The sequence below is a fragment of the Cololabis saira genome, chromosome 13, assembly GCF_033807715.1.
Source record: "Cololabis saira isolate AMF1-May2022 chromosome 13, fColSai1.1, whole genome shotgun sequence".
Classification (NCBI taxonomy): domain Eukaryota; kingdom Metazoa; phylum Chordata; class Actinopteri; order Beloniformes; family Belonidae; genus Cololabis; species Cololabis saira.
In genome coordinates, this window is record NC_084599.1 from 15,850,939 (window position 1) to 16,073,295 (window position 222,357).

A 222,357-nucleotide genomic window follows, 5' to 3' on the forward strand; every position below is an offset into this window, starting at 1 on the left:
GTTGATTATAATTGTGGATAATACTTTACAAACCCTTTACACAGCATTTGCTGTTTTCCATGACTTCTATGACAAGCATTTATTTTTTTCAGATGCGTTTTAACAGATTACTGACCCAACTTTTCCTTGTTTTATCATCCATTTACAAATTGCGTTTTCCTCCTGAGTAAGTTTGTCCCCTCGCGTCTCCCGTTGCTCTGCGGTGATTGGTCGAGCTGAAACTATGGCGGCGTCCGCGTAGCTGTGAAACCAAAACACTGCCAATAAAATTAGACTTGTTTTTATTTTCCGCGCTGAACCTTCAAAGTTACGACGGTTGTGCGCTTTTATACTTGTGTTTGTTTAGCAAAAAAAAGAAGGTAAAAAGCAGTAGAAATAGAAACAAGTCATGGCCCTCCTTTTGAATTAGCTTAGCCGACAGGCTAAAAAAACTGCCTTTTTTATTCATTCAGCAGCAGATTCTCGTCTAAAAGCCATTAACGGTTCATAGCGGCGACTAACGGTGAGTGAGATGGTAGTTTGCCCTTAAACTACGGTGTAGCCTCCCTGCTCTAACCTGCAAACTTCATCGTCCAGCTGCGTCAGGACAAACCTGGCATTTATTAATGGTAATCTCATAAATAAGATCTACAGGACTGTCTCAGAAAATTAGAATATTGTGATAAAGTTCTTTATTTTCTGTAATGCAATTAAAAAAAAAAACAAAAAAGTCATACATTCTGGATTCATTACACATCAACTGAAATATTGCAAGACTTTTATTATTTTAATATTGCTGATTATGGTTTACAGTTTAAGATTAAGATTCCCAGAATATTTTAATTTTTTGAGATAGGATATTTTAGTTGTCTTAAGCTGTAAACCATGATCAGCAATATTAAAATAATACAAGGCTTGCAATATTTCAGTTGATTTGTAATGAATCCAGAATGTATGACATTTTTATTTTTGTAATTGCATTACAGAAAATCACAATATTCAAATTTTCTGAGACAATCCTGTGTGTGTGTGTGTGTATATATATATATATATATATATATATATATAAAGTATTTGTTTTCTTTCCTGCAAGTCTCTTACATTTCTTCTACCATTAGTCATGTCATACTTTTATTCATGTCTCCATGATTAAGTTTATTATTTCATTAACTAACATGCACATGTGAATGACACTAAAGGTCATGTGTTATTGAGGGCTATCATTTGATTGTCTTTGTCTCTACAACCAGGCCTGCTCACAGTAGTAACGGGCAATAAAAATGATGTGCAATATCTTTATACCTTATACACGTCCTACTTGCTTCTTTTGCACTGTTTTTCTTTCTTTCCCATATTGCACTACTTTTATTTTCATTCCACTGTGTATACTGTTTATATTTTGTAATTATATATTTTTTACTTTTTTTTACCCTTTCGCTGCATGTGTGTGTTTTCTGTACTGCTGCTGCACAAAGTGAATTTCCCCATTGAAAGAGGAATAAAGGTCAACCTAATCTAATCTAATCTAATCTAAAAAAAAACATTCTGGAGGAGTTACTCAAATATATTTGAATTTATCAAACGCTCAAGTGCATAATTTTCTTGAGATTGTTTTAATTTATCTACTCCTGAGTTGGCTGTACAATAAACAAAAGAAGCAATGAAAAGAGCTGTACACAAAAACTAAACCTGTCCTTTCATCCTTCGAAGCCTACAGGAATAAATTATCAGTGGAGAGTTTCTCCTAAAAGAATACTAATAATGCTTTTTAAACTCTGCCGTATTTTTCAGCCAGCAGGATGCCGGCCTTCCGACAAGTGGGAGAGAAGCAACTTCCAAACCCTGTTCTGTGTATGGCATGGTCTCCAAAGAGGGATCTGATTGCCCTGGCCAATACAGCTGGAGAGGTGGGATTAAAATCTCCCAAACCTTAAACAATTTAAAACAACAACCAAAAAAAACTTCAAGTGTTAGGGCATTTTACATCCTTTTGTCCATGTTATGGCTACTTTCTACAGCTGCTGCTACATCGCCTGGCTAGTTTCCAGCGTGTTTGGAGCTTACCGCCCAGTGAGTGTACTGGGAAGGAGATCACTGCACTTGCATGGAGACCAGATGGCAAAAGTGAGAGATAACTGTGAACATATTTCCATTTTAATCAAATTTTTTTAATTTAATTTAAATGTAATAATTTAATCAACTATTACATGGAATCATGAGGTTTTAATATTCTGACTCTAAACCCCAGTACTGGCCTTCAGTCTCGGAGACACCAAGCAGGTGGTCCTCTGTGGTGTTGAGAAAGCAGAGATTCTTCACGTGTTTCCAGTGCAAAGTCCTGTAACCTGCATGCACTGGATGGAGGTGGTGGAGGAGAGCAGGTGTGTGCAAATCTCAGGCAACAAACCATATTGTGTATAATTTGTAAATAAATTTAACCTGAATGGTTGTTTTTATGCCTTTCAGTGCCCTCAGCTCCTTCTACAACTCCGAAGATGAATCTAAACTTTTCCTTCCTAAAATACCAACTCTCCCCAAGAGGTAATAGTAGCATTGATTGTATATTACATTATAAGAATACTAATTTTGGTTGACTGAATATCATTTGTCCAATATTTCATTCCACAGCTACAGCACAACTTCAAAGATCTTCAGGTGGGTAGGAAAGGTTGGGAAAGCATGATAGTAATCATTAGCTATTTGATTTACAAGTACGAGCTGAAAATATTTCTGTCTGTCTCACAGTGAAGAAAAGTCTGATGAGATACTCAATCTCCTGGGAGAAGTCAGGTATGATGCTCCACTTTACATAGAGCAAAGATCAGAATCAGAAAACTTTATCAATCTCTTAATAGAACCCTCGAAGGGCAATTCTGTTGTTGGAAAAAAAAAAGCAATGCTATTTTTTATAATCTGACGGAAATTATTTCATCCCATGTTTCCATGCAGACTAAACATACTTGTTCTTGGTGGGGATGCTGGTTTTGTGGAGCTTTATGCATATGGGATGTACAAGATTGCTACTCTCGGCGGGGTAAGGCTTGTTTTGTCTGTTAGTACGTGATGTCTCTTACGTCTTCTGACAGACATCCGTAATTTATGTTTTATCTGACTAATTATCAAACCTTAAAAGAAAAAGATAATTTAAATACACTGCACTTGTGCATCCGTTTTGTTTTTTTATTGTAAATGCAGGAATACCTAGAAATCAAAAAAATACTAACATTTGAAGTAACTGATATGAGAAATGTAGCAACAGTAGATGCCAAAGACGCATAAAGCATTTTAAGTGCACAACAATAAACTGATTTAACCGTGTTACTGTAACTGAATAACATTCTGCAGGTTTCCGGAACATGTCGCAGTCTGAGTCTGTCCAGCGATCTCAAGTCCCTATCTGTCATCACAGAGGTCAGGTCTGCTGACAGCAATCCAGAGATCTGTTACATTCAGGTGAGATGGATGACCTGGGTTTTTTTTCCCCTCTTTCCCCTGTGTCTGCTCTAACTTTCTTTTTTACTTGTTTTTTTTATGGTATTTTTTTTATCTAGCTGGACACGGGCTTGTTGTCAGACTGTTTGCCTGAGGTCACCAGGATGGCACGCAAGTTCACCCATATCTCCACCCTGGTGCTTTACCTGCACCTCTCTCTTACCTGTATGTGCGAAGCATGGGAAGACATCCTCATGCAGATGGATCTTCGCCTCACTAAGTTTGTTCAGGTTTGTTGTTCAAAGGCCTTTTTCCTTGGTGGACAAGCACAATCAAGTGCTGGGGAGCCAGTCCACTTTCACAAAAGCATTTCCTGTCTTATGAAGATTTACAGTAAGCTTCCAACCTGTTCAAGAATAAAAGTAAAACATTTGCTTCATAATCCTTATCATTGTTTGGATATTTTTTGACTGAAGTATTAGATCAAAAACGTGACATAAAAATAGGTCAAATAGGTGTCAAAATCTGAAAATAGTTGCACAGAAAAAGATGTGCAATGTGCTGGCTAAAGACCTAAAATCAGAGAGAGACAATGCATGTTGTGTCTTCTTTCTTCGCAGGAAAAGAATACAAGTACACAAGTTCAGGATGAATTTCTGGAGCTTCTTCTGTGGGGACAGTCTAGGTAGGATATCAGGGAGACTTTTCTACTGACATGCATGTTATTATGTTGTATTGTCTGAAGTATCCAGTACAAGATAGTAACCTCTTGAGCTGGTTAGATTGCATTTGTTGTCGGTTTACGTTGATATTTGTGTAATTTTCTTGCCATTGTCTTTATAATTTCAGCCCTGAACTCCAGGCTCTTCTGATGAACCAGCTGACTGTCAAGGTGAGACATCACTCAAGACTTTTCCTGTTTGATTATTTCAGCTCTTGCTCTCAAGACTATTTATATGATATACAGTAGTTATGGTTGGTATAGTAGTTGTGTTATTTTTTTTTGTATGTGTGAATTACTTTTACATCCTAGGGTCTGAAAAAGCTTGGCCAGTCCATTGATTCGTCTTATTCCAGCATCCAGAAGCTAGTGATCAGCCACCTGCAGAGGTATTTTGTCTTACCTTTCATTGATACCTCTGCTGCCTAAATGCTTCTCATGTTTTCCTTTTCTTCTGCTCGCTACAGTGGCTCAGAGGCTTTGTTGTATCATCTCAGTGAAGTGAGAGGAATGTCCCTCTGGAAGCAGAAGTTTGAGCCCCTCGGTTTGGATTCAGCTGCTATAGAGGGTACTAGTTCAAACACATGCAATGACTGAAATGAATCTTTTTGTCTTTATTAAAAATGTGGTATTTGTTCGTAGGTGCTATCACAGCTGTAGGCTCCTTCTCTCTCAAAGCCAACGAACTTCTGCAGTAAGTTTATTATGAGAAATGTCTGTTGACACTCTTCTGTTTCCGCCTTGTTTTACCACTTTTATTTTGTCATTTAGGGTGATTGACAAGAGCATGAAAAACTTCAAAGCCTTTTTTCGGTGGCTGTATGTAGGTAATGAAAATTATTTGCTGACTTACTGAAATTTGATATTCAGTAGTCTGTGGGAATAAACACAAAGTTTATTTACTCTTTATTTTTTATTTTTTACTCAGACTGTAATTTATTTCCTTACAGCAATGCTGAGAATGTGTGAGGAGCACGTACCACCAGAACTCAACAAGGTGAGCCTCATCATGGGATTTGTAACTTCTAGTTTTCCTGAAATTATTTTACAGTTTCATTTCTTTTTTTTTTTATTCCTCAGATGACTCAGAAGGACATAGCATTTGTTGCTGACTTTTTGTCCGAGCATTTCAGTGAGGTGAGATGAGCAAAAAACTACTTTGGCAATTGGAAAATAAGTGAAAAGGGGGATTTTTAACTGTGATTTTTGATTTCTGAATTTGTGTCTTAACAGAATGAGGAACTCTTTGATCGCAAAGGGAAGTACTTCAATGTAGAGCGAGTTGGTCAGGTGAGTAATTTTGTGCTTAAAAACTATTATTATTATTATTGTTATTAATATTATCATTATTAAAGTAAGGAGGACCATTGTCTGTCATGCTGGTTTGTGATTTATGTGGACTTTGACAGTACCTGAAAGATGAGGATGAGGATCTTGTGTCTCCACCCAACACTAAAGGGAACCAATGGCTAAAGTTTTTACAAGAGAGCACACATCTGAAGGGTAAAAATAAACATAATTTAGACGGTTTTGTGTACTGTGAAGAGGCAGAATAATTTGAGAAATTTTACTGAAACTGAAGTTAGAACACGAACTAATTATGTTGTGATTTAAAAAAAAAAAAAAAAAAAGTTTTAAAAATGTGCTTTCTCTAGAGAGTCCTTTGCTGTTTCCGTCATATCCTCAAAAATCTTTGCACTTTGTCAAGAGAATGATGGAGAACGTGATTGAGCACTGCCTACAGAAACCTGCAGTGAGTTTTGTCTGGCCACAAGTTTTCAATCTCATTTTAATACTCCACAATTAAATTACAAATATTAAGAGCCCTGTTATCCAGCACCTGCTCAGTTCTCATGTTCGTGATACTTTATTTGTTCACAGGAAGTCATTGGGAACTCTGTGAAACAAGCTGTCTTTTTGCCCCTATACACAGTACCCCAGAGGTATAATCTCATACGTTGTCTTATAATAATTTATTCATTTGATAATTATTTCAGATATGATTTAATAAAATGTATTTTCTAATGTTCATTTCTCTAGTTCGGAAAACACTCCTCGACTTTTTGAACTTCCATCTTTGTATGTATAAACAATCATAAAGTTTTGTAATTGTAACAGCAAGACGATAGTTTGAAATAATGATATTTCCTTTTTTATTTTATTTTTTTTATTTTTTTCAGGTGGAACGACAAAAAAGCCAAAATGCACTGTGTTGTGTTCTGCATGCCAGACATTTCTCCTGGCAAACTTTACCTGTTACGAAGAGGAACAGACCCAAACAGGTGTGATGGTGGGAGTGTGTGTGAGTTTATATCAACATCTGATATCTGCCTCTAACCAGGTGTGTTTTTTCTCCTACAGGCATATCTCAAACAGTGTCATGTCATTTGACCTCAGCCATCTTCTTGACAGTGAGACCAATGGCAGTGCTGCTGACCGGTGAGTGCAGTTTTTCGTCTTCCTTCAGCTGATAAAATTGTGACTTTCACTCTGAATTTATCATCTGTTTCTTTTTCAGGTCTGATTTTGTTTACAGCTGCCTGGATGCTCGTTTCTATGACGATGACATTTTGACGGTTGTCTTGCAAGAACTGGAGGAACAGAACGGCAGGCGTCTCCTGGCTCAGCTTCCTCTTGCTTCCAGCTTGAACTGTGAAACTGAATTTAGCTGGGAGCCCAACCTGAGGTGTGTGTTCATCTATTTTAATTATCATTGTTTCACATGCGTAAAATGTAACCCTTCATGAAAAAAATAGATGCTACTATAAGAATTTATAGTGCTGCACCTCAAAAGTGTTGTGATTGAACTTGTAATACTTCATCCCCAGACAAAACATCTGGAGTAACACTCTACTATATTTTGTATATAAACACAAGATACTACACAAAGCTATTTTCATTAAACAGATCAATTTTCTGGTTGTGAAAAATAAATCTATCGATGATATTTCATTAGACGAACAAAATACTACGCCTACGGGAACATCTTGAAATTTGCCTTCACAAGTCTAAATATGCGGATTATCCTGCAGTTAAGATAAAGTGCTTGTAGGACTTAAGCTGTTGGAGCTGGCTAATCGATGGGAAACACAGCGTTGGCAAGACCTGTCAGTTGAAACATTAGGGCTATAAAACTCCTTGAAGATGGTAATTAAGGTAGAAGGTAAACATGGAAGATGATAAATGATGTTGGTTCTTCCCAGTTGGCCTTTATTTTAATTAATTCACAGCAAGTAGAAAGAAATGGGAATGCTGTAAAAGAGAAATGTACAAGGAAAGTAAAAGAAGATCTCAAAACATCATTACAGAAAACCCCCAAAATATGCTTTGAAAATATAAAATCCACAGCAAAAGGAAAAACAAAAAACAAAGCAGCAACAGGAATCAGCATAAATAACCAATCAATAAGAAGATCAGCTAAAGGGTGGGGATTTGTGTACAGAAAAGCTGAACACAAGAGATCATTACCTCGTAAACAGAAAACAAGGTTATATTGAGCAAGCAGCCATGGATTGTGGCATATACCGGTAGGTAATATTCAGTGTTGAATAATGAATCTGCATTGAACAATGAGATGAATCTGAAACCCATGCACAATGTCGGTCCCATGAAATGTATAAAGATCACTGCCTGGAGAAAACCTGCATATTTCAATCATCATTGATGATTTGGGATTGTTGGACAGGTGAAGGATCAGGGGAAGTAGCAGTTACTAGCTACAGTAAAAGCACTGGTATATATTTCTTTTTTTTTTGGGCTCTAGTGGCCCTTTATTGGAGATGCAGACTGGAAAGGGGTAGAGAGAGAGAACGGGGAAGACACGCAGCAAAGGTGCGCGGGATTCGAACCCGCGACCGCTGCAGGAGGACTGTAGCCTCAGTATATGGCCCGCTGCTTAACCCACTGCGCCACCGAGCGGCCCAAAGCACTGGTATATTTTTCCAACTTAATTAAAGACACAGGAGCTAAAACAGCGTTGTGGACAGAAGGTGGGAAATGAGTTATGGAAATAGGAGAGATGCTTTTTTTTTAAAAATAAAATAGGCATGTTAACTTTTTCAGAGTAAGCCCCCAAAGTAAAATTGCCAACTTTTCTATGAGTATTATATCTTTTTGTATTAACTTAAAACTTTAAAGCCCAACATGTGAAATAATTCACAGAAAATTATATTTTATCAAGTTTTTATTATATATTAAATCACCACAAGTTTGTTTTTTTAACAGTTTCTAAATACAAACTTTACGTATCAATATCACTGCAGTGAGTAATTTTATGCATGTTGCATGCATGCTTTTATTATTCTTTTTTGTAATTGTTTAAAACTACTTTTTATTTTTACTGATTATTGGGGTGGTACAGAGGTTTCAGAAATTCATGTATTAAAATGAAGGCCACTGGGAAGAAGTACCGGGGTCCTCATTCTTTCTTTTAAATTAGATGACAAACTTACTTACTTGCAGCACATTGGCATCACAGCGCTCTTCATTGCCTGCAACATTGAGGAAATCTATCCTCCTAAAATCTATGAGTTTGAAGATACATGGTTTTAGGATTAAAGTTATTAACTCAAGTGTGTTCCAATGATTTGAAAATGCAGTAAGTGATTTAGGATGTTTGGAAAGACAAAGGAAAGAATGTGCATATTTAACATGGAGCATATCACCCTTATTGTCAGACTGGACCAGCAGAGCAGCACCATCCCCTGCCAGTCTGTAGTGCTGGGGAATCAGTGGCGTGAACTGGAAAACATGAAGGCTCAGTTTGTAGCCGTCAATGGAATCCGCAAAGTGGCCTGTGTGGTATGTAAAACGTATACTTAAAACATTGTACACTGATAAGCTACAACATTAAGCCTCTGAGTGGTAAAGTGACTTCAATGTCTGTCACTCATAAAATCTTTGTTGAGAAACCTGATTGAGCTGTAGCGGAATGTGCATGAAAAAAAAATCCAGGTTTTGGAGCCACCACATCAGAATCCACGGGATATAAATGAGATCCTGGGTGAGATATATCAATACAAAGGTCTAAAGATCCTGCATTCTTGATTGGTCTGATTGGTCAGAGGTGTTTTTGCAAAAGCAGGGAGATATGCACCATACTGGGCATGTGGTTTTAATGTGGTGGCTGATCAGAGTAAACAGTTTATGGAGGCTTTATTTTTTTCTCTGCCAGCATTAACATGTCAGTGCTTGTATAGTGCTGTTGCAAGACATTCACTTTTTCTTTCCTGACAGCTAAGTGCCAATCTGAGACACATACGTGTCTTTGAGATGGATGTAGAAGATGAGGACGACGAGGGAGTTGACTCACAGAACGCCAGTGCTGACCAGGATGGGCTGGACACTACAACAACCAGCCAGGAGCCTGGACCGGAGACCTTTTAAGCTGCAGGCAATGCTGGAGAACAGGAAGATGTGTTTCAAAAAAACTGAGGACCAGCTAGAGTCAGAGGAAGCCTTAAAACTCCCACGAGAAATTAATCAGTAATCTCTTGCCAAAATAAAGGACTGGCTTTATCTTCAGTCGATGATGATGGGTATTACTTTTTTTTACAGCACTCTGAACATTACTCTTTGAAAATAAAATATTGTTTTGTTAATAACTTTGTAGTTCATTCTTTTATCTTAAATTTTAAATGAGACAAACCATTATTTTTCGTTTGATTTGGACTTTAGACAGAAGACTCAAGAGGACTTTATTAATCCCTTTGGGAGGTTCCCTCGGGGAAATTGACATCTCCATCTCACACACACAACACTTTCATTTACAAATCAAACACCCCAAAAGCCAAACACCCATATAAAGATAAAAAGATAAGAAAATTTAAAATAAAAGTAAAAGGTAAAAACAAAATAAAAAATAAAAATTAAACGAGTTAAATTTATAGAATAGAATAGAACTTTATTAATCCCACAGAGGAGAAATTTGCTTGTGCAGTAGCAAATATGCACACTCAACAAATTTACAAATACACACGAAGTATATATAAAAAAGTATATCCTAAAAAGAAAAAAATTTAAAATAACCAATAAATAGCTAAATAATATAAAAAAAGAGCAATGTACAAAAGAAATACTAAACCCGAAAAAACGAATAAGATATACGTGTGCAAAAATGTCAGTAAGGTAGAGGGAGAAGATTATTTGCACTACAAGAACAGGTTATTGCACTCGAGTGGCTAGAATTATTGACATTAATTTTTATTGACTTACATTTTTAATTGATATTCATTAATCATTGAATGCCAAGGTTTACTTAAAAAAAAAAGTTAAACAAGATTTCTGCACCAAAATATCGATGCGTACTCTTTTTGTTTTGTCGTTACAAGTGGTCGCGCAAAAAGGTGTTGGTTACGTGCGCGCCCCCGAGGCCGAGCGTGCTGACGTCACGCCGCCTGTTGGTCTTCCACAGTTGGTGACGAGTGTTGTGAAGATGGCCTCGACCCAGCCCGCCCCAGAGTCCGTTCGGCCGAGATGACGGCGCGGAGCTGCTCAAAGTCGGCCCAACACCAAAGTGTCTTCTTCAAACACTTCAGTACAAGTGAAGTGAACGAAAAGAGGGAAGTCTCGGACAGCAGGACGGGCTTGAACCCCTCCACCGACCACCACTACAGACTCCGTCGGGCGGAGCAGCCAGCATGGAGGACATCAACTCCAACATCAACGCAGACCTGGAGGTAAGGAAGCTGCAGGACCTGGTGAAGAAGCTCGAGCAGCAGAACGAGCAGCTGCGGAGTCGCTCCACCATGCTGTCAGGGAACCACAGACCCCACAGCGCCGGCTACGAGCCGCCCGGGGCGGGGCTGGGGGACTACACCGGGGACTACACCGGGGACTACGCCGGGGACTATACCGGGGACCACGGCCGGCTGCCGGAGAACCACCGCCGCTGCAGCCCCCGCCGCTCCTACGACGGCAGCAGCTTCAGGAGGGCGTACGAGGGCGAGGGGGCGTCCGCTCCCTCCGCCCTGGCCCTGGCCACTATGAACTCCCGGTACTCGGACGGAGACACCTCGGTGCTGGATGAAGTGGACATCCTAGACCTGGAGGACATGGACTGTCTGAACGAGGACGAGGACAGCTGGTGAGTGAGTGAGGGACTGGCTGGTCTCGGTGAGGGAAACTTGCCAAGACACAATCGTTTCAGCAGCAGCTTGAAATGTGAAGTCACCCCTGCTGAAGCCTGAATTATGGTTCTGCGTTAAATCGACGCAGACCCTACGCCGTATAGTCCATGTTCCAGACCAGATGTCAGCACCACTCAAGGTGATCAAACTCTCTTATCATTTTTGAAAAGATCCATGTCTGTAGATGATATTTTGGTATGATAACCCTTCCTGAGTGGCAGCTGTATCAGTTATCAGCTCATGAAGTTACCCACCCCTTCAGAACATTACATTTTAGATGCTGGTGCATATCCTGGTTTAGACTCATGTATAGGATATCTGTCTATGTTTCACAATATTGTCTTTGGTATCATTTTAAGCATTCATTCAAGCTAAGATGTGAATCTTTCTGACCAACATAGAGGTCACTGCAGCTCTTTAAACTATAAACAACACACATTTTTACACAATTTTCGCCTAAATGATATAGTATATTTTATCCCTGTGTCATCTAAGAACAACAGAGACACAAAATACAAAAATTGGAATACTCACGGGACCATAAGGATTCAGGAAATGTATCACATCTTAGCTTGAATGAATGCTTTAAAGGTCCCCTTTTAAAATGATACCAAAGACAATATTGTGAAACATAGACAGATATCCTGTACATGAGTCTAAACCAGGATATGCAGCAGCATCTAAAATGTAATTTTCTGAAGGGGGTGGGTAACTTCATGAGCTCATAACTATGATCCAGCTGCCACTCAGGAAGGGTTATCATACCCGAATATCATCTATAGACATGGATCTTTTCAAAAATTATAGTCAACAAGTTTGGTCACCTTGAGTGGTGCTGACAAGTGAAATTTTGGGCTCTGGCCCATGGACTAGTAGGGTTACGGCGTTGCCTACGGCGTAGGCTCTGCGTCCGTGTAACGCGGAAGCATAAACCAGCCGTCATTGTGGAGGAGTCACCCCGCTTGAAGGATGCTGTCTGCCAGCTCGCATGAGCGATGTCAATCCGCCTCTATTAACTGCAGACTGCTTTGTCACACATCCATTGTCGCATCCCTCTCAGCTATTTCCAGTCACATTTGTTGGCTGTTTGTTGTGGAGACACATTTTCTGGGGGCCTCAGACGCAGAGTCAGGGCCCTGAGGTCTTGAATTAGTTTGCTGTACCGTTTTTAGTGGTTGTAATTTGGGCAGATTGCTTGGCTTGTCCATGGCAGTAGTGGTGGCAAGAGATGATGAGAAATCAAAGTTGTTTTCCCTGCTCTGCAGCCATGTGGGAGACGTAGCCATGGTTTTTATTCCTCGTCTGAATTCCCTTCAGCAGAGTTGTTGGCACGAAGCTACAAGTGCTCTGCAGTACGAGCTGAGAGAGGAGCTGAAATAGGACAGTCATCTAATCATGCTGTCATAAAAAGCTATGACACTTTTATAAAGCCTATCACGAGCTTTGCATTTGCAGTCATCACAAACAACAGCTCTTGATGTAATATAAGTAGGTCATATTAGTGTCTTGCAGACAAGGATTACCATTTGAAAACATGTCAAGCTTGTTTTTAGAAATGATCTCACAGCCCACATGTCCATTTTATATTTTTTTGACCACTGTATAGTATTTAAACCATTGTGGCGTGTTTGTTTTTTAAGGCCAGATGGCTTTAAAAAGATGGTTAATGAATGCCAAATTAGTTGCATGAAGTGTTCACTTCATACAGATGATGTCAGCATGTAGCTATTAGCAGAGCACCTTACAGACCACAGAAATGGAGTAGTTATTTGTTAGGCAGTCATTACTGACTGGACATGAAAATAATGATATCTCTTCCTCAGGAAATGGTTATTTTCCTTACTGGGGAGGCCTCATTTGAATGGCTCCTGCTGTAGTAGTAATTGAATTGCTGTAATTGACAACGTTAGAAGATAGTTCTTTATACATCATAGTAGCAGATGCTAATGCTTTTGCAGTCAGTAACGTATAATGTCTGCCAAAGTTTTGTGCTGCGTGGCCTTGTAAATAAATTGAACGTTGACCCGTGGTGGAAAGTTTAATCCAACCATCAGGAATACTAGAAAACAATGGAGACGCATGCTGATAATCTGCTTGCTTATTCTTCCTGAACATGTCTTTATTTTTATATATATATATGACAAACTTGTATTTGTGTATGCCACTTTGCAGCTGTGCTGCTCCTTTGACAGCTACAGATTCCCTCAAAAGCACACGACTTTTAAACTTTGCCCGCTCAGGCTCAGCAGAGCCAGCCTCATTATTGCCGGGTTGTTTTGTCTGACCTCTGCATCAGATTGATCTCTGGGATTATCCCGTAGTGCCTAGCTCTTGCCAGCTTCTGTCACAGACTCCTGTAATCCCATGAATTAGCATCAGACTGGATTAAAATGCTCCCTCCCGCTGCAGTGCTTTGCCTATCAAGAGATGGTTCATGCACTCCTTTTACTGCATTTGCACGGTTCATATGACTGCTTCAGAACGAGGAGTCTGGAGATTTACTATGTGTAAGGCTAAATGTGAATGGCCATATTTGTGTTGATAAACAACCCAGTTCCAGTCCCATTTCAAGGTTGTATTTCCTTGCACTTACTTTATTCTGCCTGTAATGTCTCTGATTTCATTATGAAAGGTTTCTTCCTCGGCCAAGACGGTGCTGACAGCTGCTGACTCAGATTTCCTCTCTGAGTAGAAATTCTTATTTTTTTCAGTTGTGAGAGCCATAAAACCAAATTTGTGTTAATCCTAACTGTCAAACACAAAGTGGGATGCTGATAGCTTTCATTCTGCCTACTCTTTGATGAACCCCTATCTTTGAGATAATTTGGCAGTTCAAATATAGGGCAGCAGACTAAAGTTTAGTTTAAATATTAAACTCATTTTCTCTGTCTTCGTGGACATTTCTTCACTCCTTCAGCCCACTGTAAGATTTAAAATTTTAGTTTTTGTGCCAAGAAGAGCTCAAGCACTTGAATTCCTTGCTGCCTAGACACATGATTTAGGCCTACACCACAATGTGGTGAAACCAGGTCCATCATTGATTGTCAACCTAATCCAGTGTGCAGCTCAGTTACCATTGTGAAGAAGAAGATAGTAGTTTTTGTTCATTTAAGTCAACTGTGTCCTCTTTCCTTTTTTAGGTTATACGAGGCAAAACCGAACAGTCCCTTCCAAAAAGCCTTAAGTCCTATTGTGTGGTGCCGCCAAACTCTGGACAACCCCAGTCCTGAGATGGAGTCAGCCAAGCGCTCCCTCATCCACAGACTGGACCTCACCATGTCAGGTAAACACTCGCCACATCATCAACAGCAGACGTAGTGGAAGTGGTACAAATCAAATTAACATTAGCGGTGTGCTTCTGGATTTGGTATTTTTCTGGATATAATTGGCTTTTCTAGTTTTTGCATTTACGTGTGGTGCATAACGGTCTTCTTGTCATCTTGATTGTGAGGTTGGGAGACTTTTTAAAAACATGACTCAACCAGATTGAAAAAGAGCAAAAACTGCTGTAATTGTTCTTGTTTTTCCTGTGGATGAGTGAATGTTACTCCCATCGCTTGTAGTTTTTGTTGCTTCAAGCAAGTTAACAGTAAGAAGTGGAGTTATGTGACTTTCTTTTTCTTTCTTTAAACCGTGGCTATGATAAGCATACTGTATCTACACGTGATGAAATCAGATCACATTGTTAGTCAGACTGACAGGAAGTTGATGAATGCTTTGAAGTTGGAATTTGAACTCCCATGGTAACGTTTGGCTGAAGATACTACTAAAACTACCAATCCAATCCGGGTAGAGATTTTTTATTGTTGTCTTGTTTTAAACACAGATAACAAATCTTGGTCACAGGTTCCTTGGTTGCATATATTTGACAATTTGTTTTTTCTTTACAAATAATTAATGTGTACCGTAAACTTAGCATTAAACACTTTATAAAGTGTAAATGGGGGAAACCCTTCCCCCACTAAATGCTACTTTTTTGGTTAATTAAATATGTAAGCATCTATCAAAATTCAGAACAAGTTCCTACAAGGAGTATGATTCACATGGGATTGTGTGGTTCAGTTTCACTCATCCAATAAGAAAACAGAAGTGTGCACGTGTGTCTGTGGGGAATTATTACATAGTTGACCCTGTTCTTATGTGAGGACATAGAAGATGAAACGCCGGCAGGTTAAATGCAATTTAAAATTACTGAAGGCCACAAATGATTGAGAATAACAAAGTTTTGTGCGTAGTCCATTGGTATTTGTATGATGTTAAATAAATGTAAAAGGACGTTTGTTGACCTGATAGTAGTAACTACAGATATTTCTTAGGGGTAACTGCCTTCAGCATAATGTCCAGTTCTGTCTTACTCTGCATATTTTGTCTCACTTCACTGTCTCTGGCAAATAGAAATCAACAAATGCAAACAATCGCAGAAATGATACTGAAAATATGAAAATGGGTTACCTTGAAGTTTGTGTAATTAGTAGTTGGCAGTTTATACATCTAATAAAGTGAGCCTCAGCCTTTACGCATACAATGTACTATTTACATTTTTGAAAGTTTTCATCCTGATGCAGCAGTATATTACATCCTCTCGCACTAGAAATACCACCAGTTACAAAATTGATCCATGTTGAAACATCATACGGTACAAGAACGGATGTGAAGTGGAGGTGATACTAAGTGCATGGTGGATGTTTATTAAAGCTGGAGCCAGGAAGGGGCTCAAAATTGTATATTTTAAGAGGTTGAAGCACCAAAAAAAGAAACAAGAGAAAAGCATAGCCAATACCTGCACTGTACAATCATTTTAAAACCTAGCTTCTCTCCTCCACAAAGCAAATTTACTTTGACCATAGCAGAGCTAGGCTAATGGACCAGGGACAGCACACACTCAACCCAGCCCGCACTCCGGACTATATAAAATGCACTCTGGTGCAGCAGCAGAGATGTAAACAAATGTAAGACGTAGACTTGCATTTACAAAGCACCAATGCCGAGCCCCCGGTCTGAGTAAAACATGATTAAGGACAACATTCCTGAACAGAATTCGAGCACCGTATACTTTATCCACCTCACCTTTGTGCAATGCTTGCTCTTTTTGACTTCCACTAATTATAGCCTGTGAGGAAGGAGAACAGGCCTCAAATCCTTGCAGCTAAACTGAGAAGGGTCATTTCCATTTTGACAGTGGCATGTCCATGTGACAGATCATGTTGAGCAATAAGGCTGCTGAAGGTTGTTCACGGGGGTAGGTGGGATTTTCTCTGCGTTGTGCAAGAATCGGGTCTTGGATACACAAACCTCTTGATCAAGAAATTGATACAGACATGTATTTATTTACTTTTTTAGAAAGGCTTGTAAAATAATACATGCAACCTTTTTGTGGGAAGACCCCCACACACACATATTGCACAGAGAAGCAACATGTGGAATCTGCGAAAGAGAGAACAACTTAAATCCTTTGAGGTGTGTAATTCACTGGTTTAATGTGAATAAATTAAATGATTAAATACATTAAATGCTGAGGTCATAAGGATTCTATCTGAAACACTGTTGTTGTTGTTTTTTAAATTCATACACAATCATATACACGTTATTTCTAACATTTGTAAGACTTAGACTCAGCAGATACACCTATCCCTGCCACTATCCTGCTCCTCTTTACACCTGTTGTCTGACAGGAGCATGGAAACCTGCTGCCACGCTTTTACAGGGAAATACTTTTTGACGTCTTGTACACTCACGTAAGGCATTCACATATTTTAAACATGACTTTGCATCTATTGTGAAAGCAGTGGCCGAGCCTTAGTATGTACACACCCTGTTAAAATCATGACAACGTGTCTCAGTTACATAACTAACAGGGCGGAAGCGCCGGGAAGATAGTTCCCAGAGTTAGCCTTGCATGTCAAACAGCACAACTTTATTCATGTCTAATAATGAGCAAACCAATTCTGCAGTCAGAGCTGAACAAATGCCCACAGGTCTTTGCTTTGACAGCTGTCCTGCAGCGTGCACGTCCCGGCTACAGTCGCATAGCTGATCTGCCGTGCTTCCTGCTCATAGAAACTTTTACTTCCCTCGGAGTGGAGTCTGTTTACTTAGTTTAGCTCCTTCTTGCGCTTCTTTGTGGTATTTCATTCCTTTTCCACAAGCTTGTCTTTATGTCCTTCTCTTGTGATGAGCCTACAGCACTCTGCAGCTGTTTTAACAAATTATTTATTTTCATGTCATGTGGACTTAAGTGTCAAGCTTTGTCTTCTTTGCTCGAACAGTTAAGCCCTCTTGGCTTCAAGTGACCTGTTGTCTGCTCGCAGATTTATTTTTATTTTTTTTCTCCTTGTGGAACTTGTCCTTCTTCTATAGGTTGAATACCAGGATAGCATGTCCTCTAGTTCAGCTTCATATCACACTAAATCAAAGTGACATCAACACAATGGGCCAGACCAGGACTTCTTTTTCTTTCCTCTGACTTTTCTACATGTTTTAAGGCATAAAAGGCATAAGGATACAGTTTTTGTTCCCTGTGCTAGTTTTCCCTTTAGATTGATTTGAGGATCCGTGTAATGAGTGTGTTTGTAGGGTTGTGGTGTTAGAGCACATTACCTAACCACCACTGACTCCTCTGACAGGGACCGTGAGCTCTGTCCACAATGCAGTCCCCCTAGTGATTTGTTGCTTAGTCATGCCATAAATAATCTTTCTCCTGTTGGCTCTTACAGTACTCTTTTAATGGAGGGTTGTTTATGAGCTGCATACAGTCATTGTATATATTTGGTCATATACTTACAGTCTACCGTGTCTGATCAGGAAGCGATTTGTTTTTTGTAAGGAAAACAAAATATGTACCGGTTAAATGTGTGCAGCATTACAGACGTGCATGTTGCAGCATTGTTGACATTCCTCTGTAGCTGACCCGTACAGATGGCAGCAGAGTGGACGTGATGATCCTAAATAATGCAGGAGGACAGAGTGCAGAGCTAGAGAGGTGGAGTTTATGGGGAAAAAACGTGGCAGGAGCTGTATGGACAGAGGAGGAATTTGATCTTTATAAAGGCTTCTTTCCAGTCACCACCGACTTGTTTAAACACACCCCATAGAAAGAGAGTGAAACAGAGGAATGAGGAGAATGAATGCTCTCGGAAACATCCAACATCCAAACCACCAAAAGTTTCCCAGTGACCAGCGACCAGCAGCCGGAGCCTGATCGTCTGAGCTCATGACTGAGAGCTCGGGGCTGCCGAGCAGAGCTATTTGACTGCTGCCTCGCAGGGTTTCACAGAGAGCTGCATTGTGCCGCCTATGGATTGAATGGCATGTATTGTTAGGGTGTCCCTCAGCTAATGATGCATGAACTCTATCAGACCCACGCTCAGCATACGGTGTAAGAGACTCCACCAGACTGACAGCACAGTGTAGAGCTTTCATAAAAGTGCCGGTCTGACTGGACTCAGACTCTGCTGACGCTGGATGTGTTACACAGGGAGGGCCCGCAGGCTGCGTCAGCGTCAATAACTGGGCACATTGAGACACAAGGCAAAACAATTCAATTTGGACAACTCAATTACGCTAATGTCATTCATTATTATTATTTAGTGAAAAAAAAAGTTAGTTGTGCATTTTTCTTCATGATCTGAAGTGAGTGCTTTCAAATTGAGCAACTATTAATACATCTAATATTAGTAATTAGCTTTTACTAGACGGTAAATATCCATGCAGTCAAAATGACCTTTTTTTTTTTCTTCCATTAACTTAACCACTGATTTGAACATATATTTGGATATTTTAAGTAGGGGTGGGTATTGGGAAGGACCTCACGATACGATACGCATCACGATACTTGAGCCACGATACGATACACATTGCGATATCCTGATTATGCGATATCCCGATTATTATATTCTACATAGTTCACCGAAAAATTTAAAAATGCATTACACATCTTAAAATCCAAGTTGTATATATGTACATCAGATGATAGTGATGATCTTAAAATCCGAGTTGCACGTTCATCAGATTATAGTGACAATTCATGGGACAAACTGAGTCAAAACAATGTTTTATTATAACTATACAAGCTAAAGTTACAACATATTTGTATGTTTTTCATATTATTTACATCATATGAAATTAACATTAAATTTAGTATGAGGTTGCTTTAATTATGTGGCAAATGATAATAAACACAAGAAAGATGGGTACTAAAACCAAGGACAGGCACAGTGATCAGTCAGTATAGATATAAATCCATAAATAAATAAACCTCTGTCCATTATTTTTCATTTTTTAAGGACAGGCAATTGTGTTATATAAAAAATAAATTATAAAATGAAATAAAACGTGAAATAAAACCTGAGCTCAGTGCAGGGCCCTCCCAGGGTTGGTAGAGAGTGGCAATGCCCAGGACTGTCACTTAGGTAGGAGCACTGGGTGATATAATGGGAAAAAAATCGGGGATAAAAAATATTTAAAAAAAAATAAATAAAAAAAAAATCGATATTCAAATTTTGAATATCGATATTGAATCGGCTGGAAAAGTATTGCGATATATTGCCATATCGATATTTTTGCCCACCCCTAATTTTAAGTCAAGCTTCCTTTTCTTATCAGAACTGTATGACATTGACAAAATACAGAAATGTTGCATTACGGTTGTTGACTGGTGAATCAAAACAGGTACAAACAGAGACTTTAAAAAGGAAGCCAAATATGTATATAAACATGTTTATGTTCAATTATAAGAAATGATGGAACATTCAGATTAATGGGACTTGGTATAACCATAGTAATATCAGTGTACCACGATAAAGTGTAAAACTAGTGTTATTGTGGTGTTATATGTTTGTATTTCTTTTTTTTTTTTGGTCCCATTTTTTTGTTCAGTCTTAACTTGTATAATAACATTTAACAGACAGATAAGTGTTTTCAAAGAGCAGTTTTTATCTGCTCTTATCTTCTTCTTTCTGATTTTTCTACCATAACATGGATTGATATTGTAGTTGTTGTTTGACTTTGCAGCCAACAAGCGCAGGAGCCTTTATGGAAGTCCCTACTTCCAGCAGAGCTGTGGAAGCCCATACAGCACAAATGCAGCTAACAGCCCTTACAACAGCGGCTTCAGCTCCCCCTCCTCAACGCCCAGCAGGGTGCCCATTGTCCGGCAGCAGCTGATGCCCGGTAACTCAGGTAAGGGGTCCCGCAGGGGTTCACTGTTGCAGTTTCCTTTTTCTTTTTTTTTTTTTAGTCTTAGGCCCAATCCCAATTCAACTTCACTCGCCCTTCTTTTCTCCACTCGCCCTTCTTCTAAGATTTTAGGGCACTTGAGATCTAGGGCACTTGGCCCAGGTGCCTGTCCCAATTCTCCTACTCCCCCTCGTTTTCATCCCTACCCTGATCAGGAAGCTGAGAGCCAAACACTGTTTTAATTTCAGCTGTAGCGCTGTTAATATGGCACTTTATTAAGTTTTAATATTTTTTCAGGCTCAAAAATAACCGTTAAGATCCCCAACCGGGGCTCAGTTTATCCAAATAACGCCTGTTAAGAAATTTGACTCGACGTTTTCGGAGATGAGAAGAGCCCCCGGCCCCGGGGAGCGGCAGCAGCTCACAGCCGGGTGGACAGACGTGTCCGCCCGGTCAACCCAGGAGAGAAACCTGCAGCTCTGTTGAGAATTACGCTGGCTGAAATAAATAATTTAGGAAGATGTTGGTTTGATAGATGAAATCTTACAGTTGTAGCTACGCCTGTTAAGAAATTTGCTCCGAAATTTCGAGATTTCTGTCTGCCAGCTCCGGAGCTTATGGGTCCGCGTTAAATCGACGCAGAACTTACGGCGTAGGTTACGTAACCTACGCCGTAGTGCTCTGCGTTGGTGTAACGCGGAACCATAAATCCCTTTGTTCTGGCGTGATCTTCGGCAACTTTATCTGAAAGTGTGTAAATTACCCAGATAACAGCTTGATTACTTGGTGGTTTCTGAAAATTATTATATCAGAAACATCCAAAACAAATCTGACGAGTCACAGGATTATTTCTCTCTGTTTCTCACAAAAAAATGCTTGCTCCCTTGGTCACAATCTGAGACGACTCTGCCTGTTTCTCGGTCAGCGAGTCAAATCGACGCAGAGCCTACGGCGTAGTTTACGTAGCATTCTGGGAAATTTTCATAGCCCTTCGCTCGCAAAGTCAGCATGTGAAAACCCTCGATTTGAAGGGGCTATTCTCAGCCCCTCGCCCTCGTTATGCCCCCTCCCCCTAGGTGAAAAGAGGATTTGGGACACCACTACCCTCACGGGAACGCGCAAAATTTAGGGGAAGTGAAGAAAACGAGGGCGAGGGGGTCAATTGGGACGCAGCCTTATACAACAAATAGACAAACAAAAATGATGATGATGTTATGTCATGACAATGTCCAATCAGCTCAAATGACCTGTTTAACTGATAGCGTCCTCTATTCCTCCAATAAATGCATACCATTTCACCCATTTCCTGTGGAAGATCACTCCCTTGGACCTCAAACAGAAAGTCATCTTCTCCATAGCATATATTTCTCTAACTCTGTCCATCCATTGATTAAGACCTGGGGTCTCAGGTTTATACCAGTTCTTGGTGATTGTCTTTTTACAGGCCATTAGCAATATTTTGCACAGATACCAGTCTTCCTTCTTAACCACATCATCTGTCAAATCACAGAAATACAGAACTTTAACATCATTAGGAACCTTATATCCCAAAATCTTTCCCACAGCGATACATATGTGGATTTTTGGACATAACCAGAAGATATGAGAGTGATCAGCGTTCAAGTTTCTACACTGCCTCCAGCACTGTTCCTGTGATTGAGAAAATTTGCTCCTAATATTTGGTGTGACAAAGTAGCGGATCAAATTTTTCCAACCAAATATTCTCCACTTCTTTGAACTTGTGGATGAATGCTGTGCACTCCACATTGAACGCCAATCCTCCTGCGACATTTCTATATTTAGTTCCTTCTCCCATTTTACTTTAATGTATCCTGTGTTACCCGTTCTGTTTCTGAAGGCCCTGATATATTCTGGAAATAATTTTTTTACTCTTAATTTTATAGGCTTCAGTCAGAACATCTATCACTACATTACCTTCCTTAGTCAATGTTGATTTTATTCTTTTGTCATAGTAGTCTCTTATTTGTAGGTATCTGAAAAATTCCTTATTTTCAAGTCCAAATTCCTTTTGTAATTCCCCAATACTTTTAAAGGATCCACCGTGAGTTATGTGTACATATTGCGGTAATACCCATGTCCCACCATCGTCGGAAACCAACATCACTGATTCCTGGCTTAAATTTGGGATCCAGAGCAGGCCAAATTAATAATTTGATGTCCCCCTCCATATTATATTCTTTCACCATCCTACTCCAAATATCCATTGTTTGTTTAATAATCTCATTATTGCTTTGTCGAGACATTTTATTTCCTATGTCTCCTAATGATGTTTGAATTTGGAAAGTATCTATCTTGGCCTCTATAATTTTGCAGTTTCCTTTTTCATAGGTGACTAATGTGTTCATGAATTATTTCCTCACTAGTACATCAGCGAAATTCTGCATCGGAGAGGAATCCTCCGGCGATTAGTCCTCAGTCGTCGATAGACAGTGAGCTGAGCACATCCGAGATGGATGAAGACTCGGTGGGCTCCTCAACTACCTACAAACTCAATGATGTCACCGATGTCCAGATACTGGCACGCATGCAAGAAGAGAGTATGTACCTGGATCATTTTCATCTCCAGCAGTATTCTCAGGTTTTCCGCAGTCAATCGGTTTCATTTACGTTTTTAACTCTCACTGTTTGTTGCTAGGTTTGCGTCAGGATTACGCAGCGACGGCGTCTAGACGGAGCTCGGGTTCGTCCTGCCACTCCCTGCGGCGCAGCACCTTCAGCGACCAGGAGCTGGATGCTCACAGCCTGGAGGACGAGGAAGAGGCGGTGCACCTGTCCTTCCCCCTGCCCTCCAACCGCTTTAGCCCCTCCCCTCGCCATTCTCCCCGGCCCTCTCCCAGGAACTCCCCCCGCTCCCGCTCCCCCGCTCGCTCCATCGACTACAGCCACAGTCGCGGCTCCCCACAGCCCATCATCAGCCGCCTGCAGCAGCCTCGCCACTCGCTGCAGGGCCACGGCCACGACCTGCAGACCAACGTGGTGAAGAACGAAGGTAAAAAATCCAGAGGTGTCAAGTACCGAAGTACAAATACTTTGTTACCTTACTTAGTAGAAATTTAGGTTATCTATACTTCACTGGAATAATTATTTTTCAGACGACTTTTTACTTTTACTCCTTACATTTTCACGCAATTATCTGTACTTTTTACTCCTTACATTTTAAAAACAGCCTCGTTACTCTATTTCATTTCGGCCTTTAAAAAAATACTATCCAGTTAAATTGCTCCATCCGGATAGAGTGAATTTGGTTGTGGTTGTTTCAGATGTTCTTGTCCAGTTTTGTTCTTACATCCGTTCCCTCAGATTCCTGCAACTAAACTTGGATGTACATTCCAATAAACATTAGGATAAATGATAACATGCCTCTGAAGTTTGACTTTTTGCACCATTACAATACTTATAGGCATCTAGTCATCATATCTCCTGCTCTCTGAAACACATGTTAATGCTCAATAGTACACATATATGGTTCTTTAATATATTTGCATTATACTAAGATGCATTCATTTTTAATGGCTTTTGTCCTTAATGGCTTTTTTCCCCCTTACATTACTTTTACTTTTATACTTTAAGTAGTTTTGAAAGCAGTACTTTTATACTTTTACTTGAGTAAAAAACTTGAGTTGATACTTCAACTTCTACAGGAGTATTTTTAAACTCTAGTATCTATACTTGTACCTGAGTAATGAACGTGAATACTGAAGACACCTCTGAAAAAAATCCAAACATTAAAACGGAAGGGGGGACTTTACGAGTTTCTTTGTCATTCAGCTTGAGTTGATTCCTTTCTGCGCTGCTGTTGTAGAAAAGCTGCGTCGTAGTCTTCCCAACCTCACGCGCTCCTCGGCGACGGCAGCAGCTCAGGCACAAGAACCTGTAAAGAACAGCCGCAGCTGCGAGTCGAACCTGCAAGTGCCAAACGGTGGCTCCCCCCGACACCAGAACCAGTCTGCAAGTGAGTATTGTCTTATACACAGACTTTAGACTTGTTATTGTGACTTTATATCTATATTTGTTTTACCCAGTGAGCTCAGTAACATGACAGACTGTAATCTGGTGTTAGCCACTGGCTGGACCCACAATGTGCTGCTCTGTAGTGATATGGCTTTGGTGTTTGGGGACCATTTTCATCTTTTATTAATTCTGGTTGCAATACCTCTTTTTATTCTCACGTTTTTTTTCTTACTGGTATACCTTCCACTTTTTAAAAAAGCACTCATCCAGCTCGATATGAACGCATGACACCGGCACCACAGAATCCACCAGTGCTCCTGCAAGAGTCTGTGACATTAGCACTGCTTTAAGTCTTGAGTTCAATGGTTTAACGATCTTTCGGAGCTTAAAGTCCCTCCCTGCAAGTGAAGACTATCTATTTGATGTGATCCTCTAAAGGGAGAAAAGGGTAATGGTGTTGTCCTTAATCTGGAACCAGTAATCCTCTGTCACTAGAGGCAGATAGGAGGGAGGTCAAAGGATGGGTTTCTGCTGCTCGTATGTGTTGTGACCGCCTTCATCCTCTTTCAGCTACCCCTCTGTGGGAGAGGGGAGTGTTCATGTGGCCTGAGCTTTTGGCCTCATACATTATAGCGGAGATTCTGGTTTCCCCAGAGGTTTTTTTAGTTTCTTGCACATGTCCTCTGAGCTTTGGCTGCTTTGGGAATGTGGGTCATTTTAACGGCTGCTTCACTGTTTTCTCTTGACTGCAAAGCATGTGCGATGGAAAGCACCCTCTTCTCTTCTGCTTTTTCTTGGACTGATTGTAAAGTTTCACAGCATCACTGACTCTTTGCTCCGGCAGCCTTTCTGCCTCCTCGAGTAGGAGAAGCTGTTTTGGGGGAGCTTGTGTATGGAGCCCCCTGGTGGCTGGAAAGTGCACCTTCACTTGAACTTCCTTCGCTCTTTCAACAGCCCCTTTTATTCTACATGAAAATTGTGACTCTCAGGTAGAGGTACGTCACACTCCCATGATGACATGTGCCTGTTTTCCAGCTCAGCTCCTGAGATACTCCACTCCTTCTCGTTCGTCCCCGAAACCCAAACAGCTCCTCAAAACCCCAACTGCCCTTCGAGGTAACAATATGCTCCCATGCCAGCTGGAACCTGTGAGGTGGAGCTCACAGACGTACTTGTGCACAATATGACTGTGTTTTGGAGGGTTTGAGTATTGATGAGCTTAAGTGATGAACTAGCTGCCTTTATGGAGGTGAAATTGATTGAGGGGAATGCATCTATTTGCATTTCCCAGTTTGTCGTCTCTTTGAGGTAAGGTACCGCGCACTTATGTCCTTTGGCTTTTTTTGCAAGACTTAAGCTTAGAAGTTGATGATTATTGGATAAGATAAGCGTGATCTTTTACTCTCACACATATACAAGCGTACAAGAAGGATCTAACAACTTGAAGAGAGCACTGGATTGTGTTGTTTATAAAGAGAGAAAAATGTCAACGCATAGGCTCAGTGTTGACAAAATGTTTTCTTATGTTGGTCATCTGGTTCTCATCATGGCCTCAAAAAAAGTACACGGTCACAAGGAAACGCAGTTAATCAGTAATGTAACGGTAGTGCTCTTACAATGTTTTTATTTTTTTTTTAGTGTTATTAGCAAAGGCATTGCTTAAATTTAGAAGTCTTTCCATTATTTGTTGTTTTATTATTATTAAAGGCCCCAGCTTTTCCTAAATCTAAATTGTTTAAAAATGATTTATAGTTTCTCAGATTTCATGTCATTATGGTCGCAAGGAGCACATGAGTGATGAAATAATCTAAAAAAGGTATTTGAGAACCCTCAAAGTTTCACACCATTTATTTATTTTCCAAACTTTTGTGACGACGTCAAGAGGAAGCGGAGCTTGCAGACTGGGCAGTACTGGCCCCCACCTGAGCTCTGCCTCGCCCCCGTGAAACCACGGCCCCAACCAGAGACCCACCCTTTGAGGAAAGGGAGAGACATTTGTTTTTTTTGAGGAGGGGGGTTGGTCCAAATGTACACAATATTGCCATCGATACAGTCCTTCCACAACTAACAATGTGTCAATACTGTTCTGTCCACGTGAGGGAGGTGAGCTGGACAACACAAGTGACCGGCAACAACAAAGCTGGATGTCGGGGAGAAAGGAGGCTCGTGCTCTAGGGAGCCAGTAGTTTCTTTGAGTCACAGCCGACTTCAAACTTTTGAGTTTCGCTACTTCAACACAATAAGTTGACTTTAAAATAACGTACTATGGACCATTTAGATATTTTATTTGTTGTTGTTTTTTTTAATTGAAAACAAAGTCCACAACGACCATGCAGACTTACATTCACATTCACACCTACGGGCACGTCAGAGGGACCAGTGAACCCACCACAGATGCAGAAGGCACGTTCAAACCCTGAACCTCTCAGCAGCTATCACGGACGTTTGACCTTTTAACATGAATTAAAATGTAGTTTTCACCATGTTTTTACAAAATGAATGCAAATTCAACATTTGAAATGATGTCGTCTGTTAAACATTAGCTGCAGTGTCAAGCAGCAGCTCTTTGAGTGATGAGAGACACAAGTGCCACCACATCAAGATCATCTTTGAGGGGACTGCGTTCAATCACCACAGAGCAATCATGTAATAAAAACTTGGTCTGAACCTCACCAACAAAGTAGCTCAACATATAAGAGTTTAATGAAAATGTTTGTGCATTTTATTATTTGGATGTAATTGAACCCGGATCCTTTATCATGAAGCTGAGATTAAGAGGAAAGCTTGTGTTAGCTTGCTGCTTCCTGTATGGAGGCTGAGGTGTTTCTACGCTGCATTAGTGTCCTGCAGTAGACGCTGGACTCCATCCCTCGCTACCACTGACCACAAACATACTATTTGACAACCTCACCATTTCAGACAGGTTGACGGTGAAACATAGTAGACTTCTCCCACCAGACCAGAGGGATTATTGCCCTTGTTGATCACCAGTCATGTAAGTTTGTTCAGACGATAAGCAGGCGCAGAGAAACCAACCGATCCTCATCGTCAGCACCTTCCTCCCTGCTCTGAATTAAGGCCTGTCTCTGTTGTCTTCGTCTTTGTCTCTGTCCAGTCCCACTCTCCTGTTGCTTTGGAGAAGAAGGTGATTTCAGTGAGTATTCACTGACGGCTTCCACCCTTTTTGAATATTGTAACTGTGATCCAGTGCCGTGGTTGTGTTGACGCCGTGCTCCCGGTTTTCACTCGTATTAGCCTTTTGTTTGTGAATCACCTCATTCTCTCAACACATCAAGAATCATAGTAGGCAGCCATTTTAGCTGAGCTTTTCTGTTCGTTTCATGCTTGAAAGATTATTTTGGTAGTTTTTAAAATGTTGTAACACATCTGACTTGTGAAAGCGGAGTGGATGTGGTTAACAAAGACCAATGCATACTGTGCTTCATGCCGTTCCTAACAGACGTACTCTGGCATCATGTCTAATGATCCTCATACCATTGTTCTCTCTCATTATGTCATTTTTAAACTGGTCGACTGAAAACACTTAAAACTTCCTCTTGTAATCCGTTTATATATCTGACTCCATCCCTGCTCTGCCTCTCACCAGTCCCTTCTCCTAGTAAGCTGCGAAGTCCTGCCACCCCATCCCCGCTGGCTTTGCGGCAGCCGGTAAAGGCGACCTCCACCCCTAACTCTGCCACCTCCACCCCCACCCGCTCCCTGGCTACCCCGCGCAGCGGCCTGCCCCGACCCAGCGCTTCCACGGGAGGAGGAGGCATCCCGCTGCCCCGCAGCAAACTGGTCCAACCTGTGCGCAGGTTTGCACATTAGCAGGCACACCGGCCTCATCTTGTACGCTTACTTGTGAATAAAAATGTTAATGTTTTTGTTTGTTTCCTACCCGTCCTCCTCAGATCTCTACCTGCTCCTCGGTCCTATAGCGGCACAGGGGAAAACTGGAGAGAAGGCTGCTACTGAGTCCACCCAGCAGGGGGCTCTCCAGTCACACTAAGGAGGCAAATCATACAATATGGCACTTTATGTACCTTGATAACTATAATAGCAGAGAGAGAGAGAGACATTAATTCCCGAAACATTTACAATCAAGAATTGACACAAAAAAAAAATTAAAAGAAGAGGATATCATCCACATTGTGTCACAGAAGGCCTCCCATCGTGCTACTCTGTGTGGATTAGTTCTGGTGAATTCAGGCATGACGACCCAGAAAAACTCAGAAAATGCCAAAGAAACCAGCCCGACTCCAGCTACACCTACAGAGGAAACATCACTTGCCTTGGTTTGACTGCAGCATCCACGGGACAGTCTGCATCCCTACATGCCCACTCTTCCTCCCTGCTCCTCCTCCTGCTCTTCTTTTCACCTCCTCAGGTTGAAATGTTTCCACGCATTTCTGTCGTTGCGCTCTGTGTTGACGGACGGTGGTGATGGATCTCTATGCTGTGCAGGTGACCCGACATGTTAGATAATTGTTGATGTCTTGCAGCAGTGAAAGCACCTCTTTGTGGAGATAACTCGTAGGAATTTGTTCCTCCTTTCAAATCAGCCAGAATGTATGCATAAGTTTTGTTTTTGGAAAAAATTATTTATTCAAATTATTTAAAAGGCTTATGTCTAAACATCCATATCAGTATTTTGTTTGAAAATTTCAGTTGTTTAAAATGTAAACTTTTGAACCTCAACTGCAAGCTAACTCTCCAAAGCCTTCCTTTTAGTTTTCAAAGTGTCAAATGAGGATTGGCGAGAAACCTTAGTGACAGACGACGCCTCAGCCAAAGCCTCAGTTCGCCAAGATCACAGTACTATGATGTTCTCAAAGTGGTCAGTTCAAAAGACGGTTGGTGTTAGATTCGAGTTATATTGTCATCGGACACTGACTGCATTTATTGAAGAAAAACAAGTTGTCTCTGTCATTTATCCAGCCACTGGAGACAAGAAGACTTCAATGTGGTTCAGATTTTTCAGTGTGTATTCATGCCATGAAAAAAAAAAAAGGAAAAGGTTTTAAAATTGTCTTGGAAAAACTGAATTAAGTTGAATAAGATTTGACTGGCTTTCACTTGTGCTTTGAGCATGAATCAAAAGGCATGCCAGTGTTAGGAGAGATGTTCTGGTAATCGGTGTGGTGGGAGTCTTCAACTAGTGCCTATAATTTAAAGTTTCACTTGAGTTTGAGCGTATTTTTCTTCTGTTTGTCTGTTTATCATTTTGTGCCAATTTGGGGCTTTACCGATGTTGCTTTTAACTTTGCATCTGTGCTTGGTCTGCGATGGGCTGGCGAGGGCGTCTCCCTCGGTCGTTCCGGGTGAGCGCTTGGACCGGCCCCGGACGGGATGAAGCAGTCCACAAAACAGATGGATGGATGATCTATGCTTGACTGATTTGCTTGGCTGTTTGTTTTTGTAACTGAACAAAACATTTATATTGCTTTAAAAATGTTTATTGTGCGCCTTTGTATTTATGACAAATTAGTCATTCTGTAAATGAAACTATTTATTAAAGAGAGGTGCCTCTGTCAAATCTTAGATTCAGTGGGAAGTCAGGATGAATGTTGCAGAAAAAACAAAAATGGACATATTCCACACATTTGGTGTGCATGTTTTTATTATTGAACTTTTTTTTAAATCCACCCTGACATTTGGTTTCCCTGTGTAAAATCACAATTTAAATAAAAACTAAAAGTTGTCTTTTTTTGTAAGTCCTAGAGCTTTTTACAGAATAAACAGCTTTGCAGTACTTAATAAACATGAGAGCAAAGTCCTACTTTTACTGAGGTAGGTGAAGAGTATCTATTCCCCATCAGATTATTACTAGACATTCATTCTTTAAGGAGGCTCAGAGTCCTCTGAGCTCTGCAACTCAAACAAACTGGGCAACCTACATTTGTTTTTTAAGGTTCAATAAAATAAAGATAAAACGCTGGATCAATCAAAAAATATGTAAACTGTATATATGACAGAAACCAATATTTACAGTCATGAAGATATTACACAAACACTCGACACTGACTAATGAAAGTTGAGCAGAGCAACGGCCTGTGGGAAGAGTCTGTGACAGGTGGTTTCGGTGAGCAGTGCTCTGTAGCGCCTACAGGCTGATTTATGGTTCCGCGTTACACATCGATTTAACGCAGAACCATAATTCAGGTTAAACAGAGAGGGGAGAAGTTTGAAAAGTGTGTGTGTGTGAGGGGTCTGCAGAAGTGTTCCCTGCCCGTCTCCTGACCGGTGAAGATCAGCCCCAGGTAGTTTTTCCACAGACCTTACTGTCTGATGCAGACTACTGCAACCTGTTTGGTGGCCGATCCAAACCAGGTCGCGATGGAAGAGCACAGGGCAGCTCCCGGGGCAGGTTGTGCTTCCTAAAAATAAATAGTTTTTTTTGTCTTATATATATTTTTATCTCAGATTGCTTCCCATTTTATCACCCAGTGCTCCTGCTTAAGTGACAGTCCTCCTCTGCCCCGGGTGGCCAGAAGGGGGCAGTGTAAGTAAATACATTTAAAAAAATAAATATATATAATTTACATATGCAGGGGCGCCACTAGGGATTTTGGACTCCATTGAAAGTTCAAGTTTATTTATTTATAAAGCACTTTAAAAACAACAACAGCTGACCAACGTGCTGGACAAGTGAAATAAAAAGAAAACAGGACAACATAAAACACATAAATGAAATATAACAATCATGGCGAGTAAAAATGAGTTTTAAGATAAGATTTTAAAACAGCCATAGAAGGAGCCAGGAGAAAAGGAGGAGAAAAGAATCTTTACAGGGCCCCCAACACAGCAGGGATTTTTTTTTAATGCTATTTTACAGAAAATTATGCATTTTAATGACATGTTAGTTAATAACCTAGTGTCATTATTTTTTTCTGTCTTATTTCATTATCACTGGGGCCCTTTCTGGCCCCCCATCAATCATGGGCTCCTAGGATCCGTCTCCTTCACCTCCCCTTTTTGGCGCCCCAACATATCTATCCATCCATCCATCCATCCATCTATCTATCTATCTATCTATCTATCTATCTATCTATCTATCTATCTATCTATCTATCTATCTATCTATCTATCTATCTATCTATCTATCTATCTATCTATCTATCTATCTATCTATCTATCTATCTATCTATCTATCTATCTATCTATCTATCTATCTATCTATCTATCTATCTATCTATCTATCCATCTATCCATCTATCCATCCATCCATCCATCCATCCATCCATCCATCCATCCATCCATCCATCCATCCATCCATCCATCCATCCATCCATCCATCCATCCATCCATCCATCCATCCATCCATCCATCCATCCATCTAGTATTGCCGACTAGTGTCAGCAAAATGTTTGGATTCACCTATTTATACTTGTCACTCTAAATCTGTCTGGTGAAAAACGCAGAGAGAGAAAAGTTAGATTCCTCCAAATAAAAAGAACAAAACATACAGCAATATAATCATGATTCAGTGTTACAGATCCAGCTGCTGAGATATATACTCTAATATGTACCTGGAGTCCCCTACCGGTTCCAGAGGGGAGTGAGATGCGTCTCTGGAATGAAGAGGAGGCTGAGTGCCTGAGTCGCTGATGCTGCACACTGTCCCATCCCACATCTCAACACCCTGGGGACATGTGACATCACTGGACTCATATTTTCCTCTCAATAGGTGCCACTGATGGAGTCTCTGTGGGCTGCAGACACATAAAACACAGGGTTCACACAGGGGTCAGGCACAATGGGAGGCTGACGTATTGTTTGAAGGAGCAGAACACAATATTTCACAAATACTGTTTATGATGTCTGACAGAAAAAGATTTCATTATGAAGATACTAATGGACTTTGGTTAAATAGGACAGGCAGGAGCTGTATGAAAAGGTCCAGGGGGAACCTTTTGGAAAATCTGTATTTTTTTCTTTGCAGAGATGGAAACTAACTAGCACATATGTGCTGTATTTATTATGAGAACAGTTTAGTTCAGCCTCCTGGGGACCAGCTTCAGCAACAACGGAGGTGAAATCATTTCAGCACTTCTTTTTTCTCCACACTTGTGATTTACATCTGCGCATACAACTTTACTAGACTTTGTTTTACTTGTGAACTTCTAAACTTTGACTTTTGCAACCACCTGATCAGTCCCTCATTTCTTATGGACGTTTTTGAACCAAGTCACATCTTGCCAAGCGTTGGTTACTGTCCAGACAAGTGTGTGTGTGTGTGTGTGTGTGTGTGTGTGTGTGTGTGTGTGTGTGTGTGTGTGTGTGTGTGTGTGTGTGTGTGTGTGTGTGTGTGTGTGTGTGTGTGTGTGTGTGTGTGTGTGTGTGTGTGTGTGTGTGTGTGTGTGTGTGTGTGTGTGTGTGTCGGGGGGCAGCCTAGCTTTAATCTTAGGTGCCAACATCTGACAGATCCCATGCTCTGTTGAATCTGCTTCCATGTTTAATTTATCTATTTTATCTAAGGTCTTTTTGCTTTGTTCTGCTCTTTTACTTATTTTCTTTTTCTATACTAATTTTTATGTAGCCTACTATTCCATCAACCCAGGGACTACAGGTGGAAAATAGCAAGTTGCTACAACCTGGCACAATGCATATTCTCTTGCAAAATATTAATGTCTTATTGTGCACTGTCCCTGTTTTAAAATAAATAAATAAATCACAAATGACAAGTTTGACCAAAGATGATGCTGCTGGCTCCGGGAAGTCAGGACGGCTTGTGCGTCATGCGCCATCTTCAAGAAAACGAGCACCAGCAACAAAAGAAAGGGGCAGGCACATCTTTGCACTTTGCTGCACGAATACAAAGAGCAACACAGTTCTTATTCATGCAAGCTAAAGCCTCCTCATCATCTCTACACGGCTTCTTTTTGGATCCATCCACATAAAGTGTGTCAGTTCCTGGAGACTCAGCAGCATTTTGGACTGAATGTAATAGCTACTCCAGGTTGATCACAATTATATTGATGTTTTTGGGGGGGATTTTTTCCCTGCTTGGAGCGGGGGTGTAAGTGGATCGTGCGTCACTAATTGGGAACCCTGCTCTGCTGTTCCTCCCGGGTGCAGACTCTCCTCCAGCTGATGGGACCAGTCCGACTCAGGGAGTCTCTTTAGGACCACCAGTATCCCCCCATGGCACCATCACGTTTCCCGGCCACCGAATCCTCTGACATTTATAAGTGACCGTGCGCCACTAGGGGACTCATCTTCAGCAGGAGCACCGTTACGCACAAAGCCCCCGTGGACTGGACACCGTCCTCCTCCTGTTGCGCCATGAACAACTCCAGGATGCCGAGTGGACGCGCGCAGACGGCTGGCATCATGGACTTTCTTTTCCTGAAGCAAGATGGGGAAGAAGAAGCGATGGATGGACTGGGGCTCGCCAGTGGGGCCATGTTCCTGGAGAGCATCTCCTCCTCCTCCAGGGCTGCGGGATTGGAGCTGATGGCGGCCCCGCTGACCGAGTCCCCTCACCTGATGGTGCCAGCCTTCTGGGACTCCCCGCTCAGCCACGGCATCAACGTGGTGGTGGGGCTGGTGCTCTGCTTCACCATGCTGGGGCTGGGCTGCACGGTGGAGATCAGCCAGCTGGGGGAACACATCCGCAGGCCGATCGGCGTGCTGCTGGCTCTGGTGTGCCAGTTTGTGATCATGCCCTTGGTGGCGTTTCTCCTGGCTCTAGCCTTCTCTCTGGACGACGTGGCGGCCATGGCCGTCCTCCTGTGTGGGTGCTGTCCCGGGGGGAACCTGTCCAACATCATGTCCCTGCTGGCGCACGGGGAGATGAATCTCAGGTACAGCTGTTGTTGCACTCATCACATGCATGAAATGAATGAGAATGAATGTTTTCATAAAGCTATAAGAGGGGGTTTGCGCGTTGGATTTTACGCACGTAGATAACAACCGATAAGTGCATAAAACTGCAGTTTTACGCACGATTCTGTCGTTCTGACTTCAGGCTTTAAGTCTGAACTTGATATAGTAGAGCAGAAAACTGTTTTATTTGCCTTTAAAGCCCAGCAGAAACTGCAGGATTTGTTCCCAGTAAAAGAAACCCGTTATGACCTGAGGGGGAAACTCATGGTTGAGATGACGACAAGAACAAATATTAAAAAGAGCATCAATTAAGGCAAGAGAAATATGGAATAGTTGTGACAACGACCTAAAAATGTACTATATACACTATAACTATAAAGTATATTATCAAAAACATTCTAGAATGTGAAACGTCAATTGTATATTTTGTCTTATTTATTTTTTGTCTTCTTTATGCATTGTTTGTTTCAAAGGATTAATGCTAATGTTTCAGATTTAAGCTGATCACAAAAGAAAAATGGTAGGCACTATAAGTTACGGCTACACCTTTTCGACAAAAGCAATGTTTATTTTACTTTTTTCATTTTTTTTGTCAAAAACTTGTACAAGGCTGAGATAAAGACAATTCATTCATTCATTCATTCAACTTCATGTTCGTTCATTACACTGAAGCTGAAATGTGCGCACTAAGAAGGCTCCTGTAACGGTGCTCCTTGGCTGTCTTCTCCACAGCATCATCATGACCATCTCCTCCACTCTGCTGGCGCTGGTGCTGATGCCGCTGTGCCTGTGGATCTACAGCCGGGCCTGGATCAACACCCCCGTGGTGGACCTGCTGCCCTTCGGGGCCATCATCCTGACCCTGTGCAGCACTCTCATCCCTATCGGGTTAGGAGTCCTACTGAGGCACCGCCACACACGCGTGGCCGACATCGTTTTGAAGGTATAAGGCCCCGAAAAATTGACCAAAGGTGTTTTGTGTGAGATGTCTTCAATTATTTTGAGTCGGTCAGACTCACATCCCCATGTAGGCACAGTGACCACCTCTGCGCACTGCGCATTTTTCATTATTAGTGTGGGATGCATGGCCGCAGGGAGAGTGACATCAGAAGCACTGTGTCAGGAAGAGCTCCTCCCTGCCATTACTGATAAAAGCCTCATGTGAGGGGGGGCCACATCTTGAGAGATGGCACTGTTAAGTAACAGAGGCGCACTGATGCAGCTCTGTTTGAGAAACCATGTCAATTTTAATTATAGGCTATAACTGTAACAGAGGGTGCTATCTTTTAAACTCCAGGAACAAAAATGTTTAGAGAAACAGGAACGATGAGAGCATGACACGATTTAGAAAGTTGCTGCCGTCAGTAAGAAAACGGTTCTCCTCTGTGTCTGCAGGCCTCTCTCTGGTCTCTGCTGGTCACCCTGGTGATGCTGTTCATCCTGACCGGGGCCATGCTGGGGCCGGAGCTGCTCTCCACCATCCCGCCCTCCGTCTACGTGGTGGCCATCCTGATGCCCCTGTGCGGCTACGCCGCGGGTTACGGCCTCGCCGCGCTCTTTGAACTGCCCCCCAGCAGCCGCAGAGCCGTCTCCCTGGAGACGGGGTGCCAGAACGTGCAGCTGTGCACGGCCATCCTGAAGCTGGCCTTCCCCCCTCATCTGATGGGAGGAATGTACATGTTCCCGCTTCTGTACGCCCTGTTCCAGGCGGCCGAGGCGGGCATCTTCATCTTGGCCTACAGGACCTACAGGAAGCAGGTCCTGCATAAAGCGGATCCCCTGATGGATGACGATGAAACGGACATAACGTACCAAAGGTTTCAGGATGAGGACTTTGACTCAACTTATGGTGCAGTTACTGTGAGCGACCCGAACACGATCATGCTGGACCCTTGTCCTCCACATCCAACTCCTGTTTAGTGTGCAAACTTTAGAACGTCTCTCTGCTACCGATGCACCAGAGCAGATTAAGACCTGGGGGCGCACGTGTCATTTTGATTAGTTTTAGTATCACTCAAAATAAAAAAGGAAAACAAAAGTCACTGACATGACTCCTGAAAAAGGTGCTTTCTGCTTAACTCACTGAAGTTAGCCTGTCTTGTATGATGAAAGAAGCCTGCTGTTGCTTAAAGTTAAAAAGAAGAAATAGACATTTACTGTCAGTGATGCATGATTTTGCGTGTGTGTGTTTGAAAGAGGGACTAAAAGCCATTTGACAAACATATCAGAAGTATTTATGTGCAGATTTCCAAATAAGCCTGTCCCAAACAAGTATCTGAAACAAACTGTACTATATGTGTATATTATAGACAACTGTATCGATATATGTATATATTAAAGACATACAGAGACCAAAAAAACCCTGTTTACACACCCCAGTCACGTGACCGCTGTGTTTATTCCGCCAGCCGCGCACCCAGTGGTGTCAATTCAGTCTAAGCTAAGGTATGGCAAGGTTACGAGTCACAGAACTTAACTAGAGTATCAATCAACACGTCCAGCAAATACTCATTACACAAGTCTACTATAGCTTATCTGTGTGGTCAAGAAAATTGGAACTTTTTCAAATGCAGTAGTCTCGCTCACTGCAAAAACTCAAAATCTTACCAGGAATATTTGTCTTATTTCTAGTTAGAATGTCTCATTTTTAGTTAAAAAAAAATCTCATTACATTTAAAACAAGAGTCATCACCAGAAAAATAACTTTTTTGACCATTTTCACCTGTTTCAAGTAAATTTTCACTTGAAATAAGTAGAAAAATCTGCCAGTGGAACAAGATTTATCTTCTCATTACAAGCAAAAAAATCTTGTTCCACTGGCAGATTTTTCCACTTATTTTAAGTGAAAATCTACTTGAAAAAGGTGAAAATGGTCAAATAACAAGTTATTTTTCTGGTGATGACTCTTGTTTTAAATGTAATTAAAAAATTTTTGACTAAAAATTTGACATTTTAACTAGAAATAAGACAAATATTCTTGTTAAGATGAGCTTTTGCAGTGTATAATAACTAGTGAAATCGATCATGTTGTTCTGATTTGCATTTGTAGTTATTCTATGTGTATTAAGTAATAGAATAATAGCTGTGGCGGCTGCCATACCTTGCCATACCCAATTGACGCCCCTGCGCGCACCTGACGCCCATCAGGCCTGATGGCGCTCAGGTGATGGGGTATTTAAACAGTTCGGACCAGCAATCTGGGTTGGACGAATAACATGGCAACTTACGGCGAGGAGCCAGTCGACAACTACTTCTACTCATCTTACAACCCCTTCATGGGCAGATACCCCCGGCCCAGAGACCCGGGGTGGAAATACAAGAGTTACCTCTCCCACTACGGAGACAATTCCGACGCGTTCAACAACCAGCAGCGAGCGCAGCTGAAGTCCATCCTGTCCCAGATCAACCCCAAGCTCACCCCGCGGCTCCGCAGGGCCAACACCAAGGACGTGGCGGTGCAGGTCAACCCCAAGAGGGACGCCTGGGTGCAGTGCTCGCTGGGGCCGCGGCTCCTGCAGGGGCCGAAGACCCCGCGCAGGAGGCGGCCGGAGCCGGCCCCGCCCGGCGGGGTGCGCTACCCGCGCACCCTGGCCGTGTACTCGCCCGTCACCTACCGGAGCATCACCTCCTTCTTCGTGGATGAAAACAACAACCAGGAGCAGTATGGAGGTAACGTGTCTGTCTATGGGCTGACCCATGGGGAAGCATCCGCCCACTGGGGGATGTTTGTGTCAAAATGATTCAATCAAAAAAAAAAGACTTCAAACCTTTTTTCACTTCAATCAACAAAAAAAAAAAAAAAAAAATCATTTAAAATGGAAAAATATTTAAAATCCCCCCAAAAAACCTGTTCAAATGCAGTTTTTTTTTTCATTCAAACACTTTCTTTGCTTGAAAAAGTTTCCTTTGATAAGTTTTTTTTTTATTGAAAATTTATTTTTGAATCTACTTTTGATTAAATGATAAAGAAACAAATTTCTACTTCAATCAAAAAAAAATCACTTAAAATGGAAAAATATTTTAAATGCATTTCTTTTTTGCATTCAAACACTTTCTTTGCTTGAAAAAGTTTTCTTTGATAAGTTTTTTTTTTAAATTGAAGTGATTTTCTTTTTTTTTTTTATTGAAAATGTCTTTTTGAAGCAACTTTTTTGATTAAATGATAAAGAAACAAATATGGCCCAAACACTACTTCAATCAAAAACTTCACTTCTATCAAAGAAAACATTTCCAATCAAAGAAAAACAGTGTTCAAATGCATTTTTGAGTCTCAAATATTTTTTTGCATTCAAACACTATCTTTGATTGAACATTTTTTTGATTGAAGTGACTTTTTTATTTGAAAATATATTTGATTGAAGCAATTTTTTTTTTTTTTATTGAATAATTAAGACACAAATCTACCTCCATAGACCAGAAAGTCTCCTCCGACTCGCCGAAGCCCGCAGAGCCGCCGGGGGAGAAGGCGGGGGACAGCGACGGGAGGTCGGAGGGGGAGGACCCGGCCGGCGAGGACGGGACGAGCACGAAGACCTCCGACCGGAGCAAGAAAGCCCGGTCCAAGCTGAAGCCCGAGGTGACGGAGGAGGCGACTCAGGTGATGGACGCGGCCGCGCAGGCGCAGTTGCAGCCGGAGGAGGCCAAGGGCAAGGCGCGCGTGCGCTTCCAGGTGAGTCCACGCGCACCTGGGAGGATGCGTTTGATTGGACGCAAGCTTTATTTTGGTTTCCGCGTTAAGGCTCAGGCATTACTTGTTTACTTTGAAAGCTACAAAACGTGTAATAGGCTACTAATTGAACACCATTTATTCCCCAGTTTTTCACCTGAAGCTTTTAAATGTTTTTTTTTTAACCAGAAATGTGGTCCAATCCTGCAGAGGGTTTGATGATTCAAATTTTTATTTTTTTTTTTCTTCCCATCAGTTCCTGGAACAGAAGTACGGATATTATCACTGCAGAACTTGCAACCTGCGATGGGAAAGTGCCTATGTGTGGTGCGTTCAGGGCACAAACAAGGTGAGCCATTTTATTTTCTGACTAACAGGGATGAAAATATTTGGGGTTCTTGCCAACTGCCAGATAAACCCTCCTGGGGTTTTTTTTTTTTCCTACTGTGATGCTGCCTTCCCCTGTAACATTTATGATCTGTTCCAGGTCTACTTCAAACAGTTCTGTAGAAAATGCCAGAAGGACTTCAACCCCTATCGCGTTGAAGACATCACATGCCATGTAAGCCCTTTTCTGTCCTTGCAGTGGACACTTAACATTTGAGCACTCACGGTTCTATTCTTTTCCCCCAGACTTGCAACAAAGCGCGCTGTTCCTGCGCCATAACTCAACGACACGTGGATCCCAAGCGGCCCCACAGACAGGACCTGTGTGGCCGATGCAAAGGCAAGAGGCTTTCCTGTGACAGCACCTTCAGCTTCAAGTATATCATCTGAGGCTCATCAAACTCATCTGCACAAGTTTTGGGGGCATCTTCAGCCCCATCATAACTTGTGGTGTATTGGCACTTTGAAACAAGTTCACTTTTTTGGTGTTTTGTGTATTTTGTTGAATTTAAGCTGAACATGCTTTACAATGTAATAAATGGCTACCTTGCATTCTATAGTGCAGCATCTCTTTACTGGACAAACTGGCATTAGAGTGAGAAGCATGTGACCAGCATCTGCTCCGAGGGCTTAGAGTGGGTTGTGCACAAATGTGATTTTTGGTCTTGCTTCCTGCAAGTCCCAGGCCTGGTACATCCATGCTGAACAGGTTGACAGTGCAACTTCAGATCCCCACTTCTGCAGGGAAGCCTTTATTTTCCAGAGAAAGCTGGTATAATGCATATTTCCCTGTAAATGGTTTTGGAAAATAACTGAGGAATGAATACATTAACATGTGCCAAAGACATGTAGAGGATGTCTGGACTCGTGCATTACTAGCCTCGCCATAACCATGAATGACAAGTGGAATCAAATAACTCAAATCTGGTCCTGGCTTCCTCATTAAATTAGCTTTATACATCCTATTTTGGATAAACAGTGCATTACACAAAAGGGGAAAAATACTGGTTTTACACTATACATTTTCTAAAATATATACAGTAAAATAAGTTATGTCACCAGCCTGTACTTGTATGTGTACACCAGAACTTCCAATACATATCACACAGTCAAGAGTCTCTAAAGGCATCTACTTATTTGGTTAAAGAGTTCTGCATGAAGACCTTTTGAAGGGACTCTCCTCTCAGAGCAGATCAATAAACATTTCTCTTTACATTTCCCAAAGGCAAAGGTTTCCCACAGGGTTACATGTTAAATATCCTAACATTTACAACCTAGTATGTTAGCTCTAATAAAAAATACATTTCTCAAAAAATATTCTTGCAGTGCTTTTCTATTTCAAGCATGCGTCTGAAAACTTCTGAACAAGGGTTTTCCAAGTTTATGAATCCTGATGGTGTGTTCTCAAACAGGCCTCCTCTGGACTGCCGTGCATGCTTCAGCTCCCAAGCGCGGAGGCGACCGCTCATCGTGACGGGACCTTCAGGTCCCATCAGGCAAAAAACTAAACAAAAAAAAAAAGTAGGAGCATACCACTGTGTTCGTTCATGTTTTCAACACACCACCACAGGACTTATTGCAACAGAATTTTGTAAGTTGGCTTAGTCTTGAAAAAGATGTTAGCTTTAAGCATTCATACACATAATAGTATATTATTAATCGCAATTATTCCCACGCATCCTTTAGCCCTTTATAGGTTGAGTCTCTCTTGTCTACCCCCTCTCCACAGCTGATGTGAGGTGTCTGTAAAGTGGGGGGGGGTTCTGTCCAGCAGCAGCAGCTCACAGTCCAGTGCTGAGCATGGTGGTGTGGGGCTGGCCGGCCTGCGCCCGACTCAGAGCCTCGCGGATCTGCAGGTTGAGCTCCATGAGGCGGGTGCTTGCTTGAGTCAGGTCCCTGCTGGGGCCCACCACGGCCAAGCAGCCCGTCTGGCCCAGTGTCTGGTGACGGAAGTAGATGTGCAGAAGGGTCTGAACTGCATTATCTGTCTCGTTGCCAAAAATGTCATTAGGCCACAAAGACCTGGAGATGGAGATAAAAACACAAATCTGGATGAGTAACTGGAAGGAGAACTTTTGATCAGTAAATCATCATAAAAAACATATCTAGAAGTGTTTTAACATTCTTCTAAATGTCTTGTTTGGAGAATTACATTTCTGGTTTTGTGCATCAGATGCTTTGTTTTACATCTGCAGAGTTTGTATAGAAGTTTCAATAAAACACCAATCAGCCAACTTTAAACGTTCAAGTCTGTGAGAAAAAGAAAAGTTAAGATCTCAAAAAAGAAAAGCCACTAGAGTTCATTAAAGTAAGTTTAAGATTATTCACAGCCATGCCTAAGACGGATTTATCCTGATTTGATAAAAATGGCTTCAATGGTTTTCTTTCAACTGGAAACGACGTGGGTAAGTGTCATAATGAGAAACAGGAAAGCTTGTTTGAGATGGATTTAAGTGAATTGTTCTCCAACTGTATTGCAAAAAATGTAGCAGAAACAGTCAATTTGAATCGTTTGTCTGCGCAGTAGAACCAGTGTGTCTCATCTTACCTAAATATCTTGACTTGTGTGAGGGCAGACCTGAAATCTCTGGCTCTAAGAGTTTCAATCAGGGACTGGATGGCTGTCTCTGTGTTGGTCTGGGCATTGTCTGACATGCACACATCCTCCTGACCATCATTTCCTGTGTCTGCCTCATTCAGGCAGCTCTCCAAGATGCCCAGTTCTTCAGACATGTTGGTAACCTTAGAAACAAGGAAATAAAAACATAGTTAATTCCATCATTGTTGCATTAAATAATGCAATTAGATATGTAAGAAATATATCCGATAGGTCAGCAGAACACATCTTAAGCAAATATTAGTTGAATTAGCAGACCCAAATCCATCTACATGGGCAATTATCTATTTTTATCAAGTACCACAATCTGATTAAACATCAATAAACATGCAACCCAGACAAGGATCAACAGTAATAAGACATAGTAATGATTATTCATGTTACCTCTGCCTAATCTGTGTTGCTTATGTGTCAAGATGTTTGTGTAATAAATATCACAGATGTCTTACAATTTTTCTTATCAAACCATTCAGCTGATTTAAAGAGATTAAACTTGCTATTGTGCAGTTTAGCATCATCGTGTGCACCACAGTGAACATTGAGCAGAATAAGTAAAGCAGAGATGTCTGAAGAGCCTTGAAAGAACGTTTTAATTAAGCATATTGAAGGTAAAGGCTACGAGACCACCTCCAACCAGTTTCATGTTCCTGTGACTACGGTTTCAAATATTATGACATATGAGATCCTTGGGACTGCAGCCAACATCCTAGATAGATAGATAAGGAGAAATGCAATCCAAGGTTGATCAGATTTGATAGATGGACAGTAGACAAAGAACCAAGGAAAACATTTAAAGTTATTCATGCTGAACTCCAAGGTCAAGGTTTGTCACTGATCATACAACTATATGCCTTTCGAACATCAAGGATCTCCACAGAAAAAGACTCGAGGAGGAATGCATTACTAAAAGAAAAATATCAAGCAAATTTGCTAAATTACATGCTGACAGAGTATTATTTGGACTGATGAGGCAAAACTAGAGCTCTTTGGTAAGTCACATCCACTCTATGTTCACGAAACACTTAACTACAGCAGCATTTGGTCGGCAGTCTTCACCTCTGACCGTTGAATTACTGTTGGGACCAGCCCCTCGTGGTAAACGCTGGAGACAGTGCAGCAAGCCAGATGTGGCCACTTTGATTGCATGCGGTACATTACAGCTTAAAGCGTGCACCTACATTACATTTGTATCATTTTAAAAATGTACTGTGGGCTCGGTGGCCCAGCTGGTAGTGCAGCCGTCTCACAGCAAGAAGGTCCTGGATCCAAACCCCGCCGGGGAATTGTGGGCGCTGAGTGCGTGGTAAGTTCCCCCATGACTTCAGCACCCACACCCTGGGTGGGGTTGGCAAGTTTGCATGTTCTCCCCGTGTTCCCTGGTAGCTAATGTGAGCTACCCTGTAGTTGTACAGAGATATGCTCTGAAACCTTTTCAAGGGTTATCCAGACAAACAAACATGTGTACACACATCTGGCCAGTTTTTCAGCTCATTAAATGTTATTCCCACCTCTGCCTCTCTCTTGATGGTGTCCACCCGACTGATGAGTTTACAGTAAGCCTGGAACAGCAGCAGCAGCTGAAAGTGCAACTTGTAGAGTCTACGACACAACTCCAGTTCCTGCAGAGACAGGGAAGAAAGAAAAAAAAAAGTCAAACACCAACATAAAAGTAAAGCCTGCATTTAAATTGTGATGATCTTATGATTAGAGAGATGGGTATCCTGAGTTAGAGATATGGAAGTAGATAAAGGTTTAGCGAGGGCTAGAGCAGAGTACCATCATTTTTATGCCATGGAGTGAGAGGTGAGTGAACTACAACTAGAATGAGTCATGAAATCTCAGCTGGAAAACTGTACGTCACCACCCGGTGTGATGCAGCCTGTGGGCTATAATGAGCAGGTGTAGCTAACTAGATGAATGATTGAAAAGAGCTACAAAGTTACAATGCTAACTCAGGAGAACATGGAAGGAAGAATAATTTGAACAGATATGGGAAAGAAACAATGAACATGCAAAATTAAATGCAAAAACATGAGCTTGTTAACATCCTTTCCTACAGACACCTCTGATTTCAACATCAGTGTTACACTGGAGAGCAAACTTTACATATCTACACACAGATCCGGTATGCCACACAAACGGGTGGAAATGCTGGTTATCCAGTCAACAGAAAAAAAAGCACGTACTGCGAAACAGAACAACAAGTGGGTGATTGGGTAGATGAGGAAGTTGAATTGGGTTACATGAAACGCATAAAGAAAAAACATATCCAAGCAGAAATAAGATAAGACATGGAGGTGGGCGGGAGTACAGTATGTAGATGTCAACATCGTAGGTATGTGCAGACGGATGAGATGGTCTGTGTTTTGCCCGGGTGTCATCATTGTTAATATCCAGAATATGAGAACCACTTACTGCTAGATTTTCCATTTGCTAAGCAAGAAGGTGAGCAGGTCACGCACATACATACACACAAAACAACAACAAAACAAAAGGAGAGAAAGACCAAGAATTAGTGAGCTTTAACATGACAGCTGAGACACAGTGACCTGATGGGCAAGGCGCAGTGCTTTATTTTCTTCCCTACATATAGGTCAGGGAAGGCTTGAAATACGTGTGCTCGTTTCAGCAATAACAGAAACCTTTACACCGGAAGACTGAATAACAGCATGTACAGAGAGAGAGAAACGATACAGTAGAGACTACACGGAGAGGAAGGAGAGTAGTGAAAGACTGGATGTGTTTCTCTTGAGACTAAAAAAAAAACGTTAGTTTGATCCTCAGACAACATTTCTGTGGGTGTGAAAAGAAAAGAAAGTGATCCTTGATCAGATAGTTGAAAGGAGCTGATGTGCAAGTCTGCCTTAAAAGTAAAAAAAACAACCAACTAACAGCATGGTACCTTAAAGTCAGCTAAAAAACACACCCTTCGGGCTTTTTATTGTTTATGTCTTATTGGACTGTTAAAGGAAAGTAAATGAGCTTCGTGACTGTTTATCAGAAGCAGGATGCACAGCTCCGTGCCATGTGATGTCAGTGGGCAGACAGAGAGTGTGCTGTAACTGGATTTGAGGAACAAGAACGGCGACAGCATGTAAACGAGGCAGTGTGACATCTGCCGCCACAGTACGTGTTGTTTAATATGCAAATGAGAAGCTCTTGGGTTAAGTAACCTAAAAAGTACCACAAGCACATCCCAGTGTACTGTTGAGAGGGACAAGTCTCAATATGAAACAAAAGGCAACTTCCGGAGGACAGCGAGAGTGGGCTAACGTTCAAAAACTGTGGCTTTGAAAGTTTGGTTGTCACAACAGAAAACAAATTCATTAGCTAAATGTAACCAGCTTCTTCAAGAGCTGTGTAAACTAGTTATTTCTGTGAGTTGACGCAAAAATAGGAGGCCTGAAAAATGCATTTCGAGGATATAATGTGAGCATTTATTCCTACCTGTGCATGAGTATTTGGTCTTTGGCTGCTGTCTTTGTCCCCGAAGGTTTTCCTGCAGTTCTCCAGCCACTAAAGGGTTGAGAACAAGGATAAGTAAGACAGGAAGGAAACAGAGAGGAAGCCCATCAAAAGAGACTTGACATTTGTTTGTTTATTCAGGGTTGGTCAAGGAGCAGATTTAATAACAGTGTTATACTTAGCAAATTAAAGAAAGGCCTGTTCCAGAGCATGGGATAGTATCTAGTCCTTCAGGGAACATTGCCATCTCATTCAATTAGCGCCCCTGCATCCCAGAACCATCTGCAATCTCATTTTTATTTCTTCCCCTCCCCCTTCTTTGCTTCTCCCACCCCTCTTAGCTTCTCCTGCCTGGCCTTCTGTAAGTGATTTAGGAGTGCTGAGGGTTATTTTTATCCCCCCAGCAGGGATTGTTGCTAGTGATGCAGACAGTAACGGCAGCAAAATCTACTCATACCCAACACTGATTCAATGGCTGCTCTCCTGACGATCGTGCTTATCTTGCACAGCATCAGCTGTTTGTCTTCGTCTTTACCCCACCTTTTAAAGAGTCACTGCATCCAGGCATTTTACATGCATTGTCTAAAATAATCTGTGTTAAGTTGAGAAGCGATTATAAAGCAGTTCCTTTGAGACATTCACTCAAACTCACATCCTGATACAGTCATTGAATTACAGTTGTGGTACTCTTATGAATCGGGGGATGTGGGTATGTGAGGTAGCATGTCCTAAAGGTAAAGGTTAAAAAAAGAAATGGAGAGGCAGATATGGAGGATTGTGGTGACTTACAAGCTCAGCTGCTTCTTTTTTTGCATTGTAAGTATCCAGGTGCTCCTGCAACTCCAGTACACTAAATTTCAGAGTCTCCAACAGTCCACAAGAAACCAGCTACAACAGCAGAGCAGGACAACATACACATTAAGCCACAACAAAATGCAATTCATAGACAGAGCACCATATGCAATAATATTTAAGTAGGATGCACATTCTCAGTAATATGCATAGAGTGCAATACTACTCATTAAAACAAAAGGTTACATTGCAGCAGCCTTGTTTGAGTTTGATTAAAATGGCCATGCATAAAAGCCTCACCGTCTCTGCATCCAGCAACACAGTAGGGCATTGTGAGCAAGACGTCATGACTTCCAGGGAGCTAAGGAACTGATTACCCATTCGTTGGAGCCGTTCTCCAAGAAAGCGAACAGAAGAATGTGTAATTGAGCCAAATTTCCTCTGAATACTCTATAAACAAAGATGAGAAATACAAAGAATGAATAAAAAGCATCTTTCAGAATGTGCACAGATAAATATAACTTGAATGCATTTACCTCAAAAAGCCGGGAGAATACATGAAATGTGTAAACAGCAGAGGACCCATCAGTGTCTGACAACATCTGGTTGACATGGCAACGCCAAGCATCTTCCTCATTGTCGTAGGCAACAGGCTGAAATGCTGCCAGAATGGCAGAGAGGAAGGGTGAAGGGGGTGGAGAGGCCTGAATTTCTGGGAAGCAGTCTGCGTCACCTTCATCTTGACTGAAACAAAACACAGGAGCCAATGAGCAACAATCCAGCATGTTCTGCACTCCAGCACTGAAGGACAAATGTAAACACACGTACGTCATCACTTGCTGCAAGTAAACAACGCAGCTGAATTTCTACCTCTCTCGTAGCAACTCCAGCTGCGACACACAGAGCTCAAATCCACAGCAGTGGTCTCAAAAGTACATACGCAACTAGCATTTTAGCAACATGCAAGCATGTCTCTCTCTATCACACACACACACACACACACACACACACACACACGTATAGACATGCATGGTGATACTTACAGGCCAGTAGGACCAAACAGCTTGAAGAAACACACAGAATACAAGTATCTAAAGCCAGCGCTGCCAAGTGTTGCAGCAGACACAGTCTCTGTCCTCGTCCTCATCCCAACTACTGATTTTCTTCCCCCGACTCTCTCCGCTTGTCTGCAGCACGACTGTGCTGCAACTGCTAGCAGCACCAGCGCACTGCACTCTCATCCCACACAGGACTGCAGAGTGCTCTGTGCAAGCCAAGCATCTACACACTTACAAAGCCACACAAACACACTTCTGCACAAAAGGCTTGCTCCCACATGCATCAAACATGGACTGAGTCTCTCACTTATGAGTGGGAGAGATCTGTTTAACTGGTTAATGTCCAGCAGTTTTCAGACAATCACAGAGATTCAAAGCCACCCACAGACTCACTACTGATTCATGTGTGGGCCTATCACAGCTATGTAAAAACGCTTCAACTGAATCCCAGTAACCACCTCAGACTCTTTCAGCAACCCCTTCATATGGCTTCAGTGTAGTTTACATCTATCATCTTGCAACTGTCCTCTAGCCAGAACTGGCCCACCTTGATGTCGGACTGCGGTGGACTAAAGCCAAGCTGCACTGAGCCACTGTCACCGTTCAAGGAAACATTGCCAAGTAAGATGTATCCCATCGTACCACATCATACATTTTTATATCTCACACACACACACACACACACACACACACACACACACACACACACACACACACACACACACACACACACACACACACACACACACACACACACACACACACACACACACACACACACACACACAGCTTAACTTGACAAAAGGATCAAATTTCTTCAAAACGAAAAAAATTAACAAATTCTCAACTCTGTAATTGAAATGAAAATTAATTAATGTGCGTTGTGCTCTTAAACATGACATCACTACCGTCTCAATTTGTCCTGTTACAATCATTTTTATTTGATATCAAAACCTCGAAGAACCAGCTTCCATGTATGAACTTAATGTCATCTTCAAGTATAAATGATCTCTTCTCATTCACCTTCACAACTGCAATGTATGCAAAAAGTAAACAGAAACATGGCAACCATCTCAGCTCCTTCAATGTTAATTTGCTCACCCACCCACCCCCTTTTTTTTGCTTTGCTTTCATCTTTGCCTTTTAGCTATTGGCAGTTGGCAAGCAGTGAAAGAGGTGCACTAGCACCACCATGTAGTACGGAGTGGTAGTTTAAACCAGTGGATCCTGCCGGGTCAGTCACTGGACGGGGGGAAGTTTGCTGCACCCTTCGTCATTTTTGGCTTAGTTTTCTTAAATACTGACAACATGGTATCATGTTGTCATGTGTTTTTCATCTGATGTTGTATTTACCTAATTATGACCTGGTAAGGATTACATTAAATATTATTTCCAGTGACCTCAAACCTTTGAATTAAAACAAAGCAGAGTATTCTTTCTCTTCAAATCACTGTATAATGTAAGAATCCTATAGCTGCCATCACTAATACAATATTTCATTCTGTATGTAGATTTGGTCTACCTGTTTCAAAACAGATTAACTAATACCAAAATGAAAACATGTCATGAATTAGTTTTACATTTCTTTTTGCCCAGTTTTAAATTCCAATGATATTAATGAGTGATTTATAAAAACTGATAAGTAAGCATGAAAGTGAAACACACTAAGCAGTTTTTCTATTCCATGAATTACATTTTGATCAATTTTGAATAAAAATGTTGATCCATTTACCTTGACATGCCAGAGAAGTCTGCCTCCTCTTCCTCACAGCGTTCATCCAGCTCCTTCAAGGCCTGAGTCACATCTTCTTCCCACATAGAGCCACATATGCTGTCTGGATCTGGATCTGGGTCCGGCTTAGTTTCAGGTGGGACAGGCAGACACAGAGGTATCACCGTCTGGAGTACTTCATCACAAAGGGACCCTGGTGGTGTATCAATGGCCGGCGGAGGAGGGGGGGCTGGATCCAGGTCCTGGGGAGGGTCCTGTGTCTCCTGGAGGTTCTGAGGGTCCTGTGAGTCCGTGAGGTCACACAGCTCTGGGGGGTCAGAGGGAAGAGGGGGGGCACTGCAAAACCCCGTGTCCTCACTAACACTGCTGCTCAGCTCGTCTGCTGCCGTCACGCTTACAGCATCCTGCAACACAGAGTAGAAGGGCCCGTTCAGGCACAGCGCGACAGGTCACTTCAGAGGGGGACCTTTTTTAATCATATTAGCTTCGACTATATTAACTTTTATTCATTTATTTTTATTCTTTTTTGTTTTCTTGTTGTTTTTCAACCTGACATTCAAATATTACTACAACTCCTTCAAGCTGGATTTATCCTGTTGGTAAAAAAAAGTACTACAAGTTAAACCAGTCTTAATAAAATTGTGTTCTGTTTTTTTTAACTTGATCTTTCAAATGGCTTTATTTATTTATCATATTTTTATTATATGACCAGCAATCTCCCTCTCTCTCTTTTGTCGTATTCATTGACCGCAAACTTCTTTCGGTGGCCCTTCAGTTTGTTAATGACTCGAATTTTGTTTTTACCAAAGCCGCAGTCTGTTGTTTTAGTAGCCAGTTGCATCTTATGGTCTTCTAACATGCAGATTTATGATCTCCACGGGTCTGAGGAGGAGGAGCGTGCGGGTATCCTCATCTCCTCATCTACTAATCTCAAACAACTCCGACATCCTGTGTGAGTTTTTCTTACATTAGGCCTGAGCCGTGATGAAGTGTACCTTCAGAGGCGAGTTATTGGCGGGGGCCAGCTCGACCCCCTCCCCCATGTCAGTTGATGTGAAAAGGACTGGGGACACGCTAGATTCAAGTGTTAAACATGGGCTATAGACATACAGAGGTTCATGTTTTAGCAGCATGACTTCATTGTCATGCTGAAAGATGACATGATCTGGAATTTTTTTAAATAATAAAAAAAAATCTATCTATATATATATATATATACACACACACAAATAAATAAAACCAAAGTCCTCCTGCGGGGCTTTGTTCAGTTTATCGGAGTCTAATACATTATGGAAGTTAAGTGTGGCAGGCAGCCAACACATAGCAGAGAAAGCATCTATCTTATGGAAAGCTTTTAGACGTGATCTCAGCCGTCCTGGAGGGAATGAGTAAGACTATTGATGGTTTTATCTAGGGCTCATTATACTAAGAGCTGAGCCAATGATGCGGTAGAAGTCCTTGGGATGACATTGAGATCTTTGCCGAGATGGGGTTCTTCTGCAGTCACATTTAGATCTAAAGCACAGTCATTAAAGGGTAACCGGTACCTGTTCCCTGTAGTCAAAGGTGAAATTATCCCACTGTGCATGCACATACAAATCCAAGAACACAAAATATTCATTTGTTAGTAAAAGTGATAAAAGTTAGTAGCAGTACATACAGTAGCAGAAGACCAACTATGGGTTGTTAATATGTTAAAAAAAAAAATGAAAACAAATTGTCTAGGGCACCACTGGTTTTGAATTAGCTTCACTTTAAAGTCAACAGACCACTGGTAAAGCACTCATACTCACGTTTGCCTGCTGAAGATAAAGGAGCGGTGGTCACTTTCACAAGTGTTTAAATGGAGAATTTAGTTGGAATGGTGAGTTGCCGTGTTATTGGGGTGAGCAGTAACAGCTGACCTGAGGTGAGCTTTTGTTTTGATCTCTTCCCAAATCACATAATAAAGCCCCACCACACAAACACACAGACACACAAGCTAAGGATCCAGGCTTCAGAACCCACACCTAGTGCAAAGCAACCAGAAAGTCTTAGAAGGGGGTCAGATGCAGTTTAAGCAGCAAATTATGTCTTTACCTGACAGCAGGCATACAGTTATAAGACCAACACTTTAACCCCATTCCAAATCTCCCTTAAAATAGCTGATCATCTGTCTAAAAACGGATCAACCAAGAAGCAGAGCGAAAGCAGATTAAAGCTGAATAGAAAGAAGGAGAAGGCATGCTAAAAGGCACCCGAGCTCCACAGTTTATTGCCGCTCCCAACTGATCGCACCTCAGGCAGCTGGCTGCAGGTGCTGTCTGAGTGGGCCATCTCCAAATTGGGGCTATCCAGCCGGGGGAGGGAGGGCAGAGAGGGCAGAGCGGGCAGGACAGTGGCCTCCTCAGTAATGGCACTGCTGGACGATTCTTGAGACTGCTGTAAAGAGTCCACATGATTGGATGCAGTGTCATCTGTGGCCGAGTCGCTGTTCAGCTGCGGAACAGAAACGAGACAGCAGTTCAACCTTTTTGGTGATTAAACAAAATAAAAAAATCATTATGTAAATCTTCAAGAAAAAGGTAATACCACATCAAACCATATCTGAACATAGACTGAATTAAGCTCCTTTAGAAAAGTAATTTAGGAACATTTCTAGAAGTAATTATGTCATATACAACTTTTTCAAAACTATGTACCATTATGAGCTCACTTGGGATACACCTTTGATTCTGATTCACTGCGTTTTTTGGAATTCATACAGTTACTATTGATCATATGATGGCTGATCAATAGTTTAGAATCAATCAGCCAATCAATCTTGTTATCTTTTGATGTACATTTCCATAAGTAGTTACAAAACTTAGTAATGCAGCCACATCTATGTAGTATATGTAATGCAAGAAACAAACATACGGCCAGATTAAATCTTTGGAAAACTTGATAACACAACATGAGCCATGTTTCTATACAAAGCAGAGCAGGTTTAGTCAATTTAGTATCAATTCCATTGATCCTATACCTTAAAACTGCAACAGGCAAGTGGTAAAATCATGCCATTACAGCCTATATTAATTATATTGAAATAAAAGGTGACATTTCAGTAAATCAGGGAAAGTCACATGCCAATATCTCCATTTTGTACAATACTAGATGACTAACATGTCCCTAAAAGCAGAAGCTCATTCTCTCACCGTACACTACCAAAATCGAGTAAAGCAGAAGAGGAAAGACAGAAATATCCCCATAAAACAGAGGTAAAGCATTTCTATTCGGAAATGTTCTCACTGATTCAAGTTTGCAAAGGGAAAAAGAAAAAAGCAAAAAAAACAAAGAGGAGTTAGAAAAAGCTGCTGAGCTGTTAGAAAATGCAAAGAAACATGCTGGACTGGAACGCTGGACTTATTGCATACTTGAAGTACATTTAAGGAATTCCATTTAGTATTTGTCTTTACGTCTTCTCAATAAAAATATAATTAACCACTCATTCTTCTCGAGGTATTTGGAATTTGAGTCAACCCAAAACCAGAAAAAGCTGAGATAGTATGAAAAAAAAAGGAAATTCTTAAAATTTATTTCAAATATTTGATTTTTTTTCCTTCCTAAATCCAAGATATTTTATGTTTTGAATAATCACATTAGTTTAATTTGTTTATAAACATTCAATATTGTATAGCAAAGACAGGGACAGTTTATTCAAATTGAAAAATACTTTAATAATCCCTGAAGGGAAATGAATTAAGGATATGGATATCAATTGAGTTTAAAATGTTTAAAAGTCTGGTTTAAAGAGGAACAACAACAACAACTTCCAGACAGGTGATACCATCAAGTGATTGTAAATTTAGCACAGAGTATCCATGAAAAGCTCAGCTTTAGGCTACGACAGAAACCACGATCTGTGATCCCTCAGACTGCACTGCATCAACAATCATCATCAATCAAAGGCTGATAAAACCACAAGGGAACTGGATTATGTTTATCAGGCACTACAATATAGAGCTACATCCGTAAATGCCACTAAAAAATGTACTGTGCTCAAGTTAAACCTATCCAGAAATGGCATCAACATCTGGCAAGGCATCTGGGATGGACCATCAAATATTAGAGGTTTACTGCACTCAGACGTATTCAGTATTTCAAATCACTATTGGGAGAAAAGAGCAGCAACAAATCCAAAAGCTGAATCATAAGTGAAATAAGTGAAGTGGGCTTCAAACTGTCCTCAATGGAAAATGTCTTAAGTAGCTCTCTCTTTTTTGTTTTTATATTTTCCATAGTTTCACACCTTTTTCTGATTTGGGGTTGTGAATTGTATAACATTTCCTACTGTACTTACCAACTATACAAATGTCTAAATCTACAAGTGGTTAAAGGGACTGGGTTGAAAGCGCAGGGGCCATCTACCACCAGCAAAGAAGCAGGCAGCGGGTCTGGCTCAGTATGCGCGCACACAGACACACGCACACCATGCCAGCGGGCTGTGCGAGGAGCATGGCAGGTTGGGTGGGTGGGGGACCCTGATCAGAGTGAGACTTACAAGGCCAGAGCGGGTGAGAATCTGGCTAGCGCTCAGTACCTCCTCCTCAGATGATTCATCTGTGTCCTCGTGGTTGGTGAGATTAAGGCTTGGCGTGCTGCCTGCGTACTGGCACTCCTGCAAAGACGGCGTGTCCCCTTTGTCCATGCTCTCCAGTGAGCGACGCCGTACCCCCCAGTTGAAGTTGTCCATGCTCTCCCCCTGCAGGACAGTCAAGCACACAACAATGAGATATTGTGCACAAAAGGTAGGGACGGATAAAACAAAAGGAGCAAACAAACTACAAGATGAACACGACATTCCACAACTGATCATAACCAAAGGAACCCCATCAAAATCACAAATAAAATATAATCAAGTGTAAATAAGGATAAACTTTAATGTGCTGAGGGTGAAATGTCTTTTCTACACATTTTGGGATGGGAAATCATGCAAAGTTCTAAAACTAGAAAAGTAAAAGGTTCACAAAAACAGGAGCAACGATTTGAAATTAAAAATGAGCACAGCACTGAATTTGATAACACAAGGAGACAGCGGGGTGCTTAAGGGAAAAAAAAAAGCCAATTCTAATTAGTTTTCAGGTCCCCACACTTACCTGCAGCTCCTTGTGGCAAGAGAGGAGAAGGAATATGAATGTTAGTAGCCTTAAGACAGTTACATTATGATCATTTTTTTGTACTACAACTGAGAACAAATGATACAAAAGTTGGACAGAACACAATGTTGCTTATCTGCCACAAAACTAATTAAAATATAGCCCAGGAGAAAGAATCCTGACTAAACAAACCAGTTCCTGAGAAAATAAAAGAAAAAACACATCTGCACAGCCCGTGGCTCTCTACACAAACTGAAACCACTCTTTTAAAAATGATTAGAATAGTATTTTCCACTCAAATTTCCTTAATTTTATTATCTTATCATCTGAACATTTCACGGCAAGTTCTCACCTCAGCATCCTCCAACTCCACATCTAAGAAGTCAAAGTCCTTAAAGACACCAAACTGCTGCTCACTGCCTGTATCTTCTCCCAGAGACTCCTCCTCCCTGACCACCTCCTCCACGGTGGGAATAAGACTCGTCTGCTGGTCCGAAGAGTCCAGGTCCTCATTGGATGAGAATATCACCTGGAAGGCAACAAGGACTTTGTCAGACGGAATATATTCATTGTTTAACGACCTAAAAGTATTCCAATGAAAATGGAGCCACCCAAAACAAACACAACCGTTACAGCAGCTGGACTCATAACAGTGAACGTGCAGAGACCTTGTCTGAGGCCTTAGAGTAGGAGAGGAGTCTTACAGATGGATTTTTGGGAATGCCAGATTCCGGACCACATAAAGACAGGACATTCATCAGCCTCTCTCTGGTTCTTCTCTGCAACAAAAACACATAACATGAAAAATACCTGCACCCTGACAGACTTAAAAGCCATATATACACACGTCACAGTGATGAAAAGAATTAAATAATTTTTAGTTATGTAATCACTTGTCACAGTTTACTTGGTGTGTTGTTGCTTTTGATTGACTGGGCGACAAAATACATTTTCAAATGTATGGCTTACTTTGAAAAAAACGTAAATTACCAATTGTAATGCTAAATGATTTCAACCACAACATGTTAGGATTAGGTCAAAAGATAAGAAAAAAGCAGCTGTGCTACTGGTTGTGGTGAGACCTATCAAGTTGCTGTACATGTAAGCTGTTTATGCGGTTGTAATTTAACCATATATCAGATCCAAACTATAAACATGGAAATCACAGGTACATAATGAAGCCTCTTCTTGAATGAGTGATGCCTCATCGTAACCTCTGACTAGTTAATGTTGGATGTTTTTATATCCAGAGTGGGTACCTGAGAGAGTTGAGGCCTCTTCCAGCTAACTTGCACCAGACCGTTGGAGTTGGAGCCAGACGATGTGGAGGATGTACTCCTTGTTACAGCAATCACCTGTGGCTTTCCATTTCGGCCAGCTGCAGTACGCTGATCACCATATTTGTGTCCTATTATTGGTGTCTGCAGGTCCATGTAAGTTAGCATTAATATTCAAAATATACACGTCACATGAAAACATTGAGACATCATATTTATGAGAAAGTGTGGGATCTCTGACCTCTGAGATGTCAAAATGAAAGTCCAGAGTCTTGCCCGGAAGCTCCTTGGAAGAGTTGTTGAATATGCGTGTGAAGGCAATTTCAGGAGAGCTGCAAGATTCTGTACTATAGGAGCGCTGCACATCGTCCGGCACAACGAGGCTGGCTGACCGAGACACGACCAACTTCAGAATGTTTTGGGCCTCTTTCCAGTGTGGGCTCTGAGAATTATTATTAGAGGGGGAAAAAATGAATAATATTGCACAGGAAAATAACTGGCTGTGAAGTTTAGGGGTATGTATTGGCAAGAACTTCACGATATGATATGCATCCCAAAATACCTTGTTAAGTCACGAGTTGCCTGTACACTGGAGGATACTGATCAGAGGACAAACTAAGTCAAACGTTTGTTTTTAAACAACTGCTCTGGTTCATTTAACTGCATTGCATAGGTGCTTTGTAGCTCAAGTGAACAAAAAAATTTAAAAAAGCCTTTGCAAACATATATCGTAAGTGCTACAACACAGTGAGGTGAAAATGGAGAAAATAAAGTGCAAAATAAAGAAGATAGACACTGAAATTTGTAGCCAAATGTGTCACTGAACACAGAATATTTAAAAGAAGGTAATTGTTATACACACTAAAATGTGGAATATGTTTTTCCTAATAAATAGATTTTAGAATATGACAAATCAATATTTTAATAAGGTGACAAAATATTTCAATATATCACTGTATCAATATTTTTTCCACACCCCCATCTTCACCGAGGGGATTTCTAAATGTGCAAAGAAATATTTTCCTTCTGAAGGCCAAACCATTCCAGCAGACACAGTGTACGATGCCACCTAGTCTGCATGATCTCTGGTAGGTTTTGTCAAATGTTTAATGGGTTTTCCATCTTTGAAGTGTCTTCAGTCCAAGGCCTGCTCATTCACTGGCTGCAGTTCAAACAGGAAGATGCTCGATTCCCCCGGATATCTGGCGTGCTAGTTGTTAGGTGAGCCTATTGATGCAGAGCCAGGCCAGGTACTTTCCCATCGTCACTTCCAGAGCTTAACTGAGGCTGTCCTGGTCCCCCATTTCTGGACTCACTTTTTTGAGCAGCCAAGTGGGGCTTAAGTGAAGTAATGCTGGTGTCAAGCTCGAAGAACGGTTTTATAAGTGAGCATCGTTCTTGTTTATTTTATGGCTTTTCTTATTAACCTTGTTTAGGAAAGGCTTGCTTAGCTTACAACTGCTGTTAATATTTGTTACAGATGTGGTGGATTCAGTTTTATATTAACTCCTGTTATTTTTGTATTATTTCTCAGTGTTTACTTACTTGCTTCCCTCATGCTGCTTGTGCTGAGTATTGGTCATGAGCACTGTTCAATGTACAGAATCACTAAAACCAGTTAAGTAAAAACTATTTGTTCAAAAGATTTGTTCATTAAATTGTTTAGTACCTGATTGAACTCTGACTGCATATCAAACTCACTGAACTGAAGCACGGCTGAATGGGTCGTGATTTGGCTCATGACCCTGGTTTCCTCTTAAAACTATTGATATGATAAAAGTTTCCTTGCTGAATATTGGAGATGAACGGTGGTTTTTAATTGTTTTTCAATAACATTTGTTCAGTACTGCACAGTCTCTGCTCACGGTCTTGTTCACAACTGAGCACAAATTAACTGTGAAGTGAATGGATCGTTTCAGTTTTGGCTCAGTTCATTCACAGAAAAAAAAAATACTTTTTTTCCATCATTTATGATCCACACACTACAGATATCCCACATCAGTAAAGAAATGGATGTGTGACGTGGGCGGGTTCGAGGGGAGAGCAGGGCAATCACCCCAACAGTAGGAAGAAGAATGATTTTTTTGTTACAAATATGTTTACATTTTTTAACAAATAAATATGAATTATATTTACAACATACTATTTTGTCACATTCTGTCTTAGGAAATATTGCCTAGTTTGGAAAGAAATGCTTAAGTTGAGCCTAATGTCTTTAGTTTCTGCACATGGTAAGGCATACAGCTCATTAATTCAGAGGAAAACGTTGCATCGGTGCAAGGCTATCTCATTGTGTCGTTAAATGCATCCTGGGTACATTTACTTAAGGCTGTCCACTCGTGATCTGATCATAAGGACAAATTTCAACACCAGGTGTAAATAGGGCTTTTGAGCTGTTCATATATAACGATGGCATGCTGATGGGCAACTGCTGGCTGGTCATCCATTTACCTCCAACCAGTCAGTGAGTAAGCTTGGTGAGCAGACTTGAAATCATGTAGCATGAAAGCAGATATAAAGGAGGTTGGTGCATGTTGAAAGTCATGCACTGACATTCCATTTATAGACATATATACAAAGCTTAATGTGAAGAAGCAACGCTGATAGTGAACCAGTACTGAATTTGCTGAACAGTAACTTTGCCCCAGCTGTTTGATGTGAATTGCCTTGGTTCAGATTGCATGAAAGGCTTTCAGAATAATCCAGAGCTGCAGCAAAGAAGTCTATACACTGACCCCAAATGACATGTTATCCTGTCTTTGTCACTTGTGGTGCTATTTATGCGATCCCAGTATTCATGCACACTGGCTGTCTAGAAATATATGTGGTTTTCTACAAAAAATACACCATATTCAAACATATGCCTGCAAATGGGTGAAATATTTGCAATAATTATGTCAACAATTGCAGAGACCTGATTTGCAAGATAGCAATGTAACACATTAACAATTAGAGATAATATGAATTATTATATTTAATGTACCTATTAATTTGTGAAGTAAGTAACTAAATACAACTAAAAGCGTGGCTTACCTGAACATATTTTCCAATGATCTTCATTATTTCGAGGTTGAACTGTTTTACTGGAGCCGCTGAGAGGTCAATATGACTCAGAAGGCTGTACATGATCTGCAGCAGGGACTGCTGCATGCCGGGAAGGCCCTTCTCCAGCAGCTGAGTGACAAAGATGCACACACTCACTGTCAATATTGATTTGTTAAAATGTGTGACCCATTTAAAGAAGTTTGATGTTCATTTTGTATACCTCAGCCAAGTAAGTGACCAGGTTCAAGGTTCTTTCAGCAAAGGCATCATGGAGGTAACGGCAGACCACATTGATCCAGTTGGTGCAGTCGCGGGAATAGCTGTGTGTGCTGTACAGGCTCATCATGTGGGCCAGGTTTGACAGTGTGGCTGTCTTCTCTTCTGCGCACACCTTAGCTATTTTATCAGCCGTCTCTTTACAGAAAGGAGTCGGGTTATCAAAGTGCTGGATGAGGTGTGGTAGGAGGCACAGGATATTTAAAGGAAAACCTGCAGAAATGTCAGCAGAAGAAAAATGAATACATAACGAAGAGGGCAAAAGATATGCTGCCCGATCTCAGAAGTTCAATGAAACTCAATAAAAGCATCATATATAGATATATAAATTAACAAAGATAAGCAAAGCTCTGGAGTATATGCACCACTGACAGGATTATTACGCATTCTTTTTTTCCCATTTTCATATAGATGATGTCGGTCGTACCTGCTACTTGTGAGGGGTCTATAAGCGTCTGTCTGGAAACACTGATGAGCTTGCTGAGCAGGTGAATGGTGAGCTCTTGTGTTGAAGCAGAGGTGAAGCCTTTAAGGAAGAGCTGTAGCAGACCAGGGAAGTTATACCACTTCAGCTTGGCCTGTACATTCTCCAGACGTTCTCTGCTGTCTGCACGGTCCAGAGGCAGCTGACCGAGCAGTTTGTTAAGGAGCCGCAGAGCCAGCAAGTATTCAAACTCATAGTCTGACTCAAGCAAAGAGGTGGCGATCCAGAAGACAGTGGCCATGAGGTTTGAGGGGTCCACAGGAGGGGCTGCCTCTCCCCCTGGACTTCCTCCTCCACCTAGTGATGATAAACTCCGTGTACGTGCCAGGTTCCCATGGCTACCGCCGAGTCTGTCTGCTATGTCCAGGGTGTTACTCCTACGTCTGTCAACTTTCCGTTCACCAATCAGACTTGCACGAAGAGAGTTGCTGCGAGTATGGACATGCTGCAAGAGGCCACCACTGCTGAGGTTGAGCTGGCCTGTGCTCTTCCTGTTTGCAGTGAACTTTGTTCCAAACAAGTGCTCCCGGGATGAGGTACTGTAAATAAAATCACAATAGATTCTCATAACCCTTGCAGTGCATGCAGAATTATCTTACTAGTTCAAAGTAAGGACATGGGGAAAAAACAAAAAAATAATAATAATAGTGGGAGGACTTACTGCGCTAGAGCCGTGAGGAGATCATAGTTTTTGACCGTGTCTGCTAATGTGTCAATGCCTGACTCCAATGTCAGGAGCAGCTCAATCACAAAGCCCTATGAGGAGAGAAAAACAAGACAAAACAGAACTGAGGTTGTTAAAAATAAAAGTAGAACAGCATATCTACATTCAAATAGGAAGTTTACTTCCTCAAAAATCACGTTTTTTATTCCAATATAAATATGCTCCAAGACCAAAATGGCTCCACAGTGTTTAGGGCGGACTGAAATGTAGTTGTTTACTTATAAACTAAATTTAGCACTTTGTAGAAATTTGCCAAATTTATATTAGAAAACATTCAGAAAATCCAATAACATTAATGATTTCAGCTCAATTTGTTGTTTCTAAGACAAAAATGAGACTGAAACCCTGTTTTTCGCCCTGTCCATGTTAAATATCAAGACTCATTACATTATGCCATGACATTATGCCATGACACACCTTTTTCACAGCATGTCTTGCAATATTTGAAAACTATTGAGTAAATATGAGTGACTTTGATAGCTGAGAGACATACCTAGCCAAATCAGATATTACCTTGTCTGAAGAATTTGAAAGCCAGTGGAGTTACTTATTACTGTAATTTATTTTAAAAATAATACATTGAAGTTCTGCAGAGCAGCGGGTGTGATGTTTTCTTTTTTAATGTTTGTTCTGACCTGAGCCTCTTCTCCTGGGTCACCTACAGTCTCAACCAGCCGAGACAGAATGTCAGACAGTGTGGCTGGAGTCAGAGGTTGTTTCAGTGCTCTGAAAATCTGGAATGAGCGACCAGCGTAGTGGCGAGAAGAGCAAGACAGAGCCGTTTGTAGAGCTACTTCACTCAGCAGGGAATCCAGTTGAAAACCTAAAAGGATACACAAAGCATGTGCAGGTAAATACCACAGGAAAATATTTTTATCAACTAAAGCAGAAATTAACTGGATAACTCTCACACCTGTCTGGTAATGCTTGAAAACGGTCACCACATGTCTGACAAAAACACTCAGCTGGTCAGCACTCTTAATGTTGGGATTCTTGGGCGACACATCTTCGTGATTCCAGAGTGGACCACGCTTTCTACAAGGCAGGAGTGAACATAAGAGTGTGTGAACATTAACCAGTCAACATTTTAAGAATAACAGATGTCATCACACAAGGCAATATTAAAACAAACCCAAAAAATCAAACCCATGCAAGTAAAAATACCCAGCTCTTTCACTTCAGACTCTGCAGGAAGCATGAAAGCAAATCATTGCACATAATGATTAAAATGGTACAAATGTAGCGTGATTATTGGTTTTTATCTACTTGTACCAATAGCGTGAGACACAGATTTAGAAGTCAGTTACCAGAAGACTGGAGGTAGTTGAACAAATCGAAGTGTAATTTACATTTTTTCCTAAATATAATTTTTATAAAAACAGGATCTTCTCACCTTGATGTAATAAACTCAATGAGAGCTTTGGTCTTCTCATCCTGTTCAGCAGTGACATCTTCCTCGGTGAGAAGTGTAGGTGAGAGGTGGGATAGAGCAGTACCTCCAACCCCGATACTGATACTGGAGGATGTAGAGCTTGAGCTCAGGCCGGAGTCGGTCATAGGTGACGACTGAAAATCTGGCAAAGTCTCTTGTGCTCCTGTGGGAACAATTGACACAGTGAGCCACAAAGCGCATTGGCATTTCTTCATAATACTTTAACACCAACATTTTAATGTTCATCTTATTTCAATCCTTGAGAAAAGTGAATGGTTGAAAGCAATTGACTCATTTGTGGATCATTAAACTAATACGAATAAAAAAAAAAGACTTCATAAAAGTCTAAGCATATGGATATATGTATTTGCACTTGAGGAAATGATCATATATCACTGCATTATTGTCATGTTTCAAACCAATTTTTAAACTTAAGTTGTATCGTGTGTCTTTAACATTATTAGACAATGTGCCCATTTAAAGGATGTAAAAGCAAAGAAATCAGAGAGTTGTTAGAGGATTTAAAGAAGAAAACTGTAGATATGCAAGGCCAAGGCTATGACACAATGTCCAAATAGTTTCATGTTCCCATGAGATTAACCTCAAACACCTAGAGCAGTTTGCTATGAGGAGCAAAGTATCTATTGGCAGATGCAGAAGTCTCACTAAGGTTGTGCAACAAAATATCACATTAAGAGGACCATCATTTTATTCATGCATTTCCATTTATATCTATAATTTAAAATATTCAGTTGAATACAAAGTTGAAAAAAAGTCTACTTTGTAATACAAGTGGAAGAAATAGTGATGGATTCCATTACCTTGTGAGTTTATAGTCATTTATAAGATATTTGTGGGGAATTTTGTGAATTTTTATTCCCCCTAACAAAACGGTGTCAACAAATTTGTATCATACGTCTATAAAATCTGTCTGTATGGGAAAGGACCATTGCCGCTACACAGTGAACAACTTTGGAACCACAACCAGTTCACAATATTACTGTTTAAATTCTGAGTTTGACAGAGGAACCAACCTGTGAGGTTCAACTCCGGAGCTGCTGGCTTCACAGTCAGGACCCTTGGATCATTGTAGTCTCTATTGCGTAACAGCACCATAGCCACAGACTGAACACTGCTATTTGTACCCTGGACAACGAGCAGGTGGAGAAGCAGGCGTTTGCAGTGCTCATACACCTCTGGGTGCTGGTGATCAAATCCTGGTGGGGGAAAAACAACCAGAAAAAAAAAAAAAAATGTAGGAGGTGTGAAGGAACTGACTTGTGTCTATAAATTGTAAAGTACATTTATAAATACAGCTCTTCTGAATGTACTCAGTGGGTGAAAAAAAGCAATATTTGTTGTTTTTTCCCACTGGGTGGAATCCAAATTGTGCAAAGAGAAAGACGTTACCTATAAACACAGCGTGTAGCAGGAGGTGAAGGTAGGCACTCCACTCTACTTTGACCCCATGGTCCACAATGAGATCAGTCAGGAGGATAACTGCGATGTTACACCTAAAACACAGCAAATATGTTTTGACTTACAAGAAAAAAAACTTTTTTTTTTTTTTTTTTGAGGAAGAATGGTAATATTTGATGTACCTTTGGAGTGGAACTGCAGGGGTGTTCGTCTCTGGTAAATAGTCCACTAGTGGAGACCAGCAGCCTCCCGTTGGAGGGAAGGGAAGAGGCTCTGGCTGGTTCTGATCCATCACTTTCAAACGCCAGTTTGCATAAAGTGGCATGGAATCGCCTGCAAAGCGGAGAAGATTAGCAGAAATAATCTGAAATGGTTGGAAAGGAATATTATGTGCCCCAGAGTGAAGAGGAGCAATGATTTTCTGCCTACTCTTCTCATCTTCATAAGAACCTCCGGAGCTGCTGCTGTAGCGAGATTCCAGACGGTGGTGCTGGCGGTTCAGGTTGGTGTTCAGACCACAGTGGAAATCCAAGTGTGTGTAACTGTGGAACAGACGTGCTTTGTTTACAAAGATAGTAGCAGGGCTTGTTTTTTTTCTTTTCTCGCACTCAACACAAACAGTCTAAAAAGGCCCCTGCCCCCAAAAACACTTTTAGTTGTCAGTGTTTTAAAACTGTCGTCAAAATAAACCCAAGGAACTTAATGTTTCATTTGGACCAAAACTCAAAATTCAATGATCCAACTTTGCCTAATTTCAGCTTTGTATATCTTTAATTAAGATCATTGCTACAAGACAAAGGCAGGCATCAATAGTTTTATTCTGAATTGGAGAACCTGAATGCTCTAGAAATCCATTCGACAGGCAACAGAGCAGTTTCTGAAGAGGAATGATTTGACCCACTTCCCAAATTGGCCATTTTGGCACACTATGACATACATAGACATGCCTTTGCCACTGAGGATTTTCGAGTATGAAGCTTTTCTTATTTAATATACTGTAAATGCCAATAAATATACAAATTCCTTGTCAATACAACTGTGTTTTAGGATTTTGTAGAGTTCTGTACAGTTGACCTCTTTTGCCATCTACTCAGGGAGTGTCCATACAAGGCCACATTCAAACAATAACCTGATGGATGAGGGTGATTTGGAATTGTCTTTATGTGCTTAAAATGGCATTTTCCCCCATTTGTTAAGCATTTATACTGTGTCATGTTTTTCATGACTAAAAATGGCTTGAACGTTCTGGTACTTTGGGTGCTTGTTAGAAGGGCATTATACCACCACCTGAAGACACTTTGCAGCCTCGTTTATTTACTCAAAAACAGTTGATGAAAAGATATGCGATCCATCTTTTCTGTTTTAAGACATTTCAAAAGTTTGCATCAAATTAACTTAATTTTACGACAAAGCAGTTACTGAAAATCAACATTCAAAAGTTATACCCGTCTTCCATGTTGGAGTCTTTGATCTTGCCATCATGATGACCATCGCTTCCTGGTACCATGGTATTGCTACTGGAAGTTGTTCCTAAAAAGGACAAAAATGAAATACACCATCGGTATACTGGAAACACATAATTTATAATTGGAACAATGACCTAAGTAATGCACTAGTGCATTCCTCCTGCGCAATAACCTGAGGTGACTGATGGGATCTTGTAACTGGAGGTGATGCGGTAATAAGGGGGGTTGTCCATGTGAGTAACAGCTGAGCTGACAGGATCAGTCAACTCAAGCTCACACATCAATTCCTCCAGGAGTTGCATAGTCTTATCTCTGCCCAAGTAAACCACCACTCGTTTCACCTGAGGACACACATAACGACACTCTGGCACACACTGCACATAGGGACAAGACAGATAAACTACAATGAGATAAACATGTTGAAACTTACGTAGGGCAAGAGGCTGGGGTCACTGTTGACTCCTGACATACTGATGAGGAAGTGCAGAATGATTCTCAGGTTCTTTGGCCAGCTGTCTGCTAATGTCGTCCATACATTCTCAATTTCTGACCAAGCAAACTCATCCCCGTACTATCAAAACAACAGAATTTCAAGGTAAATTATTTAATTACATCTGCAATCCCAGAGCCATGTAGTTTATGTAAATCTACACATGTTGGAGTGGCGATAGTCTGTACCTTAGCAGTCATAAACATGAGGTTGTTTAGCACCATAGTTGTTGCACGAGGAGATCCCCAGCCCTCTCCCCGGAGCCAGCGTCGACTGTTCACCATCATAATTTCACGGTCGTGGACATCCTCTTCCTCCTCACCACTGCCGCAATCCTCTGGTCGCCGTGTGATTGGTTTGAACTCAACCAGCTCTACGTTGTTCATCCAAGGTAGCAGATAGTGCAACATTACTTGACGGCCACCGGGATGCGCTGTCTGGATACGCTGGCTCACCTCTGCAGTGTGGAAAGGAGACAGACAGATGATTGTAGTGCACTTTTAAAAAATAAAAGAAGGAAATGTTGCAGAGGTACCAGAACACAGCCAGCATAATGGCTTGTAGTAACGTTTTCCATCCTCAGAGAAATAGTAACTGCTGTCACAGCCTAATTAAAAAGAAACCTTAAAAAAACCTATTTAAACCTACATGTCTGATTAAGTGTTATTGGGTTTATCGCAGAAGTTTGACATATTGCTAGGGGTGGGCAAAAATATTGATACGGCAATATATCGCGATACATAGTCTCCCGATACGATATCGATATTCAATGTATGTATCGCGATATATTGCCGTATCAATATTTTTGCCCACCCCTAGCTGCACTTTATTTTGTGATTTCAGTGTAGGTGAGACACTGCATTTTATTTTGAGTATTTTGTATCTAAGAATAATGCACACACTGCACTTTTCATTGTGTTTCAGTGTGTTTTTTCATGCAAATATGTTGCATAATTAAAATGGAAAGTTTGAATTACATTGTTTTGACTCAGTCTGTCCAATGCATTATCACTATCATCTGATGTACATATATACAACTTGGATTTTAAGATGTGTAATGCATTTTTAAATTTTTCGGTGAACTATGTAGAATATCGCGATATATCGGGATATATCGCATAATCGGGATATCGCAATTTGTATCGTATCGTGGCTCAAGTATCGTGATGCGTATCGTATCGTGAGGTCCTTCCCAATACCCACCCCTACATATTACACATATGAACCTGCAGCTCAAAACAATAACATTGCACACCTGAGAAGATGGGCAGAGTGAGCTCAGGGTAAGTCCTTGCAAGCTCCTCGGACAGCTGGTAGTAAGACACAGAGTAGAGGTGTGGCAGCAGCGACGGAGGGGTCAAGATTCCATCTGTTCGCTGGATCTCCAGTTTGTGGGCATAACGGAAGAGCTTTGGCTCTAGGATCTGTTTCACAAAGAGGTAAATCATAATACAATAAATGTATGATGGAAGTCTCCATGGTAGTGTTACGTAGTGCATATGCCAAGTAACTTTCCATGTGAAATAGACTGACCTGTAACAGCTGCATGGCCACTTCATAGATATTCCTGGAAGAATCAGCTGCCTTAAACAGAATCAAGTTCAGCAGCACCACAGTGTCAAACTGATAGTCCCTACAAGAAACAAGCAACACACATGTAGTATTTAAATTACAGACTCCTAGCTTCACAAGGACTGGACACAAATTATTTCAAAATCAAGTTGCCCATGTGTTGTACCTGTTGTGAAAGACATTAGCAATGGCCCTGAAGCAGCCGGCGGCCACACGGCGGGAACCGGTGTAACAACGGTCAACAGCCCAGAACATGAGGTTGCTCTGGTCTGGGTTCAGCTCCAGTAGCAGCATCACGGCCTCACAACCCAGCTGCTGAACCTAATGAAGCCACAGCATTGTTGAAATAAGCACTACATTTCCAATATACATGCTAAGTTAAGCATTTATCTTAATTTTGTTCTATGAACTCAGTTTCAGATGCCATGAATCAAAACACAAAATCGACTTTTCCAAAAATTACTCAAAAACAATTGTAAAATAAAGTGGAATGTGATATTTTTTTTGTTGTTGAAATGTCAAATACATAATCCTAAAGTTCAAACAAACTTCATTTTAGAGCAATTAAAAATTATTTTACCTTTTTGTCCTGCGAATCCAGGATGTTGTCCAGCCATTTGTAGAGGTAGCCATCAGAGGAAAGGCCAACATTATCAGCTACAGGCCCACAACACAACACAGCAGACATGGCCTGGAAAATACAGATACTGGAAGTTAACAAGATGCTACTGGCAAAAAAAAAAAAAAAAATCTACAACAGTACATATGGTTTGTTGCCTACCTTTAGTGCACAGTACTGATGGCGGTTGATCTGCACATTTCTGTCACTATAGCGATCCAGAGGAGTGAACATGATGCTGAAGGGACCAGCCCAGTGACTAAACAGCATGAAGAGACTGTGTCGCAGTGACTGCTGAGGGAAGATTGTCCTCCTCTGGTGTACTACAGACAAGAAGAGACATTTTGTTCTTTTAAACTCAACTGACCACTGAGTTAAGTAACAAATGCAACTTCAGCCCCTTTCAGGCAGAGGGTGGAAGCCACTAATTTGGCACTGAGGTGGTCTATCTGACTACATCAAACATGCTTAAGCAGACATCAGTCTCAACATGGTAAACTCCTTAGTATGTTTACGGTAATCTTTTTAGGAAAGAAATTCCTCTGCAGATTAGGGACACTGATAAAGTCATCAATGGTAAAAAAAAAAAAAGAAAGTGAAATGCTGAACAATAACAACAAAAAAACATCTATAACAACAAATTTAAAGTGATTAATTAATTAAAATCACTTGGACAAGAAGCCATGACATCAATGATCATCATTGCAGAAGTAGCAGCGGTCCAGGAGTTTTGAACAAATTCCCTGCTTTGGAAAAAGATAATCATCATAAGCCACTCCCACTAACGTAATGTACTTAGACCATTCCAGCCACTCATGCTAAAGGAAGTTCCTGTTATAATCAGACATGGTAATAAAACACTGAAACTCATGGTGTACTGATGGCTCAGAGCGAACCGTAATATGAGCCTCAGCCGCTCGACATTTTGGCCTCACAGGAGAAGAGGAGCAATCAGGCAAGATGTTATGAGGATTCAGTGAATGTCAGTATCCTCAGGCACTTCAGGAAATTTGTACAAGTTTCATATGAAAAATTGTCAACTCACTACCAACTCACAGCCCATTGTCAGCACTGCTAACGCTGACTCTTAGTTAGTTAATATTTATTTCGGTCAATCACAAACATAAAAATCAACAAACAAGATAACACAGGTTTATCCCTGGTCAACATTGTGATTATTTTGACAGAAAAGGTCTGGGCTTGAAGCATAACGCTTATCTTGCCCACCTTTTAACAGAATAGAATATACACCTTACAGGTGGTTACACCGGTTATCGTGGGAGGAAAGCCTATCGGTGCAGAGGTGGGATGCCACTGGGCAACAAAGCTAAACATACTTTGGATATGTGCGGTTTCATAAGGGGCAACAGCTGGCAAGTCCTGTAGCTCTGCCAGCAGTCTTAATATGGAGTCAGGAATGAAGAAACAAGTGAGAGGAGCAGTCAGCTGGCTGCAGAAAAAGGGCCTAGAGGTTGCAAAGTATCCCCTTTAGTAGAAATGAATCAGAATGTTAGCTAGTTTTTTTCTATATATTTAAAGGTCTCTGAATTGTCACAATTTGCAGACCGATTTTTTGTTTTTTAAAGGATTGTTATCTGAAAGCAGTGTAAGGGTTATACAGTACCTGAAACATTCTGAATGATATTGGCCACAAGTGCACTGAAGTGACAGCGAATGTCCTTCAGTGTGTCAGAGTCCTTGTCATTTTCAGCCTCCAGCAACTGCCTAGTCAGATCAACGTACTCGAGAAGTGTACTGTTCAGAGAGTGGCTCTCTCCATCTAACCCTCCACTGGCTCTGCGAAGACAAAATATTACAATGCATTAAGTCACACTTATGACAGGACAAATCAATTGTATTCACACGTTCTTTTTGTCTTAATGCTCAGGGAATTACATACATTTGACTGATGACACCAGCATCGGCAAGTAGCTCAAATATTCTGACCAGCTGGACCCTGAGGATGTCCCGACGCCTGCGTCGCTTCATATTCTGTAAAAAGCAAAGCAGTTTTCCTGAAACAATTGGTTCTCTTATTTTGTGGCTGTTAAAAAAAAAAAAAAGAATGACAGAATGGTTTTGAAGTTTTAAGTGAACTGCACTTACTTCAGGTCTTCTTTCTAAAGCTTCTTTTATGATTGGATTTAGCTCCTCAATCAACTCTCTGAAGCACATGAAAATTATTTATTAAACTGGTGTATCGAGATATCATAATGTTTTTATATGTATTTCATGTCCTATAGAATTTTTCTATGCAAATAATATCACATGATGTTTACCTGAAGGCCACGGGGTTGGTCCTGCCAAGCCCCAACACGAGAGACTCCGTGATGTCCATGCTCTCAGAGCGCATCATTGGAACAATGTGTTTGAACAGGGAGGAGGGGGACGGAGTGCCAACAATCTATAAACACACACATGTTCACTTTTCTAAAAATACTGTCACTGCACAAACAAGCAATCTTCTGTCATGATTTCTGCAAAACATCCAGATCTCGTGTGAAAAACGATTTTGTTTGGGCAGATGTGTCTGACCTTTGAGTCATAGCTGTAGCCGCTGTCCGGCGTAGACGCCAGCGTCTCAGGCGGGGAACAACGGACGGAGCCAGAAGTGGAGGATGAGGAAGACATGGAGGGGGAGGACGAAGCGGAGCTGCAGCAGAGGATCAGGTAGTTCCTCCAAAGGCCAATGTAAGAGTCACTGCTGTTAAGACTGTTCACTTTTTTGGCATTGATGGGACTACTGCAGGGAGACACAGTAGATGTCAGATGAATGGCATATCAAAAGCACATATCTTAAAAATTCAGCAGTACTGAACAATAGGTCCAGACGGCTGCGTAATCGATTGCGTCCCCAGTTTCAGGATTCAGGCTCTCACTTGTTAGCAGCAAAATCCATTGTTTTTCCATCAAATACATGCATCTTGTACCATGAGCATAAACATTTATAAAATCTTTTTCAAGCCATAATGAAAAACATATTATAAAATCTCATCTGACCTTCAAAATACATACATATGAATTAAAACAGCAAAAGGTTAAAAAAACAACAAAAACATACTTTATATCCACTTGTGGAGACAGTAGCTGTAAGCGGGTGTAGGCAAACATCCAGGCATAGTTGAGAGCGGATGGGCAATGTTTGGGCAGGTTCTCCTGCCGCAGGTAGCTGGAGAAGCTGATGACCCAGGGGTCCTGGCCTTGAGTAACGTGGGCAAACACCCAGATGTGTGAGGGGCTTATGACATCAAATTGGTGGCTGATGGGAGATGAACTCCATTCAGCTAGCGTCTGAAGGTCAATCCCACTGGGACAGTACAACAGGTTGGTCTACAGGAAAGGTCAGAAGAAGATGAGTTAAGCTTCCCACCGCGTGTTAAAACTTTCTGACTGAAAAAGTCACAAAACATATTCATACCTGGTCAGCTCCAGTGAGATGAATGAAGCTCTCCAACACTGATGCACTCAATCTGTCCATCACGTCAATAGCTAATTCCTCATCCCCCTGAAAGATTGAGGGAGAGCAAATGTCAGTGACTTAAATATTTCCCAATCATAATTATATCAAGGATAAGCCTCAAGTAATTACCTTTCCAATGCCCAAAGCAGTGTGCAGTGCACGGACCTCCTTGAGAACATTAACAGCCAACCTGCGTGTGTTCGGACGGCAGCTACAGAGCACAACCAGTGCTAAACCCTCCACCACATGAAGCACACCCAAAGGGACGGTGCGCTCCAAGGACAGAGAACGGCTGTTGCTCGAGCCCTGTTAAAATTACAAGGTTTTTTTTAAATTAACTGATATAAATCTCTTTCAACATGACACATGGATACAAACTACAGTGTTGTTCAAAGACATAGCTCACCAACCTGTGCATCGTGACTCTTATTGCTGCTCTGAGCTGCCTGTTTCCACTGGATGATGAGCTGCAGAAGCATCTTGACAGCATTGTCCAGAAGTGTAGGATGGACATCAGTTACCTCTCTGACTATGAAGTACACAAAGCCTGAGAGAACATCTTCCCGCCACTCAGGGAAATCCACCATCAGGGCTTGAAGAGTTGTAAAGGCAAGACCACGCAGCTCCTCATCCATGTGGATGGTCAATCTAGGAGAAAAATAAAAAATAAAAATCAGCAGGCGAAGAGTTAAGAAGCATGAGATGTCAAAGCCTCTGCAGTTACATATCTGATAAAGTCACGAAAGGTAAATTACTTGGCAAGAAGCTCTATTAGATCTTGTCGGCTCATGCCATCTGGTATCAGTCTTGGGATGGCAGCCACACAGGTTCGGAAGAGATCTATCTTTGGCTTCCTTTCTCCTCTGTAGGCAGAATTAATGAGAAACTGTTATAGGACAAGCGTACTCAGGAACATAGGCAGAAAAAACACGGTATGAATCAACGCCCGTTTACATACGTGATCATGTCCTCAGGCTCCTTGTTGGACATCTGTACACTGGTCATACTCATGGGGCGTCCCACTTCTTTGTCCAAGTGGCGCAGGATGTTATCCAAGGCTTTTCTTACTTGTGGATAGTACAATGACATGCCTGGAAATGCCAAGGAAAGTTGTTACTTTATGACTGTTTTTAAACAACTTCACAATTTTTCCTAAAGTCTTAATTTCCTAGCAGCAGCTTTGAGAGTGTGAAGCGCACCACTTGATTTCACTTCACCTATCTCTCTTTCAAGGAGTGAATCCATCTTGAGATCTGGCATATAGTTTTACACTACCCACTTACAAAGTATAGTCAGTGGAGCATGATCGGAACTTGGGTTGAGTTAAAGATGGAGCAGCAGGATAACAATACTCTTATGGTTTTGCAACATCATCAAATCCCTTAATACCTAAACAGCTTAATGAATATCATATTTTCAATTCTAAGTAGACCCAAAAAGTGTTACGTCTGAGTTTTTGAATTTCAAAGTCCTTATGTCTTCAGATACCCAAACATATATTTTTATCCAAAGAAATGTTTTTTTAAAAAGGCCTCTTAGTTACCAAATGTTACAAGTCCAAATATTTACCTATGACTTTGGCTTCTTCATCAGTGAGGGTGGTATTCAGAAAGATCTTTTTGACACGCAGGGTGTTCCCAGAGGGCATGATGATCCCTGTAGTAGGCATCGGTGGCTCTCCATCTTTTTGCTGTAAGCTGTCAGCAATCACCAAGAAGGCTCGCAAACCAATATTCATCCTCTGGATGGACGAAACACAGAATATAAGAAAACATACTTCACGAGTACCACAATATAATAAGCTTAACTCTAAAATCTATACTTTACCTCCGGATTGATGGTAAAGGTTTTGTGAGACTTCCCCACACACAGGAGGTCGTAGATGATCTCCTTCATAGCAAAGTCTAATCGTTCCTGTAATGACCAACAGACCAGGTGTCATTGAGATGTTTCCCCAGTTATTGCTCACCAGTGATGCATCACAATCTGTGTTCCTGGCTTACCTGAGCTATGAACTGGATGATCTTGACAAAGATGTTGAGGGGTGTGTCTCTGGGCACCACACTACGGGATCCTTTGGGGAAAAGTGCTGACACAATGCTGAGCAGTCGACTAGAAAGGAAAAACAATGACAAGTTTCTTGCATATTTGGCTCTGAATGACAAAGCTATTTGAAAGACTTGTGCTTGATCGGCACAAGTTGCAAAAGGATTGATTGTGTAGGAGGAGTTTATGGGTAAAATTATAGCTGACTAACCTCTGTGTGACAGTGTTGCTCTCACACTTGATCCTGATAATATAGACCCAGAGCAGCCTATAGAGAGACTCCAATGCTACACGGGACATTTTAGGGTCTTTATTCTGCAGATGTGAAAAATGAAGACAAAGAAAACTATGAGGTACCCATTCAATCAATAATAATATCATTCCTTACCAGTTAGCTCATCATCGTCAGGAGAAACCGATCAACCACACCAACACACACGCAAACTGTATGTAGATACAGAATATCATCTGTGCAACAATATAATTCCACAAAGAGAAATGATGCTGTTGTATTTAATAAAGTATGATTCAGTTCATTTTGTACATTTAAATTCTTGACAACATTCACAGTTCAGCAACTGCTAAGAATCACTTTAATTTATTTTTGTTGTTTCTTTTAAAGATGTAGTCACCAGTAAAAGAAAATCGTATGTGTATGAGGAAAGTCATTTAAGGCAAAGGGAGTCATCTTCAGGGAAAAACAAACAAGCAATCTTAATCAAATGCGCTTTTGGGTACTTGTTGGTTGCATGTCGCTGTTGTGTAAAACATCTATCACAAATACTATTGACATATCAACATTTCAATGTGGCATTTTTACAAAGCACATACTTGGAGGGGGTTGGTGGATCATGACTTAAGAATGTAGAATTCTTTACCACAAAAAGTCGATGCAGCAGGAATGTCGGATCAGTCGGTAAACAAGGTTAACAAACTTTTCCATGATAGGTGAGAACTAACATTTGATGTAATACTAGTTTGCCAAAAGCTCAGCAATCTCTTTCTGTGTGTAACTTACGCAACCTGCGTAACGAATCACAAATGAATCACACAGAATATGAAATACTTAAACCACAAAAGTACTGCAATCTCTATATGAGGATGCTCAATAGGAGCTTTTTTATGATCAAACCAATCATTTTGAATAATTTAAAAGAATAATGCTAAATAAGTTGGTTAAATAATAAAGTGTTTAAGGCAAGTCACTTCGAGTTTGGCTTACCAAGCATTCATTTCTGAAAAATAAAAGCACATTTGCTACCACAATCATTGCTTCCGTGACACAAATATGCTTCTATTTGCTTCTTCTTTCCAATCCTTAAAAAAAAAAAAAAAAGAAAAAAAAATCTTGCTTATTAAATGCCATTAAAATGTTTCATAAAAACAATTTGCCTTTGTAGCAGAAGGCAACAGGATAATGGATTGGGCAAGATGCAACTAAAACAGAACTCCAGAGCTGGTCCAACTTCCACAGTGCAATGACGGTTCTACCCATGCCAAGGAGTTTCGTTTCCCAGTTCCCAGAGTTTTGTCAGAGTACCACAGTGACAATCAACTATGAATCCCCCTCACAATGAAGGGTACCATGATAATAGAATATACAATACAGTCAAGTACCTGGGCCAACAATAACTAAAAGATGAGCAGCACCGTGCAAAAGCAGTCAAGATGAGGTAAAATATATCTGATATGATGGAGATGATTTTAGTATCAATCATTTTGCATATGATTATACTGTGTTAAAATATTTAGGACCGTGCAAAACTGGACATCAGACAATAAATTCCTCTGTTCGCCACTGTCTAGTTTAACCACAAAGTCTTCAGCAACATCACAAGCTCCAAAGTACTTCATATGGTGCTCCTCACCTCTTTTACCAAGCAACATTTGAACTTCAAAATCAGAACAACTCACAACTTTAGCAAAGCAAGAGGAACTGTACTACACTACCTCCTGATTAAGACCTGGATCGTTACGAGGAGGGGAGCAGCAGGCCAGTCACTGCTACAGCACAAACTCACCTGCAGTGTCTCAATCTGCTTTCGGATGCTGTTGTTAGACGGCATCTGGAGTGAGTCAACGTGAGAGAAAGATAAAATGACAAGACACAAAGAATGGAGGGTTTGCAGGGGGACACATGCAAGTTATGAACAAAAAGAGAAAAGAAATGACAAGAGATGTCCAAAAATGTGTAATGTAATAAATAAATAAATATTATATATATATATATATATATATATATATATATAAATAATGAAACAAAATGAACTGTTCAATATGTTACTTGTGGAACAAGTTGTATGCTAATAATACAAAAATAATTCATTTTTTAAATGAAGTATTTAATTCAATATAAAGAACAAAATAATAATTTAAACTTAGTAAGTAAATTAACATAGGGTATGCAGTTGTTTGGAAATCAGACAGTAGGACAAAGAAAATACACAGAGGGCTGGCTTTTAGTGGAACAGAAGGATGGGATGAGACAAAAACCAAACAAACAAACAAAAACCAACAAGATTGCCCGTCTCACAGACTTTTCCGAGAAGCATCCAAATCCATATACAAAATTTCAACCCAGTAGGGATCATAATTAGTCTTCATAATTGCTCCCAATCACAATTATGTAAAAACAATAAATTAGGTGTTAAAATTCAATATTGATCAGACTGCAAGAAGGTTGGGGGAAACAGGATCTATTTTTTTTTTAATTGACAGTGAAGCAATTACATGTTACTATCACATGGTACTCCCCCTAATTACATGCATTAAACAAAGTAAATCAATTTTATGAAGAAAAGGATCTCTTTGAATTTGATTTACTTTATGAACACAACTCTATAAAATAAACAATCTCTTAATTATTTTCAATTGCATGACACCGTGTAGTCATTTGAAATAATTTGGAAGCCAGAACCTTTATACAATCAATTTTCAAGAGCACCCACAAGGCTAAAATCAAAATTGGCTGAATATATCCAGAATCATCTTGACAACCTGACACACACCTGCTGAATTACTTCGATCAAACAATCAACGCTTAGGAAACTCATTACAATGAAGGAAATCTATGGTAAAGGAAAGGCTGGATTGAGATCAATGACAACACAAATGGCCAAAACCACTGCAAAAATCACCATCACAAGGAAGCGAGCTGAAATTCATTCACCAAAGGATAAAAACAGAAACACAAAAGGAAAATGGGAAAGTTGCTCATTGAGTCGGTAAGTCAGTCAGGGATGTGGTCAATCAGCTTTTTGGGTTCAAATGTCAGAGGAAGGCAGAAAGCAGGCTTAATCAATTTGAAATTGGTTTACAAGCCATCAACAAAAGACCTGAGGTAAAACAGCACTTGAGATGCCAATATGCACTTTGTGATAATGTTAGGTTTAGTTAAGTAGTACAGTATATTTATGAGGTTGAGCCTGGGGTATATTTACAACACTTAACAATCCTAATAATTTTAAGAAATGCTGTTAATTTCACACATTTTTGAGCATAAATTATACATTTAGCAAAACAGAGAGAAAGAAAAAAGTTTTTCATTGTGAAACAAATCAAGTGCTATTAATGTCCAGATCTAGATCATTAATAATGATGCGGAAAACACATGTTCAGAAAGAACCACAGAGCACACTATTCAAAATCAAGAAGATAGCATCAATCTATTGTCTTGATTGACGTAAATACAAATTTGTAGGAAAAAATATTAGGTCACTTTTTATTGCCCCTAAAGCAAGAAGAAGTTCATTTTATATTTATCACAGTAAAAACAGAATTAGACATGAACTCTAAGAGGATGTCTTAAAATTGCCTTAAACAAAAGAATACAGTAACTGTTCTACACTTTATGCTGAAAATTAGCTGATTTCTTTAAACGTATTGTTGAACAGGCTGTGATTGGCAGTACTGTACCTTTAGGTGCGAGAGACAGTTCGTGAGGAAGATGTGCCAGTTGTTGAGGAAGAACTGCTTCTGACTGACACACAGCAAGCACGTTACCAGGGGATACAGAGCCTGGGAAATCAAAAGTAAATGGTTAATTTAGCAGGTCTGGATTTATTTAATGCAATTGTCATGACTTGAGAAACAAAAATCCCATTATGAACAAGTGAAGATTCTTATTACCAAAGAGTGCTTCTTTCTGGAACTAAGGTCAGATGTTGTCTGGTAGAGCATCTCAACAAAAGTTTTAAGACATGGCACATTGACTTCATTTTTCACTGCCTGAAAATAAAAGCAGCATTAATTGGGACATAAAACAAAAATGATGAACATGAACACAAAACTATTTAAAATTGAGTGGATGTTGAATTTAAGGTACTCACAGCTGCAACAGGAATGAGGATCTCAACAAAAAGACCGGCTAAAGCGTGCTTTATGTCTTTATCCTTGACTTCAAGGAAATACTGGGCACACTCCTATGAAAGCGTACCAAAAGGCATGTATGGAGAGAAAAAGACACGGGAAAAATTTAGAAACTCAACCTGCCTGGCCAGAAATTAAATACATGCAGTTCATGCAGTGATACTGCTGACCCTGTTCACCTTTGCTGCTCATGAACGACAGCTTGTTCAGCTATTACATTTAGAAAGTACAGACATTTTGAAAAGGCACAAAGTTTTCAATATTTATTTACATTTTATTGTTATAACACACGCACACATTGTGTGGAGAACAAAAAACAGAGCAAGGAGAAGGAAGTTTAAACAACTTCTTCCCTTGTTAGTCCTGGGGAATGTAATATCACTGGCAAACACACTGCATAAGCAAAGTGCTGCAATGACAGCAATACAAGCTATTGGAAATGCAGTATTTTATGTCTCACTGAACAATGACTTATACTGCAAGTACTTATTACTAATATAAGAACTAACAATACAGTATAAGTATTTATTACTTATACAATATTTTTAAAGATGATGTATTACTTCAGGAACATATTCCTGTTTAAAGCTTCAGATGTTGACATAAATCAGAGCTATACGAGTAAAGGAGGGATAGCAGTGCTTATTAACAGATGGTGTAATCCTGAACATGTAAAAATACGATATTTTACCTGCATGAACTGAAAAGAAGCTTCAAAATCCTCCACAGGATACATTTTGACACGAAAGAACTTCATGCCCATGATGAGACTAATAATGCTCTGCACTACATAAGGACTCTGCTCTTTTTGTCTGAGCTCCTTCAGTTCTGTGATGAACTTCTTCCTCACGGCCTGAAACCTGAGCACAAAGCATACAAACATTAAGGAAAGGGGGGGAGGGGGGATTCCAACACAAAGAGGTTGTTGAGAGGATAAATGTGTGAAGCTGTAAACAATATAGCCAGTGTTATTGTACTTACTTTGACTGTGTAAGAACCCCAATGACCTCGGCATACAGGTCTGCAATGATGTGAACATTACCAGTGTTGGGGCCACAGTATCTGTAAATTAGGAGTGTCATTGGGTTTTTAAGAAGTATTGTTCAAATTAAGTTATTAAACAAAAGTGTGGTTATGTGAGATTGACTAGCTGCTCAACAAGAGGCAACAAATGCCCTGTTAAATGTAAATAATCATGCAACACAATGATGAGATTTCTAATGTGCTTTAATATTTAAACAATGAACTTCCTAATGCAAAGCCAAACAAAGTTCTTATAGTCTACAAAGTCAAAGTTCTGCTCGTCTACAGGTTACAGAAGTTGATCTATTTATTATTTAACTGTTGACTGGTTTGTGTATGTACTGCTTACCCCTCTCTATGTTTAAAGTGCTTGAAAGCCAGGTTTAGAACTTCATGTACTAAAGCATCTGGCACTGGGTGAAGAGGAATCTGTGACGTAAACATGGAATCATCATTATTAAAAGTCATCTTTCATTTCACTTTTGCATCATCACCCTAGGAGTGAAGCTGAGGACTTGGATTTAGACGATCTACAAGAGAAACATTCATCTGGGAATTGTTGTGTTGGCAATGCACTTATATACTGATTTCTCCTGTAGGGTGAATCATTTCATCAACATTGTAGTTCATTTCTGTATGGCAGATGATTGGAAATAACAAAAAAGCGATTTTGCAAGATCAGTAAAATGCACTTTAATCCCTACCATGATCAATTGTGGTAGTTCAATTATCTGACAATTTCAAAAGGGTAAAGACTACAGCTATTTAAAATCTAAAACTATGTAATATAGTAACAAATGCTTTTAAGATAAGAGCAGATAAAGCTGCAACATTGTAAAGAGAAGTGCAAAAGCACTTTCTCTCCCTACAAGACAGCTCATTAAAACTAAGGAATAATTGATGAATTAGAAGAAAGTAAGTAAAGGCATAACGCAGTCAATTTCTGTATTAGTAGTAATCATACTTGCCAGATCCTTGAATAGAGCATGTCCATATTAGGTCAAAGAGACTGACTGCATTTTCCCATCTCATACATAAACATGCAGCAGGCCAACAGGTAAATACTTTTTACAGGCAGTTAAAAACATACAGAGGCAGAAGGAGCAAAGGGTCGCAGAGCACTCACCTGTTTTAGAACTTCCACTGAAACTAAACAAAAAATGAAATCTATGGCCAAGTCGCGCCGTTCCAGAAGGTAATCTTTATCCCGGTGCTGCTCATCTCTACAAAGCAGAATGAATGAATGAATGTATGTAAACAAACACATTAAACAGAGGACATACAACCAATAATCTATTTATTTGGGGGGGTGGGGCAGGTGATTACTAAGGAGACAAGACAAAAATGCCAATCTCACCCTTTAGACTTTGTGCTGGAGCGAGGCCTGTATTCATAAGACTCATCTTCAGTACCACTCTGCCGTCGGTACCAGTCAAACAGTGTGCGCAGCAGGGAGGGCAAACAGTGTTCTGCTATTGAGCTCATAGAGCTTATTAACTAAAAAAAAAAGAAAAAAAATGTACAATTACACACACAACACAGTGAGTATTTTTATAACAGGAAAAAATTATTTAATCTCAATTTGGCGAAAAAATAACTTCCTCAAACAGTGACGAGTAGTGTAGGTATCCAGGGAAAAGTTGAACAAATGATGGATGTTGTGTTGATAACATCAGAGATGAAATTTGACATGCTGCAGGACCCATGCCTTTATAGGGTTCATATGTCAGCAAAGACAGCAGGCCATTCTCTCAATACCTCACAAGTAATTTAATTGTGTCAGTAAAAATGAAAGCTAGTACCTTTTCTCTCTAACAGCTTAAATGATGGTATAATAGAAAATAGCTGATTTTTTTTTTTTACAAGATACAGCAAATCCTGTTCCCAAGACGAGACAAATAATTGAAAAAAGAAATCAAATCAGCTTAAATCAAGAGTGGAGTGGAAAGGTTGAAGCAAATACATAAAACATGAGATAAGGTGATCATTATACATCAACTGTTTAAGTATACAGTATGTATGTGTTTGTGTGTTTAAGGCCCAGCGAAGTGTGATGAGGGAAGTGGATGATGGATGATAGGCAGAAGAGTTATGTAATTGCTCCTTCTGCCCTTATGGCGCTGGGCAGATGCACACCACTGCCCGATGCCGATTTACTGCTGAGGATGACACAGCGATTCTGCACTCTCACTTTTGCGCTCTATATACCCATTTTCTCTTCCTCACTCACAATAGGGACAGCTGGATCTATACCACCATACCCTCATTGGCTTTGTGTTTTGCTGAACAAAGCATTCTGCAGCAGGCCAGCCCATTGTACAGAGATCTGCATCATCTAAAGATGAGGGACAGCTAGCTTACTAAGAGGGGTATTTATTTGGGGGGGACAGGGGGGACTTAAATACAGCATACACAAACAGAAGTGAGGGAGTGCTGTTGTTGGTGTAGGGCAATGAAACTGTCACATTCATTAAGCTACACATGATGCCCATTCTTGCTCCAGGTCATCCTTATAGCTACTCTTCTACAAGTCAAGAAACCTTTTCCTGGGATGAGGGATATTTATTTATGTATTTATTTATTTGGGATCTTTGCCCTAACCCCTTCCATTTCAACTGCAGGAATCAATGGCAAGAACAAAGTTATGTGGCAAATCCCATGCCACCATGCAACCCTTGTTATTCAGTTTCCCACATTTTAATCTTGTATCTCATACTTTGCAAAATCTATTAACTTAAGGTTGTACTGTAAGAAGAGACAGGGTTTGGAAAGTTATTTTATCTATTTTTACAGGTCTTGTACTGTGTCCCTCAAGAAGTACAGAGCAAGCAGGCAGCAGGATGAATAAGTAGAGAGCAGCGAGAGCGACAACACAGTGGTATATCTGAATAATTTATACTACTACTAAACCAAAAATCTATATACGCCATGTTTGTGCACAATCTTGTAGGAACTTGCCCTGTGGCTGATCTCTGTAACTGCAGGTGTAATGCACTTGTCTGTGTGGTGCAGCTCAGGAAAGCATCTCAGACCAACACTTACCAGTGAGTATGGATGGCTATCACTGAGCGGTGCTGCTACCAGTTTTGCATTGGTTATGATGTACAGATAATATCCAGGACAAACAATCCCACTTTCCATAACAGATTTTCAGCCCTTCACACTCCTTAATTCAAGATGATTGAAGTCTGCTCTGGTCAGGTTATTTGCCCACATTTGAATGTTATGGGACAGCTGTCGTACTTTTCCGATGGGAGGTTACTACCTCCCGATGCAGTGAGAAGCTTCTAATTTCTAAAACCATGTTGGGAGACATCATGTGGTCATGGAAATCATATTACCCCCTTTTAGAAGGGTCAAATTATTGTTCTGCATCAAGCAAGACAACAAGTAATTTTAGAGGAATATATGCAGCCAGCAATAGCAAAGGGTCAAGGGGTCTGATGGGTCCAGATTTCCAAATGGTCCAAATCAGGGTAAGAAAAGCAGCAGATGAGGTGATGCACTGATCATGATGAGTGCCATCAATAAAAGCCTAGTGAAACATAGCTGCTAATAAGAAGACTGTTATGGTGCAGCAAAATCAATAAACCAGAGCTCTGAAGGAGTTATTTACATCCATAAGAGAGGCTGCTAAAACTCAAAGGTACTGGTGGACTTTTGGTCAAAATGCAGGTTCTGGCTGGACTAACCTGGTCAAATTGTGCATCTTCCCCTCTCTGGAGGGATCGGGAAAGTGGTTTCTCCTGTGAACAGTGTTGGAGAGAAAGAAAGTGATCAAGATTAAGGGTGTTACTAAACCTGAAGTACTAACAACCAACTGCTGTAAATCATAATTCTGATGAAAGATGAACAAGCAAATTGAAAATAACATTATAGTGAAGTGCATAAGATAAATAAGGTAATCTAAAACTATAAATGTATCAGCAACTTTAGATGATGGAAAGGAGAAGCAGCTAAACCTGCCAGTTGAGACTAAACAATTTTATCATTCAAGCTGCCTATTTGTGAAAAACAAACAAAATAAATAAATAAGATACCCTTCCTGGCAATTTCCTCAAATCTATTATTTTTTCTCTGAAATGGTTCAACATGTGACAGTTGCAAAAAAGTAGAGGTTATCTCTGCAGGGTGTTACGATCCTTCTCATGTTGTGTACTGAATTTCATTTCCTGTGCTTCTTGACACAAGGTCTCATCTGCACGTGGACTTACCAGCGGTTCAGCCATCACCATCTCGATCTTCTTCTCAGCCAGCACAGCAAACTCAGCAAACAGACTCTTGATGACAAACTCCCCGGGCTTGAGCTCAGGGTCGATGGTGATGCTCGACATGGCGACGCTGGTCCGTTTCTCCCACGAGATGGGAGTCACTGAGGAGGGTGCACGGCGTCTATTCACGCTGCTGTTGACTGGTGTAGAAGCTGCAGAGAAGCCAGAGGGCAGAGGTTAGGAAATAACACAGAGGGAATCAAAGCACCAAGTTCAGACTAAGAAGTATGCAAGGTTATTTGCTAGTTCTAACCCCGACAAGAGAGAACATATTCCCAAAAGAGAAAAACTGAAAGACATGAATTACTGTGAGGAGTAAACATACAATTCTCCTTCTATTTCACATCTGTTGTTTTTAAATCATTATCTGAAGTCATCAGTGCCTCCAACACAATGTTATTCCACCTTAATTTAGCAATTCTTTTTTAAACTGAAAAACAGTATGACCATTTTTAGTGAAGAGCTGTGTGTAGCTGATCTATTCAACCCCTCTATACCAAACTAGCATTTGCAACTGGCTTCTGTCCCCTAGTAAACCAAAACATCGGTTCAGGCTTCCTGGGTTATATCGTTACTACTTGTGACTTTTATTTCAGCATTTAGAGGCTTTACAGGTTTTTCAGGACTTTTTTTTTTATTATCTCCTGTTAAAGCTTATCCAGTGATTTGCCCTTTATATATAACCACGTAAAACAATTATTTTAAGAAATGACTCGCTTAAGAACTATGTCTAACTTTAATCCATATGGAAAAAATGCAAAACCTTCTCCATTTTGCGAGCAATTACGACTGAGTCGCATTTACTTCATCTTAACTATAAAAGATAACCATCAAGTAAAGAAAACATTTTTTTTTTTTTAGTGCAAAAAGGACGGTTAAAAAAAAAAGAATGGTAAGACAAATGAAAAGTTGAATCTTCAAAGGCTTGTAAGAGCAATTATTTAGATCACGTTCCTGCAACAAATTTAAGAAGTATCCTGGAGCTCTCTGTACATTTACATGTCACACAGATCATGTGCTCCTATTATTCAAATAATCTAAGCAAATCGTAATAGATTTGGTTATGGTGCATACAAATGGCTGAGAAACCATGATGTAGGTGGCCTACAACTTTGGAAGGAAAGTTAAATACCAAGTTTTAATCTTGTACAGGAGCCCCATTTAAATAAGATAAACCTTTAACATCACACAAATGAATATCACATCAGTTTAAGTTTACTTTAACTTACATATGGAACCTCTTAACAGAGGTGAGAAAGAACACATTTATTTTTCTTAAACTGTACTAATCAACTTGTCTAGGTACAACCTCCGACCGCTAAGTTGCTAACTAAGTGCCACATTGTTTCAGAATATTCAATAGTGTTCTCAAGATTTATGTTCCAATTGGGGACACAACTTCCTGTCTAGTTCTCAATGGTCTCATTCCAGCCAAGTAGACAGCCAATAGTAAAGCGACCCTTCACCTCTTTCCTTTCAAGGAAATGCCTTGTTCTGTTTCTTCCTGGTTGTCACAGAAACACTAAACATTACGTTCTGAATTGTCCAAATACCACTGAAAAACCGCACTGCAGTGAAAAGTGTGTCCACCAAAGAATGGCAAAATACTAAAGATTTGATCTTATTTAGCATAAAATCTTCAAAGGTTGATGTTTCAACAACTAAACTTTTGGAAACAAGAACAATTCCCCATATTTATCAGCAATTCTGATATTTCAGAATGCAGAACAAATGTTCTAAACCAACTCAGATAATACAGAAAAAAAGATGGGAGTTTTTAATAACCTTAAAGGTGATGTATCGGCAGAAATCCAAAACAAGGTAGGTTTAACTTGGGATGTTTTAATTTGACATATGATGTGCTTGATTGTTTTCATTACCATTATTTGGTGCAGCAGCTTACTACTTTTTGCACATCACTTGAGCCAAATTAACGTGACAAAACTTAATGTTTCTACAATGCTGCAGCTTTTACTCTCAGCCAAACAAAGCTGCAAGACAGGATACAGTTGTGGTAGAGAGAGTGGACCCTCATGAGGCAAAATAAAGATTTTTTTTTGGACAGTAAATGCCCTTACATGTAAAATAAAACCCCTATAGATAAGAAGGCAAAAAGAATCCTTTTTACACCATTTTTTCAAGCAGCTTACGTGTAAAAACATGTTGAAAAGCCAATTCACTGCGTTTATGCTTAACACAAGCATGCCTGTTGGACTGATATGGATTGTTATGGCAAAATTGTTATGAGAGAAAACTAACTAAGGGGCTTGTTGAGTTTTGGGTCGTGCTGCAGCTTGTCCTTTCACACACACTGGTGGTGGGGACAGTGCACCCAGATGGAGTGAAAGAGTGTTCTAGTCGAATAACAACCATGCTGCTTACTGTAGTGCATTAAAGACTAAACGTAAATTGGGATTTTTTTTTCTTTAAATATCTTACAGTTCGGTAGGATTATTGATGAACAAACACTGAAACAGCAAGTTCAAAGAATCTCGGTGCCTCAATCTGGCATATGATTGCATCAGGGAATTAAAATTCTATTGATGCGGGAAAACAAAACAAAACATGCTCACTCTGTATAGTCAGGTGTTCAAGCTAATCCATATGTAGGCAGGACACACTAGATCTGACAAACTGAAGCTACCCCAGATAATTTCACTGGTTAGCAGGATAGGCTCTAGAAATTATGGATGGATCACTTCATCCACTGCTTCTCTTCCCCCTGATGGTCCCATAACTCTGGAGCAGGTAAATCTAAACTCAGACCAAATGGTCTTAATCCATTGCTTTAGAGTCCAGTCTTTATTGCTTCCTATCAAACTAAAACAACAACATAGTTTCAATAAAATCCTGTGTCTTCCAACATGGTTATAAAATAATATCTCCAGTTACTGGAAGGAGCTATACACAAAATAAAATTAAACAAAAGAAGAACTTTACACCGCGCTTTATGCACCAGAATATAGGTGGTTATATTTTCTCTCTCTTTTTAACATCTTAAAATATAAAAGGGTGTGACAGATTTTAGGAGAAACTTGTTTTTCCTCACAAACCAACACCTCCCAAAAAAGAAAAGCAGTTTTGCAGTTTGTGTGTGTGGTAGTTGGTTGGGGAGGTAAAAAATGCAAAACTTATTTATACTTTATATTTATAAGTACAGTTTGTCTTCCCAGGACATAACATAGCTAGGAAATAGCGCTAAAGAGTCTGGCTGTGAGGGTGGCACAAGTCAGGCTAAGGGCTTGATCTGTCAATTGCGGCACACAATAGAGTTCCCGGTAGATTTTTCAGGACCCTATCAATGTCTTTCAGTAACCTTTACAGGCCGAAAACATCCCTGTAGTAGGAGAAGTACCCAGGTTGGCCAACAGGACCCTCCCTGCGGATCAGGATTCCTAAAGTTCACCACTCTCACATTAACATAAGTGTCCACAATTAATTTGAACCATTTAGACCAGAGACATTCTGCTGCGAGTACATTTGATGAAGTTGGAGATTACAAGTATAAAACGATAGATGGACCAGCGACTGAGTTCAGGTTTTGTTGGCTTATTAAGCCAATGTAGAGGTCAAGTGGGGGATTTCCTTTTAATCTCAATCACTACAACAGCTGTGCATGTTAAAAAACAAAACTGCAAGAAGCATCCATTGTTTTTGTGTTTGTTCTTTTTATTTTTTTGCTGCATTCTTTTTCGTCTCTTTTTATGCTGCTGACCGTTTGCGAACAGCAAAAAATGTGCATTACCGCCACTTTGTGGTTGGTTGTGCTATTTTTTCAGTTAAAGACTTGTATGACGCTGCAGCATAATGGAGACAGGCTGGCAGAAGGGGTTGAGAAGACGGTCGGCCCTGCTAGAGATTCTTGTCTGGCGGGTTTACCTTGAACTCCTGCTAGTGGAAACGTGCCTATAATAGAGCTGGGAGCAGGGAAAAAAAAAAAAAATAAAAAATCAGAATCAGCCAGCCAGGTTGCTAAGATTTCTACAAATTTTCTTTAAAAAGTGACTACTTGCACAAGGGTTGGCATTCAACAACTAATTTGGATTTCGAGAAAACAATGCACCTGACTTATTTCATAGACCAGAACCTCAATGCTCTAAAATAAACATCTCTACCCAACCAGTATTTTCCAAAGCTTACCTTCACTTGTCGTTCAAACATCTTAACCAAAACAAGCTCCATCTCACAAACCTTTTTAAAAAAAAGTCAAGAAGTAATTTTATTGTTCTAATTAGTAAAAATGTGTACTTTTCTGTTTAAAATAGTAAATTAAAGTGGGGAGGTGGTAGGATAAGTAGCAAGTGCCATTTGTGTTGTGGTAATGTTGTCTAGGAGCACAGAGAGCCTTTCAAGCGTCTCCCTCTTTGTTTACTGTGTTTTACAAACAGCCCAATGATGTCATATAGCCAGCTCCTAATATCCAATCACTTGTGTTCTTTACCCCCCTCCGTCGTTCCCTTCACTCTCACCATGGGGAAACTGGATTGTTGAGTGATTCACATTAGTGAGCAACCCAACACTGTACTTTTTCAATCAATGGCAAAAAGAGAAAAACAAAGCAAGGCACCCATTTCTGGGCCAAGTGTCTGTGTTGGCTGTCATCACCTCTTTATTGCTCCCTGGGACATGCCAGTTATTTTTCATATGCCACACAAAGATCCCCTCAGAAAAACAACCAAACTACTGAAGAAAAACATTTTTACTTTGCTTACAAACTTCTCCAGAGGTCAACCAGAAAAGTGGTGTAAAATATAAGTTATTCAAAAGCAACCCTTAAAAAGGCCCTTGCTCATACGTAGTGCTTATATGAGTATTTCAAGCAATTACTGTCAAGTGATTGTAATGTTATATTCCCATTTAAACATTTCTTAATAAATACAAAGTTAAACAATGTAGCTGGATGTTGTCAGGACTATATCAACAATATGCAAAACAGAAAAAGAAAGTAACAAGGCCACACAGAACTACATTTTCACTTGTTTAAGTTAAGCGACTCCCTCCTCATATCTTCAAGTACTCTCCTACCTGCTGCCCTTGAGAGTAAAGATTTTCAGAACACCTTGACCTACATGATGGATGATGTTGCAGCAACACTTTGGATAGAAAGAATTGACAAGTTTGCACTAAAATGCTGCGTTAGAAATTCCTTATTACATCTTGCTGCACGAGGTCAATTAGCCACTCTCTGCCAGAGCTCTATGGTTGTGCTTAAGAAATGGAGCACCCCGCAATATTACACAACTATTACAGCAGTGACTCCACCTTGTCACAGTTAAAGCAAAACCTCCCCAATGCCTTCTCACTTCCCCCGAGAGGACAAGTACAAAACCCAGCCCAAACACACTGGTGGAATGCAGGAGCTAAACTGGATCCATGTTAAGAGACAAAAGAATTGCTTTCATTTTTATGTAATATAGCAATGCCAATATTATAATGGCTCAATCTACCCAGTCTCTGGCAAAATGATCCTGGTTTACTCACTGTACTTCCAAATGACAAAACAAATAAAAGAATTTGAAATATGACATTTGTTCATAAGTATTCTGGAAATGTAAGGTCAAAAAACATTTTTCAAGGCTAAAACTCCTCAAGTTGAAATTGCATGTAGAGAATAAAATAAGAGGATGTGATACTGTGTACACTCCCGTCCTAATCTGTCAAATATTAATCATTTATATGTTTGTTTGTCAACCATTTCCAACCTTCGGGGAGAAATGTTTCCCACACTGCTCCATGTTTAGGGAGTGACAACATTTTGCAAGTTTGAACAATAGTTGGTATGTGTTTATGCAAAATAATTCTTACTAAATGTCTCTACGAGAAATAAATTATTCACAGACATCATACTGTCCGCAGTTATATAAAATGCATAAACTTGTATATCCTGCTCACAGTTGAGGGGTTCAAACTTATTCCTGTATATAGTGGGGAAGGGGGAGGGTAAACATTTTCGAGGCCATCATCATTAAGGCAATATAATAAGATGCCATTTTTTGGTTTAAATTTTGAGTTGATGACATCTTACCCCTGTTACTGAAAAGGCATTAAATCCACATGAATAAGATGCTAATGGAAGTTTTTATGAAAACACAACATTGAACATGTAGACAAATTATTATTTGATGCTATCCAAAACAGCTACAACTGCAGGCCTGGTAAATTAATATGAACTTTCATGGCAATATCATATTTTGTGAGAAAATGGAGACTGTAAGAACATTATTTTAATTTACTCGTTTTACAATCTTTCTTCTTACTTCCCTTGTTTGACACAATCTTTGAGACTGAAAAAAGTTACACCTGCAGTTAACAATGAAAAGAAATAACATCTTGGCACTTTAGACAGCTGTTTAAAATCCACCCTTGACCATCACCATATTTCAATGAAACTGAAGAGGCAGCGCTTTTTGGTTCCGGATGCATTACAGGCTCCATGGAAAGCTAATAATAGGAGGGAGCCAAAAGACGGATCAATATCAAGGAAACATTAGCTGCCCCAGAGGGTAAGAAGGGTTATAAAGTGGGAAAATGGGGAAGATGGGAGATGGATACATTTCAATGCTGCTAAAGCAGATCTAAATATGATTTGGATATTCAAATAAAAGAAGCTTCAGGAGCTGGAAGTAGCCATCTTCGGAGGAACAAAAAGTACTCATCCCCATGCATTATCCATTAGTAGATGTTCATCAATAAAAATGTTCTTAGGGACAGCCAGGAGCCTTGAGGGGGGGGGGGGGGTTAAATATCATCGCACATCCATTAATGTCCACTTTTCATGTACTAATATGAAAACTTCAACCATGAAGTGCACGCATTCCTGTACAATGCAGCAGAGAGTCTGCTGGTTGTGTATTGCAGATAAGTCTGGATGCACCAAATGTGGTATGTAAACATGTGTGCAAGTTCGCTAGGGTACTCACAGCTGCTACTCCAAGACTTGAGGAGAGATTTGATGCTGATCTCAAAGAAGACTGAATCTTGCAGGCTCAGCATGGTGGCTCAGTACATGAAGGCACTATGTTTATAGGGTTTGCATCATTTCCATTTCACAAAAAAAATCAAGTATTTCACTATCTTCAAAATATTTACTTTTCATATACCACCCCGCCCCCCAAAAACAAACAAAAAAAAAACTGTTAGACCTCAGCTCCTACCTCCCAAAAGGAGCTGAATACGAACCTCCACAAGTTTTAGCCACACGCAACATCCTAAACGACAGTCAAAGCAGCTGCTGAGGTAGGAGACACACAAAGTGCTACCGGGTTATCTACCTTTTTACTAGTTCAATAAAGAATAGAACAGCAGTGGAAGGAGTATAGCTAGAGAAGTATTCCACCTCAGTGCCTCCTTCCTACTTGTCAGTCCACAGAGTCCCTCATCCCCTCTGAGCATAGAAAAATCCAGAAACGCAAAAGGACAAAAGTGCAAAAAAAACTTTTGCTTCTCATAAAATGACAAAACAGCAGCTGAGCAGAACACCAACGAAGTCTTGATGTTTGGTAATATTCTTTCTCCCTTCCTGTGTGTATGTGTGTGCCAGTCCTAGCCTGCAAGCACTGACAGAAACCCTCCTTCACCGCCTCCCTCGGAGCTCTCTAGCTCTCCATTTGTTCATGAGCAGCTCCTCCTCCAGAGTAGCTCTTGTTCTTTTACTGATGCCTGCTCTTTTCTCTCAGAGAGCCTGATTCAATAGCAAACACAAGCGGGCGGGAGTAGAGTATGGGGGTGGGTGATGTCATCAAAATGCTGCGAGTGTTCCCTTGCTGTGGTTTAGCAACGCATACACATTTCTGAGCTGCTACTGGGCTGCCTCCCCACCGGCCTATCAAAGCAACACTTCCTGTAAGCTCAACAGTAATACTAATGCGTCATTCCTCACTGCAGTGGGAAGAAAAAGGAAAGAATGGGAGGTTGGAAGAGAAAAGGAAATGAGGAATATATATTGAACATGGGGGTCCAAATAACACTACTAGCATTCTGACAGCTACTCAGAAATTACTTTTAATATGGTTGAGAAAGAAAAAAAAGAAGTAGATATATCATCAAAAACATATTACAGCTATACCACAAAACATCATGCACTGTAGCAAACAAGTCTCAGAAGGGAAGTACATATCACAGCCTCATGTCCTCAATATAACAAAGCCGCTTTCACTGAACTCCCAGACCTGCAGTTCATGCAACACAACCCAATAAATTATGAGAACTTAAGGGTTTGGTCAACAACAAAGAAACAAATTATGGAAGCTCTACATTCTGGGAGAATAAAATGTATTAAATCTCAGGTATTAGGGTCCACTCAAACAAGGCAATCCATACTGTGACGATTGACCCCTAAAACTATGTTTTGTTCTCGAACACAAGATAAAGTCCTGGTATCTGGAGCAGTTGAAGAACTGTGGTTCATATATCATGCAGAAGGTGAAATATCTTCAAGAACAAGAGAAAATGAAAGTCATGTGGCCCTGTTTTAATCCTTTGAGGGTTATTAAATATAATATGCTTTCAAAAACAAATCACATATCCCTTCAAATGAAATTAGAACTGATATTTTAAAATAAAAAACTATACTAACTTTTGTGTGAGGATAATTTATTTATTTCCCTCACTGCTCTCTTTTGTGTAATGATGACCCTCTAAAGAAATGATTAAGAATGACGTATGGTAAGTTCTCAGTTAATTCCTGCTGCCACTTTAACAGTCAACTCATTTTAGTCCAGCTGTCTGCTTTATGAAACCATAATGAGTTCATGATTGAACAGTCATGGTTATTAAGTTACAGTTCTCATTTCACACACTTACTGTCCCCGTCTTCACTTCAAAACATTGTAAATGCTGATTTTGAAAATTACTCATCTGTACCATCCCCACACCCATGTGTGTGCTCAGCTAGGTAATGGTGCCCTGCAAGTAGAATGAGCTCATACTAGAATGAAAAAAAAAACCCAACAGTTTGAGCAAAGACACGAGAATCTCCTTTAACAAATTGTGTCAAAACAAAGGTTACAACTAGGGATGCCCCGATACCATTTTTTTCATACAGAGTATTTTAATTGGTGTACTCGCCGATACAGAGTACCGATCCGATACTTCTACCACAAAAATAACTAGGCTAAAAATGCAGGTGTTATTTGCAACAGAAATTAAATTTTAAACAAAACTCAGCTGGCCGGGCTTTCCTCCGCGCTGTCTAATCACAGGTATATCACCTGCGCATGTGCGGTGCTTCACCTGAAGCCATCCGTGTGAAACATAAATAATCAAATAGAATTTAAAAAACAGGCTAAATGAAATGATGTTACACACTCTTGTACAGTAGGTGGCGGTATGCACCTTAAAGTTGGTTGCGATCCGCCAATAAAACAGAAGAAGAAGAAGAACATAAACAATCCCATTGTTACATTCCAGTAACCGGCGTGGTGCGTGGTGGTGGGAGGAGAGTTGTGCCCGTGGGTGAGACTGGCAGCGCCGTTTCAAGCAAGATAGCGACAATTAATGCAAGCGGGATGTCAGCAGTGTGGACATATTTCAAAATAAGGGACAACGACAGAAGCAAGACAGGGCTGTTGGCGCAGCTAACATGGCTAACCGGAATGTAACAATGGGATTGTTTATGTTGTACTGTGAGTTACGTGGTGTTTAATAAAGTTCCCTGTGAGTAAGGGTAATACTCAACCGTCCAGTTTGTTTAAGGAAGATAGAATTTACTGAAACATGGAACAGCTGGCTGAGCAGCGGCGACTGGGCGAGCTGCACACTCACACGGGGAGCCGCGGGGCGGCTCAACATCTCCCCCTAGCGGCGCTAACTAGTAACTACAACAACAACAATGAAGTATCGGTGCGTGGTATCTGAGAATTTTTGCGAGTACGAGTATATGAGAGCAGTATCGGGGCATCCCTAGTTACAACCATACACTAATATATATATTGGGTCGGGGCAGGGCTGTGCGCTTACTTTTTTCGAATGGTAGCACTGGTGCTAGCAAGTTAAAAATTTTAGTAGCACAAATAAAAATTTACTAGCACACCTGGGTGGACAGTTAGTAGGGGTGTAACGATACACTAATCTCACGATACGGTACACGATATTGAGGTCACGATAATGATAAGATACAATATCATAGCAGTATTTTTTTAACAACCTTGAATGAGGAACATATGACTGGAAAAAATGGTTTTTATTTGAAAGACACAAAATACAAAACAATACTGTGCATTTCCCCTATTGTTACAGTTTGTATTGCTTTATAACTGTTTAAGTTTTAAAGACAAAGCCAGGCCAACCTTTTTCCACAAAATTAACTAAAAAGTAAATGTCAGGTTTGCATTATGATCTTCAGTTTCATACAATAAAAAGATTTTGCCACAAACTGAATAGTTTCTCTCATGTATGATTTGACTTTTTTCTTTTCCAGAAATTTAACAACTAAAATTAAAGAAATAAATAAAAGTTAATAAATACATACAATTTGACATAATAAAAAAGATTGATTCATGCTCACCTTATAAGTGTAAGAGGAGATTTATTTTTGTTAAGGTTATTTTGGTAATTCAGGGTTCATTATCTTATAAATATATTCTGATGTAAATCAGGGACTATAATTACACTAGTCAGTTTATCTGTAGTTGTTAATATGTTTTAGATTGGGCGGAGTGATACAGCACTAGCTGCTGTGTTGATGTTCTAAAATCCTACGCTGTTGAGCGGACAGTAAAGTACTCTCAAACTCAGCAGAAGTTGTCCCCGTGTTTATCCTACTCACGACCCGAAAACGGTTTAATTTAATAAGGTAAGGCTTAACTCTACACCAGACTTAAAAGTTCAGAGCTCAAAACCCCACTAGAGTCCCGTGATCGGGACTGCAAAAAGGTGCTACTTTCTTCTGAGCGGAGTAAGATTTTGGTCCGCGGGTCGAGTCGCGGTCGGATCATGGGTGTATTAATAGTATTAATAGCCTTTCCACACGGCGCCCGTATGGTAGCGAAAATACGGTATTTATATATGAAATGTCAGAATAGGTCATTTTTTTGAAGACACCCCAGGGTGCCGCGACACCCCGGTTGAGAAAGGCTGATGTAGGTCAAGAGACATTCATAATGATTTTCACACTTTTTTTAACATGACCCCAGCGCAACTCACTCGCACAAATGCGAGTGGATACATATTTCTCTTCGCACCGGATGATTTTTATTCGCAAATGCGATGAAAACTGTCGCACTGTACAGCCCTGGGTCGGGGTTTGTGACAAGTAGCCAGACCGGTTCTTGTGCCCGACACCAAAATCAGACCAGACTTTTGTGGAGGTTCCGTGAAAAAAAACCCCCCACAGAAACCAAGAAACAACATTTCACAAGTATGAAGTCGTTTTATGTTATTTAACCGTTATGAACCTGTTGTATGTCTTAAGCAAACAGAAACAAAACCAGTTTATGTCAGGACAAGAAAACAAAATATGTTTTTGTTAGTAAGACATCAATAGGATGATGAAAGTGACATTTGGCGGTTAGCCATTGTATGTATTTGGGCAAAGTAGGCAAGTTATTCCTAAATTATCAATTCAATCAGTTTCATGACACTAACATTAGCAATAATTGCTAACGTAAGTTATGTAACTGAGCATAACTGATCGAGCGTTCAAGGAATTAGTTTGTGTTTAGGTTCCAACAGGTCGTTGGAGGAGGCAGGTGAGTGGCAGCACTCAGGAGTACAGACTTTGGGCCACAGGACTGTTCGGTCATCTGCAGCTGTCATGTCACACCAGAGGACTTTGACAGGAGTGGACAGTAAACTCCTTTAAATGGAAGGACTGATACCATCAATTATTAATTTTCCTGACCATCTTTGCCAAGTTAGTGTTAATAATAATAATAATAATAATAATAATAATGACTTGGATTTATATAGCGCCCTTCAAGGCACCCAGAGCGCTTTACAGAGATCATTATTCATTCATACACATTCTCACTGGTGGTGGTAAGCTACATTTTGTAGCCACAGCTGCCCTGGGGCAGACTGACAGAAGCGTGGCTGCCATATCGCGCCAAACGGCCCCTCCGACCACCACCAACATTCACACACATTCCTACACATTCACACGGGGCAAGGTGGGTAAGGTGTCTTGCCCAAGGACACTACGATGTTATGATAATTTCTCACATAAATTAATATTTCTCATATGCGACAGGCCCAAATGCGGCATTTCTTTAGTTGTGTCAGGCATTCCTTTTATTTGTGTGCGTTTTCTGTTTTATTTATTTTTTGTTTGTTTGTTTTTAACTCGTTCCTCTATTAATTAAACTTTTTCTCTAATACTATCTATATCCGTTTATATTTTATATACATATTAATTAAATATATAATTAAATATATCTGACATTTATAATAAAACCAAAAGGTTTGAAAATCAATTGTAAATTAAGTGAGTTATGGTGATTTTAATCGTTTAAATCTGCCTCTGTTGACTAATGCAGTAAGTAGACACTGGCTTCCCCGGGCCCAAGATGGCTGCCGCACTGACGCATCGTTCCAATGGACGGCAGTGTCGGAAGTGGCATCTACGTGTATATATCTATGGGTTGCAACAATTCTATATCTTCTGAGAGTGCTGCACTTTCCACATGATGATTTCCAACTGAAACAAACCAATAACAGAACTGCAGTTAAAAAAAGATAATGTTTGTTAATTTACTGAACAAAAAATGTATCATCGAGACCCAGTCTTAGTGGTAAAGCCTACCCATTTCTGTTTTATTATGATAGTGATCACAGCTGATCTCTTTGCTAAACTAACTGTTCATACCAGTGGTGTCAGAGGTATTATGTAATTCCTCTGGTGTTATCCGAAAGCAAGTAAGCTACAGAGTGAAGACACAATAAACTCAGAGTGGCACATAAACTATGCACTGCATTAGTAAGTAAATGGCTTTTACTCAGAAAAGGCCATTGAATGTGAAATAAACACACAAACCTGTTTATCTGATATTTTAATTTTGTGCCGCTGGTAGTAATTTCTACTTGAGGTGAAAACATCGACAGATTTTCAAATCAAACACGAAGTTATTTGTTAACAAAATTTTTCAATGCAAATGGCAGTGAGAACGTTGCGAGGGACAGACACTCTTTGTCTTTTTTCTAGTTTCATCTTCATTTCTCCTTCGCCTTCACTCTCTCACTCTGTCACATGTCCTCCACTACACAAGTTATGCAAAATGAGACAGAGCTCATTGCAAACAACACAAACAGATGCTTTGTCATGCCCTGGCTGGTGCTAATCTGATGCAGTCTTTCACTTTGAAACACTGCCTTGTGATACAAAAGCACAGATTCTTTAAAGTGACATTGGTCTTAAGGCTGTGGATTTTGGAAATGTTCTAATGGTAATTAAATTTAAAAAAATGTATATATATTTTTGCAGAGAGATGCCAGGTGCCTAGTTTTGCATCTGTCCAAATGTGACTAACAGCTTTCCTTAAAAGGTCTGTGCTGCTCCATATTGATTAGTGACTCTGGAAGCTAACGCCAACTTCTTCAATACATAAAAGTCTCAAAAACGAAACGTTTTTGAACAGGCCAAGGTTAACTTCAGCAGCCAATAATTTTTATCTCTGTGCCATCTAGACAACATAAAATATCTTTAGTACGTAAGCCCAAAAGGACATGCACCAATCCCATTTTGCCAAACTGAGGGACACAAAACTGGAAAAAAGGATTCAGAATTAAAAAAGGATTTCTAGTCACCAAAGGCCCCCTTGATCACCATGAAGTGCATGGAAAATAAACAGCTTGATTCAACCATGGCATTAAACAGATATAACCTGCATCTGTACTCTGCAAGAAGATGGCTGGATAAACTTCACACCAAGTAATTCAGGCATATTGACTCTCATATGCAGCTCCAACATGGAATATCTACAAGATTTCAGGGCTGCAGTGCATGTCATAAAGCTTAAAACAAACCAACAATCAAACAAAAAAAATAACTTCAAAGCAGAGAAAAACTTCTACAAACTAAACACTGCAGTGCACTTAAAGTAATTTTATATCTAAGAATTTGTTTTAACTAATGGGCTGCAGGAGGAAGGGAGATATATTTAATATAAACAAACAATGCTTAAAAGCAAAAGGTAAAGACCATGATATGATCATCAAACAAGTCAAAAGGCAACAGACATTCCTCAATGTATTGTTGTCTGTAAATCTGCTTTGTTGTTCAAGGAATACAGAACTGACATCATTTCCAAGGGAACATTAAAGCTAAGAGCGAGAACATTAGATCCAAGACAAGCTGGCGCACGTTGAGGACTTCAAACAAACAATGTTATACAAGAATTCCTGGAAAGCGGAGCTAACTAATCCAATTATCCCAACTAAATGTACAGCTAATGGCACTTTTCCACTAGCACCTACTCGGCTCGCCTCCAATCGGTTTGGCGCTTTCCCACAAGGGGTCTAACCGTGCCGAGTAGATACTTTTTCTGTAACTACTCTGCCGAGGTTCTAAGTGGGCAGAGTCGGCCTGCATCTGATGTCACCACACTACACGCCACGATTGGTCGGGGGGTTGGGAGTCAGACGTCTCAGTCAGGATGTGGACATCAGCGAAAGAGCGGCTTTTTGTTAATTTTATTCGACAGGCAACGGCAGCGCAAAAGTCTGCTCCATGATCAAACTCTGAGGTGCAGATGTTCATAAACCTGGTGGATGAGGACAGAATTAAAAAAAAAGGATCTAGATGGGCGATAAGGAACGACAAGATCTACCAGGAGGCCTGTCACTTCATAGCTGCTAGCGGCTCCCAGCTGACTTCAGCAGCGCCGAGACAAACTAAAGCTTGGAGCTTCTCTCAGTCTAATTTTTTAACTTGATATCGAACACAAGCCACAGACCCAGCCGCACATACATCCTCTCCTCCAGGATCTACATCTTTAGTGTTGTCTTCTTCTTCGTTTAGATCAAACAATCAAATATGTCACAGCAGCTTCGCTCCAACCCGCCTACTTCTGCTCCAGGTGCTGAATTGTTATGGAAAAGAAACCAGGCCGAGTTGAGTCGAGCCGAGATGAGATGAGTAGGTACTAGTGGAAAAGTGCCATAAGGCAGGTTGGAGTGGTTCCATTCACACAGTGGGACCAGTGACTGACAACTAGCCTTCCTGACTGCAGACAGTAAAGAGGGACTCCACCACCTCCCTCCCAGGAGCCTCAAGGATGGAGGATGCATTTCCTGTCCTGGCCTTTTTGAAGGGCAGTGGGGGAACAATAATCGATAGGAGCTGTAATTCAATCCCTGACCTCACCAGTGATGCCTGGGCTGCAGAGGACACACCATTTAGATCCATCACAGTAGTTTGAGGATGCAGCACAACACGCTAACCTGCGTCATCCATCCATTTCACATTTCAAATTAAAAAAAAAAAAAAAAGACAAACTCTGCACATTAAGAATTTCAAACACATCATTATTAATAACTATAATAATGCATAATAATAAGAATATTAATAAAAACAGCAACAGGGTCGAACCTCCCTCCAGTGACACCACCAAAGAGACACCGTAGACGAAAAAAATAAAATAAAATCATCCTCAAACTGAAGTTCGTGCATGCAAGTGAAACATACGGTGGGGCTGTTTGTACGGTAAGATCCTATTGCCACAACCTGGCACAAAGTTATTAGTTCTGACAAGGGTTCAAAGTTTCATGAGATTTAAAACAGCTTAAGCCCCTGAAACAACACTGTTACCTGGCAAATACCACGTTGCCATAGTAACAATGTTTGATGAAATCACAGGCTTCATTCACTGTGAACCATCTCTAACATGTTGAGACTTTGATGACCAATTTTCAGTCCATAACTTCCTGTTGTCAGCATGTGGTGCAATGACTGTGGTTTACCAATGACTGGACACAATCAAAATCTCTATTCAGATGTGTGTGATTTGGAGAAGATAGAATTAGTCAGTATGAGCCAGCTGTGATACCACCGCGGCCACACCCCACCCTTGCTTTCATAAAAACAGTGATAACGATAGAGATGTGAAAGCTGCCCTGAAAAGAGGAAAGGACACAAGAGAAGGACCTGCCTTCTTAAAAAAGATCCAGAAAAACAAATACGAATACTTTCTGATGTTTTAAATGTGTGGTGGTCTTCTGTGATGGAATTAAGAGGAAACGCATAAAATGGAGCAGCATGGTGTATTAATCGTACTGTAGCCTCTCGGCAAAAAGGTTCCTAGTTCGACTCTTTGGAGTACTTTGCATATTCCCCTTGTTATTCCGAATTGAGGTTTACATGGAAAACATGTTTGATCGGCTTTATCCAATTCCGCTTAAAGCAGCACAATGTAACTTTTCCACCTTAATCTAATATTTCATCATCATCATTGTGATTGTACATCAACTTCCAACATGTTTAATGACACCTCTGTCATGGTCTGAGGGGTCTGTATCGCCTTCACTGGCACTATGTAACTTTGAGGTGGATGGTAGGAACCCTGCCACACTACTGGTAAAGCACTACCGCTTTTGTCCAAAGGAGCCGCCAAACTAAACAAAAGCTGAAAGTTACATTGTGCTGCTTTAAAGGGGACATATTATGGCATTTAATGTATATTTTAAACAGGGGGGGGTATGATAATGAGGCTCTGCGCTGATTGGCTGCTTGAATGACGTGTAGGAGGGGAGGGAACAAAGCGTCCCTCCGGGGAGAAGAGCAGCGGCTGCGTAGCAAAGCGGGTCCACGGTTCTGCGTTAAATCGACGCGTACCTACGCTCTGCGTTGGTGTAACGCGGAACACTAAATCAGCCTTTAGTCACTTCGTCTTCACACTAATTCACACAGGAAGATTGAATTTAATTCTAAACAGTTACACCACGGTTATTTACTCCAATTCCTCATAATTTCACTTCTTATGTTACAAGACAAATGAATCCTGTTAACTGTAAAGAAATCACAACACTGAATTTTCACAAATGGTAACTTTATTGTTAAAATATATAAATAAAATGTATGCACTATTGCTGGCTCAAGGAAGGACCGCGCGTCTTCTGAATGTGAACAGCTCCAGGTGCTTGAAAGATCTGAAACCACAGAAGAAAAATGTATTACGGTACTGAGCCGCCGGCTCCCCCGAGCCCGGAGCCGGCTCCCCCGGATCCCCCGGGTTCGGAGCTCCGGGTTCGGACCTCCGAACCCGGGGCTCCGACGGTCCGGTCCGTATGCGGTGCCGGGGCTCCGGAGCTAAGCTAAATACTTAGCCCATGCAAAGATCATACTCATAGACAAATATAAATGACATAAAAAAAAGGAACTTACCGCTGACTCGTGTGCAGTTGCCGGGTCCGTGCTGTGGGATCTGATCCTTTTATGAGGGTGAATGTCGATGCAAAACCTCATTTTAACTGTCCCTCGCTGTTCAAACCGGTGGAAAACAGTCACCGCTTGTAAACAATGGCGGACGCTCCGGCCGGCTGAGCTGGTTGTGGGCGTGGTTTCAGCAGCGGAGGAGACCGAGGGCGTGGTTTGCATTTTGCTTACGTAAAGAAAATGCACAAATCGAAACGGCCCGTAGAAACCACATGACACTGGGGGATTCAGTTGGGCGGGGGGGAACAGACCTTGCAGATTTTCATGGGATATCATCTTTTCTGTGTTGGCAGGGTGAGGGGAGACCACTTTATATATGTTAAAACAAGAAAAAACGTGTTTTTCATAATAGGTCCCCTTTAAGGTCTGGGGGTTGGGAAGGGTTCTGATTGGATAGGGGGCGCGTCGGAAGTTACGTCTACCGGAAATTACGTCTACTGGAAGAAAAACAAACTTAGCCGCTAACATTTGAAAAGCTCACAATTTTTCTCTGCTCTTGACCACTGTTTACTGCGTGCTGCCATCTTGAAACTTTGTTTAGAAAACAAGCCCAGCGCGGAATATAAGCGTTATCGCGACAGACGGGCAAGGGAACGAGCAGCGCAGAAGGACCGGAATTAATTTAAAAACGGAATGAGTGTATACATGACCGAGGAATTATTCTATTCAGATTTAAAATCAGAATAAACCATCCACTTACTTCGGATTTAATTTTAATTCTGAATTAAAGAGGAATTAAACTTCCCATGTAAACGCACTATATGTGGAAGTGGATCGTAACGTTGCTGCCGTTTGTAAAACATGTTCAGCAAGGAATTCAAGATGAGAATAGAAAACAAAAGCTTTTAACACAACCGGTCTTATTCCTCACCTGAAAAGTCATCATGGCAACAAAGCTGTATTGAAAGAATATGAAGCAGCAAGAATATGTAGTGCCAAGGCTTAAACAATAAAACGGAGCGACCGTGTTTCCTTTTGAAAATGAAAAAATAAAAGGTTATTTGAAGAGCCAGGACTGTTTGCTCTGATCAGAGCTATTAAAATATTTGTTTGTCCATCACTGCATCTTACATTCTCCAGGGTGCGCAAATTGCTGATTATATCAAATTCAAACATTTTAAATTAAAAGGTATACCTACAAGCATAAAATCGTTCATGTTTAAACCCAACCTTTCACCTGAGATAGAGCTCATTGTTTTGATTTGCCTCAACAAATTTCAACAGTCCTTCAAAAGGTCAGTAACACAAAAGAAGATTTCAGATTTAGAAGTTTAAGGCATTTGTCTTCCATAGTTTGACACCATATTCCCACTAAGTGCAGATACTGACCAGAGTTACATCATTTTCAGTAAGTCTGGTAGATACACACCTTGTGGATTGTTCAGACAAAAATTACATGATGGAAAAAACCCAGCTGTGTACACTCGTGTCACATGCTCCTAACACTCCCTACTCAGGAACAGGAAACTTGCTACACCCATTAGCCAAATACTGTCCCAATCAAATCTGTCCCAAAAGTCAGATCTAACTCAAGCATCTAAGCGATGTCCCTGTACAAGGATAGACAAATGACAGAACGAGAAGAGATGCACCACCTTAAAAACCAACTCGGACTATGCCAGCTCTGCAACAAGGGAGTGGCACCAAGCCTCTGATTTAAAAATATGTTCTCTTAACTCTAAACTACTGCTGTAATCACACCACATCTTTCTTTCATTAACTCACCATTATGACCCCTGCCACCAACAGCATGATGTAAAAAGGAGACTTTCCTAATATGACGGATGTTTCCTAATTGGAAAAGGGGAAAAGAGGAAATATTCAAAATAATTTGCTCAGTGACGTCATTTAAAAAAAAAAAAAAATGCTTTCATACATGTATTATACTTTCAAACCTTAATACAACCCACAACCTCCAGGGACCACAGCTAAGCACAATCACACACAAAAACAGTTGTGTGAGTCAAGCGAGCAAAATCTAACTGCATAGTTTCAAAACTTCAAAACAAAGTAATGCTTGTTATTGTTACTGTGGATTAGCTTTGCTAGCTTATTAGCCCTATTCTTTAGAAAACAGGCAAGGTAAGTTTAGCAGGAAGAAAGCTGAGTCATGCTTTAGCCATGAGCAAACAGGGAGCCCAACGTGCTCTGACAGGTATCACTGCGAATAAGTGACAGAGATAGTGTTCAAAAAGTGATCAGTGCGCTTGACCTGCTAATATACACCGTCTAAACCTTTAACCACTGTATTTTTATCAAAACTCGTACTGTTTGACAACTCTAAATTCTTGAAGACAGCATAAAGGGTGAGAGTATTAAGAAATTCCTTAGAAAAATAAAATATATAAATCGGATGCAGAGTGTGCCCTTACAGGTAACAATTAGGTGTATAACACAAAGAATGCTACGCTTCACAAACTTAAATTGTAAAAGCATTTTAAGTGAATAAAATACTGTTTAAAAAGAATCACATTAGGAGAAGACATAACTAATGCTGACATCGCCCCTTGTCTACATTTTAGACAACCAAAACACAACAATACATAACCGCAATACATAAACAACCCCCATTTATGTCTAAACTGTGATTTGTAGACAAGCGTCCAACAACCTGTAAAGTTCTGGTCATATATCGACCCCCACACAAAAAGTTGTCACATCATTTGGAGATGTATAGCATTAATTCCTGCTAAAAAGGGATGCTATTTTGGTGTTAAAGGCATGACATGAAGTCTTTGCAGGAGAGGTCACAGTTTGATGTTAAAAAAAAAAATACAAGAAGCTGTTTCAATTTGTATATTGTTAAAAGTAAAACCTACAGTGCGATAGTCCTCTACAGGTAACCGACATCTACAAAGAACAAAAATATGATGGACTTCAGTCTAGCAACAGCACTAATTGTCTTCAGTCAATGTAATGTTTCAGTACCTTCACACACTCTTGCAAGTGTGCCGTGCTGTGTAGTAATTTACAGGCCATCCGTCTCCCTAATACTGCTAACTTTCTCTTTGCATAAATAAGCACAGCGCAGTACAATCAGCTCTGACAAAACAATTTGAGCTTTGGTAGAATTTGGGAGCACAAAGGGGATAATAAGTGAAGCTAAATGTAGTTGCATGTCAATGAAAATAAAGCTACACTAAAAAACTGTAATTTAAATAAAACAACAAAAAACTATGAAGCAACGTAGCATTTTAGCAATGATCAAGCCAAATCTTTACAAATAACTGCTGGATTAATATAGGTTGAGGTACCTTTGAGGCGGGTTTGGCTACTGTGGACAAGTCTGGAGGAGCTTATTCCTGCATTCGCGTTTACCACTGGATCTACCAGTTCTTCTTCAACAGTCTGTCCCATGGCAAGCAGGCCTAGTCTCTTCATGCGAAGAAGCCGTGTACCTGGTTCCTTTGGTAAGCTTCCACCATGTTCAACGGTTCCTTCACCTGAGATGGCAGCTGGAACCAGGCTTTTTAGGAATTCCATTTTCAACAGGACTTTTTAAGTCTTTTTCCCTAGAGAGAAGTCCAGAAGCCCGGGCCATGCCATCCTGCTGCACAAACTACCTTCACAAGGACATAGTAATATATGGTGCCTCCACAGAGCTGCTATCTACATGAAACAGCTCCACATTTACATAATTCCAGGGCCTGTGTGGACCCTCACAGATGAGAAGAGAGCCTCTAAGATCCTAAAGCTGTTCACAGGAGTGTAACTGTATGGAGCCAAAGTAACCGACTAAGGACACTTCCCTATGCTGAAACATTACCCGTCTGTTCAGAGTAAAGAGAAAGCAAAAAAGCATGTCTCTTTTCATGGGTTGTGATGTAACCATGAGTAGGCAGGGCCATGTTTCAGTGCCAGGCACTATCTGGGGTGGAACTAGAGCATGTTCCACAGAAGATAGCATAAACTGGGCCACCAGCCAATCATAATAGAGATGATACCAGCCACACCCTGCTGGCTCATGGTGCTCACCAGTGAAACAGACCAAGAGGGAAAAGAAGATTGACAGACTTTGGAAATAGGAAATCTTCATGGAGCTGATGTCACTTGGTTGCCTGCGTTTACCGATAGCTCTTATCAAAGTCGCTTATTAGCATTCATACACAAACAAAAATAGTTGTTTGGTTTACTGCCACACTGTGTTATCTCTCCCTTTTCTTTCACTCCTACTTAACTCTGCTGACCCATTATGAAAGGAAACAGAATGAGCAAAGTGATGGTGTTCGTGAAATGGGGTGATGACAGACTGCTGTGCTCTGCTTGGCTGCACAGCTTGTACCTGCAGCAGAGTCAAACCCTTCCAAAACTCCCTTGCTGCAGACTAAGAGGGAAACACTGCTGACTCTCATAAAAAGCACACTGCCTTAAGAAATCATCAATTTGCTGTTCACCATTACAGAGTCCAAAAAAAAGAGGGCGGTGTTCGTGGTTGCTATGTTAATGTTTTTGCCTACTAATACTGTATTAGAAGTGCTAGAATACCTAAATTCTCATGTCCCACTTTAGAGTCATTTGTTCCATGTGTGCCCTTTATGTTTCTGCGTAGTGTGAATCTAGGCAGTAAACATAATGTTTTTAAAGTCATGTCCCCATAGCCTCAATAAGCAAGAATTTCCCAACAAAGGGATGATTGGTAGACACGGACCCAAATTTCTGGCAGTAAGGGCATGTATCCCCCTTTCATTTCAAAATAAATTAATTCATTAAATAAAGAGGGGAAGCTGGAGCCCATCTCTGCTGTCCTTCAGGGAAAGTCTGGATACACCCTCAACAGACTACCAGTTCAATAGGAGCCATACAGAAACAAAACCCCTTGTATTACACCTACACTGAATTATAGCCAGGCAATTAATCAAATTTTATTAATCATTTCAATAGGAACTAGGACTTGAAACCTTTTTGTTATGAGATTACACAGCTAATCAAACCGCTGTGCTGCCCAGTTAAAATGTGATGTTCAAAAGAATGAATCAGAAAATAGTGTTACATTTTAACTGAAAATTTTAAAAAATACATTAAACATCTGGTATTGGAAGAAACCACAAATAATCTGATTGGAAGGTATATTCAACACATCCTAGGACAAACCTTTCAATATGAGATGTGTTTTGACAAAGGTCAAATATCAGTTTGTGCAAAAAGCCTTTGAGAGTAGATGCTTTTAGATCAAAAGCATATTTAAACTAGAAGAATTACATCAAATTTTCCAAGGGTAAATACCCATAGGAGGAAAAACACATAAGGCCACTAAATGCAATACAAAATGTATTTAAAGAAATGTTTACACCACTTTCTACTGTAGTCGTTTAAAATGTCAGCAAAGGCATCTAATAGTTATAAATTATGTAAGTCTAAAAGGGGACGTAAAAGAAACAAAAAAAATCAAGTGCAGTGTTTTCCAAGAAATAAGTTTAAATAAATGGGTGGATCTTGCAGAAAATATTAAGGATATCATAAATTATGTACACACCTTTTAAGCGTTGCATTCTAATAAATCAACTTTATTGTGTAATGCACTAAATAACTGCTGTTAACCAGCAGTACACAGAAAAGCTTGTCTCATTTCACAAATCAATGGTAGACTAATGCACTGTCCATTCAGGACATGTCTGTCTGGAGCAGAGAGACAGTAGCTCACCGCCTGTTTGCCTTTTAAGATCAAATGCAAGATGTGTGTGTTGACCACTTGATTCACTGCACTGGACTGGACTTTCACTGGATCACTGCAATACACTCTTATTTTTTAGCTGTTATTTTGTAGATTTTCTTTCGCACCTGGGATCATTTCACTGTTGCAAGACCAATATTTAGTCAACCGTTAGCCATCAGATAAATGGCCTCACACGCATTTCTACATTATAACGGTATATAAAAGGCCTTCAAGTTCAAAAAAGAATTGCAAAGCGCCCCAGTCCTGCAGTTTCAAAATAAACCCCAGTCAACCCCCCACCACCACCAACTGATATAAAGTACTAGGCTTTAACATCGCCACTTGTGTTTCATCCATTCAAAGGGAATTGCTTATAATATCGTTCAGAAAGAAAATACTTTTTCCTTGCAACACTTCAAACCATGCCAGACTAGAGCACTCTTTTCCCAATTGTTCAAAATGAACTAACATTAAATGTGCTATCAAAATCCTATAGACAAAAATGTAGTATTTCCCTTTGTGTTGCACACTTCAACTCTGGGGGTGAATTGCTGGGACACGCAATCCTAACATACTGGCAACTACCTTGATTTTTTTTTTCCTGACTTAATATTGTTACCCACTGCAGATTAGGTGCTTTAAATAGATCTATAACACTTCCCAAATTTTCACTTCTTTAAATGCACACCTAAAACCTCCACACGCCCTGTGAATCTGTCAAAATGTTCTTTGTTGGCTTATGATGTGTAACAGTTGAAGTCAAGTTAGTTAAATATTGTATATATTTTTAATGTAATAACATTATTCAAGATCATGACAGTTATATCTCCTTTGCATGAATAAATAAAAATGAAAATGACAGGTAATCAAAAAAAAAAAAAAAGGATGCACAGTTTTTACAATCCTGGCTATCAAAGTGATAGTCTAGTACAACTTCCAGTAACAGTTACAAATTGACTGAAGTTGCAAGAAGATTGCATTTATTGGGATAATTCAAGAGTGATGCCTAAACAAAGATACCAAGTGGCTGAGGCAGCAGATCTAAATAAGAATCACAAAATGAGTCAAAGACAGAGACTGAAGAGGCAAAGATAGTCATCTCTTATCCAGACCACCACAATGGTCAGTGGAGGCAGCTGCAGTTTGCTGAGGCCAGGTCTCTGGTGCTGTTGAGTTAGAACAATACCCCTGCACAGGAGGCCCATGTCCAAATCAGCCCAGGAATGTGGAAGAGGAAGCTCTGGAAACAATGTGCAGCGTTCCTGGGCTGTTCTGCGTCCCACCCATTTCTGCCTTGTTCTGCTTTCAAGCAGGAGAAAACAGGAAAACTTGTGGGCTAAGGCCCAGGAGAAAGGGTCCGTTTCACACTCAGCTGAAAAGCCTACTCTGTACACTGTCAGCACTAAAGCTACTATAGTTACTGAGATCAGTCCGAGTATGCATGAATCTGAACTCCACCTCTGGCAGTATGTAAACAGTTTATGCCAAACCTGCTGAACACCAAAACAATCGTGTGCCGCCCTCTAATGGTGCAAACAGTCATTGCACTATCAAAATAAAAATTAGCGAAGAGTTGCTGTATATAAATTATGTATTTTGTATAACATGGTATGTCAATTTTTAAATTTTCTTTTTTTTTTATATTTTAATTGCTCACTTCGATTTTAATGCTAGTAAAAAAAAAAAAAAAAAGGAATCAACATGGGACAGTTGAGTAGCACAAATTAAAAAGGTTCAAATTAACCAGGGTTGCTAAAACTACTACAGGCGGGTTAAGAACTATCCAACATAGTAATAAAATATCATCTATAAGGAATACAGCAATCATTAATAGTGAAACAAAAATCTAAATTCAGTTCAATAATACTTTATTATTTCCCCAAGGGAAACTGCATATACAATTGTCACACACAAAAGAGAACTCAAGATATTGGGACTTAACAACTGTATACCTTAAGAAAAATATTTATCAGTGATGCCATTTTCTAGAAGGTTTAATTCAAATGGTTTGTGCTTTTATAGCACAGTTTAACCTTGGATATTTTCTATAAGGCGCTAAATGTGTTTCTCATTCATCACACACACACACACACACACACTTGTGCTACACTTCTATAATAAACTTGGACTTTCCAGTAATGGAAAACAGTTATATGGTCTGATGAGACCATATTTGCCCTGTTTCAGCGTGATGGGCACATGAGGGTAATAAGGCCTACCAAGCAGGCCGTAGGTGGCCGTACTATGATCTGCGGCTGCTTAAGCTAATCAGATTTCAGTTCAGAAATGGTATGCAAGAACAAAAATAGAGCTCAGCTGAATACCTGCAAATGTGTGCTGTAATCGAAGCTAAAGCAGTCAACAGAATGAACATTTTTTATACTTTTTAGAAAAAATGAAGCTGTGGTGCATACCGTAGCAAAAACACTGCCTAATAGGTGAACATACATATGTGCCAGGTGTGAAAACATGGAGATTACACTTCTCAGACTACAGGCCAAAAGTTATTGCTTATAGTTAAATGACAAATGTTTATAGCTAAACCTCAACTTTATGACTAAATATAGCTTCTGTTCCATTCATTGTGTCAAACTACTTCTGAATTTTCAGCACACAGCCTGGTGCCTATGATTTAAGCCAACAACAAGACTTTATCTACAAACAAAAATAAGAAGTGTTTAACACCATGCAAATCACTCAATGGTTAAGTGAGTCCATGCAGTCTTGACTGACAGTTGTACGGCAACCTACACAAAGTTTGGCTGTCACTGCTAAAGAATTTCAGAATGTGACCCAACCAGACCCTTTATCAAAAGATGCTCTTTTCTTGCCCAGACCTACTGTGATATCATACTGCCTCCAAGAGAACAAAATGTGTGCAACTCTGTTTAAAAACAAGATTTAGCTGTAATATTTAATTGTGGCAGCAATCAATCAACTAATCAATGAAATTGAAACTGGAGGTGTTAATAAGTACTGATTTCATATTATTAATCTACTTGTTTTGTGTTTGTAATTTACCTCCAACAGCATACCTAAATGGCAAACTGATTGGCCTAAAATCCTCAAAAATGATACTTTGGCATTTTATCATAGTGTCTATTTTAATATAGGCCACTATGTTCCTTTAACCTAAACCATGTAGTTTTCAATACCTAAACTTAACCAAGTGATCTGTATTTTGTAAAATGACAGCACAGTCATGGTTAGAAAAAAAAAAAAAAAAGACATCACACAGTGAAGCTGCTTTAAAACACCAATGCTTGAAACAGGAGTTAAAGTCAGCTTCTCTCTTTGAGAGATGAGTGTTGTTGTAACAGTTCTTTAATGAATGTTTTAGTGACGCATAGGGACAATGTGTTTCTCTATGTAGTTAATTCGATAAAAAATTTGGAATATTGTGTCTCAGGGCACAAATCAATAAATTATGTTTTCCTGACTAATAGAGGCAACCCAAAACTGCAAAACATCACGAGGGGAGAGCACAGGAGTTAAGCAGAGAAAGACATTTTCCAGTCTCACCTCAAAAATTGTTTAAAGAGTTCAAGAAGAGTTTACCTATCAACATGGCTTTCTGGAAATCAAGGATAGATTTAGAAGACATTTGATACCGAACTGGATTTTAAACTTTAGGAAGAAAAAAAACTAGTTAACGGATTTTGTTGCAGCTACAGAGCAAAGTTATAACAACCTGGAAGACTGTAGCCCCTTTCACACAGAGATTCCGCAATATTGGTGTAAAGAAGTCCTGCCAATACGCCGCCTTTGTTGGTTCACACAGAACCATACAACGCCGGGATAACGCCGCTCCCGTCTGTAAATTCACACAGCATGCCGGCGTTCCGCAATCAGAGGCGTGACGACAGCGTCAGTCCGACCGTCATGTCAGCGGCATGCCGGCTGTGTCATTCACACAGACCCCGTTTCGTCTCTGTGACGGCTCTGTGACTACCTCCGCTGCCGGCTTATTGGTGGGGCCACTTGGCCCCCCCATTCCGCCTCCGTGACTTTCACACAGAACAGCGAGGCGGCTTAAAGGCGCAACGTTCCCGCCTCGAACTGGCTGTGTGAAAGGGGCTTGTGATGAAGCCGAATATGACCACATACATACATACATACAGTAGCCATCGTGGTCCCTGGAAGATTTTCACTTGTCAGCTGATTATTGACAAACGGTCACTAATTATGTAAATACATGGTAAACTTGACAGATTTTTTTTAAATGCACTTCCATTCCATTCAGAGCTATCATCTTCCTGCTGTGACTTCCTGAGAGTCATGTTGATTGGTAAACTCTTCTTCTCTCTCAATTTCTGAGGTGAGACTGGACATTTTTTCACATAAGACTGCAGAATGGAAAGCAAAGGAAAAAAAATAATGCAAATCTAATACCCCGTCCAGTCTCAGGGTAATTAGTTAACAGCTGCAATGAAACGCAAAGACCAGCAGCACGCAGTGGACTACATAACCACATAAGCCTGCAACATACCTTAAGGCCATAGAGTAGAGGCTGGGTATAAAGAGAGCCACAGTCAGTCACTGCACAGGAATCTGAAATGAAGCACAATAAAATAGATATCTTTAACAACAATGTAGAAAACTATCATGACAGCAGAGGCACAAAAATGCCAATTGTTTTTCAATACTGCTCAATATAATGTCTTCACTGGTTAGGAAAATTCAGTACCTTAATATTATTACAATTAGACCACATCACTAAACAATCCAATTTACATGTGATAGAAATCTGCCAGTTTTGAAGTTGATCGGTACTGATAAATTCTCTAGAGAGAGGAAAAGCCATGACATATGAGGTGATTGATGCTAAAGAAAAAGTGAGATGAGGGTAGGGGAAAAAAAGAAGGAAAAAGTTAAGGTTCTGTACTCTGGTGAACAAAGTGAAATATACTATAATACTTTTGCCTATAAGACTTTGAAAAAACTCAACTGTGGAGCACCTTAATTGTGAGATTTCCAGTGATAGGCGTTTATAATCCGTTACAGAGGCAGAGAAAATGCTTTGGATGGAATAGGTAATGGCTCTAAGACACAAAATCTTCATCAGCAGGTCAGTTTCTATATAAAAACTTCCATCAGTGCATCTAATATTACTCATTGTGCACTACATTATGCCAACAATGTGTTGGTAAATAACAGTAGAATATCCAGTATAACTTCTGGGCTCCATAGGCAGAGTGCTATTAGACAGTCTGGCTTTAGTCATAGCGAGTGATACGTCAGACTACTGTTGGCATGAGCCAGGTTTGCTCTGTTTTGAGACAGGATTAAAACCTCCTCCTGAGCAGACCAATAATCTGAAGATTACAGTTACATCCAACAGGCAGTTACGTAAGAACTGAAAGCCTAAAAAATCCTTCTTTCATGATTGTTTTAATAGCCATAAAAGTAATTTTATTGCTAAGAAATCATACATTCAGTGACAATGTCTGACTCGGCACAGATAACATTTTAAGTTTAAAAAAAAAAAGAAAGAAAAAACAGTAAACGTGATCCGTTTGGCATGAAAAAAAAGAAAGCAGAGAACGCTGTAAACTTCAATCTACCGGTATCATCAAACCACACTAAAGTAAAGGAAGGAAGAACAAGCGCTTAGTCACACATCAACCAGACAGAGAAGTTGAGGTGTGAGAACTTCCACACTGCACTAAAACTGGATGGATGGAGAGATCAGATCAGCAGAGGGTAGTAAGTCAAAACATAACTTACCCCTTGACAACTGAAAAGTCAAGTCATACTTACATACCACCACACATACGTAAATCCCACTCACCACAAAGCTAAAACAATTCAATTCTCATGCACTATTCTTTTTCCGACTCTGAAAAAAAAACAACAACCTGTGAACAAAACGGCTGACTTCCTGTTACGACTCAGCGACTCCAAAACACAAAAAATGTGACCACAGAAAAAGGGCAGGCCAACCGTGCACACGTCCTGAACGCAATAATGAAAGTCAAGTCACAAACTAACCTTGTGCTTTATATTTAAGCAAAGATGCTCTCTGGCATTGCTTAAAAATATTACTTGTCTCATCACAATCTGTGTATATTACAGGGCCTTAAATGCATGTTCTGATAATGCTAAAGGTCAGAAGAGCTGAACTGATCAGATCAATGTTAACATTGTCTATTAATATTGGCCAGTAGCTTTCTGAGTCCACCAAACAAGGAGTCTGCCCATGTGAGGCTGATAATTTCATCCAGGAATTAGATTTTAACAAATATGATACTGCCCAGTCTTCATTTTCCATGTTCCCTTGTATATTTTCTCATATAGCATCTTCCAATACTCTGCAACATTTTCAAAGTTTGAAAAAAACAAAACAAAAAGAAAACTCTTGAATGTCAAATACACCACAATTTCTAGACTAGTGTGTGGGGAAAAAACCTGGTTCAGATTATAGATAAAAACAAAACCAAAAAAATATGTACATTTTTTAAAAAGATCTGACTTTGTAATCTCATAAATTGGATAAACAGGAGAAAGCCTGCATCTGGCCACCTCCAAAACGATATGACAGACCTAGCAACTGTAACAACCACATCTTAAACTCAAATATTGCTGGGTTCTTCCAACAGGGAAAGGATAAGAATAAACCAACATTTTTTGTAAGTTTCTTCAGGAAGTTCTCTTGTCTTTATCTCAGAGTGAAGGTCATATATAAATATAGACAAAAAAAAATATATGTGGCATTACTATATCGTTAGAAACAAGGATCATTCAGCCACTCAGGCCATCTTGAGGCCAAAGACAGGGTGGTTTCTTTGGCAGAGGCAGACCAAAACATCAATTATGCTCCAAACCTTCTTTCCCAAAGCCAAGGATAAACTCGCTCAGCAGGCCTCAATTATAGGTTATTTCTAGCTAGACTCAGAGCTCATTGTACTGTACATTATGCCAAGTCTTCCAAAGCAATAAATGAAAAGAATGCCAAACCCAGTAAAGTTGTGTGTTCATCTACATCAAAAACACACACATATCTGTGCATATGCAAGGATCCAACTGATCATTCTGTTAAGCTAAGAGCGAGTTAGCTGCAATCAGGCAAAATAAATGACATCTGGCAGTTCTAGAGAAGCTTTGTGAAAGTTAGACCAGATTTTGGTAAGAACTGCAACTAATCTGGGAACTGCAGCTACAGAACCAGGTGACCTGCTGAGAAGTCAGAGGGCATGGGAGCAGGTGATTAAGGAGAGGCGCTACCCTTGACATTTGCACCATTTCAGTCATTACATAAAGTTGAAGAAAGACATTCTTTAAATGAAGCCTGAGGAGTGGTGTAAGCTGCTATCATACAAATAACTGATGTAAATCAGAATGAAACATTTTGAAGCAACTGATCACTGCCATTGGGGTTCATTACTGAGTGCCCTGAACAGTTTTTGAGATCAATTAGATTTTTGCATAAAAAGTTTAACTTAGTGGGAGTTTGTTGTGCATTATTTGAGTGGCCATTATTAAAATGCAGAATGGGTATTTAATCATTGAAGAGGGCTGTTTAGTGAGAGGCCACAGCAGGTACATTTTACAGAGCATAGTTTCTCTTTCCTCTTCAGTGCCTTACAAGATTAAGGCAAAGACACCAAATCACAGGAATTATGCCCCAGATACTCACAGATAAATGGCCATCTGCAGTCAAGGGGGTTTTCCCTGTAGCGTTTCATGTACAGGAGACTAAAAAACGCACATCTGCGTGGTCAGACCACTCGCAAAGTAGGACAGAATAAGAACAGTGCTGCAAAATGCTTGCATAAAATCCTTAAATCTAGATGTAAAAATCACAGGCAGGTTATAGATGGGTAAAATACTGATATCATTACAAAAAAAAATAAAAGCTAGATATCACAATAACAGGCAACATTAAACAGATGTGACTGCTGTGATTCATCTTTGACAAAGGTTTTATTACTCCACGGAGTCATCCTCATATGAGGTTAGCAGTGCCCACAAACCAGCTTTTCATCTGCCATGGTGCCTTCCTCGCACATAGTTGTCCATCTCCCCCGCCAGCCCCAGACTGACCAGATTCCTCTCTGACTGTATCCAAGCGACACTGAACAAATGCTTTGTTTTATGTCTGAAGTCCTCCACACAGGGAAAAAATAAAAATCAAGTCATCGCTGCAGTGTAAGATGCAAAACTGACAGTTCACTCACTGCAATAGTAGTTAAAAAAAAAACACTGCCTACCAGCAACCATGATTGAACACGTTACACTTTAGTCACTTTTAAAAAAGTAATGTCTCGCAAGCTTTACCATATGAAGTTCCTGGCTAGCTCTTTATGTTCATTATGCTTTCAAAATAAAACGGGAACCTTCATGCATATGGTCTGGGATTGCCAACCTGTTGCAAACTTCTGGCAACAGGTTGCAACTGCATTATCCTCAATAACAGCACAGAATATTCCAATAAACCATCAAACACTTATTTTAAATAATTTATCAACAATCATTACTTCACTATGTCAGAAACAAATTTTGCTTGCTGGCCTAACAGCAGCCAAAAAGATAATAGCAGTAAGATGGAAACCACAACACACGCTTAACATCTCCCATTGGTATTTGACCTTCCTTGAAATTATCTACCTGGAAATATCTACAGCCCGAATCCATAATGCAAAACAACAAAATATTTTATTTTGGTTTATGGCAGCAGATAAAATTAAGTCCAAACTCGAAAGATGTATTTAAAATTGAGATAGATTACCTTGTTGCAGCTATCCTTTTCCAGTTTTTGATATTATTATGTTTTTCCTTTGTTTTATTTTGTCCTTTGTTCTATTATCTTTGTAGTATCTGTTTTTCTGCATTACCAATTTATTTATTTATGTACGGTATTTATTTTTTCTTTTTAGGTCCAAGGGGTGGGTTTGGAAGGGGCTGAGAATGTGTTAATGCTTGTTTAAAATCATTGTGGATGCCACCTTTGATAAGAAAATCATGAAAAATACATAAAAACATTTGATCACAAAAAAAAGTAATGTCTCAAAAGAGATAGGGTTACTTACAATCATTTTAAACTACATTACTCACTGCAGAGCCTTGAAAAACAGATTAAATCTGCTTATTGTGACTGCTGCGAATGAAGACACGGAGCGACTTGGTTAATAATTGTCGCCCTGGTTTCCAGCATCGCACCCAAAAGCAGAGATTTATCCGCATTCAGGAGATAATCTGCATCAAAACGAGCCGAGCGGAGCAGCTACCTAGCCTGCTAAGGGCTAGGTAGCTGCAGCAACTCTCTCTGGCTGTGGGTGGAGGTTTAGGGAAGACTCAACATGCAAACACCACACCTGGCTAAGGATACATGAAACAATGCCCACAGGAGCGATGTTTACGGTCTAAACTGCAGGGAAGCGGTGATTATTGAGTGACACCAGCAGAAAGCCAAACTCGTGTAGCATGCTACGGCAGCCACAGTTATGCCGCGTTCCATTTGTCCTCGGAAGTGGGAATTTCCCAGTTCCTAGTCGGAATTTTCAACTGGAACGCCCCTCGAAGTGGGATTTCCCACTGGGAAAGTGGGAGAAGCTTCACCACCCCCGAGTTCACATTCCAAGATGGCTGCCCCGGTTGTAAACAGTAGAAGAGAGCTCTGTAATAATTCGTAGCACTTCTTTCTAGTTTTGGTCACACTAAATCAGTCATATACAAGTATTGTTCGGCGTATATATGCTGCTATAGTGTAATTTACATTTTTCATGTGGTATATGCGAACTACAAACTTGTTTTCCGACTTTTTAACTGGAACGCTGATAACTCGGCTGTGACGTCATTCCCAGTTCCGAGTTCCGACTTCCGAGGTAAATGGAACGCAGCATTAGAGCTAAAGCCTGATTTATGGTTGTGCGTTAAATCGACGCAGAGTACGGCGTAGGGTGCGCGTCGCCGCGCACCATACGCCGTAAGGCTCTACGTCGGTGTAACGCGGAACCATAAATCAGCCTTAACGTTCACCTCAACGGCGAAGTTGGTGCCGGAACTCGACCTAAGTGCGATAACTACAACACGAAGGGAAACGCCACATCCTCATTTACTCCGCTTTTGTCTAATGCTGACGATACTCACAACTTTTGTCGTTCTCTCCCTTCTTTAGTAGAGGTAGGGCGCTAGTTCGCAGACGGTCTTTTCATTTGCCGAGCGAGCCTCGACGTCCTGGTCCTCCTCCATGGGAAGGATTTGCGTAGTGGTGTGATTTTCTTTTTTTTCCTCCCCAGTCTATCACGTCCATCGGCGTGGGAGAATACGTTCACTGTCAGACCCGGTAGCTCGTTTCGCCCCGCCCCCTCCGTTGTGATTGGCTACAGTGGTGTACGCCCACATGCACTGTTACATCCGATTGGATGAAATACCTGTCAATCTTCAGAGAGCGACTCGGTGATTGGGTGACTATTTTTTGGGGTGGTGACGTAATATATTAAAGCGCAACCAGCGTACATCGACGTCTCACGGGACAAGGCAAGTTGTTGAGAAACTGGAAGAGATTTTGTAAAAACCTCGTTTTTTGAATATGAAAAGTGTTTAAAAGTGGATAATTACATGATTATTTTTTGTTACAGCCCTATCTAAAATTTTTAATTTGCAGTTAAGTAACACAAAACAGCATTATGTTCAGTGAACATAATAATAATGTATCTTATTTCTATCGCACTTCACATTTGAAAAAAAAAACTAATTAATATCTGCCTTATCCATTCAAAACGTCTCATTACCTTGTATGAATATTTAATGTCCCCCTATCAATCATTGGCTGAAGGGATTATCATCATGTCTGGCTTTAGAAAAACTGACTTAAACATAGACTCTGTGAATTCTATCAAATCTGGGGCCTTTTTTACACTTTCTTGAAAGTTGTTTTGTTTTCTGATCTTGATGGATAAGAGCCATCGTGGGTGGGGTATTTGAATTTCATTTTGTATGTTCATGTCTGTTTAACTTAATCAAAATGTCAATAAACATATGTTTTTGAAAAAAAAAGTCTGTAAGATAAAAACAGCGTCATTTGAAAACTAAAACATTATATTGAAGTATGTCAGTGCAGATTACTGAAAATTATTTTTCTTTATATGAAGCAATTGCCATGTAAAAGAATCTATGACTACAGTTGGTATACAGTATTAAAAACTATCCAATTAATGTCTGTATGTGATTTGATGTCACACAAAAGTATATCTATATTCTGTTAATAATAACAGAATATATGTTAATTGCATAATTAATCAGTGTTGAGTCAGATTACCCTCACATGAAATCAGTTACCCAACACAAATTACATTGTTGTTATTAGTAATACATTGTATAAAAAATGTCATTTTATATGAATATTTATGGAATACAACATTTTCAATAAAAAATATACACAATACATGTTAACACTGTCAACAGGTCAAATGAATGTATGCTTGTACAGGTCCAAGGACAAGGACCACCGGATTATAAATCGTAGTGTGCTGCAGGAGATGGGAGTGTGTATTTGTGGATGCGTGTGTGTTTATTAATGTGATTTCTATCTTTGTGGCTACATAAAGTGGCTTAGGAGCCCCCTCGTGACCAGCCCAGCCAAAGGGTGTTTGGTACGAGTCTAGTTAAGGACTACACCAGGCCCAGGGAGTAAACTAGTGAGAAAAATACAACCATGACATATGAGGGTTGACTAGATTAGTGTTTCCCAGGCCTGTTCAGGGCACACTGTCCTGCATGTTTTTGATGTTTCCGTGATTGATGATAAACTGATGATGACCATTGATTTGAATCAGGTGTGTTCAAAAACATCTAAAACATGCAGGACAGTGCTCCCCGAGAACCAGGGTTGGAAAACACTGCATTGGTGAACCTCATTAGGAGAACAACCAAGCACAATTCCCAACACATCGGACAGAAATGCAGTTGCATTTAAAAAACGTCATATTCAAACACTTTATCTGCAGAATACTTTGGAACAGTCATCCCAAAACAATAACATCCATTACAAAAAAAAATCCACGGAAGTTTCTAACTTTGAGAGAAACTCTTTTTTCGTCACAAATTCTTGATCTGCAAGAAATCTGTGAACCAGTCTCCAGCTCTTTAGGAAACATGTTCTTGCCAGAGCTGCTGCAGCAGTTCCACACTGCAGTCATTGAATCTGTCCTATCCACCTCTGTGTGGTGTGGAGCTGCCAACAAGCAGGACAAAACTAGACTGCAGCACACTGTGGAACTGCCGTGCACATAATCAGAGCCCTCCTTTCCTCCATCCAAGACTTAATTTCCTCCAGGATATAAAAAGAAGGCAGAGGACGTCATAATGGACCCCTGTCAGCCTGCAGCAGTCTTGTTGAACTGCTCCTGTCTGGCAGGTGTCTCATAGCCCTCCAGACCAGAACGAACAAGCAGTTTCTTCTCCACAGCAGTCACCCTACAGAACCGATAATGATCAACTGGCACAATTATGGACTGTTTTTCACAATTAGTGTATCATTGTATATTTTTACATTAATACTCTGTTTTTTACTAATTTCCCACTTTTTAAATACATATTTATTACACTTTTGTTACCCAGAGAGATAACAACCGCCGGCATAAAGTTCCTCTTATGTGTCTTTATACTTGGCAAATATATCTGATTCTAATTTGATTCAATTAACTGTTTCAATGAAGTGTCATTTATGCTGTTGTGCAGGCTCTGCAGGGGAGCGTTACAACAGGGACGCCGTGTGGCTGATCTCTGGTACTACAGCGGTTTTATTTTAATCATTAGCCTAGTTTACATTGGGGAATGACGAGGGTGCGAGGACCTTAACGAAACCGCGCTGTTTATTATTAAGGCCCAGGGCCGGCCCAATCCTCCACTGGGTCCTAAGCAAAATTTGATTTTGAGGCCCTCTATGTCAGCCAATATTGATTGTTGATTATTCACACACCTACAACCAACTCAATGCAGCTCTGGCAGTGTTGTTTACATCCTATTGACAGCCTGACATATATTTACACATGTGTTATGTGTTACATGTTGACATTATGCTGTTGCTGTATCTACAAAGGTAAAATAACCAGTAACACAAGTAATACCAATGCAATAATAATACGATACGAATATTAATGAATAATGACTCATGTTCAGGGTGAATTTTAATCTCAAAGGGTAGCACATCCAGCTAAGAGTGGCCTGGGTTTGATTTACACAACATTCCAATGTTTTGGTTTCAAAAAAGCGCAACAGCAATGTGCAACAATAATCTGTATGGCAAGAGCAACAAAAATGTGCAACAACAAATAACAAATAAAGCTTAAACATTTACACAACAATTACACTTTTTTCCTCTCCTCTGCTCTGATGGAGTGCGGCTGAACTTGGCTTGAGTCCACTTCAAGGGCGTGGGGCCTGCTGCAGCCGCCGCTCCCGCGGACAGCAGACGGGGGGAGAGGAAAAAAACATTTCTTTATTCTGCTGATGTATGAATGAGAAGGGCAGACTTGAAACTTAGACCGGTTCGTCGTTGTTTTGGTGTACGGACGATGGCAGTTTTTTAATGATAAAATGCCTTTTTGAGACCAACCTCTCTTCCTCCTGCTAACGTCCGGTCAGAAGCTACATTCATTTTGCGCATTTATATTTTTTGCAAAAGGATTTGGCCAAAGTCATCTCGCGACCCCAAGGTTGAGAATGGTTGGCCTAATGCAAAATAATATCACTAGCAAATGGTGATGTTAATGTTTGCTATTAAACATTAACAAAAACTTTGTTTTAAAGAAAACAAACAAACAAACAAACAAACAAAACAATTAAATATATAAGGCCAACCCCGAGAAAGAATTCAATCAAAGTTAGAGCTACACAAATATATACACACACACACACACACACACACACACACACACACACACACACATACACACGGACGGACGGACGGACGGACGGACGGACAGACAGACAGACAGATAGAGTTTATCATCATTATAATAACCTAAAAAGTCAATATTGCAAACTTCTGCTACAGATCAGTAAAACATTTGCTGGCATATGTCATAAATGCGTAAAACTGTTATATAAATGTATCACAATGTTGAATAAATATAGATGTGTCCTCAGTTTCACAGTCCACCCCGTCATGGAAAGATTGATGACGGGGTGGACTGTGACAGTATTTTGTTTATTGTTATTTTTAGCTTTTACAGTAATGAGCACATGGTGGGTCTTCAGCTAGCAAAACTATTCAGAATTGGAGGTGACTGTATACTGTTCATAAAATATATATTGGATTTTAGATTTTTTTGAAATATTACTAAATACAGTATTTCACCTTGACAGTGTTGACATGTAAAGCTTGAACACATCCACCTACAAACACAATATGATGAAAATTAGGAAATATAAGGCAGGAATTTGATGTATATGTGGCAGAATAGCCAACTTACAGTGAAGAAAGACAAAATGGTGTTGATGATGTTACTAATTAGTTGATCTGTTAAACGGTCATGGTCAAGAGCTTCACTTGGGATGATCTGTTTTTCTGGATTCACCGTAAACATCTGCTTGAGGAGGTTGATGAATGCCTGTGTCTGTGTCTTCATGAACAACAGGGGCCAATACTTCTGGCTGCATCTGAATTTTCAATTCATCCAGAGAATGAAATGGTGACTACTTCCACTTTGAATGCTCGTTTTTGCTTGTTGTATATTGTTCTAGGGATTTCAGCCACCATAGAAGATGAGAAACCTTTTTCATCGGACTGAAAAAGTATTTTGTTTTCTTTGCAGCATCCAGAAGATCATTATCGGACTGATCATTGAGCTGAGTAATCATTTTCAATGCCTAATATGTAGATAGATTTACTGTAGGTCTTTACCAAGGTACAAGGAATTTTGTATGACAAATACAATTAAAATGTTACATATAAAATTATTCATAACATATATCCTGCTAAAAAAAACATTGGAAAGTTTTTAAACTTGACAGACTATTCTTGTACGGTATATTCTGTGAACTCCACATGGAGACAATTTCTTATTTATTCTATCAATGTACTCTAGCAATAATAATTTGATCAGATGTACAACAACTTATAAGGCTGAAAACTGGATGAACAATTCAACTCACAAAGAAACACATCATTATATACTTCGATGATAAAACTTGATCTTCTTCACCCAACTTCTACTCATCCTGGCAAAATACCACATTCACGAGAACAAATGGTGAAAGTCCAAGCCAAACATAATATACTTCAGCAAGGAACTCCATCTATACATCGCCACAATTGAAGGACTTAACAACAACAAAAAGGCAATAAAAACCATGTCGGTTCTACAAAAACTTAACGTGAATTTATTTATGTAACCTATATGTCGATTAAGACATTTTCTATACTTTATATTTTTTTATTATTATTATACTAGTTATTATACCCATAGCAGAGAAACAATATTCTTGTACTGACATTTGAAACAAATAATGTTAAAAAAAAAAAAATGGAGGAAGCATTATGAGGTTTTTTTTTTTTTTTTGCTTGTTTTGTTTTTAATGCAATCTTTATTGAGGAAATTCCTGTAGGGGATACAACTCAGGGCATATGAAACAAATAAAACAAAAAGTGTGCATGAGACATATATATTCATCACATGGGGGTTGAGAAAAAAAAAGAACGCTTTCATACTTGAGCTATGGGAAGTGTATTTAAGAAACAGAGAGATTGTTTAATATGAGTTTTTAACAAAATCATTGGAAGATTATCAATATAAATGAAGATCTGATGGGGCTCAAAAGATGGGTAATCATTTCCAGTGGTTATCCAGCTGTAAGTGTCCTGCCAGAATCGTTTATATTGCATTTATTTTATTTATTTATTTTATTTTTGGAGCTATTGGGCATTTAATATATTTACAGAATGTATTGATTATTATTTTGTCAGTTCCATTTTTTTTATCTGACTGGTGCATTGAAATCAAAGAATAGTTTGCATTTTGGAACATTTCCAATAACTTTGTTACATTTCTTGTTGTTAATATGTGTTTCATCAAGTTTTAGTTCGGGAACTATAACTTAAACATTTGAGTATATTATTGTATTTTGTATCAGGTATCACAGAATCTTCAGTCTTGGTGTCATTCCATTTAGGGAAATATTGCTATAAATGTCATTTTAAACATATTAATACCATTCCCAAACCCATTTCCCAACCCTATGCTTTTCATAGTTGTAAACATCAATTTGAGTTCCACTGTATCAAATGCTTTGATAAAAGTATCTATAAACAAAATCAGACTGGCTGACTCGATGAGTGATTCATAGTCAATCATATCTGTAATTAGCCTTATATGGTTGTGAATATGTGCTCCTTTTATAAGGGCGGATAGACACTCCTCAATAAATGTCTCAGGATTCAGGATGTATTTTACCATTTGTGTTATTACATGGTAAAGGTGAGTTGCAGTGTATTTGCGGATGTATGGATGTTTATTAATGTGATGTCTATATTTTAAGCTACATAAAGTGGCTTAAGAGGACCAACCCCAATCCCTGGACCAACTCAGTCAAAGGTTGCTTGGCACGAGTTTAGTTAAGGACTACACCAGGCCCAGGGAGTACACCAGTGAGAAAAATACAACCATGACATAAGAGGGTTGGTGAGATTAGGACTGTTGATTTAAATCACATGTTCATTTAAAGAGACATGCAGGACAGTGTGTCTCGAGCACAAGTGTTGGGAAACACTTGGCTAGATTACATGTGTTATGGAGTCAAGTGTTTTGTGATGTTGCATATCAAGGGAATTCATAGGCATTCTTTATTCTTTATTCTTTATTCTTTATTCGGATCCCCATTAGCTTCCTCTGCAGCGGTTGATAATCTTCCTGTGTCCACATAAAATCATACAGCACTAAGACAATACAAGCATACATAAAACATACAAACATCAACTGACACCTTGTCAGCCAAACAAATGTACATAAAAAATTGTGATCATTGTTTCACATAGCTTAAACGATGCATGTACAGAGGCTCAGACAGAGAAATGATTTTAGTCCTAAATAAACACACAAGTGGCGTTCGTCCTGTTGTGTGGTCTCTCTCATTAGTTTCTGTTTGAGTATTTTTTTAAATAGGTATTTGCTTCCGATTTGTTTAATACATGTAGATAATAAATTCCACTGGCTGGAAGCCCTGTAGATGACTGAGTTTTTGAGTTGATTTGATTTAGGCTTGGGAAGTTCAAGATGACCCATGCTGACCTGTCTAGTTTGGTAACTGTGGGTTGAACCTGTCCGTACCAGCTGATCTGTGAGAAAGTTTGGTTTTCCATCTACAACTGCATTTCGGATAAACATGAGAAGACTAGATGTTATTTTAGCCTCGACAGTCAGCCATGCCAGACTGCAGTGCATCTTGGTGGCATTAGTTTTAAAAGAGCAGTTAAGACTTAATCTTGCGGCTCTATGTTGTGCGAGCTGGAGTTTTTTAATGTCTTTATTTGCTGCAGAGGACCACGCAACCACACAGTACCCCAATTGGGAGAGAACAAGTGCCTGTGTTACCTGGTTTCTAATTGACGGTGTTACATATTGAGAGTATTTACATGTCATAGCAATCCCCCGCCCCATCTTTACAACAACTGCATCAATATGATCTGACCATGTTAAGCAATCATCAATTATAACGCCAAGTAATTGAATTTTTCTAACTTGCTGTACTGGGGTTCCCCCTATAGATAAATCTAAACGGGTGTCCCCAGCAAGCATCCCTTTATGTTTGCATTGAATTCCTTTGCTCCCAAATTGGCTGAGTGCTGTAGGATGTCAGCTTCAACCCCAATACTCCAAACCCAGAGGGGCAAATGAAGATTTTCCCAGCCTCCAAGGATGAGGGGTTTGAGCAGGGGTGACAGTTCTAGTCCTCAAGGGTCACAGTTCTGCAAGGGTTAGATGTTTTCCTCCTCCAACACACCACATTCAAATTAATGGATCATCATCAGCTTTTCAACAAGGTCTGTATAGGACACGGTCATTTGTATCAGAGTGTGTTGAAGCATCTAAAATACACAACAGCACAACGGCCTTCAAAGACCGGAATTGCCCATCCCTGGGTGTCAGGACGCCAGTGAGGACCTAGAGCAGCATCTCCCCCCCCCGGTCCTCAGGGCACACTGTCCTTAAGACTGTCCTGCATACTTAAGATGTCTCTGTAAGTGAACACACCTGATTCCAATCAATGGTCATCATCTGCTTGTGTTCAAGGTCTATAACTCTGTCAATGGCTCAGTTATTTGTATCAGGGTGTGTTGAAGCAGGCAAACATCTGAAACATACAGGACAGTGTGTGTTATTCGCTTACACCTTGGATTTTGGACAGGTTGCATGACATAAAACGCCAAGACAGCTGTGCATGTCCTGCCAAAGTACAGCTGGAGAGAGCTACGAGCTGAAACACATTTCAAAAGACCAACTACAGCCATGCAATGTGTTAGCCAGGTTGGGATGTGTTTATCCCCACCTGGCTAAGGTATTACAAACCCAAAGTGAAGAAATGCATAACATATGCTCTCAACAGGAAGCCTTTATTGAGCAAACAAAAACAAAAGGCAATAACTGGACTGTTGTTATGGCCACAACCCACACCAGCACGAGCAGCACACACACCAAGTCCAGTGGGAACGAGATATCATCTTCCACCCAATCTCAGAAATCAAGGCGCACTCTTAAAGGCACAGCGCCTTCCATCACCACAATAACCAAAACAGGCAGAACTTTACCAAGTAAACTGTTGACATTCACAGAACAGAAAATGTGGTTTACCGCATTGACATCAACCCCAATCACAAGGATCATTAAAATACTTATCTGAATACCGATCCCATATAATCGGTTACTACTCAACTCAGGTTATGGTTTGTTGTAAAAAATTTTAAAAAAGGAACTAAATCTTCTTATAATTGTCAACATTCATTCATCCATCAATAACAATGCTATCCGGTAAATGTTTACTTCCTTTTGATTTTCAGAACACCACAAAACATTTGCATCCTGTCATTATGTGAAATGGAAAAGGTGAGGAACTGCACCCGTGTAGCCAGACTCCATTTACCTATTTTTTGCTTGTAGATCTACTACAGATAACTCTGATCAGGGTCACTTTTGTTTTTTAAAAGGACCGAGTGGTCCTTCTGCCCTGAATAATAATTTTGATGATGTCACATTTTAACCTCATGGCACCAAGGCTGTTGTTGTGGACAGATTCTGTTGTATCCAGGTGTTAAACTGTATTAAGGATTTCCTGGTAAAGCCTTAAATCTATTTCAGCTCTGTGGAGACACAAAAATGTGAGAACACTCTAGCTCAAACTCAGATTCACACTGTTCAGTAATTAAAGTCACACGGGAAGAAAAAAGTTGGAAAGAACTGTTTACTTCTTTTAGTTTTTCAGAACACTTTTGATTAAATTTGCATACAATATTAGCAGGATAAGAGTTTTTCTGAATGACGGTCAAGTGCAAAACAAATTCTTACTTTTCAAAATATGAAAACATGACTTGATGGAGTTGATTTTTATTTCTGGATATAGCAGAGCTTTACATTTGAACTGGATTTGTAGTAGCTCATAAGACTTGAGGAATACAAACGGTCTCTTACCTCTATGCTGACAGAAGTGAGTAAATGACAGAAGTTCATAACATACATCAATACAATAAATTATAAATAGAGACACAAAAGGCTTATAATCTACATTAAAACAGAAAACTGCCATTTCCTTCCCTCACACAGCTGAAAGTGTGGGGGAAAATGATATTGCTAGACTGGTTATTTTATATTTTAACTAACACTGTACCTGTTATTTTCTTGAAAATTAAACCAAATAACTTATGGATTATCACCTTTGTTAAACTTCCTGTAAGGAACTTGCACACAAACTTGTTTTCATTCAAACGTGAAATTGGTCTTTCCCATCATACATAGGAGTGTTGGGCCTCCTAGTGGATACTTAGTGAAAAGCAACAGATGGAAAGAAGAAAACTTTCAATCCATCAAACTTTATATATAAAGCACTTTTCAAACATATATGTAGCAAAAAGAGATTTATATGTTTAAAAATTGTACAAACCCCCCCACCCCTCACACAAACCCAACTCCCCTGCATACACACAAAAGACATATCATAATAATTAAAATGTAGCTGAGTACAAGCCGAATGTATTTTATTTGATAAATGGAGGCATGGAAACATAAAGAACCATGGAGACAGAGGCCTCTTGTGTGTTTGTCCCACAGCTGAAAAAGGAAATAAAACATAGAAGAGTGAATTCAAGCCATTTTAACATAGATATAGCACATTTGCCATTAAGTCCCGATAGGCCTATGCTGTTTTGCATGTTGTTAAATGTACGTTTGTATTTACAATGATAATAGGGACACTGCATCACAGTGTTTTGAGTATCGGATCTACTTACTTTTGGACTTAAACTTTTTCTGCAGCAGCAGGTTCAGCTTCTTTCTTGCATTCTTTACATACGTGATGGCAGCCCCTGTCGGGACAACAAAGTCTTAAGCGGCATGGAGGGGATTAAGAATAGTCATCATCCAAACACTGTAAATAATGCTGTACAGAACAATGAAAGACTTCAATGGAGTCCTTACATTATATTGCCTTTACAGGTTTGAGATTTTTAACTATTTGAGTGCAGAGTAGCACTACTCATCAATAACTGTCGGAAATTCAAGAATAATAATTTTGGTTTGTCTTCATGACATCAAGGATGAAGTAAGTTAAATACAAAACATTAAATTCTGCATTTTACTGTTTAGGTAGCCCTATTTACCACAGAATCTGTGGACCTGAGCAAGCAACGTAATGATATGGGAACTGTATGTTCCCATATCATTACTGTAATTGATATAAAATCCAGTATATTATCCACCTTTGTTCTTGAGCAGGATGACCTTTCCAAGACTTGGGTCCAAATCCTGGTCCAGATCCTGGTCCATATCCTGGTCCAAATCCTGGTCCATCTTTAAAACCAAGTTCCTTGAATTTGCTTCGGCAAGTTCCAACATAGGAGGCTTTTCCTACTGCATATCCAAGAATCCCTGCAACTGTGGACACCATATATATAAATAACTAAATAAATCCTTGTCAGCAGCCTATTCTGTAAGCATTATTTCTACTGATCAATACACTTTGGATACAGACCTGCTAGTTTGGGAAAGGGACCAAGTCTCTTAGATGAGTTCCAAACACCTGCAGGATGATGATCATTTGTTTAGATTAAATGTGATCATGAGGATACAATGGAAGAATGTGAACTGAATATCTTTACCATTGTAAATTAGGCCCCCAGTGACAGCCATGCCACCCAGAGAGAGGGGAAGAGCTAAATGTAGAAATCAGACAAATGCCGGTCAGGAGCTGATCAAAATAACATAATACAGTGACAGAAACACAGTCATACTGTATACTGTGGGATGGCATCAGAATATTGTTACATTCTCCCCTAGCCTTCACTTAAACGACAAAAGCAATAAGCCCTCAACGTAATCACAACAAAGATTAGATATGGAAAAAAAAAAAGGAAAAAAAAAGAACGCTCTCATGCAGGTTTGTTTAATCAAACAAAACTTGTTTTCTTATAGGACTTGTTCCCTTCCGGTTACACAGTCACCTATCACTCACTGCTTCCTGTAAGTGGAGCCTTTTTGACCTTTTACCCTTGAAGCAGTAACTTTTACCGTTTCCATTTCAGATGGAAGGACGAACTCAGGAAGTAATAATTGTTGGTGTTTAATGATAACGCAACTGCATGACAGGAGAGCACGAAGAATAGCTGTATGGCTGGACGTGGATATTTTTGTCCTCCACGGCATGGATCACTTTCATTTTGTGGACTCTTTCTTGAAGCTCAGAGTTCGGTTGGCTATGCTCACATCCCCGGCCACAATATTTCTCTCCATGCGGCTTGTGTTTAACTTATTTTTGTGGCCTGGTGATTCTTTTTTTTATTCGCGGCTCGAGAGTTGAACAGACGTGCACACCTGACTCATGTTACAGTCAGTCAGGAAGCTGCCAGCCACACTCCTTCCAGCTTTAATCTGAAACCAGAGCTATTCAGGCAGTGCCATGCCACTACCAAATTTAGTCAATTCACTAAAAATTGGGATAGATACCGGCTCGGCACAGATATACAAATGTGACCACATGTAGGAGCGTTTTAGGGCTCCTTAATGAATCCCACAAGGAATTTAAACACATGTTTAAGTGACGGGAATTGACTGATGAGTCCAACCTTAATGCTTTCACTACAAAGTATTCACCCAGCAAACAATACAACAGGCTCCTTGTTGAGCAGTTGGTACAAGCACGGGCTTCCTAAGTCACTAAAATGAAATATTTATAAACACATATGTTGAGTATATTGAGTATATGAATGTCTGTTGATATATATTATATATATAATATTACCTCTGTACCAGAAGCTCTCCTCTTGGCACTCTTTCCAAATTTTTTTCACATCTTCTTTGTGAATGTGAGAGTCACTAACAGGGCACTGTTAAACACACAGGAAGTTAGGCACAATTTCTGCATCACAGTTTCAGAGATACATCTTCACCTTGTACCCAGAAATGTTGTTGTAATAAATTCAAAGACAACCAAAAGTATTCCATCTAATTCTATTCCAATTTGTTCTTTTTGAGTATAAATAGTTTATCTTTCACCTTGTGGCGTCCTTCTGCTGCTTCCTCTGTCTTCACTATAAGGAATTGGCCAGTGGTTTCTGAACTCATGATGAGGGAGCTTCTAGTAGATGGGTCTTGGACCTGTACTGCACCGTTTTCAACTACTGTTTTTCCCTGTGCCTCATATTTGATTTTCTACAATGGCTCCTCCCTTCGTCCCCTTTTTAAACTCCACCCCTGCTTAAAGACAAACGTCCCAGGTTCTTTCAGGGCTGTTGCCACTACATAGGCCACCATTTGACCTTTATACTAGTATCTGAGGGATACGAGCTGCGGTCTGAGAAATACCAAGCATGTTTTTGGTCACATGTTTACAATTCTGTCATGGATGCATGTGCTTACAGTATTTACATGTGTAAATAGAGTAATGACCACTCTAAATAAAGTTCAAGGTAATATTGACACTTGAAATCCGTTTTCTGGTTGGAAAGGCTTCATACTGTTAAAGTAAGTTTGATACTTTTAACTGGATATATAATATGATCAGATAAATACATGCAATTGAAGATTATCCTAAAAACTCAGCATTGGCCTTTTGTAATCATCTTTTAAAACCCATATTTCCCTTAAATTTGAGAAATGTTTTTTTAAAGATGATTTCAAAACCTTTGTCTAAACTTAACATGTGTCTAACTTTAGTGAAAAGACGTTGCAGTGCATCTTGTTTGGCTCGTTTTATAAGGCCGGAGATCAGTTTGTAGTGGGATTACACCAGCCAGCACATGTAGTGTTGTTATTGTGACCCACGAGAACTGCGTAGTCATGATGACTAGTCTATTCAGTGAGTAATCAGTACTAATAAAATAGGTAACACGTATCTTTGAACTCAAGCTTATTTATGACTTAAATTATGCACCTTTTCCAGGTTAAAATTCACAGTCACTGTGACAATCAGACTATTCAATAGACCAAACCAGTTCTAAACTTAATTAAACAAGTTTTCTCCTAAAGAAGTTTCAATCAACTTTCACCCCTGACTACCCTTCACAGACCCTTGCAGGTAAGTACACAGTCAGGGTACAGTCCTCAGCAGGACTAATAAAATACACACATGATGAAAAGAATATCAGCAACGCTATCATAGTTGTCCAATATGTCAATTTATTAGGACCGACTCCTAATAGTCAACATCAGGGACTAGTTTTCTGTATAACCTACCTGATAATCAGAACTTAAACCAAATAATGTTTTCCCAACATTAGCAAAAATGTGGGGGAAAAAAATCAAAATGCCCAATATACTTATCAAATATGGAAAAGGAAGATCATAACGTCAGCCTGTCTGAAGTATTGATATTGTAATGCAATTATTGCTGCCAGTATGTCTGATAAGGGTGAGAATGATGCAACATATGGGTTAAAAGAAAAGGAAAGACAAAGTCAAAGTTAAGACCTCAACTTGAAATTCTGTGGCATGAACTTGGAGAGCCGAGCATGAATGAATGCCTACGAATTGCAATGAACTGAAGCAGCAGGTACGGGAGTGCCAGGAGTGCCAAACAGCTCTGCTGGACGAGCAGCGACCCACACACAGAGGTTATATGTGCTTGCTACACATCTCAGGTTTGAGCCCCAGCTTGCGACCATCTGCTGCATGACAACCGCTTCTTATATCCACCACTTTCCCTGTCTGTCTTCACTTTCAATAATAGAGGCTGAAAAAAAATTCCTCCACAAAGATGTGAAATGATATGATAACAAAATACAGAAAACTATTATTTCAAGTTATTGGTGTTAAGTTATTGGTGTAATTCATTTTTCACAAACTACATCGGCATTTTGGATGACCTTTTCTTTGTATAATTAATTACCACTGTGTAATGTGCTATGTGTCGTTGACTTGACCTGCACGTTAAGCTGCTCACTTGTGCCTTAAATTGCCCCCCAGGGGCAAATAAAGTTTTCTGAATCTGAATCTGTTGTAGTAATTTTGTCCACTGTTTTGCCACTTAAGCAATAATCTTCTCCCCAGCACAGAGGCCCATCTTTATCAGTTTATTCAATTTCTTTGAGTCACTGGCTCTGATGCTGCTGCTAAAACTTTAGTTAAAACTGCACTCTTCACCCGGGACAGAAGATGTGCAGCATCTTGCTTCAAACACCAAAGGATCTACGGTGTTGTGAAAAGTATTTGCCCTCATACAGATTTAATCTGCTTTTGCTTTGTTGATACACTTAAATGTTTCAGATCATTAATTAAATGTTAATATCAGACAAAGATAACCTGAGTAAATACAAAATGCATATTTAAATGATGATTTCATTGATTGAAACAAAAAACCTGTGCAAACCAGCCTGGCCCTATGTAAAAAAAGTAATTGCCCCCAAAACGTAAAAACTGGTTGCCTGCTATTTGGCTTGTTATTAGGCTTAAATCAAACAACTTGCCTAACTTGATGGAACCATGGCCTGATTGAAAAATTGCACCCATGGGAGAGTGAAGATCAATGCTGACCAAAAAGGACCAAAAGCTCATCTCAAATCTTGATGAGCCCCAAGTCTTTATTGAAAATATGCTAGGGACTGATGAGACAAAAGAGAAACTTTCTGGAAGGTGTGTGTCCTGTTGCAACTGGAGTAAAACTAACAGCATTTCAGAAGAAAGAACATCATACCGACAGTCAAACACGGTGGTGGTAGTGTGATGGCTTGGGACAGCTTTGCTGCTTCAGGGCCGTAATTGATGAAACCATGAATTCTGCTCTCTACCAGAAAATCCTGAAAGAGAATGTCTGGCCATCAGTTTGTGGCCTTAAGCCCCATGGCGCTTGGGTAATGCAACAGGACAATGATCTGAAGTACACCAGCAAGTCCATCACTGAATGCCGCAAAAAAAAAAAAAAGATATAAAGAAAGTACGTTTTGGAGTGGCCTAGTCAAACTCTGGCCTTAATTCGAATGAACTGCTATGGCATAACATTAAACAGGCAGTTCATACTCTAAAAGAGTGGGCCAAAACTCCTTCAGAAAAAACTATTTGCCAGTTATCACAAACATTTGATGGCAATTAGTAATTTGGTTTAGGTGGCAATTACTTTTTCACATAGAACAAGGTTGATTAGGATAGCTTTTTCCCCTGAATAAATTAACTTATTTCAAAACTGCATTTTGTATTTATTCAGGTTATATTTTTCTGATATTAGTGTTTGATCTGAAACATAAGTTTGACAAAAAAAGCAAAAAACAGAAGACATCTGTAAAGGGGAAAATACTTTTTCACAGCACTGTAAGCTTCCCTAAGAAGTAAAATCTGGTCTGTTCCTTCTTATACAGTAGATGGCCTCACAAGATTATGGTCCTGTACATACAACCTTTAAATTGAAAGTGAATGTATCTTCTTGTTCACATTAGTGTATATAATATGTAAATATAAATAATATCGTACATCCATCCATTCCTGTTCTACCCCCACTTTATCCTGTTCAAGGTTGCAGCCTGGACAGGTATTTTTGTCTGTTAGAGTTTGTTTTTTTTTTATTTAAAATTTTTCTGATATTTTTATAAGACATACACCTTTTCTTTAGTCAAATAATCATGTGTTTTCCCTGTAATTTTTATTTTACGACAATTTAAGCAGCTACTAACGCCAAGATACATGTACTTATTCAAAATCAACTTCCATTTACTACTGAGATATAAAAAAGAAATAGCAAACCTGATGTTTCAAGTAAATTACCTCAAAATTGTACTTAAGTAGCATACTTTAGTATGCTTGGGACTTTCCTCTCAAAAATAACAGAGCTGCCAGAAATTTAATGAAAAAAATGGAAATGATATAAACCATTTATTTATCTTAAAATTACGCAAGGGTAAAATATTGAGAAAAAAAGAAGCTGCTGTTAAGGTTCTTAAGTTAAGCTTATGAAAACCTAAATAAAACACATACTGTACAGGTAGAGCCACAGTGAAGCCCATGGTTGATCAAGTTGACATGGGAGACAGGAGTTCAGGGTGTTTGTCGCAGGTCTGCCACCTACTGGCAGGCTGTTGAGTAACTTCAGCGTTCCTACAGGTGGTAGAAATGTAAGGAGAAAAAGCCAAGAGGGTATGATGTCTTTTCAGGAATTTGACTTTCTGGAATTCCCTTAAAATATATCATTTTACTTATTGACCTAAATGGTTGTGATTTGTTTTTGTCAGCTTTTATTATTATTATTATTATTATTATTATTATTATTATTATTATTATTATTATTATTATTAGTATTATTATTATTATTATTATTATTATTATTATTATTGTTTACTGTGGAAAGCTTGTAGTACACCATTGCCATTTTCTTCCAGTACCAACATACAGGACTGTCTCAGAAAATTAGAATATTGTGATAAAGTTCTTTATTTTCTGTAATGCAATTAAAAAAACAAAAATGTCATACATTCTGGATTCATTACAAATCAACTGAAATATTGCAGGTCTTTTATTATTTTAATATTGCTGATTATGGCTTACAGTTTAAGATTAAGATTCCCAGAATATTCAAATTTTTTAGATAGGATATTTGAGATTTCTTAAGATGTAAGCCATGATCAGAAATATTAAAATAATAAAAGGGTTGCAATATTTCAGTTGATTTGTAATGAATCCAGAATGTATGACATTTTTGCTTTTGTGATTGCATTACAGAAAATCACAATATTAAAATTTTCTGAGACAGTCCTGTATGAGACTATACAATATAATGAATGGGAATAGAGATGCTTAGAAGTCAATGGACACACTAGGAGTAGCAGCCTTCAGGCACTTTACCCTGCCCCCCTCGAAGATGACATAGATTTACTATAAAAGTTGGTAACTGCTCTTAATCACATGAGTTCAATGTCAAATACATTAAAATCCACAACTTTGGGATCAGCAACGTTGGATGCATTTGTATCCGTTCGTGTTGTTTTGACATGTGGGCTCTTCAGTCATCTGACACGTGCCCACTGTTTACAGGCAACAGAACCATAATTTAGATCAGAATATTCACGAACAGAGGGGATTTTTACAAACCTCAACTGACGACAGGCTACAAAAAGGGGTGAAGTCCACCAAGTTGGCTGTAACTTTCGGATAGCTACAAAAATAAAAAAAATAAAAAGATGCAACACCGCCTTTCAAAAGCGTTGTTGTTGTTGTACGAAGCCATTCAGTGATTACGGTAAAAGGTGAGCAGCCAATCAAATGTAATCGTGGGTTGGTTTTCAGACTTGCACGAGGACGCTCTTGTGATTGACATCCTTGTAGTGTGGCCTATTTGGAAACTCCGACCAATCACAGTCGCTCAGGGGAGGAGCCTATATCATTTCCCCTCCCTTTCTTGAAAGACACCACAAGTGACCAATGAGAGGCGACCAGGGGCGGAGCCACAGAAGGCTTTCCTCCAATCAGCGTCCACGGACGTGTTTCGTGTTGACAAGCCCCGCCCACTGGCCGGTGTGCGGACTTCCCACAGACAGTTGTATGTTCATAAAAATGCACTCTGATGCGGCAAGTGAGTAGTACAATCTCGTATGGTATTTCTGCCTCCATTTCAACCGTTCTGGGCAAATACACTGCATGTCAGAGAGATGCAAGCAGACAGACGCGTCGTGTTCCCGCATCCGCTTTTGTCCCATGGCTCTGTGGGGTTTAATGAACACATGAATCCCCTGTTATGTGGTGGCTTCTTTGTATTTGCCAGTGCTTTCTTGGGCGACAACAAAGGAAGCATAGCTGGTGACATTTTAGTTGTTTTGACTATGTAGAGTGTTATTTAAGACACGGTATGTTATCTTAAGTTATTTTTCTTCAACGTTGTGTTGGCAGTAATCTGTTAAATGCCGCTGATGCTACTTAAAATGAGGTTTTCGATGGTAATCGCTCCGTAGGTGTGTTTATATTCATCGCTGTTGACAGTTTAACGGGTGTTTCAGTTTACACTTTAGGTCAACGTTTTGTCAGAGTTAATCCGTCTATTTTCTGATCAACTGCGGACTGTAACAGAGAATGAAAATTGTGACGCAGTTGTGTTAAACATCTTTCACTGCCTGCTGCAGCAGGGCTGTCTGGTTTTACGTCCCCTCAATAAGCTACCGAATAACCCCTGTGCAATTATTTGATGCCGGAAGCCATACAACATTACATTTAATAATCAATGTAAAATGTAGTCAACCAGTTAAGCTAAAATGTAGGGGGTAGAAGGGTCTCAAAGAAATAGTTGTGTGTAAAGGACTGGGACTTGTAGTCCAGTATCGTTAGAAGCGCGGAGCTTCTGAAGTCCTCTTTACATGAGAAGGACTACATTACCCATCAGCCCCGGACGGCTGGATACTTTGTAAACTCTGTGCAAGTTGCGCATCTGCGCTGCTATTTTAGGTATGCAGCTAGTGCTATCTGCTCGTTAGTGTGTTGTGCAGACTGTCTGGACTTGGCCTCTAGAAAATGAAAAATCATTAAAGCATCAATATTTGATGACCGCTATAAGGTACAATGCACAGATGACATTTAGTGACAAGGTAGCTTGCTTGATCGAACATTTTAGAGTTTCCATGTCTGTCCTGGAGTGCACGGGATCACTCCCTCATTCGTGTGAGACGTGATCTGTTGTTTTCCTCAAGCCTGATACGTGCAGTGTATAGTTTTAATGGTTATATAGAAGAAAATGACATCTTCATGTGTTTCTTTTGTGTTATGATGATGTCATTTTCGCGTGCATTTGATTGATTAGAAGCTTAAGATCGGAAATCATGGCTTATGACTTATGACTTCTGTTATTTTTTTAAATCTTTTTGTGGAAACAGATTTTCAGCTGAATTCTCATTTGACTACACTGGCTGGTATCCACAAGATTCACCACACCTTGCACAGACTGGTAAATATATGTATTATAACTTAGTTTGCGTGTGCATTACTATGCAGAGAACATTTGTATCTTGCTAACAAACGTTTATTTTGGTAGAACCTGACAGAAGACGTTGCACAGGACAGCCACCAGCCAGGTAAAAATGGGAGCTGGTCCTTTTTAACCGGATGTCAATGCTGCCGTTATTAGGGCAGTCATGCATAGCTGTACAGTTGCCCAAATTTAGACTCTCTATTTCTAGATAGATCATTGGTATGATCTTTGTATTTCTGATGTGCATCCACTACTTTTTCACTTGGCCTCCCAGCCTGCTGCTCCCGAACCATGCCGCCTAGGAAAAAGAGGAGACCTTCTGCTGGGGATGACATGTCAGCCAAGAAAAGTCGCCAGGACAGGTGTGATATACCTCTGTTAAAGATTCACGTGGACTTTTGTTTTTCTTTATAAAAGCAAATTCATGCTTGGGAAACCTATAATGAGAAAAGCTCAGCAAAGCCACGTGAACTACTTTTGCAAGTGTGTACAGTATTACTATTTAACTACAGATGTCTGTTTTACTGCAGTGTTTTCAGAAAACATGAAACGTCACAAATCAGAGAGGAAGAGACATTTTCTAGTAAAAGATGTTTGGAATGGTTCTATGAATATGCAGGTCAGTAGTCATTCTTCATTTTTTGACTTTGCAACTTTTAACTCCTAACCAGTGGCATTTTCTTTTAGCACCATATACTAAATTGACGGTGTACGCTCATCTAAACTAGGTTGTGACGATGTTGTGGGGCCAGAGGGCATGGAGAAGTTCTGTGAGGACATTGGAGTGGAGCCAGAGAATGTAAGCCCCCCCTGTTTTAATATTTTGATACGTTTTGTAGTTTGGTTGTCTTTGTATTGTCTCAGTTTGCTTACTTTTTGGCATTTCTCTGTCTGCCAATCACACAGTGCATGTATCACCAAAAGATCTTCTTTTAATTTTTCTAATGAACAATTTTTCACTCCTTTCATCCTTTTTCGTAGTCAGTGTATTACACACATGCTGAAAGTCTGTGAGGGGCTTAATTTTCTTTATTTCTGTGTAAGTCTGACTTTGAATCCTCATTAGATTTTTCCCAAAGCCTGTAAAAGCAGATTTAAAAAAAAAGAGGTAAAAACATTATCAGGCTGCCTCAATATGCCACCAAACTCATTGCACAGACCGTGGTTATCTCTCCCTGCAGGGACTGCAGTGCTTCTTTAGCAGGTCTTCTGGCATGCTCAATGAAACTCCTGCAGATGATGCAGAACAGTCTAATACAGCATTAATAAAAATCATGTCATTCCATTGCACACTGACTTCTTCATGAACACCTGAATCAAATTCAGACCCTTAAAGTTTTGAATCATGCTACTTCTCGACTACTGAGCTCCTCTGAACAATGTTTATCACTGACATCCTTCAATCTCAGTCTAAACCTTCCTCATTTAAGGATTTTCGGAACTATTAAATACTCCGTGCAGGGCACAACCTCGCTTGAAGATGCCGCTCTTCAATTATTATTTCCTCTAACAAACTTAACTCATATATTTTTTGCACTACTGTAGCCTTTTCTCTTACACCTTTTGTGCTATTTAAAAGATTAAGTAGTTATTGCTGACTGTATTGAAGGTTTGTTGTTCCTTATTTAAAAAAAAAAAAGCTAAATTATGAAATGCAAATGAATGAATTATGATGTTCAGGAATCTATTTATGGAGAAAAATGAGTTGATTATTGTTTATCAGTTGGTGGGAAAAAAAATTGCTAGCAATGTTTATTTTGGAAGTGGCAGCTCCATTGTTGTTGTTCAGTCTTCCCTGATTTTGGATTATTGAACATTAATGTACGTATAAGAAGAGTTTAGTTGCTCAAAAGTTATACTGCGGTCCTTTCTGACCTCATGTGCCTTTTGTAATCCTTGATGGGTGACCAGTCTTAGGAGGGGTAAACATTATTCCTGAAGTTCTGATTTAATTGTTCTACTTTTATTACTGTTGTGACAAAGTCATTGAATCATAAGTATACTAAAATATAGAAAACTGCAGACTTTAAAAACACAATATATTTTAAGATAAGATAAGATAAGATAAACCTTTAATAGTCCCACAGAGGGGAAATTTGCAGTTTACAGCAGCAAAGGGGATAGTGCAAAAACAAGAGGCATCAATAGAAAAGTAATAACACAATAATAATAATAACACACTATAAACACTATAAACAGTAAACTGGTATACAATAATAATAATAATAATAATAATAATAATAATAATAATAATAAGAAAGATAAATAATAAGAAATACTAGTATATAAAAAGATAACAGACGGATATTTACAGATGGATATTTACATCTGTTAGATCAGATCGTATGCATATGTCAGATGATAACATGGTTGGACATTTCTCCAATTCTCATGTTATGTTTCTGTCCAGGTGGTGATGCTGGTTCTTGCTTGGAAGCTGGATGCCCAGAGTATGGGATATTTCACTCTTCAGGAGTGGCTGAGAGGCATGGGCTCACTTCAGTATGCCAGACCCCTTATTGTTTTTGCATTTAATCCTGTTTATTCTCTGATGCTACGATCCTCAGTGGAGTGAGCTCTGATGAAGCATAGACTGCATCTGAGATTGTTTTTCTTTCGTTTCCAGGTGTGATTCCACAGAGAGGCTGAGAAACTCACTTGACTACCTAAGATCCGTCTTGAACGACAGTACCAGCTTTAAGCTCATTTATAGATATGCCTTCGATTTTGCTCGGGTAAGTGTTGCAAAACCTTTTTTAGGAGCAACCTGGCGTACACAACATTCCATTTTAATTCATTTCAGCTAAAAAGAAAATGTCCCTGAGAGGAAAAAAAAAAGGACGGTTACAAAAGCTCGAAGGTCTTTGTTACTAAACTTGCTGTTTAAAGTTGTCAAAATCACTTTCTAGTTTGACTTGGAGTGGGAAAGCACTGATGGGGGGTGCTTTTTGGTTTGTTATAGTCAATGAGCTGTGATTAGAAGATACAATTCACTTTAAATGAAATAATCAAATACAGTAGAAAATTGAAAAATGATACAGGGGACATCAGTGAAAGCAGAGATGTGGAATCTGCCGGTCTTGAGGATACGGCTGGTGTTACTTGAAACCATGTAACAAAGCTGTTTTGTTTACGTCTGTGAAATATGTTGCACGACTTTCATGCGTTTGTGGGTATTGTGATTGCGACAGGAAAAAGATCAGAGGAGTTTGGACTTGAACACAGCCAAGTGTATGCTGGGGCTTCTTCTGGGAAAGACATGGCCTCTGTTTCCTGTATTTAATCAGTTTTTAGAGGTAAGGACGTGGCAACATGTTAGCAAACCACAGATGTCTCATTCAGTAGTTGTAAGCACACGGTGAACCATTAATCCTTGGCTCTCATGTTGTTCCTCAGCAATCCAAGTACAAAGTCATCAACAAAGACCAATGGTGCAATGTCTTAGAGTTCAGCAGGACAATCAACCTGGACCTCAGTAACTATGACGAGGACGGAGCCTGTGAGTGGAGATTCAATTACACAGAAATCACAGCTTAAATGCAGCTTTAAACCAATAACAGCTTTCTTTCTCATCCTTCTGTCAGGGCCAGTTTTGTTGGACGAGTTTGTGGAATGGTACAAGGAAAGACAGATGTCATAGCTGGAGATGGGGATGGGGATGGGAGAACAGCTACAACTGTGACCATGATGACTCTTGAGTATCAAAAACCAATATGTAAACAACACAAAATCAGTAAAGCAGTGATGGTGGGTGCGTTCTGGTAAAGGAGGGGCTTGGGCTGTGGGTGGGTGAGGATGGGGGGGAGGGGGCGTCGCTTGGGTTTGCAGCATGGATGTACATTGCCCAGACTGTGTGGACATAGGGCTGTTGTTGTGGAGTTACGCTCCCCGCCGAAGTTGCATAGTGGGTAGGCCTGCAGCAATCCCTAGTGGAATCGCTCTCTGTCACTGTGACATGTCATGTTGCCGTTTGTGTTATGATGGAAGCAAAATGGTATTGTATGGGAGAACCACTTCCTCACCTGTTGTTTTCAGCACAGAGAAACCAAGAGAAATGACCATTCATGCATTGTGTTTGAGTCTTAAACAGGTTCACTTGGACCTAGGCACACTTAAGTATTAAATGCCCGTGCAATGAAGTTGAACTTGAGCTTCTCTGGACAGATAGCACTAACTACTTTCTTTTTTTTTTTTTTTTTTTTTGAAGTTTGGTAGTATTTCAAGAAGCACACTGTGTCCAAGTGCTGATTGCAGGTATCTGATGCCTGTAGCCGTTTGCTATCTATGTGCCAGTTTCTTCTTTCTATCTTTTTTTTTTTTGTTCCTTTCTGCTTTTTTGCTAACCATTTGCTGGCCCCATGCAAAAGCTTCAGACCTCATAACACCAAACAAATCAGCATCGCTGCTTACTAACTCTTATTACAGTACAGCGGTGAGCCACTAGTGCTCTGATCAGCATTCATTGGTCTCAGGACCAATTTATGTATCTACGTTGTGTAGATAAGAGTATTATTGTGCCTCAGAAACATGGAAGTCACTTTGTGTGTCCCACACACACACACATACCAACAAATCCAAATGTATATACACATGCAAGAATATGTATGACAGATGCGCACACGAGTGGTCAGGGATTATTTCAAGATGAATTCAGACTGTTTGTTCACTTATGATAAAGCAGATAGAGCTAGATGGTGTCCATTTTTGTCTTGGTATGTGGAATCTGTCTTCCTTAGTCCACTGATAGTTTCAGGTCTCCTCTTACCAGTAGCATCTCTCCCAACACTGACAGAGTTAATATTACTGCAGTGGAACACCAGAGACCTTCTGAAAACAACATCCTTTAGGTTAGAAAAGTAGATTTACTGAAAGCATTTCTTTGTACCACCCAAATTTAAAAAAAAGTGGACACTGACAGTTTGGAACTGTGTGATGATGCTATGCTGTTCTCTTTGCCTAGTGTAATGTTCTTGTAACACATGTATAAATTTTTGTCTTTGGCTGTGATGTGATGCTGAACTGTCAGAAGATTTACTATTTGCATGCATGCTCCAACTGAGCATTTTGTGAATGGATGAGATTTTCTTGGAATTTTTTTTTTTTTTCAAACATGCTTTTGTTTTGTACGGGAATTTGTGCACGTGTTTTGTGCTTAATTTGACATACAATCATGTTGTTTTTATTTTTCTGATGGAAAAAACATGATTGCTTGTACTTAGACCTGGAACACACCTGTAACCTCATGATGGAACAGGAGTTCCCTCCTGCATTTATCCCGTCTCATGCATCTTTACACACAGAGTAAAAACCCCAGGGAGCTGCAGCCAGTATGTGGAGTAATCATTTTATTAATTTAAAGTGCACACAAACTCTGTTTTGCAACTCTTGCAGTCATAATTTCTGTGAAAATAAACAGATGATACACATTAATAACAGTTGAGAAGCTTATCCACATGAGCCTTTGTTAAAGTCCACTCTAGCTGAAAAAGCCCATGACAACTTCTGTCATTGTGATACAGCATATATTTGCATAAACTACAAAATTTCAGTATTTATTTGATTGCTGACCAAAAGCTGTTTTGACATCAATGATTTAGTATTCACGCATGAAAATGCAGGAGGTTGAACAGCCTTGTCCCAACTGTATATACATATGTAAATTATCTAAATGTCTGTCTGTTTTCACTATAACCTATGTCTATATACATAAATAAAATGGTTTATTAACTTAGTGAGTAGTGTGTCCTTTAAAGAAAATGTTGCATCTTATGATCACTGTTTGCATTTTTACAAATGGGCAGTCTGTATTATAACATTAGGACTTTTCATTCATTCTAATCAAGTATTTTAACAAGAGTATGACGTTTTGTTACCAGTAAGTGTTTTCATGATAAACAAGTTTACTGGAAGATGAATAAAATTAGTGATTTACAGAAATAAGACAAATATCAACAATAACTGTGCTCTACAATAGTTCCTCACAACCATTCGTTTACATTTAATTTTAAAATTAAGTACAAAATAAGAACTCTCAATATTAACTTTCTACAGGTCAATTCACCCATCACACTCATTTGCTTTTATTTAATTTTTTCAATTGGTGAGTGATGAAACAAAAATAGACTACCAGTTGTTCTGATTTAAGCAAACATGAGTCACATCCTTCTGGGACGTTGCTCTTACTGGTGGGACTGGTTCCTTCCCCATCCTTGCTTTTTAGTAATCTTGAGGAGATCACTCTGCCGTTTTAATAACCTGGTAGTGGTGTTGCCTGAATGGGACGTGGAGCCTATTGTGGTGGCTTGGGATGTCCAAAATTATGCTTCCTGTATTGAGGAATTCCGTACAATAAATTTAAAATTTTTTTCTCATTTGCTGAAGCAGAGTCAAGATTGGGGTTTGGTAACTGCTGTTCAGACAGGACTTCGGTGTCTGCTGTATAACTGCTGTCATCTACTTGGGTACCGCCTTGTGGATGTTGGTCATCAAATAGAGGAGCTGCATCTTTATCCAAGTCACTGTCCCACTTTCTCATCTCCAGTGACTTGTCTTTCAGGGCACTGAGGCCCCTCCTTTCACTCTTGTCCTCAGATACAACTGTAGATGTCTCAAATGTTCTGCCAGGTGAGCTTCCAAGCTTGTCATAAATATCACTGGTTGAAGGAGTAACACTCTTGGAAGTAAGTGATGAGTATTTATGCAGCAGTGTCGCTGATTTCTCGTGGTCTTGCATTATTTCAAAACTCACACTGCTGGAGGAGTCGCGCGAGGCAGATCTTGGTTCTGCAGATGGAGCCTGCTGCAAAGATGTTAACACATTCACACTTGTTGCTTTGGAGATTGGGAGATCGGGCAGATGATGACCAACATCAGTCTGCTTTATCTCATGACGCTGCTTGATCCCCCTCCTCACTATGGTGTCAAAACTAATACTTGGAAGAGATGCATCTCTGTCTCCTACACCTTCCTGTGTCCTGTCCACCGTTTTACTCCTGTCACTTGGAGTGAAAGAGTAACTAGGTATCGATGAGGTTTTGATAATGGAGCGCTTATAAAGGATTGGAGAGTCATCCGCGACTTCTAAAACATTTGTTGTTAGTGTGCTTTGTTTTGCTTGGTATCCTGTAAGACTATTTTCATTCTCGCTGTCACAAGATGAGGAGCTGCTTGGTTCTGGTGATGGTGCCTTGAAATTGAGACGCTGTTTAATGCGTGGGACTCCAAGACTCAGGTCTAGAACATATTGGTCTATCCTCTTATCCTCGCTGATGCTGCGAGAGGAGGAATAGAGAGGTTGCTGTGATGGCTTTGAGGGAGCCTTTTCACTAAAGTCCGGATACTTTGTGATTTGTGAATCACCAAAATCAACCAACACGGTCTCTGACTTTGACTCATTTTTACTTGTAAGGAGGCTGTAGTTTTCTGCTTCTTTCTGTGTAAATTCTGCTGAGGTGTCGGACTTATCATTAGGATTCTTGATAGTGGCAAAAACATTTACTGGGTTGTTTTCCAGGACTGGAGAATAGTCTGTATGGATGATTTCTTGCATCCCAGCAACCCTTCTCTTTAGCCTTATTCTCCCAGGTCTACTTTCAGTGCTGAGAGAATGCAAAGAGTCAGTCGAAGGTGGCTGTGACACATTGGGTTGTTCATTAGTATGTGATGTAATTTCCAGGCGCTGTCGGAAGCGGGAGATGCCTAGATTCATTGTGGCCCACCGTGACTGAAGCTCTGGGTTTATCTCTGTTGTGTAAACGGTATCATCTGTAAGTTTGTTCTCCGATTCATCTGAAATAGTTCCATATTTTTCTAATTTGATGTTTGGGTCTTTCTTTGGATTATGAGAAACACTTATCATTGGAGCTCTTGGAGACCTTATGAACTTCTTTTCTGAAGTAGTCGATATTCCCATCCCTGCTTTTTCTTTGTGGCCTCTATTCTCACCTTCACTTTCACTTCTGGAAGAGTGTGATTCAGACTGATGTGAATCCAAAGGCAGTTTGCTCAATTGCATATCTGGTTGCTGTGAGGGAACTTTGATATCTAGGCGGTTTTTAATATGGGGTATCTTCCCTCTTTGGATTCCCTTCATCGTCTCAGTGATGTCTGTTGTCCCACTATCACTTTCATCACTGCTGGAGGATGACTTAAGAGAATGTGATTGTGCCTTTATGTCCAAACGTCTTTTGATATGTATGTTGCTGCTTAAGCCCAGTTCGGGGCTTGGATTTGGATCTGGTTCAGAGGTGAGATGGTGCTTGCTGTAGTCTTTTAGACCTTCCTCTTGGTAATCTGAACTGCTCGATGAATACCTGTGCGTAGAATTGTACACTTTTGCAGTTTTTTCTTTTAGTCTATAGCTTGTATTCCCAACACTGAATGCTGAATCCCAGGATGGTGTTGATGTTTTGATGTCCAACCGTCTCTTTATTTTAGTAATATTTCCAAGATTCACGGCAGGCCACTGGTTTACTGTCGCATTAATGTTGTTTGTTTGTCCGATATCCAACTTTCCTGGCTGTTGACCAGCTATGTGGTTTGTTGTGTCAATTTTACCATCAGTACTTGCAGATGAATCAGGATCTGGTGAGGGGGCTTTGATATCTAGGCGTCTCTTGAATCCTTTTGTCTGCCAAAGATCAACAGCGGGCCACTGACTTTTTGGATCACGACTTACTGCTTGAGTTCCCTGAACTGGAACTCGTGACACGTGTAACTCCTTTTGTTCCTGTTTCTCGATGTAACCTTTTGTTTCATCCTCACTGTCAGTACTTGCAGATGAATCAGCTGTTGGTGAGGGGGCTTTGATATCTAGGCGTCTCTTGATGTGAGGAATTTGCTGAAGATTGACAATGGGCCATCTTCCATCTGGATCATATCGTTCTCTTTTAGATTCTTGAAAAGGGAGCCGTCCAATATCCAACTTTCCTGGCCGTTGACCACCTATGTGGCTTGTCGTTTCATATTCACCATCACTACTTGCAGATGAATCAGAAGTTGGTGAGGGGGCTTTGATATCTAGGCGTCTTTTGATTCCCATTGTTTGCCGAAGATCAACAGTGGGCCAATGGCTTTCTGGATCACGACTTACTGCCTGAGTTCCCTGAACTGGAACTCGTGACACGTGTAACTCCTTTTGTTCCTGTTTCTTGATGTAACCATTTGTTTCATCCTCACTGTCAGTACTGGACAATGAATCAGAAGTTGGTGAAGGTGCTTTGATATCTAGACGCCTCTTGATGTGAGGGATGTGCTGAAGATTGACAACGGGCCATCTTCCATCTGGATCATATCGTTCTCTTTTAGATTCTTGAAAAGGGAGCCGTCCGATATCCAACTTTCCTGGCCGTTGACCACCTATGTGGCTTATCGTTTCATATTCACCATCACTACCTGCAGATGAATCAGAAGTTGGTGAGGGTGCTTTGATATCAAGACGTCTTTTGATTCCCATTGTTTGCCGAAGATCAACAGTGGGCCACTGGCTTTCTGGATCACGACTTACTGCCTGAGTTCCCTGAACTGGAACTCGTGACACGTGTAACTCCTTTTGTTCCTGTTTCTTGATGTAACCTTTTGTTTCATCCTCACTGTCAGTACTTGCAGATGAATCAGCTGTTGGTGAGGGGGCTTTGATATCTAGGCGTCTCTTGATGTGAGGGATGTGCTGAAGATTGACAACGGGCCATCTTCCATCTGGATCATATCGTTCTCTTTTAGATTCTTGAAAAGGGAGCCGTCCGATATCCAACTTTCCTGGCCGTTGACCACCTATGTGGCTTATCGTTTCATATTCACCATCACTACCTGCAGATGAATCAGAAGTTGGTGAGGGTGCTTTGATATCTAGACGTCTTTTGATTCCCATTGTTTGCCGAAGATCAACAGTGGGCCACTGGCTTTCTGGATCACGACTTACTGCCTGAGTTCCCTGAACTGGAACTCGTGACACGTGTAACTCCTTTTGTTCCTGTTTCTTGATGTAACCTTTTGTTTCATCCTCACTGTCAGTACTTGCAGATGAATCAGCTGTTGGTGAGGGGGCTTTGATATCTAGGCGTCTCTTGATGTGAGGGATGTGCTGAAGATTGACAACGGGCCATCTTCCATCTGGATCATATCGTTCTCTTTTAGATTCTTGAAAAGGGAGCCGTCCGATATCCAACTTTCCTGGCCGTTGACCACCTATGTAGCTTGTCGTTTCATATTCACCATCACTACCTGCAGATGAATCAGAAGTTGGTGAGGGGGCCTTGATATCTAGGCGTCTTTTGATTCCAATTGTTTGCCGAAGATCAACAGTGGGCCAATGGCTTTCTGGATCACGACTTACTGCCTGAGTTCCCTGAACTGGAACTCGTGACACGTGTAACTCCTTTTGTTCCTGTTTCTTGATGTAACCATTTGTTTCATCCTCACTGTCAGTACTGGACAATGAATCAGAAGTTGGTGAAGGTGCTTTGATATCTAGACGCCTCTTGATGTGAGGGATGTGCTGAAGATTGACAATGGGCCATCTTCCATCTGGATCATATCGTTCTCTTTTAGATTCTTGAAAAGGGAGCCGTCCGATATCCAACTTTCCTGGCCGTTGACCACCTATGTAGCTTGTCGTTTCATATTCACCATCACTACCTGCAGATGAATCAGAAGTTGGTGAGGGGGCCTTGATATCTAGGCGTCTTTTGATTCCAATTGTTTGCCGAAGATCAACAGCGGGCCACTGGCTTTCTGGATCACGACTTACTGCCTGAGTTCCCTGAACTGGAACTCGTGACACGTGTAACTCCTTTTGTTCCTGTTTCTTGATGTAACCTTTTGTTTCATCCTCACTGTCAGTACTTGCAGATGAATCAGCTGTTGGTGAGGGGGCTTTGATATCTAGGCGTCTCTTGATGTGAGGGATGTGCTGAAGATTGACAACGGGCCATCTTCCATCTGGATCATATCGTTCTCTTTTAGATTCTTGAAAAGGGAGCCGTCCGATATCCAACTTTCCTGGCCGTTGACCACCTATGTAGCTTGTCGTTTCATATTCACCATCACTACCTGCAGATGAATCAGAAGTTGGTGAGGGGGCCTTGATATCTAGCCGTCTTTTGATTCCAATTGTTTGCCGAAGATCAACAGCGGGCCACTGACTTTTTGGATCACGACTTACTGCCTGAGTTCCCTGAACTGGAACTCGTGACACGTGTAACTCCTTTTGTTCCTGTTTCTTGATGTAACCTTTTGTTTCATCCTCACTGTCAGTACTTGCAGATGAATCGGCTGTTGGTGAGGGGGCTTTGATATCTAGGCGTCTCTTGATGTGAGGGATGTGCTGAAGATTGACAACGGGCCATCTTCCATCTGGATCATATCGTTCTCTTTTAGATTCTTGAAAAGGGAGCCGTCCGATATCCAACTTTCCTGGCCGTTGACCACCTATGTGGCTTATCGTTTCATATTCACCATCACTACCTGCAGATGAATCAGAAGTTGGTAAGGGTGCTTTGATATCTAGGCGTCTTTTGATTCCCATTGTTTGCCGAAGATCAACAGTTGGCCACTGGCTTTCTGGATCACGACTTACTGCCTGAGTTCCCTGAACTGGAACTCGTGACACGTGTAACTCCTTTTGTTCCGGTTTCTTGATGTAACCTTTTGTTTCATCCTCACTGTCAGTACTTGCAGATGAATCAGCTGTTGGTGAGGGGGCTTTGATATCTAGGCGTCTCTTGATGTGAGGGATGTGCTGAAGATTGACAACGGGCCATCTTCCATCTGGATCATATCGTTCTCTTTTAGATTCTTGAAAAGGGAGCCGTCCGATATCCAACTTTCCTGGCCGTTGACCACCTATGTGGCTTATCGTTTCATATTCACCATCACTACCTGCAGATGAATCAGAAGTTGGTGAGGGTGCTTTGATATCTAGACGTCTTTTGATTCCCATTGTTTGCCGAAGATCAACAGTGGGCCACTGGCTTTCTGGATCACGACTTACTGCCTGAGTTCCCTGAACTGGAACTCGTGAAACGTGTAACTCCTTTTGTTCCCGTTTCTTGATGTAACCTTTTGTTTCATCCTCACTGTCAGTACTTGCAGATGAATCAGCTGTTGGTGAGGGGGCTTTGATATCTAGACGTCTCTTGATGTGAGGGATGTGCTGAAGATTGACAATGGGCCATCTTCCATCTGGATCATATCGTTCTCTTTTAGATTCTTGAAAAGGGAGCTGTCCGATATCCAACTTTCCTGGCCGTTGACCACCTATGTGGCTTATCGTTTCATATTCACCATCACTACCTGCAGATGAATCAGAAGTTGGTGAGGGGGCCTTGATATCTAGGCGTCTTTTGATGTGAGGAATTTGCTGACGATTGACAACGGGCCATCTTCCATCTGGATCATATCGTTCTCTTTTAGATTCTTGAACAGGGAGCCGTCCGATATCCAACCTTCCTGGCCGTTGACCACCTATGTGGCTTATCGTTTCATATTCACCATCACTACCTGCAGATGAATCAGAAGTTGGTAAGGGTGCTTTGATATCTAGGCGTCTTTTGATTCCCATTGTTTGCCGAAGATCAACAGTTGGCCACTGGCTTTCTGGATCACGACTTACTGCCTGAGTTCCCTGAACTGGAACTCGTGACACGTGTAACTCCTTTTGTTCCGGTTTCTTGATGTAACCTTTTGTTTCATCCTCACTGTCAGTACTGGATGATGAATCAGCAGTTGGTGAAGATGCTTTGATATCTAGGCGTCTCTTGATGTGAGGGATGTGCTGAAGATTGACAACAGGCCATCTTCCATCTGGATCATATCGTTCTCTTTTAGATTCTTGAAAAGGGAGCCGTCCGATATCCAACCTTCCTGGCCGTTGACCACCTATGTAGCTTATCGTTTCATATTCACCATCACTACCTGCAGATGAATCAGAAGTTGGTGAGGGGGCTTTGATATCTAGGCGTCTCTTGATATGAAAAGTCCTTTGCAGGTCGACAGGGGGCCACCTTCCATCTGAATCATGGCCTTTCATTGTAGACCCATGAAGTGGCTGTGTACCAGGCCTCCATTTGACTGTCTGGTCTGTTGTTTCGTTCTCGGTGTCACTACTGGAAGTTGAAGCAGATGTCTGTGGGGGAGCTTTTATGTCTAAACGTCTCTTGTTGCGTTTTGTATATGCAAGATCAACGGAAGGCCACTGTGTACTTGAATCAGGTCTTGATGATTGAGATTGTAGTAACTGGGTCCTTGTCGTTTGTGTATTTCTTTGGTTCTGCATGTGGTCCATTTCTTGATCTTCACTCTCATCACTAGATGTTTGGGATCTGACATTAAAGCGGTTAAGGATTTGGCTTTTTTTGCCTGTGTTATGTCTAACTTTGAGCTCCGTGATTTCTTCTTCACTGTCACTACCAGAAAAGGATGGATCTCTGACTTGATTAATTATCACTGTGGGTTTGACTGTATCTATATTCTCGTATTGCAATCTTTCAGACTGTTCAGTCTCCCCGTCAGAGTTCACAGTATATTGTGTGGGTTCATCATCACTGATATATGAGCTGGAACTGGAAACATCACCCCTTTTCTGCTTGTCCAAAGTGTGAGCTCCGATTTGTTTTGCATTATCAAAAGGACTAATCACACTGCTGGACCTTGGTGATATGCTTTGAGTGGAGTCACTGAATTCAAACAGTTCCTCATTATCTTGTGAAGTGTTAAGGCTTTTTGGATTTCTGTTATTTGTATGTGGCGACCAGTTTTCAAAAGGCTCTGAAGAAAATCCAGGAATTTCACTTTTACTCTCACTGGAAATGTGAGATAATAACACTATATTTCCAGCTGTAGAAAAATCTGATCTCTGTTGAACTGAGTCTTCTGCCAGCTGAGGAAGCTCGGTTATTGATTGGTCTCCCTTAGACATCTTGGTATCTTTTAATACTTTTTCAGTAGAAGAAGAATCTGAGCATGATGACAGACTTCTCTCCTCCATCTCAGTAGGGTCTGGGATGTTTTCAAACTCCATGTCTCTTCTGCGCCTTGTAGCACCATCACTTGAGTCACTGTCATCACTCTGCACATCTTCCGGATTGCTCTGTCGTAAGACATTTTCACTTCCTGAATCACCTGCAGAATGCTTGTCCTTCTTAGCCATGACTGGTTCATATTCATTCTCTGAATCACTTTTGATGCTGTCCCGTTCACCACTAGCTACAGTGTCATAATAATTTATATTCCTGTCTTCAATAATGTCTACAGTGCTAAATGTGACTCTCCTTTCCCTGTAATTTATTGTGTCCTCTGGTTCCTCAGCACTGGAGAAGGCCTCATTGTCATATTGTCTTTGTTCAACCGAAGAGACGGAGTTGGTTGTAGATGAGGTTTTCTTCTTGGTGACCCTTTTCCAAAGCCCATCAAAACAAGGTCGTGCCAGGACTCCGAGGATAAAAGCTATCAGAAAGGTAAAGATTACGGACAGAGAGACAGCTAGAGCCAAGTCAGATGAAGTGGCTCTTTGGTTTTTCTCTTCAGCCAACCTGTCTGGGGAATCTTGTGAAGTTATTTGTCGCCGGGTTCTTGGCAAACTTCTTCCATTTCTTGCACTTTTTAGTTTACTGATTTGGAGGTTAAAAATAGACACAATGTGTTGTTTTCCAGACACACACACATACAGTCCTGTGTTTCTCTCTGAGATGTCACTGATGAGGAGATCGGTGTTGGGCTGGCTCTCAGATGCTTGACCACCGGACGTCCACCATAGTGAATCTACACACACAAAAAAGATTATTATTGTTGGACAAATTGATACTGTTAAATATGTCATGCTTTAAACACTTTTGCATTAATGTTGAGGTTTATACCTTCTGCGGAGCAAGATAACAGTATCTCAGAGCCGCTGTAGACAGTCACATCTTGATGGAGAGCTACGCTCTTTTCAGCACTTAAACACTTCAGGTCTTCTTCCTCCAGCTGCAGAAGGTCTCTGCCAGAGAGGATGGAGGGTGAAGCACACACCATGCTCCAGGCCTGCAGGCCTCTGCTGTGGTCATAGGCCATCCGCCTTCTTAAACTGCGCATGTTGCAGTCACACTTCCACCTGTTTCCATTCAGCCTTAAATCTGTTCCGATGCTGCGCAGGGTGAGGTACGCTGAAGGATGGAGGCTGGTCAGCATGTTGAAACTCAGATCAAGGACCTTTCACAGGAACACAAAATTAACATGTAGCTAATACAGTATATATCTTTTTATGTCATTGGATTTCCAAAACAGCTGAAAAAATTTGAAATTACTTTTTAAAAAAATATGCACGAGTAAATAATAATATCTACACTGAAAACCTTCCATTTGTTTTAAAAAAATAGGGTATTGAGATTCAATAAATAAAAAAAAAAAAACATTTATTTCAGCCACAGACTCCTTGGCATCAAAAGCCAGTCTTACCCTGAGCTGGACTAAATCCTGGAGCATCTGTGGATGGAGATGTGTGATGAGGTTTTGTTTTAAGTGTAGCTCTTTCAGCTGTCGAAGGTGACTGAGTTCTTGCGGTTGTAGAGTGGAGATCTTGTTGAAAGAGAGCTGAAGGATCTGCAAGGACTCGACTCCATCCAGCCCTCAATTACAGAAAATTATAGTTAGAATGTGAACTCACATACAGGAAATGAAGTATTTACTATGTGAAGAAAGGTTTTCAGTGATAATCACATTATGGTCTGTTTCCTGCCCCATACTGCTGAACATTTTTCAAACTGCTTGTTTATCTACTATTACCCATTGTTTGCAGGGTTTTCTTTAATTGTATTATAATTAAACTGCACTTCTACTGCCTAAATGAACAGTTTACAGTGACAAAGCCAATGTGCAGCTCATCCCTTGAATATCAACTTTGACAAGTGGGTCTTAGTATCAGGAAAATACAACCTCAGACAAACATCAATGTACTGTATATTGTTTTTTTTATTACCATGTCATTTTTAATAAAAAAATGAAACAGAGAAAAAATAGAAAAAAAAAAAACTAAGCCAAAGATGTGTCTAAGTACCGCATTACTGTTTTCTTAGAATTTAAGAGGGTACGTTGCAACCAGGTGATAATAATCATTAGCCCTTGACATTTTGAATCTAGAGCTCAGTGTTCTACTGCAAGGATGATTATTCACAAGGGGAACGCATTCAAGACAGTTTGCCTGTCATCCTCAGAATGGATGTCCAAACAAGCGCTCCTCTGACTTTAGATAATGTCATGTTCTGAGAAATGATCTCCCACCTTAGAAGCCCTACTGATCATCTTACATGTTGAAGGGACTTTAAGTGGATAAGTTGTTTTAAGCCTCAGACAAGACTCATAAAATGTAATTCCATTTAAGTGGTAGTGGAGATAGCATCACATCTTCGTATCAGTCATGACAGCTGTTCATGGCTTCCGGTTCTAACACTTGCCTACTTTGTCATAATTATTTAAGTATTGGAAGCAGGCTGTGCACTCCCCTCCTTTTGCATTGATCCACCATTTCTGTGACATTCGTTAGCTGACTTATATGGATTTATAACAAGGGGGTCGCAACCAGGAGATGCCTCTACAAATAGCCCTTTTATACGCCTTCTATGCACTCACAAAGTAAAAAGTTACTCTGGTTTGTCTGTACACACCCTTTCCACACTATCCAGGTGGAGTGACATTTTCAAGTCTTGTCAGAGGCTTAAAACAGCTATTTATTTTGATGCAGGTGGATTTCTCAAAGTGGTATCATTACTCACTAGACATTATGTTATAACTCTAAACTGCTTCCATTCAAACTGTTTTGGTACTTAACAAAATTTAAACTAATTGCTATTTAACAATAGAACCAGGGTTGTTGGGAAATCAGAACAATCCTTTAAAGACCATTACAGCACAATAACAAGAAAAGTAAATAGACAAAATAGTTTCAAGGAACTGCTTGAAGAAAGCTTCTTCTGCCAAAAAATCGGTCTGTAAACCTGCAACTGCATAAACTACAAAAGTTCTGCAACAACGTCTCATACGAGTACCAGTTCTAAATCGCTTCTCCCGACTCGGGATGACCACGCTCCCTTTTGGGTGACAACAGATGCTTTAAAACTACAGACGGCAAGTTGGAAACACAAGCAGGGTCATGTCTAAAAGCTTCTGCATAGCTTTTTCCTAATCAAATAATCAATAAATAGAAAAATAAATCCTAGTTTGTGCGATTGTGCTGGGAGGACAGCAAAAGTACAGATGTGTAATTTAAGACAAGCTGTAACATATTTGGTTGCAGTAATGTCTTCATCACGGGTATGCCTGGTGATTTAATAGGGTATGGGTGTTGCTATGTGACACCTCTGGGCACTTGGGGCTATCGTCTCTACTTTGACAAAGGCAGACTGACGGGACATTCCTCCATCACAATAAATGAAAACTTTCCTCTACAACGCTGGTGTTTATGACTCAGCGAGTCCTTATATAACTGTTTATCTGACATGCCTTATGACTTGAGCACCAGAACGCTTCAAAGCAGTTATGTAGTTTTGTTTAACACTCTTGTATAGTAGCAAACACCTCAAAAATGCATAGCATATATTTCCCCAGAAGGACAGAGGACAGCAAAGGCAAAAACAAGTACTCAGATGTATTATTGCGAAAAAGAAAAGAAAAAAAAAGGCTTTGGATGTGTATATATGCCTAACACTAAGACCCTCTAACATCAGATGGTTTTTTTGTTTTAAAACGCATGCACGCACATGCACACATGCACGTATACTCACACACACATGTAAAACAAAGATTAAAAGACAGGGTATTAACTTTTGCACATGACAATATTTGTGTATAGTATGAGACAGGTCTTCTGTAAATGACCGAGTGCATGAGCTTCTACAAGAAGCATAATGAATACTTTTACTTTCATCAAGCAGAGGGAGTTGTGTAAAACTCATTGATGAAAGGAAAACATTTTACAATTTGTACATTACACCTTCCCCCGGGCCATTGGAATGTCAATAAAAACTGACTGTAGCAGGGAGTGTCATGAATTGGATACGTAACTTCTGCATGGGGCAAAGTGCCAAAGATAAAGGTTATAAGCGTAAGCATTTTTTTTTTTTGTATAAGAAAATGACATAAAATGTGAACAGCCTCCAGATTTACTCCGCCAAAGTAGATCTCAGGCTAATGTTTTAGACAAACTTGGATTAATATTATGGCTTATTTATAACAATTAATAACAAACAAATCATTAATGTGTACCTGGAGGACAAAACATCTAATAAGATCATTTCCAAGACCCTGTATATGTTAAACTAAATATTTTGCTTCAATTTGTCTTTGCTGTGAAAGATTTTGGACCATGCTCTGACTATTTCGGTACAGATGTTTCAGTTTCATACAGTATAGTCAGTTTGACCTGCTAATACACCACAACATGCTTAATTAATGTTTACCCAGATTATAACACATTCAATCAATATATTTCTCATTCAGTTTCGTTTTACAATTTATAAGATGTTGTGCAATGAATAAATTCCTTGCCAAAAATAACTGAAGTGTTTTTACACACAGGAGTTGATATTGTTATCTCTGTTCATGGCTAAAGTCTATGATTTGTTGATCATTTATGTGGCTGTTCACATCTTCAGATATGTATCTAACACACAGTCTGGATGTCGGCAGCAGTGATGGAACGTAAACACATTTACCCCAGTACTAAACACTTTACTTGAGTACTTCCATGATACTTTATTTTATGCCCAGACCCCATACCAGCAAATGGTTATAATACTATAAATAATAAAAAATGTTCATTTCTTTTTCAATTTTCCTCAAGAGACATGCAGTGATATTGCTGTGATCATGATTTAATGGAAGCAAGAGTTTATCTATCTTTCCAGTTGCTGAGTGGGATCTATTGTTATTCACGTGTTTTGACGGTGTTTGACATATGGGTATACACGGCTACATTACTGACTCACCCTCTGGGAGCTGCTCGAGCAGATTCCTCTCGACAGATAACAGCTGAAGGGCGGGGGCCCACGTTAGGCACCCTCGCCTACTCCTAGTCCTCAAGCGTTGTCTGAAATATCGACCTTTGAGGTTTCCCTCCACGCAGAGAGACAAGTGTGTGATGCTGTTGTTCCCCAGCCATACGCTCCTGAGGTTATACTGTGGCCGGCGGAGTGTTGCGGAGCCCAGAAGATTATTAGACAAGTCCAGCTCAGCAAAAGAGTCCTGGCTGAGCTGTGGCACTGAAGAGAGGCTGGATGAGGAGCAGTTCAGCAGCTGAGCTCTCTGACAGGTGCAGGGCTGCGGACAGGCTGGCGAGGAAGAGGAGCCGCGCAGACCAAAGAACACCAGGAGAAGCGCAGCCGCCAGAAACGGTGGCTGGGATTTCGCCATCACAAGCCGCCCTTATAACACACATATAAAGTGAATAACAGTTAACAGATTACAACTGGGATGCTCTAAACAACATCCGCACCATTAAACCCATTCTTGAAAGATCAAAATTGGACAGTAAATACTGACAGATTAAAGTTACTCACCTGTGTAAATGCTCCTCCACGAACTGTCAGGAAGGCTTGTGACTCTTTCACACCCAGACCATGTTCTGAGCAAAGTCTGAAGTATTTCGCTGCGTCTAGCTTAACAAGCACCTGCCCCAAAATACGATCCTATGATTCATTCAATCATTTACACGTCCGGTTAATGTCTTACAGGGATTGTTTTCCTGTTGGAATATGACAGATAAGTCATCTTGAAGCTATTTGAATAAGAGCGCCACGCCCCAACTCCACATTGTATCAGATGATAAAAGTGCAGTACACTTATATGATATTTTTTAAATGATCATGAGACACCTGAAGCAATGATAAAAAGTTTCACGTGGCAACACATTTCTTTATTGAAACAAACAAACCAAAGAAATGCTGGACGAATTTTAAAATCACTGCTTTACAACAGACAAGATGATCCAAAGAAAAGTCAAACCTCATGTTATATTGCACAAAATTTCAAGCAGTTTGGAGGATTTAGCTGAAGTTAGTGAAGATGTCAAACCTCTGAGCATTTGAAGAGATTTACATGTATCTGTAGTGTTGTTTTACAATTAAACAATGTTTACAATCCCTTTAAAATCCATTGGCACATGCACAATATGCAGCCCGAGATGTGCAGAAAAAGACCTAGGGTACAACAAATAGTTAAAGATATTAATTCCAACTCATTTTCCAAAACACTTTTACCTTAACCTGTTGGATGATAGTGTGATGAGAAAGCAAGATAGCAGAAGTCATAAAGACGATTGTTTGGAGTGAAACTGTGACTAAATTTACAGTACGTTGTTCTTTAGGCCTGCAGGAGTAAAACCGCAGCCAGAAACACATCTTCTACAAAGGATAGTAATTAGTCTGCTTCACTATATGTAAGAGATAGAAATAAGACTGCTGCTCTGGGCTGCTCACACTCACGCGCCTGTCATCATGTTTATTTTTTTGGTTACTGGACGACAACAATCAAGCATCACATTGATTGCTGTACCTAAAAGGAATTTACTTTCATAAAATCTGCTCCAGACGTTCCTATGCCAACGGAGATGATAAAGGTGGCATTGGATCGCTCATCCTTTCACTTCCCTTTCATTTCACGTGCTTAGAAACCATCCTGAGCATAACAGACTATTCAGCTGGACCCCAAGTCAAATTTACAATAGTGCATGGCCTACAAAACTATTTTTAAATTACTGATCATCCAAAATTTTGCACATTAGTATTATGAACATCATAATTATGTAGCATCAAAAACACGTCAGTTAATTCGACAGAGAAAAATAAACAGCTGCCCTAAAAGTCAATGGTAAATAAAATCTTGTACAAGCCCCCTAGAGAGTTTGCATAGTGACAGTGGACAAAAAGGCAAAACATAAACGTTGCAGCTTCTGAAGGCTAAAAACAAATTGTGTAAACCACTGCATCATTCTTTAGATTACAGGAAACGTCCACTGACAAAATGTTGATACAAATCTGCAGAAAGACCAAAGTAATTCAGTACTTAGACTTTACATCTTTAAGCAAGTGACAATAATCTAGAGCACAATCTGGTTTGGCACTCAGACACCTCCCCTGAACTTGTCAGGTGAGGTGTCACATGGACAGTATGTCCAAGACATAAAGAATGACCGAAGCTTTGAATTTTAACTGCACCCATTAAGCTGTACAGAAATGTAGAAGTGGTTTGTCTGATGCCAGTGGTGAGAGAGTGCAGGGGGGAGTTGTGTCGGCGGATCGGGGCTAGTGGATCCTTCTACATGGGTTTTCTGAGGTTTGGCAGCCCATGTTGGTAAATTTCACCAGCACACGAAACAGAGTCCCATCTTCACACATGCAGAGCTTGTACCTCTCCAGACCGTCGTTGAAGTACACGTTTCCTGCAGAGTTAGGGATGCGCGTAGCGTTGAACATGACCGATCCATTGAGAACAATGCTATTCTCCTGCAGAGAGAAAAGCTCGTAACTCATCTATCATCCATCAGCTTTACATACGTACATATGATGCTACATGTCGGACGACGTGCTCCCATACTTACAGCCCTGAGCTCAATGTTTCCGCCCATTTTAAACTCTACAGTCCGGCCCATGATGTTCACCCCCTCATTACCACGAATGATGGCTTCGCTGTCCCCCTTAATGTTGAGGTCAGATGATGCACTACTGGTTATCTAAAAGAAAATCAGACAAAATATTTAATTAGCCAAATTTTAAAAGAGCATACATTGCAGCTCTGAAAGATATGAAGAAACAAATAAAAATAACTATTTAAAAAAGGAATACAAAAAGAGGTAAATGTTTGGGAATCAAACAAATAGGAGCTCATTGTGCATATAAATAACAAACACATCGCTGCACATCCTCTTCACCACACAGTGATTCAACAACACGGCTCTTTAAAGAGACTAAATTAATGACAATTACTGTAACACATCATTTTCCTTTGGGGATAAATAAAGTACATTTGTACTGAACTGAACTGAACTGAATTGTGCCTTGTTATGAAGAAATGAGAGCAAATTTTCAGAGTCTAGGTGTTTTCATTATTAAATAGGCAAAAGAGATTTTTTCCCCATAATCCAGCTTTCTGTCTGGGAGGAACCACTTTTGGCAATTACAATTTGAACATTCTGTAAACTATACATTAGCGATTAACTTTTTAATTTAAATCCATATTTCGCAGTTCTTCTCTGATGAAAGCTATACCTGTACTTTTCTTCAACTTTGTCTGAAAATAATATCTCTTATCTCTCTTTCTTCCTGTTCTTTTTAGCTTTTCCTTTTAGGGTTCGGCACAGCGGATGATCTGTATCCATCTTAACCAGTCCTCTGCATCTTCCTAGTAATCTCCTCCTTGATCTTCCATGTTTATCTCCTGCCTGGCAGCTCCATCCCCAGCATCATATATCAATCACTAACCCGCCTCTACATTGTTTTAACCAGTGTTTTTCAACACTGGCCTCAGTGTCCTGGGTGTTTTACATGTTGCTTTCCTCTTAAAACACCTGGCTCAAATTAGTGACCCACACGACAGACTTTTGAATCAGCTGACTTGGAGCAGAGCAACCTTCAAGACATGCAGGACAGCGAGCCCAAACCATCTTAATCTTGCCTCTCTTACTTTGTCTTCAAGGAGTTTAACTCTCACTGTTGCTCTGATGTGCTTGTTCTTAATCTTAACCATCTTTGTCACACCCAGAGGAAATCTTAACATCTTCAGCTCTAGTTCCTGTCTCTTGGTCAGTGGAGTTGTCTCCAAGCTACAGAGAGGAGCTGGTCTCACTACTGTGTTGTTAAAGCTTTCCCTTTACTCTACATGCTGCTCTTTAATCACAGATACCTCCAAACACCCTTCTCCATCCCAGCCAACCTGCACTCTCTTCTTCACCTCTTTTCCATGCATGCTATTGTTCTGAACCGTTCAGCATTTAAACTCTAGCACCTTCTGCACCTCCCTCCACTCATTGCATCTTCATTGTTCTGCCTGAACTCCATTCATCTTTTCTATGACACATCTCCACCTCTCCAGGATTTCCATAGCCCCCCCTGTCATGCTGCCCTCATACAGGTCCTTTACCACTATAGCAGACTTTTCTTCCATTTCTGACCTCTTTATGAAACACCAAACGTTGTCCCTCAGAACTCTGTCATACACTTTCTGTAAATCTATAGACACAATACAACTCCTCCTGATCTTTACTGTACTTTTCATCAGCATTCTCAAGAAAACACTTCATCAGTGGGGCTTTCTTGTGGCATGAACACTACACTATTGCTCACACAGGGTAACTACTTTATCAACCTAGCTTCCACTACTGTTTCCCAATTCTTCTTTGCGTGGCCCATCAATTTGTACCTTGCTACACAACTTTTGCTCTAGAAAACTGGCAATAGTACACTTGTCCTCCATTCCTCTGGCATTCTTTCACTATCCAAGATCCTAGTTAAATATTCCACTCCCATCTCTTCTCGACACTTTCATACCTCCTTTCATGCCAAATCAATATGCTCTGCAAACTGATTAGGCATAGATTTGTGATGGGATGTCCTTTCCTGCCCATTTATCTCGGCTTTTTAACTGGTACTATGAGACTTACTGGCTGGTGACTCCCATACTGGCTGCGTTTTATAACCTTTATCTGTGCAGTATTTAAAAACTGAATTCCAACCTACGTCCAAGCTTTCTTTTCTTTAATCAGATGAGTGTTTATAATCTTCAATAACCAATTTATTTCTAAAAAATAATCTTTGTTTTATCACTATGTATTTTAGTGTATCAGCAGTACCTTGTACCAAGGCTGTTAAACACATGCATCATAGATGTTTTTTTTGTTACAGCCATGAGTCAGAGACAAAGATCATACACACCCTTTCTGTGGAGGCTTTTTTAACGCTGAGGACTTTGACACCTTTGGGCAGATGGAACTCATGGTTTTCATAGTCTGTACTGAAGAATGTGTTCTGCGTCCGAGGATCTGTGAAGGATATGCCAACGTCACTGACGATTGAAGTCTTGTCCTTTTCTACGCTCAGCTTCGTAGTGCCTTGCTGGAATACAACCTGCGAGGACACGCACAAAACAAAAGAGAGCAGCTCTAAATGTGTCCCGCAATGTACTGGTTCAGACTTCACTGTACTCCTCGATGCTTTTCTCACCGGGTTGTTGTTGCCAGTGATTACCAGGTCTTGATCCTTTCGACCACCGATAGTGCTCTTGTGCAGAGGGTGAACAACACCCATGTCTGCTTTCTGCTTGAAGCGCAGCAGGCCGCTCTCATGAAACTCCATACTGTCACAGCCATTCGGGCCGATTCGTATCACTGTCCAGATTACAAGTGTGATCTGAAGAAAGGTAGAGTTTTTGCAGATTGTAAAACACCACAAATCATATATATATATATATATATATATATATATATATATATATATATATATATATATATATATATATATATATATTTTTTTTTATTTTTTTATTTTTTTTTTTTTAATTTTTTTTACTTAATTTCAAAAGAAAGATTTGAACTCACAATGAGGTTAATTAAGGCAAGGAGGAAGAGGAGAACGATGATGCACACAGCCATGTTTCCCTTGCGTCCTCTCAGCCCTGTCTTATGAAGACGCTCTTCTTCGATGGGCACATATCCCGCCCTGAAGTTACTGTTGTGTTCCTTGTTGATGGTGCGTCTCTCTATGGCTTTCTCTCGCATGGACTTCTTCACTGGTCCATTGGAGCTCTCCTACAAGGCAAAACAACTGAAGCTTAACACTAAGTCCTCACACTTAAGTAGCACCAAAATAAATTAAAAAAAGGTATGCTGAATATAACTTTTTCCTATTACACTTAATTCTCAAAGTAGCCCACCATTAACATGATTTTACCTGGTGTAATAAATCTGATCACATTTAAATACAAGGAGAATATTTTCACGCTTTCATCTATCAGGTCAGAATGCACAAATGCTTTTGATCTGTGATGGTATGTTTGTACTCATCTTCATGTCAGGTTTGTGGGCATAACAGACGGATGATGGTGTGTGGATGTATCTGCTTCATGCTCATGCAAATAGCTCACAGACAAGCAATATACAGGGTAACATTTATCAATATATCCACATGATGATGAACGTAAATAAAGGCAAAAAAAAAAGAAATACATGCAATAAATACATAATAAGAAGGCGAAGATGAAGAGGTCATTCATGGTATCGGACACTAAGTCAGTTTATGTGCACATTAGTATTTCCTTTCTGATTTATACCCAGATGTTGGACATACACCAGATGTGGTGTTTATATGAAATGTGAGAAGCTTAATTTACATATGCTTGTCTACACGTTGATTGAAGTATTAATATTTCTGTTCATGTGTACACTATTGCATCACATTTTCATATTTCTCAGATCCATAAGGTTTATTCTGCCTTCTCATGAGGCATGATAAACTGTATGTTGTCACAGGATCAGAAAAATAACTGAAACAAATCTGTGACGTGTCAGAAAAATGTCATTATTTAAGATGTTAAAACTCTGTTTTCTTTCCAAGCTGATATCCTCTGACCAGAATCTGAACAGGTGTTGTGAGTTGAAAAAATGTATGCTGAATATAACTTTTTCCTATTACACTTAATTGTCAAAGTAGCCCACCATTAACATGATTTTACCTGATAAATCTGATTATATTCAAATACAGGGAGGATATTTTCACGATTGCATCTATGCACAAATGCTCTTGATCTGTGATGGTATGTTTGTACCATGTTCCTGTCAGGTTTGTGGCCCTGACAGACGGATGAGTGTGTATCTGTATCTGTATCTGCTTCAGGCTGCGCGACAGCCCGTCTGTCTGCTGCGCGACTAAAAATAAACCACACTCGTTTTAGCAGCAAAATGGACATATGCTCCGTCCTGTCGCCGATTTATGCTGTTCAGTTTAATTATATTAGTGAAATTGATTTGTGGAGCAAGTATAGGAGCAAGTCTGCAAAAAGAATAACATTGTATGTCAATACAACGTCAAGCAATAATAATAAAGACGCGGAGGCCACTATTTATAAGGCTTTTATACGAGGCTCAAGAACAAAGCATCATACACTTAAAGCAACCACTTTATCTTAAACTCTGTAATACTCTGAACTATTCACCGTTGATTTATTAGCATGGGGTGATGAAACAAGTTAGTAAAATGAAGAAATAGAGAATATAACGGACCTGCTCGGACGCCATGTTGACCCTCCCTCTCCTGCTGCGGAGCGGCGAGGACTGAACCACTCCGGACTGGATACACGAATAATATACACGTAACACATACAACTGTGTACTTCTGCTGATAACACCATACTGAGCTTTGCTTTAAATAAAAAGGCTAAATTAAGATGAACAGCGCAAGAACCGTTGTTCCGTGTCTCCTTCATACGTAACAAATGCAACGTCAGGGCCCCTGCAGCCACAGATAATGGTCTGTTCCAAGTGTAATTATCCAATGACATAAAGATCTTTAAATAGCCCACACACACACACACACACACACACACACACACACACACACACACACACACACACACACACACACACACACACACACACACACACACACACACACACACACAATATTATATATTATACATATATATATTTATATTATTATTTATAATGTGTATATATATATATATATATATATATATATATATATATATATATATATATATATATATATATATATATATATATATATATATATATATATATATATATATATCATCTTGAACAAATACAAGATACAACATATACGGTTACCATAAATGTATAAAGACTTTATACTTTTTATTCTTAGAATATTATAATTTTGCACTGCACTTTGCACTCTGCACTTTTTAGTAACTTGTTGTTTTTACTTTAATTGTATTGCACTGAGCACAGGAGAAGCTTTACAATTTCGTTGTGCAATGTATAATGACAATAAAAGGCATTCAATTCAATTAAAATCACTTCATGTTAAATACATAATGTATTTTTTGACACATTTCTTCAAGTATTGCGTTTGTGGTTGCATGTGCGCGTGCTACGAGTCATTCTTTATTTTATAGTTCGCAAAAAGTTTCATTAGTAAAGACTAATATTGTTTTACATATGTTTATTTACTACGGCCAGCCCATGAGATTAATGTACTGGTGATCACGTGATGCTGCTGCGATGATCTGACAGTGTTTTGATTCAGTTCAGGTTTGTTAGTTAGATAGTTTTATTTTGGTCCATTAGTCAATCAAAACATGCACCACAGTAAAGCTGGATATATAAATAATAATAATAAAAAGGTTTGTGACAGCAACTGATATGATTATTGGATTTGATCCAACACAGGACGAAACATTTGCTCCTGTTTCGGTCGAAGTTACCTGTTAAGGCTGATTTATAGTTCCGCGTTACACCAACGCAGATTACAGCGTACGGTACGCGGCGACGCGTACCGTACGGCGCCCAACGCCGCGTACCCTACGCCGTAGGCTACGCTGTACGCTACGGCGTAGGCTCTGCGTCGATTTAACGCGGGGCCATATGCCGCGTTCCATTTGTCCTCGGAAGTGGGGATTTCCCAGTTCCCAGTCGGAATTTTCAACTGGAACGCCCCTTGAAGTGGGATTTCCCACTGGGAAAGTGGGAGAGTTTTCACCACCCCCGAGTTCACATTCCAAGATGGCTGCCCCGGTTGTAAACAGTAGAAGAGAGCTCTGTAAAAATTCGTAGCACTTCATTCTAGTTTTGGTCACACTAAATCAGTCGTATACAAGTATTGTTTGGCATATATATGCTGCTATAGTGTAATTTACATTTTTCATGTGGTATATGCGAACTACAAACTTGTTTACCTACTTTGTAACTGGAACGCTGATAACTCGGCTATGACGTCATTCCCAGTTCCGAGTTCCGACCTCCGAGGTAAATGGAACGCAGCAATAATTCAGGGTTGAGTGGCAGCGGCGCCGACGTCATTAATAAAGCTGAGCGTGGTCTGGTCTCTCCGTCTCCTCCCAGGCTGCCAGTGTAACCCCAGACAACCCCCGGCTGCTGCACTGCTCCTCCCTGACCTGCTCCTCCACCTGCACCGCAGACCTCCAGGATTAGTGATTTGGGACGGACATGGCCGACACTTTAAGGAGATTGACCAACACGTCTTCATGCAGTGTGCTGCAGGACAAGCTTGAGAGCTGGCACAAAGACTATCATGTAAGTTCAGCAATAAGTTATAATCGACCCATGTTACCTAAACACTTAATGCACTCAAAACGCGGAGCTATCCTATTTCAAGAGTTTCATTACACTTTAAATGTTTTTGTAATAATGTTTCATATTTTATCTTGTGTAAACGATAACTTGCTTTTTTTGCTCGTTGTCTATAACACTTCATTTCTGTATTATGTTTAAAAATGTAACCATAAATAAAATAAGTGAAGCAAAGTGTTTTTAAAATAATTTAAAACATCACATAATTTGAACGCACTCGCCTAGTTTACACTGATTTCTCAGTAAAGTTTGGTTGCTATGGATGCATGTCGTCATGGCAACGGCCGAACTATTCCAAAGAGCTTTTGTTTCACAGATAGTTCCCACCCGGTGGAGACCGGAAATAGTTTGTGTGAACCTCAGTGCAGGAATGATCTCTAGCTTCTGCTACATTATATTGTCAAGTCACGTTTTAAGTTGACCAAAAAATGTGTTGATATTTGGTAACTCTTTTTTTCTTATAAACTTGAATTGAGTGTCATAGTTTATTTGGAATATAGCTCACAGACAAGCAATATACAGGGTAACATTTATCAATATATCCACATGATGATGAACGTAAATAAAGGCAAAAAAAAAAAAAATACATGCAATAAATACATAACAAGAAGGCGAAGATGAAGCAGTAATTTATGGTTTTGGACACTAAGTCAGTTTATGTGCACATTAGTATTTCCTTTCTGATTTATACCCAGATGTTGGACATACACCAGATGTGGTGTTTATAAATGTGAGAAGCTTAATTTACATATGCTTGTCTACATGTTGATTGAAGTGTTAACATTTCTGTTCATGTGTACACTATTGCATCACATTTTTCTATTTCTCAGATCCATAAGATTTATTCTGCCTTCTCATGAGGCATGATAAACTGTATACATGTCACAGGATCAGAAAATAACTGAAACAAATCTGTGACGTTTTAGAAAAATGTCATTATTTAAGATGTTAAAACTCTGTTTTCTTTCCAAGCTGATGTCCTGTGACCAGAATCTGAACAGGTGTTGTGAGTTGATCGAGCTCACCGCTAAGATTCAGGGTCAACTGTTTGCAATCCTTAACCTGACAGCTGCTGAGGGTAAGCTTTTGAATTTAAGAATTTAAATTCAAATTAAATTCCAACCTCTTAAAATGATCTTAAAATCTTTTGACCTGAATAAGGTGGACACTATGCTGGAGTGGACACTCTCAAAACACGACTGTTACCTTGGCTTGGGACATGCTTCTCCATGTCAAGGTCTTCTGTTGATGACAGCAGTCTACAGCTTCTTGAGGTGTCATATGTGCTTTCATTAATACTTGCATTATGCGTTGCATGAATTTAATCCACATCTAATACATTTTGGGAAGTACTTATTGTGTTTCTGTGCCCTCTTTGGTCACCTTTAGGATTCAGCAGAGAAGGACAGAAAGATCAGAGAGCTCTCTGCCTCTCATGAGAATGACATGCAGAAGATGAAGATGCAGCTGTGCTCTTCTCGATCACAACTGGAGTCAGTCAGAGCAGAGTAAGTGAAGCGTAACTGCATGCATGGCTCACATTCAGCTGTAGTATGGATACCTGAAAACTTCAACAATATGAAGACAAGTGCTGACTTATTTTAATAGACTGGTGGATGCTCAGAAGGAGTTGGAGGACACAAAAAGCAAATCAGTGAACGCACTTCTCGCCGCAGAGGATGAAATCTTGCAGCTTAAAGCAGAGTGGGTGTTATTTTTAAATAATTTCAGAACACATATGTTTTGAAGATGTGGTTATTGGGATTTTTATTGTTAATGTGAATCTTTTGTTTTAGTTTGCGTTCCACTCATGAAGAAGTGGAGCTTTATAAGAGAAAGATGGATGGTCACAATGACTACGAGCGACAGGTTCACATGTTGAGAGATGAAGTGTCTTACCTGAACACAGAGAAGACCATCCTGCAGGACAGGTGCTCACACCCACACATAAACAAGCACTGTTGTCATTTTTAACCAGCGTTGATGAGCAATGGTAAGTGACATAAGTGCATAATCTAACCACTACATTTTTCACACCATACATTTGAATTACAATATTGCTATCAGATGATTATAAGGTATTTGCGACAATTTATTTATTACTAATTCATTTGTCTGTCTCATTTTAGATGTACTTTGTAGATACTGAAAAGACTTCCACAAAGCCTAAAATGTTGTATTCTTGATTGTAGCGCTTCAAAAAGAGTCTGCCGTTGCTCTTCTCTCCTCTGAAGCATCCTTTCTTCATGGCTACCACAGTCATAACATACTTTACTTTCTTCGATTTGTATTTACTATGATTTATACAAATAACAATTTGGGCAGGTGGGTGAGTGTGAGGAGTGCAGGTCAACATTTTCTGACATCTTTCACTTCTGTGACTTTTTCTTTGCTTTTTCAATCTTCATATTGAAGTCATATTTTAGTTTGCATTTTATTATGCTCATATGAGCTATATAATAAACCCTATGTAACAGAAAGCGATAAGAACATATAAAGAATACCGTATTTTCTGGACTATAAGCCGCTACTTTTTTCATAGGTTTTGAACCATGCGGCTTATACAAAGGTGCGGCTATTCTGTGGATTTTTCTTCCACCGCTAGGGGGAGTGCTAACCGGAATTAGAATAAAAACTAAGACAAAATAAATGCAAAGAAGAATACGCTACTTCTTCTTTAGCAGATAGAAGTAGGTAGAAGCAGATTTCAAACAGATAAATAGATAAATAAATACTGGTTATTTTCTCTTGATTCTGTCCAGTTTTAATCAGCAAAGTTGCTGCCGTGTTAAAAGACACTGTAAGGAAAGGATCTATTTAGGTACAAACATGTATATCATTTACAGTTCAAAATCCTTCTGTACATGTAGTAAATATCTAATCTAACAACATAAATATCTGCGGCTTGCATATCTTTTTTTTAAAATAGAGCGGATGCGGCTTATATACAGGTGCGGCTTATAGTCCAGAAAATATGGTATGTTTTTTGTTTTTATTAGAGTGTTTTGCTGAGATAAATATCTGTACCACAGGCAAGAAGATGGAGGAGATATGGAGACAAAGAATCCCAAATTAGAAAAGTGAAATGGATGTAATGTTTCTTTTCTGCCTGTCAGGTTGGTGAGAAGTCGCTCTCCGAGCCCTTTGCCAAGACTCAGCCATTCACCCGGCCCAGCGAGGAGCGGGTCGCCCACGAGGGCCCAGCTCACCAACTCCTCCCGCCATGCTCGCCTCGTGTCGCGCTTCAGTGACCTGTACGCGGTGGAGCGCCTGCAAGCCCAGTCCCTGCTTCTGCACTACATAGATGATTTAGAGATGGTCCAGAGAATCATCTTCATCGCTGCAGTGGTACGATTGTAATGACAGGATTGCTATGTTGCACATGAACATGAGCAGAGCAGAAGTGCGTGAAAAAAATAGAAAAGAACATTTCAAATAACACAATGCACTTAATGAAGCATGGTAAAATGTATATTTCATGACGTGCATCAAACAAGAAACCCAACACACAAACAAACCTTAAGTGTTACACAGTAACTGAGAAAATATTTAAGTTATTCAACACTGTTCTCTGTAATTCTGTGTTTTTTAAATCAACCTCCTTTTTTTGCAGTTTTGTTGATGTAATTCTTTTGTTTTTCTGTATCAGGAATCCTTCAAAGCAGCAAAACAGGCCTACTATGAGTTCAAGCTGCGAGTGAAAAAGTCGTTGGGAAAGTCCCATTCCCAATTCAGTCCGGAGGCCGATGAAGATGCAGCCGTGGACTCTATCGTCAGAAATTTGGGCCTGTATGATGTTCAAACAAGCATCAATGTGAGACAAAACCACATCTACTCTTTGACCTATACATTTAAAAAAAAAAAGCAAAAAAAACCCCTTTCATTTGACAATTAGTTGTGAAGTACGGTGTAATGTATTTCTCGTTGTGTAATTCTTCCCAGAATGTGATCAATGCTATGAACATGAACCCTCGGATCTCCTTCCCGGCGGAAGTGGACTTTTCCCTCATCAGTACCTTGATCAGGGAGACGTGCAAGGTGGCCTTCGCTATGCAGACGCTTGATCCACCGACTGACTTGTCCTTTGCCAGTGATGGAGAACTTTACAATGAGAGCAAGTCCGTTGACAGTCCATACTCGTCGTGTCATGCTTCTACCAGTAGATGTCACCGTAATCATTCACATGACAGAGCCACGCTCACAGGTCTCCCTCCAACAGGTACCGTCGCAGCTATGACTCTGAGTTCACCGCTCCTCTGGTCCTCTACCACGTGTGGCCGGCCTTGATGGAGGGAAAGGCTGTTATTGTCAAAGGGGAGGCTGTGACCAGCCGGGTACTGATCTTATGTTCCCTAAAAAGTCAGGACTGACACAGAGTTATGTCAGATAAAGGCTCATGTGATGCTTGTTTTTTCTCAGTCGAGCCGGAGCTGCAGCAGGAACACCAGCACCATGCGCTCTCGCTCTCTCAGCCCACGTCGCAGTCTTGTAAGTCCTTTTAATGCTTCAAATTCTTTTCAGATACTCATGAGGATATGATGAACAGAATTTTTAACTTTAGTGACAACAATGTTTGCATGCCATCCATTATATATATTTAATAAAACGTATTATCTACTCTTTCCAACCACCAACATGCATCCATACAAATGGTCCTAAGGGTATGTATTTAAAAATCCCACTTTGATTTAACTGCATTCATAAAAGCTTAAAATCTGCTCAATATTATCAAACACACGCACACACACACACACACACACACACGCACGCACGCACGCACGCACGCACGCACGCACGCACACACACACACACACACACACACACACACACACACACACACACACACACACACACACATTAAATGGTGACACATTTATGAGGAACGTGCATTTGTGGGATGAGCAGCAGAGCTGACTGTGGTTGCACTCAGAAACATTTGGCAGCGAAGTTCAGCGATGAGTCCAGATTCAGTTGGATCTTGGGGTCGAAGTGTTAAGAAGACATGGAGAGCTCTATGTTGATTGCTGCACCGATAACCAAACACCTTTTGGTGGAGGGAGTGTGATGGTGTGGGGCAGCATCTCTCTCACTGGAAAAACCAGGCTCGTCATCATGGGAGGGAATATCAATACAGAGACATATCGAGATGAGATTCTGCAACCAGTGACAATCCAATATCTCCACGGTCTGGGACCCAACTCTGTCCTCCAACATGGAGACCTCCCAGCAGTCCTGACCTCAACCCAACTCAACCCTTGTGGGATCAGCTTGGGCGGGCTGTTGGTGCCACAGTGACCAACACAACCACGCTGGGTGACTGGTGACAAAGGCTGGTTGAAGGACGGGATGCCGTCCCGCAGCAGTGTGAGCAGGCTGGTCACCATGAGGAGGAGGTGCCAGGCTGTGTCTGGTTCTCCTACATGCTACTGAGGCTCCTGTTAGTTAAATGGATCAACTGTTAAGTTGCTAATATGTGTTGTTTCTTCAAACTTCAATCATTCAAACACCAATAGAAGAGTCAAAGTTGTTTGGCATTGGCAGAGAAGATCTGGAAATGTTTTCACTGGTGCATGAATACTCAGCTCTGCTGCTCATCCCACAAATGCATGTTCCTCACTAATCTGTCACCATTTAAAAGGGAAATAAAGCAGGCTTTCCAACGGTATACGATTTTTGCCAAAAACAAAGAACAACAAAGAAATAATCAACTAAACACACGTCCTTACTCGTTAGTATGTATGTATGTATGTATGTATGTATGTATGTATGTATGTATGTATGTATGTATGTATGTATGTATGTATGTATGTATGTATGTATGTATGTATGTATGTATGTATGTATCTATGTATGTATGTATCTATCTATCTATCTATCGTTTTTTTATTTTTTCAGGGATTTAAAAGCAGAAGAAGCCTGTCTCCTGAACGTCTTACAGCCAGCCATCTGTAGACTTGTCACCTCAGCAACAACAACCTCTGGTGCTTCATGTGCATGAAATAAACTCTGAGCTTTACTCTCTCATCTTATTTCAACTGTACTTTTTTTGCTTCCACCAAATCAAGCCATCCTTATGAAGTAATTGACCAAAGGCTACTCAAAGTTTACATTTCTGAAGGGCAGTGCTACAGCAAATACTGTATGTCCTAAATGGGTCATAAATAGCCTGGCAGCGATTAACTGAAGACATATTCTTACATTGTATTTTTTCTTGAAGGTGCTAAAAGTATTTTAGACATATCCAAAAACTTCAAACACACTAGTGCTTTCTGACTTTCTGAGGCAGCTTAAACCTACTCTCCCACCATTTCTCATCAAAAGTCAATATTTTGTATATCATATTGTATTTACAGGCTGGTGCCCACGATATATTGGATGGTGCGACTGTAATCAATGTAACCTCGCATAGTCCAGAACTTGAGAGACTGATACAATGATCAATGTGTCACGTGTTTCTTGAAACATTTCCTTCTATTGAGTTTGCATGGTTATTTCTTTGTTGGTTAATTTGTGTTAGCAATTGTAAGTAGCAGTACCATTTCTGACCACACGAGGGCAGCATATTTACTGTATATGCCCCCATGTGTTCAGATGGGGTATTGCAACATAGACTGGCTTGAAGCTCATAAAGGCCCCATGCACACAAAGACAAGTGCAGGCCTATAAGAACCCTATACCCTATGTTGATTGCTGCACCAATAGAGTAACACCTTTTGGTGCAGGTAGTGTGATAGTGTGGGGTGGCCAGTGTACTATCCATATGAAGCTGTCGTTTTGGGGGTTTGTAAATGCTGATCCACGCACGCATTTACTGACATGTCTCCGTCTTCACAGAGAACGTTTTTGAAATTATAAGCATTTCGTCTTCCTGTGGATATTATTATTCCACAGAAATAAATAATATTTCTGTGGTATAAAACATAAAAAGACAATAAGGATAACAAATAGTCATTTTAAAGAATCAACGAGTGAGGTCATTGTTTTGGACAGGCATGATCTGAAGAAGTCTGACCTAGTGGTACGTAGAGGATGAGGTTGTCCATGTTATATGTCACCTTAAGAAAATTAAACAAATAGTTTTTTGTAGGATATTATTCCCATGCTTTTTTCTCATTGCTTGCAAGAAGAGGAGGAATTGTTTGTTGTTATTTTTTTTTTGCATCAGTGTTTAGATGCATTCAATATGACAGACCTCTTCTTATTTACAATGCTGTATAAATAATTTGCCCCATGATCAATAATTTTGAATGGAATAAATACCTCCTGTTGCAGTTTATACTGAGGCATAAACAGATTCCCCAAAATGTGCCCTTTTTAATAAAATAACAATCCCCCAACCTGTAGATTTCTTCAACTTGATATGTATCTGCATTTTTACCTCATTGTAAGAAAACATGTGAATACCTCGAAGCATTATTTGAAAAGGTTTGATTGACCAAAATGTTTGATTCCAACTTTGACTTAACCCATAAACTGATTCATATTATTGATACTATATTCCAAAATAACATAATAGTTTAACTAACTAACTAACTAACTACTGTAACTAACTCCTTCTGTACTGCATAAAAGCAGGACATAAAGCATTAGTCCCTTAGCAATGACATATGTACTGTTGTTTTCATTAAAAAGCATGTATTTTTTGGGAAAAAAATGCAATTAAAAGTAATGTCACAAACGTCAAAATTGGCCTAATTTAGGAGTTATTTTGAACATGAAATGACATGAAATGAAATGTAGCAGCAGCAGCATTGTTTCCAGCTTGCTGGTGGTCCGATGCAAGATTCTGTTTGGGGGAGAGTTCAAACCTTTTAAAATGATCTATGGTAATGCATTTATCTGTTACCCTTTAAGGAGAAAATGGGCTTTATTTATGAATGCAGAGCTCAGTTTCACGTTTATCTAGCAAAATGAGCCTTGACATAAATTTAGTTTAGGTGGAAGGGCTTAGTAATGAATAGTTTAATGTCCAGGGCGTACCCGACCTCTTGTTCTGTGGCTGCTGAGCTCAACTCCCTAAAGATGGAGTGATGGTTTGTATCCTGTACTCCAAATTGCTGTATGCGTCAATAACAAATTATATTTAACGCTAGGAATGGATGGGCACTTATGATTTACAAAATACTGAAATGATATATCTCCATTATGTTTTTTTCTTCCATTCCAACAGAAATGCCACACTACCTTATATATCATTTTCTCATATCCAAATGTATTTCTGTCATCAAACAAATATAAAGAATCATTAGCTGTGACCTTACTTCACCATTACTAGGAGACTGGAAGAAAATAAGAAAACAAATGTATGGAAATGTATGTCATGGAAACTACTGCCGTGCCTCCTCATCACATTCCCAGACAGTAAGAGTCTTGTTGGATCTGCAGCAGTGTGTGGAGGTCCTGACTCCTGGGACACCAGACCGAGTCCTGCTACCATGATAATAGTTGGAGAACCTCAGATGTCCTCTGAGCCTGGGTGGTTGTTTACTCAGGTGTTTCTGTGGTCGAGTGCTGGTCATGGAGTGACCGCAGACTGTGGATGGATGGAGATGAGAGGGAACGTTGCACACTGTTTTGCTCTGTCTGCCGTATCGACAGCAGAACCTTAAAAGCCCTGTACCTGCTGTCACTGACCCTGAGTGTTATTGAACCCAAAGCGCAGCAGGCCCCTGCACTTTTATTTTCTCAGCTAAAATGATCAAAGTGCTGCTTCTTGTGACCAGAATGGCAATATTTCAGAAGGTGCCAGAAGGGAAATCCTCACGCACGCACCCAACCTGAGACACGGTAGTAATTAGAGGTAATTATTATTTTTATTTTTTTTTACTAAACTCAGGCTGGTCTAGAGTTTCCAGTTTGGTGGCAGAGGGGTGACTCACTGCCGCTGGACTGTGTTATGTTTCCTCTGGCCCTTCTCAGTGTGCTCTGCACTGGCAAGACTTGCGTTTCTGGAGTTGAAGCATGATGCGTTTACGCCCTGCTTCTGCAGCCAGACTACCAGGGGAAGATTAATGGGGCTGTACATCACAGTGCATGATCACATGGGTGACCAGAGTACTGTACGTAAATCAAAAGAAATACCAAAATAGACAGAGAGGAGAATGAATGGAAGAAATCAAAGCTACAGTTTCTAAATCTGAGCCCATCAATCGTTCCCCTTTAACTCAGAGGGTTCAGTGAGCTGCTGCAGGTCAACAAAACTGCTGCATCTCTAAGAGAAGAGCCTATCAGTGACCCAGAAAAAGCCATTAAGCACATCTGGAATGGAGCAAGATGATGGTTTTTCAGAAGATGATCTCAGAATTTATGACAGGAGGGACAAAACAGTGCTGGACTATAAGTTCACTACATAGACAACCAAACCCACCCTCCCTTTCCTCCCCTCCAGCTACACTACAACACCCAGGGGTGATTTCCTTGGCACTGTTTTGTGTGTGAGGTCACAGCGATTAGCTTTACTGCAGGCAGCAGGCCTGATAAATGCTGAAGAGTAAACAGGCGTGACTGCTATTCTTCCTCTTAGTCCCGGTGAACTCAAACATCAAGTGACCAAATCCACTGCCAGAGGCACTATGGATTAATACTTCCTTCCTCGCAAATATCACATGAAATGAAGAAAAACGACTTTGGATTTGGACTCTGTTTTTCCCAAAGCAGACAGATGTCCAGACTCCTTCCTGCTCTGTCATCCGTTGCACATCTGGGCTATCACAAACAGACAAGAATATCCACCCATCCGTCCATCCTTCCATCAACTTCCACTTATCCGGGTTCAGGTCTTCAGGGCAGCATTCGGAGCAGAGAGGCCCAGACCTCCCCGGTCACCTCCACCAGCTCCTCCAGGGGGAGACCAGTATCCTTGCCAGCTGAGAAATCTAATCTCTCAAATGAATCCTCTCAAGTGTACCTTCTCTTTTTTCAGACGTCACGATGCAAAGAGAAAAATCCAGCAATCCAATGCCCTTCAGAGGAAATTCATTTCAGCTGCTTGTATTCCTCTCCTCTAATAGCTATCTTATCATGACAGGGATATTTATGATCTATTTATGAGCCTTAATGATCTCAGGAATGCTTTACTAGCCCCAGATAGGGTCCTCCAAGACAAACTGGTCCAGAGAGACAGGCCAGACTAAAGATGAGTCAGTAGATTCATATGGAAAATTACACAACAAAGAGCTCAATGTCACTTGCCTCGAGAGGATTATTGGGGTCCCAGGATGATGCTCGGCCTGAGAGAGGGGCTCATTGGTGAGCCAGTACCTCACCCAAGGAGTCTGGCCGGGCTCAGTCCTAATGAACCACATGGGTTTCCTCCCTGTGGGGTCACCGGCTGCAGGAGAGGCCGTATACATAACGTGTGATAAAGTTTGTGTAGCAGTGTTGCAAGCTGATTCTCAGTTTCCAAAAGCGGCTTTTGAGACTGACAAGGATATCTGGAAATTAAATGATTATTATTCTTGTGCAAGACTCACTCCTGTGTTAATGAATTTTTAATTTCTTGGCAGAGATAAACGGGGGACTTAAAAACTGAATAAATCCTCATAATTGATATAAATCGACAAAACAGTCACCTCTGTGAGAAATGTTTCCCATGAAAGCAGTGCAGCTGCGTTTCAGGGCTCTGCTATGACACTTAGAGATCAGCAACGTGAAAGCAGAGTGCAGATTGAGGTGGACTGGATTTCCCACAGAGCTTTTTCTTTTCTTCTCTTTCTTAACACGTCATTAAAGCCCCAAAGGCTGCCATGACCTTTTTCTTTTTCTCGAGGAAAATCAGCTAGATTTCAGCAGCAGGGCAAAGATACCTGCTTATATTTAAAATGGAAAGTCTCACCTCCTTTGTGTAAAGTCATCAATGTGTGCTGTTGTTACTTGGTGCGCTAGAGGTCTGGTGTGGCGGAGTAGGCCTGCTGCTCCTCAAAGCTGAGCCTGGACACTGGCGTGCTCCATATAAAAGCACATCTGGACGCAGTGATTCACATGAATAGCAGCCTTCCACTTACATGACGGGCGGCGGAGGTGGAGCAGAGCACCAGCAGATGCAGGTGTGAGTTAAGAAGGTCATTACTCCACCGGGGGCTTTTTACACTTTGACTTGATACTCTCACGGAAACATGTGATCAAAGCTGGCGCCAGTTTGGAGTCTGGCTGAACTGAACACCTCTCCCTGAACAAAAGTGGAGGTCACAGAAGGAAAAGTAAAGGCGACTCAAAGGTCCAGTAGATGTGAGAACTGCAATGACGCATGGAGGTTTGACAAATTACCTGGAACTGACAGAAAATACCAGAACCTTTTCAGAAGTTGTCCGTCTCCTTCTCTGTCTCTCATGTGCAGATGTGAAGGAGTGAAACTGCCACGGAGGCAAAGCAAACACAAATGATTGTGTTACGCAGATGAGACTGGAGGGGGCTTGAATTCAGATGGGACACATAGATTATGGAGATCAAGACAATGTTGAGTAGAAAGAATCATTTTGTTTGTTAATGTTAAATTATGCTGCCAAAAATAAAAAAGGTTATTTGAGATATTTTAGATTTGAGATCGGTAACGTGTCCAGTAGTTTTAGTTAGTTTGAATCTACACCACTAGATGGCAACGATACACTGCAGTTAACTCAGTGATGCACACAAGAGGAACACAAGCATCCAGTTCCCTCACAAAAGCATAAGGCCCAATCCCAATTCTCCTTCACTCGCCCTTCTTTTCTCCACTCGCACTTCTTTTCTTCCCTAAGCCCTAAAAAAGAAGGGGGAGATTTTAGGGCACTTGAGATCTAGGGCACTTGGCCCAGGTGCCTGTCCTAATTCTCCCCCTACCCCTCGTTTCCATCCCTACCCTGATCAGGAAGCTGAGAGCCAAAAGCTGTTTTAATTTCAGCTGTAGCGCTGTTAATATGGCACTTTATTAAGTTTTAATATTTTTTCAGGTATAATGGTAACCTTAAGATCCCCAACCGGGGCTCAGTTTATCCAAATAACGCCTGTTAAGAAATTTGACCCGATGTTTTCGGAGATGAGAAGAGCCGCCGGCCCCGGGGAGCAGCCTCAGCTCACAGCCCGAGAAGAGACGTGTCCGCCCGGTCAGGCTGCTCCGTCAGCCCCGGGAGAGACACTCTCTCCCGGGACGCAGCTCTGTTGAGAATCACGCCGGCTGAAATAAATCATTTAGGAATATGTTGGTTTAATAGATGAAATCTAACAGTTGTAGCTACGCCTGTTAAGAAATTTGCTCCGAAATTTAGAGATTTCTGTCTGCCGGGTCCGGAGCTTGGGTCCGCGTTAAATCGACGCAGAGCCTACGGCGTAGGTTGCGTAACCTCCGCCGTAGGATCTGCGTTGGTGTAACGCGGAACCATAAATCCCTTTATTCTGGCGTGATCTTCCGCAACTTTATCTGAAAGTGTGTAAATTACCCAGATAACAGCTGGATTACTTTGTGGTTTCTGAAGACTATTATATCAGAAACATCCAAAACAAATCTGACGAGTCACAGGATTATTTCTCTCTATTTCTCTGAGACCAGTCTGCCTGTTTGCCTTCGGTCGGCGAGTCAAATCGACGCAGAGCCTCTTTTTTTCATACCCCCTCGCTCGCCAAGTCAGCATCTGAAATCCCTCGATTTGAAGGGGCTATTCTCAGCCCCTAGCCCTCGTTATGCCCCCTCCCCCTAGGTGAAAAGAGGAATTGGGACACCACTACCTTCACGGGAACGCGCAAAAGTTAGGGTTAGGGAAGAAAAGGAGGGCGAGGGGGAGTATTGGGACGCACCCTAAGTCAACTGAATGTAGCAGGACAACACTAATTAAGGGAAAAACAGTCTCCAATTCTAAGTTTTGGTTTAAGCAAAATATTTTTTGGAATTTTTACTTAAAATATTTGAAATTTCATTCTGATCAGAATCAGTGATATCACAGTAGACTGAAAATCTGAACAGCTCACTGACAAAGGTGGCCCAGAATGCAGCTGCTGAAGCTCTGGCCTGCAAACAGGCACAGAAGAGAACAAGAGGGGGCAGACCAGCACCACTAACTACGAAAACAATGGAGAACAATGACAGTTATGAGATACTTATAATTAATAACTGAGAAAGGAAAGAGATAATAACATGTCTCTAAGAAATTGGAGCTAATTACCTCCGTCATGGTATTTTGCATGTAAAACCTCAATTTGTTAAGAAACTGGTGTGAAATGCTGTCTAAAAATCCAGGAGAATTACAAGTACAAGACATATCTGTAGCGTAGTAGATGTTTGGAGTAAAATGGAAAAACTGAATTGCAGAAATTCAGCTCAAAGACATGATGTGTGAAGACTCAAAAGAACTTGGGACCAGTGGGACAAACATGTTCCTGATCTTCTGTGACATTCATGCATGTCTGCTCCGGCAGGATTAGTCTCATCATTTCGTCGTGTCCATCACAGAGAAGGAGCAGAATCAATATTCCTTTCCAGCGACTGAAACAATTTATAATCAGACATAATCACTGGTCATCAGTGGACTTGTGAAAAACATCTTCTCTGCAACAAAGAAACAAAGCATAAATGGGGGCAATAAAAAGTTAGATAATCGTCCTTTCGGTTATAAAAAATGCATGAGCTAGGAGAATATTTTAAGCTGAGAGAACATGCTGTTTCGCTTGCTAGTAAGAAGTAATAACACATGCATTCCAGGTGGTTGCCAGCATTCGTCAACAGCTGCTCACCTTACTTTGAAGCAGTAAAATATTTTGAAGAAACTATTTTTTATACGTTCTCATATAATTCAAGAATGTGGTCTGATTGCTGTCAGCTTCTCTGCAGATTGGAAATATTTTTAACTTCATAGCAGAATTTCAGAAAAAAAAAATCATAATTCATAAGCCGTCCCTGCAATTAAATCCTTGCAGTTTTAAATATCTCTTTGTGACTTGAACATCCGGAGCTTTTTTGTGTTTCATTTCTAACAAACACTCCATCAATCACAGGGTGACAGTACGAACTATAGTACCAGTAAGTTCTGTCAATCAGAGCATTTCATGAAAAAGACTCTTTTCAGTGAGATAACATTTTCCAATTATCCCCGTTAATAAAAGCTCTGCCATTGACAGCTAGCGTTAACATCTGATTTGATGTTTCTCGAGTCTCATAAGCTCACCATGTTCTGCTCAGCGTCCCTTTGCACATGAATGGCAGATGATGCTTTTCAGTTCCCAGCCTCTCAGAAGCGACCGTACAACAAGCAATAAAAGCTTCACCGAGATGAAAAATGTCTTTATAATGTGCACGGGACAAAATAACAAAAAATTATCCGAAGGCTATGTTTCAAAGACTACAAGATGTATTAGACTTCTAGATAGAAATGTGCAGTAAAAGTAAAAGATGAGAAAAGTGGCACAAAAGAGCCGCTGGACTTTCTTCTGGTCTACTCTGCTGATTCCCTCTCCCGCCATGCAATAGGTATAATAAACCAGGTTAAATCTATGACTTTAAAGAATTTGAACACAGCATTTATCAATTTAAATAAAAGCAAACGATTAAAGTACTGCTTAGTACCAAGGTCATTGGTTTATGTGGGACGTCACACAACACTGGGACACTACTGGGACACCAGAAACAGAGCAGTGTTGAACGGAGTAACAGATTCATTACCAGTAAGTCACTCCCACCCTGAAACCACAGGAGGACCTGTCAGCACTGACCGCTGCAGAGAGCTGCGCTCGATGGGATCTGCTCGACAGACGTGGGAGGGATGCTCCTCTGTGACTGGGTTTTGGGAACAGAGCAGGGAGGGGGGGTCCGGCAGCAGCTCTGAGACGATCTAACAACAGACACAGAGCATCTCCTGTAGCACGCTGGGTATTGACTGTATGGACAGTATTATGGCCTGTGCAATCACCTGCAAAGTATTTAGTTGAATATATGCTCTCTAGTTTTTATTTTCCTCTCTAGTAGTTCAAAAAGCATATTCCCAGGTCTAACAGCACAGATGCCTATGGCAATGTCACAGAATATGGAAAAAAAGCCTTTTGAGACATCAGTATAATCCATCCATCCATCCATCCATCCATCCATCCATCCATCCATCCATCCATCCATCCATCCATCCATCCATCCATCCATCCATCCATCCATCCATCAATCTATCCATCCATCCAGGATAGGTAAACAGAAACAGCACCGATGGGTGAAGCTCTCGGGAAGAGAACTTTACATACTTTTACTTTGGTAAATAAACCACTGATGATTTTGTTTCACAAAACATTTTTGATGGTAGAGTAAATCAAGTTAATATGGCGTTAATTCAATGCCAAATGTATTGATCTTCACCGCGTCCCTCCTGCCTGCAGCAGATTGACTGATTCCTTTCCTTTCCTTGAAAAGCACAATGGACAAAGACAATTCAGAAATAGAAATGGTTTTAGAAATTATGGCCACAAAAGAAAAGTGTAACTGAGAAAAATTAAATTTATAGATTTTATTTTCCTGTTTATAGATTCTATGTTTTGAGTCTTAGATTTTGGGTTTTGATTTGTAACACCGTTGGTGTTGAATTGATATAGACAAAGGTAGAATTGATTACTGAGGACCATTCTGACTGAAGTGTGGAGTTTGGCTCACACGTTGCTCCTTTGATTTCATGAACTAGTGTCCACAGAGATGTTGTTCTTGGGTTTACGTGGTACTTAATTTTAGGAAATGTTAAAGTTTTGATTATTTTATAAAAATGATTATTTCCTGATACATACAACTTTTCAGTCCTTTACTGGGTGAGTATTAGCTACTGTAAGACAGTAGAACTGGTCTGTCCATCCATCCATCCATCCATCCATCCATCCATCCATCCATCCATCCATCCATCCATCCATCCATCCATCCATCCATCCATCCATCCATCCATCCATCCATCCATCCATCCATCCATCCATCCATCCATCCATCCATCCATCCATCCATCCATCCATCCATCTCCCTGCATCAGCACACGTGATTCTAATTAATGGTTATCCTCAGCAGGTCATCAAGGTCTGCACAAGTCTGTTAATGACACAGCCATGTCTATCAGTCATCTATGTGTTGAAGCAGGGAAACATCTAAAAAAGGCAGGACAGTGGCTCTCCAGGACCAGGGATGAAGCCCCTGCTCTAGAGGAAAGTCCAACCACTAAACGGAGGAACTTACTTCAGCCGCTTTGATCCACAGTCTCATTATTTCGGTAATTAACAACAGTTCGTAACCATCACTTAGGGGAGAAACATAGATTGCCTTTTGGATCCTGGGTAATATTTTCAAGATTATTTGTACGTTTTCCTCTTTTGCCTGTGATTTTGGGTATGGGATGGGTACACCCAAATGGGAGGTCTGTTCTTCATTGGTTTAATGCAATCCACCACATTTCCTGCAAGATGAATCTCATAATAAAAGACAGTCACCCACATTTCCTCCAGAAGACATAGCATGTTTTGAAATAATTACTTCACAATTCTAAAAATGAACTAAGAAAATGGTTTGCTGATGTTGTCCTGCTTTTATGAGTTGTCCTGTTTTTTGAAGGAAACTCCTCCTGTTTTGGTATCAGATAACGCTGGGTTTTCAGGGATAGAAGACTGCTTGGTTATCCACACTGCTGTTTTGTTGATGCATGAGACAATAAGAATGACGTATAAAAGAGAGGATATTGGAGGATATTCTGTAATATGCTCTGAGTGACACAGTTTCGTTTTTGTGTTTGCAAAGAAAAGCCATATCAGAACCCGGCCAGGTAGCCGTGACTCAGTTGCACTGTGGAAGGTCGTGGTGAGAAAACTGGATCAAGGCACAAAAGAGTGGAGGGTTTGTAAATGAATGCATGCGGATGAGGACAGCATCAGGCACTGGAAACAAGCTTATATAAATGCCCCAGATTGGACTCTCTGAAGTCAGAAAGATGCAGTTCTCAAAGGTTTAACAACACATTACACATCCATTATCAGTATCAGGAACAGCGCCGTTAATGATTATTATGGTTATAGTTTGGTAAATGTTGATGAGGTGCGATGTCTGCAGCCTTTCATGACTTTGGCTCGGTATTTTTTTTAGGAAATGTGGACAAAAAAAGGCACATACTGAGACCAGCCCACTCTGCTTGTGTACATAGCAGAAAGAGTTCCAGGAGGACTCTCTGGAAGTGGTGACTTCTCCTTGCTCTGCAAAGGAATTCATCTATTTTTAGAGCACTGTTCCAGTAATTATTAGGTTTATTTTTAACCTTTTTCATTACATTTGTCAAAACAGCCATGACTAAAGACTGGAGATTGTGCTGATTGATGGTTATATTTGGTAAAACAGCATGAAAAAACCCAAGTGTGGCAAAGGGTGGATTTTATTTATTTTTTAAACTTTCAGAATATAATGCGAGGTCCATAAGTCTAACATATAAAATATACACAAATGTGCAACAAAATATCAAAAAGGGGTCTTTCACATTTTCAAACCATTAAAAATAACCACAAACAAAATAGATCTATTCATGAGAAACTCCAGCTGCTTACAACATTTAAGTTTTGTGTTCAGCCGGTCTTGAAAGTAATTAATTCCAGCCACAGATGAATAACAAATCATTGCTTTTTTCCCGCACAGCTTCTGCATGTTGCCTTAGTTTTCCTGAAATAAATGATGAGATGTCAGATACGCCTCATATATTGCCGTTCATTTGAAACTGTATTTGCCTCATTTTAAGACCTGGCGAGGACCAGATCCTGGTATTCTTCTGTTACAAAAAACCTTAGACTTGACACAGAGGAGTCTTTTTTATATGACTGTTTATGCAAAAGTGTGTTTTCACACTGGGATTTAAGCAGAGGCGAGCTAAGCATGTGTCCATATTGCCAAGAACACCAGTTAAGGAAGTTCCTGAAACAAACCTGCTGAAAAACAACTTCCTGAGTGATATTTCACTTGTACCAGAAGTCCTGTTCGTCATTCAGCGGAACAGTTTTACTCTCAGAGGCACAGTTACAAAAATCGTTTGATAACCTTGAACAAAAATATATCTCATTTGCAGGAATTATACATTGTACTCTTGTTGTTCACAAGGAACACACACATTCATGTCTTTGGTTTCTGGGAAGACACTGGATGTCTCCCATCGTGTACGGAAAAGCATGACTGTTTCATTGTTGCCACAGACTTCACACGTGTGTGTTTGTGTGTGTCCCTTCTGTACAAATCCCTGCAGGATGCAAAGTTTTTCTGAGAAGCAGTCGGGATGTTTTCATAGAAACTCACTGAGAGGTCAGTTCATGTCCGGGGCCACCTGCAGGGTTTCACTGGAGCTTCGCATCAGAAATTACAGGAAAAGTCACACAACCTCAGTCACCCATGATATGGATCAGAACATAGTAAATAACCGGAGGTTTGATAACCAGGAAAGTGCCGCAGGAATGTATGATCAATGCAGCCATGCAGTGTTGCTTCTATGAGTGTGATGTAAATAAACATCAACACCTTATATCAATGGAGTCTTTAGCTTATATGTAAAGAGCATGTCAAAACGATAAAATATCTTTCCAAACAAATGTAAATAAATACAAAATGTTAAGTGCTTTTCTATAGAGACATCAAATACAAACCAAAATTATAAATTGAACTGCATAAATGCCGGCCTCTAAACCTTTTTTGTTGCCAGTTAGAAGCTTCCTGTGCCATTCTGTTGGTAGTTTGTGCAGGACTGCCTTTACAAAGTGATAATTGTCTGTTTTATTTCACTACATCATCCATCCATCATCTTCCACTTGTCTGGATTGGGGTGCCAGGGACAGCAGCCCCAGCAGAGGTCCAGACCTCCCTCTCCTCAGCTACCTCCTTTAGCACCACTGCGAGGGCACCAAGGCGTTCCCAGGCCAGCTCAGAAATATGATCTCAATAACTTCTCCCAGTTGTACATGCCAGAAACAACTCCCCAGGAGACATATAAACTCCAATCACCAAAACTGGTTCTTTTGCAGGAGCAGCTGCTCCACTCCAAGTCCCTCTCGGATAGTAGAACTTCTCCCCCTATAAAGGAGAATCTAGGCACCCTGCAGAGGAAAATTTGGCTATCCACATGGTTGCTTTTGGTTGCTATCCACAACTGATGACCATAGGTGAGGGTAACGGCTATATAGATGCGCAAAGTGAGTTAGTCTACCCTCGCTTGAGAAACAACAAAATGCACACTTCCTCGTTGTCAATTCAAACGCCAAATGTATCGCGAATCAAAACCCAAAATTTTGGAATCAAAACAGAATCTGTAACCAAGAAATGAAAGTCTCTCACTGAGTGTAACCATGTTTCCTCAGTTACACTTTTCTCTTCTCGCCAACATTTCTCAAACCAACTACCGTACATATCCGAGTCGTCTTTTTCAGTTTTTTGGTTGCATTTCTGAAAGGAGTCAAATCAGCGCAGCGCCAATCTACCATGGGCAGGTGGGACATCGTCGAGATCAATACATTTGGAGTCGAATTAAAACCATAGTAACTATAAATATATATACAGTATATATATATGTAAACCATAGTAACTTGACTTACTCTACCATCAAAAATGTTGAGAGAAACAAAAATCCTCAGGGGTTTATTTGCCAGTCTAAAAGAAACGTTGCAAGTTCCGTATCAAACTTAATTTCTTTGCTGTCCATGATGCTCTAAAGTTGGCCATTTTAACATGAAAGTCAGTGGAGACTCACTTGTTTTGGAGCCAGCTTCTATCGGTCAGTCGAGGAACTTCAACGAATCTTCCAGAAGTGAGAGGGTTGGTGCTTGGTTTAAGTTCATAACCAAACCATGGGACTTCATGTCATCGTGTTGTACTGAGGCCACTATCTTGCTCTCCTCTGCCACATATGGCTGAAACTGTTATTTCAAGTTTGGACTGACCAACGCTAGTTAATTAGCATGCTAACTTGGTAGATCTATCACTAGTCATTATTTTTGTGACATGACTGCACTTATTTCTTCTCACTCTCTTGCTTTTAGATAATTTTGGGATATTTTAACCTACAATTTTAAATATCCTTCTTTTGAAGCCACTGTGTGTAGCAATACCACTTCTGACCACGTGGGGGCAATTTATTACAAGAAAAATCCACGTCACCTGGACTTCAGTACAACAAAGTGCCCCTCTACTGGGACAAAGTGGTATTACAGGATGTGCTGGAACATCCCCACTTATTAACGCAGTGAAATCAGTGGCTCTTTTGCCAGAACAGCAGATCTATATGACCATATGTGGTCAGAAGCTTTTGGTGCACACAGTGACTTTAAAACCTGCAGTTATGATTCGGTAATTATGGATTTAAAAAAATCTAAAGTGTGAAGTATACTTTATTTGTTTTAAAATATTTGATATTTGTGATATTAATTGTATAACATATTTTAGATTAAAAGTGTGCATTTTGGGAGAAAAAAATCTTCCAGACGAGCGCCTTAGTATGTTCCTATACTGAGTTTGACATATTATCAAGAACATTTGCTTCTCCACATGCTTCACATATTACAAGACACTGCAGTCTTGTCAATATAGATCCACGTCAGTGAACTGCATAATGAAGATTTTTGGCTACAGACTGACCTACAAACAAAATATTTCTAAATCTTTTATGAGTAACGTGTATAACACATCTGTTGTTAGGACCTACAGTAGTTTCTGACTTTACATACTGCTAAATGGGTGTAAAGATGATTTTGTGGGCAGATGATTGCTATAATTCTGAGTAATTAAAATCCCAGGGATTCACCGGTGTGAGCTTTACAAAACGGAAATGATGACGCACATGCAGCACAAAAGAGCAGTAGCTGAGCCAACATAAAATGTTCGACCTGCTCCTGATGAGCTCCACCTGGTTTATACATCAAATGCAGCATCCTGATCATTAATAAGACTCAGCTTCCAGGCTTTGACATTTCTGTTACAAATATACATTTCTATGTACTGTAGTTATGGTTTGTAGCTCTTATCAGTGTGAAAACAAATTCTTGATACTGTTTTAAGCAGTGCTCCTTTCCTTTAAGTCGAAGCCAGCTGTCACTTGGACAGGGAGGTTATCCTTCATTCTTCTGAGGAAGAAGCTGTTTCCACCCAGAAAGGTCAAACAGCATCCCTTAGCCATTAAACTTGCTGCTGTAGATTTGCTCAGCTATGAAATTCACTAAGAGGAAAAGTAAATGAAGACTATTGGCACAGGGTAGGATTTTAACCTTCAGCATCTGTTGAAAAAGACCCAGCAGAAGATTAAAGTTGATCTATTATTGTTGTAAGTGTTGACAGAGCTGATGACATATTACAAAAAACCCATAGCACAATCTTGTTACTTTGTTTGAGGTGATCTACGTCTGAACGTCCGGTAACTCAGATTTACAGGGTTCTGTGACATCACAGACCTGGTTCAGAGTATAATTACTCAACTTCCCTATCATTAGCTCCACATTGATTTCACATCGTGCTGGATTTTCTCTACCTTGTAAGTGCAGTTATACAAGAGAAATAAACTCTTGGAGGGGCTGGGTGGAGTCCAGTGACTGACTCCACTCCCTAAGAACCAGCTGCAATAATAATAAAAATACAGGCCTCTGATTTGTAATGTAGTGTTGCCCTAAACCACAGGCTCAACATACACTCACCTGCCACCTTGCAGGCACACCTGTATAGATAATCATTATGACTAAACGTTCTGTGTTTCAAGTCCTTCCTTCTACCAACAAAGAATAAAACAAAACCATCCAGAAAGTCATTTGGTAGTCATTTTATTGTACAGAAGAAAAACACACTTGTGTTAGACTGTGGTTTGTCTTGTTAAAGCATTGAAGCTCATCACTAATAAAGTGCACTTGCAATTAACCACCAAATGGAGACTCAGTCATCTCTTCTTTCCCTCACAGAGGCTCAATCGTGCGCCACCAGGTGCAGGACTCCCTGCACCCGAACTCACCATCACAGTTGAACATGTAGGAGCTAGTGCAATGAATAAGGGTCTCAGTGAAGGTGAGTGCATAAGTGTTAATGGAAGATCTGCGTGTTTAAGTGTCTCGTCCCCCCCCCTTACATATCTCGCACTGTTCCTGACACATTTTCCTTCTCTGGTGCAGCCAAGAATAATGGGACAGATGGTGGTGTCTTCACAATTCTGACTTGTTATGCAGGTGTGATTGTAAAAGCACAGCATTTCTTCATTATTGGTCAGCCATTCGCCGAAATCTTTGCCATTTTAAGATCTTCACTTTAAAAAAATATTTTCCTATTCCCAGAAGCGTTTTTCTACATAATATATATGTACAATTGTATCTTTACAAAGAACACAATTCTCTAATAAAGTTGCAAGTTCAGTAGTGAGTTCGGTTTGGCACGTATTCCTCACAACTTTTCCCCCTGTCACAGGAATCATGGAAGAGACAGCAGAAACGTTTCATGTTATACCTTCACTTCTGTTTCTCCTGCGTAGATTCACACACTAGCCTAACAGATTAATCCTACTCCTACTTATATATGATGAAATGTGTTTGAAATGGTCAGGAAATTTCTGCTGATGTGCAGCAAACAGGAATGTGACACACACATGGAAACATGTTTGATGTTGGCTGTTACCACTGGAACAGCTAACATCTACGATACAGAGGATGCAATCACAACAAGGATGCTTGAATTGTAACTGGATGGGGGTTTCAGGGTGTTGGTGTGCTTCGTATGACATAAACATTTTATAATCAGCAAAGTCAGAGACAAATAAAGAGAAAACTGCAGAAAAAAACAAAAAATTTAAAGATATGTTGTAGCCGACTTTCTGGAGAATTTTCTTCACCATCACAGACAAACAGCACTGGGAGAAAATAAAACACATTATCACAACAATCAAATGTACAAGTAGGAATAGTCCTTCATTGCATATTGCACTACTTTCACTTTTTCATTTTAAAAGATAAGGTAGTTTAATGATGCATCTCTCACATCATGTTAATCCGTTATGCTTCCCTTGAGCACGTGTACCACAAGGGTCCAACTTTAAGAACCATTTCACCATTAAAAACCTCAAATAAAGACCGCGTGGTCGTGGAAGATGCAAACAAGCAAAATGCAGTGATTCTTACAATGACTTATTTCATTGCAGAGTATGAAACCAGGATGTTTCATGTTCTCACATGTTGTCAAGGGACCAGTTGTACAGCAAAAGCCAGATTGTTTAAATATTTCTACTTTAATAAAAAGATTTTTACACAACCTCTGTATTTAACTATTAATAGTACATATAAAAGTATTACTATTGTATATGTGTAGCAGAGATCTGACAGCCAAATCTGCTTTCTGGTTATCAAAAAATAAAAAAAATTGATGGTTTGTCTCCATTTGGCAGAAACATGTTTTAGCTTCCCTTTTTTCTATGAATTTTTTACTACTTTTTTTTTTTTTTTTAGAGATTTGCATTTCAAATCTATGAATTATCTGTTGTAAGAAATAGTTTAATTTGAGATACTTCCATCCGGTGGGTTGATGTCATTATGGCTCAGGCAGCAACATTTAAAATGTATTGTGAGACATCTAATTATCATCCATGAATTTCTCTAAAACTGAATTTTGCTGAAAATACAAAATAATCTTTGTATGTTCTCGCGGGCCAGAAAATATGAGGTGGCGGGCCGAGTGTTACCAGCAGGAAGACCAGAAATCAGGGTCTGGGATGAGGAGGCACCAGAAACGACAAAATAGCACGACGTGTCACTTTGTATCGTGTTTTTTTTTAGCATGACGAAGCTCATGACACAGGACATTTAACACCTTTGGTTCATACTGTCTGCAATTGAACAAAAGTCATAGTACATCTTTAATGTAACCGTCCAATGTATTGTGACATATCGTGTATGTCCTTCATCCTGGGAGTTTGTTGCTTTGCACAAACTTTACTTATCTACCAGTTAAAACAAATAATAAAAGCAATAAATATGTTCTGTATAATAAATAGGTATTTTTCCATATGAAACAACTGTGTGTGTTGTATATAAAGATTAAGCTGATTCCAGATATCCATGTGTAGTGTTGAGAGTATTTGGCTCAGTTTGATAGTGTCAGCGTTCTGATCAAATCTGATCAAACAAACATTTTACAGCTAGAGGGGTGTCGAACTTTTGTGTTCGCAATGAGTAACGTTCAGAAATGAGTTCAAATCCTTTAGAAATACAAGAAGCTTCTACGCACATTATACAGTGTTTGTCTCCGTCTTCATTCGTGACTCATGCATCCGCGTGAGACATAGATGCATCAAATTTCGGGAAGGTCACCATCATTGATCAAGAACAACTTCATGTCAACTGACTGCAGGCTTCCTTGTTTTTACACTCACATATTCTAATGCATTCCTGCTAAACTATACTCACAGAGAGTGTGAAAACAAGTTCTCCTGCTCCCAATTCAAAGTAATAAACTCTTGAAGAATCATCAGGAATGGAAGTACTGGATGCTGATGGAAGAAATAGCCCTAATGAAAGGAGTTATGATTAGGCGCCACATCATGGAAGTACACGTTATATACAACAAACTGCGTTTCTGACAAGTGTCTGTATGTGCAGCAGACCCTGGGGTTTATCACCTCTGCAGGGTTCTACCAGCAGCAACACCGAGCTTCACCTTGATTCCTTTTGTTTTTGTTTTTTCCCCATCACGCTGTTGAGCATTTTTGCTTTTGTTTTAAAGTGCAGTCCAGATGCAGGTGACTAAAAGACAACAGTCAGACTACAGAGAGAGAAAGAAACAGCACAGGTAAAACCCACAGGATGAGGTCTGGGCAACAGGATTGGCACGTACGTCAGAGAGGCGGAGGGAGGAGGTCCGGGCTGAGATGGCAGGAGTCGGGGCCCCGTTACGCTGAAGGTAAGAAAAAGAAGGAACAAAAATATTTCTCCTATTCAGTCTCCTCCAGAGTCACTCCCTGGACTGGTAGAAAAGGATGTAACCCGACTCAGAGTTCTTGGAAATGTCTGAAGTAAGGCCGTAAAACTCCTCGATGGCCTGAGCGTCGATTTTCTGAACAACACAAACACGATGAGGATTAGTGGCAAAACCAAGAGTAAACACGTACTTACGAGTGCAGAAAAACAAAGGATCACCCAGCCTGCAGCAGGGTGAGCGACGAACCTCCACAATGTCGTCGTCGAACAGCAGCCAGAAACCATGACTCTTCACTATGGTGATGTAATGACCTCTGTTAGGACCACTGGGGAAACAAATAACAATGACTCCGTTGTACAAGAGGTTGCTACACTGTAGTTCCTCTGTCTACACGTCCTGTCATTTATACAAGAGATTCAAAAACCCATTTGCCGTAAGTACACTTTGAGTCATTATAGCAGACGGTACATTCAGTCTGAGGAACATCACACTTGTGGCTCTGAGCAGCGACTCTGATAAAATGAAAAAGATTACTTCCATCTCCTAAACTGAGTCTAAGCAAAGCCAATCGGTAAATACACCTTAATTATCATATTCAAGGACTATTTAATACCTTTAAAATGAAACACATTATAAATGAAAACAAAAATCAGGTTTTGGTGTTTGAGGTGATTAGCACCTTAAGAAGAACAACCTGATATGACCACGTCAGCTAAATTAAAATAATGGGACTCAGTGAGCAGTTAAATGTCCGTGGGACTGTTGCAGATCCCAATCACAGTCAAATTATATTTCCTGCTCATCCTTACATCATGCTGCACTGGTTGTACCTCAGCAGACGGGCAACACAGAGCTCTAACAGGGATTTTAAGAGAAGTTACACCACACAGACCTTTACTTTACATCTGTGGTATTCTGGGTAATGCATGTCACTAGGAGTGGGCAAAAATATCGATATGGCAATATATCGCGATACTTTTCCAGCCGATTCAATATCGATATTAAAAATTTGAATATCGATTTTTTTTAAATTTTTTTTTTATCCCCGATTTTTTTCCCATTATATCACCCAGTGCTCCTACCTAAGTGACAGTCCTGGGCATTGCCACTCTCTCAAAATAATGGACAGAGGTTTATTTATTTATGGATTTATATCTATACTGACTGATCACTGTGCCTGTCCTTGGTTTTAGTTCCATCTTTCTTGTGTTTATTATCATTTGCCACATAATTAAAGCAACCTCATACTAAATTTAATGTTAATTTCATATGATGTAAATAATATGAAAAACATATACAAATAAGTTGTAACTTTAGCTTGTATAGTTATAATAAAACATTGTTTTGACTCAGTTTGTCCCATGAATTGTCACTATAATCTGATGAACGTGCAACTCTGATTTTAAGATCCATCACTATCATCTGATGTACATATATACAACTTGGATTTTAAGATGTGTAATGCATTTTTACATTTTTCGGTGAACTATGTAGAATATAATAATCGGGATATCGCATAATCGGGAAATCGCAATGTGTATCGTATCGTGGCTCAAGTATTGTGATGCGTATCGTATCGTGAGATCCTTCCCAATACCCACCCCTACACAGACCTGTACTTTACATCTGTGGTATTCTGGGTAATGCATGTCACAGTGTCATGGTCTGCCTCTCTGGTCCTTTATGAGGATTGTTTGTAAAAGATTAGCGTTGGGAACAGAGTTTGGTATATATGATGCCCAACGTAAATTTCGGCGACGCTTGCGCCATACATGTCAGTTGTACTTCTCCGTTTACAGATTTCTGCCTTGTTTCCATCATAGCATCACAGCACCACCGACCTGTATTTTACAGTGTTTTCAGACATCTTGAGTACATTCATGTGGATGCACACATCTATTGACACATCTCCATCTTAACGAGGAACGTTTTCTAAATCATAAGCGTTTCGTTGGACAGCGTCAGTTTTCAGCTGATCTAAGTTGATTTGAAGCATCACTGCAGGTGATGTTCACGGCCACTGGTGACTGAATGCTGAGTTTCACAGTTGTCTGTTTGGGAATGTGAAAATATAAAATCTCAACTTGAAGACCAGATGTCCCCCTAACACGCATTTCCATATTTGGGTCCAGCCCTGGGATGTATTTCTCTCAAAGTAACATTAACATCTCCTTTCGCCAACACTGACAGCTGAAACACTTGCGATGTCAGGTTTTCTAACAGCACCTGCTCCCATACAACCGTCTCTTTTACTCTTTGGTTTTTACGAGGTCCAGCATGTAACTTTGTGAGCCACTGAGTCGCTGGTCAAGAAGTCCATCTTACAATAGAAAATACTATGATTCAGTTTCAGGCTCATTTTTGACTGTTAACAGTCAAAACTTAAGAGACTCTGACCCAAACTAACTTATCTCAAGCTAAAAACCCGGACTGTATTAATTAGTTTGTTCCATAAATAGCTTTGTTTAATAACCATAATTCGTTTTTTCCGTCTAGAGATTAAAGCAGCTGAATGGATATCCGCCAAGAGTCACGACTGCATGTGTTTAGCCAGGAGTTCAAATACAACAAAGAACAGATGCGGCTGAAATCAAAGGGCTGCGTTTTTAGAAAGATCACCACCAGATACAACCAGGTTTTTCCTCGGTTGAATCTGCATGAACCTCGGCCAGAAAAGGAGTTACATTTGTTGTTGAATCGAGTATGACTGCACTATGAAACACTTTTATTTTGATCAGTAGATCTTACCTTCCACAGTGAACCACCACCGCCACCAGATCGTACATACGATCCAGGTTGACCGCGTCCCCAGACGTGTTAAACAGGCGGAGTTCCAGGGGGAAAACCACTCTATAGGACAGTTTGGTGTAGCGGTGCAGCTGCTCCATGTACTTAAATCTCTTGAGGTGTAGCGCCAGGATCATAGGAAGCTTCTTCACGCGCATCCTACAGAGAAACATACATCCTTAGAGATTGTTTTTGTTTTCTATACAGAATCACACATCACAGTGGTCTGTGCTTTACTGGCTGTTTCTGTGCTCCACTGACCGTTTCTGTGCTTCTTGCTTGCTGCAGCATGTTTCACAGTAGTATTTGTATTCACTGCACAAAGTCTCTGTATTACTGAAGTCCCTGGAGGAAAGAACGACCCACAAGAGGCTCAACTATCCAATCTTTCTCAGACAGATGGGAACATTCCAGCCAGTAATTTAATACGCAGCACAAGAAAAAAAGGAAAGCTACCTGAGACAGTGTGTGATTGATGTGTTCTGCTCCACATCCACGGAAAGATCCAGAAAATCTTCATCTTTGCTGCTTACCTGCAGGACAGCAGGAGGGACAGCCATATTAATCAATTTCTTTCACAATCTGAGGATATGCCCAGTATATTGTGGCAGAAAACCACCCACCAACCCCACAGACGCACGTACACCCATGCTGCCGGTCTTTGAAAAGCTTATTTTACTGAGCAGCTCTGGTTTTTTGCACAGTGCAGCTCAGCCAGAGACTACTGTGGCCCTGACCTACGCTACGTGATCAGAGGCTGCCAGGAAATGTCTTTGGATGTGTTCCCTTCCCTTCCTTTAATTCATCTTCTTTTCTTTCTTTTTGAATTCATGAGAGGTCACTTATTGAGGGCAACGTGGGGACTGGTAAAACTGCGGGTGGGGCTGCCCGTCTAGACAAGTCAAAATAAACACACACGAGTTCATAATAAAACAAAGCGGCCCAGGACCACACACACCGTTTCACAGTTGAGGCAGCGCGTCTCGTTGGTCAGCGTGCCTTGGAAGATGTCGTGGACCCACGTGGGCTCGGTTTTGTTCTCCATCTCCGTCTCGGTCGTGGCAGCAGTGCCGTTGTTCTTGAGGCGCCCATTCTGCTTTTCCTGCTTCTTCTCCTCCTGCAGGATATCTGCCACCGTGTTCAGCAGATAGTTGAGGAACTCGTGGGCGTCCTGCTGCATGTAGTTGTCAAACAGATCTGGAGGGTTATGAAAACAATAAATGATGCAGAAAATGACTCAAAGGAAGATGAAAACATCAAGAACTTGATGTACAGTCAGTTGAAAAAGAAAGTGCTACGGTTTTGTACATCAGTACATAATCATTTAGACAATAATAGTCTTTATACAACCCCAATTCCAATATTGGGACTTGTAAAAGGGACAATGCGTAAAATGTAAAAAAAAAAAAAGAAAAACGAAGTGATTTGCAAACCTTAATCCAATTTTTCCACCAATAGAACATAAACAACATATCAAGAACAATATTAGCCAATTTTGAGTTTGATGGTAGCTACACATCTCAAAAAAGTTGGATATGGTCGATGTTTACCCTTTGTGTATCATCCCCTCTTCTTTTAACAACCTTTCTGTATCTGTAAACATCTGGGAAGTAAGGAGACCAGTTGCCTGAGCAGGCGGCACAGTTTACCATGCAGACTCTTCTCACGTGAAACTATGCTGTTGTGGTAATGCAGTGTATGGTTTGGCCTTGTCTTGCTAAAATATGCAAGTCCTTCCCTGAAATTGTCTGGATGGGAGTAACTGTTGCTCTAAAACCTCTTTATGCTTCATTTCACATCTGGAAAGGAACCAAACACCATAGACATTGACCCCATACCATCAGAGGTGCAGGCTTTCGGACTTAATGCTGATAACAAGCTGGAATGCACCCAAAGAGGGCACAAGCCAGTGTTTACCACGGCCGCCACCAGTGCTGTAAACCTGAAGGGTGCTGATGGAAATTGGGCCACTATACAGGACTATCTCAGAAAATTAGAATATTGTTCTGTACAAGTTCTTTATTTTCTGTAATGCAATTAAAAAAACAAAAATGTCATACATTCTGGATTCATTACAAATCAACATAAATATTGCAAGCCTTTTATTATTTTAATATTGCCGATTATGGCTTACAGTTTAAGATTAAGATTCCCAGAATATTCTAATTTTTTGAGATAGGATATTTGAATTTTTCTTAAGCTGTAAGTCATGATCAGCAATATTAAAATAATACAAGGCTTGCAATATTTATGTTGATTTGTAATAAATGAAAAATTGTTTTTGTGATTGCATTACAGAAAATCACAATATTCTAATTTTCTGAGACAGTCCTGTAGATCGAAGGAAGAGGAGAGGAGGAAGGCGTGTGCATAGAAAGAAAAGAGGAAAGTCAAGAGTCAAGAGAGGAAAAGCTAGACTTGGTTGACACGATACAGAGGAGGAAGGTGGATTTACTGTGTGTCCAGGAGACCAGAAGGAAAGGTAGCAAGGCCAGAAGCTTCGGTGCAGGATTCAAGGTGTTCTATCATGGTGCTGATGGGAGGAGGACTGGAGGAAGGGGTTATCTTGAAAGAGGAATTTGTGAGGAATGTTGTGGAGGTGAAAAGACTGTCAGATAGTGTGTGAGCCTGAAGCTGGAAATAAAAGGTGTTCTTCAATGTTGACAGTGGTTATGCCCCACAGGCAGGATGTGAATATCCCCCGAGGTGAGAGACCAGTGATTGGAGCAAACATCAATGGACATGTTGGTGATGAGGAAGTGATTTGGTTTGGTATCCAGGACAGGAATGTAGAGGGACAGATGGTGGTGGACTTTGCATAAAGGATGGAGATGGCTGTAGTTAATACTTTATCCCAGAAGAGGCAGGAACACAGGGTCACTTATAAGAGTGGAGGTAGGAGCACAGGTTGACTACATCTTGTGTAGACGATAGGGGTGTAACGGTATTTGTATTCGTCCCGTCCCGGTACGGGGGTCACGGTTCGGTTCACGCAGTCTTACGGCGAATACGTCTGACTGAGTTAAAAAAAAAATAAAATCAATCATCGTTTTTTTTCCCCCTTAAATGTGTGCTAGTCTGTGCATATCAATAAATATATGTGCAATTCATATGTCATCATAAATTGTAGGCTATAATAACGATAAAATGTTCTAATTCTTAATTTACAACTGTCCTGAACGCATCAGGGCCGTGTGCCAACGCGGATTGGCTGTAAAGCCTGATTTATGGTTCTGCGTTAAATCGACGCAGAGCATACGCCGTAGGGTACGGCGCAGTCTACGGCGAGGTTATGCGGCGACGCGCAACCTTCGCCGTAGGCGCTGCGTTGGTGTAACGCGGTACCATAAATCAGCCTTAACAGTCACAGTGAAGGAGATTAGCGCTAAAGTTTAAAAGAGGACTAAATTTGTACAAAGTTTTGAATGTTACCCCGTTTTCCACGTTACCTGGATTATTTTGGGTTATGGAAGAGTCAACTACCGTTGGTGAGTCAGTGTTACCTTCATAAATAATTTATTTATCAGTTTCGTGACCAGCTGCCTATTTTAATGAGCTTGTGTTGTTGTGAACGAGACCGCCGAGTCTATTCTCTGTTATAGAGCTCAGAAATGATGTTATAGACCGCCGCGTCTATCTATCTAGATAGATTGTGTAATTTAGACCAGTTATGTTTTTTTGTGCTTAAATTGTATCAAAGAATGAACTGAGTCAGTCCGTGACTACCTGAGTTTTCAGAGTCGTGTGTGTGTGTGTGTGTGTGTGTGTGTGTGTGTGTGTGTGTGTGTGTGTGTGTGTGTGTGTGTTCTTAACAAGTTTGTGACTTTACTCTGCTTTCTGCAGCATAGGCCTATAGGCTTGGCTCAATAAAAGAGAGAATAAATATAGTTTGATGGGTAGGATGATGTTGTTGAACGTTAAAATGACTATCATAAGGCCCATGGAGAATGCTCCGCCCCCAGACGGCTCTGCCCATATGCAATATGCAGCAGTAGAGGAGCCCGGGTTCAAGTATTTATTAAAAGTGCTCGAGCCTCGTTACAATGTCCCATCCCGCGCTCACATAAACCAGTCCGTGGTAAAATTAAAAACACTAATGCACAAGTTAAATGTTTTATTCTATTTATTTTACACTTTAATAAGAGAAGCTTTTTAGTTTTGTAGCCAATTGAACAAACTTTAACTTTCAAATGCTATGATCAAAATAAAGGAAGAAAAAACTCGTCTTATACATTTGGGACTTTTTGTATTTTTTTTCCCGTTGTACCGAACCCGTACCGAACCCGTACCGAACCGTGACCCCTGTACCGAGGTACGTACCGAACCGTGACTTGTGTGTACCGTGACACCCCTAGTAGACGAGGTGGTTCCTCTTATTTATAGTCTACAGGACATGGCATCCTTGGTTTCAAAAAAGAATCCAGGGATGCCATGTCATGCAGACTATAAACAAGAAGAACCACCCAACTAGTTACATGCTTTTTTTTCTTCTTTTCCTTCCAGCTGGCCTCATGTCTTCCTTCACTACATCGATACATCTCCTCTTATGTTTTCCTCTAGGCCTCTGCCCTGGCAGTTCCCACCTTAGCATCTTTTCACTATCCCTCCTGTGTACATGTCCAGACCATCTCAGTCCGACCTCTCTGACTTTATCTCCAAAACATCCAACATGTCCATTTTACCTCAGACTGGCTGTGTTTCTGGATTGTGTTCCCATTTGTCTTCTTCCTTGCATGATGGAGTCATAAGTTGCACTTGTAGCTTGCATGGTGAACTGTGTTCAAAGTGGTCTCTGGAGGTTCCTGAGCCCATGCAGTGATTTCCAGCAGAGAATCATGTCTGGGTTTAATGCAGTGCTGTCTGAGGGCCCCAGGACCACTAGTATCCTGTTCTGTCCTTCAGCCTTGTCCCCTTGCCCATTCCTCCTCAATCGCTGAATCTTTTGCTATTTTACACTATAGATGTTGGGATAGTCAAAGTGCGCAGTTTTATTTGAGAAACATTTTCCTGAAATAGTTTCTTATTTTTGACGTTTTGTCACATATTGGTGAACATCTACACATATTTACATATATGAGGTACTACCTCACTGAAACGCTTCTTTTATACCCACTCATGCTCCTGACCTGTTGTCAATGAACCTACAGTAATCATCTGTCAAATGATCCTCCAGTTGTTTTTGATTTGGGTGAGTTACTTTTCCAGCCTTTTGTTCCTCCTGCTCCAACTTTTTTGAGATGTGTTGCTGCCATCAAATTCAAATGAGCTGATATTTTCCATAAAATGGCAAATATTTTCAGTTTCAACATCTGATATCTTCTACTGAATAAGAAAATATGGGTTTATGAGATTTGCAAATGATTGCCTCTGTTTTTATTTGCATTTTACACATCCTCCTGACTTCACTGGAACTGAGTTTGTGTGTAAACACGATCCCAGGGGAGCAACACCAAAGAGCACCACATGCCTTCATTGACTGACAAAAACAAAGCCCAAATGCAGAAACGGTGAGTAAAAAGTAACTGCACCCTCACTACTCCTGTAGTAGTCATGAGGGTGAAGAGGAAGTCATCGAATGCATTTGACCACCTGATCAACTGTAAACATCTCTTTCGAAGTACAAGTTTTGGCAGTTTGCTGGTCTGGAGCATTCACTAGGGTATACTCACAGTGCCAGGAAGGAACGACATCAGCAGGGACCTTAGAAAAGCAGCTGTTGCTCCCCATCAATCTGATCTGGGACATGTGATGATGCTATTTCCGACTCTTTTCCTCCCACTGTCTTTGCATTTCTGCTTAGTTTTTGTTCAGTATAGCATCTTTTGTGCAGCTGTTCATCTGAGGCTGTCATTATGTAAATTACAGACCCTCTTTATAGATCAAAGGATTTTGTCCTGGTGCATAAACTTAAGAAACAAAATGTACCTTTGTTTTTCATGTGTCCATCAAAAATGCAATGAATTTACTCATTTTTAATATGGACTAGATGATAATGATCATCTGATAATAACATGATAATATGGCCTAGAATTCAGCTTTCTACTTAAGTAAAATTCAATTTTTGGGAATGTGCTTTCTAATAGAGTTTGATGAGAATTTTGATGTCTTTCTCTGATGGGTGTCTTGTAAATGCATGGCTTTTAACCAACACCCACATAGCTTAGTACATTGACTGGAAACTGAAGAGATAAAAGACAATAAGCTCAGATCTTTAGAGCAAATCTGCTGGACAGCCATGCTGACATCATCCTGCAAGATGAGCTAACGAGACTGCAGATTTATTTAACCTTCAGCGACAGTGACCTGTCCAAGGTGAAAGGCAGCAGAGCAACCCAAAATACAAAAAACCTTCACACTTGGGATGATTTTCTCATCACAGTTTGAGTCATAGGCAACTCCATCTTTTGCATGTGAAAGAAGAGATTTGTAGGTTAAATTTCATGTCAGTCGCTTGTCATATGGTTTGAGACAATGAGAGTGCAAAGAAGACTGCTGTTAAAGCCCCTTCCTCACCATTACATCACCATTAGTTGCTCTGAATGACTGCAGACTATGCTGACGATACAAACACTTCTGCCTTGACAGATCTGTGTCAAAGTTGTAAACTGAGAAATGGGGCTAGTGGGAAAATAGAAGATGGAAACAAGTCCAGAGGTCAGACAGCTAACCAAAGCTGGGTCCTAACAGAGATTGTCTTTTTCACTCGCATAAAGCATCTTTGCAATACAGACAGCACAGAAGGGTCAACCTTTCAGTCACTGCTACCCTCGATGACCTGACTTGGACTTCACATTAAGTATTTAGACTGCCGACGCTCCTACTGATACACGATGAAAACAGGAATACCCGAGTTCAGTATACTCACACTCTAAACTGCACACAGATGAGTTTGCATACAGGACTGTCTCAGAAAATTAGAATATTGTGATAAAGTTCTTTATTTTCTGTAATGCAATTAAAAAAAACAAAAATGTCATACATTCTGGATTCATTACAAATCAACTGAAATATTGCAAGACTTTTATTATTTTAATATTGCTGATTATGGCTTACAGTTTAAGATTAAGATTCCCAGAATATTCTAATTTTTTGAGATAGGATATTTGAGTTTTCTTAAGCTGTAAGCCATAAAAGGCTTGCAATATTTCAGTTGATTTGTAATGAATCCAAAATGTATGACATTTTTGTTTTTGTAATTGCATTACAGAAAATCACAATATTCTAATTTTCTGAGACAGTCCTGTACATGTTTAGGAGCATTATCACAGAGAAAGCACAAAATTGACCAATCCTGAAACTAGTAAATCTAATTAAATACTTTTACGGCGCTCCAGCAACATCAACAAGCTCTTAACCACACGGTGCCGTCTCACCATTCTCCTTCCGTAACCGAGAGATGAACTTCTTGGGCGGGATGACGCCCACCTTCTTCTTCTGTGTGGCGATGGAGTGGAAGAGGTCAGCCAGGCACGTGAGCAGGTTCTCCTTCTTCTTCTGCTGGGCCTTGTAGGCCAGCACGTTCTCCCGGAAAGGCCGGCAGAAGTAAAGGGCCTGCAGCACCGAGTTACAGTAACACGTGTTTCCAAACTGAGGAAGGAAGAAACCAAAAAAACCAACAACAACAGTTGAGACAAACAGTTTACAGGGACAGATCAAATTATCTTTCACTAAATCTGTTGAAACTAATGTCACTCCGCTCTGTTGTTTTGGTGATTTATGAGACAGATCGTTTCATAAATCATTATGAAAGCATTATGAAACTTGCTTGTTTACGCAACATTAAAGAGGCAGAACATCCCTCGACTCACAAACAGCATTGTTAACTTCAATAACTGCCCTCCAGTAGCAAACATGACTCACTGCTGTCCCAGGGCACTTTGTTTTGAAAGATGACACCGGTGTTGTTTGGCAATGGCTGTTGTTAATGCATGAGAGGATTTAGTGCTACTCACATTGACCAATCCGAAGTAGTGTTCATTGATTGGGAATTGCTCCGGGCCGATGTCTTTCTCCAGGGCAGAGGCATTGGTGCCCTGTGAAAACAAAACACGAGACATGCTGTCATGATCATCGCCATCAGCACATGTGGCTGTTCACTCACTTGTGTTTGTGCAGCGTTAGATTAAAGCCCATTTTATTCAGTCTACTCTATGCATATGCACCCAAATGAATATGGAAATGAACTGTCAAAGAACACCTGCTGATGCTTTAAAGCTGCAGCAGGGAGATTAACCTCTGAATACAGTAGAAATGATAAAAATGTACCCTTTCTGCTGAAGGCCTAAGCCTCCCGCTAAATGTACAGCACATATCCTGTCAAAAGCAGGAATCAGGTTGGTTTTAAAGAGGCAGAGTCATGTCAGAAGTCTGGAGTACTTAGCTCCTGATTGCTTCCACCAAGCACTTATCTTTTGTGAGAGCCTTTTTACTTGACAGAGCTCAAAGCTTTTTCAAAGGAACCACAGGTTTGTTGAGCTAACACAGCAGACAATTTAGTCATCAAAAGGCTTTGACGTCTAATAGCTGCCATTTCTCTGTATCAAAGCAGACCGCCAACACCCTTTTGTCCGATTACTGCTTCCAGTCCGAGATGATGCAATGCCTGCACAGGCCAGTGCAGAACTTGACCCAAGTGGTGCAGATATTCAAATCAAAATGTAGCCTTTCCTTCGTGAGAGGCAGCCGGAAGACCAATGCAGATGCAAATCCTGATGCCACATTTTTGCATTTGAGCTCCTTGATATAAACAACAAACAGTGAAGCTGCTGTGGTTTCTACTACAATTACTATTGCCCAGAGCTAGAAATGTTCATATTTCCTTTTGTTGCATATTCATGATTTGACTTTATTGTAGATGCCTAGGCAATACATCATATACAATAAAAGGAAATGGGGGAAAAACCCAAAACAAGTCAAGGTCAGGATCTTTAAGTTCCCACAAACAGCACTGCTCACGCCCTGTATTATCATGCAGAAGTTAACAAGTCCCTGCCTGCAGAGTGCATCTCCGCATGCAAATAAACACAAACATTTTTTGTCTGTTTGCAAAGATCCTGCTTGGTTTTAGTTGTGTAAACCTGGATCCTCCTGCTAGGTTCAGGAACCAACTAATTACCTACATTACCATACATAGTGTTGTTTCCCCACAGGTAGGAGGCATGTCAGCTGAAAGAGTTGTTGCTGCAGGGGCAATGCTTCGGGGCATTGGTGACTGCGGCATGCAACATGAATTTCTGAAGATCCAAAACATTTCAGTTGAAGGACTGAAACCAGAAGGGAGTTTTTAAACACCACAAAGAAGTGGTGTTGCAACAATTGTCTTACAATCTACTGACAGGAGATTAACAGCCTTTTATAAAACCCTTAACATCACTTATCTCTTATTTTTAAGCCAATGGAGTTATTTTTTTCTCCTCCCACATTTGGTGTGACCTTTTTGTGTGGAAAACTCTAGTGCATAACTCAACCCAGATTGAATACAAAGTCCTACTCCTCACCCATAAATGGACATGCACCTCCGTACCTAGAAGAACTCATTACTCCCCAAACCTCTACCCGTACCCTCAGATCTACAAACCGCTCACTCCTCATGCAGGGCAACACAGCAGTGTTTTTAAGCAGCTCTGAGGGGAGAGGCCTCTGACATTAGTCCCGTGTCTAAATAAAGCAAAGGCCAGTGGCATTAACACGCGCATTAAGTCCGTTCCTGCGGACTCCTCGCTGCTCATGATCAACGTAAACACAGATTAGTGTAGATTTCTGCTCTCTGCAGCAGCGCCGCGTTACGCAACAGCCACAAGCCGCCGGGGACGATGCTCTGCTCCGGCCTGTCAATCACAGCTGTCAGCTCCACACACTGCCCACTATGTGGTAACACACACACATGCACTGCCTCGCTTTGCCCGAGCAGAGACTTGATTGGAAGTAGGTTTTTGAATGGCAGGGACCACTATCAGGTTATGGGCTGAGATATACTTGCTGTTGGTGCTTGCATTCGCGTCCGTTCGAGTGCATCACCAACCGCAACTTCGCTCGTGTAGCACGGGAAGAGAGCGCGTCATACCGGCGGTGACCGATAGGGGGCAGTAAGCAGAGCAACAGTTGGAAAAGTGATTAAATATTTAGTAGTAGAGGTAGTAGCAGTAGCAGATTAGAACAACGAACAAGTTTACATGACACCATTGGATGATGTAGGACAGGGGTGTCCAAAGTTGGTCCTCGAGGGCCGCAATCCTGCATGTTTTAGTTTTTTCCCTGCATCAACACACCTGATTCTAATTAACAGTCGTCACCACCTTGTCATCAAAGTCTGGATAGTTCTGTTGATGACCAAGCTCCTTGTATCACGGTTTGATAAAAAAAGGGACACATCTAAAACATGCAGGACTGCTGCCTTCGAGGACTGACTTTGGACACCCCTGATGTAAGAGATTATAACATTGGTTTGGTTGCGATCTCGGCAAAGGAAACAGGGCCAGCGACCTCCGCGTCGTCACTTGTGGCCAGCTGGTATTAGACCGGGACCAGCTGGTATCAGACCGGGACCAGCGCCTCCGTGGCCAGAGCGAGAACTGCAGGTTTGCGTACATGTTCAGTGTCTTTTTGAGAACGTGCACGTCGAGGCGTCAAATGAACGCAGACTACGCGTGGCGGCCATGATGCGTACGCGTACACGGTCTGTTCAGTGCATGAGTGCATCCTGGTCGCATCTGGGAGCAGGTGCTAGGCAGCCACCACCATCATCATCATCACCATCACCATCACCATCCTCATCCTCACCATCACCATCATCCTCATCATCACCATCACCATCCTCATCCTCATCATCACCATCCACATCCTCATCATCACCATCATCCTCATCATCACCATCATCCTCATCACCATCCTCATCATCACCATCATCATCATCCTCATCATCATCACCATCATCCTCATCATCACCATCATCCTCATCATCCTCATCCTCACCATCCTCCTCATCCTCATCACCATCATCCTCATCACCATCACCATCATCCTCATCATCACCATCCTCATCATCCTCATCACCATCACCATCATCCTCATCATCACCATCCTCATCATCCTCATCACCATCCTCATCATCCTCACCATCATCCTCATCCTCATCACCATCATCCTCATCATCACCATCATCCTCATCACCATCCTCATCACCATCCTCATCCTCACCATCCTCCTCATCCTCATCACCATCCTCATCATCCTCACCATCCTCCTCATCCTCATCACCATCATCCTCATCACCATCACCATCATCCTCATCATCACCATCCTCATCATCCTCATCACCATCACCATCATCCTCATCATCACCATCCTCATCATCCTCATCCTCACCATCCTCCTCATCCTCATCACCATCCTCATCATCACCATCATCCTCATCACCATCCTCATCACCATCCTCATCCTCACCATCCTCCTCATCCTCATCACCATCATCATCCTCACCATCATCCTCATCACCATCCTCATCACCATCCTCATCCTCACCATCCTCATCCTCACCATCATCATCATCCTCATCATCCTCATCATCATCCTCACCATCATCCTCATCACCATCATCCTCATCCTCACCATCATCATCATCCTCATCATCCTCATCATCATCCTCACCATCATCCTCATCATCATCATCCTCCTCATCCTCCTCATCCTCATCACCATCATCCTCATCATCACCATCATCCTCATCATCATCATCACCAACATCATCATCAACATCATCCTCATCAACATCCTCATCCTCATCACCATCATCCTCATCATCCCCATCATCACCATCATCACCATCATCCTCATCACCATCCTCATCACCATCCTCATCCTCACCATCCTCCTCATCCTCATCACCATCATCCTCATCCTCATCACCATCATCCTCATCACCACCATCATCCTCATCATCATCATCACCAACATCATCATCAACATCATCCTCATCCTCATCAACATCCTCATCCTCATCACCATCATCCTCATCATCACCATCCTCATCATCACCATCCTCATCCTCACCATCATCCTCATCCTCACCATCATCCTCATCATCACCATCCTCATCATCACCATCCTCATCCTCACCATCATCATCATCCTCATCATCCTCATCATCACCATCCTCATCCTCACCATCATCCTCATCATCACCATCCTCATCCTCATCCTCACCATCACCATCCTCATCATCACCATCCTCATCCTCACCATCATCATCATCATCATCCTCATCATCACCATCATCCTCATCATCACCATCATCCTCATCATCACCATCCTCATCCTCATCATCATCATCACCCTCCTCATCATCCTCACCATCATCCTCATCATCACCATCCTCATCCTCACCATCCTCATCCTCATCATCACCATCCTCATCCTCACCATCATCACCATCACATCATCATCATCATCCTCACCATCATCCTCATCACCATCCTCATCATCACCATCCTCATCCTCATCATCACCATCCTCATCCTCACCATCACCATCACCATCATCATCCTCATCATCATCCTCATCACCATCACATCATCACCATCACCATCACCATCATCATCCTCATCATCATCCTCATCATCACCATCCTCATCCTCATCATCACCATCCTCATCCTCACCATCATCACCATCACATCATCATCATCATCCTCACCATCATCCTCATCACCATCCTCATCATCACCATCCTCATCATCACCATCCTCATCCTCACCATCATCCTCATCATCATCATCATCCTCATCATCACCATCATCCTCATCATCACCATCATCACCATCCTCACCATCATCCTCATCACCATCCTCATCCTCACCATCATCATCATCATCATCCTCATCATCACCATCATCCTCATCATCACCATCATCCTCATCATCACCATCCTCATCCTCATCATCACCCTCCTCATCATCCTCACCATCACCATCCTCATCCTCACCATCCTCATCCTCATCATCACCATCCTCATCCTCACCATCATCACCATCACATCATCATCATCATCCTCACCATCATCCTCATCACCATCCTCATCATCACCATCCTCATCCTCATCATCACCATCCTCATCCTCACCATCACCATCACCATCATCATCCTCATCATCATCCTCATCATCATCATCACCATCATCCTCATCACCATCACATCATCACCATCACCATCACCATCACCATCCTCATCATCATCCTCATCATCATCATCACCATCATCCTCATCACCATCCTCATCATCCTCATCATCATCCTCATCATCATCATCACCATCACCATCCTCATCATCATCCTCATCATCATCATCACCATCATCACCATCACCATCCTCATCATCATCCTCATCATCACCATCCTCATCCTCACCATCATCACCATCACATCATCACCATCACCATCATCATCCTCATCATCATCCTCATCATCACCATCCTCATCCTCATCATCACCATCCTCATCCTCACCATCACCATCATCATCCTCATCATCATCCTCATCATCACCATCACATCATCACCATCATCACCATCACATCATCACCATCACCATCATCATCCTCATCATCATCCTCATCATCACCATCCTCATCCTCACCATCATCACCATCACATCATCATCATCACCATCACCATCACCATCCTCATCCTCACCATCATCATCCTCATCATCATCCTCATCATCATCATCACCATCATCCTCATCACCATCATCATCCTCATCATCATCCTCATCATCCTCATCACCATCATCATCCTCATCATCATCACCATCATCATCAGGTTAAACGCGGAGAAAACGGCGTAACTCACCATATTACAAATGGAGGCGATGTTTCTGACAGTCATTTAGTTCACAGTGTCCCCCTCACCGCCATCTTTATGAAATAAACAGAGCGAGGCGACGCTGGGAGCTGGAGCTGATCCGCGGCGGCGGCTGGAGGCCAGACTGCAACCCCGGGCGGAGACGGCAGCACCATGGAGCCGGGGGGGGGTCCACACCGAGCCTCAGCGTCGACACATGCTGGAGACACCACAGCTGGACGCATGCAGCAGCGACCGAGGGGCAAAAACCGCAAACACAGGGGCCAGTTGTTTGCAGCAGGTTGCTAGAGACGACCAGGAAACAACCCTGCTGAGCGAGGAGGCGCCGCAGTCCCGCCCACCGAGGGAAACCGCGAGAGCTGATTGGTTCAGGTCTACACACGTTTGATTGACAGGCCCGTGCAGCCACACGCAGAGCAGTGACGTGAGGTTGAAGTGAGCTGCAGCCAATCACCGTCAAGGACCTGAAGCACGGAGTTTGTAGGGACGTGGTTCGGGTTTCAGATGAGTTCTGTTAAAGCATTTACAGGACTGTCTCAAAAAATTAGAATATTGTCATAAAGTTCTTTATTTTCTATAATGCAATTAAAAAAACAAAAATGTCATACATTCTGGATTCATTACAAATCAACTGAAATATTGCAAGCCTTTTATTATTTTAATATTGCTGTTTATGGTTTACAGTTTAAGATTAAGATTCCCAGAATATTCAAATTTTTTTGAGATAGGATATTTGAGTTTTCTTAAGCTGTAAACCATGATCAGCAATATTAAAATAATAAAAGGCTTGCAATATTTCAGTTGATTTGTAATGAATCCAGAATGTATGACATTTTTGTTTTTGTAATTGCATTACAGAAAATCACAATATTCTAATTTTCTGAGACAGTCCTGTACACCTTAACTGAAAACTTCAAGATATATTATTATTTTAAATATATCATTTGACAACCATTTTTAAGTGACAGTCCAAAGTGATCCGTCCGAAATTTCAACTTATTTTGTTGTTTTGTTGACTTATCTATGAGATAAACAGGATGGTCGAAACTAAAATTTGAAGTGTAATTTTGATAAAGACATTATTTAATCTTACTGATTGTTTGTTTGTGTAAATATTAATGTCCACTTAATCCACTTAATAAACAGCTGACAATTTATCTTTATTTTTGTCCCTATGAAAGCAATTTATCAATAATTTGGAGTACGCAGTACATAAACAATATGTACCCATCCCACAGGACACATTTTATAACTAAGAAAATGAATATATACATGTAAGATCGTTCAAGAGCTGGACTCATAAAAACTAACAACTATACTTCTGTATACCAACTATAATAAATGCAATGTTTTATAGAAAAACTGCTGCACTGACTTTTTCTCTCCTGAGTAAGCACTGGAGGCCATCATCATTCATCCGTATGACGACTCAGATTTAATTACTAACCATGTAATTTGCAGGCTTTCTGCACTCTAACCACCAATTAGCCCCCAAGTAGGAAGAGGGAGGGGATTATCAGGTGAGTGTCTTCTCTGCAGGGCCTTGCAGGAGCTCTGGGCCCTCAGGATGCTTTCATTCACCCTTGGCATTCCTCATGCTTTGACAACATTCCTCTGGCAATGATCTTCTTAGCATTTAGGTGCGACCAAAAAAAACAGGAGAACAACTAACAACAATGGACAAACTTCAAAAGAAATGGGAAAAGAGAGAAGGATAAAAGTATTCACAAAAACAAGTAGGGTAATGGGGTCACCAGTTTGAGCGGTGGGGGATGGGTGACCTCATTGTTGTTCTGAAGATCACGCTGCTTTTGAGAACATTGCACTGATATGATAACGTGTTTATTTATGTATACTTTATTTGTGAGTCCACACAGTAATAGCACAGAGAGGCTGCAGATGACCCTTTCTTGACTCATAACAGTTTTATTTATGCCCCTCGTGTGCTCAGTGATGTGTCAGTATATATGGATGACGTACTCTCTGTAAAAATAATCACAGTAAGGCTCAAATAAAGAGTGAAAAAAAAACAACTTCTGCTCTGCACAGTTGATGATCTGTTTCACGTGGGTGGATATCTGTGCTACATGCAGTCAGTGAAACAAACATTGAGAGGAAACGTAAAAGATTTCAGAGAATGTTTCCGGTAAATGAGGCAGGCTGCACCTCTGAAAGCTCTAACGGCCTTCCCGTCATTCAGTTGCCAAAGACAGGCAAATGAATTATGCATCATTTCTGCACTGGCAAAAAGATAATCCTTCAGCTTTGACTCTGTGAATCACAGCAGCATTCTGACAGTGGGAGCATTCATCAAGTTTAAGAAAAGCTTGTTTCCATAGCTCTATAGGAGCGTACTTACAGAGAGGGGGTCTTTTGCTGCAGCTGTCTCTTAATGGCTGGAAATGCCAGATGAGTCCCAGTTCAAATCTTTAACTGCATTTTACATATACCTGCTGCTCTGAGAGTATTTCAATGATACTACTTCAACTATTACTATCATGAGATTTTTATCCTCATCAACAGCTCAGCGAGCCTGTGTGTCATGTGACTGGGAGCACTGCCATCAGACAGGCAATCATTCATTGTATTTCATTGTACATTTTCAAGGCTTAGCTGGTTCCCAATCAGGATGTTTTCTTGATACAAAGCACCAGATTGACATAACAGCCCTGTTTCATCGAAGCCACGGCTGTTAATGGGATTAATTAGACACCAGTCATCTGGAATCTTACTGTTTACAAACTGATAGATTCAAGAAAGGAGGAACCTTTTTTTTTCCCCCTTGATGAAGGTCATCTGTTGTCCATGTGCTATGACTTTTTCATGTTTTTCACTGTTTTCAAAGAAAGTCAATACAAGAAAAGACAAACCAGTTCAAACTGAGTGCTGGACAATCCTTTCATATGAAGGTTAAATCAGATAGTGAGCATAATGTCCCAAGATGTTACATCCCCGTTGGTTGGCTGTGTCTTATAAGTGAGAGCCAGTCAAAATGTTTGCCAAGGGGAGTTAGAAAAACACAAGTCAATCACCCAGACCTCCCTATTTTAGGGATTTACAGTCTCGCCGAAAGTTAGGCGAAGGATAAAGTTTTGTATCCTACACTTTGTTGAATTTTTAGCCATGTCTTAATTTAATAGAAAATACAGACACCAAATGTAATTTTAAAATACATGGGAACATCATCTAATGAAGCTATCAAACATTCTGTATTTTATTCTGTTTTTTTTGTTGTTTTTTTCAAATATCCTGGGAATTCAGTTTAATTTATTTGATATCATCCTCGATGAACCAAAATAATTGAAATAGGCTCCCCAGTCCTCTTTTTATGTTTTGTTTTCGGAAGTAACCTCTAAAACTGCTTCAGTGGCACTTATTTGACAAAAGTGCAGATAATTACAAGCCTTGGACTTTGATAGTTTTCACATTCTTCAGGAAGTTGCCACATGGGACCTACATTCTTCTTGATTTTAAGAGCACTTTAGATCGGCTGAACCAAAGCATTTCTCAGCCCACCTGCCTGCCGGTATCAGATGAAGGTGAATGGTGTGCAGCACTCTGTTGTGTTTGTGTGGCAGAGCTATTCGGGACAATCACTATGACTCTCATATTCGACATATAAATATGTAAAGTTTATTTTCGCTAGTTAACACTCAGTGATAATTCTGGACGATATCACAACCATAAATGTATTTATTTATTTTTTTACTGCATGCATTCAGTGAGTCCAGTTTCCTGCCCGGCACTGAGCCAGCTTTTTCAACCAGCTTGTCCAGTTGCTTAGTTACTGTCTGTAAAGCCCCACACACATCAGTGTTGGAGGGTCAGCGGCCAACACACTGTGATGGAACATGGTCATCATCTCCACACACGCATACACAAATACACACACCCCAAAGGACCTCAGTGTCTGTAGAGAGGAACAGATGAATGCCTCTTCCTATAGAGGGTGTCGATTTCAGTTTAGCTCATCATCAACGAGGACCCCGAAATACTTGGAGGTATCTGCAATACTGGAGGGATACTGCAACTGCACAATCTGCAATACTGCAAATCATACAATTGTTGTTTTTCCCAAGTACCCATAGGAAATGTAGCCGCTGCTGTGCTGTGCTTTTTGACCACTACCGTGGTGTTACTTGACCATGACAGGCCCAGGAATATTAACATTTGAACGTATGATTTATAAAGAGAGGTGTGAAATGTTTTCTGAAATCTATTATGGGTTCTTTTGTTTTTGTCCTGTTAAGACCACCAGTCTGCAGAGGACACAATTGTGGTCGGAGGGGGCGAGTCTGCCTTCCCTATAAGAAATGTCTGTATTAAAGACAACTGTATCCACAACGAAACATCCTGACGTAGCTGTTTCTCTGTTCAAGACGGTGTAAGTCAGAGGGGAGAATGATAGATGTACTTCCATCTGCGGATCTGTTGGGCCTGAATACAAACTGATAATGGCCCAAGGAAGGAGGGAGATTGTTACTCATCAAGATACATTAAGCGAGTGTCTTAAAGCATTTCATTATGAGAGGGGTGAGGGCCACAGGTGTGAAGTCTGCTAAGCTGTCTGATGATTTCTTATATACATTGGCAGATATATTATCAGCTCTGTATATAAAATACAAAGCTGAGGAATGCAAGGCGATCATATTTTTCTGATAACAATAATGCACGCACGTTCTTCACTATTGTTGACAGGGTAACAAATCCCTCTGAGTCAGTGGGCCCTGAACTTCTATCCAACAATGAGTTTGCCTTTGACAGTCAGTCAATGCTCCTTATTCATTTCCTATGCTAGATGCAGAAAATGTGTCCACGGAGAAAAACCATGACACAATTTTGTCCAGTCACTAAAAAGAACCTGAATGACATTATACATCACCTGAACTCCACCACCTGTTGCCTCAATACTCTGCCAACAGGGAAGAAAGGTTAAAAGTCAGCACTCAGCTTCAAGCAGTGAAGCTAAAAACCAACAACCAAGCCAGAAATCTGGGAGTAGTTCTGGGCTGGATTTTAACAGCCACATTAGGACAGTAGTAAAATCCGCCTATTATCACCTAAAGAACATATCGAGACATATCTTACAAAAACATGTCCATGCTTTTATCTCCAGTCTGTTCTTACGGGTCTCCCTAAAAAAAATCATCAAACAGCTGCAGTTAGTTCAGAACGCTGCTGATCTTCACTAAGACCAAGAGAGTTGACCACATAACACGAGTTCTTAGATTTTCACACTGGCTTACGGTCTTTCACATAATAGACGTTAAAATCCTGCTGTTGGTTTATGAATCTCTGAATGGTCTCGGGCCAAAATACACGTCTGATCTCCTGGTCCATGATGAACCACCCAGAACCCTCAGGTCGTCAGGGTCATATACTTTCTTCACTCAGAGTTACAACCAAACACGGTGAGGCAGCGTTCAGCTTTTATGCTCCTCACCTGTGGAACAAGCTCCCAGAATGCATCAGCGCTGCTGAAACTCTCAGATTAAATCAAGACTGAAAACCTTTTTATTTACCGCTGCATGTCAGTAATCTCCCACAATGCACTACAACTTTATTTTTTACATTTCATTCCTTTTATTCTTTTGAAATTATGTCTGTCTTTAATTTCTGCTTTTAAAGTCTTTTACTTTTTAATGCATTTTAAAATATTTTCATGTAAAGCACTTTAATTGCCATATACGTGGAATGTGCGCAAATAAACACGCCTTGACTTTTTAGGAACAAGGATAATAGTGGCTGATTTCAGAGGAGTGGGGACCATGGCGTGCAGAAGAGACGATTTGAAGATATTGATGAAGACAGCAGAGCGTTCATCGCAGCATGCTCTTTCCTGGAACCCCATCAGGGCCAGCATTGTTCCCCTGGCTCAATTCATGCTGTTGATCAGGGATAGCAGGAACATCAGTGACCTCAGAACAGGCATACGAAGAGGAGCTCTTGCTCTTGAAACGTAAAAAAAAAAGATGTTAAAAAAAGATGTCTTCTGCCTGCAGGGCTCCATTTATTGCTGTTACTGTCTTGCTGATCCTGATCACATCCTCTATTGATGATGTGAGTCATCAGTGAAGATCCAGAACAGCTGATCTATTGATTTTCCCCCACACATCAGACAAATGTTCATTGAGCATCACAGTCATATCTTAATATGATAGGTGCTGTAATATGCTTTAACTGTCAGGGTCGCAGCATGTAGGGCATTGGTTCCACTTGCTGTGAAGATCACACATTACAGAGAACAGAGGTTCCCCTTTAATCTCAAACTACAAAACCAGTGAAAAATATGAAAGATCTGCCAGTGTCTATTTTATCTCCTCTCTCTACTGCAGAGGGAGTGCATTGTCATCTCTGTATATAATATAAATAACTTTTTATGAGGTAAATGAAAGAAAAAATCTTATTTTTCATCAATAAAAAACAACCTACAACATTTGTAAAATGATACATACTGATCTTAAACATGAATCTCATTCTTAAGAGACATTGACCAAAGTGGAGGGCCTGAACGCTGCTTGAACAACCAAGTGGGTTATATTAAAGCATGGAGGCAAGAAGAAAAACAAAGAAGTTGGCCTGGGAAGGGAAGAAAAAAAAGCAAAGACAAGAGGGGAGTGAATTTTTGGTTGAGCACATGAGCTTTGAGACATTATTAAGTTTTGATACACACTGTTCCCTACGGTCTCCAGTTTGCTTGTACAGTGCCTCTACCTCTACAAACAGATGAGAGCAGAGACATGAACGAACACAAAGAGATTAGTTCAGGGATGCCAACCCAGGACACAAAGGACAAGTACAGAGTCAAGGGCATTGATAATGATATTTACCTGTATGAAAAGTAGAGGAAGCAGAACGGAGAACACGTGCAGTTAGTGAGAGGTCAACCAGACACCTACATCTAAAGCAGGTTCAAGATATAGGAACTTTGTCATTACGCCTCATGTTCTCACACAAGGTGGAATGACATGGTGCACTGAGCTCCTGAATCAGTTAGTTGGTTTAAGATGCTGAAAATAAAAGGCTTTGTTATTGCATCTGTTAAATAAAGGTTCAGACAAATTAACACCTTTATTTACTGCTTTACTTACGCTGGACTTTTTTTAAAGATTTTTTTTTCTTTTTAAGTGGTTAATGAGAATGAAATGACCCAATGTCTACTTATATAATTTAAAACAAATTAACTTATTCATACTTTAAATGAAATATAAGATTTACAAGTAATTTGAAAAGTGTGTGTGTGTGTGTGTTCGTGTTGGCTGGCTGAAGTCCTTCATAATGCAAGAGGCTATTTTTTCTTGCTGGTGTGATGCAGAAGGCGACAGACCGTCTGCAACCTGAACTCAATTTGAGAACTGGCTCCAAAAGAGAGGGACCTGAACACTGAAGGCTTTTCCTCCCTTTTCTACTTTTGGAAACTCAAGCAGGCCTGCAGTCTGAGAGTGAAGTGCTTAGTTGGGAAACTGTGGAAAAACCAGTCAATTAAGTAAGAGGGTTTTATATGTGAGGAAAGGGATTTTAAATGGGATCTTTAGCGAGTGGCATCTTTATAAACTTGCTTTTGCTTAGTTTTTAATCTGTTTTTATATTTTATGATTTGTCCTGGGTTTATTGTGAAGCACCTTGTGATTTTTATCTTGAAAGGTGCGACATAAATAACATTTTACTTACTTACTTAAGTTAAATACTGGATTTAGTAAGTTAAGATGAGAGAATCACAATCTCGTCATAGACGACAAACAGTTGAACAATTCCATGTTCACACTTGCTCATTGTTTTGTTACCTGAGGTTGTAAGAGAGCTACGTAATACAAAAGACGCAGCACAAAGATAAGCCTGTGTGGGGTTTTAATCTGAATTTGAGAAATCTGAGAACTCTCAAATGTTTTGAAAGAATACAGGGGAAAAAAAGCTTATTTCTTATGTAGAAACTCTTAATCTTTAAAGTAAGTGAACTTGTCTAATGTCTTGATCTTGGTGGTTACATTTTTTTTCCATAAAATAGAGCACAAAATACCAAAAATGAAGTAAAACACAAGCACCTTAGGTTTATACTCGAGTGAGGTTATTGACTAAACGCCTCTAATTACCACTATAGTTGTTATTACTTTCAGTTCTTTGTACTAGATAATGTACTTCAGATAAAGGCTTCCTTGCAATAGTATTTAAAATCACTGGAGCGTAAAGTAACACTACACATCTTTTTTTAATCTGCTGTTCTAGAAAAACCTGCATCGTGGCGTTCTCGTGGATGTTGTAATGATACTAAATTAAACATTTTTGCAGACCAGTCCACAGCCTTTTCTATGTTCTCTGCAAAAGCAAGTGTTCTGCTCCAATGTTCAAAGCACAGATTAAAAGACCGTCAAGTACAGGTAACCCAAGACGCGGCACGTCTCTATACGTGTGTGCTTTCAAGTGAGTGCTAATTAACGTGAGTGTCTCTCAATGAAATTGAACTGATGTATCGCACCCATATGAACAGGCTCACACACACGATGTTTATATAATGCTTTCTATATAAAGCACTGACCCAGTTTTTGAGAACTTTTCACAGCTCATTCACACACATATGTGTAAAAAGGTCATGAGTAATTCTTGGTAAGCAAAGATCGTATGACTCTTGTTCTTTTAGATAAAGGATTGAGAGTGAAAGCTACTAAAGACAGAACTTGTGCTACATGCACATCAGCACATGCATGACCATGTAATGACCTGAAATGGATGGTACATTGAAAATCTGCAAAGCTCTTGGAAAACATGCACATGTACCATGTGTGTTCCATTTATGCCCCTCATCTAGTAAGCTGCTACTCTGGAGATCATCCTGTCCTTATCACGGTCAATTACAATAGACCTGTTTGTACAAGTGAGTAGCGAGACATGGCTTCAGAAAGCAGCGCGGCCTGACCCTCTTTCTGGTGCTGTGAGCCGTGTAGATTCATTCTGCTCAGCGCTCAGGAGACTCGAGGTCTGGTGCAAGTGTACAAGCTCTGGTTTTCATCCATCTTTACACAACTCATGTACAGAATGGAGGTTTAATAAAACCAGGTAAAAGATGAAAGGAAAATGAAAAAAAAAGTTCATACTGAAGTGCAGGGCTGGAGCTTCCTCTCTGGACATGTTTGGATGTGCTTCCTGCCATATTTTCATTTCAAGCTTAGCCACAGAATGCAAGTTGTTTCATATGCTGTTGGTCCTGATCGGTTTTAACATGTCTTCTGATCCAATTAGCTTTTTGTTTGTTTGTTTTTTTCCATCAAACTTGAAGTGTAGTATTTCAATTGAAAAAAAATGGATAAAACACTTCAGTACTGCTAATTTCTCATTCAGTGATTAATTTGAATACGCAGGGTACTGTGACATCACAGAGCCAGATCAGGGCTGCATTTCTCCTACAACGACAGAAGTTATACTCAAATAACAACACGATGCATCATAAAACTATCAAATATCTATCGTTTTTTGAAAACTGTTGTACTACATGAGTTTGGACTATGCTGGGATGAAGTTTCCAGGCATGTTTGATTTGACTTCAGCAACAGGAAATTCACAGAAACTGTTAATGTTAATGTGACGACAGATTTTAATGACTGATAGATGAACTTTTTATGATAGTTATATCACAATCACAAACAAACCATCACAACAATATTATCAATAAAATCTCATCATAGAAATTAAAAACAATCAACATAGAACAAATACACCATGGTATAAATGCCCTAAGAATAACAGCTATCAGCATAATAGTAGTATAAACACAAAAAATGTGTATATAAATAAAATAGAGGACCTATTTGCAACTCTAATTTTATTGAAATAATCCGCCTGTAAATGTGTTCACAAGTGTTTATCACTATCTGTCCAGTCAGTCAACGTGTCAGCATGGTAGTAGCTGACTGTGGGAGACAGTCAGCTACTGCTACAGATGACAAGCTGAAACCCATCTGGGCAACCGTTTCCTTTTTCATAATGCACACAGAACCAAAGTGATTCATTAAAGTGTCTCAAACATTTATATACATTCTAGGTTGTGGTTTCAAATATATTTAAAGGTACATTTTAATACATGCAGATAAACATTAAGGGACTATATTATTTGAGCCTTTTCACCCCATATTTTGTCCTTTTACCTCTTAGTGGTTCATACAAGAAAAAAGAGTTGGCAAATTGGTGAGGAGAGACCTGCTATTCCACCCCATTTTTTAATTAAGTTTTTCTTTTTTTGTTTCCATTTGCCCTTTTTTTCAATTAAAATATTACTGCACAACAGGTAAAATCACTAATTGTGCAGATTCAACATCCGTGCACAAGAAAGTCTTTTAGTGCAGGTAGTTGAGCTTTTTCTTCTTCTGACGCAGCTGCTGAATAATATTACGTAGAAAGCTTTTCTTTTATTTATTTTTTAAAATCTGTTTGTGGAAAAACATTCTTAAGAAGAAAATCACTGTCATCACCTTGACTTTCTCCTGTGTGTAACCATGGTAAATATTTGATATAGAGGAAAGAAGGCATCCCCACACTATCCAGCACTCAGTAATACTGTAGGTGAATTTGTTCAAAAGTCTTGCATCACTCGTGTTTCAAGATTAGGTGAACAGATTTCACATGTCATGTGATGTGTGAAGCATAGGAAGCCACAGCTCTCTTTATGAATTGTGTTTTAATTATGGGGGTTTGCAGCACATGACGCGATAGTGCTCCCTCCTTCAGCATTTCTGACGTCTTTTCTTCTTGTTCATGGGGACACTTCTCACAAAGAGAACAGTATGTACCCTTCAAGAACACAGACACGTATCCTCCATTATCACCCGTGGCTATTTGGCTCATTCGCTTTCCTCTTTTCAGTCTGCAGCATCCTAATGGCCAAGTCATCCCACCGTCTGGAAGGATGCCTAGGGGGGAGACGACTGGACAGGCAGCAGTGGATTCTGAGTTTGACATGAAGGAAAGGCAAAGATTCGAGCTGCTGCCAGTGCGGTCAAAAGAGAAAGTAGCTTGATCATCTCAAGAACACGCGAAACGCATCAAGGAGAGGAGTAATTCACTGAAACACAAACAGTCAGTAACAAATGCCTTTGGCTGAGTCTCTTGCATCCACCTACTGCAGACATGTGACACAGACCTCAGTCTGCTCCTGAGCACCGTCACACTTCCACTAACGCACACTCAGGTTGAAACAGCTGCCTGCGTTTTTCTCACATGGTCTCAAGCTATTGATTGTCCTCCTTCAGAGAATGACCCTGGGAGTCCAGAAGATTCACTTCATTCTCTCTCTGAATCACACTCACATATCATGTGGAAAGTAGTTTTATTTCTTTTCCCCAATCACAGCTATGAGCTGGCAGCATACCGGTAATTACGGATGCTGTGGCCAAACATGGGCACCTGCGAGGTGAACGACAGCGGGACTTCCACTCAGGGAGGTCAATGTCAGAGGATGTGTTGGAAGATCTGTCTGCTGTTTGAGTTCCTGTATGAACAGAAATGACCTGATGAATACATATTAAACACATAATGATTAATCAGCTTAGACATAAATAATGACAGACCAAAGCACCATGACATTTATTGTTAAGTGGTTTCTGTGTCTAACTAGTAGAGATTAATCTAAAAAAAAAAAAGAATGGCCACCAAAATCAAGCATTAGTGGTTCGCAGACACGACTTCTTCCCTTTTAGTCATTGACCGAAGAAGAAAACAAATCTAAAGGAGGGATGAGATACTAACCAATCTGATTTAAACACATATACATACAAAAAAAATATTTAAAAAGCAGGGCCTTTATAGCTTCTAGTCTGCTTGAATAAACAAGAAACGAAAAAGAAATTAGAAGAACAATTTACAGGTGGGGAAATCACAAGTTCACTTTCCTATTAGGGGAGGTTGGATTTGTCTAGTATGATAAATCCTGTCAGGGTAAATACCATAGCAACCGGAGGTAGACTCCCCAAAAACAGGTGGTCTTAATCTAAATAAAATATCAAACTGTGGTGGTTGGGTTCTCCTGGTGGTGTGGTTCTTCAAAACAGGACCAAAAGACTGTGCATGATTTAAACTGCACGATGTGAGCCAGACAGTTAAGCATGGACTTTTGATTCTGTGGGATTTACACTGAGCCATTCTTGGAGATTAATGGACTCAAAATCCAGTACTGTTTTATTATTGCACCTTCTGCAACTCGAGGGTATCAAATCGCTCCTCTCCAGCTGCAGCTGCACTTCATTTTCAGGCTGGAGTTTTCAGTGAGTGATAAATACAATCCACATAAGAATTATTAGTATAACAGCTAATCCACGCAGGTTCAGCCCACAACAGGACAAGCAGGACACCAGCTCTTTGCTCCACCAGCAGAAACCTCTAAGCCATACGTGTTGACCCAGTTCTTGTGTGGTCTGAAGTGACGCATTTTGGTATTCTTGGATTTTCCTCTGTTAAAAGTCAGAAAACCAAATCTAGAAGTTAAGAAATGGGATTTTGACCGGCGCAAACAACTTGAGTTGTGAAAGCACCTTTAAAAACCGATGCTTGTGAACATTAACCGATGGGCTGCAGAAAGTGTTTTAAACTGACTTTAACAACAACGTTTCCATCTTCATGAATGAACAATGCAGGGCGTTTCAGCTGCTGGCATTTATGGATATCATTCAAACAAAAGAGATACATTTGTCAGTCAGCATAGCCTTGGACATTTACAAACACCCACTGTTGTTTATGACGTCTAAAAAAAGCACACTGGCAACATTAAGATTGTGGTTTTGTGATCTGTGTTATTTCTGAACCGCGGTCCAGCTGGTTCAAGCTGATCAAAAAGAGGTAACAGAAACAAGCTAAAGATGGTGCGCCTGAAGAGTAAGGCCAGATGAGCAATTACCTCCATGCTTCTCCAGACAGGAAGCATTTCATCAAAGAATTATTATCTCAACAAAAACCTATTTCTTGTTCCATTTCTCCACTTTCTAAAATTGAACAAATAGAGAAAAATACAACTGTGTACCTAACAATTCTGCTGATGGGTCAAAAGCTTCTTGTGTTGTCGTATTTACCAGGAGGTGCATTTGTTCCAACTTTGCACCAAATCACCGGAGCTCAAACCACCTCTCCTGTGTTGTTGCCTTTTTTAACTGCTGTCATCTGCCCATCTGCCACCAACATACTCGTGTACTTTTAGTCGCGTTTTTTATGTGCAAACGTTGTCTTCGCAGGTGTCTAATCCACTTGTATTCAAGTCCACTCTTCCCTTGGGAGGGCGTGACGGGGCTGAGCCGGCCTGTCAGTCTGCACACAGGACTTTATTCAGTCGTGACAGGCAAAGACAAAAGATGGCAGACAAGTGAGGGAAAGCGTCAGAATAACCAGATATTGATTTTGGTAAATCGCGGTGATGGAAGGATGGAGATGCTGACAGCAGTTTGACAAAGCGGCCTGAATATTTACCGGATTACTTTCACTTTTACATGTTTGCATGAGGCGTGCATGAATCCGGTTTCACATGCAAGCGTGCCACTTTTGCTTATTCCTATTTATCACTGCTCTTGTTGCTTGTGGGCTAATGAACAGGTCACCGTATCCTGTTGAGGACGGCGTTAACAGTCACATCACAAGGCAGCAGAGGCGAAGCCAGAATTATGTGTGAAACTCGCATTTCATTTTCCTCTTTGTCATTCAGCAAAAACAAAAACGTCCACATCTGACACAGTTTTGCAGGTGAACTACGCAGGGACCTCTGGAGGCACCGATGGCACACCGATCAGAGATCCAGGTCTGGCCCTGAATAAGCCCCATGGAGGATGTTTTGTCTTCATGGAACTTCTAAAGAAGACGTACTGGACCCGTCTGTGCCTCCAGGATGAGCCGCTCCACCTCAGCCGGGCCCGGGCAGTAAACCAGTATGGACGCACAAACAAGACTCCCCTGAGGCGAACGCTAAATCACACGAGACCCAGACCATAAATCTCCCCAATGAACAGTGTGTCCTAACATCTCAGAGCAGAGTGTAACTCTCTGTCTGTGCAACGCCGCCATACTCGGATATTTGCTGTAAATTAGATAAAATATATCTAAATGACTTTGTTAGTTGTCAAGGGTATTTTAGAGCTCCATCTTCTTTACTCATCTCATTTGTGTTTATCTACAAATGTCGTCTAACACAGTTATTAAAGGAACACACCGGAGTAAAAACAACCGTTGGTCTGTAATTAGTTGGTAAGGAGCGTAAATGTTCTTCAGAGACCAAAATAACATGACGTTGAATGAATTTTTGTTTGTAACAAAATGGCATTAATGTTAGCCTGGGGGCAACACAGTTATGACGAATACATATTTTAAGCCCCTGAGAAGACTCAAAAAGGTCATTTCACTTACTGTAAATGACGGACTGAATAGGGTCCCTACGGACAAACAAAGCCATTTTAACTTTCTACATTATTTAGTAGAAAACATTTAGAAAGGGACTCTTTTCTCAAGAATATCCATCTGTTTGCTTTCATGCTGTTTTCCGTCTGTACAAGTGGTAAATACTTAAAAACTGACTCACTTCTAGAGAAACTGACATCAGGAACATCATGAAGCTCACTTGTACTTATGACAAGAAACAGACGGGAAGATGCCTCACTTTGGGCTAATCCTTTTCTCCATCAGACCCCCAGATCTTGCTGGGAAGTTAAAGTCATAATTATTTAAAACATAATCAAGTAAGTGACGATACCCTACATAAAAAAAAGAAAAAGAAAAACAACAAAAAACAAAAGCAACACTTCCAGTGTCAGTTTTACTGCTTATTTAAACTAAATTTTGCACATGAAATGAAAAATATTTTTCAATCGGCAAAAGCAGAAAAATCGCAGAGTGGCACGTGTGGTCACACACACACACACACACACACACACACACACACACACACACACACACACACACACACACACACACACACACACACACACACACACACACACACACACACACACACACACACACACACACACACACACACACACACACACACACACACACACACACACACACACACACACAGAGGAAAAAAGAGCAAAACAGAACTCCTGAGCTTGGCGTGTCAGCATCAGTCACCAGAAATAGGTGGGAAACGATTTTCCGAAGTAATGCCTGAGATCATCTATGGTATGTCAACGGCGGCACCATGAAAGGAGATGGAGACTAAATATGCTCTTTGAGAGGTTAAATGGGTAACTTCAAGTGTAAAGGCTTAGAGGGGACATTCCTTAAATTTAAGGAGGTGGTGTCTGTGTGTGGTAGTACTGTAGGTGGTGAGATTGTTATTCAAAAGCAGGGACACACACACACAACCAGCTATAAGCACCACTGCAACCCCCCCCTACAACTCTTACTATTCAGAGGTATGCAAATGTTGAACATGTTGGCAGGTTTGCATTTCAATAAGAAAAAAAACAACCTCTCTTCCTTTGTCAGAGCTGCTTGTGCCGGCAGGCAAATACAATTCCCATTGGTCAGTGGAGTTGCAAATGTGCTGCAGATATAAACAAGTAATTGGGGAGTTCTGAGAGTTGTTGCGTGAATGGATCTACCTTTCAGAATTACGACCTTTGGCACATTGGCACACATTGGCAGCACATTTTAAAAGAAAATCAATGCATTCAAAAAAATCCCATGAATAAAATAATGAATAGGTGCTATTTTAAAAGTGTAATTAGGCAAGTCCGAACTTGTAATGCTACATGAACAGCACACAGCTTTGAATCTATAAAATTGTAAAAGGTAAGGCTCTGTGCATAATAATTGGAATCCAAATAATGACCTTTGCAGACATGATTAAAGGCATTGAGAACGATAAGCATCTGTCACGATACTGATAAGCACATGACCGTGGCTCATAAGGCTCTCCCCCAAGGGCAGCCTCTGAACTGCCCTGTTTGTCTGATATCCTAAATGACAGACAAACTGTGTGGCCTGAGGGGAAAATGATAATCGCATGCATTTTTCAGGTCCTCTCTAAAAGACGAGGCCGAATAAATAAGTCCTACTTATATTCAACTGAGATCACCCTCCTCGTCATCTTCTCACAGATTTCATCCGTTCTTTGCCCCTCCTCAATTAACCCAACATTCCTCTTTTCGCAAGGATTAGCCCCCGCATTTTACCCTTTCTAACCATCTATTGCCACCTCAGTGTAAGTGACACCCTCATCTCCCATTCACTCCTGCTGCAGCTGCCATTGTCTTCACTCAAGTTATTTACCTGCAGCCACTGCTCATTTCCAGTGAAGACAAGACCAGCCTGAAGGCATGACACACAGAAAAAAGGAGTTTATTGGAGATGCTGTGTTGATTTGCAGATTTCAAAACATTGTGTCCCTGTGTGATGTGTCACACATCCGTTTAAAGGTTGACATTCCACGAGCGTGACCATTAATGTGTGACTTACTCACAATTCTTGTGTTATTGCCCTCCATTAGGAGATTTTTCCCGTTATTATCTGTCATCATTAGCTTTCTCGCCTGGTTGCAAGAGGAGGGAAGAGTCGTGATGCCTTTTATCTTTCCCTGCTAGAAACATGGGCTTTAATTCTGAAGCTGAACCACAATGAGTCTAGTTAACATGCCCTGAAATGCAAGAATGTGCCATATTTACTGACAATTAACAAGAAAACAGGCTTCACTGGCAACACTGCCAGGGTGGAGCTCACTGGGTGGACTGTGATGTGGTTAGAGGGACATCTGTGCGCGTGCACCCCAGCAACCGTGTCTGCTTGTGAATCCAGGGCACTAATTTCATATTTCAGCACAGCCGCCTGTCATCGGCGCTCTTATCAAAAATACATACCAGACCATAATGATGGGAGGACTTGATGCCAAAATACCTCAGAACACATGAGCACAAATGAAAGATGGGGGAGAGAGGGGGAGGCATGCGTAATGTGACAAAGGAGGCAGAAGAAACGGGGACAAAAATATAATATTAGTTAAAACAGGACAGAGAGGAGCTGGTGAACACATTGGGTGCAAGAAATACGTAATCATTTTAATCTGAGCTAGCCTCCAAAAAGACTGTTTCGTCTCTCCGTTGAAAGTGATGCAGCTGAAAAAATGTGTGCAGTTTAATGCAGCATGCATGTTTGCATGAGCTCTTGCAAAGTAGTGTGTGTGTGTGTGTGTGATTATGTGGGGAGGTGTATTGCTGGATCAGCAGTCTTTAACCCCCAGCATGGATGAATCACAACTCAAGGGGCATGTCTGAACAGATCACCAGCTGCAACACACCTTCCAGGATGACAGTCCCTGCAATTTAGAGCTAAATGCATGTGTACATTTCAGGCACAGACAACATGAAACACCAGAACTGAATGGGGGAAAAAAAGGAAAAAAAAAGGAAACACACACATACTGTATATATTTTTCTTAAGGACAGTATCGAGTTGAGGGGGATGAGGGGGGATGGCATCCCCCCTGAAATAAAAACGGTCAAAATCATCCCCCCCAGTAAAACTGCCACCCCCCTTTCCATCCCTTATGTCATTTCATCAATGAATGAGGTTTTACTGCTATTTCAACATTTAGAGTCATCACCAGAAAAATAACTTATTTGACAATTTTCACCTGTTTCAAGTAAATTTTCACTTGAAATAAGTAGGAAAATCTGCCAGTGGGACAAGATTTATCTTCTTATTACAAGCAAAAAAATCTTGTTCCACTGGCAGATTTTTATACTTATTTCAAGTGAAACAGGTGAAAATTGTTGTTTTTTCCAGTGATGAGTCTTGTTTTAAGTGTGATGAGATTATTTTTTACTAAAATGAGACATTTTAACAAGAAATAAGACAAATATTCTTGTTAAGATTTTGCGTTTTTGCAGTGATCCATTTTACTTATCCTGTGAAGGACAGAGTCATATTGATAAGTTCAGAA

General features: G+C 40.4%; 11 protein-coding genes across 27 annotated transcripts; 6 read left to right on the forward strand and 5 right to left on the reverse strand.

The window, feature by feature from the left end:
- Positions 1–212: 212 nt before the first annotated feature.
- Positions 213–9,735, forward strand: anapc4 (anaphase promoting complex subunit 4). Of its 3 annotated transcripts, none has more exons than XM_061737074.1 (28): positions 213–502; positions 1,771–1,886; positions 1,998–2,103; positions 2,228–2,360; positions 2,446–2,520; positions 2,608–2,634; positions 2,725–2,769; positions 2,929–3,013; positions 3,325–3,432; positions 3,531–3,701; positions 4,032–4,096; positions 4,261–4,303; positions 4,445–4,521; positions 4,600–4,700; positions 4,775–4,826; positions 4,904–4,959; positions 5,083–5,129; positions 5,213–5,269; positions 5,366–5,422; positions 5,542–5,635; positions 5,788–5,885; positions 6,014–6,075; positions 6,173–6,211; positions 6,313–6,414; positions 6,494–6,571; positions 6,651–6,818; positions 8,809–8,932; positions 9,368–9,735. In XM_061737074.1, the coding sequence occupies exons 2-28, from the start codon at positions 1,779–1,781 to the stop codon at positions 9,515–9,517; spliced, it is 2,328 nt and encodes a 775-aa protein (XP_061593058.1). In that variant the 5' UTR covers positions 213–502; positions 1,771–1,778; the 3' UTR covers positions 9,518–9,735. The 3 variants fall into 3 exon arrangements, with proteins under 3 accessions (XP_061593058.1, XP_061593059.1, XP_061593060.1); XM_061737075.1 differs by lacking the exon at positions 213–502 and adding an exon at positions 571–608; XM_061737076.1 differs by lacking the exon at positions 213–502 and having other exon boundaries at positions 1,773–1,886; positions 2,241–2,360.
- Positions 9,736–10,540: 805 nt separating this feature from the next.
- Positions 10,541–30,109, forward strand: slain2 (SLAIN motif family, member 2). Of its 4 annotated transcripts, XM_061737955.1 has the most exons (10): positions 10,541–11,216; positions 14,400–14,542; positions 20,269–20,436; positions 22,818–22,991; positions 23,090–23,443; positions 24,257–24,406; positions 25,441–25,521; positions 27,521–27,559; positions 28,013–28,223; positions 28,320–30,109. In XM_061737955.1, exons 1-10 carry the CDS (start codon positions 10,771–10,773, stop codon positions 28,381–28,383), a joined length of 1,830 nt encoding a protein of 609 aa, XP_061593939.1. In that variant the 5' UTR covers positions 10,541–10,770; the 3' UTR covers positions 28,384–30,109. The 4 variants fall into 4 exon arrangements, with proteins under 4 accessions (XP_061593939.1, XP_061593940.1, XP_061593942.1 ...); XM_061737956.1 differs by lacking the exon at positions 27,521–27,559; XM_061737958.1 differs by lacking the exon at positions 25,441–25,521.
- Positions 30,110–33,217: 3,108 nt separating this feature from the next.
- On the forward strand, positions 33,218–36,606 carry slc10a4 (solute carrier family 10 member 4). Its single transcript, XM_061737077.1, has 3 exons — positions 33,218–34,214; positions 34,969–35,179; positions 35,632–36,606. Exons 1-3 carry the CDS (start codon positions 33,694–33,696, stop codon positions 36,154–36,156), a joined length of 1,257 nt encoding a protein of 418 aa, XP_061593061.1. The 5' UTR covers positions 33,218–33,693; the 3' UTR covers positions 36,157–36,606.
- Positions 36,607–37,310: 704 nt separating this feature from the next.
- zar1 (zygote arrest 1) lies at positions 37,311–39,823 on the forward strand. The gene is made up of 5 exons (XM_061737970.1): positions 37,311–37,905; positions 38,649–38,905; positions 39,159–39,251; positions 39,390–39,464; positions 39,536–39,823. Exons 1-5 carry the CDS (start codon positions 37,452–37,454, stop codon positions 39,677–39,679), a joined length of 1,023 nt encoding a protein of 340 aa, XP_061593954.1. The 5' UTR covers positions 37,311–37,451; the 3' UTR covers positions 39,680–39,823.
- Positions 39,824–40,015: 192 nt separating this feature from the next.
- fryl (furry homolog, like) lies at positions 40,016–115,333 on the reverse strand. 10 transcript variants are annotated; one of them, XM_061737968.1, is made up of 64 exons: positions 115,150–115,333; positions 109,550–109,611; positions 101,133–101,198; positions 81,986–82,194; positions 81,464–81,517; positions 79,129–79,268; positions 78,898–78,994; positions 78,121–78,200; positions 77,730–77,810; positions 77,440–77,608; positions 76,709–76,801; positions 76,509–76,607; positions 76,296–76,397; positions 74,402–74,446; positions 72,592–72,695; positions 72,338–72,446; positions 72,162–72,248; positions 71,904–72,075; positions 71,293–71,425; positions 71,090–71,197; positions 70,745–70,982; positions 70,464–70,640; positions 70,293–70,379; positions 69,936–70,204; positions 69,410–69,617; positions 69,154–69,278; positions 68,981–69,038; positions 68,775–68,866; positions 68,499–68,671; positions 67,037–67,197; positions 66,836–66,946; positions 66,422–66,576; positions 66,217–66,316; positions 65,939–66,107; positions 64,872–65,140; positions 64,624–64,764; positions 64,366–64,534; positions 64,173–64,257; positions 63,157–63,269; positions 62,910–63,060; positions 62,719–62,822; positions 62,343–62,525; positions 61,270–61,471; positions 60,790–60,911; positions 60,512–60,699; positions 59,814–59,908; positions 59,096–59,691; positions 58,613–58,881; positions 58,381–58,521; positions 55,589–55,789; positions 55,330–55,491; positions 54,775–54,849; positions 54,423–54,599; positions 53,476–53,676; positions 51,231–51,431; positions 48,954–49,357; positions 46,700–46,907; positions 46,464–46,613; positions 46,161–46,259; positions 45,354–45,422; positions 44,322–44,339; positions 43,415–43,525; positions 41,838–42,031; positions 40,017–41,311 (listed from the first exon to the last, which is right to left on the reverse strand). In XM_061737968.1, exons 4-64 carry the CDS (start codon positions 82,103–82,105, stop codon positions 41,071–41,073), a joined length of 9,255 nt encoding a protein of 3,084 aa, XP_061593952.1. In that variant the 5' UTR covers positions 82,106–82,194; positions 101,133–101,198; positions 109,550–109,611; positions 115,150–115,333; the 3' UTR covers positions 40,017–41,070. The 10 variants fall into 10 exon arrangements, with proteins under 10 accessions (XP_061593946.1, XP_061593944.1, XP_061593948.1 ...); XM_061737962.1 differs by lacking the exons at positions 109,550–109,611; positions 115,150–115,333 and adding an exon at positions 102,662–103,209 and having other exon boundaries at positions 40,016–41,311; positions 53,515–53,676; XM_061737960.1 differs by lacking the exons at positions 109,550–109,611; positions 115,150–115,333 and adding an exon at positions 102,662–103,209 and having other exon boundaries at positions 40,016–41,311.
- Positions 115,334–123,653: 8,320 nt separating this feature from the next.
- ociad2 (OCIA domain containing 2) lies at positions 123,654–127,919 on the reverse strand. Its single transcript, XM_061737971.1, has 7 exons — positions 127,761–127,919; positions 127,507–127,591; positions 126,368–126,421; positions 126,241–126,288; positions 125,969–126,143; positions 125,501–125,575; positions 123,654–125,321 (listed from the first exon to the last, which is right to left on the reverse strand). The coding sequence occupies exons 1-6, from the start codon at positions 127,827–127,829 to the stop codon at positions 125,509–125,511; spliced, it is 498 nt and encodes a 165-aa protein (XP_061593955.1). The 5' UTR covers positions 127,830–127,919; the 3' UTR covers positions 123,654–125,321; positions 125,501–125,508.
- Positions 127,920–133,212: 5,293 nt separating this feature from the next.
- Positions 133,213–138,408, forward strand: dcun1d4 (DCN1, defective in cullin neddylation 1, domain containing 4 (S. cerevisiae)). 3 transcript variants are annotated; one of them, XM_061737975.1, is made up of 11 exons: positions 133,213–133,257; positions 134,546–134,616; positions 134,704–134,743; positions 134,915–135,002; positions 135,171–135,259; positions 135,369–135,439; positions 137,051–137,142; positions 137,267–137,375; positions 137,832–137,936; positions 138,037–138,139; positions 138,225–138,408. In XM_061737975.1, the coding sequence occupies exons 1-11, from the start codon at positions 133,227–133,229 to the stop codon at positions 138,278–138,280; spliced, it is 855 nt and encodes a 284-aa protein (XP_061593959.1). In that variant the 5' UTR covers positions 133,213–133,226; the 3' UTR covers positions 138,281–138,408. The 3 variants fall into 3 exon arrangements, with proteins under 3 accessions (XP_061593959.1, XP_061593961.1, XP_061593960.1); XM_061737977.1 differs by lacking the exon at positions 133,213–133,257 and adding an exon at positions 133,386–133,528; XM_061737976.1 differs by lacking the exon at positions 133,213–133,257 and adding an exon at positions 133,597–134,229.
- Positions 138,409–139,968: 1,560 nt separating this feature from the next.
- On the reverse strand, positions 139,969–154,216 carry LOC133458263 (uncharacterized). Its single transcript, XM_061737974.1, has 5 exons — positions 154,167–154,216; positions 153,597–154,031; positions 150,073–150,242; positions 149,493–149,826; positions 139,969–149,397 (listed from the first exon to the last, which is right to left on the reverse strand). The coding sequence occupies exons 2-5, from the start codon at positions 154,018–154,020 to the stop codon at positions 140,930–140,932; spliced, it is 9,396 nt and encodes a 3,131-aa protein (XP_061593958.1). The 5' UTR covers positions 154,021–154,031; positions 154,167–154,216; the 3' UTR covers positions 139,969–140,929.
- Positions 148,532–170,584, forward strand: spata18 (spermatogenesis associated 18). Its single transcript, XM_061737978.1, has 13 exons — positions 148,532–149,093; positions 162,698–162,889; positions 163,919–164,024; positions 164,108–164,220; positions 164,336–164,454; positions 164,555–164,650; positions 164,743–164,877; positions 166,063–166,294; positions 166,596–166,760; positions 166,889–167,064; positions 167,166–167,280; positions 167,366–167,434; positions 168,842–170,584. The coding sequence occupies exons 2-13, from the start codon at positions 162,803–162,805 to the stop codon at positions 168,896–168,898; spliced, it is 1,470 nt and encodes a 489-aa protein (XP_061593962.1). The 5' UTR covers positions 148,532–149,093; positions 162,698–162,802; the 3' UTR covers positions 168,899–170,584.
- Positions 154,501–161,013, reverse strand: sgcb (sarcoglycan, beta (dystrophin-associated glycoprotein)). Its single transcript, XM_061737973.1, has 6 exons — positions 160,877–161,013; positions 159,197–159,406; positions 158,823–159,008; positions 158,535–158,726; positions 156,206–156,337; positions 154,501–156,110 (listed from the first exon to the last, which is right to left on the reverse strand). Exons 1-6 carry the CDS (start codon positions 160,889–160,891, stop codon positions 155,910–155,912), a joined length of 936 nt encoding a protein of 311 aa, XP_061593957.1. The 5' UTR covers positions 160,892–161,013; the 3' UTR covers positions 154,501–155,909.
- A 14,097-nt stretch (positions 170,585–184,681) lies between the features above and the next one.
- usp46 (ubiquitin specific peptidase 46) lies at positions 184,682–204,770 on the reverse strand. The gene is made up of 9 exons (XM_061737979.1): positions 204,444–204,770; positions 198,554–198,634; positions 197,975–198,188; positions 191,560–191,798; positions 191,058–191,134; positions 190,863–190,946; positions 190,563–190,760; positions 188,061–188,139; positions 184,682–187,949 (listed from the first exon to the last, which is right to left on the reverse strand). Exons 1-9 carry the CDS (start codon positions 204,477–204,479, stop codon positions 187,848–187,850), a joined length of 1,110 nt encoding a protein of 369 aa, XP_061593963.1. The 5' UTR covers positions 204,480–204,770; the 3' UTR covers positions 184,682–187,847.
- Positions 204,771–222,357: the final 17,587 nt, after the last annotated feature.

What these genes read in the sequence shown, in the direction of transcription:
- usp46 (XM_061737979.1), bottom strand. Translation starts at nt 204,479, where the DNA reads ATGACTGTCAGAAACATCGCCTCCATTTGTAATATG. An exon ending in ACTACTTCGGATTGGTCAAT is followed by an intron (nt 198,189 to 198,553) that starts GTGAGTAGCACT and finishes TTCCTTCCTCAG; the next exon opens with TTTGGAAACACGTGTTACTG. An exon ending in GCTGCCTCAACTGTGAAACG is followed by an intron (nt 191,135 to 191,559) that starts GTGTGTGTGGTC and finishes GCTGTCCTGCAG; the next exon opens with GTAAGCAGCAAAGATGAAGA.
- LOC133458263 (XM_061737974.1), bottom strand. Translation starts at nt 154,020, where the DNA reads ATGGCGAAATCCCAGCCACCGTTTCTGGCGGCTGCGCTTCTCCTGGTG. An exon ending in GCTCGAGCAGCTCCCAGAGG is followed by an intron (nt 150,243 to 153,596) that starts GTGAGTCAGTAA and finishes TCTGTAATTGAG; the next exon opens with GGCTGGATGGAGTCGAGTCC. An exon ending in GTTATCTTGCTCCGCAGAAG is followed by an intron (nt 149,398 to 149,492) that starts GTATAAACCTCA and finishes TTGTGTGTGTAG; the next exon opens with ATTCACTATGGTGGACGTCC.
- anapc4 (XM_061737074.1), top strand. Translation starts at nt 1,779, where the DNA reads ATGCCGGCCTTCCGACAAGTGGGAGAGAAGCAACTTCCAAACCCTGTT. An exon ending in CTTCTGTGGGGACAGTCTAG is followed by an intron (nt 4,097 to 4,260) that starts GTAGGATATCAG and finishes TTATAATTTCAG; the next exon opens with CCCTGAACTCCAGGCTCTTC. An exon ending in TCCGCAAAGTGGCCTGTGTG is followed by an intron (nt 8,933 to 9,367) that starts GTATGTAAAACG and finishes CTTTCCTGACAG; the next exon opens with CTAAGTGCCAATCTGAGACA.
- sgcb (XM_061737973.1), bottom strand. An exon ending in TCACTGGCAACAACAACCCG is followed by an intron (nt 158,727 to 158,822) that starts GTGAGAAAAGCA and finishes GTGTCCTCGCAG; the next exon opens with GTTGTATTCCAGCAAGGCAC. An exon ending in GAAACATTGAGCTCAGGGCT is followed by an intron (nt 156,111 to 156,205) that starts GTAAGTATGGGA and finishes TTCTCTCTGCAG; the next exon opens with GAGAATAGCATTGTTCTCAA.
- slain2 (XM_061737955.1), top strand. Translation starts at nt 10,771, where the DNA reads ATGGAGGACATCAACTCCAACATCAACGCAGACCTGGAGGTAAGGAAG. An exon ending in AACGAGGACGAGGACAGCTG is followed by an intron (nt 11,217 to 14,399) that starts GTGAGTGAGTGA and finishes TTCCTTTTTTAG; the next exon opens with GTTATACGAGGCAAAACCGA. An exon ending in CTGGTCCAACCTGTGCGCAG is followed by an intron (nt 28,224 to 28,319) that starts GTTTGCACATTA and finishes CGTCCTCCTCAG; the next exon opens with ATCTCTACCTGCTCCTCGGT.
- ociad2 (XM_061737971.1), bottom strand. Translation starts at nt 127,829, where the DNA reads ATGAGTTCAGAAACCACTGGCCAATTCCTTATAGTGAAGACAGAGGAA. An exon ending in TGGGGGCCTAATTTACAATG is followed by an intron (nt 126,289 to 126,367) that starts GTAAAGATATTC and finishes ATCATCCTGCAG; the next exon opens with GTGTTTGGAACTCATCTAAG. An exon ending in CATCCTGCTCAAGAACAAAG is followed by an intron (nt 125,576 to 125,968) that starts GTGGATAATATA and finishes TTGTCCCGACAG; the next exon opens with GGGCTGCCATCACGTATGTA.
- slc10a4 (XM_061737077.1), top strand. Translation starts at nt 33,694, where the DNA reads ATGAACAACTCCAGGATGCCGAGTGGACGCGCGCAGACGGCTGGCATC. An exon ending in CACGGGGAGATGAATCTCAG is followed by an intron (nt 34,215 to 34,968) that starts GTACAGCTGTTG and finishes TCTTCTCCACAG; the next exon opens with CATCATCATGACCATCTCCT. An exon ending in TGGCCGACATCGTTTTGAAG is followed by an intron (nt 35,180 to 35,631) that starts GTATAAGGCCCC and finishes CTGTGTCTGCAG; the next exon opens with GCCTCTCTCTGGTCTCTGCT.
- fryl (XM_061737960.1), bottom strand. Translation starts at nt 102,890, where the DNA reads ATGGAATTCCTAAAAAGCCTGGTTCCAGCTGCCATCTCAGGTGAAGGA. An exon ending in AGCAGATTGAGACACTGCAG is followed by an intron (nt 72,696 to 74,401) that starts GTGAGTTTGTGC and finishes TCACATCTGCAG; the next exon opens with AATAAAGACCCTAAAATGTC. An exon ending in TGGAGTTGGAGGATGCTGAG is followed by an intron (nt 53,677 to 54,422) that starts GTGAGAACTTGC and finishes ACTGTCCTGCAG; the next exon opens with GGGGAGAGCATGGACAACTT.
- spata18 (XM_061737978.1), top strand. Translation starts at nt 162,803, where the DNA reads ATGGCCGACACTTTAAGGAGATTGACCAACACGTCTTCATGCAGTGTG. An exon ending in AAGACCATCCTGCAGGACAG is followed by an intron (nt 164,878 to 166,062) that starts GTGCTCACACCC and finishes TCTGCCTGTCAG; the next exon opens with GTTGGTGAGAAGTCGCTCTC. An exon ending in ATGTTCAAACAAGCATCAAT is followed by an intron (nt 166,761 to 166,888) that starts GTGAGACAAAAC and finishes AATTCTTCCCAG; the next exon opens with AATGTGATCAATGCTATGAA.
- dcun1d4 (XM_061737975.1), top strand. Translation starts at nt 133,227, where the DNA reads ATGTTCATAAAAATGCACTCTGATGCGGCAA. An exon ending in ACAGGACAGCCACCAGCCAG is followed by an intron (nt 134,744 to 134,914) that starts GTAAAAATGGGA and finishes TTGGCCTCCCAG; the next exon opens with CCTGCTGCTCCCGAACCATG. An exon ending in ATGGTTCTATGAATATGCAG is followed by an intron (nt 135,260 to 135,368) that starts GTCAGTAGTCAT and finishes CATCTAAACTAG; the next exon opens with GTTGTGACGATGTTGTGGGG.
- zar1 (XM_061737970.1), top strand. Translation starts at nt 37,452, where the DNA reads ATGGCAACTTACGGCGAGGAGCCAGTCGACAACTACTTCTACTCATCT. An exon ending in CAACCAGGAGCAGTATGGAG is followed by an intron (nt 37,906 to 38,648) that starts GTAACGTGTCTG and finishes CTACCTCCATAG; the next exon opens with ACCAGAAAGTCTCCTCCGAC. An exon ending in GCGTTCAGGGCACAAACAAG is followed by an intron (nt 39,252 to 39,389) that starts GTGAGCCATTTT and finishes GATCTGTTCCAG; the next exon opens with GTCTACTTCAAACAGTTCTG.